General features: G+C 45.7%; 2 protein-coding genes, 1 non-coding gene and 1 pseudogene across 3 annotated transcripts in view; all 4 read left to right on the forward strand.

Moving 5' to 3' along the window:
- Window positions 1-8,280, forward strand: part of LOC144493400 (uncharacterized) — a 47,290-nt gene extending 39,010 nt beyond the window's left edge. The window contains exons 10-11 of the mRNA XM_078212264.1: window positions 5,286-5,341; window positions 7,545-8,280. Coding sequence (XP_078068390.1) covers window positions 5,286-5,341; window positions 7,545-7,667 — 179 coding nt within the window. The 3' untranslated portion in view covers window positions 7,668-8,280. The remainder of the gene's footprint in view (window positions 1-5,285; window positions 5,342-7,544) is intronic.
- On the forward strand, window positions 6,387-6,521 carry LOC144494590 (small nucleolar RNA SNORA31). The gene has a single exon (XR_013498119.1). It is a non-coding gene; the product is annotated as a small nucleolar RNA SNORA31 (small nucleolar RNA).
- A 30,134-nt stretch (window positions 8,281-38,414) lies between the features above and the next one.
- Window positions 38,415-140,438, forward strand: LOC144493955 (TOG array regulator of axonemal microtubules protein 2-like). The gene is made up of 21 exons (XM_078213530.1): window positions 38,415-38,550; window positions 69,326-69,452; window positions 71,412-71,546; window positions 75,215-75,493; window positions 78,448-78,692; window positions 85,043-85,218; window positions 86,687-86,760; window positions 89,588-89,722; window positions 94,495-94,655; window positions 97,309-97,465; window positions 103,450-103,602; window positions 106,839-106,980; window positions 109,574-109,679; window positions 112,275-112,510; window positions 114,914-115,072; window positions 118,668-118,785; window positions 124,207-124,307; window positions 126,655-126,853; window positions 134,268-134,484; window positions 137,380-137,466; window positions 138,974-140,438. The coding sequence occupies exons 1-21, from the start codon at window positions 38,476-38,478 to the stop codon at window positions 139,225-139,227; spliced, it is 3,336 nt and encodes a 1,111-aa protein (XP_078069656.1). The 5' UTR covers window positions 38,415-38,475; the 3' UTR covers window positions 139,228-140,438.
- On the forward strand, window positions 66,074-66,226 carry LOC144494529 (U2 spliceosomal RNA; annotated as a pseudogene).
- Window positions 140,439-288,358: the final 147,920 nt, after the last annotated feature.

Here is a 288,358-nt window from a genome sequence, read left to right on the forward strand (position 1 = left end):
CTCAGGACACCTGGCTCTCCTAATTTCCTTCTTTAGTCCCTTCCTACAAGCCGTATACTCATCTAGATCCCTATCTCTGCCAAGCTCTCTGAACATTTTGTACGCTTTCCTTCTCTTCTCAACTAGGTCCCGCACAGCTTTTGTGCACCACGGTTCCTTTAACCGACCAACTCCTCCCTGTCTGCTCGGAACGTTGTCCTGTAGAACTCTAGACAGACATTCCTTGAAAAACTGCCACCTCTCTTCAGTACATTTCCCCGAGAATACCTCCTTCCAATTTACTCCTCTAATTTGCTGCCTTATGTCTTCATATTTCCCCTTACTCCATACAAACGCTTTCCTAGCTTGCCTGATCCTCTCTTTTTCCAATGCAAGCATAAAGGAGATAGAGTCATGATCGCTATCCCCAAGATGCTCCTCCACTGAGAGATCTGACACCTGTCCAGGTTCATTGGTCAGTATCAGAGCAAGTACAGCGAGGTGATGAATGAATATTTTTCTTCAGTGTTCACCAAGGAGAGGGGCCATGTTTTTGAGGAAGAGAAGGTGTTACAGGCTAATAGGCTGGAGGAAATAGATGTTCGGAGGGAGGATGTCCTGGCAGTTTTGAATAAACTGAAGGTCGACAAGTCCCCTGGGCCTGATGAAATATATCCTAGGATTCTTTGGGAGACAAGGGATGAGATTGCAGAGCCTTTGGCTTTGATCTTTGGGTCCTCATTGTCCACCGGGATGGTGCCAGAGGACTGGAGAATGGCGAATGTTGTTCCTCTGTTTAAGAAAGGGAATAGAAATGACCCTGGTAATTATAGACCGGTTAGTCTTACTTCGGTGGTTGGTAAATTGATGGAAAAGGTCCTTCGGGATGGGATTTACGACCATTTAGAAAGATGCGGATTAATCCGGGATAGTCAGCACGGATTCGTGAAGGGCAAGTCGTGCCTCACAAATTTGATAGAATTTTTTGAGGAGGTAACTAAGTGTGTTGATGAAGGTAGGGCAGTTGATGTCATATACATGGATTTTAGTAAGGTGTGTGATAAGGTCCCCCATGGTCGGCTTATGATGAAAGTGAGGAGGTGTGGGATAGAGGGAAAGTTGGCCGATTGGATAGGTAACTGGCTGTCTGATCGAAGACAGAGGGTGGTGGTGGATGGAAAATTTTCGGATTGGAGGCAGGTTGCTAGCGGAGTACCACAGGGATCAGTGCTTGGTCCTCTGCTCTTTGTGATTTTTATTAATGACTTAGAGGAGGGGGCTGAAGGGTGGATCAGTAAATTTGCTGATGACACCAAGATTGGTGGAGTCGTGGATGAGGTGGAGGGCTGTTGTAGGCTGCAAAGAGACATAGATAGGGTGCAAAGCTGGGCTGAAAAATGGCAAATGGAGTTTAACCCTGATAAATGTGAGGTGATTCATTTTGGTAGGACTAATTTAAATGTGGATTACAGGGTCAAAGGTAGGGTTCTGAAGACTGTGGAGGAACAGAGCGATCTTGGGGTCCATATCCACAGATCTCTAAAGGTTGCCACTCAAGTGGATAGAGCTGTGAAAAAGGCCTATAGTGTGTGAGCTTTTATTAACAGGGGGTTGGAGTTTAAGAGCCGTGGGGTTATGCTGCAACTGTACAGGACCTTGGTGAGACCACATTTGGAATATTGTGTACAGTTCTGGTCACCTCACTATAAGAAGGATGTGGAAGCGCTGGAAAGAGTGCAGAGGAGATTTACCAGGATGCTGCCTGGTTTGGAGGGTAGGACTTATGAGGACAGGTTAAGGGAGCTAGGGCTGTTCTCTCTGGAGCGGAGGAGGCTGAGGGGAGACTTAATAGAGGTTTATAAAATGATGAAGGGGATAGATAGAGTGAACGTTCAAAGACTATTTCCTCGGGTGGATGGAGCTATTACAAGGGGGCATAACTATAGGGTTCGTGGTGGGAGATATAGGAAAAATATCAGAGGTAGGTTCTTTACGCAGAGTGGTTGGGGTGTGGAATGGACTGCCTGCAGTGATAGTGGAGTCAGACACTTTAGGAACATTTAAGCGGTTATTGGATAGGCACATGGAGCACACCAGGATGATAGGGAGTGGGGTAGCTTGATCTTGGTTTCAGATAAAGCTCGGCACAACATCGTGGGCCGAAGGGCCTGTTCTGTGCTGTGCTGTACTGTTCTATGTTCTCTCCTCTCTCTCGTAGGCTTGTCCACATGCTGTGTCAGGAAACCCTCCTGAACACACCTAACAAATTCCTCCCCATCCAATCCCCTTACCTTAGGGATATTCCAATCTATGTTTGGGAAATTAAAGTCTCCCATCACAACAACTCTGCTATTATTGCAACACTCCAGGATCTGTTTTCTTATCTGCTCCTCCACCTCCCTGTTACTATTCTTGGTACTATTCTTTGGAGGTGTCACATGTGCAGTGGATAAAGGGGAAACCAGTGGATGTGCTGTACTTAGATTTCCAGAAGGCATTTGATAAAGTGCCACATAAAAGGTTATTGTGTAAAATAAAAACTCTTGATAACATATTGGCAGGGATTGAAGATTGGATCACTAACAGGAAACATAGTTGGCACAAATGGGTCTTTTTCTAGTTGGCGGGATGTGTTGAGTGGTGTGCCACAGCGCCTCATTCTCACAATTTATATAAATGACTTAGCTGAAGGGACCAAAGATATGGTTGCTAAATTTACTGACAAGACAAAGTTAGGAAAGTAAATTGAGAGAGGACGTAAGGAGGCTACAAAAGGATACTGATGGATTAAGTGAGTGGGCAAATGTGAAATTGTCCATTTTGGCAGGAAGAATAAATAAGTAGCTTATTAACTAAATAAGAACATAAGAAATAGGAGCAGGAGTAGGCCATCAAGCCCCTCGAGCCTGCCCCGCCATTCAATAAGATCATGGCTGATCTGACGTGGATCAGTACCACTTACCCGCCTGATCCCCATAACCCTTAATTCCCTTACCGATCAGGAATCCATCCATCCGCGCTTTAAACATATTCAGCGAGGTAGCCTCCACCACCTCAGTGGGCAGAGAATTCCAGAGATTCACCACCCTCTGGGAGAAGAAGTTCCTCCTCAACTCTGTCTTAAACCGACCCCCCTTTATTTTGAGGCTGTGTCCTCTAGTTTTATCTTCCTTACTAAGTGGAAAGAATCTCTCCGCCTCCACCCTATCCAGCCACCGCATTATCTTATAAGTCTCCATAAGATCCCCCCTCATCCTTCTAAACTCCAACGAGTACAAACCCAATCTCCTCAGCCTCTCCTCATAATCCAAACCCCTCATCTCCAGTATCAACCTGGTGAACCTTCTCTGCACTCCCTCCAATGCCAATATATCCTTCCTCATATGAGGGGACCAATACTGCACACAGTATTCCAGCTGCGGCCTCACCAATGCCCTGTACAGGTGCATCAACACATCCCTGCTTTTATATTCTATCCCCTTCGCAATATAGGCCAACATCCCATTTGCCTTCTTGATCACCTGTTGTACCTGCAGACTGGGCTTTTGCGTCTCATGCACAAGGATCCCCAGGTCCCTTTGCACGGTAGCATGTTTTAATTTGTTTCCATTGAGATAATAATCCCATTTGTTATTATTTCCTCCAAAGTGTATAACCTCGCATTTCTCAACGTTATACTCCATTTGCCATATCCTCGCCCACTCACTCAGCCTGTCCAAATCTCTCTGCAGATCTTCTCCGTCCTCCACACGATTCACTTTTCCACTTATCTTTGTGTCGTCTGCAAACTTTGTTACCCTACACTCCGTCCCCTCCTCCAGATCATCTATATAAATGGTAAACAGTTGCGGCCCGAGTACCGATCCCTGCGGCACGCCACTAGTTACCTTCGTCCAACCGGAAAAACACCCATTTATTCCGACTCTTTGCTTCCTGTCGGATAGCCAGTCCCCAATCCACTTTAACACACTACCCCCAACTCCGTGTGCCCTAATCTTCTTCAGCAGCCTTTTATGGGGCACCTTATCAAACGCCTTTTGGAAATCCAAAAACACCGCATCCACCGGTTCTCCTCCATCAACCGCCCTAGTCACATCTTCATAAAAATCCAACATGTTCGTCAAGCACGACTTTCCCCTCATGAATCCATGCTGCGTCTGATTGATCGAACCATTTCTATCCAGATGCCCTGCTATCTCCTCTTTAATAATGGATTCCAGCATTTTCCCTACTACAGACGTTAAGCTGACCGGCCTATAGTTACCCGGCTTTTGTCTCCTTCCTTTTTTAAACAGCGGCGTAACATTAGTCGTTTTCCAATCAACCGGCACTACCCCAGAATGCAACGAGTTTTGATAAATAATCACTAACGCATCCACTATTACCTCTGACATTTCTTTCAATACCCTGGGATGCATTCCATCCGGACCCGGGGACTTGTCCACCTTCAGTCCCATTAGTCTACCCAGCACTGCCTCTCTGGTAACATTAATGGTGAGAGATTGCAGAGCTGAGGTGCAGGGGGATCTGGGTTTCTTTGTGCATGAATCACAAAAGGCTAGTATAAAGATACAGCAAGTAATTAGGAAAGCTGAAAGAATGCTATCCTTTATTGTGAGGAGAATTGACTACAAAAGTAGGGAGGCTATGCTTCAGTTGTACAGGGCACTGGTGAGACCGCATCTGGAGTATTATGTACATTATTGGTCTCCTTATTTAAGGAAAGATGCAAATGCCTTAGAACAGTTCAGAGAAGGCTCACTAGAATTAATACCAGGACTGGATAAGTTGTCTTAAGAGGAAAGGTTGGAGAGTGTAGTTTTGTATCCACTAGTCTAGTTGAGTATGATGTGACTTGATTGAAACTTTTAATGTTCTGAGGGGTGTTGATCGGGTGGATGTGGAGAGGATGCTTCCTCTTGTCAGAGAATGTAGAACTCGTCACTTATTCAAAATAAGGTGTTACCCGTTTAAGGCAGTGGCGAAGAGAAATGTTTTGTCTCAGGGTCGAGAATCTCTGGAACACTCTTCCTCAAAAAGCATGGAAGAGTCTTTGAATATTTTTAAGGCAGAGCTAGATAGATTCTTGATTAACAAGGGGGTGAAACGTTACCAGGAGTAGGCAGAATTGTGGGGTTGAGGTTGCAATCAGAACAGGCATGACGTTTTGCATGGTGGAGCAGGTTCAAGCGCTGACTGGCCTACTGCTGCTTCTAATTCCTATGCAAGAAGATACTGTACAGTGCAAGGTATGTTGCAGTTTGCTGGTATTAACTCAAAAGTTATTTTATTTCTGACCCTTGTAGAATCATCTGAAGAGGAAAACTCAGAAGACGACATGATGGCTGACCAGGAATCTGATGTAAGTGTAGCAAACAGGCCCAGGATGTCTCAGCTCCCCCAGAAGTGTCGTCCTAATGTTGGAGATCAATTTGACTTTAGAAGACAAATTGTTTCTTTTAGTCTGTTCAGATTCCTCTTCATTTTTTTGTCACTTTGTGTCTTTTGTCGCAAAGAAAAATTTGAGAGACTATTGTTTTATTAATTCATCAGTCTAATTTCACTGAAATTCCTGTGCTATTTCCCTGTGCCTGTGTAATAAGAGGGAGGGAAAGGTTGTCTCATTCAGATGATGTGAAATGGCATTGGACCGTATAACAGCGTTATTTCATGGTACTTGTATGCCAAGCAAACCTGTTGTATCAAGTCAATTGATTTCAGTAATTACAATTAGGTAGTCTTTTGACTACAATTTCCAAACTGGTTCAAAATAGCACAATAACTCACTACAAGCTCTGAAGTTGAATTGGAGTGAATATTTCCATTATTCCTGCCTTTGAAGTTACTTTGTGTTCTTGCTGAGATGAAGCAATTCAAGTATTGAAGGTGAAATAGTTTCCCATCTTTTAAATCCATTGTCTTGGGTACTCCCAAGTGAGATATAATCTGCCAACTCCCAGCTCCTTCCAACTAACGGGGTAAGATTTCCCCTCTTCCCTGTAGCAAAGTCATAAACTTGGATAATGAACTTGTTCATGATTTTGTTATTAATGATGAAATAATACATCCATTGTACTCCTCATTTCCACCCTCGGAACACTGTGTGCAGTTGTACATTCTTGCAGTTTCTAGGTTTATTCTTTAGCCTCAGGGAGAATGCCTTATTTGCTTTATTCTGTGTTTCAGAGCTCCCAATTAGCAGTAATCAGTAAATCAGACTTGGAGATTATTGTTAGGTGAATATAGGCAAATGGGAAAGAGACCTTAAAGTCTAAGGGAGAGACAATCTGACCAAATTATTCTTGGTGGAGGGAAAGCTTTGAATTTTATTTTTAAAGCATGCTGATTCATTAAGATGTCGTCTTTGGGTTTTTTGGAGGTGGGGAAAATGAACAAAAAATGTAAGTTTGCATCTATTGACAGACCTGAAGCCGATCTTTGTGGCTTTTTAGGTTCTTTTCCAGTTAGATGCAAGATTAAATTCCTCGCGCTTTCTGTTTGATGAATTAGTAGCAATTCAGATTGAATAGAGGAATACATAACTTAATTGAATAACACAGCAAACATGACTGATGCGCATAGCAGTCCGTCAGATCACTGCCACTTGCTTATCAAGTACAATATATCTTTCTTTTGGTTCTGTTGCCCATGTCTCAAAGTCAGTAGTTGGGAGAAAACCAGTAGACTACCTTGTGTCCCAATGGCTAGAGGTAAGAAAACAGATATTCTGTGCATGGTTGGTTAAGCCTCACAGCGCCAGGGACCTGAGTTCAATTCTGAGCTTGGGTCACTGTCTGCAGAGTCTGCTTGTTCTCCCCGTGTCTGCGTGGGTTTCCTCCGGGTGCTCCAGTTTCCTCCCACAGTCCGAAAGACGTGCTGGTTAGGTGCATTAGCCATGCTAAATTCTCCCAAACAGGCGCCGGAGTGTGGCGATGAGGAGACTTTCACAGTAACTTCATTGCGTTGTCAATGTAAGCCTACTTGTGACATTAATGAATAAACTTGATGCCCATCCAGGGCTAATGGTTTATTTTCCTCAAGTGATTTTACCAAGCACACTGGGGGAAAAAAGACTTTGGATCAAGAATCACTCACTCGGGTTTTGAGAGATATCTCTTGCACAGTGCCTGGGATTTGCACTTCATGTTGAGCCACTTATGCAGCACATAGAAAGCCAACCTGTTTTTAAGAGTGATTTTAACATTTTTAGTCTGCAGTTTTTGGTGCATTGAACATCCTGAAGTTCAACCCAACATGATGCCTCAAGTCTGGGTTTGAGCTGAAGCTCAGGGTAATTTGACAGAAGGTCTTAGCATCAAATAGACCGGCACCAATTCATTGATAAACATTTTCAATGCACTTTCTTTACCTTAAAACAAAACATCCTTTTGTCAACATTTGGTGGACATCAGATATTCCAAAATATTGAACCTTTAAGCCTGGACTTAAGTACAGTTGTAAGAAAATGTGTACTCTGTTTCTTAATGCTTGGATCCCCACCTTGTATGTATGCAAGCAACTTGAGTCATGGGAAATGTTTTAATTATCCAATATTTTAAAACTAGGAGAACTGGGAGGAGGACGAGGAAGAGGAGAGAGCAGGCGACCCAAAAATGCACATTGACAAAGAAATCAGCGAAGACTCCGGAGAGGACATGCACACAGGAAATGAAAGTGAAGAGGAATAAAACCATTTTAAAAAATATATATTGACTGCATTCTCAGCACATTTGGGCCAATGAATCTGACCTGGGCATCTGAATTTTATTTTTTCCCACCCAGAAGGTCCCTTTATTTAGTTTGGAAAACAGATGACAGACTGGCAGTGAAGAGTGTGTTAAGAACTGTTGGTGCACTTTGGATTCCAAGAAATATTTGACTGTCTTAATAGTGCACATTTCACATATATATTTCTGCAACCATGTTTCTAATGCAGGTCGTTTTTGGACCACATTTATATGTGGAGTGATTTACCACAGGCAGAAATGTGGTAGTAACTCGTGATCACTTGGAAGGTGGACAGATACCCAGTCATCTAATTCATGGCTACTCGCGTTGCATTTTAACCTGATCTGGGGACATAGTTTGGATGTGGAATATGCAACGTCATGGGGTTTTTACTGGATATTTTGGTTCTGGCAGTTGGCCAGCTCGTCCCCATGCTTTCAGGTTAGTATGTTACAGTATGTAGTCATTAGCTAGTTGACAGAATTATGTATATTTGTCTATAAATCAGTGGTTTACAGCAATTAAGGCTGTGTCCTCCTTTGTAAAGCAAATAAATCTGATTCTCCTTTACAATACCGCGTTCATAGTCTTTATGGCCATTGGCAGGAAGAACGCACAGCATTGGAAAAGGTGTTGGTTCTATTGTGAATTATACCATGCCCTTTTAATCCAACAAAGGCCACTCCTTCATTAAAATACAACTTTAGAGTCTATACATTGGGTGGTGATATGTCTTTCGCTACTGGGGAATCTGGTTGATGTTGCCAGTATTTTAGAACATAGAACATTACAGCGCAGTACAGGCCCTTGGGATGTTGCGCCGACCAGTGGAACCAATCTAAAGCCCCTCTAATCTACACTATTCCAATATCATCCATATGTTTATCCAATAACTATTTGAATGCTCTTAATGTTGACGAGTCTGTCTACTTTGTTCCTTTTGTTCTTTTAATTACACCACTGAAAACGATTGTCAGTTTTCATCATTTCAAAACAGTTGGTTGGGCATTCTATCAATTCTATATCTATCTTTTTCTCCTCTTACCCTATTTCTCATTCCAGCCCAATTCAGATGATGGCGCTATGCCTGTCTCTTCACTCGTGCTGGTGTTCCTGCCATGTACTTCTAAAATACACAGCTAATTTCTCCTATTTAATAGTCTGCTTGAGAGCTGTGAGAAACACAGGTACTGGCTGATTGCTGAGCCCATTGTGCTGTCAAACATTGTTGATCTGTAATAGCAACTGGCATGAAAAGGTTTTTCCACCCCAGAGGTCTATAAAATAATCAGGGGCATAGATAAGGTAGATAGTCAACATCTTTTCCCAAAGACAGAGGGGAGTCTAAAACTAGAGGGCATAGGTTTGAGGGGAGAGAGATACAAAAGGGTCCAGAGGGGCAATTTTTTCACTAAGATGGTGCTGAGTGTCTGGAACGAGCTGCCAGAGGCAGTAGTGGAGGCTTTTAAAAAGCATTTAGACAGTTACATGGGTACAGAGGGATATGGGGCAAATGCGGACAATTGGGACTAGCTTAGTGGTAAAAACTGGGTGGCATGGACAAGTTGGGCCAAAAGGCCTGTTTCCATGCTGTAAACCTTTGTGACTCTATAGGTTCACAACTGCCTGGTTAAAATTCCTGTGCTTGCTTTCACCACAAATGCTTTACAGAGTTGGTACTGATGCTGTGAATGAACATGATGAATTATTTTGTCAAGCATGCAATCATTCTTTCGCACTCGTACAGTCTCCCTTGAGGTTTGGATAATGGGAGTTCAGCTGTTGAAAGTCTATTTTCATTATAATTTGTTTTCTGATTAGCGAGAGGCAAGGAATGATTTATTACCATGGTAATTGTTGCCACAGAAGCTTGGGTAAAATAGAATCTATTCAACATTGTTCTAATGACCCTGGTAGCACAGAAGTAGAGACAACGTTGGAGTGCTGATCAGAGGTAAGTCCTCGCTGTGTACTGAGCTTCAACACTGGGGATGGAGCTAATTTTAGTCTGCTAAATTGTTAACATGATCCGATTGCAGGCAGGGTTGTACATTATAACACTGTCAGAAGTTTTCACATTGTTCTCCCCTACTCTGTCTTCCCATGTCAAACTGTCAGGTAGGTATACAAGTAGGAGTACAAGCCCATTCTTAAATGTATTTGGCAATAATATATTGTTCCACGATGGTGCTTGTGCAATCAGAAATTTGTCAAATATTAGGGATATTTATTTAGGAGGTAATTCTGAGATTTCAGGTTTTTTTTAGTAAAGTGATGTATGCATGAGCAGTAACTGGTTGGGGTATTTTGTTTGGACCCCAAAGCATTGCGTGGTCTCGTGGGGTGTGTGAACACTGGAGCTCTTTTTTGTATTCGTTTGTGGGACATGGGCCTTGCTGGCTGGCCAGCATTTACTGGGTAGGGAGAATAGGGGCAGGTCTTTGAAGAATTTTTTAAAATGATGGTCCTGGGATACAGGAAGGCAATCTAGTGATTTGAGAGCACAGAATGGAGATCCAAGATTTGGGTTGGTAAAGGGGAAATCTGATTGGGGTGCGATCAGGTCTTAGGGTATTTAAGCTTTCCCCTATTTGCATTTCATTGACTTTTGGGAAATAGTAATGCCCAATGTGTTCTTGTTACTGTTGTAAGCCTCTCAGAACTTGCCTCTGAGCTCAAAATAGAAACTAGAAGCCGGGGCAGGCCATTCGGCCCTTCGAGCCTGCTTCACCATTCATTTTGATCATGGCTGATCATCGAATTCAATATTTTGATCCCCATTGTCCATGTGTGCTTTTCGTCTACTTTTTTTTTCATTCTGAAATCGGGGCTTAATTTGCATTCTCTTATTCTGGCACATTCTTATTTTGAGTTCTCTTTTAGATTCTAGAACTGTCTTCGTTTACAGTGCTGATTTGTCTTCCCGACCCCAAGTATTTTCTTTTGCCCTCCAGCTAGGGTGTAGTTCCATAGGTGCCCAATCTCCTCTGCTACAAAACCCAAGTGATGCCCCATGCATGAATATAAACCGTAAGTGTCAGCAGGTTGCACTCTGTGGAGGACTCTGTGCTAAACCAAGACTGATCCTCATCACTCCAGCTCGGTCTATTAGATAGTGGTCAGTGCAGGGCCCTGGCGTACAGCTTTCCCTAAGCATAGATACTGACATCAGTTCCAGCAGCCCAGTTTTTTAAATTCAATCTTGGATGTGAGTGTCGCTGACTAGGCCTTCATTTATTGCCCATTTAATTTGATTTATTATTGTCACATGTATTAGGATACAATGAAAAGTATTGTTTCTTGCGCACTATTCAGACAAAGCATACCGTTCATAGGGAAGAAGAGGAGAGAGCTTCTTAACTATAGCGTCCGAGAGATTGCAGTGCTACAGTCATAGCTAGGGTGTAGGTAAAGATCAACTTGATGTGAGGTAGGTCCATTCAAAAGTCTGATGGCAGCAGGGAAGAAGCAGTTTTTGAGTCGATTGGTACATGTCCTTAGACTTTTGTATCTTTTTCCTGATGAAAGAAGGAGCTATGAACATGCTATGAAGGAGCTATGAACATGTACCCCTAGATCTCTTTGTTTTGTAACTCTCCCCAACGCCCTACCATTAACTGAGTAAGTCCTGCCCTGGATCAATCTATCAAAATGCATCACCTCGCATTTGTCTAAATTAAACTCCATCTGCCATTCGTCAGCCCTCTGGCCCAATTGATCAAGATCCCGTTGCAATTGGAGATAACTTTCTTCACTGTCCACTATGCCACGAATCTTGGTGTCATCTGCAAACTTACTAACCATGCCCCCTATATTCTCATCCAAATCATTAATATAAATGACAAATAACAGTGGGCCCTGCACTGATCCCTGAGGCACACCGCTGGCCACAGGCCTCCAGTTTGAAAAACAACTCTCTACAACCACCCTCTAATTTTGTATCCATTTAGCTACCTCACCCTGGAGCCCGTGAGATTTAACCTTATGCAACAACCTACCATGCGGTACCTTGTCAAAGGCCTTGCTAAAGTCCATGTAGACAACATCAACTGCACTGCCCTCATCTACCTTCTTGGTTACCCCTTCAAAAAACTCAATTAAATTTGTGAGACATGATTTTCCACTCACACAGTCATGCTGACTGTCCTTAATCAGTCCTTGCATCTCTAAATGCCTGTAGATCCTGTCTCTCAAAATACCTTCCAACAATTTACCCACCACAGATGTGAGGCTCACTGGCCTGTAGTTCCCAGACTTTTCCCTGCAGCCCTTTTTAAAAATGCCAATCTTCAGGCACCTCACCCGTGACTCGATTCAAATATCTCGGCTGGGGGACCCGCAATTTCCTCCCTAGCCTCCCACAACGTCCTGGGATATACTTCATCAGGTCCTGTGGATTTATCTACCTTGATGCACTTTAAGACTTCCAGCACCACCACCTCTGTAATATGTACACTCCTCAAGACATCACTATTTATTTCCCCAAGTTCCCTAATATCCATTCATCCATGTTGACCAACAATGGCAGGCATTTGTGAAAATAATTCATGACTCACAACAATGATGTATCACTGTGAGGGAGGAGGATTCTAGGAAGAGTATAAACCAACCATGGTTAACCAAGTAAGTTAAGGATAGTATTAAACTAAAATAAAATGCACAATGTACCAAAGATTTGTGGTAAACCAGAGGATTGGGAAAGTTTTAAAAACCAACAAAAGATGACCAAGAAATAAAAAGTGGGAGCAGATAAACGAAGGGTAAACCAGCAACTAATATAAAAGCGAGATAGTACGAACTTTAAATACATAAAAAGGAAGAGAGAGGCCAAAGCGAACATAGGTCCCATAGAGAATGAGACTGGGGAAATAATGGGGAACCAAGAAATGACAGAGGAATTAAATACTTTGCGTCAGTCTTCACAGTGGAAGACACTAATAACATCGGGGCAAAAAGTGGAGGGAATAAATGCAACGACTAGCACTAGAGATCTAGTACTACGCAAACTAATGAGGCTGAAGGTTGATAAGTCCCCTGAACCTGATGGATTGCATCCTAGGATATTAATGGAAATCGCTATAGAGTTAGGTGCAGTGATAGTAATCTTCCAAAAATACTTCAATGCTGGAAAAGGTCCCGGAGGATTGGAAAACTGCCAATGTAACATCCTTTTTCAAAAAGGGGAAAAGGTAACTATAGGCCAGTTAGCTTAACATCTGTCATTGGGAAAATGTTAACCATTCTAAAGGATGTAATAGAGCATTTAGAAATATGTTGTTATAATTCTTTTGAGGCAGTAACAAACAGGATAAATAAAGGGGAACCAGCAGATGTAATATGCTTCCAAAAAGTGTTTGATAAGGTACCACACAAAAGGCTACTTCATTTAAGAGCCCATGTGTTGAAAGTAATATATTAGCATGGATAGAGGGTTATCTATCTAGAGAATTGGGATGAGGGACATTTTCAGGATGGCAACTTGTAACTAGTGGAGTGCTCCAGGGATCAGTGCTGGGACCACAATTGTTTACAATATATATCAATGACTTGGATATGGGAAGTGAATGTACTATTGCCAACTTTACGGATGACATAAAAATAGGTGGGAAGGCAAGTGGTGAGGATGACAGTCTACAGAGGGCAATGAATGATCAAAGACTTGGCAGATGGAATATAATGTTGGAAAATGTGAAGTTATGCACTTTGGTAAGAAGAATAAAGGAGCTGAATATTTTTTTAAATTGAGAGACTGCAGCACAGAGGGATTTGGGGGCCCTCATTCATAAAGCTGGCATGCAAGTTCAGCAGGTAATAGGGAAGGCAAAGGAATGTTGGCTTTTATTTCAAAGAGAATGGAGTATGCATGTCTTGCTAAAACTGTACAAGGCCCTAGTTAGACCACAACTGGAATACTGTGAACAGTTTTTGTCCCCATATCTAAGGAAAGGTAAACTGGCATTGGAAGCAGCCGAGAGAAGGTTTTCTAGGTTGATCCTGGGTATGGAGGGATTTTATGAGAGGTTGAGTAGGTTGGGCCTGTACTGTTGGGAGTTCAGAAGAATGAGAGGTGACATTGAGACATATAGGATTCTCAGGGGGCTTGATAGGGTAGATGCTGAGAGGATGTTTCCCCTTGTGCGAAAGTCTAGGCCCAGAGGGCATGATCTCAGAGTAAGGGGTCACCATTTAAGACAGACTAGGAGGAATTTCTTCTCTGAGAGGGTAGTGAATCTGTGGAATTCTTTACCGCAGAGGGCTGTGGAGGCTGGGTGGTTAAGTATGTTCAAGGCTGAGATAGACAGATTTTTAATTAGTATGGGAATCAAAGGTTATCATCGGGATGAGGCAGGAAAGTGGAGTTGAGTATTATCAGATCAGTCAAGATCTCATTGAATGGCAATCGTTGATCTCATTGGGCCAGATGGCCTGCTTCTGCCCCTACGCCTTATGGTCTGCATGTTTTGGCATCCTGATTTGCCAGATTTTGATCTTTTGAATCTTGCTGTTGTGATCTTGGTTTAAAAAGAAAATGCAGACAGAGTAGCTTGTTTATTATGGAAATGGCAGAAATGTAGAATGTAACCCAACACGACACAATACCAGATATCTTAGCACATCCAGGCAGTGCAGTGTGACGTTCATAACTTCTAATGTTGCCCAGTTGGTGCCAGGCCAACCAGCTGGAGTATGCCAAGTTTATGTTTGCACGATGCAGTAAATCTCCTCTGAGCCACCTTCCCAGCTGATCAGGCAGAGAGAACTTGGCTTTTTGTATTTCCCATCTACACGCCGCGACCGTACCCAGGCTCCTGTGTGAAGCGGACTCTCAATTGGAGGTCTTGGACCTGTCCTTCGGTCCTAGGTGAGTGTTCTGTATTGTGCGATCCACATCTCAAAGCACAAGTAATACTTTCTCCTCTCGCTATTGTGCCCTTTAATCCCTCACTTCAATTTCTCTCGTATTCTATAGGGGAACCACAGCCTCTGTTTACTTGGATATGCCTCTCCTTTTCCTTTGTGGTATATTTGTTTCCTGTTTAGAAGCTCTTAAGAGTTTTTTTTTGTTTTAAAACAAATCTTTTTTGGTAGAACTAGTTCAGAGGAAATAGTCACCCCAGGTTTGTTCTGCTTTGCTGCCAGTACCTGCTGTCAGGAGAATAAAAGGACTGCCCAATGGCAAGCCTCCTCTGTTACCTTGTGTACCTTATCAGGGCACGGCCGAAAGCAAACACCGTGTGCTTGCACTTGAGCCTGCTCTTTGGGAATATAAGCAGCCTTGTTTGTTTAGGTGGCAGCACAGACCAAATTTAAGAGTCCCATGAGAGGTAGCTCATAAGAGGGTGAGGCATTGAAAGAAGAGAAGGGCAGGCGCAGGGCGACTGTGTCACCATCGTAAAACCAGAACAGTCTGCAAGTGTTGGTTGTTACTCTAGTAAACTGAGGGGGGGGGGTGCGGGGGTATGGACTTTGGGGTTATTCAGCCTGGCATTGCCATGTTTTACATGATCAGCTTGCCTTTCATGATAGAGCTACCATCAGTCGCAAAATGATTGTTTAGAAGTAGTTAAGACAAATACCACTTTTGAGGCCAGAGTAAGTTCAACTTAGGAACTCTATTACAAGCATGCAGGGGAATAGTTAAGCTAACCGAAACATCTGAGTAATTACAATAACATACATTTATACTCAATACAGTTGCAGCTGGCCATGGGGTATTATTGGTGGTATTATTATTATTGGTAGTATTATTGCTGGACTATTAATTCAGAAACTCGGATAATGTTCTGGGGACCCGGGTTCGAATCCCGCCACAGCAGGTGGTGGAATTTAGAATTCAATAAAAATATCTGGAAATAAGAATTACTGATGACCAGGAAAGCATTGTTGATTATTGGGAAAACCTATCTGGTTCACGAATGCCCTTTAAGAACATAGAACAGTACAGCACAGAACAGGCCCTTCGGCCCACGATGTTGTGCCGAGCTTTATCTGAAACCAAGACCAAGCTATCCCACTCCATATCATCCTGGTATGCTCCATGTGCCTATCCAATAACCGCTTAAATGTTCCTAAAGTGTCTGACTCCACTATCACTGCAGGCAGTCCATTCCGCACCCCAACCACTCTCTGCGTAAAGAACCTACCTCTGATATCCTTCCTATATCTCTTTAGGCAAGGAAATCTGCCGTCCTCGCCTGGTCTATATGTGACCCCAGAGCCACAGTGTTGTGAAGTGTGGTCCCTTTAAAAGCTGGTTTTGTGTCATGGATGTTTAAAATCCAGGTGCCTACAGGGTACACAGTCCTGCAACATTTGTAACAAGGAACTAGCATCAGGGTTGCCTTGGTAACAGGCTTTGCAGGGCTTTGAATTTTGACAGCCTATCAGTTTAAAGAAGACACTCAGTACTGGATCAAGCTAGAGTCCCAGGCTAGCCACACCGACCCCCGCCGACTATGGCAAGGTCTGCAAGACATAACAGGCTACAAGATGAAGGCATGTAAAATCGCCGGCTCCAACGTACCCCTCCCTGATGAGCTCAATGCATTCTACCCTCGTTTTGAGCAAGAGGTCAGCGACAGCATGCGCTCCACCCTGGAAGCCCCGAATGAACATGAATCTGAGGTCGCCATTGCAGATGTCAGAGCAGCCTTTTCGAAGGTCAACCCACGGAAAGCGACTGGCCCAGACGAGCACTCAGATCCTGCGTGGATCAGCTGGCGGGGGTATTCACAGACATCTTCAACCTCTCTTTACAGCAATCTGAGGTCCCTATTTGCTTCAAGAAGACGCCCATCATCCCGGTACCTAAGAAAAACCAAGCAGCGTGCCTTCATGACTATCGGCTGGAGGCTCTGACATCCATCATTATGAAGTGCTTCAAAAGGTTACTCATGGCACTAATCAATTCCAGCCTCCTGGACTACCTGGATCCACTACAGTTTGCCTACCGCCGCAACAGGTACATAGCAGACGATATCCCCCTGGCCCTACACTCAACCCTGGAACACCTAGATATCAAGGACACCTATGTCAGACTCCTATGTATTGACTATAGCTCAGCCTTCAACACTATTATTCCCACGAAACTCATCTCCAAACTGCATGGCCTGGGCCTCGGCAGCTCTGCAACTGGATCCTGAACTTCCTAACTCTCAGACCGCAATTAGTAAGGATAGGCAACAACATCTCCTCCATGATCATCCTCAACACTGGTGCCCCATAAGGCTGTGTTCTCAGCCCCCTACTACACCCCTTATACACCTATGACTGTGCGGCCAAATTCCCCTCCAATTCGATTTTCAAATTTACTGACGACACCATCGTAGTGGGTCGGATCTCAAACAATGACGAGACAGAGTACAGGAATGAGAGAGAATCTGGTGAACTGGTGTGGCAACAATAATCTCTCCCTCAATGTTAACAAAACGAAGGAGATTGTCATCGACTTCAGGAAGCGTAAAGGAGAACATGCCCTGTCAACATCAATGGGGACAAAGTAGAAAGGGTCGAGAGCTTCAAGTTTTTAGGTGTCCAGATCACCAACAACCTGTCCTGGTCCCCCCATGCTGACACTATAGTTAAGAAAGCCCACCAAAGCCTCTACTTTCTCAGAAGACTAAGGAAATTTGGCATGTCAGCTATGACTCCAACTTTTACAGATGCACCATAGAAAGCATTCTTTCTAGTTGTATCACAGCTTGGTATGGTTCCTGCTCTGCCCAAGACCGCAAGGAACTACAAAAGGTCGTGAATGTAGCCCAGTCCATCACACAAACCAGCCTCTCATCCATTGACTCTGTCTACACTTCCCGGTGCCTCAGCAAAGCAGCCAGCATAATTAAGGACCCCACACACCCCGGATATTCTCTCTTCCACCTTCCATCGGGAAAAAGATACAAAAGTCTGAGGTCATGTACCAACCAACTCGAGAACAGCTTCTTCCCTGCTGCCACCAGACTTTTGAATGGACCTACCTTGCATTAAGTTGATCTTTTGCTACACCCTAGTTATGACTAACACTACATTCTGCACCCTCTTGTTTCCTTCTCTATGAACGGTATGCTTTGTCTGTACAGCGCGCAAGAAACAATACTTTTCACTGTATGTTAATACATGTGACAATATATCAAATCAAATCACAGCTAGCAGGAACCTATCAATTAAATTTGAATTTGCTGTTGACAACATCAGACCAATCCTGGTGCAGGAGATTTGGTAGATCATCACAGTTATAAAGAAGAATTCAACCACCTGCCTGCAGTTCAACTGAAGGGCTGCCACCTCTCGACACCTAGAGAGGGCTAAAAAAAACAATCTCAAGAGAACTCTCCATCCATCTTAAAAGAGCAAATCAGAAAGAGCCTCCAGGCAGCGGAATTGCCAGAAGAACTCAAGGTTTTTCCAAAGCCACAGAACCTGTTGTATATTTTGTTGAGAGTGAATTTAGTGACTAAATTCTATTTTTTTATGCTAATGAACGGTCCTTGTATTATTTGAACAGCTTTCCAGTAGAACCTTACTTGAATCGATATATTACTTGTTTAGTTAAAGTTCCCGGTTGGTTAAATAAATAATTTGTTAATTATTCACTTAAAGTGAGTGTCAGGTCTTTCTGATAATGAACCTCTAAACGTTAATGATGAATAGTTAACATCTTCCCAAACACTTTAACAGATTATGAAGTGAGGTAATTCTTTTTGGGGGATTCAGCATTGCTTCTCAAAAGAGGATCAACCTCTGAGTCATAACAACAGCAATGTGGCTGACTCTAAACTGCCCTCGAGCAACTAGGGATGGGCAATAAATGCTGGCCAGCCAGCGACACCGATTTCCCACAAATGAATTAAAAGAATCATGTTTTGCCTCCAAGTTAGTCGGAAAGCACGGGCTGCAAGGAAAACAAAATGCAACTTGAAAACAGCTCACATTTATTAGCTAAAGTGACTCCTATTTTAGCAAATACATTTAGGAAAACAGCAGATGTATAGGTCAAGGGTGCAATAACATGAATACAGTGGGGGACAGCTTTAATTAATAACTTTATAACTCATATTAACCCTTTAATCCCTGCATCAATCCCTCATGTTAGCCTCTGGTCAGTTCACATCTGACCCAGGTGGACACAATGATTGAACTGTCAGCTAATAGGCTTGTCCAGGGATCTTACTGGATTCCTATGGGCATCAATTACTTGGTTCTATTTACATTACTAGCCAATTTGTAGTTCTCTTGCAGCCAGATGTCCACCTAGGCTTGGACCATGAATAACCAAATTAAATGCCATCAATATCATTTGGACATCCCCTCTTTGGATGTGTTGAGGCAGCAACTAGGACATATCTCCTTTTCTTGACATCATTGCTAAATTGCAAAGTCGTCATCTTTGATAACAGGTGCAGATGCTGATCAGGGCAAGCACTGAAAAGATGGTGGCAGCTCTTGTGCCTAATTCTAATTCTTACCAATTGTATTGCATTGGGCTTGCCTCGGTGCTCGTAATAGCAGAAGCCCTTAATACCCTGACAGATTCTCTACTAAATCCACCTGCACTTTCAGTCGACTTGGCTTCTAGCTGTCAGTAGGGCCTTTTTTAACTCCTTGAGCAGCTTTTCCTGGCATGTAATCCTCATTTAACTCGTCATCCCACCAAGGACTGCAAACCATACTCATCCGAGTTCTCCCTGCCGGGTAAAACTTTCCCAGGGTGAATGAGTCAGAAACCTGAAGTTGGAATATATTGTTTTTCCTACATCCCCAATCCTCCACAGAGATCATTATTCTTAGCAGTCAGAAAGCATCGCTGGGTTGGAGTTCCCTTGATTGCCCAGTTCAAAGGTTCTCTTTAGTGACCCCTTTTACAGGTCCGTGGCTGTCACTCAGGCAGCACATTGGGAGATCTTATTGAAACTTACAGGATACTGCGAGGCCTGGATAGAGTGGGCGTGGAGAGGATGTTTCCACGAGTGGGAAAAACTAGAACCAGAGGACGTAATCTCAGGCTAAAGGGACAATCCTTTAAAACAGAGATGAGGAGGAATTTCTTCAGCCAGAGAGTGGTGAATCTGTGGAACTCTTTGCCGCAGAAGGCTGTGGAGGCCAGGTCATTGAGTGTCTTTAAGACAGAGATAGATAGGTTCTTGATTAATAAGGGGATCAGGGGTTATGAGGAAAAGGCAGGAGAATGGGGATGAGAAAAATATCAGCCATGATGAATGGCGGAGCAGACTCAGTGGGCCGAGTGGCCTAATTCTGTTCCTATGTCTTATGGTCTTATGCAAAGAAGCTCCCCACCTCACTCATTTATGTTCCCGATTCTTTTGCAGGATCATTGTGCTTAAAGGGACTTTGTTAATGAGACCATTGTAGGATGGGATGTACTTTGTAATCTGTGGATAAAAGCGAAATACTGCGGATGTTGGAATCTGAAATCAAAGCAGAAAATGCTGGAAATTCTCAGCTGGTCTGACAGCATCTGTGGAGAGAGAATAGAGTCTGACTCAAAACATTGGCTCTATTAAGATCTGTGGGTATTTATTTTTTTCAAAGTTTATTAGTGTCACAAGTGGGCTTACATTAACACAGCAATGAAGTCACTGTGAAAATCCCTTACTCCTCACACTCCGGCACCTGTTCAGGTACACTGAGGGAGAATTTAGCACGGCCAATGCACCTAACCAGCACGTCTTTCAGACTGCAAGGGGAAACCGGAGCACCCGGAGGAAACCCACACAGACATGGGGGAGAACATGCAGACTCTGCACAGACAGTGACCCAAAGCCGGGAATCGAACACGGGTCCCTGGCGCTGAGAGACAGAAGTGCTAGCCACTGTGCCACCTTTGTTAAGCTAAAGGGGGAGTAAAGGAGTATTGTGTCATCATCCCATTTTCCATGCGTGGAGATTGCACATTCTCCCCGTGTCTGCGTGGGTTTCCTCTGGGTGCTCTGGTTTCCTCCCACAAATCGAAAGATGTGCGGATTAGATTGATTGGCCATGCTAAATTGCTCATAGTATCCTGGAATGTATAGCTTAGAGGGATTAGCGGGGTAAATGTGTGGGATTGTGGGGATGGAGCCTTGGGTGGGGCTATTGTTGGTGCAGATTTGATGGGCCGAATGGTCTCTTTCTGCACTGTAGGGTTGCTATATTTCTATGTCTATGTAATAATTGGCAGTGCTGTTCCTCCATGTTTTTTAAAGAAATTAAAAGTTCTGGGGTTCCATTCTGGAATCTTCCCGTCCAGTTATCACATCAGCTGGGATCAGTTGGTAACAGTCATTATATGTAAGTGTAATTAAAACAGCAGATTTGGACTTAAAGGATTCTCCAACTCTACCTTTACCTGTATCCATCTTGTGGATAATCCTTATCAAATGTTCATAGATTGCATGGTGACGCTACTGATGACCATGAAGCCATTGTCGATTGTCGGAAAAACCCATCTGGTTCACTAATGTCCTTTCGGGAAGGAAATCTGCCATCCTTACCTGGTCTGGCCTACATGTGACTCCAGAGCCACAGCAATGTGGTTGACTCTCAAATGCCCTCTGAAACGGAGTGCGGTTAGGGATGCTGGGCAATAAATGCTGGGCCCAGCCAGCAATGCTCACATCCTGTAAAAATGAATTTTTAAAAATCCGCAGTCTTTATTCCACACTTTCCCATTCTCCATCCAAGTTAAGATGGTCTTGATTCTTGTTAAGTTAAAACTGTAATCAAAACTGAAAATAAAAGTAAATGTTCACAATACAATGTTCATATTCTCAAAATGTACTCCAAATGAAACATAACAGTGGGGTGGAGTGGGTGGGTGAGAAGGGACAGACCTATTGTGGGTTCCTCCTACTGGAACAATCCAAAGTGAACAAAGCTCGATTTGCTCCAACTCCTGATTTGAAATACTGGCACTTACACTACACTGCGCAAGATTAGAACACAAACGGTTAACCACCCTTTAGTACAGAGACTTGTAGATGCCTTGACATTGACACGCAGAGACAAGAAAAATCACCAGACTCGAATAAAATACACCAACAGCAACTTACATACAAGTTCTCCCAGTGGTTGGCCTGGGATCCATTTGGTCACAATCCAATTTGAACTTCTTCAAAACATACACGTTAAATAAGAACCGTTAGAAATGTGACTTGATGATGTGTTTTACTAACTACTATCAAATTTGATTAAATAGCAAACGTGTGAATTAAAAATTGCTTTAAAGGAGAATAGGGATAAACTCAGGGTACTGGGTTTAGGGTCCCAATCATCATATTCTTTACTTCAAATATCATATTCTTTACTTCAAATATTCTTTACTTCAAAATTCTAGAATCCATCGTTAAGGATGAGATTTCTAAATTCTTGGAAGTGCAGGGTCGGATTAAGACAAGTCAGCATGGATTTAGTAAGGGGAGGTCGTGCCTGACAAACCTGTTAGAGTTCTTTGAAGAGATAACAAATAGGTTAGACCAAGGAGAGCCAATGGATGTTATCTATCTTGACTTCCAAAAGGCCTTTGACAAGGTGCCTCACGGGAGACTGCTGAGTAAAATAAGGGCCCATGGTATTCGAGGCAAGGTACTAACATGGATTGACGATTGGCTGTCAGACAGAAGGCAGAGAGTTGGGATAAAAGGTTCTTTCTCAGAATGGCAACCGGTGACAAGTGGTGTCCCGCAGGGTTCAGTGTTGGGGCCACAGCTGTTCTCTTTATATATTAACGATCTAGATGACGGGACTGGGAGCATTCTGGCCAAGTTTGCCGATGATACAAAGATAGGTGGAGGGGCAGGTAGTATTGAGGAGGTGGGGAGGCTGCAGAAAGATTTAGACAGTTTAGGAGAGTGGTCCAAGAAGTGGCTGATGAAATTCAACGTGGGCAAGTGCGAGGTCGTACACTTTGGAAAAAAGAATAGAGGCATGGACTATTTTCTAAACGGTGACAAAATTCATAATGCTAAAGTGCAAAGGGACTTGGGAGTCCTAGTCCAGGATTCTCTAAAGGTAAACTTGCAGGTTGAGTCCGTAATTAAGAAAGCAAATGTAATGTTGTCATTTATCTCAAGAGGCTTGGAATACAAAAGCAGGGATGTACTTCTGAGGCTTTATAAAGCACTGGTTAGGCCCCATTTGGAGTACTGTGAGCAATTTTGGGCCCCACACCTCAGGAAGGACATACTAGCACTGGAGCGGGTCCAGCGGAGATTCACACGGATGATCCCAGGAATGGTAGGCCTGACATACGATGAACGTCTGAGGATCGTGGGATTATATTCATTGGAGTTTAGGAGGTTGAGGGGAGATCTGATAGAAACTTACAAGATAATGAACGGCTTAGATAGGATGGACGTAGGGAAGTTGTTTCCATTAACAGGGGAGACTAGGACGCGGGGGCACAGCCTTAGAATAAAAGGGAGTCACTTTAGAACAGAGATGAGGAGAAATTTCTTCAGCCAGAGAGTGGTGGGTCTGTGGAATTCATTGCCACAGAGGGCTGTGGAGGCCGAGACGTTGAGCGTCTTCAAGACAGAAATTGATAAATTCTTGATTTCTCGAGGAATTAAGGGCTATGGGGAGAGAGCGGGTAAATGGAGTTGAAATCAACCATGATTGAATGGTGGAGTGGACTCGATGGGCCGAATGGCCTTACTTCCGCTCCTATGTCTTATGGTCTTATAGTTCTGCAGCACAACTGGTTTTCACCTATCCGGTGCTTGCAACCTGTTCCTTCTCCTGTGTCCCCAACCCCCCACACAAGGCTTTCCACCTTTAGGAATATTCATTTAAGTTTTCCCACTGTTACCCTAAGGACACTAAATTGGATGTCAGTGTGTGCTATGAGGAGGATGCTAAGAGGCTGCAGAGTGACTTGGACAAGCTGACTGAATGAGCAAATACTTGGCAAATGCAATATAATGTGGATAAATGCGAGGTTATCCACTTTAGTGACAAAAACAGGAAGGAAGATTATTATCTGAAGGGTGGCAGTTTGGGAAGAGGGGAAGTGCAACATGACCTGGGTGTCATGGTGGAACAGTCACTGAAGGTTGGCATGCAGGTACAGCAGGCGGTGAGGAAAGCTAATGGCATGCTGGCCTTCATAGCAAGAGGATTTGAGTATAGGAGTAAAGATGTCTCACTGTAGTTATACAGGGCTTTGGTGAGGCCACATCTTGAGTATTTTTTTTATTCGTTAGTGGGACATGGGCATCACTGACTGGCCAGCATTTCTTGCCCATCCCTAGTTGCCCTTGCAGAGCAGTTGAGAGTCAACCACGTTGCTGTGGCTCTGTGGAGTGGTGATGACAATGGTTTCATGGTCATCAGTAGGTTCTTAATTCCACATTTTATTTATTGAATTCAAATTCCACCATCTGCCATGGTAAGATTCGAACCCGGATCCCCAGAACATTAGTCATAGAGTCATAGAGGTTTACAGGATGGAAACAGGCCCTTTGGCCCAACTTGTCCATGCCGTCCTTTCTTTTTTAAAACCTCTAAACTAATCCCAATTGCCCACATTTGGCCCACATCCCTCTATACCCATCATACCCATGTAACTATCTAAATGCTTTTTAAAAGACAATATTGTACCTGCCTCTACTACTACCTCTGGCAACTTGTTCCAGATACTCACCACCCTCTGTGTGAAAGAATTGCCCCTCTGGATACTTTTGTATCTCTCCCCTCTCATCTTAAACCCATGCTCTCTAGTTTTAGACTCCCCTACCTTTGGGAAAAGATATTGACTATCGAGCTGACCTATGCCCCTCATTATTTTATAGACCTCTATAAGATCACCCCTCAGCCTCCTACACTCCAGAGAAAAAAGTCCCAGTCTATTCAGCCTCTCCTTATAACTCAATCCATCAAGTCCCAGTAGCATCCTAGTAAATCTTTTCTGCACTCTTTCTAGTTTAATAATATCATTTCTATCATAGGGTGACCAGAATTGCGCACAGTATTCCAAGTGTGGCCTTACTAATGTCTTGTACAACTTCAACAAGACATTCCAACTCCTGTATTCAATGTTCTGACCGATGAAACCAAGCATGCTGAATGCCTTCTTCACCACTCTGTCCACCTGTGACTCCACTTTCAAGGAGCTATGAACATGTGCCCCTAGATCTCTTTGTTCTGTAACTCTCCCCAACGCCCTACTATTAACTGAGTAAGTCCTACCCTGGTTCAATCTACCAAAATGCATCACCTCGCATTTGTCCTTAGCTGGTCTGGCCTACAAGCCCACAACAATATGGTTGACTCTTAAATGCCCTCTAAAATGCTCAGGGATGGGCAAAAAATGCTGGCCCAGCCAATGACACCCACGCCCCATGAATGAATAAAAAGAGGCTGGAAGAGGGAAGGCTAAGGTGGGAAGCATTGAACCTGGAGAAAACAGCAGAAGTGAAGAGTGGCAGTGAGGGCAGAGAGGCGTGTGCTATAGCAGAAATGGAAGTGAGCCCTGTTTCTGATGAAGAATAAAGAGTTGAAAAGTCATTTTGCGGCCTCATCGGGTGAGGTGGTTGGTTCAGCCTGAGACAGTGTGCAAGGGGGAAGATGGCTAGGGAATGCAGGTTTAATTATCAAGTGCTATTACAGTTGCTGCGACTAGAAAGATTAGCTCAAGTGGCAATACAATGTTATGAGGCAGTTGTTTACAAAGTCTGACATTTGTTGCGCGTACATTATTGCACACGCAACAGCAGACATTGAATTCTAGTACTGCCCCTGAGCACTCGATCTAAATCGGGGCTAATAACCACAGCCAGGATTCAGCTGCAAGATTTGCAGGAATGTGGAATGCGCTATCCCGGAAGATGCAGAATTAATTTGGGTGTTCAAAAAGGAGGGTTAATACGTCACCTGAGATTTTAGGTCCTCAGTGTGGAGAGTTGGGGAATGTTACACACTTTGAGTGGCACAGTGGTTAGCACTGTTGCCTCACAGCGCCAGGGACCCGGGTTCAATTCCGGCCTCAGGTCACTGTGGAGTTTGCACGTTCTCCCTATGTCTGTGTGGGTTTCTTCCTGGTGCTCCGGTTTCCTCCCACAGTCCAAAGATGTGCGGATTAGGTTGATTGGCTATGCTAAATTACCCCATAATGTCGGGGGGATTAGTGGGTAAAATAGTTGGGGATAGGGTGGGATAGTTGCCGGTGCAGGCTCGATGGGCCGAGTGGCCTCCTCCTGTACTGTAGGGATTCTATGATGATCTTGGAAGAAATGTTGAACTTGTGATACCTCTGCCCAAAGATGGATGGACATTGTGTAATGGATTGTAAAGGATGGGTAGTTAAGAACATCAATGGGTATTTCTTGTCTTCTATACCCTAGGAAAAGGCTTTACAAAGAATCATTTTTGGCTCTGCCTGGTAATTTAGTGTATAAGATGAGACATGGTTTTTAATAAAAGTTAACATCTTGGGCAGGCTACATTATACCGCAGCCAGTGCTTGCCAAAGCCACTTCCCCACATCCCAACCCCAACTCCATCGACAAGTTGTTTGATGGAGACAGGAATCCCACTGGTAGCCATAGTTGTATCTGGAAGGGTCATTAGAATTCTGGACTATATATACCAGCTAAAACTGAAAATCCTGCTTTGATTAGATTTATTATTGTCACATGTATTGGCATAAAGTGAATATTGTTTCTTGCACGCTATTCAGACAAAGCATGCCATTTATTGAGTACATAGGGGAGAAGGAAAGGAGAGGGTGCAGAATGTAGTGTTACAGTCATAGCTAGGGTGTAGAGAAAGATCAACTTAATGCGAGATAGGACCATTCAAAAGTCTGATGGCAGCAGGGAAAAAGCTGTTCTTGAGCTGGTTGGTACGTGACCTCAGACTTTTGTATCTTTTTCCTGACGGAAGAAAAGTATGTCTGGGGTGCGTGGGGTCCTTAATTATGCTGGCTGCTTTTCCGAGGCAGCAGGACGCGTAGACAGAGCCAATGAATGGGAAGCTGGTTTGCGTGATGGACTGGGTTATGTTCTCGGTAAGAACATTAATGAGAACTTGAAAGTATAAGGTAAGAACAGTCATGGCTAATAAAATGCTGGAACTGGTTAACAGACCTAGTGGCCTTCTCTTGTTACTGTGTTTGTATCTCCAGATCCGTGTACAGGTTTCACAGTAAGGGATAGTTGACCTTATCTGTAATATTCCAGTTGCTTAGGTAAAGTTTATTTTTAGTCTCACTTAAGCCCTGATTAGCTCTGAACAAAAGGGGATTGTAAGATATCCCTTGCGGACAGTAATCTCCTCAAGGCGTGTACAAATTACATTGTCAAAAATAGTGGTCTTTTTTTAAATTGCATGCAGCATGAGGGTGTGTGGAGGGTGCAATTTCCTGCAATCAGGATAATGCAGGTAATCAGATCCAGACAGGAATGTTTCAACTGTTTAATACGGGAATTGTAGACATCCCGGGGAGGAAAAGCAAACCGGCTTCTAAAAGGGAATGATGAGGAGATCCTCTTATCTGGGATGGCTCGAGGAGCTTGAATGTCTGGTAATTGGATCAAGAACGTTTCCTGACATGTGTAATACAGTTTCAAGCCAGCTTGTATTTTAGTATCGAAGAGTTGGTTTTATTCTGGCGTTGAGTAAAGAGCTCTACAGATCCTAGAATCAAACCAATTTACAAGATGTTGAGGCACAAAGTGGTGGATTGGGGATAGGGATGGAAGCTGAGTTTGGGACTGAGCTGTACTCGGGTAGGACTTGGTCTGAGGTTAATAGAGGAGGCAGAACAACACATCATTAACTCAGTGGAAGAGGAGGCTCCACAGATACCCCCATCCTCAATGATGGAGGAGCCCAGCACCTAGAATCTCTACAGTGCAGAAGGAAACCATTCAGCCCATCGAGTCTGCACCGATCACAATCCCACTTAGGCCCTATTCCCCTGACACTATGGAGGAATTTATCATGGCCAATCTACCTAACCCGCACATCTTTGGACTGTGGGAAGAAACCGGAGCACCCGGAGGAAACCCACACGGAAACGGGGAGAATATGCAAACTCCACACAGACAGTGACCCAAGCCGGTACCTGGTGCTGTGAGGCAGCAATTCTAACCATTGTGCCACCATGCCGCCCTATCATCAGTACAAAAGATAAGGCTGAAGCATTGCAACAATCTTCATCCAGAAGTACCGAGTTGATGATCTATCTCAGACTCCTCCAGAGGTCTCCAGCCTATTCAATTCACTCCACGTGTTATCAAGAAATGGCTGAAGGCACTGGATACTGTAAAGGCACTGGGCCCTCTTAACATTCCGGCAATAGTACTGAAGACTTGTGCTCCAGAACTTGCCATGCCCCAAGCCAAGCTGTTCCAGTACAGTTACAACATTGGCATCTACCCAACAATGTGGAAAATTGCCCAGGTATGTCCTGTACACAAGAAACAAGACAAATCCAACCTGGCCAATTACCGCCCCATTAGTCTACTCTAGACCATTAGTAAAGCGATGGAACCTGCTCAGCAATAACCTGCTCACAGAAGTTCAGTTTGGTTCCGCCAGGGTCACTCAACATCTGACCTCTACAAAAAGTGATGAATGCCAGAGGTGCGATGAGAATAATTGCCCTTGACATCAAGGCAGCATTTGACTGAGTGTGGCATCAAGGAGCCTTAGGAAAACCGGAATCAATGGGAATTATGGTGAAAACTCTCCCATTGGTTGGAGTCATACCTGGCACAAAGGAATATGGTTGTGGTGGTTGGAGGCCAATCCTCTCAGTTCCAGGACATCATTGCAGGAGTTCCTCAGAGTAGTGTCCTAGGCCCAACCATCTTCAGCTGCTTCATCAGTGACCTTCCTTCCATCATATAGAGATGGAGAGGTTTGTAGTTGATCGTGCAATGCCCAGTCAGCACTATTCGTGACTTCTCAGATACTGAAGCAGTCTATGCCCAAATGCAGCAAGATCGGGACAATATCCAGGCTTGGGCTGACAATTGGCAAGTAAGATTCACACCACACAAGTGTGAACCATCTCCGACAAGAGAGAATCTAACCATTGCCCCTTGACATTCAATGGCATTACTATCACTGCAGCACCCACTATCAACATCCTGGAGGTTACCACTGACCAGAAACTGAACTGGACTAGCCATATAAATACTGTGGCGACCAAAGCAGGTCAAAAGTTAGGAATCCTGCGACGTATAACTCATCTACTCACTCTCCAAAGCCTGTCCACCGTCTATGAGGCACAAGTCAGAAAAATGATGGAATATTCTCCATTTGCCTGGATGGGTGCAGCTTCAACAATACTCAAGAAGCTTGACAACATCCAGGACAAAGCAGCCCGCTTGATTGTTACCCCTTCCACACACATTCACTCTCTCCACCACTGACGAACAGTAGCAGCTGTGTGTGCCACCTACAAGATACACTGCGGGAACTCACCAAGGCTCCTTGGGCAGCACCTTCCAAACCATCTAATGGACAAGAGCAGCAGATGCATTGGAACGCCTGGTACTGCCCTTCCAAGCGACTCAACATCCTGACTTGGAAACATACCATAGTTCCTTAGCAGTCACTGGGTCAAAATCCTGGAATGCCCTCCCTAACAGCACTGTGGGTGTACGTACACCTCAGGGACTGCAGCAGTTCAGGCAACTTAGCACCACCTTCTGAAGGGCACCAAGGAATGGGCAACAAATGCTGGCCTAGCCAGCAACAACTGCATTCTGTAGAATCCTACAGTCTAGAAGGAGGCCATTAGGCCCATCGAGTCTGCACTGACCACATACCCACCCAGGCCCTATCCCCATAACCCCATGCATTTACCCTAGCTAATCCCCCTGATACTAAGGGGCAATTTAGCATAGCCAATCAACCTAACTCGCACACCTTTGGACTATGGGAGGAAACCAGAGCGCCCGGAGGAAACCCACGCAGACATGGGGAGAATGTGCAAACTCCACACAGTCATCCGAGGCCAGAATTGAACCTAGGTGCTGTGAGGCTGCAGTGCTAATCACTGTGCCACCGTACTGCCCTGTAAATGAATAAAAAATAAACTTACATGTTACAGGACATTAAATGATTATTTGAACAGAAACAATGTGCAGGGGTACGGGGAAAAAGTCAGGGGAATGGCACTAAGTTATGAAGCTCGTTTGGAGAGCTGGTGTAGACATGATGGGCCGAATGGCCTCTGCTGTAGCAATTCTGTGATTCTGTATTAAGTAAACGGAGTTTTTGATGAGGTGACAGAGAGGATTGATGAGGGTAATGCTGTTGATAGATTGTACATGAACTTCCAAAAGGACATTTAATAAAGTTCTGTACAACATGTGAAAAGTGAATACTCATGGAATAAAAGGGAAGGTCCAAACATGAACATGAAATTGGCCAACTGACAGGAAACGGTGTTAATGGATGTTTCTCACTCTGGAGCCAAATGGAGTTTCCCGGGTGTTTAAAGTTTATTGATTAGTGTCATAAGTAGGCTTACATAAGAACATAAGAAATAGGAGCAGGAGTAGGCCATCTAGCCCCTCGATCCTGCCCCGCCATTCAATAAGATCATGGCTGATCTGAAGTGGATCAGTTCCACTTACCCGTCTGATCCCTATAACCCCTAATTCCCTTACCGATCAAGAATCCATCTATCCGTGATTTAAACAAATTCAACGAGGTAGCCTCCACCACTTCAGTGGGCAGAGAATTCCAGAGATTCACCACCCTCTGAGAGAAGAAGTTCCTCCTCAACTCTGTCCTAAACTGACCCCCCTTTATTTTGAGGCTGTGCCCTCTGGTTCTAGTTTCCTTTCCAAGTGGAAAGAATCTCTCCACCTCTACCCTATCCAGCCCCTTCATTATCTTATAGGTCTCTATAAGATTCACCCCTCAGCCTTCTAAATTCCAACGAGCACAAACCCAATCTGCTCAGTCTCTCCTCATAATCAACACCCCTCATCTCCGGTATCAACCTGGTGAACTTCTCTGCACTCCCTCCAAGGCCAATGTATCCTTCTGCAAATAAGGGGACCAATAAAATGTTCAAATGTTTTAGTCGAAGTAGGGAAGGAGGTAGAAGAGGGGGAGGGGTAGCATTATTGGTCAGAGATTGTATCACAGTGTCAGAGAGGAGGTTTGATGAGGACTTATCTGTTGAGGTAGTATGGGCGGAGATTAGAAATAGGAGAGGAGAGGTCACCCTGTTGGGAGTCTTTTATAGACCTCCTAAAAGTTCTAGAGAGGTTGAGGAAAGGATTGCGGAGTCAATCCTGCTTAGGAGTGAAAGTAATAGGGCAATTGTTATGGGGGATTTTAACTTGACTAATATTGACTGGAATTGTTATAGCTCTAGCTCGTTAGAGGGGTCAGTTTTTGTTCAAAGCGTGCAGGAAGGTTTTTTGACTCAGTATGTAGACAGGCCAACTAGAGGTGAGGCTATATTGGATCTGGTGCTGGGAAATGAGCCAGACCAGGTGCTAGACTTGGAAGTTGGTGTGCATTTTGGTGATAGTGACCACAATTCGGTTACGTTCACCTTAGTGATGGAAAGGGATAGGCATGAACCTCGGGCCAGTGGTTTTAGCTGGGGGAAGGGTAATTATGAGGCTATTAGGAGAGAATTAGGAAACATAGGTTGGACTAGGAGATTACAGGGACTGGGAACGTCCGACATGTGGAGTTTTTTCAAGGAGCAGCTACTGCGAGTCTGTGATAGGTATGTCCCTGTCAGGCAAGGAGGAATTGGTAGGGCTAGGGAACCGTGGTGCACCAAAAAAGTTTATTTGTTGGTTAAAAAGAAAAAGGAGGCTTATGTTCGGATGAGACGTGAGCACTCGGGTAGTGCACTAGAAAGCTTTAGATTGGCTAAGAGGGAGTTGAAGAGCGAGCTTAGAAGGGCTAAAAGGGGACATGAGAAGACTTTGGCGGATAGGGTTAAAGAGAATCCTAAGGCGTTCTATAGGTATGTCAAGAACAGAAGGTTGGTTAGGGCAAGTTTAGGGCCAGTTATAGATGGCAGAGGGAAGTTATGTGTGGAACCGGAGGAGATTGGTGAAGCATTGAACCAATATTTCTCTTCGGTGTTCACGCAAGGGGACATGAATATAGCTGAGGAGGACACTGGGTTGCAAGGGAGTAGAATAGACAGTATTACAGTTGATAAGGAGGATGTGCAGGATATTCTGGAGGGTCTGAAAATAGATAAATCCCCTGGTCCGGATGGGATTTATCCAAGGATTCTCTGGGAGGCAAGAGAAGTGATTGCAGAGCCTCTGGCTCTGATCTTCAGGTCGTCGTTGGCCTCTGGTATAGTACCAGAAGATTGGAGGTTAGCGAATGTTGTCCCATTGTTTAAGAAGGGGAACAGAGACTTCCCCGGGAATTATAGACCGGTGAGTCTCACTTCTGTTGTCGGCAAGATGTTGGAAAAAATTATAAGGGATAGGATTTATAGTTATTTGGAGAGTAATGAATTGATAGGTGATAGTCAGCATGGTTTTGTGGCAGGTAGGTCGTGCCTTACTAACCTTATTGAGTTTTTTGAGAAAGTGACCAAGGAGGTGGATGGGGGCAAGGCAGTGGACGTGGTATATATGGATTTTAGTAAGGCGTTTGATAAGGTTCACCATGGTAGGCTTCTGCAGAAAATGCAGATGTATGGGATTGGGGGTGATCTAGGAAATTGGATCAGGAATTGGCTAGCGGATAGGAAACAGAGGGTGGTGGTTGATAGTAAATATTCATCATGGAGTGCGGTTACAAGTGGTGTACCTCAGGGATCTGTTTTGGGGCCACTGCTGTTTGTAATATTTATTAATGATCTGGATGAGGGTATAGTTGGGTGGATTAGCAAATTTGCTGATGACACCAAAGTCGGTGGTGTGGTAGACAGTGAGGAAGGGTGTCGTAGTTTGCAGGAAGACTTAGACAGGTTGCAAAGTTGGGCCGAGAGGTGGCGGATGGAGTTTAATGCGGAGAAGTGTGAGGTAATTCACTTTGGTAGGAATAACAGATGTGTTGAGTATAGGGCTAACGGGAGGACTTTGAATAGTGTGGAGGAGCAGAGGGATCTAGGTGTATGTGTGCATAGATCCCTGAAAGTTGGGAATCAAGTAGATAAGGTTGTTAAGAAGGCATATGGTGTCTTGGCGTTTATTGGTAGGGGGATTGAATTTAGGAGTCGTAGCGTTATGTTGCAACTGTACACAACTCTGGTGCGGCCGCACTTGGAGTACTGTGTGCAGTTCTGGTCCCCACATTACAGGAAGGATGTGGAGGCTTTGGAGAGGGTGCAGAGGAGGTTTACCAGGATGTTGCCTGGTATGGAGGGGAGATCCTATGAGGAGAGGCTGAGGGATTTGGGATTGTTTTCGCTGGAAAGGCGGCGGCTAAGAGGGGATCTTATTGAAACATATAAGATGATTAGAGGTTTAGATAGGGTGGATAGTGATAGCCTTTTTCCTCTGATGGAGAAATCCAGCACGAGGGGGCATGGCTTTAAATTGAGGGGGGGTAGTTATAGAACCGATGTCAGGGGTAGGTTCTTTACCCAGAGGGTGGTGAGGGATTGGAATGCCCTGCCAGCATCAGTAGTAAATGCGCCTAGTTTGGGGGCGTTTAAGAGATCCGTAGATAGGTTCATGGATGAAAAGAAATTGGTTTAGGTTGGAGGGTCACAGTTTTTTTTTTAACTGGTCGGTGCAACATCGTGGGCCGAAGGGCCTGTTCTGCGCTGTAATGTTCTATGTTCTATGTTCTATGTTCTAATACTGCACACAGTATTCCAGCTGCGGCCTCACCAATGCCCTGTACAGATGCAGCAAGACATCTCTGCTTTTATATTCTATCCCCCTTGTGATATAGGCCAACATCCCATTTGCCTTCTTGATCACCTGTTGCACCTGCAGACTGGGTAACATCAGCTTACATCAATTCTGTAATGAAGTTACTGTGAAAATCCCCTAGTCGCCACACTCCGGTGCCTGTTCAGGTACACTGAGGGAGAATTTAGCATAGCCAATGCACCTAACCAGCACTTCTTTCAGACTGTGGGAGGAAACCGGAGCACCCGGAGGAAATCCACCCAGACACGCGGAGCACGTGCAGAGTCCACACAGACAGTGACCCAAGCTGGGAATCGAACCCAGGTCCCTGGCGCTGTGAGGCAGCAGTGTTAACCACCGTGCCACCCTGTTGGTGTTCGAATCCCTGGTCTTCCTGATGGATTTAAATATCCTGGACCTTTGTGTACAGGGCACCATTTTCAAATTTTGAAAGATGACACAGAATGTGTTTAGGACATTGGTTTAGGTTTAACTGGTGTATTGCATCCAGTACTGGGCGCCAGACTTTCGGAAGGATGTGAAGGCACTCGAGGGTCATGAGAATGGTTCCAGGGATGAGAAACTTCAGTTACGGAGATAGATTGGTGAGGTTAGCACAAGATGCAAAACGCTGGGATCTGAGGGCTGGGTGGGGGTGGGTTGAAGGGGGTTGGGTAGGGGGTTGAGAGGTGGGGTGGTGCATAGGATCATCATATGAGGAGAGACTAAGTCGGTTAGGATTATATTCACTGGAGTTTAGAAGAGTGAGAGGGGATCTCATAGAAACTTATAAAATTCTAACAGGGTTAGACAGGCTGGATTCAGAAAGAATGTTTCTGTTAGTGGGGAAGTCCAGAACTAAATTAAAAGTTTATTTATCAGTCACAAGTAGGCTTACATTAACACTGCGATGAAGTTACTGTGAAAATCCCCTAGACGCCACACTCCAGCACCTGTTCAGGTACACTGAGGGAGAATTTTGCATGGCCAATCCACCTAACTTAGGGGAGAACTAGTTTGAGGATAAGATGTAAACCTTTTGGAGGTGAGGTGAGGAGAAATTTCTTCACCCAGAGGGTCGTGATTCTATGGAATTCACTACCACAGAATGTAGTTGAGGCCAAAACATTGTCTGTTTTCAAGGAGAAATTAGATATATCTCTTGGGGCTAAAGGGATCAAGGAATATGGGAGGAAGGGGGAGGATCAGGATATTGAATTCGATGATCAGCCATGATCAAAATGAATGGTGGGGCAGGCTGGAAGGGCCGAATGGCCTACTCCTGCTTCCAGTTTCTATGTTGTTGGAAATGGAATTCCCGTCATTCTGAGCAGCAGCCAGAGCTGAAAGACTGGCTTGAAAGAAAATCAGAATTGTCAGTATCACCAATTGAGAGTCGGATCCCCTGCTTTCAACCTGTGGGCAGCCTCGTGGTTGCAATTTCTTTGTAAAAGCTGCCTGGAAACCCACAAAGCTGCCTGACGGTCAGAGGCTGAGGGCTTTCTTTTAAAGCTCGCGTGTTAGCTTTTACCTGGAAGTTTCAAAGGCGCGTTGAACATAATCTATCGGAGAAACCAATGAGACAAGATTGTGCGTTCAGTGCTCGGATCAGCCAGTGTGAACTTGCGTCTCCTCCAGAGACAAAGCATATGATTGGAGGAGCAGCGAGGGTGGGAGAGAGGAAACTGCGTCCTGGCCAATCCCGCTGGCCATCACGCAGGGTTTGTTCAGCCGCGTTGAATGATTTGCAGTGACATCTTTCGGGAGAACAAGGCGAAGGCACAGAAACTGAAAGGTGAGGGGAGGGGGGTCGCCGCTGGTTACAAGGCCTAGTGGGAGTTGTAAGTCAGCCTCGTGCCAGGCCCAACCCAGATATCGCCTGCAGTAACTCGCCACTCCCAGGGAAGGGGAACTTTGCTTCCCATGACACTGAGTTATCTGAAGCGAAGGGAGTGAACTCTGTGTCACTTCATGCGGGGAGGGAGCTTCAGAAATAACAAATGATTTGGTACAATGCCCTCTCCTCCTCTCCTCCCTTCCTTCCATCCCTCCTTCTCTTCTTCAACTCTCCAGCAATGGAACAATGCGAGCTGCATCTCACCAATAATCTCTCCCTCAATGTCAATGAAACGAAGGAGATTGTCTTCGACTTCAGAAAGCATTTTGAAGAACATGCCCCTGTTTACAGCAATGGGGATGAAGTAGAAATGGTCAAAAGCTTCGAGTTTTTAGGTGTCCAGATCACCAACAACCTGTCCTGGTTCCCCCCATGCCGACACTATAGTTAAGAAACCCCACCAATGCCTCTACTTTCTCAGAAGACTAAGGAGATTTGGCATGTCAACTGCAACTCTCACCAACTTTTACAGATGCACCATAGAAAGCATTGTTTCTGGTTGTATCACAGCTTGGTATGGCTCCTGCTCTGTCTAAGACCGCAAGGAACTACAAAGGGTTGTGAATGTAACCCAGTCCATCACGCAAACCAGCCTCCCATCCACTAACTACGTCTATAGTTCCCGCTGCCTCGGAAAAGCAGCCAACATGATCAAGGACTCCATGCACCCCGAACATTCTCTCTCCCACCTTCTTCCATTGGGGAAAATATACAAAAGTCTGAGGTCACGTACCAACCGACTCAAGAACAGCTTCTTCCCTGCTGCCATCAGACTTTTGAATGGCCTTACTTATATTAAGTTGACCTTTCCCTACACCCTAGCTATGACTGTAACACTACATTCTGCATTTTCTCCTTTCCTTCTCTATGAACAGTATGTTTTGTCTGTATAGCACGCAAGAAACAATATTTTTCACTATGTTAATACATGTGACAATAAATCCAAATGGAAAAGGTCTTTTCTATCCTGTACAGTTAACTGAAATACATTAAACAAAATGTTGCAATCTGGGTTACAGGTATTTAATTTTCCCCCAGATCTGATTGCAGCGTCACCATGTCCGGATGGTACAATGCGCAGAACATGTTAATAAGGCAGCCACTGAAGTCGGTGTTATTCTCTGCAGTGCAAGTAACTAACGGGATATTTTCTGTGCAATTAACAATATTGCATGATGCTGTTGAAATGCAACTTGTACAAAGAACAATGCAGCAAAGGAACAGACCCTTCGGCCCACCAAGCTGATTCCTAACCCTTATTTAGGCCCACTACTTCATGCCCATGCTCGGTTTCTATCCCTCTGTTCACCTCCTTTAGTGTATCTATCAAGATACACCTTGACCGTTGCTAATGTGCCTGCTTCCACCACCTCCTCTGACAGTGCCTTCCACCACTCTCTGTGTAAAAAACTTCCCCGCACGTCTCTCCTAAATTTACCACTTCTCACCTTGAACCTGTGCCCCCTTGTAATTGACACTTCCACCCTGGGAACAAGCCTCTGACGATCCACCCTGTCTATGCCTCTCATAATTTTGTAGACCTCTATCAGGTCTCCCCTCAGCCTCCATCTTTCCAGTGAAAACAATCCAAGATTATCCAACCTCTCCTCATAGTCAACACCCTCGAGACCAGGCAACATCCTGGTGAACCTTCTTTGCGCTGTCCAAATCTTCCACGTCCTTAGGTAGTGTGGTAATGTGTACTCTTTAGTTTGTTTAATAGTCATGGTGGAATCACTTATAGATCACAGACAAACTAACATTGCATTATATTGTTGCTGCGCTCAATAATGACCTATTCTCAGACATATCATACCATATTTGTAACCAGATATCAACAATGGGCCTTATTGTTTAACTCAGACCTTCCTGTGATCGCTGAATCTTGGAAGGAGGAAAAGATTAACTCAGATGATCGAAGCGGTTTGGAGAGCCTGGAAACAGGTTTCTTACCCCCTGGAACTGGATGAAGTGTTCCATCATCATGGACACAATGTGCTGATTGCCCGTCTCCTGACCATTCTGAGATTCATTTCCTTAATTTTCAACAATCATCAATTATAAATGTAATGTGGCTTTTCAATAAAATACTCACACTCACTCACTCACTCACTCACTCACTCTCCACTCACTCACTCACTCACTCTCCACCCACTCACACACTCACTCACTCACACTCACTTTCACTCACTCACTCACTTTCATTCACTCACTCTCCACTCACTCTCACTCACTCACACTCTCCACTCACTCACTCTCCACTCACTCACTCTTCACTCACTCACTCTCCACTCACTCACTCTTCACTCACTCACTCACTCACTCAGTCTCCACTCACTCACTCACTTCACTCACTCTTCACTCACTCACTCTTCACTCACTCACTCTCCACTCACTCACTCTTCACTCACTCACTCTTCACTCACTCACTCTCCACTCACTCACTCTTCACTCACTCACTCACTCACTCACTCTCCACTCACTCACTCTCCACTCACTCACTCACTTCACTCACTCTTCACACACTCACTCTCCACTCACTCTCTTCACTCACTCACACACTCGACACTCACTCACTCTGTCTCTCTCTCTCTGTCTCTGTCTCTCTCTCTCTCTGTCTCTGTCTCACTCTCTCTCTCTCTCACACACAGACACGTGTTTAAATCTAGATTGACTGCTGAATTCCAGAGGGCAATTTTTTATCTATGAAATATTTGTGAGATTCTGGTCAATGATTGTCTACATGCAGTGCAGTGGGAAATAGCAGAATAAAGGCTGCCTATTATTCATTGTGTATACACACTGTTAACTACTGTTGTTTAATAATTATATGATCCGTTGTCCTCTCATACCTAATCCTTGCTGCCTTCTGAGCGCCTATTTGATTCATGGTTGCTATGCGACGCTGTTTGTTCCTTTACCTGGTCCTGTTTACATTTCCCTTTACTGATTTCTGGCTGCATTTTGCAAAAGGTTCTCTTCAGCCACCACACCAGTGGCATGTGGCGAGAGATTGAGTTCAGTGCGTGGAGCGATTGAATTCTTTCTTTCTGAAGTAAGATGAAAGAGGGACGTGAGGGGAGTGCGGTTTGCAAACAGCAAGAACAAATGATTGTGGATCAGGGAGTCGCAGAGGTCAGTGTGAATGATGTGTTTAAGGTAATTAATTGAGTGTGGGAATAATTGGTTCCAATGGCCTGTGAGTTACAGCACTCGTGCTGCGAAACTTTACTGGTTACTTATCGGAACTGCCTCTCTGACCATTACAACAAGCAAACCTGTTTTTTCCTTCAAATAAGATGTTAAGCCGAAATCCTGACTGTTCTCTCAAACATCCCACAATTCTGTTCCGAATGTTGTTCCTGGTGTCCCAGTGGATGATTATTCCTCACCCCACCTCACAATCCTTCACGCAGACCAGCCTCCCATCCATTGACTCCATCTACACTTCCCGCTGCCTTGACAAAGCAGCCAGATCAAGGACCCCGGACATACTCTCTTCCACCTTCTTCCATTGGGAAAAAGATACAAAACTCTGAGAACGCGTTCCAACTGACTCAAGAACAGCTTCTTCCCCACTGCCATTGGCTGGCACGGTGGCACAGTGGCTAGCACTGCTGCCGCACAGCGTCAGGGATCTGGGTTCAATTCCGAGCTTGGATCACTGTCTGTGCGGAGTCTGCACGTTCTCCCCGTGTCTGCATGGGTTTCCTCTGGGTGCTCCGGTTTCCTCCCACAGTCCGAAAAACATGGTTAGGTGCACTGGCCATACTAAATTCTCCTTCAGTGTACTCTAACAGGCACCGGAGTGTGACAACTAGGAGATTTTCACAGTAATTTCATTGCAGTGTTAATGTAAGCCTACTTGTGACACTAATAAATAAACTTTCAGACACTTGAATGGTCCTATCACACATTAAGTTGATCTTTCTCTGCACCCTAGCTATGACTATAACACTACCTTCTGCACCCTCTCCTTTCCTTCTCCCCTATGTACTCTATGAACGGTATGTTTTGTCTGTGTCGTGTGCAAGAAACAATACTTTCTTGCATACTAATACATGTGACAATAGTAAAGCAATTCAAATCAAATCAATTTAATTCAATTCATTTCAATGGGCTAATTTGGTCTTGTTTGTGGGATCTCGCACTGAGCAAGTTGGTTACCATGTTACCATTACAGGAGTGACTACACTTCAAAAATATTTCGTTGACTAAGAAGCAGTTTTGGACCTCCTAAGATCTTTTCTCTTCTATTCATTCTTGGGATTTGGGTGTCACTGGCTTGGCCAGGATTCATTGCCCATCCCTAATTGCCCTTGAAAAGGTGGTGGTGAGCTGCCGTCTTGAACGATTGCAGTCCATGTGATGTAGGCACACCCACAGTGCTGTTAGGGAGAGAGTTCCAGGATTCAGATCCTGAAGGAATGACAGTTCAATATTTCTATGGGCCGGGTGCAGGAAGGTGGGATTAGAAAAGGCACTTGGGTTTTCTTTTTTATCACTTTTTATTCATATTTTTATTTTTTCGGAAATCTTGCTCTCCATCTTGAATCCACCCCTCCCCTCCCTCACCCCCCAACACCCTCCCACCGTGCGCCAACAGCCACATCCCTCAGTTAGTCCCCTAACAATCTTTACCTTTGTTCTGCCATTCACACATTCCTATCCCTGAATGGACGCTTTCAACACCTTTCTCAGCCTTTATCATCACCATTTACATTCCCTATGTCCCATTACAACCCTCCCACTCCCCCCATAGTCTAAATCTCATCTGATTTTCTTTGCCTGCTGCTCTTGACGAAGGGTTATCCTGACTTGAAACATTGGCTCTATTCTCTCTCCATAGAAGCTGTCAGACCAGCTGAGTTTCTCCAGCACTTTCTATTTTTGTTTCAGATTCCAGCACCTGCGGTATTTTGCCTTTGTCCTTGGGCTGGCATGGACAAGATGGGATGAATGGTCTCCTTCTGTGCTGTAACTTTTCAATGGTTCTATGGTTCATTGGCTGTAAAGCACTTTAAGATGTCCAGTGGTTCTGGTGCTGCAGTGTTGTCAGGGCTTTTGCTGTATCCAGTGCCTTCCGCTGTTTACTGATATCCTGAGCTGTGTATCAAACTGAGGACACCAGGGACCTCTGGAGGAGGCTGAGATGGATCACCTACTTGGCACTTTTGCACTGATGTGCCAGGCTCTCCATCATTGTGGGTGGACATGTTTGTGGAGCCTCCTCCTCCAGTGAGCTGTTTAATTATCCACCGCCATTCAAGATGTGACGTGGCAGGATGGCAGAGTTGGATCTGATCTGTTGGTTGTGGGGATGCCTCACCTCTATGCCCGCGGCACGCTGCTGGTTAAATTGTTTAAATGTGTAAATGAAATTTATCTGTTTTGCCCAACTCAGCCCAGCTCTGTGGCCTCTGCGTGAGAAGGTTGCAGTCAGAGGCTAGGCTTCCAGTTTCCTTCACAGCATTGGGTGGGATGCGACATAGTCGAGGTACCTGCTTTCAGATCAGTTCTATCTGATGACACTGAGTTTGTTGACCAGATAGGGTGGCATGGTGGCACAGTGGTTAGCACTGCTGCCTCAGAGCAACAGGGACCCGGGTTCAATTCCCGGCTTGGGTCACTGTCTGTGCAGAGTCTGCACGTTCTCCCCATGTCTGCATGGGTTTCCTCCGGGTGCTCCAGCTTCCTCCCACAGTCAGAAAGACGTGCTGATTAGGTGCATCGACCATGCTAAATTCTCCCTCAGTGTACCCGAACAAGCGCCGGAGTGTGGCGACTAGGGGATTTTCACAGTAATTTCATTGCAGTGTTAATGTAAGCCTACTTGTGACACTAATAAATAAACTTTTAAAAACAGCTACGCTCCTATGGTACTAATTGGAAATGCAGGGAGTTCTCCTGATGTCCTGTTCAACATTCAGTCAAATGCGGCCTTGGTGTCAAGGACTGTCACTCTCACCTCACCTTTGGAGTTCAGCTCTTTTGTCCATGTTTGAACCAAGGTTGTAATGAGGTCAGGAACTGAGTGAACCTGGCAGAACCTAAATTGAGCGTCACTGAGAAGGTTATTGCTGAGTAAGTGCCCCTCAATAGCTCTGTTGATGACCCCTTCCATCACTTTACTGATGATTGAGAGTAGACCGTTGGGGTGGTAATTGGCTGGTTAGATTTGTCCTGCTTTAATGTATAGGACTGACCTGGGCAGTTGGAATCTCGGAGTACAGGATCGGGCACAGAAGGAGGAGAATGGGAAAGCTCCAGAAATGTGCGGACATTGAGGTTGTGCCGAATTTAACAGCAAAAACTCGTTCCAATTGTTTCCTGCTCCAGAACTGGCCAAATGACCAGGTTGGCTGGCCAGTGGATTGGAGAACCAGGCAGGAGGCCACAGGTGGAATCCTTGGGGATAGCCCCTGGAATTGGGACGGAGGGAAGGAGAGACTGGGGTTTGAGGGTGTCGGAGGTTGGGTGAGGGGGCAGTTTTCTCAATTAGGGAAAGCAGGGGAGAGGGCTCACAATTGGTTGGGTGGAGGCTGCAGTTCTGGTTTGGGGGAAGACTCCAGCCTGCCATGACTCTCGATCATTATCACTTACCTTCCCAGAGATGAGAGCTCTTGCCTCCATTCTGATGATGGGGTTTCTCAAGCTGGGGTCTGGTTAGGTAGACCACAATGAATAAGGATGCAGAAAATCATTTGGCTTTTCCAAGCTCATCCACCTTTGTTCTGAGCCAGGGGGTAGTGGCACAGAATGGCACGGAGGTCTTGCTGGAATTAACAGCATTAAATCCAGTTGGTTTCTTCAAAGCTAACTGCACCATCATTTTAACCGTGGAATGGCTCCTTGCACAGAGCAGCTCAGGAGGTGTATTTGGCCTGATTTTAGCCAGTCAGGATGTGATACTGAAGTGTTGCTGAACTTTACTTTTTCAGAGTAGTTGCTGTCTTGTGTGGCGTGGAATATGAAGCAATGTGACAAATTCCTGGACTCTAATCCGTTCAGCAGGAGGTCCAAATTCCAATGCACAATTCATTGCCAGTTATATTCGAACTATATTATATACCAAAGTAAATGGATACCTGAGGGCATGACGCCAGTCTAACATATGACAAGTTCTCTCTGTAAATCTGAACCTGGAGGTTATTTATTCATGGGATGTGAGTGTAGCTGACAAGGCCAGCATTTACTGCCCACTTGCAAATGTCCTTGAGAAGATGGCAGTGAGCTGCCTTCTTGAACCGCTGCAGTCCATGTGACGTAGGTACACCCACAGTGCTGTTAGGAAGGGAGTTCCAGAATTTTGACCCAGCGACAGTGAAGGAACCGCGATATGTTTCCAAGTCAGGATGGTGAGTGATTCCAGATGGTGGTGTTCCCAGGCAGCTACTGCCGTTGTTCTTAGGTCAAGGGTTTGGAAGGTGCTATGGAAGGAGGCTTGGTGAGTTGCTGCAGGACATCTTGTAACCGGCTGCCATTGTGCGTCAGTGGTGAAGGGAGTGAATGTTTAAAGTGGTGGATTGGGTGCCAATCAAGTGGGCTGTTGTGTCCTGGATGGTGTCGAGCTTCTTGAGTGTTGCACTCATGTAGGGAAGTGGGAGGTACTCCACCACACTGCTGTGTTGTGCTTTGTAGATATTAATATGATTATTGAAATAGCTCCCCCGTGGCCGGTGTCCCTTCACCAAACTTAGATTTATTTACATAGTCAGCAACACTCAGACAGGTACTTCCTCATACAGAGTGTAAATCCAGAGTGTCAGTAACCCCAACACTCCACATAATGTACACAGGCAGGGCTCCCTAATTGGACAAGCTATTACTGTCTTAATCTGGGAGCTCGTATTCTTAGAGGCCTATTCATTACAATTATATTATCACCTTCAGTTTGTATCCTGTGCCTTTCAACCTCCTCTGAGTGGCGAAACTGGGATGAATGGCAATAGTACGCAGCAGATTTAGGCGACACAGTGGTTAGCACTGCTGCCTCACAGCGCCAGGGACCCGTGTTCAATTCCGGCCATGGATCACTCTCTGTGTGGAGTCTGCACATTCTCCCACATTTTATTATAAATTTTTATAAATTGTTTTGTGATTTATTAAAGTGTGTTGTGTGCCCCACTTTTAAAAAAAAAAGCAAAAATAAAATGCAGGGTTTGATACTTGGGTAAAATTAGTTCAGTTTGTGGGAGGCTTTCCTCCGGGTGCTCCGGTTTCCTCCCACACTCCAAAGATGTGCAGGTTAGGTGGATTGGCCGTACTAAATTGTCCCTTAGTGTCAGGGGGACTAGCAGAGTAAATACGTGGGGTTACGGGTGGGATTGTGTTGGTACAGTCTTGATGGGCCAAATGGCCTCCTACACCTTAGGTTGCTGTGGTAACGCACACTTTTACATGCAGGTTGTAGTGTGGAGCTATGCTCAGTATAGTGGAGGCTCCAACTTTCTTTCCATCACATGGCTGAACAGGAATCTCCCCTGTCACTGGGGTGTATTGGAAGAGTTTACTACTTGGTTCTCAACCTATTTGACTGCGTTATGGATGCGCATTCCCTCTGATACCCGGTCGAATGTGGCCTTGATGTCAAGGTCAGTCATTCGCACCTCACCTCTGGCTTTCAGCTATTTTGTCCATGTTTGAATCAAGGCTGTACCGAGGCAGGGGGTTAATGACCCTGGCAGAAGCTAAACTGAGTGTCAGTGAGCAGGTTATTGATGAGTAAGTACCACTTGATACCCTCATTCCCCCCTTCCATCACTTTAGATTCTCAAGAGTCGACTGATGTGCAGATTAGGTGGGTTGGCCATGGTAAAATTGCCCCTTAGTGTCCCAAGATGTGCCGGTTAGGTGGATTGGCATGGTAAAATTGTGTGTTGGTGTCCCAAGATGTGTAGTTTAGGTGGAGTAGCCATGGTAAATGTGCAGGGTATTGGGGATAGGGTGGGAGCAGAGGGCTTGGGTACGATACTCTGTCAGAGAGTTGGTGCAGACTCAATGGGCTGAATGGCCTCCTTCTGCACTGTAGGGATTCTATGTTTTGATGATTCTATGAATTGAACGGGTTGGATTTATCCTATTTCTGTGTACAGGACATAACCGGGCAATTTTCCACATTGCCTGGTAAATGCCGGTGTCGTGACTGTACTGGACCAGCTTGGTTAGGGGAGCGGCAAGTTCTGGAGCACAATCCTTCAGTACTATTGCAGTAGTTTGTTTTTGTATAGAATGTGGTTACGGAATATGTTCTCTCTGACACATTCCATTGGTGATAGAACTGTAGAGGCTAAGGAATATGGATCTGAAATCCTCTTTGTGGGGACTTAAGGAGCAAAACGATTGTAGACCCTATAAAAACAATTTGGGCCAATGCCATCCTGGGGGACCAGGCCCCATTCCACCCCCAACACTGCCCCCCTCCCTCCCCAACCTCCATCATGACTCAATGCCTCCCCACACGCATTTACCTTGCTATTGGCCTTTCATTGAATAAACTGTCTCCCCAGCAAGCATAGTCAGCACTGTGTCCAACCTTGGAGGTAATGCCATCCCGATAGTTATTCCAGCTTATCCAATCATTTCAGCTGGTCCTCCCATGGGAATCTAGAACATCTCGATGGAAGTGTCCCTCCTCAGTGACAGCCTGGGATCTGAGCAAGGGGATATTCCACTGTTGATCACTTAGTGTGAATGAGTGATTCAGTCCAGTACCCGCCCTTTATAGATATTAATGGCCATGGGTGACCCTGTCTCCACCAAACTCTCAGGGAGTGCATTCCGGATCCTAACCGGTCACTACGTAAGAGCTTTTCCTCCTGCCAACACCGGTTCCTTTGCCAATTATCCTAAAAGGTTGCCCTGTGTAGTTAATACAAATGGGATCTTGGGCTTTAGAATAAAGACAATAGACAATAATCTCTTCCTCAATGGCAGTAATGAGGTGGGGATGCTGGCGTTGGACTGGGTCTGGCACAGTAAGAAGTCTCACAACACCAGGTTAAAGTCCAACAGGTTTACTTGGAATCATGAAGTTTCGGAACACTGCTCCACCAGGTGACTCACCTGATGAAGGGCCAGTGCTCCGAAAACTCGTGATTCCAAATAAACCTGTTAGACTTTAACCTGGTGTTGTGAGATTTCTTTTAAAGTCACTAAAATGGAGGAGTCATTGACTTCAGGAAACATTGAGGAGGACATGCCCCTGTCTACATCAATGGGGATAAAGTGGAAGTGGACGAGAGCTTCAAGTTTCTAGGTGTCCAGATCACCAACAACCTGTCCTGGACCCTCCATGCCGACGCGATAGTTAAGAAAGCCCTGCACTTTCTCAGGAGGCTAAGGAAATTTGGCATATCCACGACAACTCTCACCAACCTTTACAGATGCACCATAGAAAGCACTCTTTCTGGTTGTAGCACAGCTTGGTATGGCTCCTGCACTGCCCAAGTGAACCTGTGGAATTCTCTACCACAGAAAGCTGTTGGGGCCAGTTTGTTAGATATGTGGTGCCTCACAAATTTGATAGAATTTTTTGAGGAGGTAACTAAGTGTGTTGATGAAGGTAGGGCAGTTGATGTCATATACGTGGATTTTAGTAAGGCGTTTGATAAAGTCCCCCATGGTCGGCTTATGATGAAAGTGAGGCGGTGTGGGATAGAGGGAAAGTTGGCCGATTGGATAGGTAACTGGCTGTCTGATCGAAGACAGAGGGTGGTGGTGGATGGAAAATTTTCGGACTGGAGGCAGGTTGCTAGCGGAGTGCCACAGGGATCAGTGCTTGGTCCTCTGCTCTTTGTGATTTTTATTAATGACTTAGAGGAGGGGGCTGAAGGGTGGATCAGTAAATTTGCTGATGACACCAAGATTGGTGGAGTAGTGGATGAGGTGGAGGGCTGTTGTAGGCTGCAAAGAGACATAGATAGGATGCAAAGCTGGGCTGAAAAATGGCAAATGGAGTTTAACCCTGATAAATGTGAGGTGATTCATTTTGGTAGGACTAATTTAAATGTGGATTACAGGGTCAAAGGTAGGGTTCTGAAGACTGTGGAGGAACAGAGAGATCTTGGGGTCCATATCCACAGATCTCTAAAGGTTGCCAGTCAAGTGGATAGAGCTGTGAAGAAGGCCTATAGTGTGTTAGCTTTTATTAACAGGGGGTTGGAGTTTAAGAGCCGTGGGGTTATGCTGCAACTGTACAGGACCTTGGTGAGACCACATTTGGAATATTGTGTGCAGTTCTGGTCACCTCACTATAAGAAGGATGTGGAAGCGCTGGAAAGAGTGCAGAGGAGATTTACCAGGATGCTGCCTGGTTTGGAGGGTAGGTCTTCCGAGGAAAGGTTGAGGGAGCTAGGGCTGTTCTCTCTGGAGCGGAGGAGGCTGAGGGGAGACTTAATAGAGGTTTATAAAATGATGAAGGGGATAGATAGAGTGAACGTTCAAAGACTATTTCCTCAGGTGGATGGAGCTATTACAAGGGGGCATAACTATAGGGTTCATGGTGGGAGATATAGAAAGGATATCAGAGGTAGGTTCTTTACGCAGAGAGTGGTTGGGGTGTGGAATGGACTGCCTGCAGTGATAGTGGAGTCAGACACTTTAGGAACATTTAAGCGGTTATTGGATAGGCACATGGAGCACACCAGGATGATAGGGAGTGGGATAGCTTGATCTTGGTTTCAGATAAAGCTCGGCACAACATCGTGGGCCGAAGGGCCTGTTCTGTGCTGTACTGTTCTATGTTCTATGTTCAAGAGGGAGCTGGACGTGGCCCTTGTGGCTAAAGGGATCAAGGGGTATGGAGAGAAAGCAGGAGTGGGATACTGAAAGTGCATGGTCAGCCAGAATCATATTGAATGGTGGTGCAGGCTTGAAGGGCCGAATGGCCTACTCCCACACCTATTTTCTATGTTTCTGTATAAACTACAAAGGGTCGTGAATAAAGCCCAGTCCATCACGCAAACCAGCCTCCCATCCATTGACTCTGTCTACACTTCCCGCTGCCTCAGCAAAGCAGCCAGTATAATTAAGGACCCCTCGCACCCCGGACATTCTCTCTTCCACCTTCTTCCATTGGGAAAAAGAAACAAAAGTCTGAGGTCACGTACAAACCGACTCGAGAACAGCTTCTTCTCTGCTGCTGTCAGACGTTTGAATGGACCTACATCTCACTAAGTTGCTCTTTCTTTACACCCTAGCCAAGACTGTAACTCTACATTCTGCACTCTCTCTTTTCCTTCTCTATGAACGGTATGCTTTGTCTGAATAGTGCTCAAGAAGCAATACTTTTACTGTATACTAATACTAATATATGGGACCCAGGCTCAATTATGGCTTCGGTCGCTGTCTGTGTGGAGTTTGCATGTTCTCCCCGTGTCTGCGTGGGTTTCCTCTGGGCGCTCCGGTTTCCTCCCACAGTCCAAAGATGTGCGGGTTGGTTGGTTGGCCATGCTAAATTCCCCCTTAGTGTCAGGGGGATTAACAGGGTAAATGTGTGGGGCTGCGGGAATAGGGCCTGGGTGGGATTGGGGTCAGTACAGACTCGATGGGCCGAATGTACGGTAGGGATTCTATGATTATATGTGACAATAATCAATCAAATCCAATCATATATGGACAGAGGGATAGAGTACAGAGTGCCGCCTGATAGCACTGTTGCTAATGCCTTCCATCATTTTGCTTGATGCTTCAGCTAATGGGAACAATTTCCCCCGGTTCTACTCTGTCCAAACCCCTCAGGATTTTCAACACTTCTATCAAATCTTGTCTCAACCTTCTCTTCAGGAAGACCAGCTGCACCCTCCCAGTCTATCCACATATCATCTACTTGCTCCTGGAAGCTTTTCTGTGGATCTTTTCTGTACTTATTCTAAATCTTCAACTCATTTCTAAAGTGCAGTGCTCAGAGTTGAACAGTACTCCAGTTGAGGCTGAATCAATGTTTGATAAAGGTCCACCATAACGTCCTTCCTTTTGTACCCTACGCCTCTGTTTACAAAGCCTGTGTTCCCTTTTGCCTTATTAACCACTTTCTGAGTCAACCCTGCCACCTTCAATGTCTTGTGCACCAAATACCCACAGTATGGCACAGTGGTTAGCACTGCTGCCCCACAGCACCAGGGACCCAGGTTTGATTCCGGCTTGGGTCACTGTCTGTGTGGAGTCTGCATGTTCTCCCCGTGTCTGTGTGGGTTTCCTCCGGGTGCTCTGATTTCCTCTCTCAGTTCGAAAGACGTGCTGGTTAGGTGCATTGGCCATGCTAAATTCTCCCTCAGTGTATCTGAACAGGAATAAACAAGGCCCCTCTACCTCAGAATCCCTTTGAATTTGTAACCATTATTATACATTGCCTCTCCTCTGTCACAACCAGGTGAAGAAGTGTGCAAAGACTCCCCTTCTTACCCACTCATCGGTTGATCGTAACAGAGTTTGTAAAAGCTTCTTAGGATGAATGGTGTTAATTTAGTATATGTACTTAACTGTTTACATGCTGATTGCAAAGCACTTATTCAGACAGGATTTTCTGAGTTTAAGCAAGTCAGGAGTTAGTTTCTTGTCTGCTAAAAACCCATCCAGGTAAAGATATTAAATATGTAAAAGGGTAAATGCACATCCTGACTATCACAATACACTCACAAGCATACAAAAACACAAGTTATGAAATCAGAGGTTAACTTTTGGCCAAATAAAGATTCAAGGAGAAAAGGCAAAGATATAAACAGTTCCCTGTTTGTAAATCCTTCATTGTTGTTCGTGTCTAAATTAGTTCCTTAGCTGTAATCCTTGGCTTTCTCCTGGAGGTGGAAGTCAATGTTTTCTTTAGGGTTTCTTTGCTACCCACAGTCTGACACTGGCAAACACGGAATTCAGTTTTTAGTTGTGAGGGAGAGGCAAGCAGCCTAAATGTTCCTTCCTTAGACAGCTCCAAAGCAAGCACGGTTTTAGAATAAAAGTCCTTTCAAATCATAGAATCCCTACACTGCAGAAGGAAGTCTTTTGGCTCATCAATCTACATTGACTCTTACCCAGGCTTACCCTGCAACCCCATATATTTACCCCGCTAATCCCCCTAACCTATATATCTTGGGGGCACTAAGGGGCAATTTATCATGGCCAATCAAGCTAACCTGCACATCTTTGGAGTGTGCGAGGAAACCGGAGCACCCGGGGGAAACCCATGCAGACATGGGGAGAATATGCAAACTCCACACAGTCACCCAAGGCCGGAATCGAACTCAAGTCACTGTAAGGCAGCAGTGCTAACCATGTGTCACCATGCCGCCCAGGATCATGTGCTCCTGATCACATGACCTTGTTCTCTCCATGGCAGTTGTGTATTCCACAGATTGTGGCTATTGTTATGACCTAGGTGACTAATTTTTAATGTCCTCGCCATCACTTTTGAATGACCCATTCTTCCATTTGATGAGTTAACACTTCCAAGGTGGCAATTGTCTGAATACAAATAGTGGCAGCCATTTTAAGCTTCAGTCCATCTTTAAAGCAATCGTTGGCATCAGCATGTGGGAAATTCCACAGGATGGCTGCCTGGATATACCTTAATTATAATCCATGTTGGAAACTTCCAGAAACTTGCATTTGTATATATGGTAATGTGGCTCCTTTCAGGGGTGATCCTATATGGGTCATGTGATTGGGCCTAACCCAATGGAGCAGCTGCGTGGGAAGCTGAGCCAATTGGGAGCGAGGGTGTGCATCCTGGGATGGGGCGGATCTTCAGTTATAGCCAGTGAGGAGGAGAGCGTAAACCTGTGTGTATGTTCTGTCAGATTCTTATTTTGTATATATTTAGTATTAGTTAATAAACCTTTTCTTGTTGGAGCTACAAATTGTCACCTCCAAATATATGATGGTATACATGTCAGGTGACCTCTGGCAGCCATCTTAAGCCAGTGTCTGGTTTAACAGATGAAATTTGTTTTTCAAAAATTCCATTGAGTCCAGAAGATGAAATTGAAATTTAATATTTGAGATCAACATCTCTGTAAAACGTTTCAAATTCTTATGACCAAAATGTATCACCTTATGCTTCTCTGCATATAATTTATCTGGCCTGCGTCTTCCCATTCTACCAGCATATGTCCTTTGAAATCTATCACTTTCCTCTCACAGTCCATAATGCTTCCAAGTTTTCTGTCATCTGCAAATCTTGAAATTGTGCCCTGAACACTCAGAATTAGATCATTAATATCATGGAGTCATAGAATCCCTACAGTGCAGAAGGAGACCATTTGCCCATCGAGTCTACACCCACCACAGTCCCACCCAGGCCCCATTCCCATAACCCCACATATTTACCCTGCTAATCCCCCTGACACTAAGGGGCAATTTAGCATGGCCAATCAACCTAACCCGCACATCTTTGGATTGTGGGAGGAAATCGGAGCACCCGGAGGAAACCCATGCAGACACAGGGAGAAAGCGCAAACTCCACACAGACAGTGACCAAAGCCGGGAATTGAACCCGAGTCCCTGGCGCTGTGAGGCAGCGGTGCTAACCAATCAAAGAAAAGCAGCAGTCCTAATTTTGATCCCTGGGGAACCCCATTATATAAATTCCTACGGTCAAAAAACAACAGTGCATCACTTCTCACTGTTTCTCGCCACTCGGCTAACTTTGCAAACATGCTGCAACTGTCTATTCCCTGGCCTTCAATTTTGTTCTTGAACTTGGACTGTGGCATTTTATCATTGCCTTTTGGAAATCCATGAAAACCATGATACTGGGCAGGAGTTTCCAGTTACACCCCCCGCCCCCACCGAGACCGGAAATTCCCACCCAAAGTCAACGGGCCTTTAAATGGTCCGTCAAATTTTCCATCCCACCCGCAACAATGCCCACGGTGGGCGGGACTGGACAATTTACCCAACAGTGTCTTTCATTATCCCAGGACATCCCAGCATGCTTTCTGACCTAATGTAATCCAAGCCAAACAGTCTCTATCCCAAAACCTCGCAATCTTACTGCATATAGAATGTACTCTGGCCGGAATCTTGTCACTGTTCATGCCGGCGGGATTTTCCCATCCCGCTGCAGTGAACGGAGATTTGGCTGGGCGCCATTGCAGCGGGAACGTGGCATGAATGGTCGGTAAGATTGCGCCCTCTGTCAGCATTTGAGTGGGAAAAGACAGGTGCAGTAGACACGCTTTAATATTCCCTTTGCATTCAAATTCTTACCCTGTCTTATTGAGGGGTATGTATTAACCCACATTGCCCTGCAGCAGAGGACTAGGGGGGCTGTTAAATTGAAGGGGGAAGTTACCCACTGACCCTAATCTGTCAGCAATTTTAAATCATAGGCGGAAAGGACATCTGCTTGAAGCTGACAGGGTCCTTCTTTAATATCAGGCTTGGAAGATGACATCAGAGCCTGACCTCTAAGTTCCAAAGATGTGCAGGTTAGGTCGATTGGCCATGCTAAATTTGCCCCGTAGTGGCCCAAGATATATAGGTTAGAGATAAGTGCGTTGTGTTATGTGGCGAGCCTGGGTAAGACTGAGGACAGACCTGATGGGCTGAATGCCCTCCTTCTGCACTGTAGGGATTCTATATCTACCTATGGCCTGAGCTATAGGGTAATAGCAGCTTCCGTGTCAGGCCAAAGCTGTTGGGAAGATGTGAAAGTCACGAGTAGACAGAGCAGATAGAATCTGTTTGCATCCGCTAAGGATTGCGAAAGAGAGCGCTCAGATTTAAAATAACTTCCAAAAGAAGAAAAAGAGATATGAGGAAAATCTTTTTCATGCAGCGAGTGGCTAATGTCTAGATTTCATTGCCTGAGAGTGTGAGGCAGGTTCAGTTGAAGAATTCATGAGGATGAATCTGTTATTGAAAAGGCACAACGTGCAGGGTAATAGGGAGATGGTGAGAAAATGGCACGAATTTGTTCATTCGGAGAGCCGGTGCTATCACGATGGGCTGAATGGCCTCTTTCTGTGCTGTAACAATTCTGGGAGGAAGTTTATCCAAAGCCTTCCCCTTGGGCTCAGGAGTAGAGTTCTTCTTTCAAAGGCCTCATTGTTCTTCATTTAAAAAAATATATATTTTAATCATGGCAAGATTGAGGTTATGTTCTTTGGGAACTGGGCTGACTGATCCCTTCTCCCGTTCAGTCAGGTCAGGCACCCTGAGGGAGGGAGGGACCAGGGCACGTGTTAGAAACCTCCCCATTACAGGTGAGAACCTAGTCATGAGGCACTCTGTATTGCTGTACATGGTGCAGATCTGGCCCATTCCTCACTCCTGCTCTGTGGCCATCACCCAAGACATTTCCACTTCATTTGGGAGCAAAAATAGATTGTGTTTGTAGGGACATGATGTACAAAGCTCCAGATACAGGGAAAAAACATTGCCCCAATCTGATGGCCATCTTTGTGTGGCTGCATCAAGCGATACATAGTCCTCTAGACGCGAACACCAAATGTCACTATGTACTGAGGTTCTACCCGTCCCCAGTGTTGTGAAGGATGGATCTGGCCACATTGCCGCATCCTCTGTTCCTCGTGGTAAACGTTGTTCAGGAAAACACCTTTGACCACAAGGTGATCAAGCAGTGGTTTGCACGTAATGTCAAAGAACAAAGAACAAAGAAAATTATAGTACAGGCCCTCCAAGCCTGCACCGACCATGCTGCCCGACTGAACTAAAACCCCCTACACCTCCGGGCACCATATCCCTCTATTCCCATCCTATTCATGTATTTGTCAAGCCACCCCTTAAAAGTCACTATCGTATCCGCTTCCACTCCCTCCCCTGGCAGCGAGTTCCAGGCACCCACCACCCTCTGTGTAAAAAATATGCCTCGTACATCTCCTTTAAACCTTGCCCCTCACACCTTAAACCTGTGTCCCCTAGTAATTGACTCTTCCACCCTGGGAAAAAGCTTCTGACTATCCACATTGTCTATGCCCCTCATGTCCCCGAGGCCCTGAGGGAAAAGGAGATGGTGGATGTTGTTGGATGGTCCTTGAACAGACTGTCAGAGTCATTTGGCAGAACGCCTCATCACCAGAACTTTCAAACAGGCACCAAGATCTAGCTTGGCTGGTGGTGAGAAGGACACCCCCCGTCAGATCCTTCATGCTCACCTGGAGTTTCATTCCATCACCCTCGAGGTGACTGTGGGGGGAAAGAGACCATTGTCGCACTCCTTGTGGAGTGTGTCTTTGTAAAGAAGGTCTGGAGAGAGATGAGGTAGTATTTGTCGAGGATCGTCGCGAGCAGCTCTGTGACGCAGGACTCTGTGCTCTACGGGCTGTTCCCAGGGACGCACACCAAGACAAACATCAACTGCTGCTGGAGCGTCATCAACTTGGGGAAAGACGCTCTTTGGTCTGCCTGAAAACTGTTGATCTTCCAGTGCAAAGAATTGTCCTCGACTGAGTGTTGCTGACTGGAACATTTCAAAGCCCAGGGCTACGTGCTGAGGGACGCACTCAAGCCTGGAGCAGCCACCGCCAAGGGGTAATGGGGAAAGGTCACTGTGTAAGGCCTTTCAGACATAGTGAACTGAGGGGAGGATAATTGTACAGACCCCCCTCCCCACCCCAGGGTATATGAGTCACATTGAATATTACAAGTATTACAACTGCATTGAAGTACCTCAGAGTGTAACTTGATGTATGTAGAAAGCGTAAATATTATTGCACTTACGTTTAAGTTTATTTATTAGTGTCTCAAGTAGGCTTACATTAACACTGCAATGAAGTTACTGTTAAAATCCCCTGCATTTTGTGTGATGGCCATTTTGAAATGTTTGGAATGTTCTTTTAGATATTTTGTGAATAAAGTATATATTTGCAAATGAAGAAGTTTTTGTTATGGGATGTGGGTGCTGCAGCCCCATCCCTGCTCCCCCTTGAACTAAATGACTTCTGGGCCATTTCAGAGGGCAATGAAAAGTCAGCCACATATGTCAACAGGACCAGGAAATCTCCTCCCCGGAAGTGACATTAGTTTTTAAACAACAATAATTTCACCATTACTGAGACTAATTTACAACTGCAGATTTTATGAATTGAATTTAAATTCCATTAGTTGCCATGGTGGGTATTCCTACAGTGCGGAAGGAGGCCATTCAGCCCATCAAGTCTGCAACGACTCTCTGACAGAGTGTCTTTACCCAGGCTCTCTCCCCCCATTTGAACACATGCCCCAGAGCATTCACCTCTGGACTGCTAGTCCAGTGAGTAGTTAGCACAATGCCACCTTCTCCTCCACCCCCCCAGATCTGAAGCCTGTTCTTGATTGATTCATGTCCCACTGGTGTCTTGTTCCTCTGCTGGCTGTGAAGAGGGGATCATGTGGCTTCCTGTACCATGGGGGAAATGTTATAATCGCAATGGTGGCACTACATTTTTCCCGGTGGAAGCACGTGTTGGAAATCCGAGCATTCAGTCAGTGTAGTTCCTGCAAATGCAATTCCATAAGATTAATGCCTCATTAACACTCCTAAAGGAATTATTACACCACAAGGTGAAAGCAAGTACTAGTGAAAGGTAATGAATACACTCAGTATACAAGGTGTTACGATGTTATTGCCTGAAGACTGATTACAGTGTTTAACTACCATAAAAGACCTGTAAAAATATATGGAATGACAACAATACATCGACCGGCATTTAGAAAGTTCCCTCCTTGTCCTCAGGACATCTCCAAGTTCTTTACGACCTATCAATGTGATCAATGTAGGAACGCAGCAGCCGATTTGGACACAGCCAGCTCCCACAAACACCAATGCTATAACTTTTCTCTTCACGTGTGCAGTTTGCATGTTCTCCCCGTGTCTGCGGGTGGCTCCGGTTTCCTCCCACACTCCAAAGATGCGCCGGTTAGGTGGATTGGCCTTGCTAAATTGCCCCTTAGTGCCTCAAGATGTGTAGTTTAGGGGGATTAGTGAGGTAAATGTGTGGGGTTATGGGGATAGGGTGGGCAGATGGTTTGGGGGGGTGGGTGGTGGTGGTGGGCCTGAGTAAATAAGATGCTCTGTCGGAGAGTTGGTGCAGACTTGATGGGCCAAATGGCCTTCTTCTGCACTGTAGAGATTCTATGATTCTAAAAAGTGATTCACAAAAACACAAACTCACAGTTCTATAAGTGCAAATTTTACATTCTTATCAATACACACCCACACACAAAGCACACGTACACAACATATACACACGCACACACACACACAAATACACACACGTATATATATACACACACGCACATTATACATATACAAACACACACATATATATACACACACAACACACACAGACACAGACACGCACACACATATACACACAAATACACACATGTATATATATATATATACACACACACATATATATATACACCCACAAACACACACACACAAACACACATATTTACACACACACACAGACACGCACACAAATATATATATACGCACACCCACATAGACACACACATACAACACATTATATATATATACACACACACACACACATTCACACATAAATAATCAAGCATCATCAAGACCATCCTCCCAGTACCTAAGAAAAACCAAGCAGCGTGCCTTAATGACTATCGGCCGGTGGCTCTGACATCCATCATTATGAAGTGCTTCGAAAGGTTAGTCGTGGCACGAATCAATTCCAGCCTCCCAGATTGTCTGGATCTACTACAGTTTGCCTATTGCTGCAACCGGTCCACAGCAGACACCATCTTCCTGGCCCTGCACTCAACACTGGAACACCTAGATAACAAGGACACCTATGTCAGACTCCTATCGACTACAGCTCAGCCTTCAACACTACTATTCCCACAAAACTCACCTCCAAACTCCGTGGCCTGGGCCTCGGCACCTCCCTCTGTGACTGGATCCTGAACTTCCTAACTCACAGACCACAATCAGTAAGGAAAGGCAACAACGCCTCCTCCACGATCATCCTCAACACCAGTGCCCCACAAGGCTGTGTTCTCAGCCCCTGACTATACTCCTTATACACCTATGACTGTGTGGCCAAATTCCCCTCCAACTCGATCTTCAAGTTTGCTGATGACACCACCGTAGTGGGTCGGATCTCAAACAATGATGAGACAGAATATAGGAATGAGATAGAGAATCTGGTGAACTGGTGCGGCAACAATAATCTCTCCTTCAATGTCAACAAACAAAGGAGATTGTCATCGACTTCAGGAAGTGTAAAGGAGAACATGCCCCTGTCTACATCAATGGGGACGAAGTAGAAAGGGTTGAGAGCTTCAAGTTTTTAGGTGTCCAGATCACCAACACCTGTCCTGGTCCCCCCATGCCAAGACTATGGTTGAGAAAGCCCACCAATGCCTCTACTTTCTCAGAAGACTAAGGAAATTTGGCATGTCAGCTACGACTCTCACCAACGTTTACAGTTGCACCATAGAAAGCATTCTTTCTGGATGTATCACAGCTTGGTATGGCTCCTGCTCTGCCCAAGACCGCAAGGAACTACAAAAGGCCGTGAATGTAGCCCAATCCATCACACAAACCAGCCTCCCATCCATTGACTCTGTCTACACTTCCTGCTGCCTCAGAAAAGCAGCCAGCATAATTAAGTACCCCACGCACCCCGGACATTCTCTCATCTGCCTTCTTCCTTTGGGAAAAAGATACAAAATTCTGAGATCACGTACCAACCGACTCAAGAACAGTTTCTTCCCTGCTGCCATCAGACTTTTAAATGGACCTACCTCGCATTAAGTTGATCTGTCTCTACGCCCTAGCTATGACTGTGACACTATATTCTACATCCTCTCCTTTTCCTCTATGTACTCTATGAATGGTATACTTTGTCTGTATAGTGGGCAAGAAACAATACTTTTCACTATGTTAATACATGTGACAATAATAAATCAAATCAAATCAAAGTACAGACTGGTTCACGCACATGCAGTTTTGCACAGACAGGTGAACATAATAGAGACTGGATAAATATGGGTGAACAGAAAAATGTTATTTTATTCTTTCACAGGATGTGGACATCACTGGGCCAGCCCTTGAGAAGGTGGCGGTGAGTCACTTTCTTGAACCGCTGCAATCCATGTGGTATAACCTGCATTGATAATGCCTTTCATAATCACAGGATTCCTCAAGATGTTTTACAGTCAGTGACATAATGTTGAAGTGTAATCACTGTTATAATGTGGGATTCATGTGCATTCTCACACAGATCCAAATAAATCGACATGTAAATGCACTCATGGAGATGCACAGATATGTTCCGGAATTCTCCGGTCGTTCACGCCAGCGGGATTCTCTGGGGGGTCCCGCCGGCAGTGTACCCCTGCCCGCGAGCCTCTCACCGCAAACAATACGCCACCTCCCACCGACAGGCAACACGCGGCTGGGGGGGCTGGAGAATCCCACCCCATGTACTTATACACATGCACTGCGCACACACAAATGCACTGGTGTACATTCATACACAAATATACACTAGCATGAGTACACAGGGTTGCACATGACATGTACACCTTTGAATTCACACAAACACATGCACTTGTATGCAAACCTGCATAATTGTGGATTAATGCAACACAAACATATACACAATCACACATATACATGGATGTAATCACAAACACGGATGATACACGCATGTACACTCACCCAAACACAGGAACATTTACCCATGTGCGCACACTGTCCATACACACCAGCTCTCTCTCACAATCAGTGGATATTTTTCATTTCGATAGTTGCTGGACACCAATCACAGTTTAAATTAAATATTCTCCGGTGACTCAATCCGAGGGAATTAGTGAGCTGCCAGGCCTCTTTTTCCACAGTTATTTATTATTTATTTGTGACCAAAAGTGGGTGCAGCTGAGCTGGTGATTGGCGGCTCTTCCAGAGCTCCTGAAAGTTGGCTCCACCACACGTGGCAGTGCCCACACTTCCACCCTTTTCTACCCTTTGGCAACTGTCTAGACTGGGCTACATTTATGAACCTTGAGACGACTGTCGGGTAACGTGTTGGAAGAGGAGAACTTTGCACCGCAGCAGAACATTGCTTTCTGATAAGCTACACTCGAGCGATTTCACTGATCTTGAGCTGCAGCCTCACTGAGCAGCAAATTCCAGGAAGCAGGAATAAATCAAGCAATGTTTAAGGGCCACTTTGGCTCAATGTGCTGCCGTGCTGCCAGCTTCACATCAAAGCCACCTAATCTCACCCCACTGACCTGCTGCCTTCCCATGTGAACTTTAATATTTATCCTCAGTGGAGACCCAGAGGAGGATTAACAAAGAAGGTGGGTGATTCACCAAGGGTGAGGATCTGAACTTAGATCTGGTGGATCTCTGTCCCAAATTTTCAGAGAATCCCTACAGTGCAGAAGGAGGCCATTTGGCCCATCGAGTCTGCACTGACCACAATCCCACCCAGGCCCTATCCCCGTAGCCGCACATATTTACCCTGCTACTCCTTTGACACTAGGGTCAATTTAGCATGGCCAATCAACCTAACTCGCACATCTTTTGGATTGTGGGAGGAAACTGGAGGAAACCCACGCAGTCACGGGAGAATGTGCAAACTCCACACACAGACACACACACACACACACACACACGCGCACAGTGACCTAAGGTTAGAATTGAACCTGGGTCCCTGGTGCTGTGAGGCAGCAGCACTAACCACTGTGCCACCGTGCCAATGTGCTACCCACTGAGAGAACAAAGGGCCATTAGTTCGAGGGTCATCCATCCCCTCAGAAAATGAGGCCCTTTATTTTGACTTGGAGCCTTTGTAGTGTCCAGTTTGGGGCCCAGATTTGTTCTCAGCAAGTGTGAGTTCTACTGAGTCTACCGCAGAGCATAGACGGCCAGAATTTCTGGGATTGCCAGGAACATATTGCCCAGCACCCACTCCAGTATGCCCACAAGGATGGCTGCAGAGGACAGACTAACACAACCTCTCCCTTCTACGACTGGGGCGGCATGGTGGCATGGTGGTTAGCACTGCTGCCTCACAGCGCCATGGACCCGGGTTCAATTCCAGCCTCAGGGCACTGCCTGTGCAAAGTTTGCACATTCTCCCCATGTCTGCATGGCTTTCCTCTGGGTGCTCTGGTTTCCTCCCACACTCCAAAGATGTGTGAGTTAGGTTGATTGGCCGTGCTAAATTAACCCTAGTGTCATGGGGATTAGCAGGGTAAATATGTGGGGTTACGGGGATAGGGCCTGGGCGGGATTGTGGTCGGTGCAGGCTTGATGGGCTGAATGGCCTCCTTCTGCACTGTAGGGATTCTATGATTCGTCTACGGTTATTACAATGACCGCACTTCCAAACTAATTAATTAGCTGTAAAGTTATTTGTGAACTGCTAAAAGCGCTATATAAATGCAGTAGGCCAATGTAAGTTCTCATGCTCACATGTCCATCCTTGGCCTGCTGCAGTGTTCCAGTGAAGCCTGGGGTATTTGGTGGTGTGAATCTTCCGATTGGCCCTCGGGATTCAACGTTGAGTTTAACAACTTTAGATTTTAACCTTTATCCTGCATCTTCTAACTCCCCCTTTCTTTTTTATAATATTCCATTATTGTACTGCTTCAATGCAAAACATCCCCTCCCCTTCACACACAAGGACACTTGCCTTTTGATCTTAGAGTTGCTGCTTTTGTTGCAGTTTCTACATTCTCCCTCCCTTCAGTTCTGACAAAGGGTCTATGGACCCGAAACATTGGGTGGAATTTTAGCGTCCTGTGGGATGATAGCGGGTGGGACACGGACCATGCAAAGGTCGTTGACCTCGGGCAGGACTTTCCGGTCTTGGGACAAGCGTGGCCAGAAGGCCCCCTTAACTATGTTTCTCTCCTGACAGATGCTGGAGACCTGCTGAGTTTTTTCAGCGTCCTCTATTCTTGTTTCTGATTCCAGTATCCACAATATTTTGGGTTGTTTTTTGGTTTGGCTTTATCAGTAGGTGTTTTTTCCTCAGTACTTTCTGACCATGTGTCCCAGTCCGGAACCAAATTTATTTCATATTTATAAGTTTATTTATTAGTGTCACAAGTAGGCTTACATTAACACTGCAATGAAGTTACTGTGAAAATCCCCTAGTCACCACACTCTGGCGCCTATTCGGGTACACTGAGGGAGAATTTAGCATGGCCAATGCACCTAACCAGCACGTCTTTCGGACTGTGGGTGGAAACTGGAGCACCCGGAGGAAACCCATGCAGATACGGGGAGAACATGCAAACTCCACACAGACAGTGACCCAAGCCGGGAATCGAACCCGGGTCCCTGGCGCTGTGAGGCCATGATGGGGAGGTGCCTGCGTTGAACTGGGGTAAGCACAGTAAGAAGTCTCACAACACCAGGTTAAAGTCCAACAGGTTTATTTGGTAGCAAATACCATAAGCTTTCGGAGCGCTGCTCCTTCATCAGATGGAGTGGATATCTGTTCTCAAACAGTGCAAACAGACACAGAAATCAAATTACAGAATACTGATTAGAATGCAAATCTCTACAGCCAGTCAGGTCTTAAATGTACAGACAATGTGGGTGGAGGGAGCATTCAACACAGGTTAAAGAGATGTGTATTGTCTCCAGACAGAACAGCTAGTGAAATTCTGCAAGTCCAGGAGGCAAGCTGTGGGGGTTACTGATAATGTGACATAAATCCAACATCCCGGTTCAGGCCGTCCTCATGTGTGCGGAACTTGGCTATCAGTTTCTGCTCAGCGACTCTGCGCTGTCGTGTGTCGTGAAGGCCGCCTTGGAGAACGCTTACCTGAAGATCCAAGGCTGAATGCCTGTGACTGCTGAAGTGCTCCCCCACAGGAAGAGAACAGTCTTGCCTGGTGATTGTCGAGTGGTAGATGGTGTTCTCACGTGAGATGATGGCATCCATGTCGATGATCCGGCACATCTTACAGAGGTTGCTGTGGTAGGGTTGTGTGGTGTCGTGGTCACTGTTCTCCTGAAGGCTGGGTAGTTTGCTGCGGACAATGGTCTGTTTGAGGTTGCGTGGTTGTTTGAAGGCAAGAAGTGGGGGTGTGGGGATGGCCTTGGCGAGATGTTTGTCTTCATCAATGACATGTAAGAACACCATCTACCAGGTACACGGTACCTATTCTTGCAACTCGGCCAACGTTGTCTACCTGATACGCTGCAAGAAAGGATGTCCCGAGGCATGGTACATTGGGGAAACCATGCAGACGCTGCGACAACGGATGAATGAGCACCACTCGACAATCACCAGGCAAGACTGTTCTCTTCCTGTGGGGGAGCACTTCAGCGGTCACGGGCATTCAGCCTTGGATCTTCAGGTAAGCGTTCTCCAAGGCGGCCTTCACGACACACGACAGCGCAGAGTCGCTGAGCAGAAACTGATAGCCAAGTTCCGCACACAGGAGGACGGCCTGAACCGGGATGTTGGATTTATGTCACATTATCAGTAACCCCCACAGCTTGCCTCCTGGACTTGCAGAATTTCACTAGCTGTTCTGTCTGGAGACAATACACATCTCTTTAACCTGTGTTGAATGCTCCCTCCACCCACATTGTCTGTACATTTAAGACCTGACTGGCTGTAGAGATTTGCATTCTAATCAGTATTCTGTAATTTGATTTCTGTGTCTGTTTGCACTGTTTGAGAACAGATATCCACTCCATCTGATGAAGGAGCTGTGCTCCGAAAGCTTATGGTGTTTGCTACCAAATAAACCTGTTGGACTTTAACCTGGTGTTGTGAGACTTCTTACTGTGCTTACCCCAGTCCAACGCCGGCATCTCCACATTTGAACTGGGGTAAGCAAAGTAAGAAGTCTCACAACACCAGGTTAAAGCCCAACAAGTTTATTTGGTAGCATAAGCTTTTGGAGCACTGCCCCTTCATCAGGTGAGTGGGAGTTGTGTTCACAAACAGGGCATATAAAGACACAAACTCAATTTACAAGATAATGGTTGGAATGCGAGTCTTTACAGGTAATTAAATCTTAAATGTACAGACAATGTGAGTGGAGAGAGGGCGAAGCACAGGTTAAAGAGCTGTGTATTGTCTCCAGCCAGGACAGTTAGTGGACGGTTAGTGATCTGTGAGGCAGCAGTGCTAACCACTGTGCCACTGTGCCACCCCCTAGCCCAATGACATCATTTTCATGGCATGCTCCCTCTGTTGGATATATGTGGCCATTACATTATTTAGTCAAACTCTTTAAAAAATATTCCTCCACCTGAGTAAGTCCCAGAAGACATTTGCAGTCATAGAGGAATCTTTGAAGTGTGGTCACTGTTGTAATGTAGGAATGATGTGGAGATGCCGGCGTTGGACTGGGGTAAACACAGTAAGAAGTTTAACAACACCAGGTTAAAGTCCAACAGGTTTATTTGGTAGCAAAAGCCACACAAGCTTTCGGAGCTCTTAGCCCCTTCTTCAGGTGAGTGGGAATTCTGTTCACATCTTGGCGATCCTCTCCACTTGGAGCCGGTAGTTTGCGGTGTCGATGGTAGTCATGATGTGGCTCCAAGTGGAGAGGATCGCCAAGATGTGAACAGAATTCCCACTCACCTGAAGAAGGGGCTAAGAGCTCTGAAAGCTTGTGTGGCTTTTGCTACCAAATAAACCTGTTGGACTTTAACCTGGTGTTGTTAAACTTCTTACTTTGTAATGTAGGAAATGCAGAAGCCAATGTGCACATAGCAAGCTCTCATATTTAGCAATGTGATAATGATCAGATGATCTGCTTTACCTAAGAGTGTAGGCAGGTCCTTGGGTTAACATCAAAGAACAAAGAACAAAGAACAGTACAGCACAGGAAACAGGCCCTTCGGCCCTCCAAGCCTGTGCCGCTCCTTGGTCCAACTAGACCAATCGTTTGTATCCCTCCATTCCCAGGCTGCTCATGTGACTATCCAGGTAAGTCTTAAACGATGTCAGCGTGCCTGCCTCCACCACCCTACTTGGCAGCGCATTCCAGGCCCCCACCACCCTCTGTGTAAAAAACGTCCCTCTGATGTCTGAGTTATACTTCGCCCCTCTCAGCTTGAGCCCGTGACCCCTCGTGATCGTCACCTCCGACCTGGGAAAAAGCTTCCCACTGTTCACCCTATCTATACCCTTCATAATCTTGTATACCTCTATTAGATCTCCCCTCATTCTCCGTCTTTCCAAGGAGAACAACCCCAGTCTACCCAATCTCTCCTCATAGCTAAGACCCTCCATACCAGGCAACATCCTGGTAAACCTTCTCTGCACTCTCTCCAATGCCTCCACGTCCTTCTGGTAGTGCGGCGACCAGAACTGGACGCAGTACTCCAAATGCGGCCTAACCAGCGTTCTATACAGCTGCATCATCAGACTCCAGCTTTTATACTCTATACCCCGTCCTATAAAGGCAAGCATACCATATGCCTTCTTCACCACCTTCTCCACCTGTGTTGCCACCTTCAAGGATTTGTGGACTTGCACACCTAGGTCCCTCTGTGTTTCTATACTCCTGATGACTCTGCCATTTATTGCATAACTCCTCCCTACATTATTTCTTCCAAAATGCATCACTTCGCATTTATCCGGATTAAATTCCATCTGCCACCTCTCCGCCCAATTTTCCAGCCTATCTATATCCTGCTGTATTGCCCGACAATGCTCTTCGCTATCCGCAATTCCAGCCATCTTTGTGTCATCCGCAAACTTGCTGATTACACCAGTTACACCTTCTTCCAAATCATTTATATATATCACAAATAGCAGAGGTCCCAGTACAGAGCCCTGCGGAACACCACTGGTCACAGACCTCCAGCCGGAAAAAGACCCTTCGACCACTACCCTCTGTCTCCTATGGCCAAGCCAGTTCTCCACCCATCGAGCCACTTCTCCTTGTATCCCATGAGCCTTAACCTTCTTAACCAACCTGCCATGTGGGACTTTGTCAAATGCCTTACTGAAATCCATATAGACGACATCCACGGCCCTTCCTTCATCAACCGTTTTTGTCACTTCCTCAAAAAACTCCACCAAATTTGTAAGGCACGACCTCCCTCTTACAAAACCATGCTGTCTGTCACTAATGAGATTGTTCCGTTCTAAATGCACATACATCCTGTCTCTAAGAATCCTCTCCAACAACTTCCCTACCACGGACGTCAAGCTCACCGGCCTATAATTTCCTGGGTTATCCCTGCTACCCTTCTTAAACAACGGGACCACATTCGCTATCCTCCAATCCTCAGGGACCTCACCCGTGTCCAAAGAAGCGACAAAGATTTCCGTCAGAGGCCCAGCAATTTCCTCTCTCGTCTCCCTGAGCAGTCGAGGATAGATGCCATCAGGCCCTGGGGCTTTGTCAGTTTTAATGTTCCCTAAAAAACCTCACACTTCCTCTCTTGTAATGGAGCTTTTCTCTAACGGGTCAACACCTCCCTCCGAGACACTCCCGGTTAACACGCCCCTCTCCTTCGTGAATACCGATGCAAAGTATTCATTTAGGATCTTCCCTATTCCCTTGGGTTCTAAGCATAATTCCCCTCCTTTGTCCCTGAGAGGTCCGATTTTCTCCCTGACAACTCTTTTGTTCCTAACGTATGAATAGAATGCCTTAGGATTCTCCTTAATCCTGCCTGCCAAGAACATCTCGTGACCTCTTTTTGCCCTTCTAACTCCCCGTTTGAGATCTTTCCTACTCTCTCTGTATTCCTCCAGAGCTCCATCTGTTTTCAGTTGCCTGGACTTAACGTACGCCTCCCTTTTCATTTTAATCAGATCCTCAATTTCCCTGGTTATCCACGGCTCTCGAATCCTACCTTTCCTATCTTTCCTTTTTACAGGCACATGCCTATCCTGCAGCCTTATCAATAGTTCCTTAAAAGACTCCCACCTGCCAGACGCGGACTTACCCTCGAACATCCTCTCCCAATCAACATCCACCAATTCCTGCCTAATCCGGCTATAGTCAGCCTTCCCCCAATTTAGCACCCTGCCCGTAGGACAGCACTCATCCTTGTCCATTACTATCCTAAAGTTAACAGAGTTGTGGTCACTATTTGCCACATGTTCCCCTACCGAAACTTTGACGACCTGACCGGGCTCATTTCCCAGAACTAGGTCCAGTATAGCCCCCTCTCTAGTCGGGCTATCTACATACTGTTCCAAAGAACCTTCCAGTACGCATTTTACAAATTCCTCCCCGTCCGGTCCCCCAGCTCTAAGCACTTTCCAGTCTGTGCCAGGGAAATTAAAGTCCCCCACTACAACAACCCTATTTTTTCTGCACCTATCCAGAATCTCCTGACATATCCTTTCCTCCACTTCCCGTGGGCTGTTGGGTGGTCTGTAGTACACCCCCAGCATAGTGACTGCACCCTTCCTGTTTCTGAGTTCCACCCACAGCGACTCAGTACATGACCCCTCTAAGTTGTCTACCCTCTGCACCGCGGTAATATGCTCCTTAACTAATATCGCTACTCCCCCACCTTTTTTAGCCCCTCCTCTGTCTCGCCTAAAACACTGATACCCCGGAATATTCAGCTGCCAGTCCTGTCCTTCTTTTAACCAAGTTTCCGTCACCGCAACCACATCCAAATTCCGCACAAGCATTAAGGCCCTAAGTTCGTCTGTTTTACCCGTTACACTCAACATAGGGGAGGCGATGGCCTGGTGGTATTATTGCTAGACTATTAATCCACTTCGCGTCTCGGCCTTTTGGCTAAGATCAAGTGTAGTATGATCTTACTACATACTAGTAAGTATGTAGTAAGATACATACTTATTATGGTGCTGCGCTTGGCCGAGGTCATTGGGTTGCTTTTAAGCTTCATATTCATATGAAGCAATTTTTAAAAGCGGCATCTCGGCCTTTTGGCTAAGATGCAAATGAGATCCAGCCTTGGAGGAGGAACCCTGCCCCTACTCCAATCAGCTTGGCTCATGTAGATCAGGCCCAAGACAGGTGTGAAGGCCCTGTCTTGTCAGCTTGGATCGGAAATGTCTCAACTTGTTGAGACTCTGAATTGGACTCGATTTGATTGAATTGGAAAAGTATAATAAAATAAAAATAAAAAAATTAATCCAGAAAATCAGCTAATGTTCTGGGGGTCCAGGTTCGAATCCCGCCATGGCAGATGATAGAACATTAGAAAACCAGATGAGATTTTCCTTTAAGGAAGAAAATCTGCCATCCTTATCTGGTCTGGCCCACATGTGACTCCACAGCTACAGCAATGTGGTTGACTCTCAGCGGCCCTCGGACAACTAGGGATGGGCAATAAATGCTGGCCAGCCAGGGAAAGCAAGTCTCATAAAAGAATAAAAGCATTGCGTCTTTTGGCTAAGATCAAGAGTAGTATGGTCGGCAGCCCATGGTCGGCCGCACTTGGTTGAGGTCATTAGGTTACACTGAAGCTTCATATGTTTCATATGAAGCAATTTTTTAAAGCGGCATCTCGGCCTTTTGGCTAAGATGCAAATGAGCTCAAGTTTTGGAGGAGGAACCTCCCCCTTCTCCAATCAGCTTGGCTCATGTAGATCAGGCCCAGGACAGGGTGGTTTGGTCGCTCGCCCTGTCTTGTCAGCCTGGATCTGAAATGTCTCAACTTGTTGAGACTCTGAATTGGATTTGATTTGATTGAATTGGAAAAGTATATAAAAAAATAAAAGCATTGAATCATTGAACTTTACAACATAGGAGTAGACCATCTAGCCCATTGTGTCTGGACCAGCTGATGAGTAATCATCAAACCCAATCCTTCTTTCAGCTCTTGGTCCATAGCCATTTCAGTTGTGGATCTTGAAGTGATGTCCAAGTACTTTCTGAATGTTCTGAGGGTTTCTGCATTACTACACTTTCGAGCAGGGAGTTCCAGATCCCCACTTCACCCTGGGTTAAAGGAATTCCTCTTCAATCCTATATAAAGCTCTAACCTCTTACCCAGAGTCTGTGCCGTCTGGTTATCAATCCCCTCAACTAAGGTGACTAGGGCCTTCCCATCCACTCCTTCTACCTCCCTCACACTCCAGCTCCGTCTCCCCTCAATCTCCTCTGTTCCAAAAAACACAATCCCACCCTGCAGCGAGATTATTCTCCAGCCTCTGGAGTGGGACTTGAGTCCATGATCTTCGAGGTTAAACCTGATTCTTGAGGGTTTCTGGGCAGCATGGTGGCATGATGGTTAGCACTGCTGCCTCACAGCACCAGGGACCCGGGTTCGATTCCTGGTTTGGGTCACTGTCTATGCGAAGTCTGCACGTTCTCCCTATATCTGCGTGGGTTTCCTCCTACAGTCCAAAGATGTATGGGTTAGGCGGATTGGCCATGCAAAATTGCCCCTTAGTGTCAAGGGGGTTAGCTAGGGTAAAAATGCATGGAGTTATGGGGATAGGGCCTGGGTGGGATTGTGGTCGGTGCAGACACAATGGGCCGAATGGCCTCCTTCTGCACTGTAGGATTCTATGATTCTTTGACTTGATGTGGAGATGCTGGCGTTGGACTTGAACCAGAGCTGTCAGTGTGCCACCATTGGCTGAGCAATCTGCGGGCTATGGAAGAAAAAATGAGCAGATTTTCTCTCTCCTGATTTCTATCCAGTGACTGGCCATTAGGAACCTGTGGAACTGTAACCTAGCAACCAGGGAGGGCCACCACTAAACGATAAGGGGAAAGTATATGTGAACTCTGGGAAGGATATTACCAGGACCGGAAGGTTTGAATTATAAGGAGAGGCCGGAGAGGCTGGGACTTTTTTCTCTGGAGCGTAGGAGGATGAGGAGTGACCTTACGGAGGTTTATGAAATCATGATGGGCACAGATATAATGGATAGCCAAGGTCTTTTCCCAGGGTAGGGGAGTCCAAAACTGGAGGGCATAGGTTTAAGGTGAAAGGGTAAAGATTTAAATGGGACCTGAAGGGAACTTTTTCACACAGAGGGTGGTGCGTATATAGAATGAGCTGTCAGAGGGGGTGGTAGAGGTGGGTACAATTACAACATTTAAAAGACATTTGGACAGGTACATGGATAGGAAATGTTGAGAGGGATCTGGGCCAAACGCAGGCAAATGGGACTAGTTTGTGAAGTTGTACGAACTAAGTAAGGGCATGATGGGAAAATTGGTCAACTGTTTGTTGCAATATAAAGAACGGCTGACCAAAGCTATTTCAAAATGCCAGACCCCTGTAAGAGTTAATAAGGCTGTATGAGTAAATAAAACAAGATTAGGTCAGGGAGGAAGGAGTCACCGACCTTCTTCTGTTCCATCAAAGGACAAGATAAGGGTATGAATAATGAGACAATGAGTTCTGGGAGGTCAGCAAGTTAAAACATGATTAGTGATATTGCTCACGATTCTATTACTAATCGAATTCCTGAATATGCTCTGGTCACGAAAACTGATAATGATTATGTATAAATACTGAACAGTTTCTCTGTGTAATTGCGGACTTGTGGAAGAATCAGCAGCTGTATCAACTGCTCTCTGACCTCAAGTCTCAGCCGTATACTGCATGCAGTTATTAGTAAATAAATGCTTGTTATATTGACAAAATTAATTTTGTAGAGTCTATCTTTCACAGTCAAGAAGCAGGAAAAGTTTCCAGTTCAACAAGTTCAGTTTAGGAAACCTAGTCAGCATGGACAGGTTAGGCTGAAGGACCTGTTCCCGTGCTGTATATCTCTATGACTCTAACTCACTGTGATTCTGAGGGAGACCTGGACCAGTTTCAGGATTGCTTCCTGCCAGAGGCAAGAATCTTGAAATGTGGACCAGGCCTAATGTGAACTCAGCGCGTTTTGATTATTTAAAGGGATCAGAAAGGAATATTCCGGTTTCCCTACCATCAGATATGTTTTAATTATCCTGGATTCTTTGCCTCTCCCAGCAGATGGCATGACTGGGTTAGTCATCATTTCTCTGTGTGTGAAGCAGTTCTTTGTTGTCCCCCCAGCCTTCTGGAAACATTGAGGAGACCTCGGACCCGGCCCAGTGGCACAGCCAGATTCAGAGCAGCCCACAGCCCTTTGAGAAAAGTGGCATCAAGCAGATCGCAGACATGAGTGGGGACTTTCCAGAAGGTAAGAGCCATCACATGGTAGGAGCACAGGAGCCTGGTTGATGGTGGCTCACAGCATCGGACTGCCTGCTCAAGATTATTCTGTCAGCTCCCTGTTTTTCCCACATCCCTCACCATCCGCATGCCAAGAAGGTAGAGATTGCCCATACTAAAAACGATAGGTCACCCATTCCCAAACCTCCACTGGATGTAGCCACTCAGAGGTGGGCTTGGACATGCAGGATTATCCTGACTTTGTGGCTCCATGGGGAAGGATTGTCTTTTGGCCAATTACATCTCCAACATTTCCAATTCTGGGAATAGGAACTCCCTGAGGGTTGGGGGACTGTTGGGAGAGGGGTGGGTGGTTGGGAATGGCAGTTGGGGTTGGGGGTTGCTTGGTGGGGGCTACAGGAGCAAAGCATGCACTCCTGACACGGTGACTCAATCTTCACTATTCTTACTGGTGATCCGGTTTAGGCAGGTCCTAGAATGTTGTGTGAGAACAGAATTAAATCCAGATGTGATTGGGGAATGGGTTTGCACTGGCAGGTGACCTTTAGTGTAGATAAATCTACGTGGGTTGGGGTAACACCAAGGAATGTGTATACCAAGCTGTGCCCTGAATTGAAACCTGAGAGAGCAGGGGGTCTGATTAACTCAATTGACTGGAAGGCTGGTTTGTGATGCAGAGCGATGCCAACAGTGTGGGTTCAATTCCCATACCAGCTGATGTTATTCATGAAGGCCCTGGCATCTCAACCCTACCCCTTGCCTGAGGTGTGGTGACCCTCAGATTGAATCACCACCAGTCAGCTCTCCCCCTCAAAGGGGGAGGCAGCCTATGGTCATCTGGGATTATGGCGACTTTACTTTTAGGTAGAGGAGGATAGAGAGACCTGGGTGTCATGGCATATGAGTCAATACTGGTTCGTGACCAGTGTTGAGAGACTAAAATGACAGTTACTAGAGTACTAGGGTGAGGCTATATGATATAAAAAGCATCGTGGTGTCCTTGTACAAGAACTTTGCAATGTTCCATAGAATCATGATGTAGGTTAAGAGGAACATCTATGTTAAAAAAACAGTTGTGATGTTGTTTGCATGCATTTTAATATGAAGGTGCTCGGCAGACCGAGGGTTTATGTGGGACTAGAGAATAGCACTGCCCATGGTATAATGCATAGAATCACCCCTCGCCATGGAAACAGAAACATCCCCCTCTACGGACATGGGAACCCACCCCCCCCCCCGCCACCAACCTCCCATCCCCAGGAAACCCTCCTCGCCCCAGGCCTCCCCAATGGAACCTCCCTGGCGCTGAGCCCTTGGACTGCATGGTCCCCAGAACATTACTCTGATCTCTGGATTACTAGTCCAGTGACGATACCACGACATCACCAGGATTATCATAGAATCCCTACAGTGCAGAAGGAGGCCATTCGGCCCATCGAGCCTGCACCGACCACAATCCCACCCAACCCCACGTATTTACCCTGCTAATCCCCTGACACTAGGGTCAATTTAGCATGGCCAATCAACTTAACCTGCACATGTGGGAGGAAACCAGAGCACCTGGAGGAAACCCACGCAGACACGGGGAGAACATGCAGACTCCACACAGACAGTAACCTGAGGCCGAAATTGAACCCGGGTCTCTGGCACTGTGAGGCAGCCTTGCTAACCACTGTGCTTCCGTGCCGCCCACGGTGGCACAGTGATGGAGCATATAGATGAGGAAAATTGGGAGAAGGCTCGAGTGGAACATAAACACCAGCATGGACTGATTGGGCCAAATGGCCTGTTTCTGTGTTCTATATCCTCTGTGTGCATGTATGAATGATAAGAATCTAACAGAAGGATTAAGCCATTAGCTTGATCACATTACAGCACTGACTCTGTAGTAACAGAGTTGTTTGAAATGTTGTTTTCACCATTTGCAGTGACTAACTTTCACTGTCACATTCTCACCACAAACTAGGCAAGTACGGAGTGCCGATGACTGTGTACTGTGGTCCGATACGGAATAATGAGGCAGCATTCAAACTCATTCGCAGCAACAGTGTGGATTCTAATCTCCATTTACAGACTGGAGGCTGTCTGTCCAAAGGGAAAGGTAAAGATGGGTATGGGTGTGGCACTGGGCAGTGAATTAGACACTAAGATGTAGGTGTAATGCAGCCCTGGGGTAAGGGTCCCCTGTGCCTGGAATGCAGGAATATTCGGAAAAGGAGTAGGCCATTCAGCCCCTCAAAGCCTGCTCTGCTGTTCAATTGGACCATAGCTGATCTGTAATTCAACCTCATACTTTGATCCTCCTCGCCAGATACCTTCACCTTACAGAAGTCTATTGATTGCAATCTCTGACAGCCCACTAGTCCTAGCGACCACGGCCTTCTGAGGGAGAGAGATCCAGATTCTGACTATAAGTATGGAACTTGAATAATGGTGGAAAGAGAGACATGGTGCCGAGTTTTTACATCTTGCATGCGTCAGGATAAACACAAATGTCAAATTTCAAATGATCAGAATAATTTATGCAACAGGAGGAAAGGAGAATGATTGATTAGCAAGTCAACACTGATTGGCTGAACCAATTGCCACAGAGAGGGCAACAAGGAACAACAGGCTCCCCAAGCTGCCGGGTATTCGAAAAAGGGTGGCACGGTGGTTGGCACTGCTGCCTCACAGCACCAGGGATCCGGCTTCGATTCACAGCTTGGGTCTGTGTGGAGTTTGCACATTCTCCCTGTGTCTGCGTGGGTTTCCTCCGGGTGCTCCGGTTTCCTCCCACAGTCCGAAAGACGTGCTGGTTAGGTGCATTGGCCATGCTAAATTCTCCCTCAGTGTACCTGAACAGGCGCCGGAAGGTGGCGACTCGGGGATTTTCACAGTAACTTCATTGCAGTGTTAATGTAAGCCTACTTGTGACACTAATAAATAAACTAAAAAAAAGACACAAGGCTTGAACCTATTCCTTTTGTTTGCAGAAAACTGTGTCTGAATGTATGCCACTTCTAGCAAGTGTAAATGAGACACATTACAAGCCCGGCTGATTAGTTAATGTTTTGTTCTGGGTTTCACAAGCATGGGCTGGTTGAATACGGTCAACAAAACATATACTGTCAGATGTGATCCCGTAATTGGATAGCACTTGGTGAATCCTAAGTGTGCTAATAAGTGTCACTAACAAACAATTTAAATAATCGATCGAGTTGGGTCAAAGAGTTTGGTTTTAAGGATTGTCTTAAAGGAGGAAAGAGAGATGGTGACACAGAGAGGGATAGGGAGGCTATTCAAGATGCTTAGGCTTGGTTGCCAGGGGCGACACGGTGGCACAGTGGTTAGCACTGCTGCCTCACAGCGCCAGGGACCCGGGTTCAATTCCCGGCTTGGGTCACTCTCCCTGTGCCGTCTTCTTGATTAATAAGGGGATCAGGGGTAATGGAAAAAAGGCAGGAGAATGGGGATGAGAAAAAAAATCAGCCATGATTGAATGGCAGAGCAGACGCAATGGACCGAGTGGCCTAATTCTTCTCCTATGTCTTATGGTCTTATGCACGTTCTCCCCGTGTCTGTGTGGGCTTCCTCCGGATGCTCCGGTTTCCTCCCACAGTCTGAAAGACGTGCTGGTTAGGTGCATTGGCCATGCTAAATTCTCCCTCAGTGTACTTATATGAGGAAGGATATATTGGCATTGGAGGGAGTGCAGAGAAGGTTCACCAGGTTGATACCGGAGATGAGGGGTTTGGATTATGAGGAGAGGCTGAGGAGATTGGGTTTGTACTCGTTGGAGTTTAGAAGGATGAGGGGGGATCTTATGGAGACTTATAAGATAATGCGGGGGCTGGATAGGGTGGAGGCGGAGAGATTCTTTCCACTTAGTAAGGAAGTTAAAACTAGAGGACACAGCCTCAAAATAAAGGGGGGTCGGTTTAAGACAGAGTTGAGGAGGAACTTCTTCTCCCAGAGGGTGGTGAATCTCTGGAATTCTCTGCCCACTGAGGTGGTGGAGGCTACCTCGCTGAATATGTTTAAAGCGCGGATGGATGGATTCCTGATCGGTAAGGGAATTAAGGGTTATGGGGATCAGGCGGGTAAGTGGTACTGATCCACGTCAGATCAGCCATGATCTTATTGAATGGCGGGGCAGGCTCGAGGGGCTAGATGGCCTACTCCTGCTCCTATTTCTTATGTTCTTATGTACCTGAACAGGCGCCAGAGTGTGGTGACTAGGGGATTTTCACAGTAACTTCATTGCAGTGTTAATGTAAGCCTACTTATGACACTAATAAATAAACTTTAAAAACATTGGTGGAATAACCAATATTGAGGATGTTCAAGGGGTAGAATTAGAATGAATTAGAATTCTGTTGCCAATTGTCCTAAGCTTGTACCATCTGGCTATAACCCAATTGATTTGGTTTATTGTTGTCACATGTATTTGTAATGAAAAGTATTGTTTCCTGCGCGCTATACAGACAGAGCATACCGTACATAGAGAAGGATGAGAAAAGTGGCATAGAGAAGCAACCAGAAGGATGTGGAGGCTTTGGAGAGGGTACAGAAAAGATTTACCAGGATGTTGCCTGGCATGGAGGGCATTAGCTATGAGGAGAGGTTGGAGAAACTTGGTTTGTTCTCACTGGAACGACGGAGGTTGAGGGGCGACCAGATAGAAGTCTACAAGATTATGAGAGGCATGGACAGAGTGGATAGTCAGAAGCTTTTTCCCAGGGTGGAAGAGTCAATTACTAGGGGGCATAGGTTTAAGGTGCGAGGGGCAAGGTTTAAAGGAGATTGTGGTGAACCATAGATGGTTACCACTATGGGTACTGAACCATAGATGGTTAGCACTATGGGTACTTGTACATATGTTACTGTTGTCACTGTTGGGGTTAGGGTTGGGGTGTTCTACCTGTTGGTATTGTTCTGTGGTACACTCCGGTTGGCTCCGCCTACCTGTAGGAGTATAAAGGTCATTGCACTGCCGGGTGACCCTTTAGTCTGGGATTGTATTGTTATATAGTATGCTCCATTCTTGTTACTAATAAAAGCCTTTATTTCCCGGGTACGATCCAGCCTCCCGAGTGATTTAATCGCGCATCAGAGATGTACGAGGCAGATTTTTTAGACAGAGAGTAGTGGGTGTCTGGAACATGTTGCCGGGGGAGGTAGTGGAAGCGGATACAGTAATGACTTTTAAGGGGCGTCCTGACAAATACTTGAATAGGATGGGAATGGAGGGATATGGTCCCCGGGAGGGTAGGGGGTTTTAGTTCAGTCGGGCAGCGTAGTTGGTGCAGGCTTGGAGAGCCGAAGGGCCTGTTCCTGTGCTGTAATTTTCTTTGTTCTTTGAAAGGAGAGAGTGCAGAATGTAGTGTCACAGTCATAGCTAGGGTGCAGAGAATGCAAGGTAGGTCCATTCAAAAGTCTGACAGCAGCAGGGAAGAAGCTGTTCTTGAGTCGGTTGGTACGTGACCTCAGACTTTTGTATCTTTTTCCCGAACGAAGAAGGTGGAAGAGATTAGTTTCTCCTTGTTTATTTTATCAAAACCCTTCCTGATTTTGAACGCCTCTTGGAGAGAGAGAATACAGAGTTAACTTTCCAGGTTGGTGATGTTGCTCTCTCTCCTCAGCGCCGCCTGACCTGCCAAGTGTTCCCAGCATTTTGTTTCTCTGATGAAAGTTGATGGGAATTGTTCAGAGTGTTTATTGATGGGCCTTTTGCTTTTTAAGGAGAGGGTGTGCTGAGGACTCCAGTAACCGTCTTGTTCTCCACAGCCATTCTTCAGTCCAGTCTGAACTTGCCCCTGAAGAAAACCTGCTTTGTAAAGAGCACCAAGGGAGGTCAGCAGTCTGCGGGTGGCTGGTTTTTGGGCAGGAATAATTTCTACCACTTGCTCGATGGCAGCAGATCGCAGACTGCGTCTCATGTTCGTGGCTACAGCATGAAGCTGGACTGGACTGACGCAGAGGCAGACGGTAGCCATCCCTCGCTCGATACGCTTCAACTTAAAAACAAACTCAAACGACAAATGTCTGAAATCCTGTCACAAAAGAGTAAGTTCAATCTCATCTGCAAACATTGTCATTCTCTCCTTGATCTTAATCTGCCTCTGCTCTATCTGTCTCTCTCTCTGTTCACTATCACTCTCTCCATTCTCTCTGTTCCCTTCCTTCACCTTTTCTTTGCTCATTCTCTATTTCTCTCCCTCTCTCTCTGCTCACTGGCACACTCTCTCTTTTTCCTCACCTTCTCTCTGTCCTCACTCTCTTTTTCTCTCTCTCTCCCCCCTGCTCACTGTCACTGGCTCTAGTTTTTCTCATCCTTGCCGTCACATTCTATCTATTTCCTTCTTCAATCTTCTTCTTTCTCACCTGCTGCTTTTCACCTCCCTTTTCTCATTCCCACTTTCCTCATTTCTCTTTTTTCTTCCTCCATCCTCCTCGCTTTCGCTTTCACTCACTTTTCCCTCCGTTCAACCCCAACGTTCTCGTTCACTCTTTTGATCAATGTCTCGTTCTGCTCTGTCCCCCTTGTTTTCTTTCCCCCCCTTCCTCACTCCCTCTCTCTACGTTCCTCAGTATCTTTCCCTCTCTCCCTTTGATTCCACCCCCACAGCGTCAGTGCAAGGCGCAGTAGAATTGTTCCACAATTGTAAATGATCAAAGTGTAGTCCAGTCGCTTGCAATAACCAAAATGGCCCAAGGCCAGTGCTGTTAGCACTTGCTGCAACACTGCCTCTTGCGGCACAATGGAGCCTGTGTTTCAGTGAAAAAAGTGGCTCTATTTTCCCTCCAGCTTTTACACTCACTTTTGTTTAATGTGGGAGACAGAAATAAACCAGAGTGGAACGGCATTCTGTCTCCAACATCGATTCTGAATCTCCACGTTTCCCTGCTTTTGGCCCAAGGCCTGTGTTGGACAGGTTCCCTTGCCTCAAATGGGACGCAGTGGTTAGCACTGCTGCCTCACAACGCCAGGGACCCGGGTATGGCCACTAGGGGGTTTTCACAGAAACTTCATTGCAGTGTTAATGCAAGCCTACTTGTGACACTAATAAATAAACTAAACTCTCCCTGCGGCAATGAGACTTTTGAATGGACCTACCTTATATTAAGCTGATCTTCCTTCGGACTGTGGGGATATGAGGAAGAACTTTTTTTAATGCAGCGACGGCCGAGTGGTATTATCACTAGACTATTAATCCAGAACCTCAGCTAATGTTCTGGGGACCTGGGTTCGAATCCCGTCGCGGCAGGTGGTGGAATTTGAATTCAGTAAAAGTGACCTGGAATTAAGAATCTACTGATGACCATGAAACCATTGTCGTTTGTCAGAAAAATCCGTCTGGTTCACCAATGGGCGGCACGGTGGCACAGTGGTTAGCACTGCTGCCTCACAGCGCCAGGGACCCGCGTTCGATTCCTGGCTTGGGTCACTGTCTGTGTGGAGTTTGCACGTTCTCCCCGTGTCTGCGTGGGTTTCCTCCAGGTGCTCCGGTTTCCTCCCACAGTCTGAAAGATGCGCTGGTTAGGTGCATTGACCTGAACAGGTGCTGGAATGTGGCGACTAGGGGAATTTCACAGTAACTTCATTGCAGTGTTAATGTAAGCCTTACTTGTGACTAATAAATAAACTTAAAATTTTAACTTTAACTTTAATGTCCTTTAGAGAAGGAAATCTGCCATCCTTACCTGGTCTGGCCTACATGTGACTCCAGAGCCACAGCAATGTGGCTGAGTCTCAACTGCCCTCGAGCAACTAGGGATGGGCAATAAATGCTGGCCAGCCAGCGATGCCAATGTCCCATGAAATTAATTAAAAAATACATAAAAGAATAACATTGGTCAATGAGAGGAGTATTAAGGAGAAAAGAGAGATGAGAAGTGGCAAGGTTTAGGGAGGGAGTTCCAGAGCTTAGGCAGCTGATGGTCCGGCCTCCAATGGTGAAGTGATTAAAACTGAGGTGGCTCAAGAGGCCAGAATTAGATGATATCTCGGAGGCCTGTTAACAAGAGTTAACAGCGATCAGGAGGACCGAGGCCACAGAGGAATTGTGTTAACAAGGTTGAGAATTTTAAAATCAAAGTGCCACTTGACCGGAGCCTTTTTAGTCTCCTAAACGTTCAGGTCGATTTTCACATTAATAATGTTATGCAACATTAACAGGCCATTATTTTCCCAGCATGAATTGGCCCATTGAAAATCTTCAAACTAAATGGCTTCACCTCAGGAGATACAAATGTGTGTGGGGAAAAAAAAGTCAAATTATGAAGTAGGAATTTTGTTTTGGTTTCGTTTACATACAAAGAACAAAGAAAATTACAGCACAGTAACAGATCCTTTGCCCTCCAATCCTGCACCAACCATGCTGCCCGTCTGAACTAAAATCCCCTACCCCTCTGGGGACCATATCCCTCTATTCCCATCCTATTCATGTATTTGTCAAGATGCCCCTTAAAAATCAATATTGTATCTGCTTCCACTACCTTCCCCGGCAATGAGTTCCAGGCACCCACCACCCGCTGTGTAAAAAACTTGCCTTGTACATCTCCTTTAAACCTTGCCCCTTGCACCTTAAACCTGTGCCCCCTAGTAATTGACTCTTCCTCCCTGGGAAAAAGCTTCTGACTATCCACGCTGTCCATGCCCCTCATAATCTTGTAGACTTCTATCAGGTCGCCCCTCAACCTCCGTCGCTCCAGTGAGAACAAACCAAGTTTCTCCAACCTCTCCTCATAGCTAATGCCCTCCATACCAGGCAACGTCCTGGTAAATCTTTTCTGTACCCCCTGCAAAACCTCCACATCCTTCTGGTAGTGTGGCGACCAGAATTGAACACTATATTCCAAGTGCGGCCTAACTAAGGTTCTATAAAGCTGCAACATGTTAGAAATTTCTGGAATAGTCCAGAAGTGTACAGGTGGGAACCCTGCAGCTTCTTGCATTGGAAACTGCAAATTGACAGAGTTTAGAATGGCCAGCTTTGACCTGTGATTCTCTTTGCCAGGTGTGTTTGAGATCACACTTCCCTTGAAGCCGCCTCTCTCTCGATCTGCCTCGCAGCGACTCCTGAAGGCCATGAGGCCTATCCCGCCCATTGAGAAAAGGACCAGTTCACAAACCAACGGCACCGACGATAAGGATCTGCCCTCCAGTGACAAGAGTGAAGAGGTTTCTGCTGGAGAGTTGGCAGGCTGTTCACCTACACAAGCTGGGGAAGGACATATCGAAACTGTCACTGTTCCTGAGGAGGTAATTTGTTTTTAAGATGCTCTTTCCTGGAATGTGGGCATTGCTGGCTGGGCTGGCATTTATTGCCCATCCCTAATAGCCCTTGAGAGGGCAGTTAAGAGTCATTGCAGTGGATCTAGAGTCACATGTAGGCCAGACCAGGTAAGGGTTTGGTAAGAGTCCAGGTAAGGGCAGATTTCCTTCCCTAAAGATATTAGTGAACTAGATGGATTTTTTTACAACAGTCAACAATGGTTTTATGGTCATCATTAGAATTTTAATTCCAGATTTTTATGGTATTCTACCAGCTGCCATGGTGGGATTCGATCCCAGGTCCCCGGAGCATTAACCTGAGCATCTGGATTACTAGCCCAGTGACAATATCACGAAGCCACCACCTCCCCTGACATTAAACCAAATGTTAATCAAAATCTTCAGTTTTGTACAAATACCACAGATAGGCAGTTGTTTAATAATGGACTGTGGGAAAGTCCATCAGGTGAAGTGGTTAGGATTAAGTGGAGACATTTTATAAGTGTTTTTTCTTAAATTTTACTTCATCTTAAAGTTACAAAGCTAATGCGCAGAGTGGACGGTGCAAGCCCTTAATCCATCTCCTTGCTTGCTCCAAAAACCAATTCAAATTCAGACTGAATCCAATTCATGGTCCCCCAAAAGGGAGATAAACAAGATCCAAGCTGCACCCGATCCTGGGCTTGATCCGATGCTTGATCCTAGCCAAAAGGCCAAGAATCTTCTCAGCTTCTCAGTGGCACAGTGGTTAGCACTGCTGCCTCACAGCGCCAGGGACCTGGGTTTGATTCCCGACTTGGATCACTGTCTGTGCAGAGTCTGTACGTTCTCTCCGTGTCTGCGTGGGTTTCCTCTGGGTGCTCTGGTTTTCTCCCACAGACCGAAAGACGTGCTGGTTAGGTTCATTGGCCATGTTAAATTCTCCGAACAGGCGGCGGAGTGTGGTGACTGAAGGATTTTCACAGTAACTTCATTGCAGTGTTAATGTAAGCCTTACTTGTGACTAATCGATAAACTTTTAACTTTACAGACTTTACCTCAGTGTGCACATTCCGAGTGTGTGGGACTGGGTTTTCCCTCCACGGACAGGAAATGGGAGTTGGAACTGTTTCCAGAGCAGGTTCCCTGTTTAATTGAGGACAGCAGAGCTGAAGGGGCAATCAGAGACCTTTCAGCTTGAGAGTAATGGATAGGCTGCAGTAAAGGGTAAATAACAGAGAGGGCACTTCAACATGAAGACACCCTCTCATCAACTGTATCCAAACGTGATTGTTCAAACAAAAAGAGCAGCCTGGACATCACTGCTCCAGGTCAGTTTGCCCACAGCTTTGTGCCAGCTGTGCCCAGAAGTGCAACACATTCTATTCAGAAATGCCTGGAACACACTGAGAGGATGTTTCCTCCAATGCCATCCAACATACCATTGATGATTGATGCACCATCAATCGAGCAAAGACTAGTTTGTATGCAAGAACAAATAGGCTTTCATTAGCAAAAGACTTGGAGCATACCCATGCCGACGAACTGGTCCAGACTGAGGCAGGGGGGTGGGGAGCAGTCACCTTTATACCTGGACCGGGGGGTGGGGGGGAGGAGTCTCGGGTAGGGGCGGCAGGGATGTGTCCAGGCATGTCACATATACAGGTAATAAGCTAACAGTGGTTTACCACAATGATCAAATTAACCGGTTGACAATGGGCAATGGTAAGTATAGAGTTATTGCTTTGTTCCTGGGATGTGGGCTAGGCCAGCATTTGTTGTCCATCCCCTGTTGCCCTTGAGAAGGTGGTGCTGAGCTGCCATCTTGAACTGCTGCAGTCCATGTGGTGTAGGTACACCCACAGTGCTGTTAGGGAGGGAGTTCCAGGATTTTGACCCAGCAACACTGAAGATATGGTGATATCTTTCCAAGTCAGAACGGTGTGTGATTTGGACGGGAACTTTCAGGTGGTGGTATTATCATGCATGGCTGCCCTTCTTCTATGTGGTAGAGTCATGAGTGTGGAAGGTGCTGACAAAGGGGCCTTGGCGAGTCGCTGCAGTGCATCTTGTAGATGGTACACACCACTGCTACTGTGCACTAATGATGGAAAGGGTTAACATTTAAGGTGGTGGATGGTGCCAATCAAGCAAACTGCTTTGTCCAGGATGGTGTTGAGCTTCTTTAGTGTTGTTGGAGCCACACTAATGAGGAAGCGGGTGGCACGGTAGCACAGTGGTTAGCACTGCTGCTTCAGAGCTACAGGGACCTGGGTTCGATTCCCGGCTTGGGTCACTGTCTGTGTGGAGTTTGCACATTCTCCTCGTGTCTGCTTGGGTTTCCTCCGGGTGCTCCGGTTTCCTCCCACAGTCCAAAGATGTGCGGGTTAGGTTGATTGGCCATGCTAAAATTGCCCTTAGTGTCCTGAGATGCGTAGGTTAGAGGGATTAGTGGGTAAATATGTAGGGATATGGGGGTAGGGCCTGGGTGGGATTGTGGTCGGTGCAGACTCGATGGGCCGAATGGCCTCTTTCTGTGCTGTAGGGTTTCTATGATTTCTATGAAGGTAGGGTGCATTCCTGACTTGTTCTTTGCAGATGGTGGGTAGACTTTGGGGAGGCTGGGGGAGTCAGATATCACAGAATTCCTGCTTTTGTAGGCACAGTATGCATGTGGCTGCTGCAGTTAAGATTCTAGTCAATGGTAGTCCCCAGGGTAATGTTTTCCCCATGTTTTTTCTAATTTTATCAGAAGCAGTTAATAATGTTTATCACTGCTGACAGCAACCTCAAGGCCCCTGTGGTCGTCTATAATCATTCCCAGATGCTGACCAGTGTGCCACCCTGCTGTCATATAAACCACGTGAACCCCTGGATGAGATTCCAGTCTGTAATCACTCCCGGTGTCTCGGGAGGGGGATTCTCCGGCCGTTCATGCCGACGGGATTCTCCGTTCCCGCTGGCAGCGCACCCTGTGGTGAACCATCGTTGGTTCACCACTGGGGTTGTTATTGTGTTACTGTTGGGCTAGGGTGTTGTTGTTATGGGGGTTGTACTATGTTGTTGGGTTAGGGTGTTTACCTGTCCTAAGTGTTATCGTGGCACACTCCAGTGGGGTCCCGCCTCCGGTGGCAGGGTATAAGACCCCCTGCTCCGGCAGGACCCCTTCAGTCTGAACGGGTGAATTTGTGTTAGTAGTTTCATTGTTAATGTATTAAAGCCTTCAGTTCTAAAGCCTTGTTTCCGGGTGCTCATTGAGGTGCATCAATTTAATACATTAACTGAGAATATGGAACAGATCCTAAAACCGGATCGTCTGACACTGGACCCACGTGCGGTCGGTGCAGCTAACACGTTCGAACATTGGTGGAAGTGCTTCGAGGACTACCTGGCAGCCTCGGTAGCTATCACTACAGACAGTGATAGACTCCAGGTCCTCCACGCAAGGGTAAGCGACACGATTTACCTAGCCATTCGTGCAGCTTCCACTTACCAGGGTGCCGTCGAGCTCCTAAAGAATAGGTACATTACGCCACCCAACGAGATTCACGCTCGTTATCTCCTCGCTACACGACGTCGGCAGTCGGGCGAGACCATAGAAGACTACGCCAATGAACTCCTGCAGCTTGCCAGGGGTTGTGACTGTAAGGATGTCTCCGCCGAGCAGTACATGCAAGACCTCGCCCGAGACGCGTTCGTAGCAGGGGTAGGGTCCTCGTACATCAGACTTAAATTATTAGAAAAGGGGAAACTCAACTTGACCCAGGCAATGGGGATGGCCGTGAGGTTGGAGGCGGCGTCGAAGAGCTTGGCGCTGTACCCCGAGGACCACGTGCAGTCAACGTGGTTGGAGCAAGCTCTGCTCCCTCCTCGCCCCGCGAACCCGCGCTCCCAGATCGATTCGACGACGGCGGCAGCTCCAGGTGGCCAGCGATGCTATTTTTGCGGTGGGGCCAAGCATCCACGGCAACAGTGTCCGGCAAGAACGGCAATCTGCAGCCAGTGCGGTAAAAAAGGCCACTACGGCAAAGTCTGCAGGTCCAAACCTAAAAACGGCAGTGCAGCATGTAACCCTCCAGAACGGAGACCATCTCTTTCGGCGCTGCAGTACCCACGAGGTCCGACCACGTGCGATCTCAGGACGGCGCCATCGTGGCAGACAGAGGAGGAGGAAGACCACCAGGAGTCGCTGCGCTTGGAGCCCTCGGCCACATGCGATTCATGGGGGCGGCCATCATGGTCCACGACGACTAGGAGCGACCAGCAGGGGTCCTCAACATCCACATCGGCAGCATGCAGCAGCGACCAGCAGGGGTCCTCAGCATCCACATCGGCAGCATGCAGTGACGCCCAGGGGCCAACGGTGGCGTCGATCTCTCTGGATCAGACCAGGCATTACAGACTGGAACATTCCATGATGGAGGTAAAGGTTAGTGGCAGAACTGTGAATTGTCTGTTTGACAGTGGGAGCACCGAAAGTTTCATACACCCTGAAACTGCTAAAAGGTGTGGACTCCGGGTTCTCCCTGCCAAACAGACAATTTCCATGGCATCACAGTCCCGGTCTGTACCGATCCAAGGACGATGTATGGTAACTCTTGAGGTACAGGGCACAGTTTACGAGCAATACAGGCTCCTTGTGCTACCTCACCTTTGCGCGCCAATTCTCCTCGGACTAAACTTTATGGCCCACATGAGGAGTGTGATCCTACAGTACGGTGGGCCACTCCCTTCACTGGCAGTAGGGAACCAGCCGCAGCCTCCAAATTGCCCAAAGCGCCCCGCGTGCAATCTATCCACCCTGAAGATCACGACACCATCCCTTTTTAAAAATCTGGTACCTGGCTGCAAGCCCATCGCTACTAAAAGTAGGCGTTACAGCGCTGAGGACCGGATCTTTATTAGATCTGAGGTTCAGCGGCTCCTCAAGGAAGGGATCATACAGGCCAGTGCTAGTCCGTGGAGAGCGCAGGTCGTGGTAGTCAAAAGCGGGAACAAACCTCGGATGGTCATCGACTATAGTCAGACCATTAATAGATACACGCAGCTGGATGCGTATCCTCTCCCGCGCATTTCTGATATGGTCAATCAGATTGCGCAGTACCGAGTGTTTTCTACCATAGACCTTAAGTCCGCCTACCATCAACTCCCCATCCGCCCAGAGGACCGACAATATACGGCTTTTGAGGCGGATGGTCGTCTATACCAATTCCTCAGGGTTCCATTTGGTGTCACCAATGGGGTCTCGGTCTTCCAGCGTGCTATGGACCGAATGGTGGACCAGAACGGGTTGCGGGCTACCTTCCCGTACCTGGATAACGTCACCATCTGCGGCCATGACCAGCAGGACCACGACACGAATCTCCAACACTTTCTACGCACTGCATCTCGCCTGAATCTGACCTATAACAGGGAGAAGTGCGTATTCCGTACGCGTAGGTTAGCCATCCTCGGATACGTGGTGGAAAACGGGGTCATTGGCCCTGATCCAGACCGTATGCGCCCACTCACTGAACTTCCCTTGCCCGCTAGCACGAAAGCACTGAGGAGATGCCTCGGGTTCTTTTCGTATTATGCACAGTGGGTCCCCAACTACGCGGACAAAGCTCGTCCGCTCATTAAGTCCACGACATTCCCACTTACGCCGGAGGCCCAATTGGCCTTCAAGGTTTTGAAAAGCGACATCTCGAAAGCCACGATGCACGCGGTGGATGAATCCATCCCTTTCCAGGTGGAGAGTGATGCATCGGACTTCGCCCTAGCCGCCACACTAAACCAGGCAGGCAGGCCCGTCACCTTTGGTTCCTAAAGGAGGGGTGAATGTGGTGAACCATCGTTGGTTCACCACTGGGGTTGTTATTGTGTTACTGTTGGGCTAGGGTGTTGTTGTTATGGGGGTTGTACTATGTTGTTGGGTTAGGGTGTTTACCTGTCCTAAGTGTTATCGTGGCACACTCCAGTGGGGTCCCGCCTCCGGTGGCAGGGTATAAGACCCCCTGCTCCGGCAGGACCCCTTCAGTCTGAACGGGTGAATTTGTGTTAGTAGTTTCATTGTTAATGTATTAAAGCCTTCAGTTCTAAAGCCTTGTTTCCGGGTGCTCATTGAGGTGCATCACACCCCCTCCTGTGGGTTTCGCGGCAGCTTGGAGAGACATGAATGGGAAATGTCACTGACAGCGATGGGACCAGATAATCCCGCTGGCACTGAACAGCACGCTACACCACCCGGCGCCGAGAAACGGGTGGCTGGGAGGCCGCAGAATTCCCTCCCTATTATTCCATATGTTAAACTCCTGCATCCTTTGTTTAGACTTCAATCCTGTTGTCTGGGGATCCATTAGTCTTCCTTCATTTTCTAGGTGAAGATCTCCCTGCAGCAACTGCGGAGCAGTGCTGAGAAGAAGCGGAAATTATTGGGCGCCAGTTTATCTCAGTCGTCTTTTAAGTTGTCAAGTTCAGACGGGAATAGCTTCCATTCGCAGCGATCCAGACCGGAGCAGCCAGACGTCCAGACACAGACACTCCACATGGCAATGTAAGGGACTAAGGGTTAATTCAGGGTATCCAGTTACTGTCTGTATTGTGTGAATGATTCCTCCCCCAACCCTAATGTTCAGCTGTCTCCCCACCAGAGTCACCCGCAAACAGTTACTATATTCACTCTCTACCAGTCAAGTTTTGTGTTCATCAAGGTGATGGAAACCTTCGCTGGGAACTGGAGCATTCTGCCAGGATTCGCACCCAGCCAGTGCACCTAGACTTCAAACATGAATATATCTGGGAAAGCAAGGCTCTCAAAACCAACCCCTGGCGAACACCACTACAAACCTTCCTCCAGTCCGAAAAATATCCATTGACCATTAGAGAAAATGCTGGAAAATCTCAGCAGGTCTGGCAGCATCTGTAAGGAGAGAAAAGAGCTGACGTTTCGAGTCCAGGTGACCCACAGCTTTGACAAAGGGTCATCTGGACTCGAAACGTCAGCTCTTTTCTCTCCTTACAGATGCTGCCAGACCTGCTGAGATTTTCCAGCATTTTCTCTTTTGGTTTCAGATTCCAGCATCCGCAGTAATTTGCTTTTATCCATTGACCATTATTCTCTGCTTCCTATTACTCTGATGTGGAGTTGCCGGCGTTGGACTGGGGTGAACACAGTAAGAAGTCTCACAACACCAGGTTAAAGTCCAACAGGTTTATTTGGTAGCAAAAGCCACTCGCTTTCGGAGTGCTGCTCCTTAGTCAGATGGAATGGAAATTTCCACTCCATCTGACGAAGGAGCAGCGCTCCGAAAGCTTATGGTATTTGCTACCAAATAAACCTGTTGGACTTTAACCTGGTGTTGTGAGACTTCTTCCTATTACTCTGCCAATTTTGTATCCATGTTGCTCCTGTTCCTTTTATTCCAGGAGCTGTAACTTTTCTCACACATCTGTGGTGTGGCCCTGTATCAAATGCCTTTTGAAAATCCATGTACACCACATCAGCATCACTACCCTCATCAACCCTTTCTGTTACCTCCTCAAAAAACTCCAGCAAGTTTGTTAACCCCAACCTCCTCCCCCCCCTCTTGCCACTCTCCCCCACACGGTGCCTCCCCCATGCTGGCAGGTACTAATCAACCCACATTTTTTCATGTGGCTACTAATTTTATCCCGAATAATTGTTTCTAGAAGTTTCCTCACCACTGACACTAAACTCACCAGTCTGTAATTGCTGGGCTTATCCCTACAATCTTTTTTTGTTCAAAGGTGTAACATTTGCAATTCTCCAGCCCTCTCACACCTATCCTGAGTCTTGAGAAGACTGAAAGATGATGGCCATTCCCAGTCCAGCAATCTTTTTTTTCTCACACGCTCTCTCATTTTCCTTTCTTCTTTGCTAAATTTCTCATTTACAAAATGGTATGTTTTGTTCATATTGAGGGTGAGCGTGCCTGTATCACTCTTACATATTTATACTTCCTTACACACAAATTAGAGTAAAACTCTTTTGTTCTTTCTAGGCCTACTTTGGCGACAGATCCAGTCACTCAGGAGCCTAGCTCAAGTTCTAACGAGCAGGAGCCACAGCCTCCAGGTACGATTTCCATTCTTCATTACACTCTACTTAAAAGTTAGCAGCAGGAGGATGTTAAACACCCTCTTGAGTCTCGGCTGCCATTCAATAATGTGGAGTTGCCGGCGTTGGACTGGGGTGGACACAGTAAGAAGCCTCACAACACCAGGTTAAAGTCCAACAGGTTTATTTGGAATCACGAGCTTTCGGAGCGCTGCTCCTTCATCAAGTGAGTGGAGAGTTGGGTTCACAAACACGGCATATGTAGACAAAGACACAATTGCAAGATAATGGTTGGAATGCGAGTCTTTTCAGGTAATCAAGTCTTTACAGGTACAGACAGTACGAATGGAGAGAGGGATAATCACAGGTTAAAGAGGTGTAAATTGTCTCCAGCCAGGACAGTAAGATTTTGCAAGCCCAGGCCAAATGGTGGGGGGGTTACAGATAGTGTGACATGGACCCAAGATCCCGGTTGAGGCCATCCTCATCCGTGCGGAACTTGGCTATCAGTTTCTGCTCGGCGATTCTGCATTGTCATGTGTCTTGAAGGCTGCCTTGGAGTATCTGTAAAGACTTGATTACCTGAAAAGACTCGCATTCCAACCATTATTTTGCAATTGTGTCTTTGCCTATATATGCCGTGTTTGTGAAGCCTACCTCTTCACTCACCTGATGAAGGAGCAGCGCTCCGAAAGCTCATGATTCCAAATAAACCTGTTGGGCTTTAACCGGGTGTTGTGAGGCTTCTTACTGAGCCATTCAATAAATTCATGACTTATCTTTTACTTCAGGACCACTTTCCATATCTCGCTTAAATTGAATTGTTTCCAAAAATTTGTCAATGGCAGCCTTGGATACACTCGTTGACTCAGCATCCACAGGCCTCTGGGCGACAGAGTTCCAAAAATGTTTCTTCTCTTGTTCCTCTCACGCTGGGGCTGCCGCTCTCCACTCTGATGAGGAAATTAGGCGAGCACACATTGTGGGCTCTGCTATGTCTTTCTAGCCACTCTGGCACAGAACGTCACCTTGCTGCCAGGGTATTAAACTGCCTTTCTGGATTGACTGCTCTTTTTGACATATTTAATCATTGTGAATGAAAAGGGGATGATTTCTCCATAGATTTATGGATGTTTGCAACACAGAAGGAGGCCATTCAGCCCATCATGTCCATGCCGGTCAACAAAGATCTGTCTACACTAATCCCATTTTCCAGTGCTTGGCCCATAGCCCTGGAGGTTCTGGCAGCACAAGTGGAACATCGAAATACTTCTTAGATGTTTTGAGAGTTTCTGGCTCAACACCCCTACAGGCAGTGAATTCCAGACTCCCACCACCCTCCGAATGAAAAGGTTTCTCCCCAACTCCCTTCTTAGCTTCCTCACTCTCACCTTAAATCACTGCCCCCTGGTTATTGACCCCTCTACTAATGGAAAAAGTGCTTTCCTACCCATGCAGTCTATGCCCCTCATAATCTTATACACCTCTATCAGGTCCTCTCTCAACCTTCGCTGCTCCAAGGAAAACAGTCCTGACCTATCTAATCCCTCCTCATAGCTCAGACCCTCCAGCCCAGGCAGCATCCTGGTAATTCCCCTCCGCACCCTCCCCAGTCAATCACATCCTTCCTATAATGTGGTGACCAGAACTGTATGCAGTACTCCAGCTGTGGCCTAACCAATGTTTTATACATGCATGATCTCCTTGCTCTTGTATTCTGTGCCTGGGCCAATAAAGGCAAGTATCCCATATTCCTTTTTAACCATCTTACTTACCTGTCTTGCCACTTTCAGGGATCTATGGATATGCGCTCCAAGGTCCCTCTGATCTCCAGTACTTTCCAGGGTCCTTTGCCTTGTTTGGCATCCCCAAAAGCATTGCCTCACACTTTTCCAGGTTGAATTCCAATTGCTACTGCTCTGCCCACCTGACCAGCCTATTGATATCCTCCTGCAGTCTACAGCTATCCTCCTCACTATTTATCACCCTATCAATTTTTGTGTCATCTGCAAATTTGCAGCATGCAAGCACAGTGAATAGCACTGCTGCCTCACAGTGCCAGGGGCCCGGGTTCGATTCCAGCCTCAGGTCACTGTCTGTGCGGAGTTTGCACATTCTCCCCGTGTCTGCGTGGGTTTCCTCCGGATGCTCCGGTTTCCTCCCACAGTTTGAAAGATGTGCTGGTTAGGTGCATTGGCCATGCTAAATTCTCCCTCAGTGTACTCGAACAGGCACCGGAGTGTGGCTACTAGGGGGTTTTCACAGTAACTTCATTGCAGTGTTAATGTAAGCCTACTTGTGACACTAATAAATAAATTTTGATCATACCCCCCTCCTGATCACTGAGACATAACCAATCAAAGGTTGTGACTCAGGCATAAACAATCAATCTATCTAATCTCTGGGGCCTGTGCCTGGTGGGAACACATACATTGTTAAATATCCAATAAAAGAAAGATCCAATTCCCTGCTCAAAGATCTTGACAACCTCCCGAGGGCAGCAGCCAGAGATTACACTCCAACTGGCAACAGGATTGGCCAATTTACACCATTTCCCTGCCAATGGCATTCAAGGGACAAGCCAATTTAAACACCCTAACTGCTAAACCTCCGAACAAGACCCCCACCATAATGAGCAATGCCACAGACGATCAGCTAGTCTTCAGCAAGTTCCGATGAACACTGGTCTCATGAGTATATCAAGCTCAATGCCAGTGTACACTGCTGGTGAGATACCAGATTGCCCATGTCTGCCCCGTCCTATAATTCACAATTTAATTATCTTATCAGAATTGGCCCCTTTAAGGTAATGATTCCGAAAGAGATTTTTTTCTTTAAATTACAGTCAACATTAGAGATGTCTGTGGCCCAGAACTGAAGGAGACTGAGCAGAGCGTGGAGCAAGTGAAACCTGTCCCTGGGACAGAACGGGAAGCATCGCGGGATGATATTCCTCACACTAAAACCTGTCGGAATACTGGTGAGCTGGACTCCTATGGGCAATCAGGCAGTGGGAGAATGGATTAAGGCTTTTTGTCCTTTATTGTCTGGGAATTGCATGTCATCTGGGAAGGGAACATGAGGTGGGAATTATGGAATGTTGGGAACAGGTCCGGCAGATGGTCCTTCTGTTCATAGAATCACAGATTCCCTGCAGTGCAGAAGAGGCCATTTGACCCATCGAGTCTGCACTGACTCTGTGACTGAGCCCTGAGCCCCACCCTATCCCTGTAACCCCACACATTTACCATGGCCAATCCATCTAACCTACTCATCTTAGCACGGTACACGGGTGAGATTCTCCAGCCTCCCAGCCGTGTGTTTCCCGTCAGCGGGAGGTGGTGCGATGTTTGCTAGCAGTGGAATTCTCTGGCCCCGCCGCTGTCAATGAGAATTCCGACCCACATTTTTCACAGTAACTTCATTGCAGTGTTAATGTAAGCCTACTTGTGACACTAATAAATCAACTTTATCTTTAGTCACTAAGGGGCAACTTAGCATGGCCAATCCACCTAACCTGTACATCTTTGGACTGTGGGAGGAAACCGGAGCACCCGGAGAAAACCCACGCAGACACGGGGAGAATGTGCAAACTCCACACAGACAGTGACCCAAGCCGGGAATTGAACCCGGGTCTCTGGCGCTGTGAGGCAGCAGTGCTAACCACTCTGCCAACGTGCCACTCTTGCTGAATGGCTGGGTGAGGTTCCCCGCCAGACTTTCCTTTCAGAACGGCACCAGGACGATGCTTAGCGTCAGGGTGAAAATCATACCAAACCAGGCAAAATTCTTCTTCGCTCAAATTTTTCCCGCATCTTAATGGCTACCAATCAAAATGATAGTGGGGCTCGATGTCTTTCTGCAGGAAACAGGAGTGACAGGCCAGACAATCACATCAGAAGTCTGCCTCTCAGGTTGCTCGTAGATAGAATTGTACAGTGCAGAAAGAGGCCATTCAGCCCATCAAGTCTACACCAACCACAATCCCACCCAAGCCCTATCCCCATATACATGAAGGGACAATTTTAGCATGGCCAATCCACCTAACCCGCACATCTTTGGACTGTGGGAGGAAACTGGAGCACCCGGAGGAAACCCACGCAGACACAGGGAGAACGTGCAGACTCCACACAGACAGTGACCCAAGCTGGGAATCGAACCCGGGTCCCTGGCGCTGTCAGGCAGCAGTGCTAACCACTGTGTCACCGTGCTCCTTTCATACTTATAAAGCCTCTTGATTTGCATTCCTCCCCAATGCTGGGTTTTAGTAACTTGTGCGTGCGATGACTCCTGGAAATCCCAACTTGCCCAAGGAGGCAATTTTCATGAAAATTTTGAAAATTGTCCCGGGGCCTGTGGTGAAAAGTGAAGCAAGAACCCTCACTGCTGGCCACAAAATAAGTCTCACAGGAAGTTCTCTCCACATCTGTGCAATAGAACTGCAACTGGTCCCAGCGTCCTTCAGCCCATCGCAGTGATGTCATCAGGCTGTCCAAGCAGCCAATCAAATCACACTATTTTCACAGACAGGCACACAGAAAGCAAAAAAACACCAAAATCTCTTAAAACCTTTTACATCGAGAAAATTAAATGTCAGAGCATGGGGTGAGGCTCAAAGGTAGAATATTCTGAAAATCTTATTTTTAATTAAAAAACTGATTATTAAAATATCTACCACATTAATGATTTAACATTGCACCATGATTATAAAGTTAGTTTTGCAGGGTTGGTTGTCATTCATCAAATTTTTAAAAACCACTTCATTAAAAACTCAGCTACAGTTAGTTGTGGGGAGATGATGGCCCAGTGGTATTACCAGGCTATTAATCCAGAAACTCAGCTAATGTTCTGGGGGCCCGGGTTCGAATCCCACTATGGCAGATGGTCGAATTTGAATTCAATAAAAAAAAGTTATTGGATTAAGAACTTTGAAGGTGACCACAAAACTATCATCAATTGCCATAAAAACCCATCTGGTTCACTAATGTCCTTTAGGGAAGGAAACCTGCCGTCCTTACCTGGCCTGGCCTACATGTGATCCACAGCAATGTTGTTGACTCTTAACTGTCCTCTAAAATGGCCCAGCAAACCACTCTATTCAAGGGCAAATAGGGATGGGCAACAAATATCAGCTTTGATTTGATTTATTATTGTCACATGTATTGGGATACAGTGAAAAGTGTTGTTTCTTGCGCGCAATACAAAGCATACCATTCATAGAGAAGGAAAGGAGAGAGTGCAGAATGTAGTGTTACAGTCATAGCTAGGGTGTAGAGAATGGTCAACTTAGTGCGAGGTAGGTCCATTCAAAAGTCTGACAGCAGCAGGGAAGAAGCTGTTCTTGAGTCAGTTGGTACGTGACCTCAGACTTGCCAGCGACACCCACATCCTATGAGCGAATTAAGAAGAATGTTGCTCTGATGATGAATGAATGTTTTTTAAAAAAACCTTTCGTGATGATTATTCCTTTGCATTTAACATGTTAACAAGTCTCCAGCAAGAACTTTGCTGGTAGCATTGCACAATTGCTTGCTGGAGGCCATTCTGGAATTGAAAGGGTGAAAGGGCACGCCTCACCTGATCAAGAAAATTCAGTCCTTTGCCTAGTTCGATGGTTGTGGCAGGAGGGCTTGAGTCGCTCACGTTGGTAAGAGGTCCTTAAGGGATTGATACAGGTTGTTTGAGATCTTGGTTGCTAGGACCCACCACCCTCCGTAACTCTCGTTAGTGTCAAATTCTTCCAATTGTAGAATATTTACAGCGCTGAAAGATGCTGTTCCCTGTTCTGTTCCTGCAGTTAGTCCCACTCTGCTACCCTTTCCCTGTGGCCCTGCTATTTTGCTTCCCTACAGCTGCCACTGTGGGTGGCACAGTGGCACAGTGGTTAGCACTGCTGCATCACAGTGCCAGGGACCTGTGTTCGATTCCCGGCTCGGGTCACTGTCTGTGTGGAGTTTGCACATTCTCCCCGTGTCTGCATGGGTTTCCTCTGGATGCTCTGGTTTCTTCCCACAGTCTGAAAGACGTGCTGGCTAGGTGCATTGGCCATGCTAAATTCTCCCTCAGAGTACCCGAATAAGTGCCGGAGTGTGGCAACTGGGGGATTTTCACAGTAACTTCATTGCAGTGTTAATGTAAGCCTACTTGTGACTAATAAATGAACTTTAACTTTAATTCCATTCTGAAAACCATTCGCTGTGTAAAAAGAATTTTCCTCATGCTGTCGTTGGTTCTTTTGCTAATTGCCTTAAAGTGGTCGTGTAGTTCGATCCATGCAAGTCTATTTGCTTCAAGGGTCCATTCAACTTCCTTTTGAAATCGTTGATAGTTTCCGATTCCACCCCCTTGCAGAGCAGTGAGTTCCAGGTCATTAACACTCACTGCATGAAAAGGTTTTTCCTCAAATTCACCAGGATTTCTTGCTTAAAATCTTTTATTTGTGTCCCTCAGTCCTTCTGGCATTAGTTTTTCCCTGTCTACCTTTTCTAATCCTGTCATCATTTCGAACACCTCAATCTCCAAAATCTCTTCTCAATCGTCGTTTCTCCAAGGAGAACAATCTCAGCCTTTTAAACCTAACCTTGTAACTAAAGCCCCCATCCCTGGAACTATTATCTGATTGAAACATATAAAATTCTTGAGGGTGCTTGACAGAGTCAATGCTGAGAGGATCTTTCCGCTTGTGCGGACTATCAAACAAAGGGACCAGGTTTCAAAATATGGGGTCCCATGTTTAAGATGGAGATGAGGAGGAATTTCTTCCCTCAGAGGGTCATTAGTCCTTGAAATTCTCTTTGCCGGTGGAGGCTGGGTCATTGAATACATTCCAGATGGAGTTTGGCAGATTTTTGATTGACAAGGCAGATAAGGGTTATGGTGGGGCAGATAGGAAAGTAGAGTTAAGGACACAATCAGGTCAGCCATGTTTCTATTGTATAGTGGAGCAAGCTTGATGGGCCTACTCCTATTTCTAATGATCTTTTCATGTTGTTTATTCTGATAAATCTCCTCGACAACCTCTCACGGGCCTTCATATCTTTCCCAAAGTGTCAAGAACCGAATGCAAATATCTATTTGGGGCCTACTGGGGAGCACGGTGGCACAGTGGTTAGCACTGCTACCTCACAGCTCCAGGGACCTGGGTTCAATTCGGTCACTGTCTGTGCGGAGTCCGCACGTTCTCCCCGTGTCTGCATGGGTTTCCTCTGGATGCTCTGGTTTCTTCCCACAGTCTGAAAGACGTGCTGGCGAGGTGCATTGGCCATGCTAAATTCTCCCTCAGAGTACCCGAATAAGTGCCGGAGTGTGGCAACTGGGGGATTTTCACAGTAACTTCATTGTAGTGTTAATGTAAGCCTATTTGTAACACTAACAAATAAACTTTAAATTTTACCGAACGTTTTATAAAGGCTCAGTTAACCTTTCCTGCTTTTGGTGCTCAATGGGTCGGATTTTCCAAACCTATCGTGGTGGGTTCTACTGTCCATTGACTTTGAGGAAACCAGTAGAACCCGCCGGAGGGTGGGGCAAGAAACTTCCGGCCAATGTCTATTTATGAAGCCCAGGGTGGTGTATGCTTTTCTAAACACTTCCTCAATATGTTCTGCCATCGCAGAGCGATGCACATGCTCCCCCTTGTGCACTCTTTTAATTGGACCATTATGTCTATATTGCCTCCTCCTCTGCTTTCTTGTCAAAATGCATCACTTCACACTTGTCTGTATTGAATTCCATCTGCCATCACTCCCGCAGAGCGCTGTACAGTCCAGAGCACGCCATCTGAGAAGGTCAAAGGTGAAGGGTCACCGCTGAACCCAACCATGGTTATCTCATTCAGACTGAGCACAGAGATGGTTCCAGATGTGTGCAAACAGGAGCCAGTGGAGGATGAGGAAACAGAGAATGAAGAGAGGGTGAGTGGCATTATTACTTCCAACCAGAGTCTAACAATACAGCAGGAGACCTTTCAGCCCACTGTGTCTATTTCAGCCCTGCAAACGTCTCCTTTTCGGTATTTGCTTAACAAATACGTGTGGCACAGTGGTTAGCACTGCTGCCTCACAGCGTCAAGGACCCGGGTTCGATTCCCAGCTTGGGTCAATGTCTGTGCGGAGTCTGCGCGTTCTCCCCACGTCTGTGCGGGTTTCCTCCAGGTGCTCTGGTTTCCTCCCACAGTCTGAAAGACGTGCTGGTTGGGTGCATTGCCCATGCTAAATTCTCCCTCAGTGTACCCGAACAGGCGCCAGAGTGTGGCGACTAGGGGATTTTCACAGTAACTTCATTGCAGTGTTAAGGTAAGCCTTACTTGTGACACTAATAAATAAACTTAAACTATTTATTCAATTCACTTTTGAAAGTTACTATTCATCTTCTCCCTCCACCCTTTATGACAATGCATTCCAGATCAGATAAACAGGAATATGAGCCATGTCCTGGAAAATGAAAGGGGCAGGAGAGAGAATCCATAGAATCTCCACAGTGCAGAAAAGGCCATTTGGCCCATCTAGTCTGCATCGATTCTACAACTCTCCCCCCCCCCCACCCCCACACCCACGGCCCCCATCCCCCATCCCTGTAACCCCACACATTTACCATGGCTAATCCATCTAACCTACACATCTTGAGAAACTAAGGGGAAATTTGGCATGGGCAATGCACCAAACCTGCACATCTTTGGAGTGTGGGAGGAAACCAGAGCACATGGAGGAAACCCGCGTAGACACAGGGAGAACCTACAACTCCACACAGACAGTCACCCAAGGCCAGAATTGAGCCCAGGTCCGTGGCACTGTGAGGCAGCAGTGCTAATCTCTGTGCCCTGATAAGAGATGCCTGGGAACATCACCACCTGGTGATAGCCTCCAAGCCTCACGCCATCCTGATTTGGAAATATTTCTCTGTTCCCTCACTGTCGCTGGGTCAAGATCCTGGAACTCCCTCCCTAACAGCACTGTGGGTGTACCTACACCACTTGGACTGCAATGGTTTAAGGAGGCAGCTCCCCCACTGCCTTCTCAAGGGCAATTAGGGATGGGTAATAACTGTTGGCCTAGCCAGCAATGCCAACGACCCACAAAAGAATAAAAAAGATTAAACAAAGGCAAAAATTATCTTGACACTTGAGACTGATGCCTCCAGTATTCTATCCCAAATTGGATTTTGAACAGCCATAATAGTTTTTGTCTTTAATGCCAGAGTATTCCATAACGGCACGGGCGGTTGGGTGGAACGGTGGCACAGTGGTTAGCACGGTGGCACAATGGTTAGCACGGTGGCACAGTGGTTAGCACTGCTGCCTCACAGCTCCAAGGACCTGGGTTCAATTCCTGGCTTGGGTCACTGTCTGTGTGGAGTTTGCACGTTCTCCCCGTGTCTGCGTGGGTTTCCTCCAGGTGCTCTGGTTTCCTCCCACAGTCCAAAGATGTGAGGGTTAGGTGGAATGTCTATGCTGAATTGCTCCTTAGTCCCCCCTGGATGTGAAGGTCAGGGGGATTAGAAGGGTAAATATGTGGGGTTATGGGGATAGGGCCTGGGTGGGGATTGTGGTTGGTACAGACTTGATGGGCCAAATGGCCTCCTTTTGCACTGTAGGAATTCTATTATTTCTATAAAAGCTTTATTCTGAATGAAAACATTCTTCCTGAGAGCTGTTATAAGTGCGCTGCATTTTCCCTGGATATTAAGGACACTTGAATAATAATTAATCTGTCAGTTTTCTGTGATCACTCGCTAATGGGTGTGATTGTCCACCAAAGAAACTGTGTTACTGGTCACGGGTTCTGTGCATTCCTGCATGGCTAATGAGCTCGATCTTCGAGCCGCATCTGTGACCACACACTTGGCGGGTGTTTCCGGGAAGTGGGTTCAGTCCTTGGACTCCAGGCGGCTGGGATTTCTTTCTCAGGCTCCTTTTCCAGGTCTCCTCTTGCTGTTGGGCGTCCTTGAAGAATTGTGTTCCTTCAAGTTTGTCAAGATGTATAGATTAGATGGATTAACCATGGTAAATGTGTGGGATTACAGAGATGGGGGATAGTGGGGAGGTTGGGGGGGGGGAAGGGGGGCGATTCAGAGAGCTGATGCAGACTAGATGGGCCAAATGGCCTTTTCTGCACTGTAGAGGTTCTATGGATTCTCTCTTCTCCCCCCTTTCATTTTCCAGGGGATGGCGAATATTCCTGTTTATCTGATCTGGAACGCATTGTCTGTCGCATTAAGTCGGCCTCTTCTGAGCAATTGGTCACTCTGTCTATGAGGGAGTCTGAATTGTTGGATGGTTACAAGAAGGAGATAGATATATTTCTAATAAAAAAAGGGATAAAGGGATATGGGGAACAGGTGGGGAGGTGGACTTGAGACCAGGGAGAGACCAGCCATGATCTGATTGAATGGCGGGGCAAGCTCGAAGGGCTGAATTTGCCGACTTCTGCTCCTAATTCCCATGTTTCGCTAAGTTCTGATTTCCCAACTTTGTCTGGAATATGTTGAACCCCCTGCAGGAATTGAAATTCCAAGTCTAAGTGATTCACCGCTAAACCTCTTACTCTTCCCCCCACCCATTTGCCACAGTTATGCCATGTGACAATCTCAAAGTCAGCGCAGGAGAAGATGCGTCAGAAACGGAGGGAAGAGATGGAGCAGCGACAGCAGCAGAAAGAGAGAGAGCTGACGCAGCAGCTCAGAGACCGACTGCAGGAGATCGACCCTCGGAGTGGCTCTCTCCCTGGTAACCAGACAGAAATCATTGGGGAGATTGGGGTGGGCTGCACGGAGGAAGAGCAATTTGGGGGAGGAAATGGAGATGAAGGGAAAATTTGGGGGTTCAACGGAAGGGGGCATGATGAGGTGGTTTTAGGGGGAAGAGGGAGATTGTGGAATTTGAACTATGTGACGTAAATCTAAACTTAGCTCATCTTAGCTGCTGAACAACCTTTTTATAATATTTTCCACCTCTGTGTGGAATGCATTTTATTGTGCACCAATATCATGGTGATGTGCTTAGAAACAATAGGAACAAAAAAACGATATGTTATATATTTTTAAAAAGTTACCAAAGGTACGGAAGAAGAGGAATAAATACCACGGTGGCACAGTGGTCAGCACTGCTGCCTCACAGCGCTACAGACCCGGGTTCGATTCCCGGCTTGGGTCACTGTCTGTGTGGAGTTTCCACGTTCTTCTCGTGTCTGCGTGGGTTTCATCCAGGTGTTCCGGTTTCCTCCCACAGTCTGAAAGACGTGCTGGTTAGGTGGATTGGCCATGCTAAATTCTCCCTCAGTGTACCCGAACAGGTGCCGGAGTGTGGTGACTAGGGGATTTTCACAGTAACTTCATTGCAGTGTTAATGTAAGTCTACTTGTGACACTAATAAATAAACTTAAAAACTTAAACATCTAGCCATTGACACGGCAACATATTAGTCTACAAGTTACCAGATTTACTGAATTCAATTTTTAATTTATCATGATAGACTTTGAACTCACAATCTCCAGGTTTTAAGTATATTACCATAACTACTACAGTATCATATATGCAAGAGGCATGTGTTAGTTTTTATAATGCGGCTTGGATTTTAGTTATTTGACACAAGAAAGATTAAATTTGTAGCGATGGCTCAAGGTAAGACAAAAATATTTTGTTATAAAACCATAAGACCATATGACATAGGAGCAGAATTAGGCCACTCGGCCCATCGAGTCTACTCCGTCATTCAATCATGGCTGATATTTTTCTCATCTCCATTCTCCTGCCTTTTCTCCATAACCCCTGATCCCCTTATTAATCAAGAACCTATCTATCTCTGTCTTAAAGACACTCAATGACCTGGCCTCCACAGCCTTCTGCGGCACAGATTCACCACTCTCTGGCTGAAGAAATTCCTCCTCATCTCCGTTTTAAAGGATCATCCCTTTAGCCTGAGGTTGTGCCCTCTGATTCTCGCTTTTCCTACTAGTGGAAACACCCTCTCCACATCCACTCTATCCAGGCCTCGCAGTATCCTGTAAGTTTCAGTAAGACCCCCCCTCATCCTTCTAAACTCCAATGAGTACAGACACAGAGTTCTCAACCGTTCCTCATATGACAAGCTCTTCATTCCAGGGATCATTCTTGTGAACCTCCTCTGGACCCTTTCCAAGGTCAGCACATCTTTCCTTAGATATGGGGTCCAAAACTGCTCATAATACTCCAAATTGGGTCTGACCAGAACCTAATACAACCTCAGAAGTACATCCTTATAGCATTACCCTATAGGTAATCTCGGGATTACCAGCCCAGCGACAATACAACTATGCCACTGTCTCCCAATCAGATCCCCACCACTCCCCCATAGATGCACTATGAACAAATCCAGCTGTGTTCAGTATGGTGGAGCAGATTTGATGGGCCGAGTGGCCTAATTCTGCACCTATGTCTCATGGTCCTATCTTTGGAATGTGGGAGGAAACGGGAACACCCGGAGGAAGCCCACGCATGGGGAGAAAGTGCAAACTCCACACAGACAGTGACTCGAGGCCGGAATTGAACCTGGGCCCCTGGTGCTGTGCGGCAGCAGTGCTAACCACTGTGCCACCATGCAGCCCATGCAATCCTGCAGTTATAGCAGAGAAGGAAACCATTTGGCCCATCTGTGGCTGTGCCAAATCCTTGTAAGAGCTACTCAGCGAGTTCCACTTTCCCGCCTTTTCCCCATAGCTGTGCAAATCTTCCCTCTGTCTCTGTCTTAAAGACACTCAATGACCTGGCCTCCACAGCCTTCTGTGGCTGGGTCTTATGGTTATCCTCGGGTCTTAAAAGAGGTGGCTAATGAAATAATAGGTGTTAATTTTGCAAAATCTGGAACTGGGAGACTGGGAGTAGCAAATATAAACCTTCAAGAAGAGAGGGAGGCAGGAAACAGAAATTATAGGCCAGTTAGCTTTACACCTCTTGTGAGGAAGGTGTTAGAATCGATCACTAAAGAGGTTATTGCTGAGAATGTAGACAAGCTTAAGTTATTGGGAAGAATCAGCATGATTTTATTAAAGGGAAATCACGTTTAGCCAAAGGAAGGGCAGCAAGGTGGCACAGTGGTTAGCACTGCTGCCTCCCGGCGCCAGGGACCCGGGTTCAATTCCTGGCTTGTGTCTGTGCGGCGTTTGCATGTTGTCTGTGTGCGTTTCCTCCGGGTGCTCCGGTTTCCTCCCACACTCCAAAGATGTGCAGGTTAGGTGGATTGGTCATGATAAATTGCCCTTCAGTGTCAGGGAGATTAGTGGGGAAAATATGTGGGGTTGCAGAGATAGGGCCTGGGTGGGATTGTTGTCGGTGCAGGCTCAATGGGCTGAATGGCCTCCTCCTTCACTGTAGGGATTCTATGATTCTGTGAATTTACTAGAGTTCTTTAAAGGAGTAATACCTGCTATGGATAGAGTGGAGCCTGAAAATATCTGGTTCTTAGATTTCCAGAAAGCATTTGATAAGGTGCCACAAAGAACAAAGAGCAAAGAACAATACAGCACAGGAACAGGCCCTTCGGCCCTCCAAGCCTGCATTGATCATGTGTTCCTAACTAGACCATCCGTTTGTATCCCTCTATTCCCAGTCTGCTCATGTGGCTATCTAGATAAGTTTTAAATGATCCTAGCGTGTCTGCCTCAACCACCTTGCTTGGTAGTGCATTCCAGGCCCCCACCACCCTCTGTGTAAAATACGTCCCCCGCATATCTGTATTGAACCTTGCCCCTCTTACCTTGAACTTGTGACCCCTTGTGTTTGTCATTTCTGACCTGGGAAAAAGCTTCCAACTGTTCACCCTATCTATGCCCTTCATAATTTTATAAACTTCTATTAGGTCGCCCCTCAACCTCCGTCTTTCCAGGGAGAACAACCCTAGTTTACTCAATCTGTCCTCATAGCTAATACCCTCCATACCAGGCAACATCCTGGTAAACCTTTTCTGTACTCTCTCCAAAGCCTCCACGTCCGTCTGGGAGTGTGGCGACCAGAACTGGACGCAGTATTCCAAATGTGGCCTAACCAACATTCTATATAACTGCAACATCATATGTCAACTTTTATACTCTATGCCCCGTCCAATAAAGGCAAGCATGCCATATGCCTTCTTCACCATCTTTTCCACCTGTGCTGCCACCTTTAAGGATCTGTGGACTTGTACACCCAGATCCCTCTGTGTGTCTATACTCCTGATGGTTCTGCCATTTATTGTATAGCTCCCCCCTCAAAGCTTCTTGCAAGAAATAAAAACTTATGGCGTAGGGGTAACATAGCATGGATAGAAGATTGGCTGGCTGGCAGAAAAGAGAGTATGCATAAATAGGTCTTTTTCTGATTGCCACATTGTGACAGGAGTCTGTGCTGAGATTCAACTTCTGACAATTTACATCAATGACTTAGATGAGGGGAGCGAAGGCTTCATAGCTAAATTTGCAGATGACTCAAAGGAAGGTATGTTGTGAAGAGAATGTGTGGGGCGGGATTTTCCGGCCGTGCTCACCCCAATGCCAGAAAATCCCGTCTGAAGTCAATGGACCTTTACATAGTCCGTGTCCTGCCCGATTCCCGTGGCGGGCAGGAGGGGATAATTCCGGTGATGGAGTTTGCAGGAGGAAATAGATAGGTTGAATGAATGGGCAAAAATCTGCCAGATGGTGGACAATGTGGGAAAGTGTGAAGTTGTTCAATTTAGCAGCAAGAATAAAAAAGCAGAGTGTTACTCAAATGGCGAATGGCTGCAGAATGCTGAGGAGCAGATGGATTTAGGCATCCTCATGTAAAAGGACCAGGAGCAGGAGTAGGCCATTCAGCCCCTCGAGTCTGCTCTGCCATTCAACACGATCATGGCAGATCTCATCTCCACCTTCCTGCCCACTCACCATAACCCTTCACCCCGCTACTGATTAAAAACCTATAGATCTCCTCAAATTTGTTTAGTGTTCCACCATCTGGGGTAGAGAATTCCACAGATTTCACGACACTTTAAGTGAAGCAATTCCTCCCCATTTCTGTTTTAAATCTACCACCTCTTAGTCTAAAACTATGGCCTCTCATTCTAGAATGTCCAACAAGGGGAAACATCTGCTTTACGCCTATATTTTTTTTTAACGACAATCGACAATGGCTTCAAGGTCATCAGTAGACTTTTAATTCCAGATTTTTATTGAATTCACCATCTGCTATGTTGGGATTTGAACCCAGGTCTCCAGAGCATTATGCTGAGTTTTTGGATTCCTAGTTCAGTGACAATACCACTATGCGGCATGGTAGCACAGTGATTAGCACTGTTGCCTCACAGCGCCAGGGACCTGGGTTCAAATCCGGCCTTGGGTCACTGTCTGTGTGGAGTTTGCACGTTCTCCCCGTGTCTGCATGGGTTTCCTCCGGGTGCTCCGGTTTCCTCCCACACTTCTAAGATGTCTGGGTTAGGTTGATTGGCCGTGCTAAATTGCCCCTTTGTGTCAGGAGGACTAGCAGGGTAAATATGTGAGGTTATGGGGATAGGACCTGGATGGGATTGTGGAATCGGCGCAGACTCGATGGGCCAAATGGCCTCCTTCTACACTGTAGGAATTCTATGATTCTATGCCATCACCTCCCCATGTAATCTAGAAGGCTAATGGAATACTTTACTGTATGAGAGGAATTGAACATATAAGTAAGGATGTAATGCTTCAGTTATATGGAACATTGGTGAGACTTCATCTTGAATACAATGAGTAGTTTTGGTCTCCTTATTTAAGGAAAGATGTAAATGCACTGGAGGCAGTCCAGAGGAGGTCTGCTAGACCTAGAATGAGTGGGTTGTCTTACAAAGATAGGTCAGAAAGGCTGAGCTTGTTTCCACTAGAGTTTAGAAGGGTGATTGAAGTATATAAGATCCTGAACGGTATTGACACGGTGGACATTCCTCCTGTGGGTGAGTCCAGAACTAAGGGGGCACTGTTTTACAATTAGAGGCTGCCCTTTTAGGACAGGAATGATGAGAATCTTTTTCTTTCAGAGGGTTATGCGACTTTGGAACTCTCTTTCTCAGAGGGTGGTGGAGTTTGAGGGTCACTGAATATTTTTAAGGCAGAGGTAAATAGATTCTTATTGGGCAAGAGAATCTGGACAGGTTGGGTGAGTGGGCAAATCAAAAGCAGATGCAGTATAATTTGGATTCAAGTACAGGAGCAGGGATGTGTTGTTGCAATTATACAGGGCCTTGGTGAGGCCACACCTAGAGTATTGAGTGCAGTTTTGGTCTCCTTTTCTGAGGAAGGATGTTCTTGTCCTCGAGGGAGTGCAGTGAAGGTTTACCAGGCTGATTCCGGGGATGGCGGGACTGATGTATGAGGATAGATTGACTAGGTTAGGATTGTTTCGCACTTGGGGTGAATGGGATCGAAGGTTATGGGGAGAAAGCAGGATTAGGCTATTGAGTTGGATGATCAACCATGATCGTGATGAATGGCAGAGCAGGCTCGAAGGGCCGAATGGCCTCCTCCTGCTCCTATCTTCTAAGTTTCGATAAATGAAAGGTTATCAGGACTAGATGGGGAATGTGGAACTCAATGCAAACTGATCTGCCATGATCTTATTGATTGACAGAGCTGTCTTGAGGGGTCGAATGGCCTACTTCTGCCTCTATTTCATATGTTTGTAAGGTGTAGTGAATATAACAATGCATTGCAATGACCAGAACGTGCCACATTCCTGTCTCTTTCTGTGCAGTTCCAGAGTTGCTGAACAGTAAGGAATTCAGTAAGGTCAGCCTCAGCTCTGCTCTCAATAATGGCAGCTCACTGCGTAAACGAATCAATCGTCCCTCGTTACCAAATATCCCAAATATTACTCAGACCTACAACACGTCGCGACATTTCTCAGGTAAGAAAATGGTCAAATTTAACCAGCAATGTCTGAAGTTTTTTTAAAAAGTTTATTTATTAGTGTCATAAGTAGACCTACATTAACACTGCAATGAAGTTACTGTGAAAATCCCCTAGTCGCCACACTCCGGAGTCTGTTCGGGTACACTGAGGGAGAATTTCGTATGGCCAATGCACCTAACCTGCACATCTTTGGAGTGTGGGAGAAAACCGGAGCGCCCGGAGGAAACCCACGCAGACACGGGGAGAACATGCAAACTCCGCACAGACAGTGACCCAATCGAACCCAGGTCCCTGGTGCTATGAAGCAGCAGTGCTAACCACTATGCCACCGTGCTGCCCACTCAGCTGGATTTGTTCATAGTGCATCTCTGGGGGAGCTGGAGGGGATCTGAGGGGGAGACAGTGGCATAGTTATACTGTTGCTGCACTGGTAATCCCGAGACCCAGGGTAACCCAGGACCTGGGTTCGAATCCCGCCACAGCAGATTTAAATTCATGAATTGAATTCCAATAAAAATATGAAGTTAAAAGTCCAAGGACAGCCATGAAAGCAGAAAATCTGCTGTCCTTATCTGGTTTGGCCTACATGTGACTCCAGATCCACAGCAGGTTGATTCTTAACTGCTCCCCAAAGACAATTGGGGACGGGCAATAAATGCTGGCTCAGCCAGTGATGCCTACATCCCATGAAATAGTTAAAAAGGAAGTGATAGATTAGGCCACAATTATTTTGTTCATTTGAAGTGGCAAGGCCAACATTTGTTGCCCATTCCTATTTGTCCTTGAGAAGGCTATGGTAAGCCACCTTCTTGGACCACTACCGTCCACGTGGTGTGTGTATACCTACAGTGCTGTTAAGAAGGGAGCTCCAGTGACATTGAAGGAACAACAATATATTGTAATTTGGAATGATGTGTGGCTTGGAGAAGGACCTGCACATGGTGGTGTTTCCAATGTGGCAATTATCCTTTCTCTTCTTGGAAGGTGGGGCAGATCACTCATACATTGTAGGACTCCCCGCAGAATGGAAAATATTCTCTTCCTGCAAACTAATGTCCCTCACCTTGGTGTTTGTAATCACAACCATTACAGAGCCCAGATTGGGCACATTCTCATCGGAAAAGGGAAGGCTCATAGGTGAGCTGTTTATAGTTTGGGGATTCAGATAATATGACTCAGATAATATGGGCGGCATGGTGGCACAGTGGTTAGCACTGCTGCCTCACAGTGCCAGGGATCTGGGTTTGATTCTCACCTCAGGTCACTGTCTGTGTGGAGTTTGCACATTCTCCCCATGTCTGCATGGGTTTTTTTTGTTTATATCCAATTCAATCCACTCAAAGTCTAGTTCAAAGTCTTAGCAAGTGAGACATCCCAGATCCAAGCTGACAAGACAGGCTCACCGCTTCCTGTCTTGGTCTTGATCTACATGATCCAAGCTGATTGGAGCAGGCATTGCATCTTCTCCAAGGCTCGATCTCATTTGCATCTTAGCCAAAAGGCCGAGATGCTGCTTTAAAAAATTGCTTCAAATGAAGCCTCAGTGTACCATCATGACTTCAATCAAGTGCAGGATGCCAAAACTACACTTGATCTTAGCCAAAAGGCCAAGACCTCTGGGTGCTCTGGTTTCCTCCTACAGTCCAAAGATGTGCGGGTTAGGTGGATTGGCCATGCTAAGTTGACCCTTCATCACAGTGGGACTAGCTAGGATAAATACATGGAGTTATGGGGATAGGGCCTGGGTGGGATTCTGGTTGGTGCAGACTAGATGGGCCAAATGGCCTCCTTCTGCACTGTAGGGATTCTATGATTCTATGAACCATGACAAGATACATCACTTCATCCCAAACCAGCAGACTCAGCCTGCATGTTGAGAGGTTGTGGGTTCAAAACCGATTGGTGGAAAACATTTCAGTGAGTAAGTGGCCAATTAATGAAACAGACTCTCTGGTGAGATGGTGATAGCAATTAGTATTGATCTATTCAAATTAGATAGGTTCCATTTCAGAAAATAATAGTTTTGGATAAAGTGCATGAGGGATTTGGGACAGCAAACTAGAGAATAGTGGTCAATGATTTTTTTTTCCGATCTTGGGCATACAGCAACAACTTCAAAAGTTACAGATGTCACAAAACCTGGGAGTGTTGCGAAGCAAGCGATAAACTTCAAGTGGGCATAGACAGGTTGGTGGAATGGGCGGGCAAGTGACAGGTGGAGTTTTGGGTGATACGTTTTGGTTGGATGAATGAGGAGGGGCACCAGAAAATAAATGGTACAATTCTGAAAGTGGTGATAGGTTCAGGGACAGTGAGACCTCGGAGTGCATGTGCACAAATTATTGAAGGTGATGGGGCAGGGTGAGAAAGTGCTTAAAGGAGCATCCAGGATCGGGGTTTTACAATTGGAGGCACAGAGCATCAAAGCAAGGAAGGTGTTCGGCCCCAATTGGAGTATTGTGTCCATTTCTGGGCACCACACTTTAGAAAGGATGCAAAGGCATTAGAGAGAACATTTCACACAAATGTTGCTGAGAATGAGAGATTTCAGTCAGGTGAATAGTTTGGAGAAGTGAAGATTGTTCTCCTTAGAGAAGAAGCGAAAGTTGACAGGAGATCTAATGGAAATGTTCAAAAAGCCATGAGGGCTTGGGCCAGAGTAGGTAGAAAGAAACTACTCTCATTGGTGGAAGAGTTGAGAACCAGAAGACACAAATTTGTGAGAACTTCCTTTATGCAGTGAGTGGTTTAAGATCTGGAATATCCGGTCTGAGAAAGTGGTGTTGGCAGGTGTGATTTTCAAAAGGAATATGAACCTAAGGGTCAGATTTGCAGAGGGAAAGGGCGGGTGAGTGGGACTGGCTAAGTTGCTTTTGCAGAGAGTCAGCACTGACGCAATGGGCTGAATGGCAGCTTCCAAGCTAAAACCATTCTGTGTTTCTATCTGGTAAGTTTGGTGTGTTTGAGAGGAATAGGTGATTTTGGACCTATGCTTTCCAAAGTTACCCACCATTGGACTTTTCCTCACGTCACGTCTGGGTCTGTTGTGGACTAATTGATAGAGATTGATTCTATGATTAGTCCATTAAGGTTGCATCATGTGACTGCCCAGACAGTAGACGGCTAACTACATTGATCTGAGCCAGTGGAGTTACCCTATCTACCTGTGTATGGATTTGTATTTCTTCTGAGACTGGCTGCTGTGACTCTATCTGACATGTTTGTTCCCAGCTCACTCTTTGCCTGACCTCCCCCTGGATTCCCCGGAAGGAGAGGAGGGAACGGACAAGGAGGAATTCCTGGAGATGAGGTCGTTCTCCCGTCAGGAGCAGGGATTGACTGAGGCGCTGAAACTGCTGGCTCACAATGACTGGTCAGACGCACTCCTGATTTTAAAAGTATTCCGTATTTCATGGCAGCTGAAACAAAATTGAGTCAAAGAATCTAGACAGGGTTTTCCCCTCACTCTGTGCAAGGGGCAGAATGTGCAATGGGGAGCCAGTCTGGCAGCTCCCCGGTATTTACAGAGCTTTCAGCTGGGAATGAAGGAAAATGTCAGTAAAGATGTGAGGGTTAGGTTGATTGGCCGTGCTAAATTGACCCTAGTGTCAGGGGATTAGCAGGGTAAATATATGGGGTTACGGGAATAGCGCCTGGATGGGATTGTGGTCGGTGCAGGTTCGATGGGCCGAATGGCCTCCTTCTGCACTGTAGGGATTCTGTGATTCTATATTCACCCTAATATGGGCAAGTATATTTGAATAAGATGCAAAAGAGGAGGTATATCACATGGTTCATTCCCCATCAATTGTCCCTCACTCCTGCACATTCAATGGCATTGCCATCACAGAATCCCCCACTATCAATGTTCTGGGGGTTTCCATTGACCAGAAATTGACCTGGACTAGCTATATAAATACTGTGGCTACCAGAATAGGTCAGAGGCTAGGAGTAACTCACCTCCTGATTCCCCAAAGCCTATCTATAAGGCACACATTGGGAGTGTGTTGGAATACTCTCCATTTGCCTGGATTAGTGCAGCTCCAACGCTCAAGCAACTCAACGCCATTTGATTGGCATCCCATCCACAAACATTCACTCCCTCCGTCACTGATGCACTATGGCAACAGTGTGTACCATCGATAAAATGCACTGCAGGAACTTACCAAGGTTCCTGAGACAGCACCTTCCAAACCCATGACTGCTGTCATCTAGAAGGGCAAGGGCAGCAGATGTGTGGGAATACCACCACCTGGTGGTTCCCCTCCATCATCCTGACTTGGAACTATACTGCTGTTCCTTCACTGTTTCTGGGTCGAGATCCTGGAAATCCCTAACAGCCTTGTGGGTGTACCTACATCACAGGGCTGTAGCGGTTCAAGAAGGCAGCTCACCACCACCTTCTCAAAGGCAATAAGGATGGACAATAAAAGCTGGCCTAGCCAGTGATGCCCACATCCTATGAGTGAAGTTTTTCTAAACATGTTCTCTTGCAGTGTTAGGCATAAGTTTGCTATGGGAGTATGGGTTTCCATTTAAAATCACAGGGAGGGCTGCCTTAGGCCCTGTCACCATTGCGAACAATATAAAGGAAAGAATGATGGGGATAATGAAGGGTCTTACTGTGGTCGGAATTTTCCGATCTCGCCCATGGCTGGGATTGTCCAGTCCCGCTGCAGTGAATGGAGTTTTGGTTGAGCACCAAATTCTCCGTTCTTGCTGGCAGCGTAGACCAGAGTACCCCAGCCTTTGTTTCAGGAGGTCTGTAAGGCCTATTGCAGTCATTTACCCATTTTCTCTCTTATCCATCACCCTGACCCTGGCAGGTTGGTCAGTTAAGAGCTAATCACATGATTTGATGGTGATGTCATTGGGGTGTTCCAGAGGCTCCTGCCTTTGGCTCCAGTTTGTACTCTCTGTCCAGACAGCATTTCTTTCAATAAAATCTGTTGTATTTTTGAATCTACATGTCCAGGGAAGGTGATGGCCTAGTGGTATTATCACTAGACTATTAATCCAGAAACTCAGCTAATGTTCTGGGGACCCGGGTTCGAATCCCACCACGGCAGGTGGTGGAATTTGAATTCAATAAAAAATATGTGGAATTAAGAATCTACTGATGACCTTGAAACCATTGTCAATTGTTGCAAAAACCCATCTGGTTTACTAATCTCCTTTAGGGAAGGAAATCTGCCACCCTTACCTGGTCTGGCCTACATGTGACTCCAAAGCCACAGCAATGTGGTTGACTCTCAACTGCCCCTGGGTGACTAGGGATGGGCAATAAATGCTGGCCAGCCGGTGACGCTCATGTCCCACGAATGAATTTAAAAAAACACATTCTTTTCTTTTTGTTTAAAACGCACAACCCTTAACATAGTTAGGATATTACAATTTTCTAACCACAAAACATCAACTGAGAGAAAGTATGCGGGAGGTCATTGGCTACGTGCAAGGCCAGGCTTTGTGAAACCTGTCCTAATACATCAAGTCCATATCTTTATCTATATGGATAGTTAGATGCTCTTTCCTAGGGTAGAAAAGGGTAGAAAAGTCAAGTACGAGGGGACATAGGTTTAAGGTGCATGGGGAAAAGTTTAGAGGAGATGTGCGAGGCAAGTTTTTTATACAGAGGGTGGTGAATGTCTGGAACACACTGCCCGGGGAGATGGTGGGAGCAGGTACGATAGCGGCATTTAAGGAGCAACTAGATGAATGCATGAATAGGGTGGGAATGGAAGGATACGGAGTCCATAAGTGCATACGGTTTTAGTTTAAGCAGGCATCATGATCGGTGCAGGCTTGGAGGGCCGAAGGGCCTGTTCCTGTGCTGTATTTTTCTTTGTTCTTTGTTCTTTAGTGTGGTCAAAGCTTTAACTTAATGGACTGTGTGAGATTTGAAAGATTTACTTCAGTCTGATACAAGGCAAATTCCATGGTTTTTGACTTTGGTTTTACTCACTCAGGGAGATGAAGAGGAAAGGGTTGTCCAGTGTTCGACGCTTGGCTCGCTTCCACCAGGAACTCCTCCTCACAAGGCTTCACACTGTCTGCTTGGCAGTGACAAAGGAGGTGGGTAATGTGTCCAGAAAGAAGTTCCACTTCCACAAACCGGCTCCCCTCTTCTCCGAGATGCCAGCCATCGAAGATCTTTTTCTCTCAATTTGAAACCTTAAGAATATAGACTTTGTAGGTCTGTAAGCATCTGAGAAAGTTAAAAGAAAGCAGGTCCGTTTTTATATCTGTCCTTTCCTTGGATGCAGGGATGGTCAGATAAGAGAGCCCCTTTACACAAAAGAGCAAGTGATTCACAGGGTTTTGGGGAACAAAGTGGGGAATGGGACTAATTGGAATGACCTGGAATGAACTGTCTGAAAGGACAGTGGCGGCAGATTCTGTGGTAAAGGGAAATAACTATATACCGGAAATGGGGGAAAGGAGGATGTTCCCGATGGTGGGGGAGTCCAGAACCAGGGGTCACAGTCTGAGGATTCGGGGTAGACTATTTAGGATGGAGGTGAGGAGACATTTCTTCACCCAAAGAGTGGTGAGTCTGTGGAATTCATTACCACAGGAAGTAGTTGATGCCAAAACATTGAATGTATTCAAGAGGCGGCTGGATATAGCACTTGGGGTGAATGGAATCAAAGGTTATGGGGAGAAAGCAAGATTAGGCTAATGAGTTAGACAATCAGCCATGATCATAATGAATGGTGGAGCAGGCTCGAAGGGCCAAATGGCCTCCTCCTGCTCCTATCTTCTATGTTTCTCTGATTCTGTGGAGGGGAGTGTCAGAGCTTGGGGAAACGGCAAGGGGGCCTAATTGGTTAGCTCTTTCAAAGAGATAGCAAAGGTATGATGGGCCAAATGTCCTCTTCCACGTACATAGGCCGTTTCTGACAGGATGTGAAAAAGCATCAGATGGACAACAGGAATTAAGTGGAATGTGAAGGGGAGAATCTGCCAAACATACATAGAAGTCTTGAAATGAGCATAGAGCGATACAAGATGGTGAATAGATTTCCTTACACCGAGCTGTGAAGGAGCTTTGAATGTTCTTCACGTTACAAAAACACTATATAAATGAAAGCTGTTAATGTTATCAAGAAAGGTCAATCTGGGACAAACAAAGAACAAACAAAGAACAAAGAACAGTACAGCACAGGAAACAGGCCCTTCGGCCCTCCAAGGCCTGTGCCGCTCCTTGGTCCAACTAGACCATTCGTTTGTATCCCTCCATTCCCAGACTGCTCATGTGACTATCCAGGTAAGTCTTAAACGATTACTTCAAATAAATCTGACAGTGGGACAGCAACATACAGACTTCCGACTCGGGAAAAGCAGGAAGCTCCACATAGAAAAAGAGATCAACATAAGGAATATGGATTTCTTTTGATTTGATTTAATTTATTAGTGTCACATAGAATCATAGATTCCCTACAATCCAGAAGGAGGCCATTCGGTCCATCAAGTCTGTACTGACAACATCCCACCCAGGCCCTATTCCCGTAACCCCAAACATTTACCCTGATAATCCCCCTGGCATTAGGGTCAAGTTAGCATGGCCAATCAACTTAACCTGCACATCTTTGGACTGTGGGAGGAAACCGGAGCACCCAGAGGAAACCCACTCAGACACGAGGAGAATGTGCAAACTCCACACAGATAGTGACCCGAGGCTGTATTTGAACCTGGGTTCCTGGCACTGTGAGGCAGCAGTGCTAACCACTGTGCCACCGTACCACACATGTATTGGGATACAGTAAAAAGTATTGTTTATTGCGCGCTATGTAGACAAAACATACCATTCATAGAATACATAGGGGAGAAGGAAAGGAGAGGGTGCAGAATGTAGTGTTACAGTCATAGCTAGGGTGTAGAGAAAGATCAACTTAATACAAGGTAGGTCCATTCAAAAGTCTGATGGCAGCAGGGAAGAAGCCGTTCTTGGTAAGTGATCTCAGACTTTTGTATCATTTCCCCGACGGAAGAAGGTGGAAGAGAGACTGTCCGCAGTGTGTGGGGTCCTTAATTATGCTGGCTGCTTTGCCGAGGCAGTGGGAAGTGTAGACAGAGTCAATGGATGGGAGGCTGGTTTTTGTGATGGACTGGGCTTCATTCACAACCCTTTGTAGTTCCTTGCAGTCTTGGAGAGAGCAGGAGTCATACCGAGCTGTGATACAACCAGAAAGAATGCTTTCTATGGTACATCTGTAAAGGTTATGGATTTCTGGATGGGTGAGTGAAGCTGAAAGCTCTGAATAATTTAATACAGTTGGATACAGGGAATGGGTGCTGGATGGGGGGTGGGGGCGGATGTTGCATCTGAGCCTTTTCTGGATGTTGTGATTTGTCAAGCTGGATCTCTCCTGGAATGATACCAAAGAATTTCAGCCATTCAGGCCACCCCTTGAACGGGGCGATTAGCTCAGTGACTATGCTAATCAGGATGCTAACAAATGTTTTTGGATCCTGCCTCTAATTTTGGCACAATGTTGCCTTGTGGTCAGATGGGGTGAGGCGAACTCCACTGATGGTAAAAGTCTTTTCAGTGCAAATTCTTGGTTGGTTCAATTGCAGTAACTCCACAGCACCAGAAGTATGGTCTTGGTGAACAGGATAGGCCGAACTTTGTTGCATGCTGATAACAGGTTCTGATTTCCCCAGGTTAATAACCTGCGATCCAAGGTTGCCCGCTCTGCAATACTGTCCCTCAGTGAACTCTTCTCCCAGCTGAAGAGGAACATGGACCAGGAAGTGGATGAGGTGACCAGAATCCTGCTTCACAAGACAGGTGACTCCAATGAGTTCATCCGGGAGGAGGCAGTCAAGGCGCTGGCTGTCATGGCGGAGAGTGTGAGTCCGTCGCGGGCATTGATGGCGCTCATCGCAGGTGGCTTAAAGTAAGTAAATATGTAAGTGGCATTTAGGGAGTGTCTCAGATACGCACATCAATAACTGGCTCATAGAACCATAGAATCCCTACAGTGCAGAAGGAGGCCATTCAGCCCATCGAGTCTGCACTGACTACAATCCCACCCAGGCCCTATTCCCTTCACCCCACATATTTACCCTGCTAATCCCTGACACTAAGGGCCAATTTAGAATGGCCAATCAACCTAACCCACACATCTTTGGACTGTGTTAAAGTTTATTTATTAGTCACAAGCAAGGCCTACATTAACACTGCAATGAAGTTACTGTGAAATTCCCCGAGTCGCCACATTCCGGCGCCTTTTCGGGTCAATGCACCTAACCAGCACATCTTTCAGAGTGTGGGGAGAAACCGGAGCACCTGGAGGAAACCCATGCAGACACGGGGAGAACGTGCAGACTCTGCACAGACAGTGACCCGAGGCCGGAATTGAACCGGGGTCCCTGGCGCTGTGAGGCAGCAATGCTAACTACTGTGCCACCGTGCCACACCTAAAAGCCACTGTGCTGCCCTTTCTTTGTGGTTCTTTGTGCTAATTTCACTGTGATTTGATGAAAGGAACTGCCCCCTTCCTGTGGACCTCTCATTATCACTCCCCTTTGTCAGAGCCAGATGCAAAAATGAGGGGAGTGGGATTGTGCATCAGTGAAATTTGAAGTTGCCAAATTACAGGACAAATAATGTCCTGGCACCTTGCAACCCGGGACATGGGACAAAGAGCTCCGATAATGGATGGCTTGTCACTCTGGCTGCGCTGCTGTCGGTAACACTCATTTTTAAGTTGAAGTTGAAGTTTATTTATTAGTGTCACAAGTAGGCTTACATTAGTACTGTGAAAATCCCATAGTCGCCACACTCCGGCACCTATTCGGGTACACTGAGGGAGAATTTAGCACGGCCAATGTACCTAATGAGCACGTCTTTTGGACTGTGGGAGGAAATCAGACCACCCGGAGGTACTTGACCTCATCTTCACCACTCTAACTGCCGCAGATGCATCTTTCCATGACCATATTGGTAGGAGTGATGACTGTGGAGTCTTTGTGGAGATCTTCACATTGAGGACACCCTTCAATGTGTTGAGCCCGACACTGCGTTAAATTAAATAATCTCAGAACTGAGCCAGCAGTTCAAATTTGTTCAGTGATGAGACAGCGTGGGCCACCGCCAGTTGTAGACTTGTATTCAACTCCAATTTGTAACCTCAAGGCCCAGCACATTCTTCACTCTACCATCAGGCCACAGGAGCCAACCCAGTTCCATTAGGAGTGCAGGAGACCATGGCAGAAGCAGCAGCAGACACACCAAAGAACGATAGCCCAACGTAGTAGTTATAACACAGGCCCATCAGTAGATTAAACAGCGGAAACAGCATTTAGACATATTTAAGTGATCCCATGACAAACAAATCAGATTGAAAATCTGCAGCCCTGCCACATCCAGTCATGAATGATGGTGGATAATTAAACAAGAAATTGGAGAAGGATGCTCCACAAATATTCCCATCCACCACAGCTAGGATCAATATTTCTCAACAATCAAAAGTACCAGTTTTAGATCAACTCACAGTCCATCATTAACTAAATCAAGTCCGACTTCTATCTTACTCCTTCCTAATTCAAATTCCCAATAACAAGAGCAGGGATGTACTTCTGAGGCTGTATAAGGCTCTGGTCAGACCCCGTATGGAATATTGTGAGCAGTTTTGGGCCCCATATCTAAGGAAGGATGTGCTGGCCTTAGAGGGAGTCCTGAGGAGGTTCACGAGAATGATCCCAGGAATGAAGAGTTTGTCATATGAGGAGTGGTTGAGGACTCTGTGTCTATATTCAATAGAGTTTAGAAGGATGAGGGGAGATCTAATTGAAACTTATAGAATACTTAGAGGCCTAGATAGAGTGGATGTGGAGAGGATGTTTCCATGAGCGGAAGAGACTTGAACTCGAGGGCACAACCTCAGAGTGAAGGGACGCTCCTTTAAAACTGAGATGAGGAGGAATTTCTTCAGCCAGAGGGAGGTGAATATGTGGAACTAATTGCCACAGAGAGCTGTGGAGGCCAGGTCATTGAGTGTCTTTAAGCCAGAGATAAAAAGGTTCTTGATCAATAAGGGGGTCAGGAGTTACAGGGAGAAGGCAGGAGAATGGGGATGAGAATCATATCAGCCATGATTGAATGGTGGAGCAGACACAATGGGTCAACTGGCCTAATTCTGCTCCTATGTCTTATGGTCTTACGGTCAATGCCTTAGTGGCAATGGTCAGAAAATGTGTGCTTTCCAAGTTTCAGTTGAAATAGCCCTTCTGTTTTCAGAGTTAAAGACAAGTTTGCCGAAATGCGTTGCTAATTTTGTTTGTCTCTCATTATCCAGCCACCGTAACAGCACTGTTCGGAGGTCCACCGCTGAGAACCTGCTGTGTGTCGCTGAACGTCTTGGAGCTGAAAGATTGCTATCAGGGAGCAAGGACAATACCGACCAGATTGTACAAACCATGGTGAAATTTTCACAGGACGGGAATCAGGAGACCAGGTGCGGGCAGATGTTGGAACATCAGTGATAGTAGATGGGATTGTAGTGTTTGGGGTGGCTGTGGGATAGAGGAAGGATTCAAGTTTCAAATAATCGACTATTGTATTTGAGGAACAGTCTTGGCAGAATCTGTCTTCATAAACCCCTGGCTGTTTGGCTTGGAACAAGATATTGCATCCAAACAGATGCTAAAGGAGATCACATTACACGGGTGATTATCTCTTCTCTTTACAGATTTCCATAAGATTGTTACTAAAACTGATATATCTCATTATTGATAGCAACAGCCAGGCAACTATTGTCACACTACCAGTTCTTTCATCCAATTATTGCAGAGGTCACTTTGAGGGTGAACATTTCAGGCGGGTGTCTATGTGACCCAGTAAAACACAATCCTAGATGCTTGCCTTCATCAGACGCAGCATTGAGTACAAGAGTTGGGAAATCATGTTGCAGCTATATAAATACTTGGTTCGGCCGCATTTGGAGTGTTACGTGCAGTTCTGGTCACCACACTACCAGAAGGATGTGGAAACTTTGGAGAGAATGCAAAGAAGGTTCACCAGGATGTTGTCTAGTCTCGAGGGTGTTGGCTATGAGGAGAGGTTGAATAAACTAGGATTGTTTTCACTGGAAAGACGGAAGCTGAGTGGAGACTGATAGAGGTGTACAAAATTATGAGAGGCATGGAGAGGGTGGATAGTCAGAGGCTTTTTCCCAGGGTGGAAGTGTCAATTACAAGGGGGCACAGGTTCAAGGCGAGAGGGGGAATGTTTAAGGGAGATGTGCGGGGGAAGTTTTTCACACAGAGAGTGATGGATGCCTGGAACGCGCTGCCAGAGGAGGTGGGGGAAGCAGACACATTCGCAACATTTAAGAGGCATCTGGATGGGTACATGAATAGGGAGGGAATAGAGGGATACAGACCGAGTAAGGACAGAAGGTTTTTTTTAGTTTAGTTAGGGCATCATGATCGGCACAGGCTTGGAGGGCCGAAGGTCTGTTCCTGCGCTGTACTTTTCTTTGTTCTTTGTTCTTTGGAATTAATCCCAAAATAGCTTCAGAAATTGGCAATGTTTCTATTGAGGTTCATTTTAAAATACCTGTTTTTCATCTTCAAGGGATTACAAATGAGGGAAAGTAAGGGTTTGACTTCCCGGAATACAACAACAAAGAACAAAGAACAGTACGGCACAGGAACAGGCCCTTCGGCCCTCCAAGCTTGCGCTGATCACCTTGTCCTATCGAGACCAACCGCCTGTATCCCTCTATTCCCCGTCTGTTCATGTGTCTATCCAGATAAATCTTAAATGTCGCTAACATATCTGCCTCAATCACCTCACTTGGCAGCGCATTCCAGGCCCCCACCCCCCTCTGTGTAAAAAAACATCCCCTGCACATCTCGACTGGACCTTTCCCCCCTTACATTAGTAGTCGAATTGGAAAACACAGTATAGATTCAGTGGGGGAGGGAAGTTACTTCATGTTCATGAAGTATAACTTCATGTTTATGAAGTTTATTTATTAGTGTCACAAGTAGGCTTACATTAACAGTGTAATGAAGTTACTGTGAAAATCCCCTAGTCGCCACACTCCAGCGCCTGTTCGGGTACACTGAGGGAGAATTTAGCATGGCCAATGCACCTAACTAGCACATCTTTGGACTGTGGGAGGAAACCAGAGCACCCGGAGGAAACCCACGCAGACACCGGGAGAACTTGCTGACTCCGCACAGACAGTGACCCAAGCCGGGAATCGAACCGGGATCCCTGGTGCTACGAGACAGCAGTGCTAAACACTGTGCCACTGTGCCGCCCTAGACATTAATGGTTTGCAGGTTTTAATTTGTTGAAACAGAAGTATAGATTTGTTTGGGTGAAATGGTTAAAAGTGCATTGAGCTGCTTTATGAAATGCGAATAAGTTCAAAGGCAGGCTGCTAAATAACATGCAGGCATTACAGAACGATTACATGCTGGGTAAAGTTATTACTCCAGTTGTACGCTATGGTAAGGGAGTTTTTATTTATGATGACTGCATTCAGGGACATGTTGTTTTTACATTTGGGAGTGTGAATTTGAAGAATGTCACAGCTCAAGAGAGACAGGTAAAGAGTTGGAGAGGATTCCACATTCTGGAAGAGAAAAGCTCAGATGTATGGCTAGCAAGTAATGCTGCAATGGCTGGAGCCTGTCTAATTCACTCCCATTAAAAAGTATGTTCACGGTTTGTAATTTCATCTTTTGCGAGATTTTATGGGAACCCTAGAATCATAAAAATCATAGAATCCCTACAGTACAGAAGGAGGCCATTTGGCCCATCAAGCCTGCACCGACATCAATCCTACTCTATCCCCTGTAACCCCACATATTTACCCTGCTACTCCCCCCTCCCCCGCCGAAACTACGGTCAATTTAGCATGACCAATCAACCTAACCTGCGCATCTTTGGAGTGTGGGAGGAAACCGGAGCACCCGGAGGAAGCCCACACAGACACGGGGAGAATGTGCAAACTCCACACAGACAGTGACCCAAGCCGGGAATCGAACCCGGGCCCTGGCACTGTGAGGCAGCAGTGCTAACCACCAACGCATGGCGAATGGTAGGATTTTACTGTATCAATGAAGGAATGTTTAAAACACTCATGTCATCTTCCTCCATCTGCTATTTAACAAGGGTCAGTCGCCCCTGTACAGCTTATGTTACTGTTACTTTGAATGAGTGCACAGAAGAATGTCATAAAGCATTCATCTGCACGTGTTGCCAGAAGTGGTTTCTGGGTTACAGTGTTGTAGGGCATCGGCCAGTCAGTAACAGTGAGAGTGATGGGTTGGAATGTGCCTGACCTCAGTGTCTGTGATAGTGATGGATTTGAGTATCTGAATCTCAGAATTACAGCAGTTCCCACCAAAGTGAGAAGTCCAGTCAGATTGTGGGATGATGGACTTCCCAAAACCTCCATTGATTTAAATACCCATTCCTCTCTGTGAATTTTATCAGCTTTGTAGAGGTGACACAACGTACATTCTGGGCGGCATAATGGGCAGCACGGTGGCACAGAGGTTAGCACTGCTGCTTCACAGCACCAGGGACCCGGGTTCGATTCCGGCCTTGGGTCACTGTCTGTGAGAAGTTTGCACGTTCTCCCTGTGTCTGCGTGAATTCCCCCTGGGTGCTCCGGTTTCCTCCCACAGTTCAAAGATGTGCGGGTTAGGTGGATTGGCCTTGCCAAATTGACCCGAGTGTCCTAAACTTTGTAGCTTAGGGGGATTAGTGGGGTAAATAGGTGGGGTTACAGGGATAGGGCCTGGGTAAGATGCTCTGTCAGAGAGTAGGTGCAGACTCAATGGGTCGAATGGCCTCCTTCTGCACTGTAGGGATTCTATGATTCTACTGTTTGTTTTGTAGATCTGGGGTGATTTGATGAAGTGCACAGGATGTTTTGTGTGGCCATGCAGGCACAGTACCTTAAAAGGGGTTATCTTGTGTGATGTCCATGGGGACTTTTGATTTGTTGTGCGGTCGAGTGGCCCAGAGGGAACATTGGTGACAGCCAGTGAGTGCAAATGTCAAGTCCATTTTCTGTTGTCCGATAGGTTTTATGGTCGGAAGGCACTGAACATTTTGGTGTCCCACCCGGAGTTTGAGAGATACATGGAACGCTCGCTTCTGTCGCAGGATTTGCAGCAAGTCATTACGGCCATGAAACAGAGGGTGAGTGTCTGCCTGCTGGACTTGATCCAGTAACTCTCAGCTTCACTTTCACTGGGATACTTGCTTTCAGGATTAAAGTTCGGTAAAATGAAACATACCCATCGCCTAGGGTGACAAGCTAAGGGCTCCTCAAGGTGCTATCTCAGAAAGTAGTTTAGGAGTGAAAGGATACGGCATTGAAGCTGGTGATCCAATTACAATATTTTTGATTTTTGATTTGATTTGATTTATTATTGTCACATGTATTAACATACAGTGAAAAGTATTGTTTCTCGCGCGCTATACAGACAAAGCATACCGTTCATAGAGAAGGAAAGGAGGGAGTGCAGAATGTAGTGTCACAGTCATAGCTAGGGTGTAGAGAAAGATCAACTTAGTGCGAGGTAGGTCCATTCAGAAGTCTGACAGCAGCAGGGAAGAAGATGTTCTTGAGTCAGTTGGTGCATGTCCTCAGACTTTTGTATCTTTTTCCCAATGGAAGAAGGTGGAAGAGAGAATGTCCGGAGTGCGTGGGGTCCTTAATTATGCTGGCTGCTTTTCCGAGGCAGTGGGAAGTGTAGATGGAATCAATGGATGGGAGCATACTCCTAAATAGCTCCTAGTTTTTTGATGTTAACATAGACTTTAACATCAGCCTCTTGTCAGTGATCCTTGTGCAGGTCACAGTCTTAATAAATAGTCAATGCCTTAAAAGTGAGGAGATGGTAGTGTAGCATAGAATCCCTACAGGGCAGAGCAAGGCCATTTGGCCCATTGAATCTGCACTGACTCTGACAGAGTATCTTATCCTGGCCCTCTCCCCTACCCATTGCTGTAACTTCACCTATTTACCTTGCTAATCCCCCAATCTATACTTGTTGGGGCCCTAAGGGGCAATTTAGCATGGCCAACCCACCTAACTTGCACATCTTTGGACTGCGGGATGAAACCGGAGCACTCGGAACAAACCCACGCAGACACGGGGAGAACATGCAAACCCCACTCTGACAGTGACCCGAGGCAGGAATTGAACCTGGGTCCCTGGCACTGTGAGGGAGCAGCGCTAGCCACCGTGCCACCCTGATTGTATTTCAAATCAGTAATTTAATTTTTTAAAATGCTTTCATAGGATGTAGGTTCACAAAGCCAGCATTTCTTGTCCATCCTTAATTGTTCTTCAGAAGGTGGTGGTGAGCTGCCTTCTCGAACCACTGCAGTCCATCTAGTACATCCACACCACAGTGCCATTAGGGAGGGAGATCCAGGATTTTGACCCAGCGACAGTGAAGGAACGGCGATATATTTCCAAGTCAGGATGGTGAGTGACTTGGAGGGAACTTGCAGGTGGTGGTGTTCCCAGGTATCTGCTGCCCTTGTCCTTGTAAAAGTCACAGGTTTGGAAGGTGTTGTCAAAGGAGATCTTGTGAATTGTGCATGCTGCACAATTGCTGGGGGGACATAATAATTAAGGTGATGGATGTGGTGCCAATCAAGCGGGCTGCCTTTTTCTAGGTGGTGTCAAGATTCTTGAGTGTTGTTGGAGCTGCACCCATCCAGGCAAGTGGGGAGTATTCCATCACACTCCTGACTTGTGCCTTGTAGATAGTGGACAGGCTTTGGGCAGTCAGGAGGTGAGTTACTCACTACAGAATTCACAGCATCTGATCTACTTTTGTAGCCACAGTATTTATATGGCTAGTCCAGTTCAGTTTCTGGTTAATGGTAACCCCTAGGATGTTGATAGTGGGAGACTCAGTGATGGCAATGCCATTAAATATCAAGGGGTGATGGTCAAATACTTCCTTGATACTTTTCATCAGTAAAAATGGCCATGAAGGTGTTGGTTGGATTGTTGTCACAAATTCAGCTGGGCGGCAGGGTGGCACAGTGGTTAGCACCGCTGCCTCACAGCGCCAGGGACCTGGGTTCAATTCCCGACTTGGATCACTGTCTATACGGAGTCTGCATGTTTTCCCTGTGTCTGCGTGGGTTTCCTCCGGGTGTTCCAGTTTCCTCCCAGACATGCTGGTTAGGTACATTGGCCATGCTAAATTCTCCCTCAGTGTACCTGAAAAGGCACCAGAATGTGGCGACTAGGGGATTTTCGCAGTAACTTAATTGCAGTGTAAATATAAGCCTAAGAACAAAGAACAGTACAGCACAGGAACAGGCCCTTCGGCCCTCCAAGCCTGCGTTGATCATGATGCCTGCTTAAATTAAAACCATATGCACTTACGGAGTCCATATCCTTCCATTCCCATCCTACTCATGTATTTGTCTAGTTGCCCCTTAAATTCTGCTATCGTACCTGCTCCCACCACCTCCCCCCGGGCAGCGCGTTCCAGACATTCACCACCCTCTGTGTAAAACATTTATCTCACACATCCCCTCTAAACTTTTCCCCACACACCTTAAACCTATATCCCCTAGTACTTGACTTTTCTACCCTAGGAAAGACCATCTGACTATCCACTCTGTCCATGCCTCTCATAATCTTGTAAACCTCTATCAGGTCATCCCTCAACTTCCATCGCTCCAGTGAGAACAAACCGAGTTTCTCCAACCTCTCCTCATAGCTAATATCCTCCAGACCAGGCAACATCCTGAAAAATCTCTTTTGTACCCTCTCCAAAGCATCCACATCCTTCTGGCAGTGTGATGACCAGAATTGTACACAATATTTGTGACATTAATAAACCTTAAAACGTTTAAACTCATGTCCTTTGAGGGAAGTCAGCCTACTGTGCTTAATGAGTTGGTGCTGTATGTTACTGCGGTGCCACAGAACATGGTCATAACCTGGCTCATGAGTGGCCTAGCAAACCCACCATCACCTTTCAGAACAGCCAAGAATTTGCAAGAACCACTGATCTTACCCCACATCTTGAGAGTTAGCTAAATACCAGATAGTGGTCAGTTTACAGTCCACAATCTTAATAATTTATTTTTATTCCTTCATGGCATGTGGGTGTTGCTGGCTTGGCCAGCATTTGTTGCCCATCTCTGAGGGCATCCCTGTGGGCCTGGAGTTACACGTAGGCCAAACCGGGTAAGGATGGCAGATTTCCTTCCCTAAAGGGCATTAACAAAGAACAAAGAAAATTACAGCACAAGAATAGGCTGTGATTTGTAAATGTAAATGAACCAGATGGGTTTTTACGACAATTGTGGTTTCATGGTCATTAGACTTTTAATTCCAGATTTTTATTGAATTGAAATTTCGCCATCTGCCGAAGCTGGGTCCCTAGAACATTAGCCTAGGTCTCTGGATAGTCTAATGACAAAACCACTATGCTACTGTATTTGTTGCGACAGAAATATCCATAGCTTGTGGCCAGGCTTACTCCCTCACCACCATCGATGTTACTATAGATGAGACTTTGATAGGAGCCTGAGAGAAGCCTGGGTGATGGTGTTTCTGATTGTTCTTCATTTTCTAATGTGATATCTGGTCTGTATATTCCCATTACTGATGAGATAACTTGCAGCATGGGGATTGTGAGCAGGCCATCTCCTCATGACCTCTTTCCCTTGCACCCAGCATTCTGAGGTCTGAGGTCACATACCAACCAACTCAAGAACAGCTTCTTCCCTGCTGCCATCTGACCTTTGAATGGACTTATCTTGCACTAAGTTGATCTTTCTCTATACCTTAGCTATGACTGTAACACTACTTTCTGCACTTTCTCCTTCCTTTTCTATGAACGGTATGCTCTGTCTGTATAGCACGCAAGAAACAATACTTTTCGCTGTATGCTAATACATGTGACAATAATAAATCAAATCAAATCAAAAGAGATAGATAGTGGAGTGGGGAATCTGCTCCTTGAATCGAGATATCGGGAGCTGCGTGTGAGCAGTCCAACTTAATCTTCTCCCTTGATTTTCTCCCTTCTCCCTTTTGTGCCGCCCTCAGAAAAATCTCAACATCAAATGTTTTGATTTGATTTGATTTATTATTGTCACATGTATTAACATACAGTGAAAAGTATTGTTTTTTGCGCGCTATACAGACAAAGCATACCGTTCGTAGAGAAGGAAATGAGAGAGTGCAGAATGTAGTGTTACAATCATAGCTAGGGTGTAGAGAACGATCAACTTAATGCAAGGTAGGTCCATTCAAAAGTCTGATGGCAGCAGGGAAAGAAGCTGTTCTTGAGTTGGTTGGTACGTGACCTCAGACTTTTGTATCTTTTTCCCGACGGAAGAAGGTGGAAGAGAGAATGTCCAGGGTGTATGGGGTCCTTGATTATGCTGGCTGCTTTGCCGAGGCAGCGGGAAGTGTAGACAGAGTCAATGGATGGGAGGCTGGTTTTCGTGATGGACTGGGCTACATTCACGACCTTTTGTAGTTCCTTGCGGTCTTGGGCAGAGCAGGAGCCATACCAAGCTGTGATACAACCAGAAAGAATGTTTTCTATGGTGCATCTGTAAAAGTTGGTGAGAGTCGTAGCGGACATGCCAAATTTCCTTAGTCTTCTGAGAAAGTAGGGGCTTTCTTAACTATAGTGTCAGCATGGGGGGACCAGGACAGGTTGTTGGTGATCTGGAGACCTAAAAACCTGAAGCTCTCGACCCTTTCTACTTCATCCCCGTTGATGTAGTAATGGCATTGATTACATAGGGCAGAAGGAAAGGGGAGGGTGCATAATATAGTGTTACAGTCATAGCTGGGTATTAGGAAAAATCAGCTGAATATAAGGTAGGCCCATTGAAAAGTCTGATGGCAGCAGGGAAGAAGCTTATTTCCTGTCATTGTAACTCAACATCATCCAGCAAAGAAGTGGCATCAAAACCTTGGTGATGGTCAAGAGTTTTACATTTGTTCACGGGATGAGGGCATCACTGAACAGGTCAGCATTTATTGCCCATCCTTAATTGCCCCCTATGTCAGAGGGCAGTTAAGAGTTGACCACATTGCTGTGGATCTGGAGTCACATGTAGGCCAGTCCAGGTAAGGACGACAGATTTTCTTCCCTAAAGGACATTAGTGAACCAGATGGGTTTTTATGACAATCGACAATGGTTACATGGCCACCATCAGACCTTTAATTTCAGATTTTTAAAAATTGAATTCAAATTTCACCATCTGCCGTGGTGGGATTCGAACCTGGGTCCCCAGAGCATTACCCTGGGTCTCTGGATTACTAGTCCAGTGACAATACCATTACATCACCGCCTCCTCAAGATTGCCTTGGACCACCCGTACACCTTAATATAAAGAGGGTGCCAATTCTGCTAAACTCCGAGAAGATGTGTGTGTTTTCCCCGCTGAATCAGCAGCAGGTAGGTGTGGATGTAAAGTCAATTTAAAGGGCAGCAGTATTCCAAGTTTGGTCAGTAAGGGCCAGCTTTCAAACTTGGGCTGACAAGATTTGAAAGTGGAAAATGATAAAATGTTGACTATTTAATGAACGTGTTTTCCCCCCTCCTGTTATTCAGGGGCTTGGAGATGTTTCTTCAGATCCTTACTTGCCAAAAAGTAAAAGCTCAAGGACCAACAGCACCTCAAACTGTCTGGAAAATCTCTCCAGTAATGGAAGGTGAATTGCAACTTTAGTCTCGCCTATATACAATGCTGTGTTAAAGTCAAAGAAGCCTACAGTGCAGAAGGAAGCCATTCGGCCCATCGAGTCTGCACCGACCACAATCCCCCCAGGCCCTATCCCCATAACCCCATGCATTTACCCCAGCTAGTCCCCCTGACACTAAGGGACAATTTATCATGGCCAATCCACCTAACCTGCACATCTTTGGACTGTGGGAGGAAACCGGAGCACCCGGAGGAAACCCACACAGACACGAGGAGAACGTGCAAACTCCACACAGACAATGACCCAAGCCGAGAATTGAACCTGAGTCCCTGGTGCTGTGAGGCAGCAGTGCTAACCACTGTGCCACCGTGCCGCATAGTAAATGCTATTTACTATATTTTCTTTCTGCTAATCTAGATGTGGCTTTTTTACCCCAAACCCCAATTCTGGCATCGTTGGGTTTCTTTCATGGTAGCACAGTGGTTAGCACTGTTGCTTCACAGCTCCAGGGATCTGGGTTCGATTCCCGGCTTGGGTCACTGTCTGTGTGGAGTTTGCACATTCTCCTCGTGTCTGCGTGGGTTTCCTCCGGGTGCTCCGGTTTCCTCCCACAGTCCAAAGATGTGCGGGTTAGGTTGATTGGCCATGCTAAAAAAATTGCCCTTTAGTGTCCTGGGATGCGTAGATTAGAGGGATTAGCGGGTAAAATATGTAGGGATACGGGGGTAGGGCCTGGGTGGGATTGTGGTCGGTGCAGACTCGATGGGCCGAATGGCCTCTTTCTGTACTGTAGGGTTTCTACGATTAATAAACTCATGTTGTACCATCAAACATTAGTGTTCAGTCAAATCATAGAAAGCAATTCCATTTGATTCTATAATTCTTTATTACTGAATTCACAATGCACTGTAAGCTTTACCATTACAAGCTTGACTACAGCAAAATGTGATTTGCTCAAAACATGCATATCTTTGATCGCTACATTCCAAATGTGCTAACATTGAATGATCATGCATCAATAGACAGATAATGCAGACAGATAACATGGAGCTAAGACTCATCTTCATCTCAGTCTCTCCTGATGATTTTGTGATCATGGTTATATGGTCCACGAATGCTCTTCATTCACTTCACCACAACAAACAGCGACCAAAGACATGCCCTGGACCCTCGAGAAATGGATGAGTCACCTTTCTATGCTTTCAGCTTTTCACCCTTTCCAAATCATTCTTATAGAAACATAGAAACATAGAAGATAGGAGCAGAAGGGGGTCATTCGGCCCTTCGAGCCTGCTCCACCATTCATCACGATCATGGCGGATTGTCCAACTCAATAGCCTAATCCTGCCTTCTCCCTGTAACCTTTGATCCCATTCACCCTAGAACTGAAAGCTTTTAACAAATTATGTGCTGATCCCACACCACAAACAGACCAAGATATTGAGATTCATGAGTTCTGTGAAGCGATGTCCCACTGGCATCATTCAACCAATCCTAACACATACCAAACTCCAATCGCACTTCGCCCCTTGTACGTGATGTTCTATATTGGCTGTTGGTGTAGAAAGTCCTTAAATTTATAATGGTGATGTTTGCGTTCAAATCACTTCACCCCCACCCCCCCAAAACCCTATCTCTACAACATCCTCCAGGAACTCTGCATTCTTTCAACTCTGGCATCTTGTTTCTCCCCAACTTCTTTCCCTGCACCATTGACAGCTGTGCCTTCAGCTGTCTAGACCCTAAGCTCCAGGATCCCCACTCGCTGATTCTCTGTGTTTTCTCTCATCGTTTAGGCTGCACTTTTATTTCTTTCTCTTTGATCAAGCCTTTGGTCATCTGCTTTAACATCCCTTCATGTGACTTGATGTCAATGTTTGTCTGATAATGCTCTTTGAGATGCCTTGAAACACTTCACTAAATTAGAGGTGCTATCTCAATGCACGATATTGTTATTCCATGGAAGAACCATAGAATCCCCACAGTGCAGAAAAGCCATTCAGCCCATCAAGTCTGCACTAACTCTCTGAAAGAGCATCTTACCCAGGCCCATCCCACCCCCACCCCTGTAACCCTGTGCATTTACCATGACCAATCCACCTAACCTGCACATCTTTGGACCTTAGGGGGAAACCGGAGTACCCGGTGGAAACCCACGCAGACACGGGGAGAATTTGCAAGCTCCACCACAGTCACCCAAGGCTGGAATCGAACCCGGTTCCCTGGCGTTGTGAGGCAGCAGTGCTAATCACTGTGCCACCATTCAAAGCAGCTGAAGCACAGGGTTAGAGAACTTAGTCTAATTTGTTGTATGGAGTGAAATATGAAGCGGTAACTTGCGTTTTCTCTTTGTTAGGGAGGAGTTGGATACCCCACGGCAGCAGAGGCTGACGACCCACCGACCAATCATCCGCAGCATGGAAGCAACAGAGCAGGTGAAGCAACTGAACAAGATGCTGTCTGCTAAAGAGTTCCAGGAGAGAACACAGGGCATTTCACTGCTGCTGCAGCACTGTGAGACCAACCCAGGATTCGTCACCTCCAACATTGTGAATGTAAGGCCTAGGCACAAGGATACGAGAGAGCATGAAACAAGGAAAAAGATTTTTGGGGTAGAAAGTCAGATTCAGAAACCTTTTGATTTTTCTGCCCGATTGCTTTGCTAAGGTGGAAACTTGAGGTCCCAGAATCTCAGGACTCGATTTTTAAACTCCGATTTTGACAGTAACCCACCCGATAGATACCATTGGCTGTGCCCCTCCCGGGTTCTGAAGGTAGGGAAGACCTGACCCACCTTTGATGGCTGTGGCTCATTAACATACCACCTGCTGACTTAAACAACCAGGAGGCTGCTGGGAAATGGCTGCCGACAGTTTAAGGCCGGGCAACTGGAAACCACTGGCAGGATTCTTGAGGGCCAGACCCTTGTGGGGAAGACAACATGGAGGAACCCCTCACCCCCCTCAAACCCCATGACAAGTCAGGCCCGAGTCTTCGCTGTGGGGCCTGGCAGAGTTCTGCTCCAGCCCCTGGCACAGCAAAAAAAACAATGGCTGGAATTTTACCGTCCTTGCCAGCCACGGGAATCGGAGCGGGCGAGGGGTGGAGCACGGGAAGGTCCATTGATCTCAGGCGGGATTTTACGGGTTCAGGACAAGCAAGGCTGTAAAATTCCGCCCAATGTTTTAAATGAACTTTGTTGGCCAGGCTTCCCTCTGGGGCCCAGGCTGCTGTCCCTTGCAGCTTTGAAGCTTAAACTGCAGATCATGCAGGAAAGACATAGACTTGCTCCAGGTTAACTGTTCTCCATTAACACCACCCCCAAATGGTTTCCGCCAGGCAGGCAGAGATATATTTAGCATCTACATCAGTGAGCCAATCCATTCCATTCCTCCCACAGATAGTGTACAATACAAATTGCCCTCAGCCTGGTCATGTAGTGGCTATGATATTGTACTAGAGGAGGCATAGTGGTTAGCAGTGCTGTCTCACAGTGCCAGAGACCTGGGTTCGATTCCCGGCTTGGGTCGCTGTCTGTGTGGAGTTTGCACGTTCTCCCCGTGTCTGCGTGGGTTTCCTCCGAGTGCTCCGGTTTCCTCCCACAGTCCGAAAGATGTGCTGGTTAGGTGCATTGGCCATGCCTAATTCTCCCTCAAACAGGCGCCGGAGTGTGGTGACTAGGGGGATTTTCACAGTAACTTCATTGCAGTCTTATTGTAAGCCTATTTGTGACAAATAAATAAACTTTAACTTTTAGTCAACTAAAGTCTTTGAGTTCACAACTTCCACCCTGGGAAGTTGAAGCAGTGTCAATAACAATCAAAGCACTCAACAAGCGCATTGATTTGCTTCAGAAAAAATAGGAATAAAAGAGCATTAGGGCATTAAGAACATGAGAATTAGGAGCAGGTGTAGGCCATTCAGCCCATTGAGTCTGCTCCATCTTTCAGTAAGATCATAAGGCCATAAGACTGTAAGAAATAGGAATGGGAGTCGGCTGTTTGGCCTCTTGAGCCTGCTCCACCATTCAATTGGATCATGGCTGATCCTACATTCCTCACGTCCACTTTCCTGCCCTTTCCCTGTAACTCTTGATTCCCTTACTAATCAAAAATCTATCTATCTCAGCCTTAAATATACACAAGACCTCAGCCTCCACAGCTCCCTGTGGCTTGGAGTTCCAAAGGCTCACAACCCTCTGAGAGATTAAATTCCTCCTCATCTCAGTCTTAAATTGGCACCCCTTTATCCTGAGTCTATGCCCTCTGGTCCTCGACTCTCCCATGAGGGGAAACATCCTCTCAGCATTTACCCTGTCAAACCCCTTAAGAATCCTATATGTTTCAATGGGATCGCCTCTCATTCGTCTAAATTCCAATGAGTAGAGTCCCAACCTTTGCTCACAGGATAATCCCTCCATACCGGGAATCATCCTAGTGAACCTTTTTGAACGGCTTCAGTGAAATAATATATTTTCTTAAATAAGGGGATTAAAACTGCTCACAGTGCTCTAGATGTGGTCTCACCAGTACCTTGTACAGTTGCAGCAAGACTTCCCTACTCTTATACTCCAACCCTCTTGAAATAAGGGCCAACATTCCATTAGCCTTTCTGATTACCTGCTGCACCTGTGTTTTGTGCACAAGTCTCTACACAAGTCCTTTTGTGTTGCAGCTTTCTGCAGTTTTTCTCCATTTAAATAATGGTGTTCTTTTGTTCTCCCTTCCAAAATGAACAACTTACCATTTTCCCACATTATTCACCGTTTGCCAAATATTTGCCTACTTACTTAACCTATCCATATCTCTTTGTAAACTGTTTGTATCCCCCTCGCAATTTGTCTTTCCACCTATTTTTGTGTCGTCCGCAAATTTGCTACAGTACATTGGTTTCCTTCCTCTAAGTCATCAATATATATTGTAAACAGGTGCAGTCCCAGCACTGATCCCTGTGGAATCCCCCACTGGTTACAGGTCACCAACCTGAAAAAGAACGCCTTATCCCCACTTGCTGTTTCCTGCCCAATTCTCTATCCATGTCAATATACCTCCTCTTATCCTATGACTTAGTCTTTTATGAGGTACCTTGGCCTTCTGGAAGTCCAAATACAACACATTACTGGTTTCCCTCTATCCACTCTGGTTGAGACTTCCTCGAAAAATCAGGATAATCAGGAGGGAGCTTTTACATTAACTCCACTTTCTCACTCCAAAGATGTGCGGGTTAGGTTGATTGGCCAGGTTAAAAAAAATTGCCCCTTAGAGTCCTGAGATGCGTAGGTTAGAGGGATTAGCGGGTAAATATGTGGGTGTAGGGCCTGGGTGGGATTGTGGTCGGTGCAGACTCGATGGGCCGAATGGCCTCCTTCTGCACTGTAGGGTTTCTATGATTCTATGAATATCACTTCATTCCTTTAGAGCCCAAAAATCGACCAATCTCAGCCTTGAGTATACTGATTGATTGAGCGTCCACAACTCTCAAGGCTAGAGAATTCCAAAGATTCACAACCCTCTGTGAAAGCTTGGGAAATATGGATGTACAAACAACTTGTCCTGGTCCCCCCATGCCTACACTATAGTTACTCTACTGTATTTTCTCAGAAGACTAAGGGAATTTGGCATGTCAGCTACGACTCTCACCAACTTTTACAGATGCACCATAGAAAGCATTCTTTCTGGTTGTATCACAGCTTGGTATGGCTCCTGCTCTGCCCAAGTCCGCAAGAAACTACAAAAGCTCGTGGATGAAGCCCAGTCCATCACACAAACCAGCCTCCCATCCATTGACTCTATCTACATTTCTCGCTGCCTCAGCAAAGCAGCCAGCATAATTAAGGACCCCACGCACCCCGGACATTCTCTCTTCCACCTTCTTCCATTGGGAAAAAGGTACAAAAGTCTGAGGTCACGTACCAACCAACTCGAGAACAGCTTCTTCCCTGCTGCTGTCAGACTTTTGAATGGACCTACCTCGCATTAAGTTGATCTTTCTCTACATCCTAGCTTTATCTTTAACACTACATTCTGCACTCTCTCATTTACTTCTTTATGAATGGTATGCTCTGTATAGCACACAAGAAACAATGCTTTCCACTGTATGCTAATACATGTGACAATAATAAATCAAATCAAATCAAAAAGGGAACTGAGTGTCCTCATACACCAATCATTCAAAACAAACATGCAGGTACCTCAAACAGTTAGGAAGGCAAATGGTATGTTGGCCTTCATTGCAAGAGGGACATGAGTACAGGAGCAAGGATGTCTTACTGCAACTGTATAGGGCCTTGGTGAGACCACACCTGAAGTATTGTGTGCAGTTTTGGTCTCCTTATCTAAGAGAAGATATACTTGCCTCAGAAGGAATGCAGCAAGGGTTCACCATTTGGATTCCTGGGATGGCAGGATTGTCATATGACGAGAGATTGGACCAAATGGGCCTGTATTCACCTGAATTTAGAAGAATGAGAGTGGATCTCATTGAAACGTAGAAAATTCTGACAGACCCGGACAGACTGGATGCTGTTTCCTCTGGCTGGAGGTTGTAGAACAAGGGGTCACAGTCTCAGGATATGGGGTAGACCATTTAGAATTTAGATGAGGAAAAATTTCTTTACTCAGAGGGTGGCGAACCTGTGGAATGCTCTATCACAGAAGGCTGTGGAGGCCAAATCAATGAACATATTTTAGAAGAAAATAGATAGATTTCCAGACTCTAAAGGTGTCAAGGGGTATGGGAAGAGCGTGGTAGTATGACATTGAACAAAGAACAAAGAACAATACAGCACAGGAACAGGCCCTTCGGCCCTCCAAGCCCGTGCCGCTCCCTGGTCCAAACTAGACCATTCTTTTGTATCCCTCCATTCCCACTCCGTTCATATGGCTATCTAGATAAGTCTTAAACGTTCCCAGTGTGTCCGCCTCCACCACCTTGCCTGGCAGCGCATTCCAGGCCCCCACCACCCTCTGTGTAAAATATGTCCTTCTGATATCTGTGTTAAACCTCCCCCCCTTCACATTGAACCTATGACCCCTCGTGAACGTCACCACCGACCTGGGGAAAAGCTTCCCACCGTTCACCCTCTCTATGTCTTTCATAATTTTATACACCTCTATTAAGTCTCCCCTCATCCTCCGTCTTTCCAGGGAGAACAACCCCAATTTACCCAATCTCTCCTCATAACTAAGCCCCTCCATACCAGGCAACATCCTGGTAAACCTCCTCTGTACTCTCTCCAAAGCCTCCACGTCCTTCTGGTAGTGTGGCGACCAGAACTGGACGCAGTATTCCAAATGCGGCCGAACCAATGTTCTATACATCTGCAACATCAGACCCCAACTTTTATACTCTATGCCCCGTCCTATAAAGGCAAGCATGCCATATGCCTTCTTCACCACCTTCTCCACCTGTGACGTCACCTTCAAGGATCTGTGGACTTGCACACCCAGGTCCCTCTGCGTATCTACACCCTTTATGGTTCTGCCATTTATCGTATAGCTCCTCCCTACATTATTTCTACCAAAATGCATCACTTCGCATTTATCAGGATTGAACTCCATCTGCCATTTCTTTGCCCAAATTTCCAGCCTATCTATATCCTTCTGTAGCCTCTGACAATGCTCCTCACAATCTGCAAGTCCTGCCAGTTTTGTGTCGTCCGCAAACTTACTGATCACCCCAGTTACACCTTCTTCCAGATCGTTTATATAAATCACAAACAGTGAGATTGAGAGAGAGGAACAGTCATGATGATGTTGAATGGTGGAGCAGGCTCAATGGGCCAAATGGCTTACTCCTGCTCCTATTTTCTATGTTTCTATGAAGAACCTTCTCTTCATCTCCATTTTGGTAGATCAAATGGGATGAAGGAGTACAATATAAAGGGAAAGACTCTTAGTACTGTAGAGGATCAGAAGGACCTTGGGGTCCGGGTCCATAGAACTCTAACATCGGCCCCGCAGGTGGAGGAGGTGGTTAAGAAGATGTATGGTGTGCTGGCCTTTATCAATCGAGGGATTGAGTTTAGGAGTCCGGGGATAATGATGCAACTATATAAGACCCTCGTCAGACCCCACTTGGAGTACTGTGCTCAGTTCTGGTCGCCTCACTATAGGAAGGATGTGGAAAAGATTGAAAGGGTGCAGAGAAGATTTACAAGGATGTTGCCTGGATTGAGTGGCATGCCTTATGAGGATAGGCTGAGGGAGCTCGGTCTTTTCTCCTTGGAGAGACGAAGGATGAGAGGAGACCTAATAGAGGTGTATAAGATGTTGAGAGGCATAGATTGGGTGGACTCTCAGAGGCTTTTTCCCAGGGTGGAAATGTCTGCTACGAGAGGACACAGGTTTAGGGTGCTGGGGGGTAGGTACAGGGGAGATGTTAGGGGTAAGTTTTTCACACAGAGGGTGGTGGGCGAGTGGAATTGGCTGCCGTCAGTGGTGGTGGAGGCAAATTCGATAGGGTCTTTTAAGAGACTCCTGGATGAGTACATGGAGCTTAATAGGATAGAGGGTCATAGGTAGGTCTAGAAGGTAGGGATGTGTTCGGCACAACTTGTGGGCCGAAGGGCCTGTTTGTGCTGTAGTTTTTCTATGTTTCTATGTTTCTATCTCAGTTCAAAATGACCGACCCCTTGTCCTGTGACTATGGTTCTAGATTTTCTGGCCAGGGGAACAGTCTCTCAGCACCTACCCTGTCAAACTCTCTAAGAATTGTATACGTTTCAATGAGACCACTTCTCATTCTTTGAAACTCGAGGGAATATAGGGCTAGTCTATTTAATCTCTCCTCATAGGATAACCTTTGCACCCCAGGAATCCATCAAGTGAACATTCATTTCACCCCCTCTAAGACAAATCCTTCTTCAGGTAAGGAGAGTAAAACTGTACATATTCCTCCAGGTGCAGTCTCACCAGAGCTCTGTACAATTGCAGCAAGGTTTACTCTTAAACTGCAACTCTCTTGCAATAAAGGCTAAGCGTATGATTTACTTTCCTAATTGCTTTCTGTACCTCCACATTAATTTACTAGGATTCATGGACAAGGACACCCTCTGTACACCAACATTTCCCAGTCTCTAACCATTTAAAAAATGATTCCACTTTTCCATTCTTCCCAACAAAGTGGATCATTTCAAATTTCCCCACATTATTCTCCATCCGCCTCCTTCTCGACCAATTGTTTAACCCATCTCTAATCCTTTGCAACCTTATTTTGTCTTCCTTAGCGTCTTTTCCCACCTCGCTCGGTATCATCAGCAAGCTTGGCTATATTACACTCAGTCCCCTCGTCTATAGATTGCAAATAACTGAGACCAGGATATTCGACATTCCAGTAAATTAACCATTTGATTCCAAAAATTATTCATTCCTTTTTTTACTCCAATTCATTTCTGTGCATTAACCAATTTTCAATCCACGTTCATGTGTTGCCCCTGTCCGATGAGCTTAGTTAAGCTAATTTATTAGTGTCACAAGTAGGCTTACATTAACACTGCAATGAAGTGACTGTGAAAATCCCCTAGTTGCCACACTCCGGCGCCTGTTCGGGTACACTGAGGGAGAATTGAGCATGGCCAATGCACCTAACAGCACGTCTTTCAGACTATGGGAGGAAACCGGAGCACCCGGAGGATACCCACGCAGACAGGAGGAGAATGTGCAGACTCCACACAGACAGTGATCCAAACTGGGGGAATCGAACCCAGGTCCCTGGCGCTATGAGGCAGCAGTGCTAACCACTGTGTCACCATGCTGCTGCGATCTTGTGTAATGAACTTGATCTTGTGTAATAACCTTGGCACCCTATTGAATATAATAAGGTACCACACAGAATGTTGTTCAGGATAAGGTGGCACTACCATTGAATATAATAATTGGTATGTGGAATAAATTACTCTTTAGCGCTTGGCCCTGGGTAAAGTGTCCTGTGTTCTCTGATGCCTAGTTGTTTGTTGTTTTAATGTTTCAGATATTTGATGCCTTCACCCCAAGGCTCCAGGACTCCAATAAAAAGGTGAACCAGTTTGCACTGCAGTCCATGGCAACCATGATCCCAGCGCTGAAGGATGACTTGCACCGGGTCCTACACTCGACTGTCACTGTTGTTACCGACAACTTGAACTCAAAAAATGCTGGCATTTACAATGCAGCCGTGCATGTCCTTGATACGCTGATTGATAACCTCGGTAAGGCCTCAGGCTCCCACAAGTGCTGCCGTTAACAGGGGCGCCATTGATGTAAACTCATGAATCCAGCTGAAAAAAATGTGTGCAAATCCAGAACAAAATTAAGACCATTTCCATTCTACTGCAAAACCGCTGACCCAAGTGCAAACACCCAAGTGTTCATGCAGTTAGTAAGTCCTCCCTATGTTATGTAAAACACTTAATATTTTAGACCCATGGTACAGACACAAGCCCATTGAACATTTATTGCACCATGTAAATATTAGTTTCTGTTTGTTGTGTGTGTGTATGAGTGTGTAAATTAAACTGAGTGCAGAGATCACACTGAGGCTGGAAGTTGTGCAGGTTGAATCCTGTACTCTGCTTTATCCTGTATTCACTCTACAACCACCTTGCCTTTGACTTCTCTCGCTATGTTCTTCAACAGAGATTGTAGATTACAACTCGAACAGAGATGGGGATTTTTCAATTCCACCTGGGGAAACACGGTGGCACAGTGGTTAGCACTGCTGCCTCACAGCTCCAGGAACTCGGGTTCAATTCCGGCCTTGGGTCACTGTCTGGGTGGAGTTTGCACATTCTCCCCGTGTCCGCGTGGGTTTCCTCCCACAGTCCAAAGATGTGCAGCTAAGGTTGATTGGCCATGCTAAATTGCCCCTTAGTGTCAGGGAGATTAGTAGGGTAAATACATAAGGTTATGGGGATTGTGTTTGCTGCAGACTCAACAACAACAACAACAAAGAACAATACAGCACAGGAACAGGCCCTTCGGCCCTCCAAGCCCGTGCCGCTCCCCAGTCCAGGATTGAATCCTGAATCCAGGATCCCCGCCCAATTTTCCAGCCTATCTACATACCAATATCCTATCCACCGAGCTGTCCCTCACAGCTACGATGCTTTGTTCATTACAACCTATTAACTCACCCCCACCCCCCCATTCCAGACCATGTGATCTCCAGGGAGAGGCGAAAACCCAGAGTGAAAAACCCCAGGGCCAATATGGGGAAAAAAAATCTGGGAAATTCCTCTCCGACCCCCTGAGGCGATCGAAACGAGTCCAGGAGATCACAATGGCCCCGATTGGAAAATGCTTCCCAACCCTAGTCATTTCCACTTCCACGAACACCATATGAATTCCCTGCCCCCGAGTCAGGTTCCCAACTATCCGCAGTCTCGCTCTGTACTGGCACCAGCAAGATGATCATAGAATGAAGCCTTGAAACGAGAAACAAGGAACAATTAGCCCGCGCCGCTCCCTGGTCCAAACTAGACCACTCTTTTGTATCCCTCCATTCCCACTCCGTTCATATAGCTGTCTAGATAAGTCTTAAACGTTCCCAGTGTGTCCGCCTCCACCACCTTGCCCGGCAACACATTCCAGGCCCCCACGACCCTCTGTGTGAAATATGTCCTTCTGATATCTGTGTTAAACCTCCCCCCCTTCACCTTGAACCTATGACCCCTCGTGAACGTCACCACCGACCCGGGGAAAAGCTTCCCACTCGATGGACCAAATGGCCTCTTTCTGCACTGTAGGGGATCTATGGTCTGTGGCAGGAGTTGTTGCGGCGGGATGGAAAATTTGGACAAAAAAAAATCCAATTCCATGGCTAAGAATAAGGGGTGGACCATCTAAGACTGAGATGAGGAGGAATTTGAAATCAAAAGAGAAAATGCTGGAAAATCTCAGCAGGTCTGAGATTTTGTCAGCTTTGACAAAGGGTCATCTGGACTCAAAACGTCTCCTTACAGATGCTGTCAGACCTGCTGAGATTTTCCAGCATTTTGTCTTTTGGTTTCAGATTCCAGCATCCGCAGTAATTTGCTTTTATTTATGAGGAGGAATTTCTTCACTTAGAGGGTGGTGAATCTTTCAAATTCTCTAACTCAGGGGACTGTGGAAACTTAGTCAATGAGCATGTTCAAGACAGAAATCGATAGATATCTGGCTACTAATGAGATCAAGGGATATGGCAATAGAGGGAAAAATGGTGTAGAGATCGATGATTGGCCATGATCAGTTTGAAGGAGCAGACTAGATAGGCTGCATGGACAAACTCCTATATTTTGACATTCTTAATGTGAGCCAAGATGCAACAATCCCAAAACAGCTTTAAAGCAACCTTATCAATACAAGTAATCGGCCCAATTGGATTATTATTTTCTCCAATGAATGAGATCCATTCAATTTGCCTTGTCAGCCATGGCGAGCCCTTAATGTCAATGGAACAAGAACTGCAGGAGTTCAGCAGATAAGATTTTAAAATAAAAATTAATCAGGTAAAAAATATCAGTAAGGGAGCGAGGCTCAGCTTTTCCTTCCATTCTTGGCGGTACGTTGTCATAGTGGATAGCGCTGCTGCCTCACAGCACCAGGGACATGGGTTCGATTCCCGGCTTGGGTCACTAGCAAACTTGAGTCTGCATGTTCTCCCCATGTCTGCTTGGGTTTCCTCCGGGCGCTCTGGTTTCCTCCCACAGTCTGAAAGATGTGCTGGTTAGGTGGATTGGCCATGCTAAATTCTCCCTCAGTGTACCGAACAGGCGCCTGAGTGTGGCGACGAGGGGAATTTCACAGTAACTTCATTGCCATGTTAATGTAAGCCTACTTGTGTCACTTAAACTTTAAACTTAAAAACAAATTGAGATGAAAGGGATGATTTTGGTAAATAGGTGAGCAGGGAGCCACACCGACGAATATTTTATAAATTTAATTGATGCCATATAAAGATGCAGAGTTAGAGATTTCAACCTCCTGTGGCCACCATAATGCTGGATGTATGATACCTTACTGGTACGGAGGTGATCCTATTAAGTTTGCTAGTTTTCTCTATTTATTGATCATTATATATATTCTGTATCACTGATTGCCATTGTTTTGCTCTCTCTGTGAAGACAACTTGCTGCTACTTCAACCTTTCGCCAGCAGAGTGCAGTTCATCAATGGTCGGGCAATGCAAGACATCATAGAACGATTGGCAGGTGAGACTGTGGATAAGGAGGTGATTAGAGCAGATTATTTCAGGATGTGGAGTCAGGGGTGCGATTTATTAAAGCAGGAGAGGTAATTCTTTAGATTTGGCCTGAGTGGGACTATATCTGAAGTATCACAAGTTCTTATTTTAAAAAGGAATTTATCTTAAAAAGCCTTTTCCTTGTAGCCCGACAACTTTTTTTCTCTGTGGATTTAAGGAGCATAAAAAGTGGAGAGACAGGGAGATTTGGTTTTGGATTTGCAGAGCTCAGGGCTGTTCTTCCAGGGGACAATCTCCAGAAGATGTTACGGAAAGAGATTGGGGGTAGAATCTAGTTGAGGCATTGGATGGCTCGCCTGCTGACTGGAGAGCCTCTTCTTGGGAAGACCCATTGAACCACAAACCAATCAGGCAGTAGCGAGGCTTTCCCCTAGAATCAGGACCCAGGGAGGGCGGGGTGGTGGGGGTGGGTGACCCATTTAAACCTTAACTTTAGGGAGAGTTGTCAGCCAACAAGAGGCACGGAGCTCTTGTGTTCAGCAGCGCCACTGGGGAGGCTGTGGCTGCTGCTGGAAGGACAGTTCCCTGGAGTCCTAGGACCGCAGTGTGACGTTGTGTGAAGTGCAGGTGGGGGAAGGGGTTTCATGAGGAGAGGGTTGAAGGGGGTTTGGCAGCAGGGCACTAGGGTGACTCTCAGTGGGCTGCCATTACCTCCCCTTTCCTGATGTTCAGTCCCTCAAACACAATGTTAGCTGCTCTGCACACCACATGGTGACAGGCCCACCTGCAGCTGGGGTAATACCAGTGACAACAAGATGAGTCCCTTAATTGGTCATTAATTGGCCAGTCATGGGCCTCAATTGGCAGCATTGGCCTTCCTGTCCAGAATCTAATTCCAGACAGGGCTGGCACAGTGGTTAGCACTGCTGCCTCATAGCTCTAGGGACCTGGGTTTGACTCCCAGCTTGGGTCACTGTCTGTGTGGAGTTTGCACATTCTCCCCATGTCTGCGTGGGTTTCCTCCGGGTGCTCCGGTTTCCTCCCACACTTCAAAGATGTGTTGTTAGGTGGATTGGCCATAATAAATTGTGTCAGGGGGATTGGCAGGGTAAATATATGGGTTACAGGGATAGGGCCTGGGTGGGGTTGTGGCCGGTGCAGACTCGATGGGCCAGTTGGCCTCCTCCTGCACTGTGGGGAGTCTATGATTCTATGATTCTAATTCAGCTGGAGGTGGGAAGGCAGCAGGATTCCGCTCCGTCACCATTCTGCCTATGGCCTTGCTCATCACCAGTGAAAGCACAAGTTTCAGCCTGAACCTCTCCTCCGTTGAGATTCAAGACCAAAATAACCAATGTGCTTTTGCCTTAGGTTGGCAAGACATTTAAGTCTGAGCTACTTGCTCTGATGGGTGGTCCAGTTCACTTAGGCCCATTTGCAGTTTAAACCGTTGCAGGCTCTGATGCAGTCAAGGTTCTCCCTGTTGACCCTTTGGTTTCCTTTCTTGACTGCAGTCCTTGTGCTGTCGGTGTATCATCGCAAGCCTCAGGCTGTGGAGCGGTACGTCCTGTCCGTGCTCTGGTACCTGCTTGGCAACATGACCGGGAACGGCGTGATCAAGGGCGGAGGTGGGAATGTGCGTGCAGTGACGGCTAAACTGGCTGCCAGCCTGCACCAGCAGATGGGCGCTGGCCTCCAGGAGTACGCAACGAGTCAGCCCCCTCACGTCATCAAAATGCTCCAGGAGCTGACAGAGAAGGAACTTTAATCACAGGACCCATCACATCAGGACCGTCTCACATCCAGGGTGCCCAAGTCTTCAGCTTTGTCCAGCTGTCTCCAGGAATTACCGGTTATTCTCCTGAACACTCCGGGGAGAAACTGGAAAAACATCTCAGGCAGCACCCTCTTAAAAACAACTACAATTTTAAAAAAATTATTTGAAGACCTTTGTTTATTAATTAGAGAGTGGGTGAAGTTTTGGGTGGGGCAGAAGGATGGCTGTTTGTCTGACAAGTTAAGAATCACTTTCTAATTGGTGTGAGGAGGTCCATCAAGCGGATGTTGACAACCAATGGCAAGGGTGTGCGGATGGAGAGTTTGGAAACGGACATTCGTATGACGTAGGGAATATACCCAACCAAAGCTGGCAACCCTATTGAACCACTGGGGAAATCTATAACACACATAAACACATACATAGACACACAGGCATAGACACACACATACACACACAGGCATAGACACACACACACACATACACACACAGGCATAGACACACACATACACACACAGGCATAGACACACACACACACATACACACACAGGCATAGACACACACATACACACACAGGCATAGACACACACACACACATACACACACAGGCATAGACACACAGGTGCAGGCACACACATGCTAAGAACCCACCTCCTCCCCCACCAGTTCCTTCTACGGCTGCAAGGGATAGTAGACAGAGCCTTGGTTTAATGTTTCATTTGAAGGATGTGACGCCTCCAACTGTGCTGTGTCCCCTCGGTACTGCAAGAGGTGTCAACTCAAGAGTGCCTCTAGAGAGATGATTTGACCCCACCATCTCCTGACCCAAAGATGAGAATGCAACCACGAAGGCTGACAGCGGGCTGATATGCAAAGAGACCCAAGGACCTTGTTCATTCAAACCCAGCTTAAGGCAAGATTTAAGACAATAATCAAGTGTCACTTACTCAAAGTAACTAGCTCACCGATGCTCAATTTTGGTTCAACAAGGGCCACCCAGCTCCAGACCTCATTAATACATCCTTGGTCAAAACATGGACAAAAGAGCTGAATTCCAGATGTGAGGTGAGAGTGAATGCCTTTGATATAAAGGCAGCATTTAACTGGTAGTGGCAGCAAGGAGCCCCAACAAAATTGAAGTCAATGGGAATCGAGAGAAACTCTCCACTGGTTGGAATCATACCGAGTATAAAGGAAGATTAAGTTGATCTTTGGGTCCTCGCTGTCCACGGGGATGGTGCCACAGGACTGGAGAATGGCGAATGTTGTTCCTCTGTTTAAGAAAGGGAATAGAAATGACCCTGGTAATTATAGACCGGTTAGTCTTACTTCGGTGGTTGGTAAATTGATGGAAAGGGTCCTTAGGGATGGGATTTACGACCATTTAGAAAGATGCGGATTAATCCGAGATAGTCAGCACGGATTCGTGAAGGGCAAGTCGTGCCTCACAAATTTGATAGAATTTTTTGAGGAGGTAACTAAGTGTGTTGATGAAGGTAGGGCAGTTGATGTCATATACATGGATTTTAGTAAGGCGTTTGATAAGGTCCCCCATGGTCGGCTTATGATGAAAGTGAGGAGGTGTGGGATAGAGGGAAAGTTGGCCGATTGGATAGGTAACTGGCTGTCTGATCGAAGACAGAGGGTGGTGGTGGATGGAAAATGTTCGGATTGGAGGCAGGTTGCTAGCGGTGTGCCGCAGGGATCAGTGCTTGGTCCTCTGCTCTTTGTGATTTTTATTAATGACTTAGAGGAGGGGGCTGAAGGGTGGATCAGTAAATTTGCTGATGACACCAAGATTGGTGGAGTAGTGGATGAGGTGGAGGGCTGTTGTAGGCTGCAAAGAGACATAGATAGGATGCAAAGCTGGGCTGAAAAATGGCAAATGGAGTTTAACCCTGATAAATGTGAGGTGATTCATTTTGGTAGGACAAATTTAAATGTGGATTACAGGGTCAAAGGTAGGGTTCTGAAGACTGTGGAGGAACAGAGAGATCTTGGGGTCCATATCCACAGATCTCTAAAGGTTGCCAGTCAAGTGGATAGAGCTGTGAAGAAGGCCTATAGTGTGTTAGCTTTTATTAACAGGGGGTTGGAGTTTAAGAGCCGTGGGGTTATGCTGCAACTGTACAGGACCTTGGTGAGACCACATTTGGAATATTGTGTGCAGTTCTGGTCACCTCACTATAGGAAGGATGTGGAAGCGCTGGAAAGAGTGCAGAGGAGATTTACCAGGATGCTGCCTGGTTTGGAGGGTAGGTCATATGAGGAAAGGTTGAGGGAGCTAGGGCTGTTCTCTCTGGAGCGGAGGAGGCTGAGGGGAGACTTAATAGAGGTGTATAAAATGATGAAGGGGATAGATAGAGTGAACGTTCAAAGACTATTTCCTCGGGTGGATGGAGCTATTACAAGGGGGCATAACTATAGGGTTCGTGGTGGGAGATACAGGACGGATATCAGAGGTAGGTTCTTTACGCAGAGAGTGGTTGGGGTGTGGAATGGACTGCCTGCAGTGATAGTGGAGTCAGACACTTTAGAAACATTTAAGCGGTTATTGGATAGGCACATGGAGCACACCAGGATGATAGGGAGTGGGATAGCTTGATCTTGGTTTCAGATAAAGCTCGGCACAACATCGTGGGCCGAAGGGCCTGTTCTGTGCTGTACTGTTCTATGTTCTATGTTTATTTAAGGGGCGTCTGGACAAATACATGAATAGGATGGGAATGGAGGGATATGGTCCCCGGAAGAGTAGGGGGTTTTAGTTCAGTCGGGCAGCATGGTTGGTGCAGGCTTGGAAGGCCGAAGGGCCTGTTCCTGCGCTGTAATTTTCTTTGTTCTTTGTTCTTTAAAGAACAAGGATAGAAGGGGCGGCACGGTAGCACAGTGGTTAGCACTGCTGCTTCACAGCTCCAGGGACCTGGGTTCGATTCCCGGCTTGGGTCACTGTCTGTGTGGAGTTTGCACATTCTCCGTGTGTCTGCGTGGGTTTCCTCCGGGTGCTCCGGTTTCCTCCCACAGTCCAAAGATGTGCGGGTTAGGTTGATTGGCCATGCTAAAAAAAAAATTGCCCCTTAGTGTCCTGAGATGTTTAGGTTAGAGGGATTAGTGGGTAAATACGTAGGGATATGGGGGTAGGGCCTGGGTGGGATTGTGGTCGGTGCATACTCGATGGGCCGAATGGCCTCTTTCTGTACTGTACGGTTTCTATGATTTCTAAGATGCATAGAGACACCACCTTCTCCTTGTTCCTCCCCACGTCGCACACCATCCTGGCTTGGAATTTTATCGACATTCCTTCACTGTCCCTAGGTCAAAATCTTGGAACTTTCTTCCTCACAGCCCTGTGAGTGTACTTACACCATATGGACTGCAATGGTTCAAGAAGGCAGCTCACCACCACCTTCTCAATTCAGATTGAGAAACAAATGTGGGCCTTATCAGTGATGCTCACCTCCCATGAAAGAATAAGAGGAGCAGAAGCATTGGCCCATTTTCTCCAGCCTAACACAAAGGGCCAAATATTCCTCTGTTAAATTGTGTAACAAAAGCAAGTATCCCTCTATTAAAAAGATTTTGTGAATATAACTTAGCAGAATTAAAATTCTCCTCCTTGGTGGTTTCATGGCATTCCAGGACTTCTAGTTAAAGATAAAGAAATGTGTATAATGTAAGTAGCATCTATCTTCTTTGTTAAAACAACTTTATGGAATAAGTTGTAATTTATTGGAATTTTCTGGACTAAAATATTGTGGTTTCTACATTGCTACCTTATTTTAATGTAAATAAACAATTATGTTTGATGTGTATTTTAAAAATATTTTGGCTTTTTTTGTTAAACACAGGAAAAAGATTAATGCTAAAAAGTGTCTAGAATTATGAAATTAGGGACAGGAAACTGTTTCCAGTAGTTGAGGGGTTTAGAACGAGGAACTATCCGAGATTAAATATAGGACTGAGGAGAGTTGTGAGGTTGTGGAATTTGCTGGATCGGCACCTTAAGTGCTGTAAGCTGCAGGGCTATGGGTCAAGTTCAGGAAGGTGAGATTAGAAAGGGCACCTAGGTGACCTCGGCTGGCATGGACAAGGTGGGCCAAATGGCCTCCTTCTGTGCTGTAACTTTCTATGGTTCTATGGGCAGTGGTTGAGTTAAAAACTATTATTACATTGGATATGAGATTGAGGGTGGCACGGTGGCACAGTGGTTAGCACTGCTGCCTCACAGCACCAGGGACCTGGGTTCAATTCCCAGCTTGGGTCACAGGCTGTGCGGAGTTTCAACATTCTCCCCGTGTCTGCAGATGCTCTGGTTTCCTCCCAAGGTTCGAAAGACGTGCTGGTTAGGTGCATTGACCATGATAAAATTCTCCCTCAGTGTATCCGAACAGGCGCCGGAGTGTGGCGACTAGGGGATTTTCACAGTAACTTTATTGCAGTGTTAATGTAAGCCAACTTGTGACATCAATAAATAAATAAGATGTAGAGCTGAATGAAAGTGCTGGGGCTGAAGGTATATGAAAACAAGGTAGGTCAATAGAACTGGAACTATTTCCAAGGTGGAGTTAAAAAGGCTTGTTTTCTTGTAACTTATATGCATTTCTGTGTATCTCAGACTCAATTCTATCTTATCCTTACAAGAGGGTTGAGTGCGTGTAATTTAAAGGACTTGCATCCATATAGCTCCTTTCACAGCCGCATGATGAGATGAAACACTTTACAACCGGTACTTTTGAAGCATTGTCACTGTTGTCATGTGAGAAACATGGGCAGCCAATTCGTGCACAAGCTCCCACAACCAGCAATTAGATAATGTTTCTTCCCTACATATGTTCCTATAATCTGATTAATATATTCTTCTCCACATAGAACCTTGATTAACCAATGGACCAGGGTGTAATCAATAACAAATCCGGAGTTCTGATAATGCTAAATGTAAAGACAAAGCTCTTTCATTACTCTTCACTTCATGGCTGTGAACACTGAATTTACCCCAGGGGGCCCAGATAAAGCTGTGTGAAGTGGGTGAGAGTTAATAGACACACCAGGCAAGATTCTTTCCTGTCAATATTGGTTATCAAGTAAGAATCATAGAATCATTCCGGTGCAGAGAGGCCATTGGGCTCATCGATTCTACACCGACTCTTCGATAGAGCATCTTACCCCCATCCATAAGACCATAAGACCATAAGACCATAAGACCATAAGACATCCCCGCTAATTCTCCCTAACCTACACATCTTGGGACACTAAGGTGCAATTTAGCACAGTCAATCCACCTAACCTTTGGAGTGAAGGAGGAAACTGGAGCATCCGGAGGAAACCCACGTGGACACAGGGAGAACGTGCAAACTCCATACAGTCATCCAAGGTCAGAATGGAACCCGGGTCTCTGGTGCTGTGAGGCAGCAGTGCGAACCACTGAGCCACCGTGCCACCTGTTGTGGATGAAATTTCTACTGTTTGATATGTGAATGATTAGGTCAGCCCATTTATTGGACTCAAATAGTACAACGAGAATGTCAGCTGTGTTGACTTCAATAAAAATTTAAAAAAGTAAAGCGAGCTGTTGTTTAGTATCAATTGTTTTACACACTGTACCAAGTCACGATTACCCTCAAATGTCACATTAGCACGATGGAAAGTGAACAAAAAACTGCAAATGGGAATTGTTTTGTGTGTATATCAATCTATATTTTTTCTTTTCAAATAATTGTTGCACAGTACAGCACTTAATCTGTTGGTATCATATAAAACATTATTTGTTTTGAAAAATCCTATTTTTAAATGCCAAAAGATATTTTTCCATTCCACTCTGGGTACTTAAAACCAAAGATATCTTGGATATCTAGAGCCAAAGAATGCTTTGTTTGCAATTAAGGGCCATTTCTGTACAGAATGTGACACTTTTAACACCTCAAAATTTGTACCCAATATTGCTTGGTTGTCTTTGAAATGTTAGATACTACAGGCAACTCATGAAATGGAGCAAAGCTGTTCAACTTGACTTGAAATAAAGAGAATTTACCTGAAATACTGATTATTTTGTACAAAATACATTTATGATGATTTCCAAATAGGTAGGAATAAAAGGCTTTGGAACACTCCACACTTGGGTTTCTAATTGTGTCAGGCAATCTTTAATACAGCTTACGATTAACCATTATTTGGACATGTTGCTCACTGAAATTTTCTGAATTCCCACCCAGTTACGCAGCTCCATATACTGTGGTGGACAAACGGGATCATGGATGAAGCAAATCCCAGTTTCAACCCACAGTTAACGGATTGGCCTCTTTTAGAGCTAATCAGATTGAGTTACTGTCCAATGGGCAGTCACCATTTCCCTGCAGGCATTTAAAGTTTATTTATTAGTGTCACAAGTCAGTTTACATTAACACAGCAATGAAGTTACTGTGAAAATCCCCTAGTCGCCACACTCCGGCCCCTGTTCAGGTACATTGAGGGAGAATTTAGCATGGCCAATACACCTAACCAGCGCATCTTTCGGACTGTGGGAGGAAACTGGAGCACCTGGAGGAAATCCACACGGGGAAACGTGCAGACTCTGCACAGACAGTGACCCAAGGCTGGAATCGAACCTGGGTCCCCGGTGCTATGAGGCAGCAGCGCTAACCGTTGTGCCACCGTGCCGCCCCATTTAGGCTACAGACTGGACTGAGATACCTTGACACCACTTCTGATTCGACCAATTATAAACTTCCTGAGCAATTTTGATTATTAAGAAAAGGGAACAATTATAGAATTATAAAGCACAGGAGGCTATTTGGCCTATTGTGCCTGTGCCACCTCTTTGAAGCAACTCTCCGATTAGTCCCATTCGCACTCTTTCCCAACAGGCCTGTAAATTCTTCCTTTTCAAGTATATATCAAATGCCAGGAAGATCTTTGTTAAACAAAATGCACATAGTATGGTAGAAACAGGTTAAATGTTCAACTGCGTTTATCACTGACAGTCATTTTCTAAAGTTTATTCTTTACACCCTTGATGGTATCCTGTCTGATGGGCCTTAGTTATGGGTTAGAGGTGATATTGGATTGTTTGTTCCAGTTTATCTTTTCAAACAGGCTCTTGCATGCTCTCTATTAAAGTGATTTTTGATAGAGGGATCCTCTATTCAATGGGTGCTGCCAATTTAAACACCTTGAGTTAACCAAGACAGTACTTTTAAACTCTGTGGGGCACCCTATAATTTACCCAGATTATTGGGCACGCAATATGATTTTGTGCCGATTCCCATCAATGCCTGATCACCTTCGATGGAACAGTTCAAAATGAAGGCCTGGTAACCATGTCAAAACCACGGAGGTTCACCACAGAGAATTCCCCAATATTAAGCAAAGGCCTGTGATCCTTCAAATGTATTTGCCAGTAACGAAAAACTTTTGCATGATCTGCACCAGAAAGATGCAACCTATCGGTCCAGTTTCCAACTGAATTAGTTACTCTCCACCATTGTTTAATTAATAATAGACTGATGAGAAAGCCAGTTGGATTTATTGGAACATGAATTGTGTCATCAACTTGTGTCTCCAGGAACCTTTCTTTCAGCCTTTGCAAGAAGCAGTCAATGGAAGAGTTCTGAAGAAGTTGTACAGACTCAAAATGTTAACTCTGTTTCTCTCTCCACAGATGCTGCCAGACCTGCTGAGCTTTTCCACCATTTTCTGTTTTTATTTCAGATTTCCAGCGACTGCATTAATTTGCTTTTATTATAATGAAAAATAGGCCCTTGCCGGTAAGTTTTTGCATCTTGGTTAATCCTTCCACTAACAAAAGGCTCACAATTTATTTAAGTCAGGAAAATCCCACAACAAACGTTTAGTTATCTTTCAATTATTGCTCATATTTATTTATCCCTCAGTAATAACGCTGAGGATGGTTTGAATGATCATTCTGCACTGGATTGAGGCTAATAAAAATCTCTTCAATCTCCAAAGGGAGATTTTAAATTCCATTTGTCGGAACTTGATTCTATTCCAATGCAGTTCTCCTACAGGTGAAAGGAAAATCTTTCAAAAATCACACAGTCATCCAGAAACAGTTTTAAAAAATAAATAATATGCATGTTTTTCCAATATGTCACGCATATCATTTTAAATAGGTCAATTTCATTAAGTACAGACCAGATAGGATTATTTTGTCACGCTATTGTAAAACGAGATAATCTCAGATTGTGCTGGTCAGGCAGTTTTGGAAATCCCACAGTATCATTAACAGAGTCCTGTAAAGTTCACTGAAGCCCCTGTCCAATGATGCACAGTTCTGGGTGGGAGACGGATCGGCTGGACCCTCTCATCTCAGACATGTAGTGCCTCATCCATGAGTCTTCTTCGTTCTCGGAACTCTCATCTAAACTGTTGAGGGGAGAAAATTGTTCACTAGGATTAGTATAAGAAGCTAATGATAATACTGGGCTCACTATGACTGCATTTAAATACTTCATCACTGAATGTCATGTTTTTCTGTATTATATAACTGGATAGTGTGATATGTTTCACAGCATTTCACCCTCATAATAGTAGTCACCATATTCCAACAGGAATTCATTATATAATGAGGTGATACATCCAAATATTTCATGCTTCAAAATTGAGGTCCCTAAGCTACCAAAGATCAGACTTCCTCCCTCATCCCAACCCTGCCTTCACTCCTCCTTCCCTCCAACCCTGCCCTCACTCCCCCCACTCCCTGCCCTTACCCCTCCCCCTCCCTGCCTTCACCCCTCCCATCCCCCTCCCTGCTCTCACTCCTCCTTCCCTCCAACCCTGCCCTCACCCCTCTCCCTCCCTGCCCTCACTCCTCCTTCCCTCCAACCCTGCCCTCACTCCCCCCACTCCCTGCCCTTACCCCTCCCCCTCCCTGCCTTCACCCCTCCCCCTCCCTGCCTTCACCCCTCCCCCTCCCTGCCTTCACCCCTCCCATCCCCCTCCCTGCCCTCACTCCTCCTTCCCTCCAACCCTGCCCTCACTCCTCCTTCCCTCTAACCATGCTCTCACCCTCCCCTCCCTGCACCCACTCCTCCCCTCCCTCACCCTTCCTTCTCCACCAAAGTCGTGCCCTCACCCCTTCCTCTCTCCAATACTGTCCTCACCCCTCCAACTCTGCCCTCAGTCCTCCATGCCCTCCAACCCTGCCCTCAGCCCTCTATGCCCTCACCCCTCCCTCTTCCCAACTCTGCCCTCACCCCTTTCTCTAAAGAGGGTGAACAGTTAGAAATATGAAATCAAAATCAGTGCAGGAGATCAAACTGTTGCAGAATGAGCCACTGATCAGACCTCATTTGAAGTATTAGTTACTGAAGTATTGTTCCTCTTGAGAGAGGGTGCAAAGGAAAACGACTAGGTCCAACCATCTTCAGCTGCTTCATCAATGACCTTCCCTCCATCATAAAGTCAGAGGTGGGAGAGTTCACTGATGATTTCACAATGTTCAGCACCATTCACGACTCCTCAGGTATTGAAGCAACAAGACCTGGACATTATCCAGGCTTAGGCTGACAAATGGCAAGTAACAGTCACATCACACAAATGCCAGGCAATGACCATCTCCAATAAGAGAATCTAAACCCTTTGGCATTCAATGACATTACCATCCCAGAATCTCCCACTATCAACATCCTGGGGGTTACCATTGACCAGAAACCGAACTGGACTAACCATGTAAATACTGTGGCTACCAGAGCAGGAATCCTGTTAAGGTGAGCCACAAGACGGACATACTATGGTCTGCATTTTAAATAATCATAGGTTTAGGTCAGCCAGATAATGATTGTTGTTTGGCCAGGGAACTTTGCAAGTTGGAACGTGAACATCACCATCAGACATCAACATCCTGGGGGTGACCATTGGCCAGAAACTCAACTGGACTAGCCATATAAATACAGTGGCTACAAGAGCTGCTCATGGCCTGGCATATCCCCCACTCTACCATTACCCCAAGCCAGGGCATCAACACTGGTTCAACACAGAGTGCAAGAGGGCATGTGAGGGGCAACACCAGACATACCTAAAACTGAAGTGTCAACCTGGTGAAGCTATAAAACAAGACTACTTTTGTGCCAAACAGAATAAGCAGCAAGCAATAGACAGAGCTAACCGATCCCACAACCAAAGGATCAGATCTAAGTATGCAGTCTTGCCACATCTGGCCATGAATAATGGTGAACAATTAAACAACTCACTGGAAAATCATAGAATCCCTATAGTGCAGAAGGTGGCCATTTGGCCCATCGAGTCTGCACTGATCACAATCCCACCCAAGCCCTATTCCCGTAACCCCTCATATTTACCCTGCTAATCCCCCTGACACTAGGGTCAATTTAGCATGGCCAATCAACCTAATCCGCACATCTTTGGGGTGTGGGAGGAAATCGGAGCACCGGGAGGAAACCCACGCAGACACAGGGAGAATGTGCAAACTCCACACAGTCACCCGAAGCCAGAATTGAAACCGGGTCCCTCGCACTGTGAGGCAGCAATGCTAACCACTGTGCTACCCCGTGGAAGAGGAGGCTCCACAAATATCCCTATCCTCAGAGATCGAGGAGCCCAGCACATCAGTGCAAAAGATAAGTTGAAGCATTCGCAACAACCTTCAGCTGGAAGTGCTGAGTAGATGATCCATCTTGGTCTCCTCTGAAGGTTTCCAGCTTCATAGATGTAGTCTTCAGTCAATACAATTCACTTCATGTGATATCAAGAAACAACTGAAGGCACTGGATACTGCCATGGGCCTTGACAATATTCCTGCAATAGTACTGAAGATGTGCTCCAGAACTTGCCATGCCCCTGGCCAAACTGTTCAAGTACAGCTATAACACTGGCATCAAGCTGGCAATGTGGAAAATGTATGTCCTGACCACAAACAGCAGGACAAATCTGATGCAGCCAATTACTGCCCCATAATTCTACTCTCAATTATCAGTAAAGTGATGGAAGGGGTCATCAACAGCACTATTAGGTGGCACTTACTCAGCAATAACCTGTTCACTGGTGCTCAGTTTGGGTTCCACCAGGGTCACTCAGCTCCTGACCTCAGACTTGGTTTAAACATGGACAAAAGAGCTGAATGCCAGAGGTGAAGTGAGAATGACTGCTCTTTGCATCAAGGCAGCATTTGACTGAATATGGCATTAAGGAGCCCTAGCAAAACTGGAGTCAATGGGAATCAGGGGAAAAGCCTCTGCTGGTTGGAGTCAAACCTGGCACAAGGGAAAATGGTTGTGATGGTTGGAGGTCACCTCAGCTCCAGGACATCACTGCAAGAGTTCCTCAGGTTAGTGTCCTAAACCCAACCATCTTCAGCTGCTTCGTCAATGACCTTTCCTCCATCATAAGGCCAGATGTGGGGTTGTTCACTGATGTTCTGTATCATTCACAACTCCTCAAATACTAAAGCAGTCCATGTCCAAATGCAGCAAGACCTGGACATACCCAGGCTTGGGCTGACAAGTGGCAGGTAACATTTGTGCCACACAAGTGCCAGGCAATGACCAACAAGAGAGGATCTAACCATCATCCCTTGACTTTCAATGGCATTACTGTTACTGAATTACCCACTATCAACATCCTGGGGGTTATCATTGACCAGAAACCGGACTGGACTAGCCATATAAATACTGTTGCTACAAGAGCAGGTCAAAGGCTAGGAATTCTGCAGCGAGAACTCACCTTCTGAATCCTCAAAGCCTTTCCACTATCTACAACGCACAAATCAGGGGTGTAATGGAATACACCCTACTTGCCTGGATGAATACAGCTCCAACAACACTCAAGAAGCTTGACACCATCCAGGACACAGAAGCCCGCCTGACTGGCCCTCCACAAACATTCACTGGCTCCCCGACCATCGTGGCAGCAGTGTGCACCATCTATAAGATGCACTGCAGCAACTCATCAAGGCTCCTTAGACAGCACCTTCCAAACGCATGACCACTAACATCTAGAAGGACAAGGGTTGCAGATTCATGGAAACACCACCAACTGAAAGTTCCCCTCCAAGCCACTTGACCTACCATCTGACCTACAGTCCTTTAGGTGTAGGTACACCCACAGTGCTGTTAGGGTTCTGACACTGACAGAATGGTTCACATATTTCCAAGTCAGGATGGTGTGGCAAAATCCTGGAATTCCCTCCCTAACAGCAGTGTGGGTGTACCTACACACAATAACTACAGCAGTTCAAGACGGAACTCACCGCCACCTTCTCAAAGGCAATTAGGGGTGGGCAATGGATCCTGGCTCAGCCAGTAAAGCACACATCTCTTGAATGAATATTTTTTTTTAAAAACTGAAGCAATTCAACATGTCAGGAATATGATTTACAGGGAAGGCAAAATAAAGTTTTGTTGGGAAAAGAGACAGGAAGGTGATCTGAATGAAGCTTTCAAGATCATGGGACTTGACGAAGTTATTCCTGCAAAGTGTTGACTAAGATGAAGAATTAAATAGAATATGCAGGACAGAAACAGGTCATTCAGCCCAACCAGGTCATGCTAGGATTTATTCTCCTTCCACTCTTCCTCATTTAACTATCATTCCCCTCTCCTTCATATACTAATCAAGCTTCCCCTCAAATGCATCTATTCACCTCAATTACTCCGTGTGTTAGTGAGTTCCTCATTCTCACTATTCTCTGGGGAAAGAATTCCCTATTTGATGTTCTAGTGACCATCTCAAATTGATGGCTAAATGCTAGGATCAAAAATAAATTGGGTGGCATTGGGTAAGAAAGTATGTTAGGTATCCATCTTTATACAAAGCAAACATTACATTAAACTGAGAGCCATTGCAGTAGAAAACCAGACGTATTTCTTCAGAAACATGATGAGAAGATATTTAGGTGGGATTGGGACTGCAGGTATACACTGTGCCTAGAATTAGGAAGAACAAAGCTCACTCCCCTGCCATCCACAGCTGAATGGATGGACCACCCTAAAACTTGTCAACACTTTCAAATATTAATTCATTCCGATGGGATTTCCTTCGCTCCCCTCCACCATTAAGACAAAGCTAAATGTGAGCAGGTAGAAGAAAGGAAGAGAAAGATCTCAGGAAGACTGAGATGAAGTAGGATGGGAGCAAGCTTGTGTGGAGCATAAACACCAGCATAGACCTTTTGGGCTGAATGTCCTGTTTCTCTGTTACAACTTCAATATGCAACTTGAATATCGTGACAAGGGAAAGATTCTGATCCTGCCAAATAATAGCTATACCTCAGTGAAAGGAGTCAATAATTATACACCTTCATTGTAATCTTTCTTTTTATTTGGCATCCTACAGTGTTGTGAAGACATGGTTGTAATAAATATTGATTTTTAATTCAATGGCTGAAAACAGGAACTGGACTTTTAAAAAGATGGATTTTAAAAAAATTGACTCAGGTGATTCCACCTACATCAAGGTGGCTGACACTAATTTTTATTACTATATTTCACATTTCAATCCTATCATCTTAGAGCAGAAGGAGGCCATTCAACCCATTGAGTCTGCACCAACTCTTTGAAAGAGCATCTTGCCCAGGCCATCCCTGTAACCCCACTAATCCCCCTAACCTACACATCTTGGAACACTGAGTGGCAATTTAGCATGACTAATCAACCTGACCCGCACATCTTTGGAGTGTGGGAGGAAACTGGAGCACCCGGAGGAAACCCACGCAGACGTAGGGAGAATGTGCAAACTCCACACAGTCACCCAGGGATGGAATTGAACTTGGGTCCTGACACTGGGCAGCAGTGCTAACCACTGTGCCACCATGCTACCCAGTGGCATGGCATGGAGTGGGGATGGCAATCTGAAAAATTCACCAAGGATAATAACCACTTGCCCTCCCCCATTCCTCACCCAACCTACCCCTCAGGGATGTCCAAGACCTTCTTTCCTGCCCTATTGACAATATATTTATTTGATTTCACGCAGTGTTCAACTGCTGAAGAAGCACCATTCAAAGGCTAATTGCTTGGCCAAAAGACCTTGATTTTTTTAAAGATAGCTCTCCAGATGAGCTAATTGGACTAAAATTGGAATATACAATTCAGTTTAAATTACTAGATGTTGGAGAGAGATCGCTCAACCAGCCCAAATCGTTTGTATGGTTTTGAGCACATGGCTTTCTAAGCAGCACTGAACTAACAGTTGAGCTAAGTGGAGCTCCTGTCTCTCTCTCTCCATTGGACCCTTTTTACTCATTTGACTTTGGGGGTGATTCTCCTAAAAATATCTTAGTGTCAAATTCGCATAAAAACTGGAGTAAATCATGCTGGTTTTTTCAGCGAGAGTTTCAAAATGAATCGCCCACTCTGTGCACTGCAGAGAGCGTGAGCGTGATTCACTCCAGAAACCTGTAGGTGGGACCTATTCCCACAGGAGGCCGGCAGCATAGTGCTGAGCGGGTCATTGCGCATGCACTGATCTGTCAGTGCCGGGATCGCTACATGCACAGTGGCCCCTATCTGGATCGCTAACCAGCCCCACGAGCCCTGCATTGCTAGCCATACGATCCCCCCACCACCAGATCGCTGGCCCCCCCCCAAACATGCCCGGACCAGCCCCGACCACCCCCCTCCCCACCAGCCCCCCACCCCCCGCCTCCCCCTGCCCATCGGGCAGCCCCGATCCCCCCAGCAGGCTGACGTGACCCCCACCACCCTGACAGCCAGCCCTGATCGCTGGCCTCCCTCCCTCTGTCACTCAGCCCGAATGCAGAGCGGCAGTGGGACCCCCTATCCCCACCGATCGCCCCCTGATGCCCTGCCCCATCAAACCCTACCCCCATTAGGAAGAGGCTAACGGGCTTGAGATTTCATTTCCAGGTTCACTAATAATATTTAAATAGGATTCAAATAGCCTCTGCATATATTATGCAGATCCACGCTGTGCACAGAACTAGGGGTCATAGTTTGACGATTAGGGATAAAGCTTTGAGGACTGAGGCGAGGAGAAATTTCTTCACCCAGACTGAAACTGTGGAATTCACTACCTCAGAAAGTCGTTGAGACCGAAATGTTGTGTGATTTCAAGAAGGAATTAGATATTGCTCTTGGGGCTAAAGAGATCGAGGAATATGGGGGGAAACGTGGGATCAGGATATTGAATTTGATGGTCAGCCATGATCAAAATGAATGGCGGAGCAGGCTCGAAGGGCTGAGTGGCCTACTCCTGCTTCTAGTTTCTATGTACATTTCTATGTAAATAAACAATGTGAAATAAATAAATAAATAATGTGAAATTGACAGAAGAGATCAGAGTGGTCAATCAAGCCAACTTTTCCCTGGGACTCAGGTGTTTCAATACCCTAATGAATGTTTGGGCTCTCAGCCAAGCCAACAATGTATGATGATTCATACATTGTTGGCTTGTGACCTCGTGTCTTTATTAAAAATTCATTTATGGGATGTGGGTGTCCCTAGGCTAGCTAGGCTAGCATTTATTGCCCAACTCGAAGTGCTCTTGAGGAGGTGGTGGTAAGCTGCCTTCTTAAATGGCTGAAGATCCTGTGCTGTAGGTTTCCCTAACAGCACTGAGGGTATAGAGTTCCAGGATTTTCACACAGCAACAGTGAAAGAACAGCTCCTATCTTTCCAAGAGAGGATGATGTGTGGTTTGGAGGGAAACTTCCAGGCAGTGATGTTCCCATGTATCTGCTGACCTTGCCCTTCTGGATGGTAGTGGTCATGTGTTTGGAAGGTGCTACCTAAGGAGCCTTGGTGAGCTCTTGCAGTGCATCTCGTTGATGGTATGCACTGCTGCCACTGTTCCAAGTGGTGGAAGGAGTGAATATGGAAGGGATGCCAATCAAGCAGGATGCTTTATCCTGGATGGTGTTCAAGCTGCTTGAGTGTTGTTGGAACTGCCGCATCCAGGCAATTGAAGAGTATGCCATCACTCTTGACTTGTGCCTTCTAAATAGTGGACATAGGAAAATAGAAGATAGGAGCAGGAGGAGGCCATTTGGCCCTTCGAGCCTGCTCTGCCATTCATCACGATCATGGCTGATCTTCCAACTCAATAGCCTAATCCTGCTTTCCCCCATAACCTTTGATCCCATTCGCCCCAAGTGCTATATCCAGCTGCCTCTTGAATACATTCAATGTTTTGGCATCAACTACTTCCCCTGGTAATGAATTCCACAGGCTCACCCCTCTTTGGGTGAAGAAATGTCTCCTCATCTCCGTCCTAAATGACCTACCCCGAATCTTCAGACTGTGGCCCCTGGTTCTGGACTCCCCCACCATCGGGAACATCCATCCTGCATCTACCCTGTCTAGTGATGTTAGAATTTTATAGTCTCTATGAGATCCTCCCTCATTCGTCTGAACTCCAGCACAAACAATCCTAATCTAGTCAATCTCTCCTCATACATCAGTCCTACCATGCCCAGAATCAGCCTGGTAAACCTTTGCTGCACTCCCTCGAGAGCAAGAACATCTTTCCTCAGAAAAGGAGACAAGCTTTAGGGTGTCAGATGGAGAATTACTTGCTGCAGGATTCCAGCCTATAACCTGCTCTTGTTGCCACAGTATTTACATGGCTAGTCCAGTTCAGTTTTCAATCAATGGGAGCCCGCAGGATGTTGATGTCTGATGGTGATGCTCACATTCCAACCTGCAAAGTTCCCTGGCCAAACAACAATTATTTGCTGACCTAAACGTATGATTATTCAAAAAGCAGACCATAGTTTGTCCGATCTTGTGGCCCACCTTAGCAGCAGAATAATACAGCGGGCAGATGTTTACTTCTGCATCTGGTCAGACTGGATTGTCTGTGTGGAGGAAAAGCTGGGCTGCAAGAAACACAAGCTGGCAAAAAAGCTTGCCTGAACTGCTGACAGAAAATTGGGCCAGCTCCCTCTTGAGCATGTTATCACCTTGGCTTGATTCTACTCTGCACATTGTGCTCAGGCAACCCATACATTCGGACAGTGAAAGATTTGCCCCCTTGTGTTACTTCGTATAATTCCTTGACTTAAAGAAGCACTGCTTTGTTCTACTAGTTAGCATATAATAGAAATATCCACAGGTACCAACAGTAGCAGGGATTCTCCGACCTCATCCACAGCTAGTATTCTCTGGTCCTGCTGCTGTGAATGGAGATTTGGCTGAGCGCCAAGTTCTTCATTCTCACTGGCAGCGGTGGGGCATATGACATTCTAGCCAGTATTGTTACAGCTGTCAATATTTAGAAACCTCTTGAACTTTACTTTCCCTGTCCCTCCGGTAGATAAATACTAGGTTATCACTGCAGCCGATCCTTAGATCTTCACCCAACAGATTAACTCATTTAACAATTCAATTAATAAATTCAACTTAATCAGCCTAGTTAATAATGCAAGCCATAACTGATGTAAAGAAGGTTTTCTACAACACATCTATGATATACAGACATTGGAGGCAGTGCTGAACGGGGCACTTTAATTAATTTCTAACTCTATCCATCTAAGCCAAGAGGAGAGGTTGGAACACCTGGGACTGTTCACTCTGGAAAACGATGACAGTATTCAAATAGTTGTGACTTTTAGGGGAACAATAATACCCGGATAATACATGTTTGGATGGCCATAGACTCCAGAACAGTGGAAGAAGAGAAAAGATTAGAAGAGGGAAAGTGTATGGATGGTTATGACTTAATTAGCTTACACAGAGGATGGATGACAATGTAGAATGAACATCAAGGGACAGAGTGGAGGCAAATGGTACGGAAACAAATTGTGGGGGGGGCGGTGGGGTGGATGAGGAGAGTATTAATTTTTGGGATTCTCCATATGGAGATTGTTCCTAACCTGTTCCATTCAGAATTTGAGGGTTTTTTCCAGATGTTACAATAACAGAAATCAGGGGGATCTAATGTGAAATAAGAAGTTACATTTGTATAGCACCTTTTTACAACCTCACAATATCCCAAAGAACTTTATAATCAATAAAATCGTTTGAAGTATACTCATTCTTGAAATGATGAATGTTATTGATCAATCTAATTTGAATGCACTATGATTTATTCAGCCATAGCAGTTGACACTGAGTGATTAGTAACAAACTTTCATGAATTTGAATGAGTCCCTATTGTCTATTATTTAATGAGGCCTTTAAACTGTATATTTTAAATGAGGTTTTGACTTAACAAACGGTAATTTCACAAATGTGTAACGCGTTACCAAAATTATAATCTTCACTGTCATCAAGTTTGTCCATTTCTTCGCCTTCCTCCTACCCTTCCCTCTTTCACTTCTTTATATTCTTACATGAGGGTTAAATGTTGCCCAATGGCAATTGAGTCTGGTCGTGTCACTCTCTGAACAGTTTCAAATCTAGAATGAACCATCGCTGGCTCAGAACGTGCACTGAGCCATTCTGATGAAAGGTCATTAGCCAGAAATGTTAACTCAGTCGCTGTCTCTACAGATGCTGCCAGACCTGCTGAATACTTCCAGCCTTTTTGTCTTTTCTTTACATTATCTGGCTTCTTCTGTGCAACCAGCAGGACTAACTCTCCTCAGCCACTGCTTCTTGCTGCACTTGTCCATTACTGCTTTCCAACTATCCAAAGATGTACTGCCTTCCATTAAAGGGCTGAGTATATATATTTATAAATTTTTATTCTATCCAAAAAAAATTTGAATTGACTCCAAATCATGGTCCCCACAAGAAAATAAACAAGAGCCAAGGGGGCATTGCACCCCACTTTGGGTTTGATCTGACGATTCATCTTAGCCAAAAGGCCAAGGTGGCTATGAAAAATTGCATCAGGCGAAGCCTCGGTTAAACCTAATCAGGCACCCTGATCATTGACTCTACCTCATCATGGGAGATCGACCTGCCTGATCACTGACTCTCCACTGCCAGGTACGTGTACATTTCACCTGCACAGTTGCTTTAGTCATGTAACTTAACTGGCACAATTAATGAAATGACCTTGTCTAGATAATAAGGAGACAACTAATTCATTATCTTAACCTGAATTATCTCAAGGGAATTTAATTTAAGTTTATGTAAAACTGAGTTTATGGTGAACTTGCACTGCAATGTATCCTTCCTAAGGTGCATAAGAACATAAGGAATAGGAGCAGGAGTAGGCCATCTAGCCCCTCAAGCCTGCTCCGCCATTCAACAAGATCATGGCTGATCTGATAGTGGGTTCAGTTCTAGTTATCCACCCGCTCCCCATAACCCTTAATTCCCTTAATGGTTAAAAATCTATCTATCTGTGACTTAAACACATTTAATGAGGTAGCCTCTACTGCTTCATTGGGCAGAGAATTCCAAAGATTCACTACCCTCTGGGAGAAGAAGTTCCTCCTCAACTCTGTTCTAAATTGACTCCCCCGTATTTTGAGGCTATGCCCCCTAGTTCTTGTTTCCATTGTAAGTGGAAATATCCTCGCTGCTTCTACCCTGTCTAGCCCCTTCATTATCTTATATGTCTCTATAAGATCTCCCCTCAACCTTCTAAACTCCAATGAGTACAGGCCCAGTCTACTCAATCTCTCCTCATAAGCTAACCCCCTCATCTCCAGAATCAACCTGGTGAACCTTCTCTGTACCCCCTCCAAAGCTAATATATCCTTTCTTAAATAAGGGGACCAAAATTGTACACAGTACTCTAGGTGCGGCCTCACCAGTCCCCTGTACAGTTGCAGCAAGACCTCCCTGCTTTTATACTCCATCCCTCTCGCGATAAAGGCCAACATTCCATTTGCCTTCTTGATCACCTGCTGCACCTGCAAACTGAGTTTTTGCGATTCATGCACAAGGACCCCCAGGTCCCTCTGCACAGTAGCATGTTGTAATTTTTCACCGTTTAAATAATAGTCCATTTTACTATTATTCCTTCCAAAGTGGATAACCTCACACTTACCAACGTTATACTCCATCTGCCAGATCCTTGCCCACTCACTTAACCTATCCAAATCTCTCTGCAGACTCTCTGTGTCCTCCACGCAATTTGCTTTCCCACTCATCTTTGTGTCATCCGCAAACTTTGTTACCCTACACTCGGTCCCCTCATCCAGATCGTCTATGTATATGGTAAATAGTTGAGGCCCCAGCACCGATCCCTGCGGCACGCCACTAGTCACTGATTGCCAACCGGAAAAGCACCCATTTATTCCGACTCTCTGCTTTCTGTTAGATAGCCAATCCTCAATCCACGCTAACACTTTACCCCCAACTCTGTGCACCTTTATCTTATGCAGTAACCTTTTGTGAGGCACCTTATCGAATGCCTTCTGGAAATCTAAATACACTACATCATTTTGCGGTGCCCAAAATTAAACATCTAGCTGGGGTCTGACCAAGGCTTTGTACACAGAAGGCTGACTGATGTGTCAGTTAAGTGGAAATGTGGAGTTGAGGGTACAATCAAATCAGCCATGATCTTATCGAATGGCGGAGCAGGCACGAAGGGCTTATTTCTGCTCCTACTTCATGTGCTCACATGTTCTGTTCCTATAAAAGGGAAATTCAGGTCTGTTGTCAGGAATGATCGATACCGAGAAAACATTTTTTGAATAGGGAAAGGGTAATCAAGATAAAAACTCTGGAGCCATTCAAGACTCGCTGACATTATTTTCCAATGCTCTCTGGCTACAGGTGTGATGGCTGATGTTGCACTGTTGTTGTTAAAAGGAAAGAAGGGCTGGGCTAAGTAATCAAAGCCAACCTAACCTCAGCGATGGGGCAAATTATTGGAAAAAGTTCTGAGACACAGTATAAATCATCATGTAGATTAATCAAAAACAGACGGCACTGATTTGTTAATGGAAGGTCATGTCTGACTAATTTGATTTAATATTGCAAGGTGGTACCAAGAGGAGTTGATGGCAGTAGCATGTTTGATATAGTCTATGTGGATTCTTTCTGTGTCTATTCTGACTCTTTAGGGGTAGCACGGTGGCTAGCAGCTGCCTCACAGTGCCAGAGACACAGGTTCGATTCCTGGCTTGGGTCCTGAGTTTGAACGTTCTCCTCGTGTCTGGGTTTCCTCTGGGTGCTCTGGTTTCCTCTCACAGTCCGAAGGACGTTCTGGTTAGGTGCATTGGCCATGCTAAGTTCTCCTTCAGTGTACCCGAACAGGGACTGGAGTGTGATGACTAGGAGATTTTCACAGTAACTTCATTGCAGTGTTAACGTAAGCCTACTTGTGACACTAATAAATAAACTCTATAAACAATTTAACATCAAGTAGTGCCACAGAACACAATGGATATGCTCAGTGTGAAGACTGGATTTTGTCTCCTCAAGGATTGTGTGGCACAGTAGGTTCTGTTTGCTTGCTATGCTTAGTGCTTCTTCCAAGTGGTGTACATCATAGAGGAGTACTGATTCATTAGCTGAGGGAGGGGAAAGGGTGATGAGTGGGCAGTGGATGGTAATTAGCGGGGGATTTATCCCTTAATCCTGGCTGGAAATGATCACCAACAATAGATTATCTGGGTCTTATCACATTACTGGGAGTTTCCTGTGTGCAAATTGGTTACCACATTTCCTACATCACAACAGTGGCTAAACTTAAAAATGTCTTCACTGGCTGTAAGTATGATTTGGACACTAAAGGAATCAAAGGATTTGGGAATCGGTCTGGAAAGTGGACTTGAGGTAGAAGATTAACTATGATTTTATTGAATGGCAGAGCAGGCTTAAGCGACCATAAAACTGACTCCTGCTCTTTTATGCTCTTGTGTGTTTTGGAATGTCTTGAGGTCACAATAGGTGCTATATAAATGCAATATGCTTCTTTCCAACCTGCTTCTGATTGCAGACTGCACACAATCACTGCTTAAACTCACAAAGGATGGCCAATGCAATAGCACAGTGGTTAGAACTGCTGCCTCAGCGCCATTCGATTCTGTCTTTGGGTGATTGTCTATGTGGAGTTTCAGAGAATCATACAGCGCAGAAGAGGCCCTTCAGCCCATCGCATCTGCACCGACAGATTAGAAACAACTGAACTCCCACCTGCCAGCACTTGGCCTGTAGCCCTGAATGTTATGATGTGCCAAGTGCTCATCCAGGTACTTTTTAAAGGATGTAAGGCAGCCCGCCTCTACCACCCTCCCAGGCAGCACACTCCAGACCGTTACCACCCTCTGGGTAAAAAAGCTTTTCTTCACATCCCCCCTAAACCTCCCGCCCCTTACATTGAACCTATGTCCCCTCATGACTAACCCTTCAACTAAGGGGAACAGTTGCTCCTTATTCTGCCCATGTCTTTCATAATCTTGTACACCTTGATCAGTTCACCCCTCAGTCTTCCCTGCTCCAACAAAAACAACCCAAGCCTACACAATCTCTCTTCATAACTTAAATGTTCCATGCCAAGCAGCATCCTGGTGAATCTCCTCTGCATCCCCTCCAGTGCAATGACATCCTTCCGATAATATGGTGACCAGAACTGCACACAGTACTGTGGCTGTGGCCTCACCAAAGTTCTATACATCGCCAACATGACTTCCCTGCCTTTGTAATCTATGCCTCGATTAGTAAAGGTAAGTGTCCATATCAGTAAATTTGCTGATGACACCAAGATTGGTGGAGTAGTGGATGAGGTGGAGGGCTGTTGTAGGCTGCAAAGAGACACAGATAGGATGCAAAGCTGGGCTGAAAAATGGCAAATGGAGTTTAACCCTGATAAATGTGAGGTGATTCATTTTGGTAGGACAAATTTAAATGTGGATTACAGGGTCAAAGGTAGGGTTCTGAAGACTGTGGAGGAACAGAGAGATCTTGGGGTCCATATCCACAGATCTCTAAAGGTTGCCACTCAAGTGGATCGAGCTGTGAAGAAGGCCTATAGTGTGTTAGCTTTTATTAACAGGGGGTTGGAGTTTAAGAGCCGTGGGGTTGTGCTGCAACTGTACAGGACCTTGGTGAGACCACATTTGGAATATTGTGTGCAGTTCTGGTCACCTCACTATAAGAAGGATGTGGAAGCGCTGGAAAGAGCGCAGAGGAGATTTACCAGGATGCTGCCTGGTTTGGAGGGTAGGTCTTATGAGGAAAGGTTGAGGGAGCTGGGGCTGTTCTCTCTGGAGCAGAGGAGGCTGAGGGGAGACTTAATAGAGGTTTATAAAATGATGAAGGGGATAGATAGAGTGAACATTCAAAGACTATTTCCTCGGGTGGATGGAGCTATTACAAGGGGGCATAACTATTGGGTTCATGGTGGGAGATATAGGAAGGATATCAGAGGTAGGTTCTTTACGCAGAGAGTGGTTGGGGTGTGGAATGGACTGCCTGCAGTGATAGTGGAGTCAGACACTTTAGGAACATTTAAGCGGTTATTGGATAGGCACATGGAGCACACCAGGATGATAGGGAGTGGGATAGCTTGGTCTTGGTTTCAGATAAAGCTCGGCACAACATCGTGGGCCGAAGGGCCTGTTCTGTGCTGTACTGTTCTATGTTCTGTGTTCTATATGCCTTTTTCACCAGCCTACTAACATGCCCTTCTGCTTTCAGAGATCTGTGGACAAACACGCCAAGATCCCTTTGTCCCACAGAACTTCCTAGTGTCCTACCATTTATTGAGTACTTTCCTGTCAAATTACTCCTTCCAAAGTGTATCACCTCACACTTTTCAGGGTTAAATTCCATCTGCCACTTATCTGCCCATTTGACAATTCTGCTAGTAGCCCAAGACACTTTGCCTCACTGTTAACCACTCGTCCAATGAAGAATAATAGGGGGCCCAACATAGATCCCTGTGGTACGCCACTAGACACTGGCTTCCAGTCACTAAAGCAGCCTTCTGTCATCACCCTCTGTCTCCTACAACTGAACCAATTTTGAATACACTTTATCAAATTACCCTGTTTCCCATTTAAATTTATCTTCTTTATAAGTCTCCTATGTGGGACCTTGTCAAAGGCTTTGCTGAAATCCATATAAACTACATCGACTGCACTACTCTCATCTACACACCTGGTCACCTCCTCAAAAAATTCAATCAAATTGACCTCCCTCTGACAAAGTCATGCTGACTATCCTTGATCAAGATTTGCCTCTCCAAGTGGAGATAGATGCTCTCCTTCGGATGTTTCTCTAATAGTTTCCCTACCACTGGTGTGAAACTCACTGGTCTGTAGTTCCCTGGTTAATCTCTACAACCCTTCTTAAATAGCAGAACCACATTAGCTGTTCTCCAGTCGTCTGGCACCTCCCTCATGGCCAGGAAGGTCCTCCCTTGCCTCCCACAGCAGCCTAGGGTTGGACATGGACTTCTATCCACTCTTAAGGCTGCCAACATCTCCTATATCTTATCCTTCCCTATTTCAATTTGCTCAAGAACCTCACAGTCTCTCTCCCTGAATTCTATACCATCATCCTCATTCTCTTGGGTGAAGACAGATGTGAAGTATTCATTGAACACTCTACCAATGTCTTCTGGTTCCAAGCACAGATTGTCCCCTTGGTCCCTAATAGGCCCTACTTTTTCCCTGGTTATCCTCTTCCCATTGATATACTTATAGACTATCTTGGGATATCTTGAGTTTGCATGCTCTCCCTGTGTTTCCTCCAGATGATCTGGTTTCCTCCCACAGTCCAAAGATATGTAGCTTAGGTGGGTTAGCCATTGTGAATGTGTGGGATTACGGGGATAGGGTGGAGGGGAGGGCCTGGGTGGGATACTCTGTCGGAGAGTTGGGATTCTATGGATTTATGGTTCTAATGGTTGAAGCCATTGCAATGCTTACCCAATGCTATGTAGTGCAGGTTCACTTCCAGCTGAACTGGATGCAGGGGATCTACACTGAGCCCCAGTTTTAAAGTCCAGGAGGTGATTCTTCCTAACAAAAGGCTGTGGGTGGGCCCCACTCAATGTCAATCTCCTCTGCCTGTCGCCCGGCTTTCTGAGCATGAAGTTGTTCCTCCATGCTGCTCTAGATGTCATTGGGCTACCGTCCCCCAAGATGATGTTTTGAGGTTGAGCTGTGGCATTCACTGCACCCATTGGTGAAGATGGTGGCTGGGACTCAAATATGGAATTGACGAGTGGGCAGAAGATAGATGAAGCGTTGGATCCAGGTTTTCCAGGGCAGTGAGATTGGTGGGTAGCCTCAGGGTGGTCTGGTCTTTTCTGCAGAGAAACTAGTGGAGAAGTGGCGTTAGTGGTCGTGGGGGGGCTTGGCAGTTTGCGGAAGGTTGGGGGGCTTGGCAGCTGGCGGTGGGTTGGAGGGCTTGTCAGCTGCCGGTGGGTTGGGGGGCTTGGCAGCTGCCGGTGGGTTGGGGGGCTTGGCAGCTGGCGGTTTGCTTGGGGGCTGAACATCTGATGGCGGTTTGCTTGGGGGCTGAACATCTGATGGCGGTTTGGAGTGCTAAACGGTTGGCGCTGGGTTGGGGAGCTGGAAGGCTGGTGCTGGGTTGGGGAGCTGGAAGGCTGGCGATGGATTGGAGCACTGGAAGGCTGGTGGTGGGTTGGGGGGCTGGAAGGCTGGCGGTGGGTTGGGGCGCTGGAAGGCTGGTGATGGGTTGGGGGGCTGGATGGCTGGCAGTGGGTTGGAGGGCTGGAAGGCTGGTGGTGGGTTGGGGCGCTGGAAGGCTGGTGATGGGTTGGGGGGCTGGATGGCTGGTGGTGGGTTGGGGCGCTGGAAGGCTGGTGGTGGGTTGGGGCGCTGGATGGCTGGTGGAGAGTTGGGGCGCTGGAAGGGTGGTGATGGGTTGAGGGATTGGCTGGCTGGCGATGGGTTGGGGGGCTGGAAGGCTGGTGATGGGTTGGGGGGCTGGAAGGCTGGTGGTGGGTTGGGGGGCTGGAAGGCTGGTGGTGGGTTGAGGGACTGGACAGCTGGTGGTTTGCCAGAGGGCTGGGCAGCTTCCTGGGCACAGGAGGGGGGCTGGACTTCCTGAGGCTGCCCAAGGAGCTCACTTCCTCTTGGATGGCCGTTGGGATTGGCTGCTTGGACCCCCACATTGGGTTTGGGTAATTCCTCCTGGCCACAGAGGGCGAGGTGTAACCGGCCGGTCGGTAGAGGTTTCTGGGCGGCAGGGGTGGCCCGGGGAAGCCCCTCCTCAGGGTGGGGGGAGTGGGAGCGGGGGGCGGACAGGGGGAGCTGGCCGCTGCAGCATCTCCCCTCCCTCCAGGGGGAGGCGCTGGAGCCGCTTTGCTGAGGGCGGAGGAGCCGCAGACAGCTGCCGCGTCCTGGGCCTCTCTCCCGGGCGCGGAACCTGCGGGGCTGGGCGGCCACTCCGCCGGCCCGTTTTCCGGGGAGCTGCAGCATCCGCCCGAGTAGCGGAGGTTGATGATTTTGTAAGGGGGCCAGGATTGCTCGGCGGTGGGCTGCCCGGCCTGAGGTCTCCGGTGAGTCCTGGCGCCGGTCCCAGTCGCGGCCCTGCCGGCCGGCTGTTTGCTCGGCAGCAGCAGCGGCACCGAGTCGAGCGAGGCCAGGAGCCGCCGCGTCGCTGTCGCCCTGGCAACGGCCGCGCCGCCCGCCAAGCTTGCGCACTGGGGCTCCGGGGCGGCGGTTGAATTGACCACCGTCATCACGCATGCGTCCGGCGCCGAGCGTGCGCACTGGGGTTCCGGGGCGGCGGTTGAACTGTCAGTCGCGAGCTCGTGCTCGGGCGGCGGCGGGAAATCTTCGCGCGAGGCCCCGGAACCGAGGCTGCCGCTCCCTCCGCACTCCCCGGTTGCCGGGCCGCCGTCCGCCCCGCTGAAGCTCTCGATCAGGCCCTGCACACAGTTTCGCTTCAGCCGAGCGGCGCCAGGCTTGGGCGTCGTCTGGTTTGCCTTGGCCGGCTCGCGTTTGCCGGACGGTGCGGCCTGTTCCTGGGCCGGGTTTCTCCTCAGCGGCATCTTCTCCTGACTGGGCAGGATGCTGAAGTTGCTGTGGAGGGAGGCCTTCAGCCGGTTGCTGGGTGCCGCCGCCGCCGTCTGCTCAGCGACGGGCAGTTTGGGCACCGCCGCCACCTTTCGCCGCCCCTCACCGCGGGGCCGCGGCTGCTGCATGGTCTCCATCCGCCGGCTCAGATCCTTCTGCGTCCTCTGAAGCTCCAGCAGGGTCGGGTCCTCCGCCTGGCTCCTCAGCGACTCGGCCGACTTGGAGCGCCGCTTCCTGGTGACTCGGGCCTCGCATCCCCGGGCGCTGCTGGGCCGAGCCGGGCACGTCCGGCCGCCCTCCTCGTCTGACCAGGCGTTGGGGCCGGGGTGGACCGGCACGAACTGGATCCTGTGGCTGATGGCCTCCTTCATCTTGACGGTCATCTCTTCGTTGTGCGGGACGGCCATTCTTTTGGGGGCGGGCCGCCCCGGGGCGGGAGCGGGCGTCCTCGGCCTCGGGGGCGCCTCGTCGGCGGCCGCTTCTGACTGGCTTTCCTCACCGTCCTCCGGGCCCAGGGAGCAGCAATCCATGGAGTCGGCCCGGATCAGGGCCTCGCCGTCGGAGCTGGTCACGGACTCGAAGGAATCGAAGGACCTGAATGAATATGGAGGCGGCTTTCCTGAAGCAGGGGGCTGGAAGGACGGCGCTGCCCCCTGGCCAGGTGAGTGAAACATGCCGTCGAGCTGGTGATCACAGTCTGGGGGCTTTCGAGGGCACATGGCCGTGTGTGAAAGGTTTGCCTGTCTGTGAGAGTCTCTGCAGCACCCACTGCAATCCGAACTGATGCGCCTCCCGCCTTTATCAGGGTGGCAGCATCCCTTCATGGAGTCGGTGTCTCCTCCAATGCCACTGTCCTCCGAGTACAGGGCCACGTCCCCGGGTTTGGCCCGGGTTTGCTGCCCCGCACACGCCTCCTCCAGTCGAGCAATCACCCCTTGCAGCCGCTCGTCCACCTCGCGTTTGGCTGCCAGCCTCTCCTGAAAGGTGTCGGCGGCGGACTTCAGGTACCCGCAGGCTTCCTGCAGGGCGGCGGCCGCCACCGAGGTCACCGCCCCGTTGGCCGCCTGCAGCTTGTCCACCGTGTACTGCAGCAGCTGCTGCAGGAGGTCCGGCTGCTCCTTGGGGGCCCCTTTCTCGGGAGGCCATGCCAGGTGAGCTCCGACGTCCTGCACCAGCCTCTCGCCGTCGCTAGCTATCTCCTCCAGGATCTGGTTGACTTCGTCGAAGCGAAGTGTCAAGAAGCTCACCATCTGTTGGAGAATTAGCTGGGTCTGTGCGGCCTGGTCGGTTAGACTCAAAACTGCATCGTACTTGGAAAGGCTGGGGTTAAGGTAAGCATACGCTGCTTGGTGGGCATTAACCAGCGACGTGGGAAAATCGACTTTCTCTTCGTCCTCCGCTCTGGAAAGACTCCTTGCCCTCAGCTTAGCGCTCTTTGTCTGCTTGGTGGTGTGGCGCCCCTTTTGTTTCCTATTTCTCTTGGGTTGCTGAGTTGCGCTGCTTTCATTGCAAGTATGCTGTTCAGTCATTTCCCGAGGCACATACTTCCGTGAAATTATAACCTCTGACACTGCCACCTTGGCACCAGCTGCCAGTTTTTCCCTCCTTATCTCTTCATTGTAAAGCTTGGGTGTGCGAGCAGGCACCGTAGATGGAGACAGGTTCTGGCAACAGCCCCGCTCCAGGCAATGCCTCTCCTCTTTCCCTGGTTGGTTGGTGTTCTGACCATCCTCGGATGAGTTGCATTCGCTATCGGAATTGCCTGAGCCTCCACTGACCAAATGGGTTAGGCTCTCAGTATGTGTCTTATCTGCGGATGCTTGGGCTGTGGCTTTCTTCAGAGGCCTCAAGGTATTTTTTGCGAGGTGCTGGATTATTTCGCTTTGAGATGGCGCACATCCCATTGCTGCTTTTTCTTTTGAAGCAAAAACTACAAAGTAATTAGCACACAGACATCATCACTACCCAGCGGCACCTCCTGTCATTTCCAGATGCTCTCGTTCAATGTGACAGTCGACCTCCTTGCTCTCGAAAACGAAACAGCTTGATAGATCTGATATAAAAGACTTCAATGACCTTTCTTCAGAGCATAATAAAAACGTTTCACTGATCAGACAGATTCTTGAGTATTTTTTCTTTTGAAGTGCTGCACGTTCCCTGGTTCTTTGCTCACCACCTCCACAACTCAGAGGCAATGGATTAAAAGTATTACCTGCCTCACTGCTAAGAATAAGATTTTAAGCTTATCAGGTTAATCAGGCTTGGTTAGTCAGTTCTCATTTGTATCCTATGGTATATTGTGGAAATGTGCTAATTAAAGAATTATTTATTATAATAAATAGATATGAAAATCAGTTTGTAAAACCCAAAATGTTATTAGGTAAATATGCACAGGAGCCTTGATTTGGCAGTATGTAATCTTAAATCCTTCCTTAACACGAATAAATCTTTCTTCAGCAACTTTGACCTTGAAACTTTGAATTGCCAGGGCAAAGACAACAGATGCTGCTGCAGTCTGCCGCTATGGTGATTGATGAGTTTCTTAACCCTGTGATTATACTTACCATCTAACTCTCAACCTCAGCCAGAAGGAACTTGCATATATGTATATATATATATATATCACCCTGCAGTTCCTCAAGACATCACTTTGTCAATAAGCTGCTTTTGAACTATAGTTATGGTTGTTATGCAAGCCAATATAGTAGCAAAGTTATACACAGCAAAGTTATACGCTGAAAGGAAAGACAATGCACAGGCATTCAAGGACAAATAGGTGAACTCCAAAAGTTGTTTGTTCCTATTTGACGCAAGAGTGGAAAGAGAACTGTGGCCAAACCATGGTTTTCAAGCAAAATTAGAGATAGTATTAAATTAAAAGAAGCATTCAAATTGCCAAGAAAAAGTAACAGACCTGAGGATTGGGAGCAGTTTAAAATTCAGCAAAGGTGGACCAAAGGAATGATTAAGAAGGGGCAAATAGAGTACGAAAGTAAGCTAGCGGGGAACATAAAAATTGGACCAAAAGTTTCTATAGGCTTGTAAAGAGAAAAAGATTGACAAAAACAAATGTTGCAGTCTGAAACGGGGACTTCATAACGGGGAATAAAGAAATGTCTGAAGAACTAAATTCATACTTTGCTTCTGTCTTCACAAAGGAATACATGAATAATGTACCAGAGGTTCTGAGAAACAAGTTTTAGTGAGGAGCGGAAGGAAATTTGTATTAGTAGAGAAATGGTTTTGGGGAAATTAATGGGATTGAAGGTGGATAAATCTCCAGGGTTTGATAATCTTCATCTCAGAGTACTTAAGGAAGTGGCCCTAGAAATAGTAGATCAATCAACAATAGTAGATTGGTGGTCATTTTCCAAAATTCTTTGGACTCCAGAATGGTTTCGACAGATTGAGGCTCTGCTATTCAAAAAGGGAGGTAGAGAGAAAACATGGAACTATAGACCAGTGAGTCTAACATTGGTAGTAGGGAAGTTGCTGGAGTCCATTATCAAGGATTTCATAGCACAGCATTTGGAAATCAAAGGTATAATCAGATAAAGTCGGCATGGAAATCATGCTTGACAATCTACTGGAATTCTTTACAATGCAGAAAGAGACTATTTGGCCTATCGAGTCTGCGCCGACCACAATCCCATCCAGGCCCTATCCCCGTAACCTTACGCATTTACCCTTGCTCGTCCCCTTGACACTAGGGGGTAATTTAGCATGGCCTACTAACCTGCACATCTTTGGACTGTGGGAGGAAACCGGAGCACCCGGAGGAAAACCACGCAGGCACGGAGAGAACGTGCAAACTCCACACCGACAGTGACCCAAGCTAGGAATCAAACCCAGGTCCCTGCCACTGACAGGCAGCAGTGCTATAACCACTATGCTACCGTGCCGGATGTAACTAGCAGAGTTGATGAAGGAGAACTGGTGAATGTGGTTCATTTAGACTTTCAGGCTTTTGACAAGGTCTCACATAGTAGATTGCTATATAAAGTTAAAGCACATGGGATTGCAGGTAATGTCTTGAGATGGATAAAAAGCTTGAGGTTACCATACACGTACCAACAGAGGGAGTCTGCGAGCAAGACAAAAACAAATTTAAAAAAATGTTTAACAGCATATGCAGTTCTAATTCTCAATGTCTCTGGGGGAATGTAGAGCTGTTTATGTCCCAAAAACTTCACAGTTGGGCATGTGTAATTTAGAAGAGAGTGCTGTGAATTAAATGAAGTTGACAGAGTATATGCATCATTGAACCAGACCAGAGGAATCAAAGAGCCTGCTTCAATCCACTTGCCAGGTTGAGTTATCTGATCTCCATTAACAGTTTGATTATGAATGGCTGTAGAATGACTGAGCTAGGGAAAGGTGTGGAAGGGGAATAAGCTCGGTCCACGCCAGTTATTTTAAATAATCTAGAAAATGCTCTGCTGACAAGGTTGCACAAGAAGATTGAACTCATTTGTGAGGCCCTCAGTGGCTGAATAGCTGACTCAAATACACTGCCTTGGCTCAGTTATAGAGATTGGCTCCCCAGGCAAGTATTGGGGAAGTAGCACCAGAGGAGAGGGAGGAAAATGGAGGGGAACCAATAGAACAAATTATGGAACAATTTTCTGCAATGTAGGAAAATAACGGGAATTGAACAGTCCTGGATCAGGTGTGTGTTGTGTATTCATGTTATTGCTATTGTTTCCTCACTAGCAGCTTTGCAGTGGAACAGAAGCACTTTGCAATCTGGATTGATTTCCTTAGAAGAATCTTAGAATCCCTACAGCACAGAAAGAGGCCATTCGGCCCATCGAGTCTGCACTGACCACAATCCCACCCAGGCCCTACCCCCACATCCCCACATATTTACCCACTAATCCCTCTAACCTACGCATCCCAGGACACTAAGGGCAATTTTTTTAGCTTGGCCAATCAACCTAACCCGCACATCTTTGGACTGTGGGAGGAAACCGGAGCACCCGGAGGAAACCCACGCAGACACGAGGAGAATGTGCAAACTCCACACAGACAGTGACCCAAGCCGGGAATCGAACCCAGGTCCCTGGAGCTATGAAGCAGCTGTTCTAACCACTGTGCTACCGTGCCATTCATGATTGAATGATACAATCTTGCAGAACAAAAGGAGGTCCCTAGCCCATTGTCTGCTGAATCTAAGAAGGGACAACTATTTACAGTCTCAGCAAATTTGAGTGCCAGGGAGGGAAGTTGGGTTGTAGCAGTTTTGTGGAAATTAGGGTTAAGGGAGAAGAATCGGGTCTCATGTTCTAGATTAATTTGGAGAGGACAATGGGAAAGATGCAAGATCTTGAAGCTGCTCAGATTTGCTGTTGGAGTTGAGGGAGGGGACAGAGGAGATGGAGAAAAGAATCCTGGGCAGAATTTTACTATCCCTCCATGGTGAGTTTGCACGTATGGGGGCCCATAAAACTTCTCATGTGGCCCTTCTTCATGTCTCTGGCCTGTCTGCAATTTTACATGGGATGGACATGGCTGCTCCCTCCCCATTTAAAGGCTTTAAGTGGCCACATAGAGAGGCTTCCCATTAACCCTCAATTTTGAGGCTGGTGGGAGGACTTTAAGACTGGAGTGGGGCAGAAGTCCTGCCTTCAACCACTTAATGCTCCCTGGAGCTTTAAGTGGTTGAGGGGCTGTTGTTAAAATGATTTACACCATTTAATTGACTAAAATATGGTTAAACTGACTGCGAAAATCCTAATTGCATTGTTATAGTTACATATTTTGCACAAAATTCATTTTGGTCCTGTTGTAATAACGGTGCTGACTTGCTATAAATGGACTTAAAACCAGAAGTGGGACAAAATTCATAAAACTTAACAAGGTATAATTCTTAACAGATAGCTATCTCTATAGTTCCAATGCAAGCAATATCCCCACAGACATAAATCATTCTTCAGAATCAGCAGAAAAACAAATGCTCACATGGGTGCTACGGGGGTGATTCTCCCAAAAGTGCTGAATTGGCGAGAAAACTGGTCTATATCACGACTGTTTTTTCAGTGCAACTTCGGACCCGAATTTCCCCACTCTGTGCAATGCAGAAGTTCCAATCGTGAATAATCATTAAAAACCCTGGCAGTAGCGGGGCCTACTCACACCAGAGGCTGACAGCTCCAGAACTCTGCGCATGCGCAGTGGCCCCAATCTGTCAGTCTCCCCATTTGCTGGCTAGCGCGATCACTGGCCAGCTCGGGACCCCCACAGTGCTGCCCCTCCTGACACCACCATGGCCCCCACGATAATTCCCATGTCAACCCCTATCCCCCTCTCCCTCTCCCCCCCCCCCCCCCCACATCCCAGAGCGTTCTGATCTTCAGCCCCCCCCCCCACAAGCAGTGGCGATCTCCCCACCACAGCAGACCCCCCCCCCCCCCCCCCCCCCCCACCAGCAGTGGTGATCTCTCCCCGGCAGACCAACCCATCCCGGAGACAGACCCCCCCGATGGGAGGCAGATTCCCCTCCCAGCGCGCTCCAACCGCTGGCCTCCCTCCAGCCCAGACTGATCCCCAAGCAGAGTGCCAGTGGGACCCCCCCACCCCCACCGATTGCCCCCAAGGTCCCACCCACAAAGGCCCCACCCTTTGGCAGTGCCAAGGTGCCCCCTGGCCATCGGCATTTTGCCCCTTGGGCAGTGCCAGGGGGCACAGGCTGGCACTGCCAGGGTGCCCATGTCCAGGACCAACCCCCCGGTCGTCTGACCCCCTGGGGGGCCCCCGATGGCCCCTCCTTCACTCCAGCGGGGTCTCCCACTAGTTCCCCAAATGTGGGGAGCTACTTCGCCGGAGTGAAATACAGCTGGGGGGGTGGGAGATGCTTTTGGGCCCGGCAAGTTCCACGCCGGGCCCAGTAAAGACATTTAGAATAGATTAAAAATACTTTTAAAACGGATTAAATTCACTTACCTCTCTTCCCGCCGGTTTCCAGCGCGGTCCCAACTGCGCTTGTTCTCTGCTTGGGGATCAGTCTGGGCTGGAGGGATCTGCCTCCGGGGTGGGTTGGTCTGCGGGGGGGGAGTCAGCAGGCAGTGCGGGGGGGGGGGGGGGGTGTCTGCTGTGGTGGGGAGATCGCCACTGCTGGGGGGGGGGGGGGAACTGAAGATCAGGGCGCTCTGGGACGGGGGGGGGGGCGGGGGGGGAAATAGGGGTTGACACGGGAATGCATGTGTGAATTCTGCAAAATGGTCGACACCCCCATCTCCCGACCCACCAGAAAATTTGCAGGTTGCAATGGACGAATCGCCCCCTATGTTTCTAGCGTTTTAGCCCCTCTGGACAGAAAAAAACACCTGTTTTCTAACTCAAATACAGCCTTCAGAGAAAGAAACTTATTTCCTGGCGGATCCCAGTCTCCAAATCCAGAGCAAGAAAGGTGCACATGGTGAGCCATCTCTAAAGATCCCAAGCAGCAACCGAGCTTATTTCTCTATGTAAGCCTTGTTTCGCTCAATCACAGGATTTTTCTTATCAATCAATCTAATCAAGCATACTCTGAAAAACCCCAGGGGAAAACACTAAAATAACAGAATGACATTAGTCCAGATTAAAACAAACATGTTAGCAATTAAGATCAATTATGCTTCTGCAGTAACAATAGGGGCTGGCAGTTACCGATAAAAATGGCAGCGGTTAATGGAACTGACTGCTAAAACAAATTGTACAGAAGAAATATGACACAAATACATTTCTTAAAGACACAGTATCATCACAGATCTGACAACATGGCAACTTTCTGTGTTCAAACCTTGTCAGATTCATATTTTAGTGTTGGTTATGAAGTTATTACAATGAAAATAGCCATCCATGGATGTCCACTGAATCTTTTAAAAGACGTGAAAACCCTTTGGTTTCTAAGGGCGCAGGAGTGAGGATGGGACTTCATGGGATCTCAACAAATGCGACTGGTCCAGATGGGTACCTGGACAAGCACTCCGATCCTGTGTGGATCAGCTGATGGAGGTATTCACAGACATCTTCAACCTTTCTTTACAACAATCTGGGTTTTCGCCTCTCCCTGGAGATCACATGGTCTGGAATGGGGGGGTGGGGGTAAGTTAATAGGTTGTAATGAACAAAGCATCGTAGCTGTGAGGGACAGCTCGGTGGATAGGATATTGGTATGTAGATAGGCTGGAAAATTGGGCGGGGATCCTGGATTCAGGATTCAATCCTGGACCGGGGAGCGGCGCGGGCTTGGGGGGCCGAAGGGCCTGTTCCTGTGCTGTATTGTTCTTTGTTGTTGTTTGTTGTCCCTATCTGCTTCAAGAAGCCGACCATCATCCCGTTACCTAAGAAAAACCAAACAGCGTTCCTTAATGTCTATCGGCTGGTGGCTCTGACATCCATCATTATGAAGTGCTTCGAAAGGCTAGTCATGGCATGAATCAATTCCAGCCTCCCGGATTGCCTCGATCCACTATAGTTTGCCGACTGCCGCAACAGGTCCACAGCAGACGCCATCTCCCTTGCCCTGAACTCAACCCTGGAACACCTAGATAACAAGGACACCTATGTCAGACTTCTATTTATTGACTACAGCTCAGCCTTCAATACTATTATTCCTATGAAACTCATCTCCAAACTCCGTGGCCTGAGCCTCGGCACCTCCCTCTTCGACGACCCTGAACGTCCTAACTCACAGACCACAATCAGTAAGGATAGGCAACAACACCTCCTCCACAATCATCCTCAACACTGATGCCCCACAAGGCTGCGTTCTCAGAACCCTACTGTACTCCTTATATACCTATGACTGTGTGGCCAAATTCCCCTCCAATTTGATTTTCAAGTTTGCTAACGACACCACTAGTGGGTCGGATCTCAAACAATGATGGGACAGAGTGCAGGAATGTGATAGAGAATCTGGTGAACTGGTGCAGCAACAATAATCTCTCCCTCAATGTCATCAAAACGAAGGAGATTGTCATCGATTTCAGGAAGCATAAAGGAGAACATGCCTTTATCAACGGGGATGAAGTAGAAAGGGTCGAGAGCTTCAAGTTTTTAGGTGTCCAGATCACCAACAACCTGTCCTGATCCCCCCCATGCTGACACTATAGTTAAGAAAGCCCATCAATGCCTCTACTTTCTCAGAAGACTAAGGAAATTTGGCATGTCACTAACTTTTACAGATGCACCATAGAAAGCATTCTTTCTGGTTGTATCACAGCTTGGTATGACTCCTGCTCTGTCCAAGACCGCAAAGAACTACAAAAGGTCGTGAATGTAGCCTAATCCATCACGTAAACCAGCCTCCCATCCATTGATTCTGTCTACACTTCCCGCTGCCTCGGCAAAACAGCCAGCATAATTAAGGACCCCACCACCTTCTGTCGGGAAGAAGATACAAAAGTCTGAGGTCACGTACCAACTGACTCGAACAGCTTCTTCCTTGCTGCTGTCAGACTTTTGAATGGACTTACCTTACATTAAGTTGACCTTTCTCTATACCCTAGCTATGACTGTAACACTATTTTCTGCACTCTCTCGTTTCCTTCTCTATGAATGGTATTTTTTGTCTGTATAACGCGCAAGAAACAATACTTTTCAGTGTATGTTAATACATGTGACAAATCAAATCAAAGTTGATTTCCTTAACTAAAAGCAAAATACTGCAGATGCTGGAAATTTGAAATAACTTCTTTGCTTGTTTGAAACAATGGGCAGGATTTTCCAGCCCCATCCGCCACTAGAATTGTCTGGTCCTGCCAAAAGTCAAAGGACTTTTGGCTGGGTCATCGAATCTCCGGCCAGGATGTGGCTGGAAAATTCCAGCCAATGACAGCCATTTTTGAGTTTTTTGAGCTGTTTAAATGAGGTTGTAAGAAACCATCTCGTGAAGCAAGGTACATAACGCCCAGGAAGAACTCTGAGAGAAAACATCAGAAAGGATTCTTGGCCAAGGAAGGACGCAGAGGAAGATATTAAATATTCAACTGCTGTTCTGCCAAAATAATCCAGGTAATATGTACATGTCATAACCACAGAATCAGTGAGGAATAAGAAATCTCTCAAAAAGCTGCTGCCCTGCTGAGTCCAGTTGCAAAGATTAACCTGTGAATATTCAACTACAGAACCCATTGCAGCTGGTGAACATTCTCTTCAACTTCAACCCTTCACCCCAAACACCTGCAACCATATATCTCACAGTTTTGAAATCTCATCTTTAAGTAGCTTGTTTTTCATTATGTGCATTTTAATCTTTGTATCTGTATTTTTGTTAATAACTTCATCATTTTTACTTCAGTGACTTTCAGATCTAGTATTGTAATAAATCTTTACCTTGTTTAAGAATAATCAAGTTATTTTTAAATTTAATTGCTCACAAATTAAAATGGGCTACAAATACACACAAATCCTTAGCTTATGGACCACTTGGAGAAAATGCCTTTTACATGTTCATGACAGTAGTCACATATTACATACACATCGCCTGGTGTCCATTAGTCATCAAGCAATACTTCTTCAATTGCCAGACAGTTACCCCAGCCATTCCCAGTTTCCTCACACAAGCTCCATGTTATGCTGCTGTTGCTATGTCCCAATAATAACATGGAATATGAAAGGGCCCAAAATGGTTTCATTTCAAAAAACACACATGCTATTGACAGAAGCTTTACGAGCTGCATCCGAATGAAACCTGTAGGGAATCTACCTGCTATTGTTCTGCCCTGTTATGAGAGTTTCTACATGGTGCCCCCCCCGCCCCCCCCCCCCCCCCCCCCCAAGTAGATGTGCAGGTAGGCTACTCAAGTGTCCATCCCAGCAGCTGTGATTCCTGTGTTCTTCATGCTTGTACTGGCTACACCAGCTGTATCTGTTCAGAGACAGCCTTGGTCATGGAACTTGAAGCGTCATGTGTCTTTGATAGAGGGGCCGAGGGGGTCTATATCAGAAATGCAGCCCCTTCAGGAATGATATTATCTCCACCAAAACGGTTTCCCCCAGCGTGTTCATGGTACACCTGTCCACACTAACCATGAACAGCAAAATACCTAGCTGCCCATGCATGAATCTATGCGCAATCACTTCAGTTAGGTCAGTCAATTGTGTGAATGTTTCACACATTTAGTTCACGTCAGATTTAGGTGTGCACATCCATAGTTTCCTGATGGTGGTAACTCAGGTGGACAAGATAGTCAAGAAGGCATATGGCATGCTGGCCTTTATTGGTCGGGGCATTGAGTATAGGAATTGGAAAATCACGTTTCAGCTGCATAAGACTTTGGTTAGGCTGCATTTGGAGCATTGTGTACAATTCTGGCCACTACACGACCAGAAGGATGTTGATGCATTGGAATGATTTACCAGGATAATGATTGGTTTGGAGGATATGGACTAGAACAAAGAACAAGAACAAAGAACAATACAGCACAGGAACAGGCCCTTCGGCCCTCCAAGCCCGCGCCGCTCCCCGGTCCAGGATTGAATCCTGAATCCAGGATCCCCGCCCAATTTTCCAGCCTATCTACATACTAATATCCTATCCACTGAGCTGTCCCTCACAGCTACGATGCTTTGTTCATCACAACTCACCCCCACCCCCCCATTCCAGACCATGTGATCTCCAGGGAGAGGTGAAAACCCAGTGTGAAAACCCCAGGGCCAATATGGGGGAAAAAAATCTGGGAAATTCCTCTCCGACCCCCTGAGGCGATCGAAACGAGTCCAGGAGATCACACTGGCCCTGATCGGAAAATGCTTCCCAACCCTAGTCATTTCCACTTCCACGAACACCATCTGAATTCCCTGCCCCCGAGACAGGTTCCCAACTATCCGCAGTCTCGCTCTGTACTGGCACCAGCAAGATGATCATAGAATGAAGCCTTGAAACGAGAAACAAGGAACAATTAGCCCGCGCCGCTCCCTGGTCCAAACTAGACCACTCTTTTGTATCCCTCCATTCCCACTCCGTTCATATAGCTGTCTAGATAAGTCTTAAACGTTCCCAATGTGTCCGCCTCCACCACCTTGCCCGGCAACACATTCCAGGCCCCCACGACCCTCTGTGTAAAATATGTCCTTCTGATATCTGTGTTAAACCTCCCCCCCTTCACCTTGAACCTATGACCCCTCGTGAACGTCACCACCGACCCGGGGAAAAGCTTCCCACCGTTCACCCTATCTATGCCTTTCATAATTTTATACACCTCAATTAAGTCTCCCCTCATCCTCCGTCTTTCCAAGGAGAACAACCCCAGTTTCCCCAATCTCTCCTCATAACCAAGCCCCTCCATACCAGGCAACATCCTGGTAAACCTCCTCTGTACTCTCTCCAAAGCCTCCACGTCCTTCTGGTAGTGTGGCGACCAGAACTGGACGCAGTATTCCAAATGCGGCCGAACCAACGTTCTATACATCTGCAACATCAGACCCCAACTTTTATACTCTATGCCCCGTCCTATAAAGGCAAGCATGCCATATGCCTTCTTCACCACCTTCTCCACCTGTGACGTCACCTTCAAGGATCTGTGGACTTGCACACCCAGGTCCCTCTGCGTCTCTACACCCTTTATGGTTCTTCCATTTATCGTGTAGCTCCTCCCTACATTATTCCCACCAAAATGCATCACTTCGCATTTATCAGGATTGAACTCCATCTGCCATTTCCTTGCCCAAATTTCCAGCCTATCTATATCCTTCTGTAGCCTCTGACAATGTTCCTCACTATCTGCAAGTCCTGCCAGTTTTGTGTCGTCCGCAAACTTACTGATCACCCCAGTTACTCCTTCTTCCAGATCATTTATATAAATCACAAACAGCAGAGGTCCCAATACAGAGCCCTGCGGTACACCACTAGTCACAGGCCTCCAGCCGGAAAAAGACCCTTCCACTACCACCCTCTGTCTTCTATGACCAAGCCAGTTCTCCACCCATCTAGCCACCTCCCCCTTTATCCCATGAGATCCAACCTTTTTCACTAGCCTACCATGAGGGACTTTGTCAAACGCTTAAAAAACGACTATGAAGAAAGATTGAACAAAACTTGGATTGTTTTCATTGGAGCATTGGAGGATTTGGGAGGTTGAGGGGGGGAGGGGTGGCGGAAAAACACCTGATAGAGGTTTACAAGATTATGACAGGCTTGGATAGAGTGGATAGTCAGAGTCATTTATCCAGGGTTGAAGGGTCAATTACTTGGGGACATAGGTTGAAAGTGAGAGGGGCACAGTTTAAAAGCAATGTAAGGAGTAAGTTTTTCACACAGGGTGGTGAATGTGTGGAATGAGCTGCTGGAGGAGGTGGTGGAAGCAGATTCTATAACAACGTTCAAGATGCATGAATAGGCAGGGAATAGAGGGATATGGGCCATGTAGAGGCAAGAAAATATTAGATTAGAGGGGCATCTGCCAGCACAGACTTGGTGGGCCAAAGAGTCCGTTCCTGTGCTGTACTGTTCTTTGTTCAATCCATGGCCCCTGCATTCATTGAGTAGACTGTCACACATGACTGTTTGTGAGGTTGGCTATCTTTCAAAGGAGAGGCTCAAATGGTGTGCTACCCATGTCATGAATGAACTCCATTCTTTGCTCAGTGGTCTGCAATACTTTGGGGAACACTGACAAAGGGTCACACATTTCACAATGCTGCTCCACAAGCAGTCATTTTGTAAATGATTCCCAAGATCCGGGTCTCTGGTCAAGTGAACATGGCTGCGGTTTCCCTCTGTTCTTCATTAGGAACTGCCCATAGCTCCTGATGCCTCCAGCTCCTCCAGTTTTCTTATACATCCTGAACAATGTCTTCGGATGATGTGCTTATAAAGCAATACCTCACAAAAACTCTAGATGGAAGTAAAGTGCCACAAACTTATGGGCTATTTCCCCGTCGCTATTATTCTGTGCTTAACGCTCTCTCCACTCACTTTACCTGTACCCTTAAGACTTGATTATCTGTAAAGACTCGCATTCCAACCATTATTTTGTAAATTGGGTTTGTGTCTTTATATGCCCTGTTTGTGAACAGAACTCCCACTTACCTGACGAAGGAGCAGCGCTCCGAAAGCTTGTGGCTTTTGCTACCAAATAAACCTGTTGGACTTTAACCTGGTGTTGTGAGACTTCTTACTGTGAATGAAAGGTACCAGGAGCGATTTATTTCATTGGGGACTGGATTCACTGGCTGTTGTAGAACCTTCCTATTGATGGGTTCAAAAATGGCAGGCTTTATAACAGGCATTGATTATCACCTCAGTTGAGAAGATGAAAATTATCCCACTTTAGACTAACACGAGGGTCCAGATTTCATCTAGTGACTCTGAAACTGTTAGCATTAGCAATCCTTACTCCATTGAAACTGACGGCAACTTAAGAAGTGTGCATAATATCATGAAAATCCAGAAATTGCTGTCAGTGAATCTATGTTCCTTCATAGGGTGTAGTGATTCAGCCCCCCTCTGCCTCCCCCCCGCCCCCCGCAGATTGCAGTCAATCAGAACTCACTGAACTGCCAAGAATTTCCACTCTTACTTTCGCTGCCAAATAAGTAATGAATGAGGCATAACTGGGTTTTTAACCATGTACTGTTCATAATTACTATTCAACACCCCCACTAGCTCTGAATAATTGATTTTATATTTGTGGAATGTCAATTTTTTTCATTGTTACAAGAAGTCTACACTTTAAAATATATTTTTTAAAGGTTTGTTTATGATATTTTAGCTTGTCTATGTGTTTCCCAACCAAAAACCATGGATGAACAAGGATATTCACTGCTTGCTGAAGTCTAGGTCTGAGGCATTCAAGTCAGGTAACCCTGACCGAGACAAGAAAGCCAATATGACCTAAGGAGATCCATCAAAGATGCCAAAATATAGTACCGGACTAAGCTACAAACCCAGGCTAGCCACACTGACTCCCGCCGACAATGGCAAGGTCTGCAAGACATAACAGGCTACAAGCTGAAGGCATGTAAAATTGCCGACGCACCCCTCCCTGATGAGCTCAATGCATTCTATGCCCTTTTTGAGCAAGAGGTCATTGAGAGCGCGCCCTCCAATCCGGAAGCCTCGGATGAACTTGTACCTGAGGTCATCATTGCAGATGTCAGAGCAGCCTTCTCGAAGGTTAACCCATGGAAAGCGACTGGCCCGGATGGGGTACCTGGATGAGCACTCAGATCCTGCGTGGATCAACTGGCGTGGGTATTTGCAGACATCTTCAACCTCTCTTTACAACAATCTGAGGTCCCTATCTGCTTTGAGAAGATGACTATCATCCTGGTACCAAAAGCCAAGCAGTGTGCCTTAATGACTATCATCCGGTGGCTCTGACATCTATCATTATGAAGTGCTTCGAAAGATTAGTCGTGGCATGAATCAATTCCAGCCTCCCGGATTGCCTAGATCCCCTACAGTTCGCTACTGCCACAACAGGCCCACAGCAGATGCCATCTCCCTGGCCCTGCACTCAACCCTGGAACACCTAGATAATAGACACCTATGTCAGATTCCCATTTAATGACTACAGCTCAGCTTTCAAGACCATTATTCCTACGAAACACATCTCCAAACTCCATGGCCTGGGCCTTGGTTCCTCCCTCAGCAACTGGATCCTGAACTTTCTAACCCACAGACTACAATCAGTAAGGATAGGCAATAACACCTTCTCCACAATTATCCTCAACACTGGTGCCCCACAAGGCTGTGTCCTCAGCCCCCTACTATACTCCTTGTACACATATGACTGTGACGAAATTCCCCTCCAACTCATTTTTATGTTTATTGATGACACCACCATAGTGGGTCGGATCTCAAACCATAATGAGACAAAGTACAGGAATGAGATAGAGAATCTGGTGAACTGGTGTGACGACAGTAATGTCTCCCTCAATGTCAACAAAATGAAACAGATTGTCATTGACTTTCAGGAAGCGTAGTGGAGAACATGCCCCGTGTACATCAATGAGACGAAGTAGAAATGGTCGAGAGCTTCAAGTTTGTAGGTGTCCAAATCACCAGCAATCTCCTGGTCCCCCCATGCCAACACTATAGTTAAGAAAGCCCATCATCGCTTCTACTTTCTCAGAAGACTAAGGAAATAGGGTGAACGGTGGGAAGCTTTTCCCCGGGTCGGTGGTGACGTTCACGAGGGGTCATAGGTTCAAGGTGAAGGGGGGGAGGTTTAACACAGATATCAGAAGGACATATTTTACACAGAGGGTCGTGGGGGCCTGGAATGTGTTGCCGGGCAAGGTGGTGGAGGCGGACACACTGGGAACGTTTAAGACTTATCTAGACAGCTATATGAGCGGAGTGGGAATGGAGGGATACAAAAGAGTGGTCTAGTTTGGACCAGGGAGCGGCGCGGGCTAATTGTTCTTTGTTTCTCGTTTCAAGGCTTCATTCTATGATCATCTTGCTGGTGCCAGTACAGAGCGAGACTGCGGATAGTTGGGAACCTGTCTCGGGGGCAGGGAATTCATATGGTGTTCGTGGAAGTGGAAATGACTAGGGTTGGGAAGCATTTTCCGATCAGGGCCAGTGTGATCTCCTGGACTCGTTTCGATCGCCTCAGGGGGTCGGAGAGGAATTTCCCAGATTTTTTTCCCCATATTGGCCCTGGGGTTTTCACTCTGGGTTTTCGCCTCTCCCTGGAGATCACATGGTCTGGAATGGGGGGGTGGGGGTGAGTTAATAGGTTGTGATGAACAAAGCATCGTAGCTGTGAGGGACAGCTCGGTGGATATGATATTAGTATGTAGATAGGCTGGAAAATTGGGCGGGGATCCTGGATTCAGGATTCAATCCTGGACCGGGGAGCGGCGCGGGCTTGGAGGGCCGAAGGGCCTGTTCCTGTGCTGTATTGTTCTTTGTTCTTTGTTGAAATTTGGCATGTCAGCTATGATTCTCACCAAATTTTACAGATGCACCATAGAAAACCAAGGAGGTGGATGGGGGCAAGGCAGTGGACGTGGTATATATGGATTTTAGTAAGGCGTTTGATAAGGTTCACCATGGTAGGCTTCTGCAGAAAATGCAGATGTATGGGATTGGGGGTGATCTAGGAAATTGGATCAGGAATTGGCTAGCGGATAGGAAACAGAGGGTGGTGGTTGATAGTAAATATTCATCATGGAGTGCGGTTACAAGTGGTGTACCTCAGGGATCTGTTTTGGGGCCACTGCTGTTTGTAATATTTATTAATGATCTGGATGAGGGTATAGTTGGGTGGATTAGCAAATTTGCTGATGACACCAAAGTCGGTGGTGTGGTAGACAGTGAGGAAGGGTGTCGTAGTTTGCAGGAAGACTTAGACAGGTTGCAAAGTTGGGCCGAGAGGTGGCGGATGGAGTTTAATGCGGAGAAGTGTGAGGTAATTCACTTTGGTAGGAATAACAGATGTGTTGAGTATAGGGCTAACGGGAGGACTTTGAATAGTGTGGAGGAGCAGAGGGATCTAGGTGTATGTGTGCATAGATCCCTGAAAGTTGGGAATCAAGTAGATAAGGTTGTTAAGAAGGCATATGGTGTCTTGGCGTTTATTGGTAGGGGGATTGAATTTAGGAGTCGTAGCGTTATGTTGCAACTGTACACAACTCTGGTGCGGCCGCACTTGGAGTACTGTGTGCAGTTCTGGTCCCCACATTACAGGAAGGATGTGGAGGCTTTGGAGAGGGTGCAGAGGAGGTTTACCAGGATGTTGCCTGGTATGGAGGGGAGATCCTATGAGGAGAGGCTGAGGGATTTGGGATTGTTTTCGCTGGAAAGGCGGCGGCTAAGAGGGGATCTTATTGAAACATATAAGATGATTAGAGGTTTAGATAGGGTGGATAGTGATAGCCTTTTTCCTCTGATGGAGAAATCCAGCACGAGGGGGCATGGCTTTAAATTGAGGGGGGGTAGTTATAGAACCGATGTCAGGGGTAGGTTCTTTACCCAGAGGGTGGTGAGGGATTGGAATGCCCTGCCAGCATCAGTAGTAAATGCGCTTAGTTTGGGGGCGTTTAAGAGATCCGTAGATAGGTTCATGGACGAAAAGAAATTGGTTTAGGTTGGAGGGTCACAGTTTTTTTTTTTAACTGGTCGGTGCAACATCGTGGGCCGAAGGGCCTGTTCTGCGCTGTAATGTTCGATGTTCTATGTTCTAAAACATTCTTTCTGGTTGTATCACAGCTTAGTATGACTCCTGCTCTGCCCAAGGCCGCAAGAAACTACAAAAGGTCATGAATGTAGTCCAATCCATCATGCAAACCAGCTTCCCATCCATTGACACTGTCTACACTTCCCACTGCCTCGGCAGAGCAGCCAGCATAATTAACGACCCCACACACCTTGGACATTCTCTCTTCCACCTTCCGTTGGGAAAAAGATACAAAAGTCTGAGGTCATGTACCGACTCAAGAACAGCTTCTTCCCTGCTGCCATCAGACATTTGAATGGATCTACCTCACCTAAGTTGATTTTTATCTACACCCTCGCTATGACTGTAACATTACATTCTGCATTTTCAACTTTCCTTCTCTATGAACGGTATGCTTTGTATAGCATGCAAGAAACAATACTTTTCACTACACTAATATCTGTGACAATATTATATCAAATCAAATCTATCTTAATCCAATCACGATAATTTATTTTGCTATTGGAAATATTTAGAAATAGAAATTTAGTGCTTTTCAATTTCTGATTTGCTCTTTGTGAGAGTACTTCAATGTGATTGGCTGCTAACCATAAGAATGTAAGAAATAGGAACAGGAGTAGACCATTTGACTCCCTCAAGCCTGATTTGCCAATCAGTAAAATCATGGCTGACCTACCTCAGCTACACATTCCTGCACTATTCTCCTCTCTGATTTCCATAATGTTTAAAAATCTATTGATTTCTGATTTGAATATATTCAATGACTGACCATCTATAGCTCTCTAAAGTAGAGAATCAAAATTTTCATCAAGATGCCAAGATTCACACGTGAAAAAAAATTCCCTTCAAGTCAACAATCCTGTATTCTGTGTCTGATCCCTAGTTATTTATATGTTCCCTAGTCAGGGGAGATTGTGTCAGGGGTGATGGAGGTGTGGTTTAGTTATCATTGGTTGTTACTTCCATCTAGTGCTTTTGTGAGGTACTGTTGAAAAACACATCATCCAAAGTAATTGAGGTTTTGTTCAGGATATATCAGAAAACTGGAGGAGCTGGTGTAACATGTTGCAGAAGGCTTGACTAAAAGGTAAAGGGAACCAAATGGAGCTGCAGAAAAAGGACTGGATTTTATACTAGCAGCAATGTGAATCCAACATTGGGACCATTTGTAGGTCCCATAGAATCATATAATTGTTACAGTCTATACGGCTGCCTGTAAGAGCAGTTTGCTTACTGCCATTCTCCTGCCTTCTCCTCATATCTCTACATTCTAATAATTCAGAGACCTGAGCCAATACTCAGGGGATATGGGATCAACTCCCATCATGGCAGCTGGTGGAATTTAAATGCAATTAATAAATCTGGAGAATAAAGCTAGTCTCGGTCATGGTAACTATAAAGATATCATTGATTGTTGCAAAGACCCATCTGGTTCACTAATTCCTTTTAAGGAAAGAAATCTGTCAACCTTTCCTGGTTTGGTTGGCCTACATGTTACTCCAGAATCACAGTAATGTGGTTGGCTGTTAACTGCCTTCTATAAAATTCAGTTCAAGGTCAATTAGAGCAACAAATGTAGGCTTTAGCACTGACATGCACATCTTACGAAAGAAAAAAAAGTCCTTTAAATATATTGCTTCAAACTATCTTTCAATTAGACTTTCTGTCATTCTTCTAAACTCTATAGAACATCAATCTGGTTTACTCAATCTCTCTTCATTGGACAATCTCCTCATCCCAGGAACCAATCTTTGTTGTATTCCTTCTGAGGCAGGTACATTTTTCCTTACATTAGGAGACCAAAACCATACACAGTGCCCCAGGTGTGGTCTCGCCAAGGTCCTATATAATTATAATAAGACTTCTTTACTCTTATACTCCAATCCCTTTGTAATAAAGTGTAACATACCATTTGCCTTCCTAATTATTTGCTGAACCTGCATGTTAACTCCCTGTAATTCATGTACACAGCTACTTGGTCCTTCTGCAGTCCAACATTTTCCAGTTCCTCAATATTTAAAATAATTCTACTCTTCTTGTCAAAGTGGATAAGTTCACATTTCTATGGATTGTATTCTATCTGACACATTAATGCCCAATCATTTAACCTGCCTAAATCCTTTTGCAACCTCTAGACTTGGTGCTTACTTTCCCATATAGCCTTGTATAGTCAACAAATACTTAAACACAAACCCTTCATCTAGATTGTAAATAACTATCTAGGGTCAAAGCATAATCATTACAGTACCTCACTTAGTTACAGCCTCTCAGTCTGAAAATGATTGGTTTATTCCTACTTGCTGTTTTCTGTCCATTAACCAACACTCAATCAATGGTAATGAATCCCAGGGGGTAAAATTGTGTGCAATAATCTCTTGTACAGCACCATATTTTCTTTGAGAAGGTGACCAAAGAGGTGGATGAGGGTAAAGCAGTTGATGTGGTGTATATGGATTTCAGCAAAGCGTTTGATAAGATTCCCCATGGTAAGTTTTTGCAGAAAATACGGACACATGGGATTGAGGATGATTTAGTGGTTTGGATCAGGAATTGGCTAGCAGAGGGTGGTGGTTGATGGGAAATAGTCATCCTGGAGTTCAGTTACTAGTGGTGTACCGCAAGGATCTGTTTTGGGGCCACTGCTGTTTGTCATTTTTATTAATGACCTGGATGAGGGCGTGGAAGGATGGATTAGTAAATTTGCGGATGACACTAAAGTCGGTGGAGTTGTAGACAGTGCGGAGGGAAGTGGCAGGTTACAGAGGGACATAGATAAGCTGCAGAGCTGGGCTGAGATGTGGAAAATGGAGTTTAATGCGGAAAAGTGTGAGGTGATTCACTTTGGAAGGAGTAACAGGTTTACAGAGTACTGGGCTAATGGTAAGATACTTGGTAGTGTGGATGAACAGGGATCTGGGTGTCCATGTGCATAGATCCCTGAAAGTTGGCACTCAGGTTGATAGGGTTGTTAAGAAGGCGTACGGTGTGTTAGCTTTTATTGGTAGAGGGATTGAATTTCGGAGCCAGGAGGTCATGCTGCAACTTTACAAAACTCTGGTGCGGCCGCATTTGGAGTATTGCGTACAGTTCTGGTCGCCATATTATAGGAAAGATGTGGAAGTGTTGGAAAGGGTGCAGAGGAGATTTACCAGGATGTTGCCTGGTATGGTGGGAAAATCGTATGAGGAAAGGCTGAGGGGCTTGAGGTTGTTTTCGTTAGAAGAAGGTTAAGAGGTGACTTAATAGAGGCATACAAGATGATCAGAGGATTAGATAGGGTGGAAGTGAGAGCCTTTTTCCTCAGATGGTGATGGCTAGCACGAGGGGACATAGCTTTAAATTGAGGGGTGAGAGATATAGGACAGATGTTAGAGGTAGGTTCTTTACTCAGAGAGTAGTAAGGGCGTGGAATGCCCTGCATGCAGCAGTAGTGGACTCGTCAACATTAAGAGCATTCAAATGGTTATTGGATAAACATATGGATGATATTAGAATAGTGTAGATTAGAGGGGCTTCAGATTGGTTCCACTGGTCGGCGCAACATCGAGGGCCGAAGGGCCTGTACTGCGCTGTAATGTTCTATGTTCTATATTGAATGTTGAAAATCCAAGTAAACTATTTCCACTGGTTTTATCTTATCTCCCTATTAGTTAAATCCCAAAAAACTCTAATGAATTTGTCAAACACAATTTCCCTCACATTAATCTGTGCTGATTTTCTGAGTGCACTGTTATATTCCTAATAAATAGATTCTAGCATTCTTCCTACTACTGATGTAACCACCACCTTCTCCAGGGCAGTTATGGCTAGAGGGTCAGCTGTAGTTCATTGGTTTCCAGTTCAATTCCCACCCCAGAGGCTCAAATGTAAAAATTAAGGCGAACTTTCCAGACCGTACTGAGTGCATGCTGTACTAGGTGCTGTCTTTTGACTGAAACGTTACTGAAGTTCCTGCTCGGGTGAATGTAAAAGATCCAGTGGCACTACATCGAGGAAGAGCAGGGGTACTACCCCTGGTGCCCTGGCCAACATTTATCCATCAATCAACATGAAAAGAACAGATTATCTGGTCACTATAACATACATATTTCTGAGACCTTGCTGTGAGCAAATTGGTTGCTGTATTTCCTACACTGAAACCATGGCTACATTTCAAAGTACTTTGTTAGCTGTAAAACCCTTTCAGATGTTCACAGCTTGTGATAAGTGTTTTATAAATTCAAATCTTTCTTTCCCTTTCTTTATGAACAATAAATGTCCTTAGATGAGAATATGTATGTATGATACATATATATATATATAAATCAAATCTGGCCTACAGATCCCTTTTTAATCTCTACCTTCTTCCTTAAAAGACAGGGTTACATTTGCTACTCTGTAATCTGCGGAGATCATTCTAGAATCAAGGGGATTCTGGAAGATCAAAACCAATGCATGTTTTATCTTTGTCACCACCTTCTTTAGAACCCTAGGATGTAGACCATCAGGTCCAGGGAATTTGGTGGAGTTTAGTTCCAGTAATTTCCCCTATAATATCTTTTACTAATAATATAAATAAGTCCTAAATGTTCAGTAATTCATTTCATTAATTCTAGTTTTTTTTTTTGCGCCCTCAACCATGGAAACAAGGTACCAGAGACCATAAGACATAGGAGCAGAATTAGGCCACTCTGCCCATCGAGTCTGCTCTGCCATTCAATCATGGCTGATAGTTTTCTCATCCCTATTCTTCTGCCTTTTCCACATAACCCCTGATCCCCTTATTAATCAAGAACCTATCTATCTCTGTCTTAAAGACACTTATTGACCTGGCCTCCACAACCTTCTGCAGCCAATAGTTCCACAGATTCACCACTCTCTGGCTGAAGAAATTCTTCCTCATTTCTGTTTTAAAGGATCATCCCTTTAGTCTGAGATTGTTCCCTCTGGTTCTAGGTTTTCCTACTAATGGAAACATCCTCTCCACGTCCACTCTAAGCCTCGCAGTATCCTGTAAGTTTCAATAAGTTCCCCCCTCATCCTAAACTCCAACAAGTACAGACCCAGAGTCCTCAACTGTTCCTCATACGACAAGCTCTTCATTCCAGGGTTCATTCTTGTGAACCTCCTCTGGACCCTTTCTAAGGCCAGCACATCCTTCCTTAGATATGGGGATCAAAACTGTTTACAATACTCCAAATGGGGTCTGACCAGAGCCTTATACAGCCTCAGAAGTACATCCCTGCTCTTGTATTCTAGCCCTCTCAACAAGAATGCTAACATTGCATTTGCCTTCCTAACTGCTGACTAAACCTGCACATTAACGTTGAGAGAATCTTGAACAAGGACTCCCAAGTCCCTTTGTGCTTCTGATTTCCTAAGCATTTTCCCATTTAGAAAAGTCTATGCCTCTATATTTCCTTCCAAAGTGCATAACCTCACATTCCATATTGTATTCCATCTGCCACATCTTTGCCCACTCTCCTAACCTGCCCAAGTCCTTCTGTAGCACCCCCCCCCCACTTCCTCAATACTACCTGCCCCTCTACATATCTTTGTATCATCTGCAAACTTAGCAACAGTGCCTTCAGTTCCTTCTTCCAAATCATTAATGTATATTGTGAAAAGTTGTGGTCCCAGTACTGACCCCTGAGGCACACCACTAGTCACCAGCTGTCATCCTGAAAACGACCCTTTAATCCCCACTCTCTGCCTTCTGCCAGTCAGCCAATCCTCCATCCATGCCAGGATCTTACCCTTAACACCATGGGCTCTTAACTTATTTAGCAGTCTCCTATGCGGCACCTTGTCAAAGGCCTTCTGGAAATCTAAATAAATCACGTTCACTGGTTCTCCTTTATCTAACTTCCTTGTTACCTCCTCAAAGAACTCTAACAGATTTGTCAGACATGACCTCCCCTTGATGAAGCCGTGCTGACTCAATCCTATTTTATCATGCACTTCCAAGTATTCCGCGATTTCATCTTTAATAATGGACTCTAAAATCTTGCCAATGACCGAAGTCAGGCTCACCGGCCTATAATTTCCCGTCTGCTGCCTCTCTCCCTTCTTAAACAGCGGTGTTACATTGGCTACTTTCCAGTCCTCTGGGACCCTCCCTGCCTCCAGTGATTCCTGAAAGATCACCACCAATGCCTCCACAATTTCCTCAGCTATCTCTTTTAGAACACTGGGGTGTAGTCCATCCGGTCCAGGTGACTTATCCACCTTCAGACCTTTCAGTTTCCCCAGAACCTTCTCCTTAGTGATGTCCACTACATTCACCTGTGCTCCCTGATTCTCCTGGAGCTCTGGCATCCCACTGGTGCCTTCCATCATGAAGATTGATTTAAAGTAACTATTCAGTTCCTCTGCATTTCTTTGTTTCCTATTATTACTTCTCTAGCCTCATTTTTCAGTGGTCCAACGTCTATTTTTGCCTCTCTCTTACCTTTTATATATTGAAAAAAACTCTTCCTATCTTCTTTTATATTACTAGCTAACTTACACTCATATTTCATCTTCTCCCCCCCTTATTGCTTTTTTAGTCGTCCTCTGCTCACTTTTAAAAGCTTCCAAATCCTCTGGCATCCCACTAATCCTTGCCACTTTGTATGCTTTTTCCTTTGCTTTTATCCTGTGCTTGACTTCCCTCGTCAGCCATGGATGCCTCGTCCTTCCCTTAGCATGTTTCCTCCTCCTTGGGATGAATTTCTGTTGTGCCTCGCGAATAACCACCAAAAACTCCTGCCATTGCTGTTCCACTGTCTTCCCTGCTAGGTTCCCTCTCCAATCAATTCTGGCCAGCTCCTTCATCATGTCTTTGTAGTTAGCTTTATTTAATTGTAATACTGTTACATCTGATTTCAGCTTCTCCCTGTCAAACTGCAGGGTAAATTCGATCATATTGTGGTCACTGCTCCCTAAGGGTTCCTTCACCTTAAGTTCCCTAATCAAGTCTGCCTCATTACACATCACCAAATCCAGAATTGCCTGTTCCCTAGTAGGCTCTATCACAAGCTGCTCCAAAAAATCATCTCTTAGACATCCCACAAATTCCTTTTCTTGCGATGCACGACCTACCTGATTTTCCCAGTCCACCTGCATATTGAAGTCCCCCATGATTATTGTAATATTGCCTTTTTTATATGTCTTTTCTATCTCCTGATTTATTTTCTGTCTTGACATCCTGACTACTGTTAAGGGGCCTGTACATAACTCCCATCAGGGTCTTTCTACCTTTGCGATTCCTCAACAAGAGGATTGGAGGATAGCCAATGTAGTCCCGTTATTTAAGAAGGGTAGGAAGGATAACCCGGGTAATTATAGGCCGGTGAGCTTGACGTCCGTGGTGGGGAAGTTGTTGGAGAAGATTCTTAGAGATAGGATGTATGCGCATTTAGAAAGGAATAAACTCATTAACGATAGTCAACATGGTTTTGTGAGAGGGAGGTCATGCCTCACTAACCTGGTGGTGTTTTTTGAAGAAGTGACCAGAATGGTTGACGAAGGAAGGGCCGTGGATGTTGTCTATATGGACTTTAGTAAAGCGTTTGACAAAGCCCCTCATGGTAGGCTAGTGAAAAAGGTTGGATCTCATGGGATAAAGGGGGAGGTGGCTAGATGGGTGGAGAACTGGCTTGGTCATAGAAGACAGAGGGTGGTAGTGGAAGGGTCTTTTTCCGGCTGGAGGCCTGTGACTAGTGGTGTACCGCAGGGCTCTGTATTGGGACCTCTGCTGTTTGTGATTTATATAAATGATCTGGAAGAAGGAGTAACTGGGGTGATTAGTAAGTTTGCGGACGACACAAAACTGGCAGGACTTGCAGATAGTGAGGAACATTGTCAGAGGCTACAGAAGGATATAGATAGGCTGGAAATTTGGGCAAGGAAATGGCAGATGGAGTTCAATCCTGATAAATGCGAAGTGATGCATTTTGGTGGGAATAATGTAGGGAGGAGCTACACGATAAATGGAAGAACCATAAAGGGTGTAGAGATGCAGAGGGACCTGGGTGTGCAAGTCCACAGATCTTTGAAGGTGACGTCACAGATGGAGAAGGTGGTGAAGAAGGCATATGGCATGCTTGCCTTTATAGGACGGGGCATAGAGTATAAGAGTTGGGGTCTGATGTTGCAGATGTATAGAACGTTGGTTCGGCCGCATTTGGAATACTGCGTCCAGTTCTGGTCGCCACACTACCAGAAGGACGTGGAGGCTTTGGAGAGAGTACAGAGGAGGTTTACCAGGATGTTGCCTGGTATGGAGGGGCTTGGTTATGAGGAGAGATTGGGGAAACTGGGGTTGTTCTCCTTGGAAAGACGGAGGATGAGGGGAGACTTAATAGAGGTGTATAAAATTATGAAAGGCATAGATAGGGTGAACGGTGGGAAGCTTTTTCCCGGGTCGGTGGTGACGTTCACGAGGGGTCATAGGTTCAAGGTGAAGGGGGGGAGGTTTAACACAGATATCAGAAGGACATATTTTACACAGAGGGTCGTGGGGGCCTGGAATGGGTTGCCGGGCAAGGTGGTGGAGGCGGACACACTGGGAACGTTTAAGACTTATCTAGACAGCTATATGAACGGAGTGGGAATGGAGGGATACAAAAGAGTGGTCTAGTTTGGAACAGGGAGCGGCGCGGTCTAATTGTTCCTTGTTTCTCGTTTCAAGGCTTCATTCTATGATCATCTTGCTGGTGCCAGTACAGAGCGAGACTGCGGATAGTTGGGAACCTGTCTCGGGGGCAGGGAATTCATATGGTGTTCGTGGAAGTGGAAATGACTAGGGTTGGGAAGCATTTTCCGATCAGGGCCAGTGTGATCTCCTGGACTCGTTTCGATCGCCTCAGGGGGTCGGAGAGGAATTTCCCAGATTTTTTTCCCCATATTGGCCCTGGGGTTTTCACTCTGGGTTTTCGCCTCTCCCTGGAGATCACATGGTCTGGAATGGGGGGGTGGGGGTGAGTTAATAGGTTGTGATGAACAAAGCATCGTAGCTGTGAGGGACAGCTCGGTGGATAGGATATTGGTATGTAGATAGGCTGGAAAATTGGGCGGGGATCCTGGATTCAGGATTCAATCCTGGACCGGGGAGCGGCGCGGGCTTGGAGGGCCGAAGGGCCTGTTCCTGTGCTGTATTGTTCTTTGTTTGTTCTTTGTTCTACCCACAGAGATTTTATGCCTTCTGATCCTATATTGCTTCTTGCAATCAATTTAATTTCATTCCTTCCTAACAATGCAACCCTTTGCCCATCTGCCTGTCCTTTCGATAGGACAGATATCCTTGGATATTTAGGTCCCAGCCCTGATCCCCTTGCAGCCACGTCCCTGTGATGCCCACAACATCGTACCAGCCAATTTCAATGTGCGCAGCAAGCTCATTTATCTTTGAAGAAGGGAAACGGTTAATGTTTTTGTATTCAATGTATTTTGTACCTAAAGGGTTAATGTATTTTGTACCTAAAAGGTTGAACTTTGTACTTAGAATGTATCACAAGCATAACCCTTCATTATGGCTAATCCCCTTGTTTATACTGCTTCTGACATTAATACAAGTTAACTTTTATTCTTATAACAATAGATAGTCAAATGTAAATGTGAATGTGTTTGCAGACATGCAAGTCTTACCTTTCCTACAGGCTTGCGTGGTAAATGTAAACGGAAGAAAGCATTAAAAGATGTGGGGCATGATAACGGTCGTTTAAAGGAGGACTCCTGCTGGGCCAGCTACAATTGTGCCGGTAACTTCAAAGGAAGGGCCGTGGAAGAGCAGGAAACCTCAGACTGTATCGTGACTACAGCTGCCAGAGAACTGCTGCTTCGTGATCAAGGACTGTTGTATGGACTTTGATTCATGACCAGACCAGTGTTTGTGTCGTGACTGGTGCTGGGAGCCATAATGTATATATATCCCCACTTTCCTGTGTTCAGAGAGAACTTTGGCTTCCGCTTTCAAGGGGTCAAGTTCTCCCGCAAGCTTGTGAGAATAAAGCCTTACTGTATTTTGACTCAGACTTCAGAGGTATTTTTACCTACTTCACCTTGTTCTGTATACTGTGCGCATTTAGGTACAACACCCTCAGTCCTGCATTGACCACCTCCCTTCTCATACTTGTCGCCTTTTTTGTTCTGCCTGAGGTTAGATTCCTGCCACCTTCTATACTCTGTGTTCTATTATGTGGTCTGGAAACTTTACTAACCTCTCCTGAGCCCTCAGCTCCAATAACCTGCACTTCTACCATCTCTTTTAACTTTGATTTTCTAATTCTCCATACAACTGAACCATCCCCTCCTCACTATTTAGCTGAAAACCCTATCTATACCCAAGTTATACGATTCACCAGGACTCTGGTCCCAGCATGATTCAGATGAAGACCGTCCCATTGGAACAAGTCCTCTCTTCCCCAACACTGGTTGGTGCCAATGTCCCATGAATTCAAACCCATTTCTCCCACACCAATCTTTGGGCCACGCATTTACCTCCTTAATCTTATTGACCCTGCGCCAATTAGCTCGTGGCTCAGAATAATCCAGAGATTATTACCTTTTTGGTTCTGCTTTTTAATTTAGCTCCTAGTTGTTCATACTCCCTTAGCAGAACCTCCATTCCTGTTCTACCTATGTCATTGGTACTTACGTGGACCACGTAGTACCACAAAATATTTGTTTTAGTATCTTTGTCATTTCCTTCTTTCCCATTCTAATTTTGTCTGTCTCTGTTCCTATTTCTAATGCTTTCATTAATTTCTTCCTATTTACATAGTGTTTACAGAATGTTTTTATGTCTCGTGCTAGTTTACTCTAATATTCTCTTTTCTTTCCTTATTAGTTTCTTTGTCATCCATTGCTGTATTTTAAAATCTTCCCAATCTTTGGATATGCTACTTTTTGGCAAAATTATAAGCCCCTTCTTTTAGTACTATATTTATTTTCTCTTGTTAACCCTGGTTGGAGCCATTGTTCCTATTGGGTTTTTATTCCTTACAGAAATATACAATTGTTTGCCATTTCTTATGTATCACCATGGGAGCTGGTTAGCTCTATTAGCTGGCATATGGTTTAGAATAATGCCAACAGTGTGAGATTGATTCCTGTTCTGGTTGAGACTTGGGGTCTGTGGAGAGTGTGGGTGAGCACTGTGATGGTTCTTCCTGAGCCCCCTTATGCTCAGCATGCTCCAGGGGCTTGGAGAACTGCTGGGCTGACTAGTTGGCTGCAGTCTGCTGGAACCTGAAAAATACAAAAATACACTTTTAATGAATGAGCTGAAGCTATCACTGAGTACTTAGCGACCGGTATGAATTGGAGGAGTCAGTTCAGTGATGGAGCAGAGATCCCTATGAGGTTGTTGCGAGAGGCCAAACTCTGCATTATCACAGGAGTGATCCTTGTCCTTGCTGGCGTGCAGCCTCCTCAAATTCAGAGAGGGTGATGATCTTTGCCATCCCTCCCTTGTCTTGGCTCACTCGTGCTTGCTGTGCACATGTTGGCCTGGATGGGGAGAAAAGGAAGAGGTGTGATCAGGGAGGATAAAGCAGAGGTTGGGTGAAATGCATATCCCCTATGTGTGCTGTGCCCTATCCTGAAGGGACAGAGATTGATGTGTGAGTAATAAGACAGATGGGATGATGGTGATGTGAAAGTCTCATTGAGAGAATAAGTGTTGATATGTGTCCCCCAAGACTGAACTTAGAACATAGAACCACAGAATCCCTACAGTGCAGAAAGTGGCCATTCAGTCCATCGAGTCAACACAAATTCTCTGAAAGAGCATCCACCCCAGGCCCTCCCCTCCACCCTATCCATGTGACCCTGCACAGTTACCATGGCTAATCTATCTAACCTACACATCTGTGGACACTATGGGGCAATTTAGCATGGCAAATCTACCTAACCTGCACTGGACAATGGGAGGAAACCAGAGCACCCAGAGGAAACCCACGGAGACATGGAGAGAATGCACAAACTCCACACAGACAGTCATCCAAGGCCGGAATTGAACTCAGATCCTTGGTGCTTTGAGGCAGCAGTGCTAACCACAGTGCCATCATGCTGACTTGTGCGATCTGTGAAGAGAGTTTGAGTAGATGATGCTATGCTGAGAGTTTGATAGTGGAAGGAGCTGAGAGAGGACTTACCCTAGTGGAGCAGGTGAGACCATTCATCTATTTCCTGATGGATGGCACTTCACAGGTGGGTAGCATCTGCTTTAACCTTCTGGACAACAGCCTCCTAAGCCAGAGAGGTAAGGTTTGTGTGCTTTCTGGGGTAGAGTGCATGCTGCCCAAATTCTCAAATAAGGGCCTCAAGGTGCCCTGGTAGTGAAAGCTGCAGCTGCCTTCTTGAGGCTCTTCACCTTTTAGAAACATAGAAAAACTACAGCACAAAACAGGCCCTTTGGCCCCACAAGTTGTGCCGAACATATCCCTACCTTTTAGGCCTACCTATAACCCTCCATCCTATTAAGTCCCATGTACTCATCCAGGAGTCTCTTAAAAGACCCTATTGAGTTTGCCTCCACCACCACTGACGGCCGATTCCACTCGCCCACCACCCTCTGTGTGAAAAACTTCCCCCTAACATCTCCCCTGTACCTACCCCCCAGCACCTTAAACTTGTGTCCTCTCGTAGCAGCCATTTCCACCCTGGGAAAAAGCCTCTGGGTTATAATTATAATTATAAATAATTCGTATGTTCTGGGTTCCGGACATGTAGGAGGATCTGGCGAAGACAGATGGGCTGGAGAGAGTGATATGAGTGCTGGACTGGTGTTTAAATATGACACTGAGACCATTAAACCCACCAGCTGATGGCTGCCGCATGAATCAGCTGCTAACTCTCCAGGTGGTTTGGGGGGGGGGGGGGGGGGACAGGAGGGAGCTAGCCTGTGCATAATTAATGAGGTTCCAAGCACAGAACTGGCGCAGGATCCCACCGTTTTGGCCAGTGGGAAAGATGCCACCAGAGCCTCCGAACTAGTTTGGTAAACTGAGAATTCTGCCCTTAGAGTTTAACTTGGTTTCAATTTTACCATGAGGTGCCACTTTGACAGTTGTGAAATATACCAGATTCTTGTGTCGACTGGGAACATTTGAATCAATAGTAAATGTTAGCTCACAGTAGTTGAATTAGAGCCCAATTCAGAAATATTCCAATGTCAAGTGTGTACTTGAATTATGTGGTTAGTAGCAATTAATTCCATTAGAAACAAAGAAGCTGTACGTTACCACCACTCAAAGCCTCAGGTAGTGTCTACTGCCAGTTTTATGAATACAAGTACCAAGCGAGAAGGTGGATATTATATAACCTGATGTTCTTACCTTATTGCTGCTATGGCTGAAGGCACGCTTTCCTTGTCTAGCTATCAAGCTTGCTATTGCTAATGCACCATAAAATGTTAACATTTGAAGTTAAAATAATAAATTGGATCAACCTCTCCTGGTATTAAATCAAGACAAGGAGCAGGACTATGGAGCTTAATGTGTAATCCTAAACCATTTTTACTGCAGTTTGTTTTCGGTTGTGCTTGCTGGAAAATTGATGAAAAAGGTTGGAAAGAACATAACGCATATATGTCTACATGTGAGTCAAATGGATTCTAGTATTATCGATTATCTGAGTGTGGAAGAATGCCACATGGATTTGTGCGGGGGGGGGGGAGGTGTGGAATAGATAAACAACAGCCTGAAAAAGGATGGAGAGAACAGTTGGTGCCAAAGCAAAGAAGCAGATGGTCTCAACACATGAACACTTACTCTCCAAGAATTTAGAGTGCTATACATTTTATATACTTACAGGCTTGTGACTGTGTGTAGCTAGTTGTACTGTAATCATTTATTTAGCATGAGCAAAGTCACAGAGCCAAGCCTTTTGTCAGTGGTTCAATGGAATTCTTTAATCCTGCTTTCTGGTGTAATTGATAAATTTCTGATGCCACTTTGTTTACCAAACTGATCTACAAATGGTTTCACACAAAATGTTAGGTGCATACTCCCTGACTCCACCAACCCATTGATATCATTTTGTAGATTATAGCTTTCCTCTACACTATCCACTATTCGACCAATCTTTGTGTCATCTGCAAATTTTCCAATCATGCCCCCCGCCTTCACATCCAAATCGTTAATACAAAGAGCAAGAGTCTCAACACAGCCCTGTGGAACATCACTTAAAACAACTTGCCATTTGCAAAGGCATCCATCGACCGTTACCTTTTGCTTCCTGTTACTAGGCCAACGTTTGATCCAGTTTGCCACATTACCCTGCCATGTGGGACCTTGTCAAACACTAAAGTCCATGTATACAACATCCACCGCACTACCTTCATCAACCCTTCTTGTCACTTCCTCAAAGATTTCAATCAAATTTGTGAGGCAAGACTGTCCTTTACCAAATCCATGCTGACCATCCATGACAAGTCCATGCCTTTCTACGTGACAGTTAATCTTATCTCTCAGGATTGTTTCTACTAATTTGTCCACCACCAATTTAAGACTAACAATTTTTATGGGAGATTCTAGTACTAGCAGTCACTTGAAAAATAAGGGGTCCCACAATTCAATAAAGATGAGAACGTTTTTTTCTCTCAAAGGGGTTGTTTTCATATGGACAATAAAGTGAATTGAAATTTTAACTTTATAACCCCTCATTATGGCTCGGTTTCTTCACAATATATAAAATATTAAAGATAAATAAGATATTTAAGAATATATGACATTAAAGGGCATAAAGGTATGAGATATTAAAGAATGTAGAGATATATCAGGTAGAATCAGAGAAAGTTCAAGGCACAGAAAGAGGTCACTTGACCCATAAAGGTAATTCTGGAAAATCACTGAAGAACAGTCTGTCTCACTGAAATGGTTATTACTGGATATGAACTAATTCATATCACCACGAGTTAGATGTATGCCTCACTGAATATTGATGTTAGTTAAAAATATGACAGCATGCTTTGACATGTTTGATACAAAACTGTCAACAAATTGCAGCTATTGTTGAATAGCTGCCACGCTTTTGATTAACAGGGAGAGTTCCCATCGTCCAGAAATGCAAAGTGCTGCCGCAAACCGGCGAGGGAGCTATGATACCTGCCAGGAACACAAGCTACTTCATGTCTCATTCTTCTCAGTGTTGGATTCTTTTCAGTGCTCTTTGTCTCCATTTAGGCATGCCAGCTAAATACAAAAAGTACTTCCACAAAAATAACCTGCGGTCATATATCTAAAGCAATAACTCATATCTCCTGAAATCTTACTGATGCTTTCGTATATGTTATATGTAACAGTTTTGCAAGCAGCTGGCCCAAACATTTGCAAATCCAATCTTTTTAGCTCTTTCCCTTGCTGTCTACTGAAGTGTTGTTGATTAATTTTATCTGTAACCTCTTCCAGCCCACAACTGTCTGAGATCTCTGTGCTTCTCCAATTCTCTTGAGCACCTCCGTTTTCCATCATTCTACCTAGACACTAAGCTCTGAAAATCTTTCCTTAAATGTCTCTATCCCTCTCTACTCTTTTTGCCCAATCTTTTGGTCATCAGCCATTTACAGCAGAGAAACTGAAATACAAGGACATGGTGAAAAATTTATTGCTGGCCCTCTCCAAAAGGTCAAAACTGGGCAATATTGAGGGCCAGAGGGAATTCTTCAAAAGAGTGATTAAAGAGAGTGTGGAATCACCATTGGGCAGAAGAGAGGAAGCAACAAAGAACAATGGGGGCGATCTTACCATTGTGCCCGGCTGACCGATGGGGTGAGGAGAGCCGGTAAGATCACGCGGGAGGCAAAAAATCAGATTCCCGTCCGATTTCTCGCCTCTCACGATTATACCGGCACCGGATATCCAGCACGATCAGTCTTGCGCCAATATCCGGCGCGAGGCTGAATAATTTATTTAAATCTTATTTTGCATAGATCTAATGAGACAATGGGAGCTGGCCATGGTGGGAGATGGTCAGGCTGGTGATTGCGGGGGGGGATCGGGTCGGCAATTGTGGGAGGGTTGGGCTGGCGATCGCGGGGGTGGTCAGGCCGGTGATCGTGGGGCGGTCGGGCCAATGATCACAGGGCGGAGGGAGGGGGTGAATTGGTATGGGCAGGGGCTCGTGGGGTTAGTCTGGTCTGGGTGGGTGGGGGGACATTGATAGGCCATGGGCCCCCTCCAGTAGTGGAGGGAAGAGGGCAGTGCTGTGTGTGAGGCTGGCTGACAGCAGCAGAGGTTGAGTGACATGTCTCTGCTGCTAGAGACCTGCACATGCGCAACTGCACCCTCTACTGCTCTCAGTCAGCATTCGGACAATTTAAGCCTCTTACCCCTACAGGAGAGAAAGCGTTTCTGAGGATTTTTTTCACTAAGTGCATAGGATAGCTGATTTGAACTCACACAAAAAACGGATCAGAAGCTCTCCTATTTTCATGCCCAACCTGCACTTAGAATGTTTTTGGTAAGATCACCCCCAATATATATCAATGATCCAATGAGGAGGTTGATTGATGAAAGATGCTGGAGAAGAGATAGAAGACCAGGAAAAAAAAGCATTAAATAAAGACAAGAAGACTGAAGAAGAACTGCAGGAGAGACAAATGAAGATAAAAGGTAGGGGATCACATGAATCAGCAAATCAGAATGAATCTCAAGAAGCTGTACAAAATCCGACAGGAACTAAACTTTTAAGTTTTTAAATTTATTTATTAATATCACAAGTAGGCTTACATTAACACTGCAATGAAGTTACTGTGAAAATCCACTAATCGACACCTGTTCGGTTACTCTGAGGGAGAATTTAGCAATGCACCTAACCAGCACGTCTTTTGGACTTTGGGAGGAAACCAGAGTACTGGAAGAAACCCATGCAGACACGGAGAGAACATGCATTCTCTGCACAGACAGTCATCCAAGCCAGGAACGGAACCCGGGTCCCTGGTGCTGTGAGGCAGCATTGCTAACCACTGTGCTACTGTGCTGCCCTGGTGCAAGAATTGGTGCAAGAAGCAATACTGCGGTATTGGATCATGTAGATCAGGCCCAAGACAGGTGTGAAGGCCCTGTCTTGTCAGCTTGGATCGGAAATGTCTCAACTTGATGAGACTCTGAATTGGACTTGATTTGATTGAATTGGAAAAGTATAAAAAAAGACAGGGAACCTCAGCAACTGCAACAACTGGAGGGGCTGCTCAGTACCTGGCAAGGTCTTAATTGATCAAATTCAGAACATGATAGCACATCCTGGGAATAGAATGACTTGGCAAAAGATTGAAACTTGTTTTTTCCTTCTAAATCTTACTGCTTTTATTGTGAATAAGCACCTTTGCCGACGTTTTTGTATCCAAAACTAAACCACAGATCAAAGCACCTGAATGTATCTCAGACAGCAGGGCTCCTGTCTCCCATCTTGAAGTTAAGTAAAGAAAGTTTCTTTCTCATCGAAATTGTGGAGAAATCAGGAAAGTTTTTGTAACCTGACCACAGCCCTGTTGCAGAGGCAAGAAGCACTGGTTGTGAAGCTTATTATTTCAAAGTAATACACCTTAACAAAGATTTTCTCTCCTTGATGCAGAACATCTCTCCCTGGAGATCACACCTCTCCCTGGAGATCACATGGTCTGGAATGGGGGGGTGGGGGTGAGTTAATAGGTTGTGATGAACAAAGCATCGTAGCTGTGAGGGACAGCTCGGTGGATAGGATATTAGGATGTAGATAGGCTGGAAAATTGGGCGGGGATCCTGGATTCAGGATTCAATCCTGGACCGGGGAGCGGCGCGGGCTTGGAGGGCCGAAGGGCCTGTTCCTGTGCTGTATTGTTCTTTGTTCTTTGTTGTTCATAAACTGCTTTCGGTACAAACTCATTTCCCAGTCTTCGAGATGTCATTGGTATAATGTGCTGCTTGTGGGAACCTGTCTGCTGAATTAACTCAGGTCTCGACAATGCCTTTCCAGCACACATTACATCCAACTCTGTGTTTCCTGTGAGGATTGATGATCATGTGGAATGCAGTGCACGCATGCAGGCTTAGGGACCAATAATCCAGAGGCCTTGGGCCAACACCTCAGTGAAAGTGAATTTGTATTCCATTGTGGTCTTTTGGAACTATGAATTAGTTTAAACAAACATCCAGAAAAACAAAGGTTGATATCAATCAATGTGACCATGAAATGGTAGGATTGTTATGAAAACCCAACTGGTTCAATGGTGAGGAGTCCTGCTGTCCTTACCCACTAACCTTTAAAAGATTCCAGTCCCACATCAACATTGCATTCTCTTAACTGCTAGTGGACTAGCAGGCAGCTCTGTTGTATCAAATTGCTACCAATGGTTCAAGTAGGTGGGACAACAGTACCTTCTCAGTGCAACAAAGGATGGGCAATAAATGCCAGCCTTACTAATGATGATTACATCCTGAAAACATTTATGTTAAAATCCCCAACTGATTTCCCATCAGAGCACAGAATTGGCCTATGGGACACACAGAAAGACAAATTCCCTTTTACAGTCATCAAAGTCCAGCAACCTTCAGGTATTAACATTTGCAATGAGTGCTATATAATCTAAATCAGTGGAGTGAAGCAGATAGCTGTTACAGCTGCACAGCTGTCGCCAAACTTTCAATGACTGCTTCATAATAAGTGATGTGCCGTGTGGTTGGAAGGTTTGTGCAGCTTATCACAACTTCTTTATTTGCTCCTGCGGCTGTGGGCAGGACGAACAAAGCTGCATTCATTGCCCAATTCTATTTGCCACAGGGACATTGGCAGTGACCCTGTTTATGCAGCTGGTTCCCTAACCCAAAGAACATTAGCAAAGCAGTTGGTTACTCCGCAACAGCCCATAAACTTACATGATAAACTATAAATTAGAAACTTAACTGAATTTACCATGGCAGGATGAACAACTTGTACATCGACACACGTACTTGGTTGCTGCATTCCTTACATTGGTGATAATATTTCGAAAGGAAATAGAAATTAAGAAAAGGAAGAAAAAGTGTGCTTATGAAAGGTGTCTGGCAGGAAATACATAAGAATGTAAGAACTAGGGGCATGAGTGGGCAATTCAGCTCCTCCAACCTGCTCCACCATTCAATATGATCATGGCTGATTTCATCTCGGCCTCAACTCCACTTTCCTACCCATTCTCCATAACCCTTCAACCCATTACTAATTAAAAATGTGTTCTTCCTCCTTGTTAAATTTACTCAATGTCCCGGCATCCACCACACTCTGGGTAGTAAATTCCACAGATTCATGATCCTTCGAGAGAAGTATTGAGAATGAAGAGAAATACAGAAGGTTCAGAGCGGAGGTGATAAGTACTTTAAAGAAGCGAAGAGGGATTATGAGAAAAGACTGGCAGCCAACAAAAAGAGAAATCCCAAAGTCTTCTATATGCATCTAAATAGAAAAATGGTGGTAAATGGAGGACTAGGGCCATTTGGGACCCAAAAGGGAATTTACGTACGGAGTAGAGGACATGGCTGAGATATTAAATTAATACTTTGCATCTCTCTTTACCAAGGAGGTAGATACTACCCAGGATATGGCGACAGACAAGGAACCCTGGAAGAGTTCAAAATCGATGAGGAGGAAGTGACTAGACTGTAGGATGACAAGACACCAGGATCAGATGAGATGCATCCAAAGATATTGAAGGAAATGAGAATAGAAATTTCAGGGGCTCTGGCCATATTCTTCCATTCTTTAGACTCGGGGCAGGTGCCAGAGAACTGGAGAGTTACAAATGATGCACCCTTCTAAGGATAGCCCCAGCAATTATAGGCCTGTTAGTTTGACATCAGTACTGGGCAAGCTTCCAGAAACAATTATTTGGGATAGAAATACTAGTCAGAAGGAAAAATGTGGGTCGATTAGGAAGAGCCAGCAATGATTTCTAAAGGGGAATTCCTGTTTAACTAACTTGCTAAGATGTATTGTGGAGATGACAAGGGTCAATGGGGGTAATGCTGTTGATGTGATGTTCATGGACCTTCAAAGCTTTCAATCCTGTGCCACACAACAGACCTGTGAGGAAAGTTATAGCTCATGGAATAAAAGGGATAGTAAGAACATGGATACATAATTTGGGATTGTGATCAGTGCAGACTTGATGGGCCAATGGCCCCCTTCTGTACTGTAGGGATTCTATGGTTCTATTGGGCGGCACGGTAGCACAGTGGTTAGCACTGCTGCTTCACAGCTCCAGGGACCTGGGTTCAATTCCCGACTTGGGTCACTGTCTGTGTGGAGTTTGCACATTCTCCTTGTGTCTGCGTGGGTTTCCTCCGGGTGCTCCGGTTTCCTCCCACAGTCCAAAGATGTGCGGGTTAGGTTGATTGACCATGGTAAAATTGCCCCTTCGTGTCCTGAGATGTGTAGATTAGAGGGATTAGCGGGTAAATATGTAGGAATATGGGGGTAGGGCCTGGGTGGGATTGTGGTCGGTGCAGACTCGATGGGCCAAATGGCCTCTTTCTGCACTGTAGGGTTTCTATGATTTCTATAATTGGCTGAATAATACAAAGCAAAGAGTAATGGTCAATGGATATTTTTCAGGCTGGAGCAAAGTTGTTGGTGATGTTCCCCAAGTATCAGTATTGGGACCCATGCTTTTCCTGATATATATTAATGATCTAGATCTTGATGTGCAGGGGACAATTTCAAAGTTTGCAGACACAAAACTTGGAAGTTTGTAGCTGTGAAGAGTGAACAGTGTAGAATTTCAGGACATAGACAAGTTGGTGGAGTGGACAGAGAGATGGCAGATGAGGTTCCATGCGGAGAGGTGTGACATGATGCATTTTGGTAGGAAGAACATGGAGAGACAATATAAAATAAGAAGTAAACTTCTTAAAGAGACGCAGGCACAGAAGGGTCTGGGTATACATGTACGTAGATCATTGAAGGTGCCAGGACAGGTGGAGACAGCAATTACTAAAGCATATGGTATTCTGGGCTTTATTAACAGGGGCACAGAGTATAAGAGCAAGGAGGTTATACTGAATTTATACAAGACACTAGTTAGACCTCAGCTGGAATATTGTGTACAGTTCTGGTTGCCACACTATCAGAAGGATATGAACGCAGTGGAGAGAGTATAGAAGTGGTTTACAAAAATGGTTCCAGGGATGAGAAACTTCAGTTATGAGGATAGATTGGAGAGGTTGGGACTGTTCTAGATCATAGAGTCATAGAGGTTTACAGCATGGAAACAGGCCCTTCGGCCCAACTTGTCCATGCCATCCTTTTTTTTTAAACCCCAAAGCTAGTCCCAATTGCCTGCATTTGGCCCATATCCCTCTATACCCATCTTACCCTGTAACTGTCTAAACGCTTTTTAAAAGACAAAATTGTACCTGTCTCTACTACTACCTCTGGCAGCTTGTTCCAGACACTCAGCACCCTCTGCGTGAAAGAACTGCCTCTCTGGACCCTTTTGTATCTCTCCCCTCTCATCTTAAACCTATGCCCTCGAGTTTTAGACTCCCCTATCTTTGGGAAAAGATATTGACTATCTAGCTGATCTATTCCCCTCATTATTTTATAGACCTCTATAAGATCACCCCTCAGCATCCTATGCTCTAGAGAAAAAAGTCCCAGTCAATCCAGCCTCTCCTTATAACTCAAACCATCAAGTCCCGGTGGCATTCTAGTAAATCTTTTCTGCACTCTTTCTAGTTTAATAATATCCTTTCTATAATAGGGTGACCAGGGTTATACACAGTATTCCAAGTGTGGCCTTACCAATGTCATGTACAACTTCAACAAGATGCCCCAACTCTTGTATTCAATGTTCTGACCAATGAAGCCAAGCATGCTCAATGCCTTCTTCACCACTCTGTCCATCTGTGACTCCACTTTCAGGGAGCTATGAACCTGTACTCCGAGATCTCTGTTCTGTAACCCTCCCCAACGCCCTACCATTAACTGAGTAAGTCCTGCCCTGGTTCAATCTACCAAAATGCATCACCTCGCATTTATCTAAATTAAACTCCATCTGCCATTCGTCAGCCCATTGGCCCAATTGATCAAGATCCCGTTGCAATCCTACATAACCTTCTTCACTGTCCACTAATGTCACCAATCTTGGTGTCATCTGCAAACTTACTAACCATGCCTCCTATATTCTCATCCAAATCATTAATATAAATGACAAATAACAGTGGACCCAGCACTGATCCCTGAGGCACACCGCTGGTCACAGGCCTCCAGTTTGAAAAACAACCCCCTACAACCACCCTCTGGCTTCTGTCATCAAGCCAATTTTGTATCCATTTAGCTACCTCACCCTGGATCCCGTGAGATTTAATCTTATTAAACAACCTACCATGCGGTACCTTGTCAAAGGCCTTGCTGAAGGCCATGTAGACAACATCAACTGAACTGCCCTCATCTACCTTTTTGGTTATTCCTTCAAAAAACTCAATCAAATTTGTGAGTCATGATTTTCCTCTCACAAAGCCATGCTGATTGTCCCTAATCAGCCCTTGCGTCTTTAAATGCCTGTAGATCCTGTCTCTCAAAATACCTTCCAACAAACTTACCCACCACAGATGTGAGGCTCATTGGCTTTTCCCTGCAGCCCTTTTTAAACAAAGGCACAACATTTGCCACCCTCCAATCTTCAGGCACGTCAACTGTAACTATCGATTATTCAAATATCCCTGCGAGGGGACCCGCAATTTCCTTCCTAGCCTCCCACAATGTCCTGGGATACACTTCATCAGATCCTGGGGATTTATCTACCTTGATGCGCTTTAAGACTTCCAGCACCTCCTTCTCTGTAATATGTACACTCCTCAAGACATCACTACTTATTTCCCCAAGTTCTCTAACATCCATGCTTTTCTCAACAGTAAATATTGATGGGAAATATTCATTTAGGATCTCATCCATCTCTTGTGGATCCGCACATAGGTGACCTTGTTGATCCTTAAGAGGCCCTACTCTCTCCTTAGTTACTCTTTTATATATTTTATAGAAGCTCTTTGGATTCTCCTTTGCCTTATCTGCCAAAACAATCTCGTGTCCCCTTTTTGCCCTCCTGATTTCTCTCTTAACTCTACTCCTACATCCCCTATACTCTTCAAGGGATTCACTTGATCCCAGCTGCCTATGCATGTCATGTGCCTCCTTCTTCTTTTTCAGCAGGGCCTCAATATCCTGAGTCATCCAGGGTTCCCTACTTCCACCAGCCTTGCCCTTCACTCCAAGAGGAATGTGCTTACCCTGAACCCTGGTTAACACACTTTTGAAAGCATGCCACTTACCAGATGTCCCTTTGCCTTCCCACAGACTCCCCCAATTAAATTTTGAAAGTTCCTGCCTGATACTTGGCAAAAATTGGCCTTGCCCCAATTTAGAATTTTAACTTTTGGGACAGACCTATCATTCTCCATAGCTATCTTAAAACCAATGGAATTATGGTCACTGGTCCCAAAGTGATCCCTCACTAACACTTTCTGTCACCTGCCCTTCCTTATTTCCCAAGAGGAGGTCAAGTTTTCTCTCTAGTTGGGCCATCCACATACTGACTGAGAAATTCCTCCTGAATCTACTCAACAAATTTCTCTCCATCCAAGCCTCTAATACTATGGCTATCCCAGTCAATGTTGGAAAGTTAAAAACCCCTACTGTTACCACACTATTGTTCTTGGAGCTATCTGCAATCTCCTTACATATTTGCTCCTCAATTTCCCGCTGACTATTTGGGGGCCTATAGTACAACCCAATCAAAGTGATTTCCCCCTTCTTATTTCTCCGTTCTACCCATATAGACTCAGTGGCCGAACCCTCAGATATATCCCCTCTCAGTTCTCTTGGGAGTGAAGAAGGCTAAGAGAAGATTTTATTCAAAATTAAGTGGGAGCTGGAAAGAGAAGATAAGGAGAAACTGTTCCCCCTCATTAAAGGATTGGGAATGAGATTTTAAATGATTTTCAAAAGAAGCAAATGTGATGTGAGAACAAGCTTTTTCACACAATGATTGGTTCAGGTCTGGAACACAAATGTCTGGAAATGTGGTGGAGGCAGGTTCAATCATTTCGAGAGCCTGTGCAGACTCGATGGGCCAAACAGCCTTCTTATGCATCATAACAATTCTACGATTCTGTGATAAAGCAGCTTGGAAAACTCTGAAGTTGTGAAAGATGCTACAGAAATGCAAGCCTTCCTAGCAAGCATCATAGCTGTGAGGGACAGCTCGGTGGATAGGATATTGGTATGTAGATAGGCTGGAAAATTGGGTGGGGATCCTGGATTCAGGATTCAATCCTGGACCGGGGAGCGGCGCGGGCTTGGAGGGCCGAAGGGCCTGTTCCTGTGCTGTATTGTTCTTTGTTCTTTGAAATCCTAAGGTGCAATTCTGGCATTGTCACCGAACTGCAGGTCAAATCAGGGATCAAACCCATGACCTGCTGGACTTGCATAACCTAGCCCCATTGGATAAACTCATGAAGAGTTCCCCACAGGACAATGACTAGAGAAAGAGTACCCACAGATTTGTGACTCTTAAGTCTGTCAAACTTTTTCCTCAATGTTTTTTTTAAATTTATTTGGCTAAAATGAACTTAATTGAAGAGAAATTCTGCATTCTACCTTTTCATTAATCACTACATCCCACCCCACCACACCTCTCCCTCTCCAATTCCATCCCTACCACCTTCCCTGAAAAAAAGGAGAGATGAATGAGATAAGTTTAAAGTAATTCATTTAAATAAGTTGCTGACAGTTGCTGGCATGGTTTCAAGGAAAACCGCCCACAGCAACAGCAGAAAGGATTCAGCAGGCATATAATGGCAAGTCTTCAGAGGCCAATAGTTACTGTGACTTATTTGAACAAGAGCAGAATTTACAGATGACAGATGATAAATTTAAAGGCTTGCATTCTCCATTAATAACTTGAAATTAACAGTCTTTCTTTTCCGTCTTGATTTCTCCGGAGGGCCTGTTTACACAAACCGCCCTCAATGAGGGGAAGCCGCCCTCAGTGAGTGTCAAGCTTTTATCCCACTTTTCAGACAGGTATTAAAGGGAAAGACTGGCCTCAGACCCACCTGACGTTAACAGCATGCACTGACCACGAATCACGGTGTGAATGCAAGCTTATATCAAACGTATCAACTTGTTTGCTTGAGAAAGAAACACCGATTTGCTAAATTCCAGCTGTCAAACACTTCCTATCACCTTCAGCTCATGCGGGCTGTCAATTGTGAGTTTGTGCAGTAATGAACGTCTAATAGGTGTTGATAAATGTTCACCTGTATTTGGAAGGAAGAGCGGATAAAAGTTCAGATTCTGGAGAACTTCAAAGTACAGACCAATTTCGCGGTTGATAAATAAAGGATGGATTGCTGCTCAAAAACTGAACCTAGATCATTGGTATTATTGGTCTACAAGGCTGAATGTGTCCCCCCACCTGCCCGCAAAAGTCTGTCTCAAAATGTGGAAAGGACAGCACTTATTGGCCATCCCTAGTGGGCCCTCCAAAGGTAGTGTTAACTGAATGGTTTGTTTATGGCATTTCAGAAGGCAATTACAAGTCAGCCATTTGGATAGAGGACTAGAATGACATATAGGTCAGTCAGGGTAAGGATGGCAGATTTCCTTCCCTCAAGAACATCAGTTCTGATTTTTCAATGAGCTGGCAGCTTCATGGGGTCACTCTTTTCCTGACACAAGCAGAGGCAGCAGAAGAGCATTTTGGGAAAATTCAGCTCAGTCTCCATGACTGAACAGTGGGTCGTGGAAGAACCTTTGGCTGCTGCTGCTGTTTTCCCCTGATAGGCCATCCCCTTCAACAGTATCCAAAACGGTGTACTTGTCAGAGAGGGGGATGACCACAGGGGATTCCTGCGCTGACTGCCTGCCCCTTCTAGCGGTCACCCATCTATCGGCACAGTAGCACAGTAGTTAGCACGGCACGGTAGGGCGGCATGGTAGCACAGTGGTTAGCACTGCTGCTTCACAGCTCCAGGGACCTGGGTTCGATTCCCGGCTTGGGTCACTGTCTGTGTGGAGTTTGCACATTCTCCTCATGTCTGTGTGGGTTTCCTCCGGGTGCTCCGGTTTCCTCCCACAGTCCAAAGCTGTGCGGGTTAGGTTGATTGGCCATGCTAAAATTTCCCCTTAGTGTCCTGGGATGCATAGATTAGAAGGATTAGTGGGTAAAACATGTAGGGATATGGGGGTAGGGCCTGGGTGGGATTGTGGTCGGTGCAGACTCGATGGGCCGAATGGTCTCTTTCTGTACTGTAAGGTTTCTATGATTTCTATGATCTGCCTGCAACTTGGGTGTGACCACGTCTCTAAAGCTCCTATCTATGATGCTTTCCGCCACCTTCAAGCTCCTAAGTGCATCCAACTGCTGCTCCAACCTATCCATGCGGTCTGTAAGGAGCTGCAGTTGGGTGCACTTCCTGCAGATGTAGTCGTCTGAGACACTTAAAGCGTCACGGATCTCCCACATCTCACAAGTGCAGCACTTAACCCCACTGGGTTCGATTCCCGGCTTGGGTCACTGTCTGTGTGGAGTTTGCACATTCTCCTCATGTCTGTGTGGGTTTCCTCCGGGTGCTCTGGTTTCCTCCCACAGTCCAAAGACGTGCGGGTTAGGTTGATTGGCCATGCTAAAATTGCCCCTTAGTGTCCTGGGATGCATAGATTAGAAGGATTAGCGGGTAAAACATGTAGGGATATGGGGGTAGGGCCTGGGTGGGATTGTGGTCGGTGCAGACTCGATGGGCCGAATGGCCTCTTTCTGTACTGTAGCACCAACTAAATTATTTAAGAAAATTTATAAAACTCTTACCTTCACTTTTACCTTCTCACAGTGGCCTTTTTCTTTTTTTTTATACTTTTCCAATTCAATCAAATCAAGTCCAATTCAGAGTCTCAACAAGTTGAGACATTTCTGATCCAAGCTGACAAGACAGGGTATACAACCCCTACCCTGTCTTGGGCCTGATCTACATGAGCCAAGCTGATTGGAGTAGGCGGAGGTTTCCTCCTCCAAGGCTTGATCGCATTTGCATCTTAGCCAAAAGGCCGAGATGCCGCTTTTAAAAATTGCTTCATGTGAAAAATGAAGCTTAAATGCAACCCAATGACCTCAACCAAGTGCAGCATCCGCATAACTACACTTGATCTTAGCCAAAAGGCCGAGAAGCGGTAAGAACAGATACTACCTTTTCTTTTGGTTAGAGGAGGAGGGAGGGAGAGAAACACTAATGTAGTGTTTTGGGCTTACCGCTCCTTGACACCAGATCTTCCGCTTCCCACTTCTTAGTAGATATTGCTGGGCCGACTTCTCCCAGAATGCATCAGTGAAGTCCCTCAGCCGCCTCTACCGGAAAGGTTGACCAGACTGATTCCTGGGATGGCGGGATTGACATATGAGGAGAGATTGAGTCAGTTAGGATTATATTTGCTAGAGTTCAGAAGAATGAGGCGGAAACCTCATAGAAGCCTATAAAATTCTAACAGAACGAGACAGCGTAGTTGCAGGGATGATGTACCTGATGGTGTGGATGTCCAGAACCAGTGATCATAGTATAAGGAAATGGGGTAGACGGTTTAGAACAGAGATGAGGAGAAATTCCTTCACCCAGGGAGTGGTAAGCCTGTGGAATTCGCTCCCATACAAAGCAGTTGAGGCCAAAACATTGTGGATGGAATGTGACCAAAAAATGGCAGCGTCAGTATCTGACTGAAAACGAGTGTGTTTCTCTCCAGAGAAACAGGCAGGTTTTCACGCCAGATCTTATGGCACTTCATCAACAAAAACATGGGGGGCATGTTGCATGCTGCCATTTTGGAGGTGGGGCCTAAACCCGCCGATAAAGCCGGTTGCACAGATTGGCGTGCCATCTTTAAATGGCACCCTGATCAGACCAAGAAATAACTTCCATCACGGAGGTCTCAGGGGCTGCCCCCCACTTCCATGATCAACGTCGGCATCTCTCACCACCACTGCCCCCCCTCACGTTACATCAGCAAGGTTTGAAAATACAGGGCGAGGTGACCATGTGGTGGGGCAGGTGTTGATTATATTCAAATATATTAAAAGCTACATAAATCAAGTTCTAATCCATTATGGTTGTGAACCTAATTACTTCACCAGCGAGGGGTGGCGAAAATCGGAGATCAAAATCTCGCCAGGGAGATTCGCGATTTCCGGGTTTCACCAGATCTTGAGCCCCTGCCGCCAATGCCACTCACGGAGAATGTAGGTTCAAGATTGGCCCTGTATATTTATGGTTTCTTGTTTACTGTATCTGTTTGTTCAAAATATTGATCATCCATAAAATTATAGCATTTTGCAGCACACAAGGAGCACATAAGGGGGCGGCACGGTAGCACAGTGGTTAGCACTGCTGCTTCACAGCTCCAGGGACCTGGGTTCAATTCCCGGCTTGGGTCACTGTCTGTGTGGAGTTTGCACATTCTCCTCGTGTCTGCGTGGGTTTCCTCCGGGTGCTCCGGTTTCCTCCCACAGTCCAAAGATGTGCGGGTTAGGTTGTTTGGCTGTGCTAAAAATTGTCCTTAGTGTCCTGAGATGCGTAGGTTAGAGGGATTAGTGGGTAAATATGTAGGGATATGGGGGTAGGGCCTGGGTGGGATTGTGGTCGGTGCAGACTCGATGGGCCGAATGGCCTCTTTCTGTACTGTAGGGTTCCTATGATCATTTGACCCATCATATCTGTGCTGGCTCTTTGAAGGAACTAACCAACTCCCTAGCTCTTCTCATAGCTCTGCAAATTTCTCTTTTATTCCCAATCTCTTTTTCAAAGTTAAGGCTGATTCTGCTTCATGTGGTTCTTTCCAGATCACAAATCCAATTTGCTGATTTTCTTAAGTTGGTGTCCACTAGAACATAGAACATAGCGCAGCGCAGTACAGGCCCTTCGGCCCTCGATGTTGCACCGACCTGTGAAACCAATCTAAAGCCCATCTAACCTACACTATTCCAATATCATCCATATGTTTATCCAATGACCATTTAAATGCCCTTAATGTTGGCGAGTCCAATACTGTTGCAGGCAGGGCATTCCACGCCCTTACTACTCTCTGAGTAAAGAACCTACCTTATTCCGGATGCTCCTGGCGTTGAAGTAGACACACTTCAAACCACCTTCCTGCCTGCCGGTACACTCCTGCGACCTTGAAACCTTATTCATGACCTCACTACTCTCAACCTCCTGTACACTGGAGCTACAATTCAGGTTCCCATCCCCCTGCTGAATTAGTTTAAACCCTCCCGAAGAGCATTAGCAAATCTCCCCCCCAGGATATTGGTACCCCTCTGGTTCAGGTGTAGACCATCCCGTTTGTCGAGGTCCCACCTACCCCAGAATGACCCCCAATTATCCAGGTATCTGAATCCCTCCTCCTGCACCATCCTTGTTACCAACCCGTCAGAGCAAACAGTTTCTCATTATCACCTTTATCACATTTCTTCAGAATTACCTTTTCTGCTCTAAAGACTATAATCCCAACCTTTTCAGAAGTCCGATAAATCTTAGCAACACTCATTCTAATGCCTTGACTACCTTCACTTTAGGTGGGGGGGAGAAGGGTTTCTGGTGAGGCTAAGAATTTGGGTTTGGGTTGTTGTAAGATGTTGTGTGTGTCATTCAATAGGTCCCAAGAAGGTCTGAATCTTCTATAGTTTAACATTAAGTGTTTATTAATGACTTGTAACTACATACAGTGCATTGATGCAATATAAAGTCTAAGGTTGAAGCTGTCTCCATGCTTGCCTTTGCATACATCTCTGTCCTGTACAAGACTGTTCTCTTGACTTGGACCTTTACATCATACCATTGGCTGTCTTTTAGACAGTCCCGCATTAACCTTTTCTCTGCCAGACCTTTATACTACAAGGATGGGGATGCTGGTGACCATAGGAACAGGGGGTGGGGTGAATTTTTGATGACCACAACTCTCCCTGATGGCCAACAAAAAAAAGCAAGGAGGTAAAAGCAAGAGACCCAGGCTCAGTCTCCTCAGGTTGTTCTAAGGACAAAAGACATTCCTTCAGGACCAATGGTTGAAATACCAGAAAGTCCCTTAAAATACCAGACAGTTGGCCACCCTGCTCTATCACTGCATCTTTTGTTTCTGTAAAGATTGGGCTTTTAACCCCAGCTATCTCTAGGTTTTCTTTATGATTCAGCCCCAATTTACCATGCATTGCCAAGTACTCCGCAATTTCATCCTTAATAATAGACTCCAAGATCTTACCCATGACTGAGGTCAGGCTAGATCTGAGGGCATTGCGCTCCTGAACTTAGAGGAGAAAGTAAATCAGGAGATAGAAAAGGCATGTAAGAAAGGCAATATTACAGTAATCATGGGTGATTTCAATATGCAGGTGGACTGGGAAAATCAAGTTGGTTGCAGTCCCCAAGATAAAGAATTTATGGAATGTCTACAGACATTTTTGGAACAGCTTGTGCTAGAGCCCACTCAGGAACAGGCACTTCTGGATCTGGTGATGTGTTATGAGGCAGACTTGATCAGGGAACTTAAGGTGAAGGAACCCCTAGGAGGCAGTGACCACAGTATGATAGAATTTAGCTTGCAGTTTGAGAGGGAGACTTTGGAATCACATATAAAGGTGCTATAATTGAGTAAAGGAAACTGCAAGGCCATAAGGGAGGAGCTGGCTAGATTTGATTGGAAAGGGAGCCAAGCAGGAAAGACTGTGGAACAACAGTAGCAGAAGTTTTGGAGAATAATTCAGAAGGCACAACATAAATACATTCCAAGGAAGAGGAAGCATGTTAAGGGAAGGACAAGGAAACCATGGCTGACAAGGAAAGTCAGGGATAGCATAAAAGCAAAGGAAAGAGCGTACCATGAGGAGAGGAATAATGGGAAACTGGAGAATTGGAGGGTCTTTAAAGGCAAGCAGAGGCTAACTAAAAATACAATAAGGTTGGAGAAGATGAAATATGAGGGTAAGCTAGCTGGTAATATAAAAGAAGATTGCAAGAGGTTTTTTTAGATATATAAAAGTTAAGAGAGAGGCAAGAATGGACATTGGACTGCTGAAAAATGAGGCTGCAGAAGTAGTAATGGGGGACAAAGAAATGGTAGAGGAACTGAATGGGTACTTTGTATCAGTCTTTACGGTGGAAGACATCAGTAAAATGCCAGAACTTCAAGAGAGTCAGGGGGCAGACGTAAATGTAGTGGCCATCACTAAGGAGAAGGTGCTGGGAAGTTGAAAGGTCTGAAGGTGGATAAATCACCCGGACTGGATGGACTACACCCCAGGGTTCTAAAGGAGATAGCTGAGAAGATTGTGGAGGCATTGGTGGTGATCTTTCAGGAATCACTGGAGTCAGGGAAAGTCCCTGAGGACTGGAAAAAGGCAAATGTAACATTCCTGTTTAAGAAGGGAGGGAGGCAAAAGATGGGAAATTATAAGCCAGTTAGCCTGACCTCATGGGTAAGATCTTGGAGTCCATTATTAAGGATGAAATTGCGGAGTACTTGGAAATGCATGGTAAAATAGGCCTGAGTCAGCACGGCTTAGTCAAAGGGAGGTCATGTCTGACAAATCTGTTAGAATTCTTTGAGGAGGTACTGAAGAAGTAAGTCAAAGGAGAGCCAGTGGATGTGTTTTATTTGGATTTCCAGAAAGCCTTTGACAAGGTGCCTTACTAAAAGGTGCCGCTAAATAAGCTAAGACCCAATGGTGTTAGAGGCAAGGTACTGGCATGGATAGAAGATTGGCTGACAGACAGGAGGCAGAGAGTGGGGATAAGGGGGTCCTTGTCAGGATGACAGCTGGTGACTAGTGTTCCACAGGGGTCAGCGTTGGGACCACAACTTTTCACTATATACATAGAAGATGGAATTGACGGCATGATTGCTAAATTTGCGGATGATACAAAGATATGTAGAGGGACAGGTAGTGCTGAAGTGGGGAGGCTGCAGAAAGACTTGGATAGGCTAGGAGCATGGGCAAAGAAGTGGCAGATGGAATACAATGTGGGAAAGTGTGAGGTTATGCACTTTGGTAGGAAGAATAGAGGCGTAGATTATTTTCTAAATGGGGAAAGGCTTCGGAAATCTGAAGCACAAAGGGACTTTGGAGTCCTTGTTCAGGACTATCTTAAGGTCAGCATGCAGGTTCAGTTGGCATTTAGGAAGGCAAATTCAATGTTAGCATTCATTTCTAGAGGACTAGAATACAAGAGCAGGAATGTATTGCTGAGGCTGTATAAGGCTTCAGTGAGACCCCATTTGGAATACTGTAAGCAGTTCTGGGCCCCATACCTACGGAAGGATGTGCTGGCCTTGGAGAGGGTCCAGAGGAAATTCACAAGAATGATCCCAGGAATGAAGGGTTTGTCATATGAGAAGCGATTGAGGACTCTGTACTCATTGGAGTTTAGAAGGATGAGGGGGGATCTTATTGAAACTTACAGGATACTGCGAGGCCTGGATAGAATGGACGTGGAGAGAATGTTTCCTCCAGTGGGAGAGACTAGAACTCGAGGGCACAACCTCAGAGTGAAGGGACGCTCCTTTAAAACTGAGATGAGGAGGAATTTCTTCAGCCAGAGGGTGGTGAATCTGTGGAACTCATTGCCGGAGGCCGGGTCATTGTGTGTCTTTAAGACAGAGATAGATAGGTTCTTGATCAATAAGGGGATTAAGGGTTACGGGGAGAAGGTAGGAGAATGAGGATTAGAATCATATCAGCCAAGATTGAATGGTGGAGCAGACTGGATGGGCCAACTGGCCTAATTCTGCTCCTGTATCTTTTGGTCTTATGGTGTTTATTACTGTGCATGAAAATAATGCATTTGTGTAGATAACATGCCCAAACCTTGAAAAGCTTGTCGCAAAAACTCTCGAGGTTTACCAATTGTCTGGATTGGTCCCAGTTCGGGATTGTAGGAAAAGGAATGTGAGCCAAAATTGAATCGAGCCAACAGGAAATTGGGATCCAAGACATGTTCTAGGATGTCGAAAGCATCCACTTTAAACTCTAATGCTTATGCAAACTCATTGTAATTGCTTTTTATTAACATAAGTTTATTTAACTTACTGAGAAAAAGGATTTGATCGCGGCTGAACCAACAGATAAAAGGACACATTTACAGTAGTTTTATCTGCCTGCAACAGGAGGACATCTAGCAATAGTTCTTTCTACTACTGCACAATCATGGAAAGCATTGATTTTCAATCTCAAACTTCCCAACTAGTATGCAGTCTATCAGGTCACTACAGGCCAGCTACAAGTAAGGCCTTTTAGCTTCCATTCCATCCATTGGTGGATTTTAGTTTTTTTCCCATATTTGTTGATTTAGAATGTGCCTTTACTCTGTATAATGTAGTTGCAACACGTTTTTTTATTCATTCATGGGATGCGGGCTTGCTGTCTGGGGCAACATTTATTACCCATGTTATTTATTGTTGGGAGACAAGGAGAATTTGGATAAAGGCAAATTACTGCGGATGCTGGAATCTAAAACCAAAAGAGAAAATGCTGGAAAATCTCAGCAGGTCTGGCAGCATCTGTAAGGAGAGAAAAGAGATGACCATCTGTCAGACCTGCTGAGATTTTCCAACATTTTCCAACATTTTCTCTTTTGGTGACAAGGAGACTTTGTTTTATGTGGTGAACTATTACAGTTTAGAATGCACTGCCAGGAAGGGAAGCAGATTCAATGATAAAGAGAATTCAGTAAATATTTGTGGGGGATTCTCTGGGCCCCGAGCTCCGATCATGAATTGTGATGGCTTGGAGAATCCAGAGTTAACAGAAAAATAGGCTTGACAGGGGCACCAAACCCGCTGCAAACCTCCCAGGCAGCGCTGTCGCTCCCAACCGTGGTGGGAAACTGATGCATATTCAAATGAACACATGGGCTTGCAGCCTGAGTCAAGGGTCCCTCGTGATTAACCTTCCTCCCCAATGGGATCTGCAGTAGGCAGGCTTTCGTACAATCACATCCTTCCAGGGAAGAAGAACTGTAGAACAATTGATAATATTTGATTTTGAGTAACTTCCAAAAGATTTAATTTAAAGGGTTAAGTCATGGCAGGAGTGCTCAAAGCTGTGATGTACTCCTCCTGCTCTATGTGGGAAGTCAGGAACATTTCTAGTACCTGAAGCCAGTAGGCGTGCATGAACTGTCTCCAGCTGCAGCTCTTGGAAGCCTGGGTTTCAGAGCTGGAGCGATGAATGGCGACACTTCGCAGGCTAAGACTCCACAGGCAAGAAGGGATTTAGTGACCACTAAGCAGAGGTCATCTTCGTCATGAGGAAGTGACAAAGATGATTGATGAGGGTAGGGTATTGGATGTTGTCTCCATGGACTTCAGTAAGGCCTTTGACAAGGTCCCGCATGGCAGACTGGTGCAGAAGGTGAAGTCGCATGGGATCAGAGGTGAGCTGGCAAGGTGGATACAAAACTGGCTTGGTCAAAGAAGACAGAGAGTAGCAGTGGAAGGGTGCATTTCTGAATGGAGGGCTGTGACAAGTGGCGTTCCTCAGGGATCAGTGTTGGGACCTTTGCAGTTTGTAATATATACAAATGATTTGGAGGAAAATGTAACTGGATTGATTAATAAGTTTGCGGACGACATAAAGGTTGGTGGATTTGCGGATAGCAATGAGGACCATCAGAGAATACAGCAGGATGTAGACCGGCTGGAGACATGGGTGGAGAGAGGGCAGATGGAGCTTAACCCGGACAAATGTGAGGTAATGCATTTTGGAAGGTCTAATACAGATAGGAAATATACAGTAAATGGCAGAACCCTTAAGAGTATTGATAGGCAAAGGGATCTGGGTGTACAGGTGCTCAGGTCACTCAAAATGGCAACGGAGGTGGAAAAGGTAGTCAAAAAGGCATACGACATGCTTGCCTTTATCGGCCGGCTTCATAGAATTTTGCACTTAGAATATAGTGTTCAATTCTGGTCGCCACACTACCAAAAAGATGTGGAGGCTTTGGAGGGGGTACAGAAAAGATTTACCAGGATGATGCCTGATGCTATGAGGAGAGGTTGGAGAAACTTGGTGTGTTCTCACTGGAACGACAGAGGTTGAGGGGTGACCTGATAGAAGTCTACAAGATTATGAGAGGCACGGACAGAGTGGATAGTCAGAAGCTTTTTCCCAGGGTGGAAGAGTCAATTACTAGGGGGCGCAGGTTTAAGGTGCGAGGGGCAAACTTTAAAGGAGATGTACGAGGCAGAATTTTTACACAGAGGATGGTGGGTGCCTGGAACTCGTTGCCGGGGGAGGTAGTGGAAGCGGATATGGTAGTGGCTTTTAAGGGGCGTCTTGAGAAATACATGAATAGGATGGGAATAGAGGGATATGGTCCCCGGAAGGGTAGGCGGTTTTTGTTAAGTTGGGCAGCATGGTTGGTGCAGGCTTGGAAGGCTGAAGGGCCAGTTCTTGTGCTGTAGCTTTCTTTGTTCTTTGCTCTTTAAGCAGAGCAAGAGGACTAGGCAGACAGTGCAGGAATCTCCTGTGACCATTCCCCTGCAAAATATATATATATATCGCTTTGGACACTGTTAAGGGAATGTCCTCTCAGGGAAAAGTTGGAACAGCCAAATTTGTCGCACCACAGTTGGCTCTGATGCATGGGAGAGGAATAATGAGTGTGAGGATGCAATATTTACGGGGAATTCAATTGTAAGGAGAATGGATAGCCGTTTCTGTGGACACAAACACGACTCCGGGATGGTCTGTTGCCTCCCTGGTGCTAGGGTCAAGAATGTCTCAGAGTGGTGGTAGGACATTCTGAAGGGGGAGGGTGAACGGCCAGTACTCATGACACACATTAGTATAAATGGCATAGGTTAAAAATAGGATGAGGTCCTGAAAGCAGAATATTGGAATTTAGGAAGTAAATTGAACAGTAGGATCTCAAAGGTAGTTATCTCAGGATTACTACCAGTGCCACATGTTAGAGCAGAAACAGTCGGATACATCAGATGAATACCTGGCTGAAGAGATAATGAGAGGGGGAAGGTTTCAGATTTCAGGGACGTTGGAACTGGTTCTGTGGAAGATGGGAGCAGTACCAAATGGACAGATTACACCTGGACAGGACTGAGACTGATGTCCGAGGGGAAACTGCTAGAGTGGTTGGGAAGGGTTTAAAGTAAAATAGCAAGTGGATGGGAACCTATGAAAGGAGTCAGAGGAGGAGGAAACATGGATAAGAATAAAAGACAGCTAGGGAAATAAGAAAAGTGTTAGGCAGAGAAATCAAGGACGAGAATCAAGAAGAGCCACAGTGAAAAATAATAGGAATAGAACAAGGAATGTTAAAAAGACAAGCCTGAAGGCTTTGTGCCTGAATGTGTTGATGAAATAATTGCACAAATAGATAGAAATTATGTGATATTATCAGGATTACGGAGACATGGCTGCAGGGCGACCAAGGTTGGAAACTGAACATCATGGAGTGTTCAGTACTTAGGAAAGACAGACAAAAAAGTAAAGGTGGTGAAGTTGCATTGCTCATTAAAGAGGAAATTAACACCATACTGAGAAAGGATATTGTCGACCTGTACAGATTCTGCCGATGTGGAATGGAAGGCGCTATCAAAAGAGCCCTTGGTGGGTTATTGCAGTGTATCTTGCATCAGTCGCTGAAAGTAAGCGCGCCGGTACAGCAAGCAGCAACGAAGGCAAATGGTATGTTGGCCTTTATAGTGAGATGCTTTGAGTATCGGAATAAAGATGTTTTACTGCAACAGGAATGGTTGTTGGACGTTCCGGGGTATAGATGTTTCAGTAAGTGTAGGGAAGCTGGTAAAAGAGGTGGAGGAGTGGCATTGTTAATCAAGGATAGTCTAAAGGCTGCGGAAAGGCACTTCGAGGGAGATCTGCACACTGAGGTAATATGGGCTGAAGTTAGAAATAGGAAAGAGGCGGTCACGTTGTTAGGAGTTTACTATAGGCCCCCAAATAGTAATAGAGATGTGGAGGAAGAAATTGCTAAGCAGATTATGGATATGTGTGGGGGTCACAGGGTAGTTGTCATGGGGGACTTTAACTTTCCAAATATTGATTGGAACCTTTGTAGGAGGGTTTCCTGACACAATATGTGGATAGGCCGACAAGAGGTGAGGCCACATTGGATTTGGTACTGGGAAATGAACCGGGCCAAGTGTTAGATTTGGTTGCGGGAGAGCACTTTGGAGATAGTGACCACAATTCGGTGTCTTTTGTTATTGCAATGGAGAGGGATAGGGCCATACGGCAGGGCAAGGTTTGCAATTAGGGGACAGGTAATTATGATGCGATTAGGCAAGAATTAGGGGGCATAAGATGGGAACAGAAACTGTCAGGGAAAGGCACTAATGAAAAGTGGAACTTTTTCAAGGAACAAATACTGGGTGTCCTTGATAGGTATGTCCCTGTCAGGCAGGGAGGAAATGGCCGAGTGAGGGAACCATGGTTCATGAAAGAGGTGGAATGTCTTGTGAAAAGGAAGAGGGAAGCTTATGTAGGGATGAGGAAACAAGGTTCAGATGGCTCGATTGAGGGTTACAAGTTAGCAAGGAATGAGCTGAAAAAGGGGCTTAGGAGAGCTAGGAGGGGACATGAGAAGTCCTTGACGGGTCGGATCAAGGAAAACCCCAAGGCTTTTTACTCTTATGTGAGGAATAAAAGAATGACCAGGGTGAGGTTAGGGCCGGTCAAGGACAGTAGTGGGAACTTGTGTATGGAGTCAGTAGAGATAGGCGAGGTGATGAATGAATACTTTTCTTCAGTGTTCACCAGGGAGAGGGGCCATGTTTTTGAGGAAGAGAAGGTGTTACAGGCTAATAGGCTGGAGGAAATAGTTGTTCGGAGGGAGGATGTACTGGCAGTTTTGAATAAACTGAAGGTCGATAAGTCCCCTGGGCCTGATGAAATATATCCTAGGATTCTTTGGGAGGCGAGGGATGAGATTGCAGAGCCTTTGGCTTTGATCTTTGGGTCCTCACTGTCCATGGGGGTGGTACCAGAGGACTGGAGAGTGGCGAATGTTGTTCCTCTGTTTAAGAAAGGGAATAGAAATGACCCTGGTAATTATAGACCGGTTAGTCTTACTTCGGTGGTTGGTAAATTGATGGAAAAGGTCCTTTGGGATGGGATTTACGACCATTTAGAAAGATGCGGATTAATCCAGGATAGTCAGCATGGATTCGTGAAGGGCAAGTCGTGCCTCACAAATTAGATTGAATTTTTTGAGGAAGTAACTAAGTGTGTTGATGAAGGTAGGGCAGTTGATGTCATATACATGGATTTTAGTAAGGCGTTTGATAAGGTCCCCCATGGTCGGCTTATGCTGAAAGTGAGGAGGTGTGGGATAGAGGGAAAGTTGGCAGATTGGATAGGTAACTGGCTGTCTGATCGAAGACAGGGGGTGGTGGTGGATGGAAAATTTTCGGACTGGAGGCAGGTTGCTAGTGGAGTGCCACAGGGATCAGTGCTTGGTCCTCTGCTCTTTGTGATTTTTATTAATGTCTTAGAGGAGGGGGCTGAAGGGTGGATCAGTAAATTTGCTGATGACACCAAGATTGGTGGAGTAGTGGATGAGGTGGAGGGCTGTTGTAGGCTGCAAAGAGACATAGATAGGGTGCAAAGCTGGGCTGAAAAATGGCAAATGGAGTTTAACCCTGATAAATGTGAGGTGATTCATTTTGGTAGGACTAATTTAAATGTGGATTACAGGGTCAAAGGTAGGGTTCTGTGGAGGAACAGAGAGATCTTGGGGTCCATATCCACAGATCTCTAAAGGTTGCCACTCAAGTGGATAGAGCTGTGAAGAAGGCCTATAGTGTGTTAGCTTTTATTAACAGGGGGTTGGAGTTTAAGAGCCGTGGGGTTATGCTGCAACTGTACAGGACCTTGGTGAGACCACATTTGGAATATTGTGTGCAGTTCTGGCCACCTCACTATAAGAAGGATGTGGAAGCGCTGGAAAGAGTGCAGAGGAGATTTACCAGGATGCTGCCTGGTTTGGAGGGTAGGTCTTATGAGGAAAGGTTGAGGGAGCTAGGGCTGTTCTCTCTGGAGTGGAGGAGGCTGAGGGGAGACTTAATAGAGGTTTATAAAATGATGAAGGGGATAGATAGAGTGAACGTTCAAAGACTATTTCCTCAGGTGGATGGAGCTATTACAAGGGGGCATAACTATAGGGTTCATGGTGGGAGATATAGGAAGGATATCAGAGGTAGGTTCTTTACGCAGAGAGTGGTTGGGGTGTGGAATGGACTGCCTGCAGTGATAGTGGAGTCAGACACTTTAGGAACATTTAAGCGGTTATTGGATAGGCACATGGAGCACACCAGGATGATAGGGAGTGGGATAGCTTGATCTTGGTTTCAGATAAAGCTCGGCACAACATCGTGGGCCGAAGGGCCTGTTCTGTGCTGTACTGTTCTATGTTCTAACTGTATAGGGCGTTGGTGAGGCCACACCTGGAGTATTTTGTACAGTTTTGGTGTCCTTATCTTGCTATAGAGGGAATACAGCAAAGATTTACCAGGCTGATTTCTGGGATGGCAGGTCTGTCATAAACATAGAACAGTACAGCACAGTACAGGCCTTTCGGCCCACGATGTTGTGCCGAACCTTTTCCGAAACCAAGATCAAGCTATCCCACTCCCTATCATTCTGGTGTGCTCCATGTGCCTCTCCAGTAACCGCTTGAAAGTTCCTAAACTGTCCGATTCCACTATCACAGCAGGCAGTCCATTCCACACCCCAACCACTCTCTGAGTAAAGAACCTACCTCGTACATCTCTCCTATATCTTCCACCACAAACCTTATAGTTATGCCCCCTAGTAACAGCTACACCCACCCGAGGAAATAGTCTCTGAACGTCCACTCTATCTATCCCCCTCATCATCTTATAAACCTCTATTAAGTCACCTCTCAACCTCCTCCGTTCTAAAGAGAAAAGCCCTCGCTCTCGTAACCTTTCCTCATAAGACCTACCCTCCAAACCAGGCAGCATCCTGGTAAATCTCTTTTGCACTCTTTCCAGTGCTCCCACATCCTTCTTATGGTGAGGTGACCAGAACTGCACACAATATTCCAAATGTGGTCTCACCAAGGTCCTGTACAGTGGCAGCATAACCCCTCGGCTCTTAAACTCAAACCCCCTGTTAATAAACGCTAACACACTATAGGCCTTCTTCACGGCTCTATCGACTTGAGTGGCAACCTTTAGAGATCTGTGGATATGAACCCCAAGATCTCTCTGATCCTCCACATTTCTCAGAACCCTACCTTTGACCCTGTAATCCGCATTCAAATTTGTCCTACCAAAATGAATCACCTCGCACTTATCAGGGTTAAACTCCATCTGCCATTTTTCGGCCCAGCTCTACATCCTATCAATGTCTCTTTGCAGCCTACAACAGCCCTCCACCTCATCCACTACTCCACCAATCTTGGTGTCATCCGCAAATTTACTGATCCACCCTTCAGCCCCCTCCTCCAAGTCATTTATAAAAATCACAAATAGCAGAGGACCCAGCACTGATCCTTGTGGTACACCGCTGGTAACTGGTCTCCAGTCTGAAAATTTTCCATCCACCACCACCCTCTGTCTTCTGTGAGATAGTAAGAAGTTTAACAACACCAGGTTAAGCAAAAGAGATTTACCAGGATGCTGCCTGGTTTGGAGGGTAGGTCTTATGAGGAAAGGTTACGAGAGCGAGGGCTTTTCTCTTTAGAACGGAGGAGGTTGAGAGGTGACTTAATAGAGGTTTATAAGATGATGAGGGGGATAGATAGAGTGGACGTTCAGAGACTATTTCCTCGGGTGGGTGTAGCTGTTACTAGGGGGCATAACTATAAGGTTTGTGAGATAGCCAGTTACTTATCCAATTGGCCAAATTTCCCTCTATCCCACACCTCATTACTTTCTTCATGAGCCAACCATGGGGGACCTTATCAAACACCTTACTAAAATCCATGTATATGACATCAACTGCTCTACCTTCATCGACACACTTAGTTACCTCCTCAAAAAATTCAATCAAATTTGTGAGGCAAGACTTGCCCTTCACGAATCCGTGTTGACTATACCGGATTAAGCTGCATCTTTCTAAATGGTCGTAAATCCTATCCCTCAGGACCGTTTCCATTAACTTACCGACCACCAAAGTAAGACTAACCGGCCTATAATTACCAAGGTCATTCCTATTTCCTTTCTTGAACAGAGGAACAACATTCGCCACTCTCCAGTCCTCTGGCACTATCCCCGTGAGAAGTTTAACAACACCAGGTTAAAGTCCAACAGGTTTATTTGGTAGCAAAAGCCACACAAGCTTTCGGAGCTCTAAGCCCCTTCTTCAGGTGAGTGGGAATTCTGTTCACAAACAGAGCATATAAAGACACAGACTCAATTTACATGAATAATGGTTGGAATGCGAATACTTACATTCCAACCATTATTCATGTAAATTGAGTCTGTGTCTTTATATGCTCTGTTTGTGAACAGAATTCCCACTCACCTGAAGAAGGGGCTTAGAGCTCCGAAAGCTTGTGTGGCTTTTGCTACCAAATAAACCTGTTGGACTTTAACCTGGTGTTGTTAAACTTCTTACTGTGTTTACCCCAGTCCAACGCCGGCATCTCCACATCATGACTATCCCCGTGGACAGTGAGGACCCAAAGATCAAAGCCAAAGGCTCTGCAATCTCATCCCTTGCCTCCCAAAGAATCCTAGGATATATCTCATCTGGCCCAGGGGACTTATGAGCAGAGACTAAGTCAGTTAGGATTATATTCACTGGAGTTTAGAAGAGTGAGAGGGAATCTCATAGAAACTTATGAAAATTCTAACAGGGCTAGACAGGGTAGATTCAGAAAGAATGTTCCCAATGGTGGGGGAGTCCAGAGTTAGTCTTTTAGAACTGAAGTGAGAAGAAATTTCTTCACCCAGAGAGTGGTGAATGCATGGAATTCATTACCATAGAATGTAGTTGAGGCCAAAACGTAGTGTGATTTCCAGAAGAAGTTAGATATAGCTCTTGGGGCTAAAGGGATCAAGGGAGCTGGGAGGAAGGCGCGATCAGGATGTGGAATTTAATGATGAGCCATGATCAAAATGAATGGTGGAGCAGGCTTGAAGGGCCGAATGGCCTACTCCTGCTTCTAGTTTCTATGTTTCTATGAAATCATCAATGCAGATAGGTGTAAGGTAACCACTACGTTACCTTAGCTACAGGATTGCTGCTCTCCTACACCATCTGTGCAAACATACCCACAGATTCTCCACTAGATTATGGCCTTGGGAATTCCAAAGCTAAATTTGAAGCTGCTTTAATGCTGCAGCTTTGGATTGAGGAGTGCAAGACTTAACCATTTGCCTTCCTCAAATTCTACTGTTCATTGTGTGTATTAACCCTGCTGCAGCTCCCCTGCTTCCCCCACCAAGAGGGAAACAGGCAAACCAGATGCCAGTTTACGAGCCCATCATCAAAATAAGGTATGCCTGTCTTTTCCTATTCACAGGTTTAGCTGTCAATGTGAGAAATGTGGATGTGTCTTTGGCTGTACTGTCATAGAGTGAATGCTCCTGTTGATAAAAGAACTTAGCTGCATAGTGCTGTTCTTCCTGCTGCCTGGAGATGTCATGCTTGTACTGGCACTCAGTTTCTCCATTCCTGAAAACCTTTGCAAAGCAGCTGAGAAAGTTAATCATCCATGGTTCCACAGATGAGCAACTTCAGTTATGGGTAGACTAGAAAAGCTGGAGCTTTTGTCCTTGGAGAAGTAAAGATGAAGAGGGGATTTGATGAAAACCATGAGGGGTCTGGACAGAGAGAGAGAAACAGTTCCCATTGACACAAGTGACAATGATTTCAGGCAATTAGCAAATGAAACAATGGCAACGTGTGGAAAATATTTTTGTTGTAGGAAGTGGTTAGGATCTGGAATGCACTTCTTTGGAGTGTGTTGGAGGCTGAATCAATTGTAGCTTTCAGAAGGGAATTGTATAATTCAAATTCTCTTCCCGCACTAGTGGTGCACTGAGGTAGACTTTTGTCTGTTTCCATAGCCAGTAATTCCCAGAACAGGTCACCAGCTTGAGGAACGCCACTCCACATCACTCCTGCCGACCAGGAGTCCCTCATGTTCTTACCGCCAGCCATTGACTTGTTTGGAAGAGTTTACACTAAATCTGTTTGGCCACATTATTAACGCACCTTCCGTGGCCATCAAATCCCAGGGGGTGGGACTCAAAACTGGAGCTTCTGGCCCAGAGGCACTGCGTCACAAGACCTCCTATTTGATAATTAACTGAAGAAAAATGATTTGCAGGTCTATGGAGTAAAGATGGAGGAGTGCGTTGCGCCTGCAGAGAGCAGACACAGGCACCATGAGCCTCCTTCTGTGCTTTAATCATTCTATGATTCTATCGTTCGATATTCATTTCCATCACTGGCAGGGCCGACATTTGTTGCCCCTTCCCTAGTTGCCCCTGAAAATGGTGGTCAACTTCCAAGTCCAAAGACACAAAATCAAGGCTGACACTATAGTGTAATTCTCTGGGAATGCAGAACTGTCGGAGGTGCCATGTTTCAGATGAGATGGTAAACTGATGCCCTGACTATCCCCTCAGGTGAATGTAAAATATCCCATACTATTATTTTAGATAAGAACAAGGAGATCTCTTAGTGCTCTGGTCAACGTTTATTCCTCAGCAAACATCACAAACAAATTATCAGGTCACTGTCGCTGTTTATGGGAGGGAGCCTGCTGTGCACAAATTGGCTGCCTCTTTTTCCGACACTTCAAAAGTACTTCTTGGCTTTGAGGAATTTTGGGAGGCTCTGAGGTTGTGAAAGGTACTATAGAAATTCAAGTCTTTCTTCTGGAATCACTGCAGTCCATGTGGTGAAAATGCTTCTGTAGTGCAGTCAGGTGGAGAACTCCATGGCTTTGACCCAGCGACAATGAAAGAACGATGATATAGGTTCGAGTTGCTAGTTAACTTGGTTGTACAAAGGAGCTCCAGCAAAAAGTCTTCTAAAAAGATTATTCAATCTTTCTTTGTACGACTGACTTAACTATCCTATTCCCATGAATAAAAATCTTTACATTTCATATTTTTGTTATGAATCTTCGCTTGCCAACATTGTGACAACTTGAAGATGGATTGCAGGATCTTAGTTAGTAGTTTTGTTTGGGGGATAAATGTGCCAAATACAAATGGTTTGCAGCTTCTAAAATGAATTACTGCCTTTTGTGCCAATTGTCTGTTTGCAGATTTCAGCAAATTGAGCTTGTTTATTTGGCAGACACAGAACGCGTTTTGAACAGAGCTAATGATGAGCAGGAGATTTCCTGACTTCCAGCTCCTGGAGGTGAATATTGACCAAGTGATCATACTGTAAACTTAGTTTTTTTAAAAACTCATTCATGGGATGTGGGTGCCACTGGCTAGACCAGCATTTGTTGCCAATCCCTGGTTGAGAAGGAGGTGATGAGCCACCTTCTTGAACTGCAGCAGCCTATGTGGTGTAGGTACACCCACAGTGCTGCTCAGGAAAGAGGTTCAGGATTTTGACCCGGTGACAGTGAAGGAACGGTGATATATTTCTAAATCAGGATGGTGAGTGACTTGGAGGGGAACCTGCAGGTGGTAGTGTCCCATGTAGCTGCTGCCCTTGTCCTTCTAGATGGTAGAGGCTGCGGATTTGGAAGGAGTTGGTTGTCTGTAGGCAGATCTTATCAAAGCTCCTGCCCATCCATAAATCGGGAGCAACAGCCCCTGAGTTTCTCCACTGGGAGTATTTCTTTGGAAAGTGAAGCCCCTGTTCCCAGTGAAACAGAAATGGAATAAGATGTTGGGAAACTTAAACGATAACCATGGTTGTGACCACCTATATTTACAATCTATATATACCTCAATTAGATCTCCCCTTATTCTTCTAAACTCTAGAGAGTATAGGCCTAAACTACTCAATCTCTCTTCATAATACAAACCCCTCATCTCTGGAATCAATCTAGTGAACCTCCTCTGAACTGCCTCCAATGTAACTACATCCTTCCTCAAGTAAGGGACCAAAACTGTGCACAATACTCCAGGTGAGGTCTCCTAATGCCTTGTACAGTTTCAGCAACACTTCTCTACTTTAACACTCTATTCTTTTAGAAACAAATGCCAAAATTCCATTTGCCTTCCTTATTAGCTGCTGTACCTACACACCAATTCTCTGTGATTCATGCACAAGGACACCCAGATCCCTTTGCACCAAAGCACTCTGAAGTTTCTCTCCATTTAGATAGTAAGTTGCCTTTCTATTTTTCCAACCAAAATAGATAACCTCACACTTAGAACATAGAACATAGAACATTACAGCGCAGTACAGGCCCTTCGGCCCTCAATGTTGCGCCGACCAGTGGAACCAATCTAAAGCCCCTCTAATCTACACTATTCCAATATCATCCGTATGTTTATCCAATAACTATTTGAATGCTCTTAATGTTGACGAGTCCACTAACTGCTGCAGGCAGGGCATCCACGCCCTTACTACTCTCTGAGTAAAGAACCTACCTCTAACATCTGTCCTACATCTATCACCTTTCAATTTAAAGCTATGTCCCCTCGTGCTAGCCATCACCATCCGAGGAAAAAGGCTCTCACTATCCATCCTATCTAATCCTCTGCTCATCTTGTATGCCTCTATTAAGTCACCTCTTAACCTTCTTCTCTCTAACGAAAACAACCTCAAGCCCCTCAGCCTTTCCTCATACGATTTTCCCACCATACCAGGCAACATCCTGGTAAATCTCCTCTGCACCCTTTCCAACACTTCCACATGTTTCCTATAATGCAGCGACCAGAACTGTACGCAATACTCCAAGTGCAGCCGCACCAGAGTTTTGTACAGTTGCAGCATGACCTTCCGGCTCCAAAACTCAATCCCTCTACCAATAAAAGCTAACACACCGTACACCTTCTTAACAACCCTATCAACCTGGGTGCCAACTTTCAGGGATCTATGCACATGGACACCCAGATCCCTCTGTTCATCCACACTACCAAGTATCTTACCATTAGCCCAGTACTCTGTATTCCTGTTACTCCTTCCAAAGTGAATCACCTCACACTTTTCCGCATTAAACTCCATTTGCCACCTCTCAGCCCAGCTCTGCAGCTTATCTATGTCCCTCTGTAACCTGCCACTTCCCTCCGCACTGTCTACAACTCCACCGACTTTAGTGTCATCCGCAAATTTACTAATCCATCCTTCCATGCCCTCATCCAGGTCATTAATAAAAATGACAAACAGCAGTGGCCCCAAAACAGATCCTTGCGGTACACCACTAGTAACTGAACTCCAGGATGAATATTTCCCATCAACCACCACCCTCTGTTTTCTTACAGCTAGCCAATTCCTGATCCAAACCACTACGTTAAACTCCATCTGCCAAATACTTCAAAACATTTCATTGGCTGTACAGATCTTTGGATGTCTTGAAGATGTGAAAGGCACTATATAAATGAAAGTTTGCTTGTTGCATTTAGGAATAATGGGTCACTTACGCAGAGTGCTGAAGCAATCATGATTGCACATCTATAATGGATGGTTCCGGCTTTTCCCTTTTTCCATTAAAATGGTAGGACAATCTGATCGACTCTGCTAACTGATTTCTCACTTGATTTTCCTTTAATGCAACAGTTTAAGGGCCATAAGAGGCCCAGAAAAGTTAGTACAATTAACCTTTCCCTTTGGTTTCCTTGTGGACAAAGCAGGGGGCTTTCCTTCCCAGATCCCACAATGAAATCTTCCATGGACCTTTCCGACTACGATTCCTGGGCAAACAGGGCATTGTTGATGCCTTGATGCAAAGTGCCAGGGGTACTTTATACCCCTGTGCCTGGTGTTTCACAGCTGCATACCAATAGTAAAAGAAATCAGTTTATTCATTGCTCCATGAAGCTCTTTCCACAGAGAGAGGACAATTATCCAAAATTGAGCTCCGGCATGGTGGGAGCCTCACCCTCTCGGAGCACACAATAGGAATTTGGGATCAGGGATCAGGATGCCTTGTCTGATTTCCAGTTATGAATAAAGGATAAAGGAAAACATCAAAAGGTTTGATGCTAATTTCCCAATGGAAAGCTGAGACTCTCTCTGCTGCCTGTAGGTGTCACCCTGGTACTGCCGCTCATTTTGCCCTTTCCCTGGGAATCTAAATGACATGCTGGAGACTCTAGCTGGCTTTCCCTTTGGTGGCGTGCAATGGTTAGATCAAAAAGGAACCATAACAGGAAATATTAAAGCAATCTTTGACTTTCTCTAAACAAACACTGCTGCCTATTACAGTCCATTCCCAGTAGCTATGGCAGAGTCGATGATCAGCTTAACTGCTCTCAGTCGACAATCTTTGTTTAGCTGTTAATTTACTGATTCTAATCATGTGCTATGTTCGGATTTCTGCGCTGTCTGGGGGGGGATTTGAGTTGATCTTGATTTTGTGTAATGTGCGGTAGTGAGTTGGCAATCTACTATACGTCTCTCCCGTCTGTTAATGCCAGCAAAAAGGTAAAACACATAGTTGATTCACCATCCCCCATTTTATACTGTGGCAAAAAGTCATACTCAAAGCCATAGTGTAATACCTATGGTTATAAGGTCCTGGTTACAATCAAGGCAACTGGAACAGTCATCTCAGTGAGTTGTGTTGAGCTGCAAGATGTCATATTATTTCACCATGACTATGTCATAGAGTCATAGAGGTTTACAGCATGGAAACAGGCCCTTCGGCAAATTTGTCCATGCCGCCCATTTTTTTAACCACTAAGCTAGTCTCAATTGCCCGCGTTTGGCCCATATCCCTCTATCTTACCCTCCATCTTACCCATGCAACTGTCTAAATGCTTTTTAAAAGACACCATTGTACCCGCCTCTACAACTACCTCTGGCAGCTTGTTCCAGACACTCACACCCTCTGTGTGGAAAATTTGCCCCTCTGGACCCTTTTGTATCTCTCCCCTCTCACCTTAAACCTATGCCCTCTAGTTTGAGACTGCCCTAACTTTGGGGAAAGATGTTGACTATCTATTTGATCTATCCCCCTCATTATTTTATTGACTTCTATAAAATCACCCCTAAGCCTCCTACGCTCCAGGGAAAAAAGTCCCAGTCTATTCAGCCTCTCCTTATAGCTCAATCCATCAAGTCCCAGTAGCATCCTAGGAATGTCCTTTACCAATGGAGGCAAAATGCAACTCCAATAAGGTATGACATTTACATATTGGCAATAACTGACCCACCGTTGTTTTTCAGTATGGTGTCTCACCTTAGACATATCTACAATGCGACATGGTTCTTCAATAGGCTGTGTTGTGTGATATATAATGAGAAGACCATTATCCTGGGGGGCAGATTTGCTATGCTACAAGGAAAGATTTAAAGTAGATTGGCAGGGGAGGTGGGATCCTCAGCAGCAGGGAAGCAAATGAAGGGCTGAAAGGAGGTGCAGTATTCAGCAATGGCAAGCTGAATAGACATGATAGGCAGGAACACGACATGGAGCGGGGAAAACCTGTTGGATTAAATTGCATCTATTTCAATGCCAGAGGGCTGACAGGTAAGGCTGATGAACTCAGGGCATGGATAGGTATATGGGACTGGGATATTATAACGATAATTGAAACATGGCTAAAGGAGGGACAAGATAGGGGCGGCACATGGCACAGTGGTTAGCACTGCTGCCTCACAGCGCCAGGGACCTGGGTTCAATTCCCGTGCTTGGGTCACTGTGTGGAGTTTTCACATTCTCCCCGTGTCTGCGTGGGTTTCATCTGGGTGCTCCAGCTTCCTCCCACAGTCCAAAGATGTGTGGGTTAGGTGGATTGGCCATGCTGAATTGCCCCTTGGTGTTAGGGGGACTAGCTAGGGTAAATGCATAGAGTTATGGGGATAGGGCCTGAGTGGGATTGTGGTTGGTGCAGACTCAATGGGCCGAATTGCTTCCTTCTGCACTGCAGGATTCTGTAAGACTGGCAGCTTAATGTTCCAGGATACAGGTGCTTTAGACAGGACAGAGGTGGAGGAAAGAGAGGAGGGGGAGTTGCATTTTTGATTAAGGGGAGCATCACGGCAGTAGTCAGAGATGAAATAGCCGAAGGTTCATCCAGCGATGTGGGTGGAACTAAGAAATAAGAAGGGGATGGTGACCTTATTGGGGTTGTACCATAGGCCCCCAAATAGTTAAGGGATTTTAATTTTCTGAACATAGACTGGGACTGCCATTGGGTTAAGCATCTAGATGGGGTAGAATTTGTTAAGTGTGTTCAGGAAAGTTTCCTCAGGCAATGTGTGGAGGGTCCTACTCGGGAAAGGGCCAAACTTGACCTGCTGTTGGAAATAGGGCAGGGCAAGTGACTGAGGTGATGGTGGGGGACCACTTTGGGACAGTGATCATAGTTCTATTAATTTTTAAATAGTTATGGAAAGGGACAAAACTGGTCCACAGGCGCAAGTTCTAAATTGGGACAAGGTGAATTTTGATGGAATTCAACAGACGCTTGAAAGGAATGATTGGAGTAGCTTGTTTGAGGGCAAAGAGACGTCCAACAAGTGGGTGGCCTTTAAAAGTGAAATAACTAGAGTTCAGGGTCTATATACCCCTGTGAGAGTGAAGGGCAAGTCTGGCAAGAGTGGGGAACCCTGGATGGCAAAACGTATTGATGTTTTGGCCAGGAAAAAGGAGGCATGGCTCAGGTACAAACAGCTGGAATCCAGGGATTCCCTGGAGGTATACAGGGGATATAGGTGTATACTCAAGAAGGAATTAGGTGGGCAAACAGGGGGCATGAGATAGCTTTGGCTGAGCGGATTATGGTGAATCCAAAAGGATTCTTTCAGTATATTAAAGGAAAAAGAATAACTAGAGAGAGAATAGGACCTCTCAAGGATCAAAGTGGACACATATGTGTGGAACTGCAGGAGATGGGTGAGGTTCTCAATGAATATTTTTTCTCTGTGATTACCATGGAGAAAGACATGAAGACTTGAGAACCTGGGAAAGTTAGTGGCAATATATTGGGGACAGTTCGCATTACAGTAGAGGAGGTGATGGACATTCTAAAATGTATGAGGGTGGATAAATCTCCTAGCCCTGACCAGGAGATTTATCTAAGAACAAGGAGACATGGTTGACATATTTGCATCAGCGTTAGTCATGGGTGAGCTACCAGAAGACTGGAGGCTAGCAAATGTTGTGCCTTTATTTAAGAAGGGCCACAAAGAAAAACATGGAAATTAGAGACCGGTAAGCCTAACATCTGTGCTGGGTAAGTTACTAGAAAGGATTCTGAGGGATAAGATATATAGGCATTTGGAAAGCTAGGGTTTGATTAGGAGTAGTCAGCATGGCTTTGTGCATGGGAGATCATGCCGTACAAATTTGTTAGAGTTCTTTGATGAAGTGACCAGGAAGGTTGATGAGGGCAGGGCGATCGACGTAGTCTATATGGATTTCAGTAAAGCCTTTGATTAAGTTTCACATGGTAGGCTGTTCTGGAAGGTTAGATCACATGAAATCCAGTGAGAGCTGGCAAATTGGATATACAATTGGCTTGATGGTAGGAACACAGTAAGAAGTCTCACAACACCAGGTTAAAGTCCAACAGGTTTATTTGGTAGCAAATACCATTGCTACCAAATAAACCTGTTGGACTTTAACCTGGTGTTGTGAGACTTCTTACTGTGTTCACCCCAGTCCAACGCCGGCATCTCCACATCATGACTACCATTGATGGTAGGAAGCAGAGGGTAATGGTGGAAGGATGCTTGTCGGACTGGAAACCTGTGACTTGTGTGCCTCAGGGGTCAGTGCTGGGCTCATTGCTGTTTGGATGAGAATGTACAAGGCATGATCAGTAAATTTGCAGATGATACTAAAACAGGTGGTATTGTAGACAGTGAGAAAGGTTATCAAAAATTGCAGCAGGAACTTGATCAGCTGGGGAAGTGGGCCGAGAAATGGCAAATGGAGTTCAATACAGATAAATGTGAAGTGATGCATTTTGGAAAGTCAAATCATGGCAGGACTTTCACAGTGAATAGTAGGACCTTAGGGAGTATCATGGAACTGAGGGATCTTGGAGTTCAGGTGCACGGTTCTTTAAAGGTGGAGTCACAGATAGATAGGGCAGTGAAGAAGTTTTGGCATGCTGACCTTCACCAGTCAGGGCATTGAGGTTAGAAGTTGGGAAGTTTTATTGCAGTTATACAGGATGTTGGTGAGGCAGCACCGAGAGTACTGTGTTCAGTTTTAATTGCCTTGCTGTAGGAAAGGTGTTATTAAATTGAAGAGTGATGAAGAGACTTACAAGGATGTTGCCAGGACTCAAGGAACTGAGTTATAGGGAGAGACTGGACAGGCTAGGACTTTTTTCTTTGGAGTGTAGGATACTGAGGGTGACCTTACAGAGGTATATAAGATCATGAGAGGCATGGATAGGGTGAATGCACTCAGTCTTTTTCACAGGTTTGGGGAATCGAGAACTAGAGGGCATAGGTTTAAATTAAGAAGGGAAAGAATTAATGGGAACCTGAGGAGCAACTTTTTTACACAGAGGGTGGTAGTATGTGGAATGAGCTGCCAGAGGAAGTGGTTGAAGCAGGGATATTGACAACATTTAAAAGGCATTCGGACAGATACGTGGATAGGAAAGTTTTAGAGGGATATGGGCCAAATTGGGTTGGCTTAGATGGGCATTTTAGTCAGCATAGAACAGTTTGGGTCGAAGGGCTTGTCTCTGTGCCGTTGATTCAATGATTCCAAGAAGTAAGCTCAATGGTACAATTGTTTTATGACTAAATCTCACACTTACACCATTGGATTTTCCATCGTTGCAAAAATAGTGATCATCCAACACAACGCTGGCAACACGTGAAATGTGCGTCTTAAGGTTGAGGAATTCGAGTCCGAATGTTTGCCAACATATCAAACATCGTGACCTGAAGCAATCTGTGGAGAATGGAAGAAAACTACACTTAATTGCTTGCTTAGCTTGCAAGCAAGAAATAGTATTTATTTTTCCAAACAGTCCCCTCAGCTACCTCACATCAATAGAACTCGAGACATCATATGTTGGTCATGATTTTATACAGTAACGCACATTTGTTGAACATGGAAATGTCTGTGAGGAAAGAATGGAACTTTTGTTACTTTGTGCAGCTAATGTTCCTGTGCAAGTTTTACATTCATTCTTAGAACATAGAACATAGAACATTACAGCGCAGTACAGGCCCTTCGGTCCACGATGTTGCGCTGACCAGTGAAACCAATCTAAAGCCCCTCTAATCTACACTATTCCAATATCATCCATATGTTTATCCAATAACCATTTGAATGCTCTTAATGTTGACGAGTCCACTACTGCTGCAGGCAGGGCATTCCACGCCCTTACTACTCTCTGAGTAAAGAACCTACCTCTAACATCTGTCCTATACCTCTCACCCCTCAATTTAAAGCTATGTCGCCTCGTGTTAGCCATCACCATCTGAGGAAAAAGGCTCACACTATCCACCCTATCTAATCCTCTGATCATCTTGTATGCCTCTATTAAGTCACCTCTTAACCTTCTTCTCTCTAACAAAAACAACCTCAAGCCCCTCAGCCTTCCTTCATACGATTTTCCCACCATACCAGGCAACATCCTGGTAAATCTCCTCTGCACCCTTTCCAACACTCCCACATCTTTCCTATAATACGGCGACCAGAACTGTACGCAATACTCCAAATGCGGCCACACCAGAATTTTGTACAGTTGCAACATGACCTCCTGGCTCCGAAACTCTATCCCTCTACCAATAAAAGCTAACACACCGTACGCCTTCTTAACAACCCTATCAACCTGGGTGCCAACTTTCAGGGATCTATGCACATGGACACCCAGATCCCTCTGTTCATCCACACTACCAAGTATCTTACCATTAGCCCAGTACTCTGTATTCCTGTTACTCCTTCCAAAGTGAATCACTTCGCACTTTTCTGCATTAAACTCCATTTGCCACCTCTCAGCCCAGCTCTGCAGCTTATCCATGTCCCTCTAGTAACCTGCCACTTCCCTCCGCACTGTCTACAACTCCACCGACTTTAGTGTCATCCGCAAATTTACTAATCCATCCTTCTACGCCCTCATCCAGGTCATTAATAAAAATGACAAACAGCAGTGGCCCTAAAACAGATCCTTGCGGTACACCACTAGTAACTGAACTCCAGGATGAATATTTCCCATCAACCTGTTTTCTTACAGCTAGCCAGTTCCTGATCCAAACCACTAAATCACCCTCAATCCCATGTGTCCGTATTTTCTGCAAAAGCTTACCATGGGGAACCTTATCAAACGCTTTGCTGGAATCCATATACACCACATCAACCACTTTACCCTCATCTACCTCTTTGGTCACCTTCTCAAAGAACTCAATAAGGTTTGTGAGGCACGACCTACCCTTCACAAAACCGTTCTGACTATCCCTAATCAAATTATTCCTTTCCAGGTGATTATAAATCCTATCTCTTATAATCCTTTCCAATACTTTGCCCACAACAGAAGTAAGGCTCACCGGTCTATAATTACCAGGGTTGTCTCTACTCCCCTTCTTGAACAAGGGGACAACATTTGCTATCCTCCAGTCTTCTGGCACTGTTCCTGTAGACAATGACGACCCAAAGATCAAAGCCAAAGGATCTGCAATCTCCTCTCTAGCCTCCCAGAGAATCCTAGGATAAATCCCATCTGTCCCAGGGGACTTACCTATTTTTACCCTTTCCAGAATTGCTAACACCTCCTCCTTATGAACCTCAATCCCATCCAGTCCAACAGACTGCATCTCAGTACTCCCCTCGACAACACTGTCCCTCTCCAGTGTGAATATTAGTGCCTCTCCTATCTCTTCAGACTCCACGCACAACTTCCAACTCCTGTCCTTGGCTGGCCCTAATCTTACCCTCGTCATTCTTTTACTCCTGACATACCTATAGAAAACTTTGGGGTTTTCCTTGATCCTACCTGCCAAAGACTTCTCATGTCCCCTCCTGGCTCTTCTTAACTCTTTCTTTAGGTCCTTCCTGGCTAACTTGTAACTCTCAAGCTCCCTAACTGAGCCTTCACGCCTCATCTTTACATAAGTCTCCTTCTTCCTCTTCACAAGAGATTCAACCTCCTTAGTAAACCACGGTTCCCTCACACGTCTGCTTCCTCCCTGCCTGACAGGTACATATTTATCAAGGACACGTAGCAGCTGTTCCTTGAACAAGTTCCACATTACAATTGTGCCCATCCCCTGCAGTTTCCTTCCCCAACCTATGCCAGCTAAATCTCGCCTAATCGCATTATAATTTCCTTTCCCCCAGCTATAACGCTTGCCCTTTGGTATATACCTATCCTTTTCCATAGCTAAGGTAAACGTAATCGAATTGTGGTCACTGTCACCAAAGTGCTCACTTACCTCCAAATCTAACACCTGGCCTGGTTCATTACCCAGTATCAAATCCAATGTGGCCTCGCCTCTTGTTGGTCTATCTACATACTGTGTCAGGAAGCTTTCCTGCACACATTGGACAAAAACCAACCCCTCCAAAGTACTCGAACTATAGCTTTTCCAGTCAATATTTGTAAAGTTAAAGTCCCCCAGTACAACTACCCTGTTACTTTCGCTCCTATCCAGAATCATCTTTGCAATTTTTTCCTCTACATCTCTGGAACTTTTCGGAGTTCTATAAAAAACTCCCAACAAGGTGACCTCTCCTTTCCTGTTTCTAACCTCAGCCCAAACTACCTCAGTAGACGAGTCCTCATCAAAAGTCCTTTCTGCCACCGTAATACTGTCCTTGACTAACAATGCCACACCTCCCCCTCTTTTACCACCTTCCCTGCACTTACTGAAACATCTAAACCCCGGAACCTGCAACAGCCATTCCTGTCCCTGCTCTATCCATGTCTCCGAGATGGCCACAACATCGAAATCCCAGGTACCAACCCATGCTGCAAGTTCACCCACCTTATTCCAGATGCTCCTGGCGTTGAAGTATACACACTTCAAACCACCTTCCTGCCTGCCAGTACACTCCTGCGACCCTGAAACCTCATCCATGACCTCACTACTCTCAACCTCCTGCACACCGGAGCTACAATTCAGGTACCCACCCCACTGCTGAATTAGTTTAAACCCTCCCGAAGAGCATTAGCAAATTTCCCCCCCAAGATATTGGTACCCCTCTGGTTCAGGTGCAGACCATCCTGTTTGTGGAGGTCCCACCTACCTCAGAAAGAGCCCCAATTGTCCAGGTATCTGAAACCCTCCCTCCTGCACCATCCCTCTAGCCATGTGTTCAACTGCTCTCTTTCCCTATTCCCCTCCTCCCTATCACGTGGCACGGGTAACAAGCCAGAGATAACAACTTTGTTTGTTCTAGCCCTAAGCTTCCACCCTAACTCCCTGAATTTCTGCCTTACATCCCCACCCCTTTTCCTACCTATGTCTTGAGTACCTATGTGAACTACAACTTGGGGCTGGTCCCCCTCCCCCTTAAGGATTTTGAAAACACGATCCGAGACATCATGGACTCTGGCTCCTGGGAGGCAACACACCAACCGCGAGTCTCTCTTTTTGATCTTTCAAAGTGTACACCTGATGGCTTTTGCTATAATTGATGGTCTGTAATATTTGCCAAGGGGAAGATGATGGTGTCGTGGTAATGTCACTGGACTAGTAATTGAGAGACTTAGGCTAATGCACTGGGGTTTGGTTCAAAACCATGACAGCTGGTGGAATTTATTTTGAGGCATTCAAGAGCGTGTTAGATGATTACTCAAATGGAAACAATGTGCAGGGAAATGGCACCAAGCCATGATGCTCATTTGGGGAACCAGTGCAGATCTGATGGACCAAATGGCCTCCGTCTGAATCATAGAATCCCTGCAATGCAAAATGAGGCCATTTGGCCCATCAAGCTTGCACCAACAACAATCCCACCCAGGTCCTATCCCTGTAACCCCACATATTTACCCTGCTAATCCCCCTGACACTGAGTCATTTTAGCATGACCAATCAACCTAACCCCACACCTTTGGAGTCTGCACCATAGCAATTCTGTAACTCTGCTTTTTTCTTTCATGTAATGCGGAATCTCCATTATCCACTGAACATTATACCTTTCTTGTAAAGCACTAGAATGTTCTTGGCACAAAGCCTTGTGAGGGATAATGCCAATCTCTTCCAGCCTGACATAAATCAACGTCACCTTCGGAGTTGAATTAAATTCAATTTATTTTGTTTGAACTGGATTTATGAGCGTTGCTTTGATTCTGTTGCTTGACTACCCTGTGAGGCAGCATCCCAATTTTGCTACAAACCTCCCAGATGTTACTAAGGACCTTGCAGGTTCTACAGGGCAGGGTTTGCCATTACTATTTCTGTTGTCTAGGTCGATGCCGGGTGATCTGTCTCATGTCATTCATCTTGATTTGATTTGATTTATTGTTATCACATGTATTAGTATACAGTGAAAAGTATTGTTTCTTGCACGCTGTACAGCTAAAGCATACCGTTCATAGCGAAGGAAACGAGAGAGTGCAGAATGTAGTGTTACAGTCATAGCTAGGGTGTAGAGAAAGATCAACTCAATGCACGGTAGGTTCATTCAAAAGTCTGATGGCAGCAGGGAAGAAGCTGTTCTTGAGTTGGTTGGTATGTGATCTCAGACTTTTGTATCTTTTTCCTGATGGAAGAAGGTGGAAGAGAAAATGTCCAGGCTGTGTGGAGTCCTTAATTATGCTGGCTGCTTTGTCAAGGCAGCAGGAAATGTAGACAGAGTCAATGGATGGGAGGCTGGTTTGTGTGATGGATTGGGCTAAATTCATGACCTTTTATAGTTTCTTGCAGTCGTGGGCAGAGCAGGAGCCATACCAAACTGTGATACAACCAGAAAGAATGCTTTCTATGGTGCATCTGTAAAAGTTGGTGAGAGTCGTAATTGACATGCCAAATTTCCTTAGTCTTCTGAGAAAGAGGTGTTGGTGGGCTTTCTTAACTATAGTGTCGGCATGGGGAGACCAGACAGATTGTTGGTGATCTGGGGCACCTAAAAACTTGAAGCTCTCAACCATTTCCACTTCGTCCCCATTGATGTAGACAGGGACATGTTCTCCATTACGCTTCCTGAAGTCGATGACAATCTCGCAGTTTTATTCAACTGAGTGGCTTGCTGGGCCATTTCAGTGGGTATTCAAGAGTAAATCACATTGCTGTGAGCCTGGAGTCACATGTAGGCCAGACCAGGTAAGGATGACAGATTTCCTTCCCCAAAGGACAATAGTGAACCAGATGGGTTTTTACGATAATCTACAATGGTTTAATGGTCATTATTACCAAAACTAGCTTTTAATTCCAGATTTATTAATTAAATTTAAATTCCCCAGATGCCATGGTGGGATTCAATTCCAAAGCATTGTCCTGGGCCTCTGGACTACTAACCTGGTGACATTCCCATTATGCCACCACCTCCCTCTAAAATCTGAGAAAAAATAGATTAAGGCCCAGCAAAGTTAATTCAATTTACCATTTTTTTGGTTTCCTTGTGGGCCAAGAAAAGCAGGCATGCTCCATAGATCCCACAAGGAAAGCTTAAGGATCCTCTTCACTGGACCATCCCGACCATGATTCCCTCCTGTTAGAGGTCAGATAGGACATTGTTGCCTCATCTGAACGATAGCACCTCAAATATTGCAGTCCATGCTCAAAGCTACAAGCTGAAAATATCTACATGAGTACTTATAGTAGATGATTTCAAACTTCTAAAATTTTCTCCCCTGTTTCAAATCCCTCTATGGCCTTGCCTCTCCCTATCGCTGTAACCTCCTCCAATATCCCTATGCTCCTTCAATCTGGCCTCTTGCATGTCCCTGATTTTAATGGCTTCATCATTGCCATACGTGCCATTAGCTGCCTATTCTAAGCCCTGGAATTCTCTTCCTAAACATCTCTACCTCTCTCTTTTCTGTTAAGTTGGTCCTTCAGACTTTTCTATTTTGCCAAACCTTTTGCCCATGGGCGTGACCATCACGGGTGGAAAGGAAAATCTGGTGAAGCAGCCAAAAGTCCAACATCTTTTCCAGTTCTGTCAGAGTTGTAGGGGGAGGGGGAGATCTAGGCGTAGATCTCCTTATGTGCCTAAGTATCAAATTATTTTTGATAACACACCTGAGGACTTCTTACTACATTAAAGATGTTATATAAGTGTAAACAGTTGAAAAGGATGGGCTTCAATGTCCACTTAAAATAGAGGCAAGTATCCAAGAAATGCCATCATTATAATTCATAGCAACCATCGATTGGCAATCCAATATATACACACACACATACAGATATGAATATATATAAGACACATATATATATATATATTAGGTTATATGTCTTATATAAGACACATGACCTAAGCTATGTTGAATGTTATTCTGAGTAAGGAATGCAGCAAAATGGGATGGTTTATTTTATATTGACCATAGCCCCAATCAGGTATTTAAGAGTCGATATCAGAGGAAAAGAAACCTTGACTTCATTTAGAAACATAGAAACTAGAAGCAGGAGGAGGCCACTCAGCTCTTCGAGCCTGCTTCAGCATTCATTTTGATCATGGCTGATCATCAAATTCAATATCCTGATCCCTCCTTCCCCCCATATCCCTTGATCCCTTTAGCCCCAAGAGATATATCTAATTTCTTCTTGAAATCAGACAACGTTTTGGCCTCAACTACATTCTGTGGTAATGAATTCCACACATTCACCACCCTCTGGGTGAAGAAATTTCTCCTCACCTCAATTCTAAAAGGTTTACCCCTTATCTTCAAACTATGACCCTTAGTTCCCCCACCATTGGGAACATTCTTTCTGAATCTACCCTGTCTAACCCTGTTAGAATTTTATAATTTTTTGTGAGATCCCCTCTCACTCTCCTAAACTCCAGTTTAGGAGAGACTTAGTCTCTGCTCATATGACAGACCTATCATCCCAGGAATCAGCCTGGTAAACCTTCACTGTACTCCCTCTATAGCAAGGACATCCTTCCTCAGAGAAGAACACCAAAACTTCACACAATACGCTAGATGTGACCTCACCAACGTCCTATACTTAAAGGAAAACATCCCTATCCCTCTACTCAAATCCTCTCCCTATGAAGGCCAACATACCATTTTCCTTCTTTACTGCCTGCTGCACCTGTGCGTTTACCTTCAGCGACTGATGCATGAGGACTTCAAGGTCTCGTTGAGTATCCACCTCTCTCAATTTACACCCATTCAAGTAATAATCCGTCTTCCTGTTATTGCTACCAAAATGGATAACCTCACATTTATCCACATTATACTGCATCTGTCATGCAGATGCCCACACACTCAGCCTGTCCAAATCACACTGAAGCATCTCTGCATCCTCCTCACAGCTCACCCTCCCACCCAACTTTTTATCAGCTGCAAATTTGGAGATAATACATTCAGTTCTTTCTTCCAAATCATTAACATATAATGTGAACAGTTGGGGTCCCAGCACAAATCCCTGCAGAACCCCACTAGTCACTGACTGCCAATCAGAAAAAGACCCATTTATGCCAACTCTTTGCTTCTTATCTATTAACGAGCTTTCTATCGATCTCAACACATTACCTGCAATCCCATGTGCTTTAACTTTATATAGTGTGAGACCTTGTTTGGAAAATAACCACCAATGGACCTACTATTTCCAGGGCCATTTCCTTAAGTATTCTAAGATGAAGATTATCAGCACCTGGATATTTAGTCACCTTCAATCCCATCAATTTTCCAAAACCATTTTTCTACTAATGCTGATTTCCTTCAGCTCCTCACTAAAACATGTTTCTCTCAGCACTTCTGGCACATTATTCATATCTTCCTTTGTGAAGACTGAAGCAAAGTACAAATTTAATTCCTCAGCCATCTCTTTAATCCCCATTTTGAGTTCTCCCGTTTCTGACTGTAAGGGGCTTACATTCGTTTTTGTCAATATTTTTTTCTTTACTTATCGATAGAAACTTTTACAGTCAGTTTTTATGTTCCCTGCTAGCTTACTTTCATACTCTATTTTTCCCTTCTTAGTCAATCCTTTGGTCCTCCTTTGCTGAATTTTAAACTGCTCCCAATCCTCAGGCCTATTGTGTTTTCTTGCCAATTTATATGCTTCTTCCCTGAATCTGATACTATCTCTAATTTCCCTTGTAAACCATGGTTTGTCCACAATTCCCTTACCACTCTTGTTCCAAACAGAATAAACAACTTCTGGAGTTCACGTATTTGTTCTTTAACTGCCTGCCATTGCCTGTCCATTGTCTTTCCTTTCAGTAATGCTTCCCAGTCCATGGCCTATTTATGCCTCATACTATCATAGTTACCTTTATTGAGATTCAGGACCCTGGTCTCAGAATCAACTACATCATGTATCGTGCATCAACTACAATGTAACATCTCAAAGTTTGCAGATGATACCAAGTTGGGTGGGAGGGTGAACTGTGATGAGGATGCAGAGATCCTTCAGAATGATCTGGACAGGTTGGGTGAGTTAGCAAATCAATGGCAGATGGAGTACAATTTGGATAAATGTGACATTATTCACTTTGGAAGCAAAAACAAGAAGGCAGATTACTACCTGATTGGCTGTAAATTGGGAGAGGGGAGTGTGCAGCAGGACCTGGGTATCCTTGTGCACCAGTCACTGATGGTAAGCATGCAGGTGCAGCAAGCGATAAAGAAGGCAAATGATATGTTGGCCTTCATTGCGAGAGATTTTGAGCAGGGATGTGCTGTTGCAATTATACAGGGCCTTGGTGAGGCCATACCTAGAGTATTGTGTGCAGTTTTGGTCTCCTTTTCTGAGGAAGGATGTTCTTGCTCTCGAGGGAGTGCAGCAAAGGTTTACCAGGCTGATTCTGGGGATGGCGGGACTGATGTATGAGGAGAGATTGACTAGGTTAGGATTGTTTTCGCTGGAGTTCAGACGAATGAGGGGGGTCTCATAGAGACTTAGAAAATTCTAACAGGACTAGACAAGGTAGATGCAGGGAGGATATTCCCGATGGTGTGGGTGTCCAGAACCTGTCTGAGGATTCAGGTTAGACCATTTAGGATGGAGGTGAGAAGACACTTCTTCACCCAGTGAGTGGTGAGCCTGTGGAATTCATTATCACAGGAAGTAGTTGATGCCAAAACATTGAATGTATTCAAGAGACAGCTGGATATAGTACTTGGGGCGAATGGAATCAAAGGTTATGGGGGGAAAGCAGGATTAGACTATCGAGTTGGACAATCAGCCATGATCGTAATGAATGGCAGAGCAGGCTCAAAGGGTCAAATGGCCTCCTTCTGCTCCAATTGTCCATGTTTCTATTATGTACCTTGACAAAGAATTCTACCATATTATCGTCACTCATCCTCAAGGGTCTAAACTTTAATTAGAATTTGTCTAGATAACTCAACTCGCACTTCCCCAGGGACATCATGTATTATAAATTGGCTGGGTTTGGTTGCTGTTAAGATTGTTTTGTCTGTTAATCTTGCGCAACCTCTAATTATTCCATCTTATCACTGAGACTCGAGCGGATGTCAGCATGTCTTTAGAAATTCTTGGCAGTTTCAGTATCTAAACAGCCTGACAATCTTGTCATTCTGCTTATCTGTGATCTCAAAGAGCACCCGTGTAGTCTTTCATTGAAATGCATTCAGTTTAGATTTAAAGGCATTGGCGGCAATGCATTTGGTTTTGGATCCAGGGCAAAGGCTTCAAGTCACCGTGATGATTCAAATTTGCGTGTGAGGCAAGTTCCAATATACCTTACTGGGAAAATATGATCAGTACTTCAGTCACATTGGAAGACAAAACAGTGAGCCGTAAGGCCAGCCTCAGCTAAAGGAGCATGACAAACAACCATGACATGTGACTCCAGAGCCACAGCAATGTAGTTGATTCTTAAATGTCCTCAGGGATGGGCAATAAATGCACCTTCTGCGATTGCATGGGAAGGTGCCATGAGCAGGGGGTGAGGTACTGGAAGTGATGGAGGAATGGACCAGGGTATCCCGGAGGGAACGGTCTCTGTGGAATGCTGAGAGGAAGATGTGTTTGGTGGTGGCATCATGCTGGAGTTGGTGGAAATAGCGGAGGATGATCTTTCAAATGCAAAGGCTGCTGGGGTGAAAAATGAGGACAAGGAGGATCCGATACTGATTCTGGGAAGGAGGGAAGGGGGTGAAAGCAGTGGAATGGGAGATGGGTCAGACATAGTTGAGAGCCCTTTCAACCATTGGAACAAATGTGACAGTGGCGAAGGAACTGAAAGAATGGGATGGAGTCCTTACAGGACGTGGGGTGTGAAGAGCTGTAGTTGAGATAGCTGTATGAGACAGCTGTGGGTTTGTAATGGATACTAGTGGATAGTCTTTGGCTAAAAATGGATACAGAGGTCAAGGAAGGCAAGGGAAGTGTTGGAGATGGACCATGTCAAGGTGACAGAGGGGTGGAAATTGGAAGCAAAATTGATAAATTTTTCCAGGCCCAAATGAGAGCACCAAATGACACTGAAATAGTTGTCGATGTATCACAACCTCACGCCAGGGACCCGGATTCAATTCCAGTCTCGGGTCATTGTGTGTGGAGTTTGCACATTCTCCCCATGTCTACATGGATTTCCTCCGGGTGCTCTGGTTTCCTCCCACAGTCCAGAGATATGCGGATTAGATTGATTGGCCATGCTAAATTGACCCCAGTGTAAGGTGGATTAGCAGGCCAAATATGCGGGGTTACGGTAATAAGGCCTGGGTGGGATGGTGGTCAGTGCAGACTCGATGGGCTGAATGGCCTCCTTCTGTACTGTAGGGATTTTATGATACCAATAAAAGAGTTGTGGGAGGGGGCTGGAGTAGGACTGGAACAAGGAATGTTCCACATACCCCGTAATGAGACAGGCATAACTAGGACCCATTCGGGTACCCATAACTACAGTGAGACAAGTTAAAGGAGAAATTGTTAAGTGAGAGAACAAGTTCAGCCAGACGGAGGAGAGTGGTGGTAGAAAGAGAGTTCAGCATCATGTCAAGCGTGAAATTCGTTGAGATGGGGGCATGAGGGTATGAAGCTGAGTCCTTTGCTGAGTACAGCATGTTCACCCTTAGAAAGGGAAAGGTCAGAAGGTATGCTGAATACATGCCAAGGGCTGGGGTTAAAATTCTATCATATATAGTCGCTCATCCCCAAGGGACCTTGCACAACTAAATTGCCAATTATTCCTTTCTTCTGGCACAATACCCAGTCAAGGGTGGCTTGTTCTCCAATTTGTTCCTCAATGTATTTGACCAGAAAACCATTCCTTACACAATGTACACATGGAATTCCTTCTTTACTGTATTGATACTAATTAGATTTGACCAATCTATATGCAGATTAAAGTCACTTATAATTATGGATGTTCCTTTATCACATGTGTCTTTAGTTTCTTGTTTAATGCCACCCCCAATATCACCCCTACAGTTCGGGGGTTGAGATAGAAACCCCACTAATGTTTTTCAGTTCCTTGGTGTTTCTCAGCTCTACCATACAGATTCCACATCACTGGAGCTCATATCTTCCTCATTATTGCATTCATTTCCTCTTTAACCAGTAGTGCAACCTCACCACCTTTTTCTGTCTATCCTTTTTAAATTCTGAATACCCCTGGATGTTCTGTTCCCATCCCTGGTCACCCAGCAGCCATGTCTCCATTATTCTGACTATATTATCTACATCTATTTGCACAATTAATTCATCCACTTTATAGCGAATGCTCTGTATATTAAGGCACAAAGCTTTAAAGCTTGTCTTTTTAACATTCCTTTTCCAATTCCCATTATTTATTCACTGTGGCCCTGTTTGATTCTGGCCCTTGATTTCTCTACTGATCATTTTTCTTATTCCCCTTTCTGTCTTTACTTCTTATCCTTGTTTTCCCCTCCTCTGACTCCTTGCATAGGTTCCCATCCCCCTGACATTTTAGTTTAAATCCTCCCCAACTACTCTAGCAACACTTCCCCATGGACATTACCCTCCACTTGTCCAGACACTGACCAACAATAACAAGTTACATTTTTAAATAGCGCCATTAACCTAATGGAATGTCTCAAGGTAATCAAACATAGATTGATACTAAGTCAAATGAAGGGACATTCGGACAAGTGAGAAACACTTGGCAAAGAGAGTGAGATTAGGGTATGTGCCATGGAAACAAGCAATTCAACTGAACCAGCCTTTTTAGGAATCAATTCTATTTTCCTACAAATCTACTGTAATTGGAAAGACACCCTCTGGGCTGAATAGTTTATTTATAATACAGGATATGTAAAAAGTACAAGTGTCCCTTCAGGGAATTATGTACAGTGATTGCAAAACCCTCTCTAAAAAGACTGCCAAGATGTTGAACAGTGGCAAACTGTTTAAATAAAAAAACCCTGCAGTCAACTTGTAAGTTTAATAAACAGCATTATAACATTCCTTATTTAGAATATGGTTAAGAACAAAGAACAAAGAAAATTACAGCACAGGAACAGGCCCTTCGGTCCTCCAAGCCTGCACCGACCATGCTGCCCGACTGAACTAAAACCCCCTACCCTTCCGGGGACCATATCCCTCTATTCCCATCCTCTTCATGTACTTGTCAAGACGCCCCTTAAAAGTCACTACTGTATCCGCTCCCACTACCTCCCCCAGCAACGAGTTCCAGGCACCCATTACTCTCTGTGTAAAAGATCTGCCTCGTACATCTCCTTTAAACCTTGCCCCTCGCACCTTAAACCTATGCCCCCTAGTAATTGACTCTTCCACCCTGGGAAAAAGTTTCTGACTATCCACTCTGTCCATGCCTCTCATAATCTGGTAGACTTCTATCAGGTCTCCCCTCAACCTCCGTCGCTCCAGTGAGAACAAACCAAGTTTCTCCAACCTCTCAAAGTGTGGAAGAAATTCAATGTTGGAGAACAATGCTGAATAGTTTCTTACCTTTCATTCTCCAGCAATCCTCCATATCTGGAAATAGATGTAAATATTCCTGTAATGCTACAGGAATATTTACATCTATTTCCAATCCTGCAACATTGAAAGGGCTATTCAACAACAGTAGTCAAAGCATTAATTGTTTTTTATTGACATTAATAAAACTTTTCAGCAGCCTGCAGAAGATGAGCTTTTCTCTCACATATTAACATATGGCAGACATAATCAAGAGTGGTTTAAGCATTTTTCTTGAGTGACAAGGTTGGAAACTGAATATTAAAGATGGTTTAATATTACGAATGGATAGGAAGAAAGGAAAAGGAACTGGGGTAGCTCTTAATAAAGGATGTGATCTGTACAGTAATGAAAAATGATCCAGATGTAGAATTAGTTGGGTGGACATAATAAATAGCCAAGGAAAGAATTCACTTGTGGGAGTGGTTTATAAGTTCCCTAATAGTAGCTACACTGCAGGACAGAGTGTAAATGAATAAATAGTAGAGATTTGTAGGAACGGTACTCCAAAACTGTTTGTTTCTGTGTCAGATATTTTAACCACTCTCCTAGTTCTTTGTCCAAGTATTTTCTCACTTGTACGAATGTCTCGTTCTTTGACATGGTATTGATCTATGTTTGATTATAGTCCAGTAAAGCACGTTAGGATTCTTCAAGTTACTGGTGCTATACAAAATGCAAGTTGTTATAAGAACATAAGAACTAGGAGCAGGAGTAGGCCATCTGGCCCCTCGAGCCTGCTCCGCCATTCAATAAGATCATGGCTGATCTTTTCGTGGACTCAGCTCCACTTACCCGCCCACTCACCATAGTCCTTAATTCCTTTACTGTTCAAAAATTTATCTATCCTTGTCTTAAAAACATTCAATGAGGTAGCCTCAACTGCTTCACTGGGCAGGAAATTCCACAGATTCACAACCCTTTCTGTGAAGAAGTTCCTCTTCAACTCAGTCCTAAATCTGCTCCACTTTATTTTGAGACCATGCCCCCTAGTTCCAGTTTCACCTGCCAGTGGAAACAACTTCCCTGCTTCTATCTTATCTATTCCCTTCATAATCTTATATGTTTCTATAAGACCTCCCCTCATTCTTCTGAATTCCAATGAGTATGGGCGGCACGGTAGCACAGTGGTTAGCACTGCTGCTTCACAGCTCCAGGGTCCCGGGTTCGATTCCCGGCTCGGGTCACTGTCTGTGTGGAGTTTGCACATTCTCCTCGTGTCTGCGTGGGTTTCCTCTGGGTGCTCCGGTTTCCTCCCACAGTCCAAAGATGTGCGGGTTAGGTTGATTGGCCAGGTTAAAAATTGCCCCTTAGAGTCCTGGGATGTGTAGGTTAGAGGGATTAGCGGGTAAATATGTGGGGGTAGGGCCTGGGTGGGATTGTGGTCGGTGCAGACTCGATGGGCCGAATGGCCTCCTTCTGCACTGTAGGGTTTCTATGATTTCTATGATTTCTATGAGTATAGCCCCAGTCTACTCAGTCTCTCCTCATAAGCCAACCCTCTCAACTCCAGAATCAAAGAACAAAGAACAGTACAGCACAGGAAACAGGCCCTTCGGCCCTCCAGGCCTGTGCCGCTCCTTGGTCCAACTAGACCAATCGTTTGTATCCCTCCATTCCCAGGCTGCTCATGTGACTATCCAGGTAAGTCTTAAACGATGTCAGCGTGCCTGCCTCCACCACCCTACTTGGCAGCGCATTCCAGGCCCCCACCACCCTCTGTGTAAAAAACGTCCCTCTGATATCTGAGTTATACTTCGCCCCTCTCAGCTTGAGCCCGTGACCCCTCGTGATCGTCACCTCCGACCTGGGAAAAAGCTTCCCACTGTTCACCCTATCTATACCCTTCATAATCTTGTACACCTCTATTAGATCTCCCCTCATTCTCCGTCTTTCCAAGGAGAACAACCCCAGTCTACCCAATCTCTCCTCATAGCTAAGACCCTCCATACCAGGCAACATCCTGGTAAACCTTCTCTGCACTCTCTCTAATGCCTCCACGTCCTTCTGGTAGTGCGGCGACCAGAACTGGACGCAGTACTCCAAATGTGGCCTAACCAGCGTTCTATACAGCTGCATCATCAGACTCCAGCTTTTATACTCTAATCAACCTCGTGAATCTCCTCTGCACCCCCTCCAGTGCCAGTATATCCTTTCTCAAGTAAGGAGACCAAAACTATACACAATACTCCTGATGTGGCCTCACCACCACCTTATACAGCTGCAACATAACCTCGCTGTTTTTAAACTCCACCCCTCTAGCAATGAAGGACAAAATTCCATTTGCCTTCTTAATTACCTGCTGCACCTGCAAACCAACTCCTTGTGATTCTTGCACAAGGACACCCAGGTCCCTCTGCACATCAGCATGCTGCAATTTTTTACCATTTAAATAATAGTCCATTTTGCTGTTATTCCTACCAAAATGGATGATCTCACATTTACCAACATTGGACTCCATCTGCCAGACCCTTGCCCACTCACTTCAACTGTCTATGTCCCTTTGCAGACTTTTAGCGTCCTCTGCACACTTTGCTCTGCCACTAGTGTCATCTGCGAATTTTGACACACTACACTTGGTCCCCAATTCCAAATCATCTATGTAAATCGTAAACAATTGCGGTCCCAACACTGATCCCTGAGGCACACCACTAGTCACTGATTGCCAACCAGAAAAACACCCATTTACCCCCACTCTTTGCTTTATTGTTGGTCTTAAGCCTAATACAGTAAGAAGTTTAACAACACCACGTTAAAGTCCAACAGGTTTATTTGGTAGCAAAGGCCACACAAGCTTTCGGAGCTGCAAGCCCCTTCTTCAGGTGAAGAAGGGGCTTGCAACTCCGAAAGCTTGTGTGGCTTTTGCTACCAAATAAACCTGTTGGACTTTAACCTGGTGTTGTTAAGCTTCTTACTGTGTTTACCCCAGTCCAACGCCGGCATCTCCACATCATGACTACCTTAAGCCTAATGCCAGATCAAATGGAGGATTACCAAGCAGTAATGTTGGGTGTGCCACGTGGTACATGACTCTTGCCCGTTTCTGGCAATTCCATAGTTTTCATAGATTGGATGAATCAAATTGGCAAAGGTAGCCTTGAGAATCAGTTCTTGGATTGTATTTGGGACAGTATCTTAGAACAATACATTCTGGGACTAACCAGGAAACAGGCCATTTTAGATCTAGTAATGTGTAATGATATATGATTAATTATAATTAATTGAGGTGTACAAGAGGCTAAGGGGGATTGACAAAATAGATATAGAGAGAACGTTTCCTTTTGTAGGGAATCTAGACAAGAGGTCATAATTTTAGGATAAAGGGTAGTAGATTCAAAACAGAGGTGAGGAGAAATTACATCTCCCAAAGGGTTGTGAAATTGTGGAATTCACTACCTCATAGAGTGTTGGATGCCGGGAGTTTGAGTAAATTTAAGGAAAAGGTGGACAGAGGTTTAATTAGTAAGGGTTTGAAGGGAGATGATGAATGGGCAAGGAAGTGGAGTTGAAACTGAGATGAGGTCAGCCATGATCATATTAAATGGCAGAGCAGCTGGAGGGGCTGAATTGCCTTCTCCTGTTCCAAGTTCTTATGATTCTTATGATTCCTCCAGGCAAAAGTGATCATTATTTGTTGGAATTTCACATTCAGTCTGAGGGTGAAAAACCTGGGTTTGAAACTTGCGCATTAAAGTTAAATAAGAGCAATTACAAAGATATGAAGAGAGTTCTTATGGACGTGAAAAATAGGTTAAGAGGCAAGGTAGAAGCTAAACATTGGCAGCCATTTAAGGGGATATTTTATAACTTGCAGCAAAGATACGTTCCATTTGAGAAAGAAAGACTCAACAAGAAGGATGTGCCATCCTTGGCTAACTAAAGAAGTTAAGGATAGTGTCAAATTGAAAGAAAAAATGTAGAGTGCTAAAAAGATAGGCCAGAAGATTGGGAACATTTTAAAAACCAGCAAAGCATGACTAAAAAAAGAGAAAAAGTAGAACACGAGAATAACCTTGTGAGAAATATTAAAACAGGCAGTAAGAACAGTAGAAAAATGTGAAGCAAGTAGCTAAAGTAAACTCTCGTCTCTTAGAGAATGAGCTGGAAAATTGTTAATAGGAATTTTAAAAAATGAAAACTTTGAACAAGTATTTTGTATCTGTCTTCATTGTTGAAGACATGGTATAATGTAGTCTTGGTGAAGGAGAGGATATGGTATTAGTATTCAAACAGGGTCTGGTTCATCCTCAGACAGTGGCCAGGGAGGGGGATGGAATCGGAAGCTATTGAAACTGGGATTGTTCCCTTTGGAGCCCAAATGTTTAAGAGAAGATTTAATACAGGAGCTCAAAATTGAAAACTTTTTGTTGGAGTATGCTGGGGTTCATTATCCAGAGAGCACAGATTTAAAGTAATTGCCAAAAGAACTAGAAGGGAGATGAGGATGTGTTTTTATGATCTGGATTTCACTGCCTAAAAGGGTGGTGAAAGCAGATCCAATAGAAACTTTTAAATGAGAATTGGACTAAAGAGCAAAGGAAAAAACAGCAAAAAAAATTGCTGGGCTATGGGGAAAGACACAGGGGTCCTGGGACTAATTGGTAGTTCTCTCAATGAGCAGCACGAGTCTCTGATTTTAATAATACAAGACATCCTTAGTAGTTTGCTAGAGCTTTAACTTAGTTTTGTGTTTGCAAGTCCCGAAGTGGAACTTGAACACAAATCACTGACTCAGGGACAGTAGGGCCAGGCATTTTACTGTAGTTAGTAAGTTCCATTTGTAAATCTGGAGTTGTAATACTGACTTGAACAAAGCTTCAATTCATGAATGCAGAATGATTCAGCCGTAGACTTGTCTGGAAGATTTGCCTAAACTGAGTTTTTTAACAAGATGTAAGGTTGAATGGTTGCCAAAAACAGAATTCAACATGCTACACGAGTAGAACTGAAAAAAAACATAATGGTTCAGAGGCATGGGGTAGAATGAGTGAATCTTGAGACAAAAAGGGAATTAAGTTGGATTTTCTAACTGCATTAATTGTTTGATGATGTAACAGAAGGTTGATGAGGGTGATGCTGTTGATATGGTATACATGGACTTCCAAAATGCATTTGCTAATGCACCAGATTATAGGCTTGCCAGCTGACTTGAAGCCAATGGAATAAAAAGCCAATGGCAACATTGAAAAAGATTAGCTGAGTGACTGGAATCATTGTGTAGTGGCGAACAGTTATCTTTTGGACTGGAGGAAAGAAAAGTATCAAGTGAGATTCTCCAGTTTTGGTATTAGAACCATTGCTTTTCTTAAAGTTTATTTATCAGTGCACAAGTAGGCTTACATTAACACTGCAGTGAAGTTACTGTGAAAATCCCCTAGTTGCCACACTCCGGCGCCTGTTCGGGTACACTGAGGGAGAATTTAGCATGGCCAATGCATCTAATCAGCACGTCTTTCAAACTGTGGGAGGAAACTGGAGCACCCGGAGGAAACCAACACAGACACGGGGAGAACGTGCAGACTCTGCACAGACGGTGAGCTGGGAATCGAACCCGGGTCCCTGGCACTGTGAACCAACGGTTCCAACCACTGCCACCATGCTGCCCTTTTCTTCATGTGTATTTTAAAGTGATTTGAATGTACAGGGTACAAAATTTGCAGATGACACGAAATTTGAGGGTATTTTAAATGGTGAGGAGAACAATGGAAGACTTCAAGATGGCATAGGCAGGTTGGTGGAGTAGGTGGACATGTAGCAGATGAAATTTGATGCACAGAAGTATGAAGTGATATATTTTGGTAAGCTGATGAGAAGAGGCGATATAAACTAAAACATGTAAAAGAGGTGCAGGTGCAAAGACACCTGCATTCATAAATCATTGAAAGTGACAGGACAGGAAAGCTGCTAATGAAGCAGATAGGACACTGGGCCTTATAAGGTTTGGCTTCAAATGGAATAATGGGGTGGATCTTGAGCCTGCACTCTCTGTCTGTGAGATTGACAGTGGGGGCTCAAGATCTGGTGAAACCCGAAAATCGTGAATCTCATTGATGAGACCTATTAGTTAGTTTGGATGTTGACATGGAGCAATCAAGAAAAACACAGGTAATAAAATGCCAGGACTCCTGGTAAAAATTCAATGGAGTTTGTGTAAGAATCATAAACCATTCACAATATTAGATGATGCTTCTCAATAGAACAGTACTAGAGTATACAACAACCAGCAATGTCTGAGGAGATTTTCCCTTGGAAAGTTATTCTTATAGGATATAGTAATTTTGAATCAGTACAGTAAAAGATGTAAAGTTAACATTTCCTTCCTAACTTCAATGATTGAATGTTTCTCCCTTTCACTGTTATTTGGCTGTGTTACACTAAATGAAATTGGATCACTTGGTAAGGGTAAATCCACAGTGCTGCTTGCCGTGACTACCAAATTGTCAGGTCATCTTTCTTCTTGATCATTGGTTAACTGACTTTTCTGATTTGTTGTTTTGTCCATTCATTGTTTACCAACTAATATTGGGCTGGCATGGTGGCACAGTGGCTAGCATTGCTGCCTCACAGCACCAGGGATCCAGGTTTGATTCTGGCCTTGGGTCACTGGCTGTGTGGAGTCTGCACATTCTCCCCGTGTTTGCGTGGGTTTCTTCCCACAGTCCGAAAGACATGCTGGTTAGGTACATTGGTCATGCTAAATTCTCCCTCAGTGTACCTGAACAGGCACCGGAGTGTGGCGACTTGGGGATTTTCACAGTAACTTCATTGCAGTGTTAATGTAAACCTACTCGTGATACTATAAGAAACGTTTAAACTTTAAGAAACTTTAGCTTTAATATTTGGCTACATTTTCACTGGAGTTTCAATTGTTTCCTGATTTACAGACATCCACTCAATATTTTCCAACCAATCACATTCCAGCAAAAAAATCAACCAAATCACACACTACTAAAGAACTCAATTCAATCACATTTGATGTCAATTACCTACCCACTCTATTCTATACTTACAGAAAGAGTGATATTATCCAGTCACCTAGCTCACATGGAGCGGTAATACCTTCTTTATTCTTTCATGAGATCCAAGTATCGATAACAAGACCAGCATTTGTTGCCATCCTTAATTGCCCTTGAACTGAGTTGGATAACATGCCAAGTTATCTAGTTCATACAGTGTGATACTACTTAGTTGTTTAGCTTCAAAAAGTGGCACCATCTAGTTACCTTGTTCACATTGCGTGGCACTACCTAGTTACCTAGTTCAAAGAGTGCGGCACTGCCCAGTTGTCTAGTTCACACAGTGTGGCACTGTCTAGTTACCTGGCTTACACAGTGTGGTACTGCCTAGTTACCTAGTTCACACAGTATGGTACTGCCTAGTTATCTAGTTCACTTGGTGTAATACTACCTAGTTATCTAGTTCACACAGTGTAGTACTGTCTGGTTACCGAGTTCATACAGTGTGGTACTACCTAGGTCTGTGGCACTACCTAGTTAACACAGTGTGGTACTGCCTAGTTGCCTAGTTCACGTAGCGTGATACTACCTAGTTATCTAGTTCCATAGTATGGCATTATTTAGTTACCTAGTTCCTATAGTGTGGCACTGCCTTGTTATCTAGTTCCATGGTATGGCACTGTCTAGTTACCTAATTCATGTAGCATGGCACTGCCTAGTTCGTGTAGTGTGCCATTGCTCATTTACCCGGTTGATGTGGTGTAACAGGCCTCAGTCACTCAGTTCGTATGGTGTGGCACTGCCCAGTAAGAAGCCAGTGGATTGTCTCTGAGCAGAAAGTCGCTCACAATGCTGCTAACAATCTTTCCCATTTTGTTTTACTTGGATCAGTTCCCATAAGGAGGCAAATGCCTGCTTAGTACTTCTTAAATCCTCAATAATGGGATTATATGGGATGACTGGCAATATTTACAGAGGTCTATCGCATTTAAAACTAATCCTGATGTTGGAGCCACTGTTGGGATTCAATTAATCCCAAACAGTAGCATGTTTAACTTGTAGCAGTTTACATTCTGTTTTCTTGTGGCTAATTAAAATTCCCCACACAAAGAGCCTGTCTCACCGAGGGGTTGACCCACCTCATATGATGCACTGAAGTGGCAATCGCCTTGAGTTACGCTAACCTAAGCATGTGACATATATTGTCTGATCACTTTCGACAATTTGAGCCTCTAATGACCATTTAGCACGCAAGGGGATCTTTAACCTACTCAGTGTATTAGTCCTATTGCATGCAACCACCCTGGGTCCCTGCCAGCAGAAAAAGACTGTGAACAAACTTCAAAAGGGCAACTTTCCAGGGTCTCTTAACTTCTTTTAATTCTGTGTTTTCACGAACAGAATCCAATGTGTCCCGCATGGCTCATTCACTCAGGCTCACCTCAGACATTACTTTTCCACCTTTTGTCATAGAGAAATGTGAGTGAGATCTCAGTAGCAGGATTTTCCTCAGGGTTGTGAGACGGAAAGTCAGTATTGAACCCAGCCCTGAGTGGAAACAGTCACTGGGCCTTATTTTGATAGGAGTGCCTTCTTAATTGAACTGGAGATGGATTTGGTGGCCAATTAGCGGCCATGGGGGCAGGAAGAGAGGCAGGGCTGGTTGAGTCCAGGACAATTTTAAACAGACTATGACGGCCATTACTGGAACAGCTGTCTCACTGAAATTTGGAAGATTATAGACTCACCCAATCCCAGAATGCCTCAGGAAAAGAGGCCTGGGCCCGGGGCAGGGTAGTCCTTCTATTTATGGATGCAGAGCTGGAGTTTCCCCTGAGGCTGCAAAGGAGGAGACCACCTAACCAGACTAAGGCTTGGATCATCAGCAAAGTGATGGAAAAGGTCATTAATGGTGTTATCAAGTGACACTCAGAAATAACCTGCTCACTGACGCTCAGTTTGGGTTCCACCAGATCCATTCATCTCCTGACCTCATTACAGCCTTAGTGGTACAAACATGGACACAAGAGCGAAGCACTGAGGTGATAGTGACTGCCCTTGACATCAAGGCAGCATTTGACCGAGTGTGGTATAAAGGAACACTAACAAAACTGGACTCAATGGGAATCAGGTGAAAACTTTCCACTGGTTGGAGTCATACCTGGCACAAAGGAAGATGGTTATGGTTATTGGAGGTCAGTCATCTCATTCCCAAGAAATTCCTGCAGGAGCTCATCAGGGTACTATCCTAGGCCCAACTATCTTCAGCTGTTTCATCAATGACTTTCCTTCCATTAAAAAATCAGAAGTGGGGGTGTTTGCTGAAGATTGCACAATGTTCAGCATTGTGACTCCTCAGATACTGAAGCACTCCATGTCCATATGCAGCAAGATGTGGTAAACTTTCAGGCTAGGGCTGATAAGTCGCAAGTAACATTCATGCCAAACAAGTGCTAGGTAATGACCACCTCCAACAAGAGACAATCCAACCATCTCCCCATGACATTCAATGGCATTACCATCATTGAATCTCTCACAATCAACATCCTGGGCATTACCATTGACCAGAAACTGAACTGGACTAGCCATATAAATACTGTAGCTACAAGAGCAGATCAGAAGATAGGAAATTTGCAGCGAGTAACACACCTCCTGACTTCCCAAGCCTGTCTGCCATCTATAAGACACATGTCAGGAATGTGAGGGAAAACTGTCCACAACACTTAAGAAGCCCGACATCATCCAGGAAAAAGTACTCAATTTGATTGACATCCTATCCACCCCCTCCAACATCCATTCCCTCCACCACCAACATACAGTGCTAGTGGTGTGTACCATCTAGGAGTTGCACTGCAACAACTCACCAAGGGTCCTTGGACAGCACCTTCAAACCCCTCAACTTCAACCAATGGAAGAACAAGGGCCGAAGATGCATGGGAACACCACCTGCAAGTTTCTGTCTAAGATACACACCACCCTGACTCGGAAATATATCACTGTTCCTCCACTGTTTCTGGGTCAAAATCCTGGAACTCCCTCCATAACAGCACTGGGGTAGTACCTACACCAAAGGGACTGCAGTGGTTCAAGAAGGTAGCTCACCACCACCTTCTCAAGGGCAATTAGAGATGGGCAATAAATGCAACACCCACATTCTGTGAAAGAATTTCCTGTGAAAGAAAAGGGTGCGGCACAGGAGCATAGCGGTTCGCACTGATGCTTCACAGTGCTAGGGAGCCAGGTTTAATTCCTGGCTTGGGTTACTATCTGTGTGGAGTCTGCATGTTCTCCATGTGTCTGCGTGGGTTTCCTCCGGGTGCTTTGGTTTCCTCCCACATTCGGAAAGATGTGCTGGTTAGATGCATTGACCCGAACAGGCACCGGACTGTGGCGACTGGGGGAATTTCACAGTAACTTCATTGCAGTGTTAATGTAAGCCTTACTTGTGACTAATAAATAAACTTTAAACTTAAAAAAAAGGTAACTGACACAGTTAGCTGATGTAGAATGATGCAAAGAAACTGGATCCAGTGTAAGAAGAGGTTCAATGACCATATGATTCGCTTTGGTAAGGTGAGTATAAACCCCAAGCCTCAGGACAGGCCTCTGGGTATATACCGCCCAGCAAGCACACCAGCTGAGGAGCAGATGGCCACCATCTCCATTTTGCCCCAGGTCCCACCCTTCTGCCCATCTGATGCCAGGACTTTGCTCTTCCTGTGGAGGGTATTGCCACCCCACCATTGGCACAGGACCCAGAAACTGAGTGTCATGTCCTTAGTGCCAACTGCAGCTATCAATTGGCCTCCCAATTGCAATTTGAAGCCTTGCCCCCATCTCTTCTGCCCCCACAATTCTGGGGGGAGATGTGGACCCCTTCTCTGCCTGAACACTTATTAACTACTCTTCTTGAAATATGCACATTCCTGATGGCACCTATGTTCACAATGTGTGTGTGTGCCTGTGTGTGTGTGTGTATGTTTATGTGTGTTTCTGTGTGTGCATATCCATGTGTGTGTGTGTGTGTGTATGTGTGTGTGTGTCCATGTGTATATGTAAGAAGAGGTTCAATTACCATATGATTCGGTCTGGTAAGGTAAGTGTGCCTGTGTGTATGTGTGTGCGTGTGTGTGTATGTGTGTGTTTCCACATGTGTGTGTGTGTGTCTGTGTCTCTGCGTTTGTGTGTGTGTCTGAGTGTGTCTGTGTCTCTGCGTCTGTGTACGTGTGTGTGTGTGTGTCTGTGTCTCCACATCTGTGTGTGTGTCTGTGTCTCTGCGTCTGTGTGTGTGTGTGTGTCTGTGTCTCTGCGTCTGTGTGTGTGTCTGTGTCTCCACATATGTGTGTGTGTGTGTGTGTGTGTGTGTGTGTGTGTGTGTGTGTGTGACTACAGGAGAACCAGGGGTTTGTTCTCCTCAGAGAGTTACTGGGTTAAATTGCCAACTTCACGAAAGCCGACTCTAACCCACCTCGCGTGCACTTGCTTCTGTTTTACTACAGTGAGCTGGAGGAGCTGGAGATACCCACTGTGGGGAGGCGGGACTGTCATTGGAATATTTAAATAAGCCTATGGGGGAGACAGTGGCTTAGTGGTAATGTCACTGGTCTAATAATTAAAATTCAATTCATAAAATCTGCAATTGAATGCCAGTCTCAGTAGTGGTAACCATTAAACTATCATCGATAATGTCCCTAAAGGACATTAGTGAACCAGGTGGGTAAAAAAACCCATAGCAATGTGGTTGACTCTGAACTGCCCTCTGAAATGGCCCAGCAAGTCACTCAGTTCAAGGGCAATTAGGGATGGGAAACAAATGTTGGTCTTGCCAGTGATGCCCACATCCCATGAAAGAATTTTTAAAAACCTCTTTCAAAGAACCAGCATGAACATGATGGGCCTAATGTTCTCCCGCTACAGTTCCAGGGTAAAATTAGTCAAATAACTGCTGTTCGTAGACATTAAAGCCCAAATCATTGGTATGCAACCAAAATAAGAATCAAAGCGAGGCTGCTTTACAGTTGGCTGAGCGGGTAGATCGCTGACTGGATATCTGCACATCTGCAGCCAGCTGTTCACAGTTGGCATGTCTGTGAATGGAGAGAGGGAGAGAGTGACTCAGGAATTGGAACCTGGAGCTTCTCAACAGCAGAAATGGCTTTACCAAAACCAGGCCTCTCTGACCCTCATGTATTTTGTCTGTCAAGGGGAGTGTTAACGTGGAATCGCTTTAGGGGCTGAGGTGTCCCATACAAAAAAACCCACAACCAAGTCTTGCCATTAAATCATTTTCCAGCCATGTTCTGGCACTTAGCTTGTATCTCCAGTCTAAAAGCTTCTTCCCTCTTTTATACTTCTGACTTCCATTGGTAACCAGCAAAGGAGGAATGGAGTGAAGGTGAGGGAGAGGAATGGAGTGAAGGAGGAGGGAGAGAAATGGTGTGAAGGATGAGGGAGAAGAATGGAGTGAAGGAGAAAGGAGCGGAATAGAGTGAAGGAGGAGAAAGAGAAATGAATGAAGCTGGAGGGAGGAAAGTGGAGATAAGGGAAAGGGGTGAAGAGGTGCAATGGGTTTGTTGCCTCCCGCAATGTCAGGCACAAAATTTGATTTTGAAAGACTAGCTGTCTAACATGCAGATAGATGATAGGAGCGAGCGAGCTCATGAAGCTGAGGGGGAGAAGTGCAGATTGAAGTCTCTTTTTTAGTGTTGTATAGAGCAATTCTCCAGGGTATAAACACTGGAAGGGAGAGGCCAAACTCAAGAAAGCTCACCACATTGGCAGCACTGCCCCAGTTTGATCTGTAGGTGGCGAGAATATTCCATTTTCAGAGCAGTTTTAAAACTGCTTCTTGAGCAAGAAATTTGTCCAAAAAAATCCACGACTGAAAAAGTAGTCAAACAATTAAAGGACCAGTGCAGCCATTAACGAGCAGTTAGGAAAGTTAGCCTTAGTGTGGATAATGGCACTGGCATCGAAAACTCTGCATCAAGTGATTTCATTGCATCTGCCCTTTGTGGTTAATGACCACAATGTGAAATGCCCTACGATAGTTTAACTACGTTACAGGAGCTATATAAATCCAAGTTAAAGTAAAGTTTATTTATTAGTCACAAGTAATGTTTACATTGACACTACAATGAAGTTACTGTGAAATTTCCCCAGTCGCCACACTCCGGCGCCTGTTCGGGTCAATGCACCTAACTAGTACGTCTTTCAGGATGTAGGAGGAAATTGGAACACCCGGAGGAAACCCACACAGACACGGGGAGAAGGTGCAAACTCCACACAGACAGTGACCCAAGCTGGGAATCGAACCTGGGTCCCTGGTGCTGTGAGGCAGCAGTGCTAACTTTGTCGTTGTGCATGAGAATGTGATTGTAATGAAAATGGACACCTTCCTCTCTTCTGTCCAGTGAAAGCCCCTTTAACTGCTACAATGACAACACTTCAGGAATACCATTTGTCTATCACAGTGGTTCCCAAACTTTTTTAATTGGGCCGCACTTTCGGAATAAAAATTTGCTCGCGCCACACCGAATTTTTTATTGATTAAGGGAATACATTCAAAAACATAAAAAAACAACTCCTAGCAGTGCTTGATTCATAACATAGAACACAACTACTTTAATCTTCCCGCCACACTTGCCATCCTCTCTCGCTGCAGCAGTGTGGCGCGCCGCACCCTTTGGGAACCACTGGTCTATCAAATGCTTTTCATTGTCCTGAGGATTTGAAAGGTGCCATATAAATGCAACTGATTCCTTTCAATAATCTACGTTTGTAGCTGAATCAATAAACAGGAGACGACTAGCCATGTCTTCTTTTTACAACACGATCTGCGTGTTCAGGTAAGTTTAAATGTCTGAAAGCATCTTTAAAAAGCTACAGAGAGAGAGAGGATCAATGGGTAAGTGTGTAGGGTGGGTGAGGTAAATGAGTAAGAGAATAGGATGGATAAGGAATTAAAGTGGGTGAGGCAAATGAGAAACAAGGTAAGGTGGGTAAGGGGCTGTACGGTGGGTGAGGCAAGTGAGATGGCTGAGAGGGTAGGGTGGGTAAGGTGGGTAGGAATGGGTAAGGTGATAGGTAAGGTAAGTGGATAGGGTGGGTAAAGGGGTAAGGTAAGTGAGGGGATGGGATGGGTAGGTGGGTCAGGGGAGTAGTTTGGTCTGGTCGGAAGGGAGCTGGGTTGTGGCATCCAGTCACGCCTGGTCAGGTTGGGACATGGGGAGTCAGGAGATCAAGAGGGAAGACGGGGTCAGGAGGTATAGTCAGGTGGTGGGGACTAGTCAGGTTAGGGGGGAGTTATGGGGGGCGGGAGAGTTTGAGGGGGGTAAGCCGGAGGTGGATGTAGGGCTGGATGTGGGGGGGAGGTGATGTCAGTGTGAGTGATTGCGAATCAATTGTATAGTTACCCAGGAGTTAGGTTTGGATTTTTCTGTCTAACATTTCTTGGGTAAATATCCAGGTAAATATTTGGAATTGTCCGAATCTTCTACCACAACTCAGAGTTGGAGACTTTTTCGGAGGATTTTAGGGAGTCGGGCAGTTGCCCATCGGAGGTTCAAACTTCCTGGGAAATTCCCATGGAGTTGGGGTGTTGGGTCCCAGTCGCGGTTTCTGGTCAATGGTAACCCCCAGGATGTTGATGTTGGGGGATTCAGTGATGGCAATGCCATTGAATGTCAAGGGGTGATGGTTAGGTTCTTTCTTGTTGGAGGTAGTCATTGCCTGGCCCTTGTGCAATGTGAATGTTACGTGCTACTTGTCAGCCCAAGCCTAGATATTGTCCAGGTCTTGGACACGGACTGCTTTGAGGCTTTGAGAGTTCTGAGGTTGCGCAGGATGCTGTAGGAATGCATCTTTCTATTGTCTGACTTATTGTGACCAATGCCACATTGGGAGAGCTGTTAATTCAAATGGAGAACAACACCAGGATAGTTGAGAAACGAGATGAGAAAGATTGATATAACTGTGTTTGTAAAGAAAAAGTCACTTCTCTCTTCTCATTGACTGTCCTTCCTTGACCATAGCAAACTATGGTCAAGGAAGATAATTTAATATTTTATAGGAGCAATCTTGCTCCTTTGGCAGGGCTAATCCACCTCCATGCTGTCATATTTCATGTTCTGATTCATTGCTGCATTGGATTGGGTTTTTTCAAAGTAGTTTTGCAGTCCTTACCTGATTGCTGACAAAGTTGCTGAGAAACTGCCCCAGTCTGGATTGCTGCTCTGTATCACAGTGCTGGCTGGGGGCCAGGCGTATGATAAGGTTTAATTCTCGTCAGTGAGTGAGAGCTGTTGTGCCCACATGTCAGCCTTCCTGGCTCACAGGCTGTGTGCAGGAGGCCCCAGCTAGTTCCTTCCTCCAGTGGAACCGGTTCTTCGCACCTGTGCCTCGAAGACTCTCAGAGCTGAGATGGTGCCGGTTTCCACCCAGAAGCAACTGCTTCATCCTCGGGGCCCTTAGAATTTTTAACCCCTCCCCATCCCACTCCCTTTCAATTGGCTTGTGAAATTACCTATTGAATTTGCTCCCACCACCCTTTCAGTTTTGGTTTGCCAACTGTGATTATTAAAAAATATATATTCGTTCATGGGGTGCTGGGCATCATTGGCTAGGGCTGCCTAGACCAGGCTTCAATTGTTCAGGGGGCATTTAAGAGTCAACCACATTGGATCTGGAGTCAAATGTAGGCCAGACGCATTACCCAATTGGATGATGCTTGACTGCCAGCCTAACAGCCGTTTTTCAATATTTTTAAACCTGGTAAAGAGAAATCATCATATCTTTAGGTGACCATTTGGCCCATCGAGTGTGCACTGGCTCTCTGAAAGAGCATTCTACCTAATCCCACTCCCCTGCCTTAAGCCCATAACTTTGCACATTCTTTCTTTTCAGATAGCAATTCAATTCCTTTTGAAGAACTTATTTGGACCTGCCTCCATGACTCTTGAGGAAGTTCGTTCCAAACTCCAACCACCCTCTTGGTGAAAATAATTCCTCACATCACTTACACTGCTTTTGACCATTATTTTGAATCTGTGCCCTTTGGTTCTTGATGCTTTCTTGGGTGGGAGCAGTTTCTCATTATTTACCCTGTTCATACCCCTCCGGATCTTGAGTACCTCCAGTAATCATCCAGACTCATCGAGACTCGAAACATTGGCTCTGTTCACTCCCCACAGATGGTGTCAGACCTAGTGAGATTTTCCAGCATTTTCTGTTTTTGTTGTACATAGCAGATCCTGGAGATTAATCTTCAATTCCTGGAGACTCCAGGCCAATCCTGGAGAGTTGGCAATACTATAGGGCATTCCAGATGTTAACAACCCTTTTCCACATTGACCTTTCTAGGCAGTGAGAAAGCACAAGCTTGAGTACACATGACTGTGTTGCACCTCAGACCATTGGGTCTACATGTTTGTTATGAACCTCCCTCCTCTCTCCAGGGACTGCATGGCCTGCACTCCTGCTCCTATTGGAATGAGCTCCCAATCTCAGTCATTCTCTTAAATGATTTCCCATTTCCATTCTTAGCAAGTTTCTCCTCTCCTGAAGGTGTCGACCCTTTGGGATGACCTTTTGTGGGCATGAATCCATTTTCAAATGGCTGATCTTCATGGGAAAGCCATTCCGGTTCTTAGTTTAAATATAACATTTATTACATATGGCCAGTTTTTAAAAATTCCTTTACAGGATTGTCTACAGAAATAGTAAGAGGTTTAACAACACCAGGTTAAAGTCCAACAGGTTTATTTGGTAGCAAAAGCCACACAAGCTTTCGGAGCTGCAAGCCCCTTCTTCAGGTGAGTGGGAATTCTGTTCACAAACAGAGCATATAAAGACACAAACTCAATTTACATGAATAATGGTTGGAATGCGAATACTTACAACTAATCAAGTCTTTAAGAAACAAAACAGCATGAGTGGAGAGAGCATCAAGACAGGCTAAAAAGATGTGTATTGTCTCCAGACAAGACAGCCAGTGAAACTCTGTGGGGGTTACTGATGCGCGTCAATTGAACACGAGGCACGAAGCTTCGGTAACAGAAGGCTTTTATTGTCTAACAATGGAACTTAATAGAACGTTAACACACTATACCAGACTGACGAGGTCCCACCCGAGCAGGGGGTCTTATACCTCTCCCAGGAGGCGGAGCCCGACTGGGATGTGCCACAACAGTAACAACCACAGGTGTATCAATCCCACCCTAGCCCAACAACAACATTAGAACAATCCCACAGTGGGAACACCCTAGCCCAACAACAACATTAGAACAATCCCACAGTGGGAACCAACAATGGTTCACCACATTCACCCCTCCTTTGAGAACAAAGGCCGGCGGGGTACGAAAACAGACTAAAATGTCAACAGATTATAAGTTCAGACGGTCTGGAGGACTGCACCGTCGTTGTGACCTCCTCAATACCGGCGGTGACACCGGAGTAGGTGCTTGCGGTGGCGTTCTCCCCAAAACAGCGTCCAGCTGTTCTCCCACGGACTCACAGGCCAGTTGACCCTGATGAAACGGTAGTGCAGGGGATCCCGGTACATTCTGCGATGGCGCCGATCTCCGGGGCTCAGGCAAGCTGTGCATTGGAGTATAACTGTTAAGCACTGGTCCCGGTGCTGTCCGCGCCACGTCCGGGGGAGAAATAAGGGATAAGGGATTCGTCACTGGGGGTATGGGAGCGACAGGAGTTGCTACGTCCCCTGCGGGCGCCAGGTCTCGGATCGAGACTGTGTCCTCTCGCCCGTCAGGATATGCCACATAGGCATACTGAGGGTTGGCGTGGAGGAGGTTGACCTGTTCGACCAAGGGGTTGGACTTGCGGGCCCTTACATGTCGCCGCAGAAGGACGGGTCCTGGGTACGTCAACCAGGCTGGTAAAGATATCCCCGAGGATGACTTCCGAGGGAATGAGAACATCCTCTCGTGGGGAGTAGCATTGGTTGCCGTACACAGGAGGGAGCGAACGGAGTGAAGCGCATTAGGGAGGACCTCCTGCCAATGGGAGACTGGAAGGCCTTTGGACTTCAGCGCCAATAGGACAGCCTTCCAGACTGTAGCATTCTCTCTTTCCACCTGTCCATTACCCCTAGGGTTGTAACTCGTGGTCCTACTAGAGGCAATCCCGTATGAGAGCAGGAATTGCCTCAAGTCATTACTCATGAACGACGAGCCCCTGTCGCTATGGATATAGCTGGGGTACCCGAACAGGGTAAAAAGATCACGGAATGCCTTGATCACCGTGGCAGTCGACGTGTCCGCGCAGGGGACAACAAACGGGAACCGGGAGTACTCATCTATTATGTTCAGAAAGTACACGTTCCGATCTGTTGAGGGAAGGGGGCCCTTAAAATCCACACTCAGCCTCTCGAAGGGGCGAGTGGCCTTGACCAAATGTGCCCGGTCAGGTCGGTAAAAGTGCGGTTTGCATTCTGCGCAAATCCGACAGCTTCTTGTCACCGACCTGACGTCCTCCACCGAGTAAGGCAGGTTGCGGGCTTTGACAAAGTGGTAGAGCCGAGTGACCCCAGGATGGCACAGGTCATTATGGAGGGCGTTCAAGCGATCCTCCTGCATAGTAGCACATGTTCCGCGCGAGAGGGCATCCGAGGGCTCATTGAGTTTCCCTGGACGATACATGATATCGTAGTTATAGGTGGAGAGTTCAATTCTCCACCGCAAGATCTTATCATTCTTGATCTTGCCCCTCTGCGTGTTGTTGAACATGAACGCCACGGACCGCTGGTCCGTGATCAGGGTGAACCGCTTCCCCGCCAGGTAATGGCGCCAGTGTCTGACGGCCTCCACAATGGCCTGGGCCTCCTTTTCCACCGCTGAATGCCGAATTTCGGGGCCTTGGAGGGTGCGGGAAAAAAACGCGACGGGCCTGCCCGCCTGGTTTAGTGTGGCGGCCAGGGCGAAATCAGATGCATCGCTTTCCACCTGAAAAGGGATGGATTCGTCTACCGCGTGCATCGTGGCTTTCGCGATGTCATGTTTCAATTCCTTGAAGGCCAATTGGGCCTCTGGCGTGAGTGGAAAAGTCGTGGACTTAATAAGCAGACGGGCTTTGTCCGCGTAGTTGGGGACCCACTGCGCATAATAGGAGAAAAAGCCTAGGCATCTTCTCAGTGCTTTTGCGCTAGCGGGCAAGGGAAGTTCAGCAAGGGGGCGCATACGGTCTGGATCAGGGCCAATGACCCCGTTTTCCACCACGTATCCCAGGATGGCTAACCGGCGCGTACGGAATACACACTTCTCCCTGTTGTAGGTCAAATTCAGGCGAGATGCAGTGCGTAAAAAGTTCTGGAGATTTGTGTCATGGTCCTGCTGATCACGGCCGCAGATGGTGACATTATCCAGGTACGGGAAGGTAGCCCGCAGCCTGTTCTGGTCCACCATTCGGTCCATAGCACGCTGGAAGACCGAGACCCCATTGGTGACACCAAATGGAACCCTAAGAAACTGATACAGACGACCATCCGCCTCAAAGGCCGTGTAGTGTCGGTCCTCTGGGCGAATGGGGAGTTGGTGGTAGGCGGACTTAAGGTCTATGGTGGGGAACACCCTGTACTGCGCAATCTGATTGACCATATCAGATATGCGCGGGAGGGGATACGCATCCAGCTGCGTATATCGATTAATGGTCTGACTGTAATCAATGACCATCCGGGGTTTGTTCCCGCTCTTGACCACCACAACCTGTGCTCTCCACGGACTAACACTGGGCTGTATGATCCCTTCTTTGAGGAGTCGCTGAACCTCAGATCTGATGAAGATCCGATCTTCAGTGCTGTAACGCCTACTTTTAGTAGCGATGGGCTTGCAGCCTGGTACCAGATTCTTGAATAAAGAGGGTGTGGTGATCTTTAATGTAGAAAGATTGCATGCGGGGCGCTTTGGACAATTTGGAGACTGCAGCTGTTCCCCTACTGTCAGCGAAGGGAGTGGCCCACCGTACTGTAGGATCACACTCTTCATGTGGACCATAAAGTTTAGTCCGAGGAGAATTGGTGCGCAAAGATGCGGCAACACAAGGAGCCTGAATCGCTCGTAAATTGTGCCTTGCACTTTCAAGGTTACCACACGACGTCCTAGCACAGGGACAGACCGGGACCTTGATGCCATAGAGATTGTCTGGCAGGTTGAATCTGGAGTCCACACCTCTTTACAGTGTCAGGGTGAATAAAGCTCTCAGTGCTCCCGCTGTCAAACAGACAATAAACTGCACGACCATTTACCTGTATATCCATCATCGAACAGTCAAGCCTGTGGTGCTTAGCCTGGTTCAGGGTGATCGACGCCACCGTTGGTCCGTGAACATCACTGCAGGCAGCTGAGGTCGATGCTGAGGACCCCTGCTGGTCGCTCATGGTCATCGTCGACCAAAATGGCCGCCCCCATGAATCGCACATGGTTGAGGGCGCCAAACGTAGCGACTCCTGGTGGTCATCCTCCTCCGACTCCGTCGACCACAATGGCGTCGTCCTGGACTCGCACGTGGACGAACCCCGTGAGTACTTCGACGACGATGGTGATGATCCCCGTTCTGAAGGGTCACAGGCTGCACTGCCGTTCTTGGGCTTCGATCTGCACACCTTCGCATAATGCCCCTTTTTACCGCATAGGTTACAGACTACCGCTTTAGCGGGACACTTTTGTCGTGGATGCTTGGCTCCTCCGCAGAAGTAGCACCGCGGGCCGCATGGGGCTGCAGCCGTCGTCGGGTCTACATGGGAGCACGCCATAACACTGCACTTCGAGCCCGTGGGGCGAGGAGGGATTTGCGACTGCTCCTGCCACGTTGTTTCCACGTGGTCCTCCGGATACAGGACCAAGCTCTTCGAAGCCGCCTCAAGCATTTCAGCCAATTCCATAGCTTGGGTCAGGTTGAGATTCCCCTTTTCTAGCAGCTTGAGACGGATGTATGAAGACCCTACCCCTGCCACAAACGCATCTCGGGCGAGGTCATACATGTACTGCTCAGCCGACACAGCTTTGCAGTCACAGCCCCTGGCAAGCTGCAAGAGCTCATTGGCGTAATCCTCCATGGTTTCGCCCGACTGCCGACGTCGTGTAGCGAGGAGGTAACGAGCGTGGATCTCGTTGGGAGGTTTCGTGTAGCGCCTTTTTAAAAGCTCGAGGGCCCTTGGGTAAGTGGTGGCCGCACGGATCGCGAGGTAGACAGTGTCGCTTACCCTCGCATGGAGGACCCGGAGTCTGTCATCATCTGTGGTGACCGCTGCGGAGGCTGCCAGGTAGTCTTCAAAACACTTCAGCCAGTGGTCGAAGGTGTTAGAAGCGCCCACCGCACGTGGATCTAGCGTCAGACGTTCTGGCTTTAGGATTTGCTCCATACTCTCCTTTCTTTTTCCCTTCCGTCGAGAGCTTAATGTTAGACAATAAAATTGATGCGCGTCAATTGAACACGAGGCACGAAGCTTCGGTAACAGAAGGCTTTTATTGTCTAACAATGGAACTTAATAGAACGTTAACACACTATCCCAGACTGACGAGGTCCCGCCCGAGCAGGGGGTCTTATACCTCTCCCAGGAGGCGGAGCCCGACTGGGATGTGCCACAACAGTAACAACCACAGGTGTATCAATCCCACCCTAGCCCAACAACAACATTAGAACAATCCCACAGTGGGAACACCCTAGCCCAACAACAACATTAGAACAATCCCACAGTGGGAACCAACGATGGTTCACCACAGTTACAAATAGTGGGACATGAACCCAATATCCCGGTTGAGGCCGTCCTCGTGTGTGCGGAACTTGGCTATCAGTTTCTGCTCAGCGACTCTGCGCCGTTGTGTGTCGTGAAGGCCGCCTTGGAGAACGCTTACCCGAATATCAGAGGCCGAATGCCCGTGACCGCTGAAGTGCTCCCCAACAGGAAGAGAACAGTCTTGCCTGGTGATTGTCGAGCGGTGTTCATTCATCCGTTGTCGCAGCGTCTGCATAGTTTCCCCAATGTACCATGCCTCGGGACATCCTTTCTTGCAGCGTATCAGGTAGACAACGTTGGCCGAGTTGCAAGAGTATGTACCGTGTACCTGGTGGATGGTGTTCTCACGTGAGATGATGGCATCTGTGTCGATGATCCGGCACGTCTTGCAGACACACGATGGCGCAGAGTCACTGAGCAGAAACTGATAGCCAAGTTCCGCACACACGAGGACGGCCTCAACCGGGATATTGGGTTCATGTCCCACTATTTGTAACCCCCACAGAGTTTCACTGGCTGTCTTGTCTGGAGACAATACACATCTTTTTAGCCTGTCTTGATGCTCTCTCCACTCATGCTGTTTTGTTTCTTAAAGACTTGATTAGTTGTAAGTATTCGCATTCCAACCATTATTCATGTAAATTGAGTTTGTGTCTTTATATGCTCTGTTTGTGAACAGAATTCCCACTCACCTGAAGAAGGGGCTTGCAGCTCCGAAAGCTTGTGTGGCTTTTGCTACCAAATAAACCTGTTGGACTTTAACCTGGTGTTGTTAAACTTCTTACTGTGTTTACCCCAGTCCAACGCCGGCATCTCCACATCATGACTACTACAGAAATAGTGCCAGAAGACTGGAGGATAGCAAATGTTGTCCCCTTGTTCAAGAAGGGGAGTAGAGACAACCCTGGTAATTATAGACCAGTGAGCCTTACTTCTGTTGTGGGCAAAGTTTTGGAAAGGATTATAAGAGATAGGATTTATAATCATCTAGAAAGGAATAATTTGATTAGGGATAGTCAACACGGTTTTATGAAGGGTAGGTCGTGCCTCACAAACCTTATTGAGTCCTTTGAGAAGGTGACCAAAGAGGTGGATGAGGGTAAAGCAGTTGATGTGGTGTATATAGATTTCAGTAAAGCGTTTGATAAGGTTCCCCACGGTAAGCTATTGCAGAAGATACGGAGGCATGGGATTGAGGGTGATTTAGCGGTTTGGATCAGGAATTGGCTAGCTGTAAGAAGACAGAGGGTGGTGGTTGATGGGAAATGTTCATCCTGGAGTTCAGTTACTAGTGGTGTAATGCAAGGATCTGTTTTGGGGCCACTGCTGTTTGTCATTTTTATAAATGACCTGGATGAGGGCGTAGAAGGATGGGTTAGTAAATTTGCGGATGACACTAAAGTCGGTGGAGTTGTGGACAGTGCGGAAGGTTGTTGCAGCTTACAGAGGGACATAGATAAGCTGCAGTGCTGGGCTGAGAGGTGGCAAATGGAGTTCAATGCGGAAAAGTGTGAGGTGATTCACTTTGGAAGGAGTAACAGGATTACAGAGTACTGGGCTAATGGTAAGATACTTGGTAGTGTGGATGAACAGAGAGATCGCGGTGTCCATGTGCATAGATCCCTGAAAGTTGGCACCCAGGTTGATAGGGTGTTAAGAAGGCGTGCGGAGTGTTAGCTTTTATTGGTAGAGGGATTGAATTTCGGAGCCAGGAGGTCATGTTGCAGCTGTACAAAACTCTGGTGCGGCCGCACTTGGAATATTGTGTACAGTCCTGGTCACCGCATTATAGGAAGGATGTGGAAGCATTGGAAAGGGTGCAGAGGAGATTTACCAGGATGTTGCCTGGTATGGTGGGAAGGTCTTATGAGGAAAGGCTGAGGGACTTGAGGTTGTTTTCATTAGAGAGAAGGTTAAGAGGTGACTTAATAGAGGCATACAAGATGATCAGAGGATTAGATAGGGTGGATAGTGAGAGCCTTTTTCCTCGGATGGTGATAGCTAGCACGAAGGGACATAGCTTTAAATTGAGGGGTGATAGATATAGGACAGATGTCAGAGGTAGGTTCTTCACTCAGGGAGTAGTAAGGGCATGGAATGCCCTGCCTGCAGCAGTAGTGGACTCGCCAACATTAAGGGCATTTAAATGGTCATTGGATAAACATATGGATGATATTGGAATAGTGTAGGTTAGAGGGACTTTAGATTGGTTTCACTGTTCGGCGCAACATCGAGGGCCGAAGGGCCTGTACTGCGCTGTAATGTTCTATGTTCTAGGATGTTGGTGCTGCTGGCTGGGTCAGCATTTATTGCCCATCCCCAACTGCCCTCCATTTCAGAGGGCATTTGAGAGTCAACCACATTGCTGTGAGTCTGGAGTCACATGTAGGCCAGAACAGATGAGGACATAGAATCATAGAATCCTAGAATCCTACAGTGTAGAAGGAGGCCATTTAGCCCATTGAGTCTGCACCGACCACAATCCCACCCAGGCCCTATCCCCATAACCCCATGCATTTACCCTAGCTAGTCCCCCTGACACTAAGGGGCAACTTAGCATGGCCAATCCACCTAACCCATATATCTTTGGACTGTGGAAGGAAACAGGAACACCCGCACACACAAGAAGAATTGCAAACTCCACACAGTCAGTCACCCAAGGCTGGAACTGAACCTGGGTCCCTGTGAGGCAGCAATGCTAGCCACTGTGCCAACAGCAGATTTCCTTCCCGAAAGGGCATTAGTGAACCAGATGGGTTTTTAACAACTATCAAAAATGGTTTCATGGTCATCATTAGGCTTCTTTACAAATCCCAGATTTTTCTTTTTATATGGAGTTCAAATTTTACCATCTGCTATAGTGGGATTTGAACCTGGGTCCCCAGACCTTGGCATCTGGATTACTAGATTAGTGACAATATCACGACCCCATTACCTTCTCTTTGCAAGATGGAATGCTCAATCTGCCATGTCACTGAGAAGTCTCTGAGTGAGGAAGTGGAAGCACGGGAGGTTTTAGTAACGGAATGGACAGGGGGCCAGGGAGATCAGCTCACAATCATTAACAGTGCTGGAGAAATAGTCTGGATAGTCGCAGATTGTAGCCAGAGAGAGAGAGAAAGAGAGGGGTGGAATCAGTGGCTAGGGAACAGAATCACTGAAGGACATGGAACATAGGAGGTAGATCCTTGGAGGAGCCCAGAGGTAAGAGTACAGGATGGGAAGGGAAGCTATTTGTAGGCTGAGGACTGGATCAATAGGAATTAAATCAGGAGAAGGAAAGTCCCCTCGCTTAATAATGTAGGAGAGGCTCTTGAAAGAGGACACTGTAAAGGCAACAGCAAAGTTGAGAAGCCTCACTTGGCCTTGCAGTGTGCAGGGATATGGGGAAAAGGCAGAGGAATAGCACTGAGCTCATTTGGAGAGCTCACATGATGGGCAAAATGGCCTCCTTCAACACTGGAACAATTCTATGATCTGCTGAGGGTCAGTATCAAATGATCCAAAACTTTCAGAAATCCTGTGGGAATCCTGGCGTTTCAAAGGGTGGGACATCAGGCCAGGTTTACACTCAGATCATCAAAGCATTTCATAATGTGCTTGGATCCTGTTTGCTTTAAAGTTATAAATTGTACTGGCAGAAAAGTAAAGAGGACTGGGCCTTGCCTCACACAGGCTGTACTCAATATCATATTGTTACCAGCTGCTTGTTTACATTGTGTGCACATTTTACTTGCTAGCAATCAATCATAACCTTTTGAAATGTGACAGGCTTGAACTTCTTTCTTGCGGCTCCATTCTGAGGAATCGAAAATCTCAGCTCCATTGCTAAACGCCATTAGCAATCGGCAAGACATGAAGTCTCCAATATCCAACCATCTGAGGTTAAAATGGCAGCTGCTTTATCAAAGTGGCTTTCGTGTGGGCAGGTTATATAACCACATTGGGCACGCAAGCAATTCCCATCTTCTCCTTATCTGACATCCCAAATCCCAGCCAGGGGTCACTCGCTAACGATAGGGACTGAGGCCGCAGTGGTCCAGATCATTTCTGTGAGTCCAAGAAACATTTTTGTACCTTCTGGCCTCCAAAATGTCATTTTCTCACCCACCTTTGAGTATGTCCAGTTCTTGATGGCAGGTTGGACTGTGCAGGGTGCCAAAGCTGGACACTCCACTTAGTAGGCCTCAGGGGACCTAACTACCTAATAGGACCCCAATTGGAATGTATTTATGAGGTTCCTGCACCGGCTCATGTGGGCCCACTGGCAATCTATTAAAGACTCAGGATAGAATAGTAGTTGGTCCATCACAACAATCTTAATCTCCAGTTTCTGTAGAGGGAGTTAAAATCCCCCTCAGCACTCTTACCACTCATCCCACTTAAAAGCTTTCTTGTTGTGAAGAATGAAAGAAAAGAACCAATCTTTAACCAATCTATTAGAGTTTTTCGAGGAGGTTACCAGGAAAGTGGATGAAGGGAAGGCGGTGGATGTTGTCTACACGGACTTCAGTAAGGCCTTTGACAAGGTCCCGCTTGGGAGGTTAGTTAGGAAGGTTCAGTCGCTAGGTATACATGGAGAGGTAGTAAATTGGATTAGACATTGGCTCAATGGAAGAAGCCAGAGAGTGGTAGTAGAGGATTGCTTCACTGAGTGGAGGCCTGTGACTAGTGGTGTGCCACAGGGATCAGTGCTGGGTCCATTGTTGTTTGTCATCTATATCAATGATCTGGATGATAATGTGGTAAATTGGATCAGCAAATTTGCTGATGATACAAAGATTGGAGGTGTAGTGGACAGTGAGGAAGGTTTTCAAAGCTTGCAGAGGGATTTGGACCAGCTAGAAAAATGGGCTGAAAAATGGCAGGTGGAGTTTAATGCAGCCAAGTGTGAGATATTGCAATTTGAAAGGACAAACCAAGGTAGAACATATGAGGTAAATGGAAGGACACTGAAGAGTACAGTAGAACAGAGGGATCTGGGAATACAGGTACATAATTCCCTAAAAGTGGTGTCACAGGTAGATAGGGTCGTAAAGAGTGCTTTTGGTACATTGGCCTTTATAAATCAAAGTATTGAGTATAAGAGTTGGAATGTTATGGTGAGGTTGTATAAGACATTGGTGAGGCTGAATTTAGAGTATTGAATCATAGAATCAAAGAACCCTACAGTGCAGAAAGGGGCCATTCGGCCCATCGAGCCTGCACCAACCACAATCCCACCCAGGCCCTACCCCCATATCCCCACATATTTTACCCGCTAATCCCTCTAACCTACGCATCTCAGAACACTAAGGGGCAATTTTAGCATGGCCAATCAACCTAACCCGCACATCTTTGGACTGTGGGAGGAAACCGGAGCACCCGGAGGAAACCCACACAGACACGAGGAGAATGTGCAAACCCCACACAGACAGTGACCCGAGCCGGGAATCAAACCCAGGTCCCTGAAGCTGTGAAGCAGCAGTGCTAACCACTGTGCTACCGTGCCGCCACATTGTGTGCAGTTTTGGTCACCTAATTACAGGAAGGATGTTAATAAGGTTGAAAGAGTGCAGAGAAGGTTTGCAAGGATGTTGCCGGGACTTGAGAAACTGAGTACAGAGAAAGGTTGAATAGGTTAGGACTTTATTCCCTGGAGCGTAGAAGAATGAGGGGAGATTTGATAGAGGTGTATAAAATTACGATGGGTATAGACAGAGTGAATGCAAGCAGGCTTTTTCCACTGAGGCTAGGGGAGGAAAAAACTCGAAGACATGGGTTAAGGGTGAAGGGAGAAAAGTTTAAAGGGAATATTAGGGGGGGCTTCTTCACACAGAGAGTGGTGGGAGTGTGGAATGAGCTGCCAGATGAAGTGGTGAATGCGGGCTCACTTTTAACATTTAAGAAAAACTTGGACAGGTACATGGATAAGAGGGGTGTGGAGGGATATGGTCCAGGTGCAGGTCAGTGGGACTAGGCAGAAAAATGGTTCGGCACAGCCAAGAAGGGCCAAAAGGCCTGTTTCTGTGCTGTAATGTTCTATGGTTCTATGGTAATCAAGGCCAATAGTAACTCAACCCAGCCAAGGCTGGCAGGAACGATGCCAACTTACTGTGGGTCAAGGGTCAAACTCAGGACTCAGTTCCTCAACCAGCTGAACTGTCGGAGGAGTAACTTGTCAACTGTGACATGGCCACAATGAAGTTAAACTTCTTACTGTGTTTACCCCAGTCCAACGCCGGCATCTCCACATCACAATGAAGTGTCCAAGGTTCTTTGGTTCTTTAACCAACAAAAAGGAAACTTGGCAGAGTCAGTCCCCAAACTGCCGGTAAAAGTGTTTTATTACGTCTCTAATTAACTTCAGACAAAAGAGGCAAAGTTGTGCTTTCAAAAAAATACATCTGTGAGCTCCCACGTCTTGGATTAATCATGCTGAATCCCTGCTCTCCCTCATCTCAACAATAGGGGGAGGACTGGACTCATGAAATCCAAATGATGGTGTCTGCAGGAGAATCAAAGTCCAGGTTGCCTCACAGTTTCGAACCCGCTTTACTATCACAGTGCATTACGTTTCCAACACTTTGGGTCTTAAAATCACACCTTAGATCTGGAACTCCAACATTGCTTTGCCTGTTTTAAATACAAGGACAAGGAGCGTTGCTGGGAAAAAACAGTAAAGCAGGAAATAAGAATATGAGTTTGAACTGGTCTTATATACTTCTAAAGTGGAACACCAGTAAAACAGGGAAACAAGAATACTGGTCCAAACTGCATTTGCTTTCTGGGGTGCCCCTGTGCCACCAAGTATAAAGCAACTGCACAATTACCTCCACTGGCAGTAAATTTGAGTAAATTAAGATAAACTCGCAAGTTTAAAATCCCAGTTGCATTAGCACTGTAGATAAGATGCTCTCTGCCATTTTTGATGGCAGGTTGCAGGCAGAGAAGAGAAGATCACAGGTCTCTTCTTGATGGTCACCTGGACAAGGCCTAGACCGGAGAAGGTAACCAGAACAATCCTCAGCCTTGGCCGGTGAACGGATGTGTCTGCCAGGACCAGAAGAGCTACGAGAAGCTCCTTTGTAAAAGGTGGCCAGAAAATAAAGCTTTGCTTTGAGACAGTGATAATAAACACTGCCATTGGTGTTGGACAGGCAGCAGCACAGTGAGCTGCCAAGGCCAAGCTGTGCCCCATCTCATGGCCCACTTGCACCCCATCTACCTCCCCTATCCAGGTACAGGCTTGTTCCCTGGCAGGGTCTTGTAAGGAGTATAGGCCTGAGAGGCCTGCAACTGTGAGCATGGCTGTTGAGCCCTAGGCCTTATTGGCAGCTGCTTGTCAAATCCCTGTGGTGCTAGTTGAAAATTGTTTGGTCCTCCTCACCTTCTGACCACTTTCTCATGGCACCAGACCACTCAAAGTGCCCTCTTGATTTCCGATCGGAGGATATCCCTTGTTCCCTTGCTTGCAGTCCTGGGAAATTGAGATGGGGGCTGAGAATGCCTCCTCATGCCCTATTGGCAAGGCGTCTACCCATTACAGACAATAACCCTGCTGTCTCCCCAGAGGAAGGCCTGGAAATCCAAGAACAAGATAAAGAGGTGAAGGTCTTTGTAGCACCAGTGTTCATCCACGGAATAGGCATGATATTGATCAGCTGAGGAACAAGTCACACTTGGAAGAAATGGAATAGACTGCCCTATTTAAATGTAAATCTGCCTCACCAATTTTCGCCTTTCCACAAGCAGCTGCCAACTGTGTTTGAACATATTACATAGAACATAGAACAGTACAGCACAGAACAGGCCCTTCGGCCCACGATGTTGTGCCGAGCTTTATCTGAAACCAAGATCAAGCTATCCCACTCCCTATCATCCTCCATGTGCCTATCCAATAATCGCTTAAATGTTCCTAATATATTCCTGGATGTTTAATCACATAACCTCACTTCTCCACAAATTCCCACCATTGGTTGACCAGCGTATCCATCCTCATAGTGGATCACCCTCACTCGCCAATTGTAAAATGAACGGTCTCTTCAGGACCCAATTGGATGTCTCTTGACTATCAGTTAAACACGTTTTTCCCTCCTGCAACATATTTCCAATATGTTTACAACTAATTATCAAAGGCATTTAAAGAAAACTTTGACAATATTATTCTTTTTTAACAGTCCAATAACATTTTCTCCAATATTTGTATATGGCGGGAGAATCTTTGACAACCCTGCAGATTTGGAAGCCCTATTTTCCTCATATGGATTAGGAACAGAAATAAGTTATTCGGCCCCTTGAGCCTGCCCTGTCATTCAATAAGATCATGGCTGATCTGATTGTGGCCTCAACTCCAATTTCCCACTTACCCCGATAACCTTTGATTGCTTTGGCCAATTATCTATCAACCACTGCCTTAAAAATATTCAATGACCCAGCCTCTACTGCTCTCTGGGAAAGAGAGTTCCAAAGTCTAACGATCCTCTGAGAGAAAACATTTCTCCTCATCTTAAATGGGAGACGTCTTTTAAACTGTGGCGCCAACTCTCTCCCACAAAGGGAACATCAGAATCCACCCTGTCAAGTCCCCTGAGTATCTTATATGTTTCAATAAGATCACCTCTCATTTCTTTACAGTCCAACGGATACAGGCCCAACCTTTCCTCACAGGATATCACCCCACAACCCCTCACACATCCCTGACATCAGTGAATGAACCTTCTCTGAACTGCATTCACATCCTTTCTTAAATAAGGAGACTAAAACTGTACACAGTACTCCAAATATGGTCTCACCAATGCCCTGTACAAGTGTAATGAAACATCCCCACTTACACATTTGTCTTGCAATAAAAAACAACATTCCATTTGCCTACCTAATCACTTGCTGTACCTGCATACTAACTTTTTGTGATTCATCCACTGGGTCACACAGATCCCTCTGTACGTCAGAATGTTCCTCTCTCTTCCTTTTCCCCCATCCTGCAGAATGTGCTGGATTCATTACAGACCTTTACAAATCTTTAGACCTAAAGTTGAGTTGATGTTTTAAGGAAAAAAAGGGAGAGGAGCCTTCCTCTCCCCACTCCCTCTCCACTGGTCCTACCCTCTCCCCAAACCCACCCATCCTGGAACCCTTCCCCCACCCCATCTCCCCGGAACTCCCCAAGCCCTCACCCAGAACCACCCTACTCTGTTAGAAAATGGACCAGTGTCAAAGTCCTACCATATGGCGGACAACTGTTTCACGCTGCTGATTATTAAGGACTGGCAGATGAAACCACTTTGGAAGCTCCCTCTTCACACTGCCCCGCCCGTGGTGGCCATGTCAGGAGCAGCTGTTCCTTCTGATCTTCAGTTCAAAGGTCAATAAAGAGGTTAGCGAAGGAAAGTGTCGCCAGCAGAGTGGGCCCTTATATGGAGCACACAGCCCTTGCTGGAACTTTGCCTTTGCCTGCATCTACAAAGTTAGCTACTGCTACGAAGGGTGATTTATTTATTGCTTTCCTCTTTATAGGACACTCGAGAGGAGTTGATTCTGTTTTTAAATACAGGTTTAAAAAAAAACGTACACTCAGTCACCAGGGGAGCTTATTCTGGGGTTGGGTGGAGGTGGTTCATGAATTAATAAATCTAAAGCAATAAATAACCAGCCCCACTCATCTAAACTCATTTAAACTAATAAAATTACATTTTTTCGGTGTCACATGTCTGTATTTTATTTATTTTTTAACCTTGATTGTAAAACCCCAATGGGCAGCAAACCTGCAAGTAATGGAACAAAATATATTGACTTTTTCATGTTATATTTAATGAGGGAAGTTTCAGGAAGGCTATGTCTCAGGAATTAATTAGATTTTGGCGTTGGGAGGAGCAGTATTTCTGTAATTCTGTCATTATAATTTCACTGCTGAGGCACTGAGATCAAATTGCTCATCCAGATGTGACAGGAATGTGTGCATTGCCAGCAAAGTAACTCCCCTAGCCACACCAGCAGTACTGAAACTCTTATTTGAGGTTGTCAATGCCTCAGTGCTGCCCTGAAATATCACTGTAGCTCTTAACCATCTGACCTGACAGCTGCAGTCCTGTCAATGGAGTCAAGCTGAACCCACAATGGCTGAACCAGGAATCCCAGAATTCCAAGCACAGCAGCCAAAAGACCTCTGACCAATCTTTGGCCCATTTTGCCTTTAAAGCAGACCACATAGCTTTGGCAAAGTCGGCCCTTGCGCACTGGGCAGCAGCCCACCACAAGACCTTGAGGCCTGCTTCTGCTGCAGCCCCCTTCCAAACTGGTGGGTACAGATGCTATAGGAAAGATAGAACAGGAGGTAAGAGAGGAGGGGGAGTTGCACTTTTGATTAGGGAAAACATCACGGCAGTACTGAGAGGGGATATATCCGGGGATTTGGCCACTGAGTCTATATGGGTAGAACTGAGAAATAAGAAGGGGGAAATCACTTTGATAGGGTTGTACTATAGGCCCCCAGATAGTCGGTGGAAATTGAAGATCAAATATGTAAGGAGATTACAGATAGCTCCAAGAAAAATAGGGTGGTAACAGTAGGGGACTTTAACTTTCCCAACATTGACTGGGACAGCCATAGTATTAGAGGCTTGGATGGAGAGAAATTTGTAGAGTAGATTCAGGAGGAATTTCTCAGTCAGTATGTGGATGGCCCAACTAGAGAGAAAACTTGACCTCCTCTTGGGAAATAAGGAAGGGCAGGTGACAGAAGTGTTAGTGAGGGATCACTTTGGGACCAGTGACCATAATTCTATTGGTTTTAAGATAGCTATGGAGAATGATAGGTCTGGCCCAAAAGTTAAAATTCTAAATTGGGGCAAGGCCAATTTTGATGGTATCAGGCAGGAACTTTCAAAAGTTAATTGGGGGAGTCTGTGGGAAGGCAAAGGGACGTCAGGTAAGTGGGAGGCTTTTAAAAGTGTGTTAACCAGGGTTCAGGGTAAGCACATTCCTCTTAGAGTAACGGCATGGCTGGCAGAAGTAGGGAACCCTGGATGACTCGGGATATTGAGGCCCTGGTCAAGAAGAAGAAGGAGGCACATGACATGCATAGGCAGCTGGGATCAAGTGAATACTTTGAAGAGAATAGGGGGTGAAGGAGTAGAGTTAAGAGAGAAATCAGGAGGGCAAAAAGAGATTGTTTTGGCAGATAAGGCAAGGAGAATCCAAAGAGCTTCTACAAATACATAAAGGGCAAAAGAGTAACAAGGGAGAGAGTAGGGCCTCTTAAGGATCAACAAGGTCTTGTGCAGATCCACAAGAGATGGGTGAGATCCTAAATTTACTGTTGAGGAAAGCATGTTAGGGAACTTGGGGAAATAAATAGTGATGTCTTGAGGAGTGTACATATTACAGAGAAGGAGATGCTGGAAGTCTTAAAGCGCATCAAGGTAGATAAATCCCCGGGACCTGATGAAGTGTACCCCAGGACACTGGGAGGCTAGGGAGGAGATTGCGGGTCCCCTAGCAGAGATATTTGAATCATCAATAGTCACAGGTGAGGTGCCTGAAGATTGGAAGGTGGCAAATGTTGTGCCTTTGTTTAAAAAGGCTGCAGGGAAAAGCCTGGGAACAACAGGCCAGTGAGCCTCACATCTGTGGTGGGTAAGTTGTTGTAAGGTATTTTGAGAGACAGGATCTACAGGCATTTAGAGACGAAAGGACTGATTAGGGACAGTCAGCATGGCTTTGTGAGTGGAAAATCATGTCTCACAAAGTTGAATGAATTCTTTGAAGGGGTAACCAAGAAGGTAGATGAGGACAGTGCAGTTGATGTTATCTACATGGACTTTAGCAAGGCCTTTGACAAGGTACCACATGGTAGGTTGTTGCATAAGGTTAAATCTCATGGGCTCCAGGGTGAGGTAGCTGAATGGATATAAAATTGGCTTGATGACAGAAGCCAGAGAGTGGTTGTCCAGGGTTGTTTTTCAAACTGGAGGCCTGTGACCAGCGGTGTGCCTCAGGGATCAGTGCTTGGTCCACTGTTATTTGTCATTTATATTAATGATTTGGATGAGAATATAGGAGGCATGGTTAGTAAGTTTGCAGATAACACCAAGATTGGCGCCATAGCGGACAGTGAAGAAAGTTATCTCCAATTGCAACAGGATCTTGATCAATTGGGCCAGTGGACTGACGAATGGCAGATGGAGTTTAATTTAGATAAATGTGAGGTGATGCATTTTGGTAGATTGAACCAGGGCAGGACTTATTCAGTTAATGGTAGGGCACTGGGGAGAGTTACAGAACAAAGAGATCTCGGGGTACATGTTCATAGCTCCTTGAAAGTGGAGTCACAGGTGGACAGAGTGGTGAAGAAGGCATTCAGCATGCTTGGTTTCAATTGGTCAGAGCATTGAATATAGAAGTTGGGATATCTTGTTGAAGTTGTACAAGACATTAGTAAGGCCACACTTGGAATACTGTATACAGTTCTGGTCCCTATTATAGAAAGGATATTATTAAGCTAGAAAGAGTGCAGAAAAGATTTTCTAGGATGCTACTAGGACTTGATGGTTTGAGTTATGGGGAGAGGCTGGATAGACTGGGACTTTTTTCTCTGGAGCATAGAAGGCTGAGGGCTGATCTTATAGAGGTCTATAAAATAATGAGGGGCATAGATCAGCTAGATAATCAATATCTTTCTCAAAGGTAGGGGAGTCTAAAACTAGAGGGCATGGGTTTAAGGTGAGAGGGGAGAGATACAAAAGTGTCCAGGGGGCAATTTTTTCACACAGAGGGTGGAACAAACTACCAGAGGTAGTCGTAGAGGCGGGTACAATTTTGTCTTTTAAAAAGCATTTAGACAGTTACATGGGTACAATGGGTGTAGAGGGATATGGGGCAAATGCGGGCAATTGGGACTAGCTTCGGGGTTTAAAAAAAAGGGCGGCATGGACAAGTTGGGCCAAAGGGCCTGTTTCCATGCTGTAAACCTCTATGACTCTATGGTGCCTGGCTGGTCGGTGGGAAAAGGGAAACGATGCAGGAAGGCTTGGATTATTCCTCCCTCCAATTGATTTGAATGACTGCCCTGGCCTCTGCTGATAGCCAACCTTTTTAGTGAAGTCCCAGCAGTCGCAGGCCAACACCAAGGAGTTAGCACTGGTAAAGGTGCTCAGGCTTTCAGAATGAAAACACATCCAAAATCTATTGTTATCTCAATCTTATCAGCCCTCTCTTAGGTGACAGGTATGGCTCAGATATAGGAACTTAGAAACAGGAGTAAGCTATTTGGCCCCTCAAACCTGTCCGGTCCATTCAACCAGATGATAGGTACTTGCTATATATATATTTATATATATGTTTAAGGAGACTGTTTACGACTCAGCTTCATTCTGCAGACAGTGTGTCTGGAAAACATTTAGCTCAGATACTGGAGATTTTAGCCATGTAGTGTTTACTTAGGATAGAGCTAATGGATTTGTGTTTATAGATGGAGATTTCCCCTAGGGTTGTGATTAAAGAAATGGAATGTGGGTTTAGGTATGCAAATTTTAAAAAGTTGGATCCCAAGAATGGAATCGAACCTGCGTCCCTGGCACTGTGAGGCAGCAGTGCTAATCACTGTGCCACCGTGCCATCTCTGAATATGTCTGAGCTATAAAGTATTCAACAACTCCCCATGGATCTTACACCTATATCAGACTCCTTTTTATCGACTACAGCTCAGCCTTCAACACCCTTATTCCTATGAAACTCATCTCCAAACTCCATGGCCTGGGGCTCAGCTCCTCCCTTTGCGACTGAATCCTGAACTTCTTAACCCACAGATCGCAATCAGTAAGGGTAGGCAACAACAGCTCCTCCACGATCATCCTCAACATCGGTGCCCCACAAGGTGGTATTCTCAGCCCCTTACTATATATACTCCTTATACACCTATGACTGTGTGGCCAAATTCCCCCCCAACTCGATTTTCAGGTTTGCTGATGATACCACTGTAGTGGGTCGGATCTCAAACAATGATGAGACGGAGTACAGGAAGGAGATAGAGAATCTGGTGAACTGATGCAACAACAATAATCTCTCCCTCAATGTCAACAAAATGAAGGAGATAGTCATTGACTTCAGGAAGCAGAGTGGAGGACATGCCCCTGTTTAATCAATGAGGACGAAGTAGAAATGGTCAGGAGCTTCAAGTTTTTAGGTGTCCAGATCACCAACAACCTGTCCTGGTCCCCCCATGCCGACACTATAGTTAAGAAAGCCCACCAATGCTTCCACTTTCTCAGAAGACTAAGGTAATTTGGCATGTCAGCTACGACTCTCACCAACTTTTACAGATGCACCATAGAAAGCATTCTTTCTGGTTGTATCACAGCTTGATATGGCTCCTGCTCTGCCCAAGACTGCAAGGAACTACTAAAGGTTGTGAACGTAGCCCAATCCATCACCAAAACCAGCCTCCCATCCATTGACTCTGTCTATACTTCCTGCTGCCTCAGCAAAGCAGCCAGCATAATTAAGGACACCACGCACCCCAGATATTCTCTCTTCCACCTTCTTCCGTCGGGAAAAAGTCTGAGGTCACGTACTAACCGACTCAAGAACAGCTTCTTCCCTGCTGCTGTCAGACTTTTGAATGGACTTACCTTGCATTAAGTTGACCTTTCCCTACACCCTAACAATGACCGTAACATTACATTCTGCACTCTCTCGTTTCCTTCTCTATGAACGGTATGATTTGTCTGTATAGCGCGCAAGAAACAATACTTTTCACTGTATGTTAATACATGTGACAATAATAAATCAAATCAAATCAAAGTACAGATTGGTTCATGCACAAACAGTTTTGCACACACAGCTGAACATTGACTCTGTCTACACTTTCTACTGCCTCAAAAAGCAACCAGCCTAATCAGGGATCCAATGCACCCCGGACATACTCTCTTCCACCTTCTTCTGTCAGGAAAAAGATACAAAAGTCTGAGATCACGTACCAACCGACTCAAGAGCAGCTTCTTCCCTGCTGCCATCAGAATTTTGAATGGACCTACCTCGCATTAAGTTGATCTTTCTCTACATCCTAGCTATGACTGTAACACTACATTCAACACTCTCTCTCCTTTCCTTCTCTATGAATGGCATGCTTTGTCTGTATAGCATGCAAGAAAAAATAATTTTCACTGCATAGTAATACACGTAACAATAATAAATCAAATCAAATCAAATCAAAATCATAGATCTGGACTCTCTTGCTAGAGGAAATAGTTTTTCTCCATTCACCCAATAAAATTGTTTAAGTACTTTAAAGAAACCCTTAACCATCAACATTTGAGGGAAGACGAGGCTGGTCTCTGCTGAATTTCATAGGTCGTACCTCAGATCTCCTACTATCCTCATTCACAGTGAAATTATAAAGGATAGGGTAAATACAGAAATACAGCTGGGATCACACCCTTCAAAATAAATGGAACACGCATCAGAAAGCGGCAGATCAGAAACGATTAGTTATTTGCCTGAAGGGCTCATGAGTCATCCCACTTGTGTCTTTGTTTTCAGTAACCGACTGTACCATGATGCAGATCCACTGTGTAAATCTCCCATGACAAGTCACTGAGGTTAGGCTCACACTGCAAATGTTCCACTTGTAATTTAGAGTGATGGTGAGCCATCATTAATTGTGTCTTGTAGGTGAGTTGCTTCAATTTCCAACCTCTCTGTTAGCTTCCACATGATCAGATTCTTGTTCATAGAATCCCTATAGTGCAGACGAAAGCCATTCGGCCCATCGAGCTTGTACCAACAACGATCCTACCCAGGCCCCATCCCTGTAACCCCATGGATTTACCCTGTCAATCCCCCTGACACCAAGGGTCAATGACTAATCAATCTAACCCACACATCTTTGTACTGTGGGAGGAAACCAGAGCACCCGAAGGAAACCCACGCAGATACGGGGAGAATGTGCAAACTCCACACAAACAATGACCCGAGGCCAGAATTGACCTGGGTCCCTGGCGCTGTGAGGCAGCAGTGTTAACCACTGTGCCACCATGCCGCCCACTGTGCCACCGTGTTCTATGCTTCTTAAATATAAAGGTGATTATAGATCTGATCCAGACACAGAAATGGTTGGAAATATGGTACTGCCACTGTAAAGACAAAGGGAAGTTCACGTTTCAGATTGTGTACTCTGCATAAGAACCTGATGGAAGACACACATCCCAAATGTCAATAACAAATAGTGACTCTTGTGAATTCCCCCCATATCCCTTGCCACACCCTTTTAGGCAGTTAACTCTGAAATTCTTTCCTCAAAGCTCTTCCCTTCTCTCTATTCCTGTAAGATGTTCCATTAAAAACTATTGGTGCTTTCTTGGCTAAGATTTTAGTCACCTGTCCTAATGTATACTTCTTTGTTTCATTTTTTGACTGATGGAACTCCTGTGAAGTGTTCTGGGGCATTTCATATTCTCCCCGTGTCTGTGTGGGTTTCTTCCAGGTGCTCTGGTTTCCTTCCACAGTCCAAAGATGTGCGGGTTAGGTGGGTTGGAATGCTAAATTGTCTCTTAGTATCCCAAAATGTGTAGGTTAGGTGGATTAATAGGCTAAATGTGTGGGATTATGGGGATAGGGTGGCTGGCTGGGTTTGGGTAAGATACACTAACAGAGAGACAGTGCAGACTCGATGGGCCAAATGGCCTCCTTCTGCACTGTAGGGATTCTATGATTCTCCAATGTACTGTATAAGTCACGATAATATGTGGCTTGAAGGGGAATTTGTAGGTGCTGATGTTTCCTTGCATCTGTTGCCCATGTCCTTCTTGACAGTGGAGGTCATGGGTTTGGAAGATGCGGTTGAAGGAGCCTTGGTGAGTTCCAGCAGTGCATCTTGTAGATGCCAAAATGTTGCCATTGTGCTTTCATGGTGTAGGGAGTGAATATTGTAGATGATGGATGGGATGCCAGTCAAGCAGGTTGCTTTGTCCTAGATGGTGTCGAGTTTCTTGAATGTTTTTGGAGCTGCACTTATCTCGAGGAGTAGAGAATATTCCATCACGCTCCTAACTTGTGTTTTCTAGATGGTGGACAGGCTTTGCGGAGTCAGGAGGTGAGATGTCCTCTGCAGAATTCTCAGTCTCTGGGCTGTTCTGGTAGGCACAGTATTTATATGGCTAGTCCAGTTCAGTTTCTGGTCAATGGTTACCTCTAGGATGTTGATAGTGGAGGATTCAGCAATAGTAATGCCATTGAATGTCAATGTCCTACATATTGTAAAAGCCTGACATGGAAAGTTCAAGGTAATCATAATCTATGGTTATCTTTCTGTCCTAACTCCTAATGAACAGATGAGGTATCTGCAAAATATGCATAGGCCTGGAGCAGAACAATCGGAACTAGAGTAGAAATATCATTCAACCCTGTGAACCTGCTCCTCCATTAGATCATGGCTGATTTGTACCTCAGCTT

Source organism: Mustelus asterias, chromosome 5 (assembly GCF_964213995.1).
Source record: "Mustelus asterias chromosome 5, sMusAst1.hap1.1, whole genome shotgun sequence".
NCBI lineage: Eukaryota > Metazoa > Chordata > Chondrichthyes > Carcharhiniformes > Triakidae > Mustelus > Mustelus asterias.

Coding starts and splice junctions, on each gene's coding strand:
- LOC144493955 (XM_078213530.1), top strand. CDS start 38,476: ATGAAAGAGGGACGTGAGGGGAGTGCGGTTTGCAAACAGCAAGAACAA. Junction 86,761..89,587: donor GCAGGAGCCACAGCCTCCAG/GTACGATTTCCA, acceptor TTTAAATTACAG/TCAACATTAGAGATGTCTGT. Junction 134,485..137,379: donor TACGCTGATTGATAACCTCG/GTAAGGCCTCAG, acceptor CTCTCTGTGAAG/ACAACTTGCTGCTACTTCAA.